This window comes from Trichosurus vulpecula, chromosome 7 (genome assembly GCF_011100635.1).
Source record: "Trichosurus vulpecula isolate mTriVul1 chromosome 7, mTriVul1.pri, whole genome shotgun sequence".
Taxonomy (NCBI): domain Eukaryota; kingdom Metazoa; phylum Chordata; class Mammalia; order Diprotodontia; family Phalangeridae; genus Trichosurus; species Trichosurus vulpecula.
Window position 1 is genome coordinate 145,944,884 of NC_050579.1, and position 288,358 is coordinate 146,233,241.

General features: G+C 37.3%; 2 protein-coding genes across 2 annotated transcripts; one reads left to right on the forward strand and one right to left on the reverse strand.

The window, feature by feature from the left end:
- Positions 1-29,029: 29,029 nt before the first annotated feature.
- On the forward strand, positions 29,030-216,039 carry CEP85L (centrosomal protein 85 like). The gene is made up of 13 exons (XM_036768051.1): positions 29,030-29,524; positions 64,479-64,640; positions 114,096-114,877; positions 166,192-166,310; positions 177,043-177,160; positions 183,363-183,545; positions 188,893-189,045; positions 190,174-190,328; positions 195,578-195,695; positions 196,263-196,313; positions 207,111-207,218; positions 207,499-207,727; positions 211,270-216,039. The coding sequence occupies exons 1-13, from the start codon at positions 29,461-29,463 to the stop codon at positions 211,431-211,433; spliced, it is 2,406 nt and encodes an 801-aa protein (XP_036623946.1). The 5' UTR covers positions 29,030-29,460; the 3' UTR covers positions 211,434-216,039.
- Positions 118,521-121,396, reverse strand: PLN (phospholamban). Its single transcript, XM_036768052.1, has one exon. It carries the CDS (start codon positions 121,275-121,277, stop codon positions 121,119-121,121), a length of 159 nt encoding a protein of 52 aa, XP_036623947.1. The 5' UTR covers positions 121,278-121,396; the 3' UTR covers positions 118,521-121,118.
- Positions 216,040-288,358: the final 72,319 nt, after the last annotated feature.

Here is a 288,358-nt window from a genome sequence, read left to right on the forward strand (position 1 = left end):
TGAGACGCCTATGAGACACCCTATTTGAAATGTCCAACAGACATTTCTGCAAGACTAGAATTCAGGAGAGAGATTAGGGTTAGATATATAGAACTGGGAATCATCTTCATAGAAATGATCATTTCCATGGTAAGTGATGAGGTCACCAAGTAAGAAAGTATAGTGAAAAAAGATAAGAGGTGCCAGAACAAAGCCTTGGGGGACATATATGGTTAAAGGGTGTGACATGGATGATAATGCAGCAAAGGACGCCAAAAAGGAGCAATCAGATAGGGAAGAGGAGAACCAAGAAAGAGCAGTACCATGGAAACCCAGAGAGGAGAGAGTATCCCAGAAGAAAGAGCAACAAACAAACAGCATTAAATACTGCACAAGGGTCAAGGGATAACAACTGAAAAAAGGCCATTACATTTGGCAATTAAGAGATCATTGATAATTTTAGAAAGTACAGTTTCAGTTGAGTAATGAGATAATCAACCAGAGTAGAGAGGTGTTAGATAACAGTGAGAGGAGAGGAAGAGAAGGCAAGAAATGGAGAGAGTGAATAAATGTCAGCTCATAACACTTTGGAAACTGGAATTCTTTTGTCCATTGTAGATTTGCTCTATGTAGTTGACTCCTCTATTCTCATGTTTAGCAATGTCGCCATAATTTGGGGCATTATTAGTTAGATAAAAGTTTAACTCTACTATTACATTCCATGATACTGAAATTTTAAAAATAGTTTTCTCAAGGCTCAAAAGAAAGTACTATGAAGCATTCTAATTTTATAGCTACAAAGGCATATTTTATTGAGAATCACCCATGATTTTTTATGTTCCTGAATCGATCACCCAGTTTTAGATTCACATCTCACTCTAATCACATGTTATCTTACTCTACAATCTAATATTCATTACCTTTTTCAATTTCTTGACAGTACTTTCATTAAGTGACTTCTCTCTCATCCTAAAGAATGTAAGCTACTTGAGAACAAGGACTGTTGCATTTCCGTTTTTGTATCCCTAGCACATGGCATAGTGCTAGTGTGAGACAAGAATTAGGTACTTAATAAATGCTTACTTATTGATTGAAAATTAACTCTATGGAAACTGTCCTAGAGAGGATCTGAGATAAGGCAGCAAGAGAAGAGATTGCCAACTCAAGTGTGAACAAGATCATAGAATATGGAGACAGAGGAGAATGAGAGACATTGAATAATGATTGGAGGAGGAAGGGGAGTATTTTAAGACTCAATAAAGTAAACTGTAAGTTGTTGAAACATTATATTTACTAAAATTAAGATAGAAAAATAAAAGTATTGTTTATTTAAAATGTTTTTTCTGGTATCTATTCTTTTTATATTAGTAACATTTCCCTCTGTTTCTCTTCCTCCTATGCCTTGCCAGAGAGTCATTCCTTAAAATAAAGAAAAAAAAGAGGAAGGAAGAAAACAAAAGTTCTGCAAAACTAACCAACATTTCAAAAAAAATTTTGATGCACCCCAACTTCTGCAAAGGAGATGGGAATAAGTATTGCCTCATCTCTTCTTTGGGGCCAAGCTTGGTCCTTAAATTTTTTCATGATTCAGTTTTGATTGTTTTGTTGTTCTCTCCATCTATTCTGTTGTACTGTTATAGTCATTGAGTATGCTTTTTTCCTGGTCCTGCTTAGAAAAGCATTAAAAAAAAAGATTAATATAGATCCCTCAGGTCCAAATCTTTTTCCTGTGGTTGTTTTGGCTTCTGTCCCTGAAGGACAATAATCCTTCTCTCTCCTCCCAGAAGCCACAATCTCCAAGAATATGTCAGTTTTGGTTACTCAGGAATTTACAAAAATCACCATCTCCTAACCTGCAGTGTTGCCCCTAACTGGCAAGTTTACCACATTTACCTTAGCCATTCAGTATAGCAACAACACATTGTTCCTGAGTTTTTGCCAAAAGCAGAGAAAGGAACAGATCATATGAGATCCCTTGTGCTTCTTGCTTAGGGGGTCCCTCAGGGATTCTTTTTCCTGTTAAACTAGCAAGCCCCTCAGCAAAAACATCACTTGTAAAGGAATTTAATTACTTAAAAAAAAAAGCCAAGCAAACAGAGTAGCCCCCTCAGGTTGCACTGCCCTCTTGATCTTCTACTTCTGGCATGCCCTCCTTTCATCTCTACCCAATTCCAAGCCTACCTTTTTTTTTTTAACCATGAAACTTTTCCTTATCCTCTCAGTAAGAAACTCTCTCTTCCTCCTTTTAGTCCTGATACTGCTCTATTGTATGCCATCTTATTTTTTTGGACCCAGACTTTGATTTCACTGTGTATAGACAGCCGCCCAGTGAGAAAAGTCCTTTTACCAATGCCTACTTGCAACTGCTCTGAAACGGAAAGTCTTAGAGTATCTCCTGGGACATTTAGAGTTTAAGTGTTCCTCTGGAGTCAAACAGCCAGTATGTATCAGAAGTAGCACTCAAACCTAGATGTTCAGGATTCTGGGACTAGCTTTCTATCCACTATATTTCAATTTAATGCCTTTTATTCTATCTTATGATATAATTATTATTAGGTACATGTATTATCTCCCTTATTATATTGGAAATTCCTTAGGGTAGGGACTGTCTCCTATTCATCTTCTGGGTCTAACCCTGAGCTTGGTACATATTGGCAAATATTTGGTGAATCGACTGAAAAAAAAATTCCCACAGCCTCTAATGAAGAAGATGCGAAAGTATGAATAGCATAGGCAGGGATCTTCACACAGTACACAGTGAGAATAGGTAAAGATCATGCCAAGACTCTCAGAAATTTATACCTTCAACTGCTAACTACAGCCTCATTTCCATTCTCCTCGCTGTCTCTTGTGTTTGTAACCTTGGCATCTTCCTTGCTTCCGAATCTCTTCTATAACTCGCCCCACATGTCCAGTCACTCGACCAATCTTACAAGATTTACTTCTCTTTAATCCAATCCTTTCTTTTTGCTCACACAGATACCACTTTAGGTCAGGCCTTTATAACCTCTCACCTAAATTATCTTAATGGCCTTCTAATTGGTCTCCCCTGCCTCAACACCCTCTGAACTGTGGTCCATCCTCTGAACAGCTTCTAAGGTGATTTTTTTTTTTTTAGCATAGATCTGACCATGTCTCTCCAGTATTCAATTGACTCCAGTAATAAGACATAAATTCCCGTGTTCAATTTTAAAGCCCTTCACAATCTGACCCTTCCCTTTCTGGCTTCATTGAATGTTACTGTCCTCCCCAATCACCCTCATCCTCCACCCTCCAACCCATATTCTGCCGTTGTCCTTCCTTGGCCATCTATCTGTCTTTAACCATGGCACTTCATCTGTGTCTGTGCTTTTGCTGGCCATACTCCATGCCTGACATGAACTTTCTGCCTTATATAATTCTTTTTCCCTCAAGATTCTGGAAGTTGGACTCTGCCCTTGGGCTCTTGGTATCTGATAGGTGAGCTTTTGACTGTTTTGCCTGGAATATAGGCTACCATGTATTTCACTGCCATTTTCATCTATTTCCACCTCTATTCCTGCTATCTTCCTATCTTCCTCCTACCAGAAGTTGGACCATGTCCCTACCTAGGACACTGGAATCTGATAGGTGACCCTATGCCTTATCTTGCCTGGAATCCAGGGTACCCCACACTTCGCAGGCCATTTGCAAACTAGGCTGCCTTAGGCCTGCTTCTATTTGTTTTCCCATGGCTTAGCATAGTGCCTGGCACATAGTAAGTATTTAATAAATCCTATTGATTCATGCATTCAAGACACAGTTCAGGCCCTACCTTCTATATAACCTATATGACTCCCTTCCTGACGCCCTTCCCCATAATACTATGTTCTTTTCCCCTAACTACCTTGTATTGGAGCAGCTAGGTGACACAGTAGATAGAGTGCCAGGCTTAGGGTCAAGAGGACTGGAGTTCAAATCTGGCCTCAGATACTAGCTATGTGACCCTGGACTAGTCACTTAACTCCCGTTTCTCAGTTTCCTCATCTGTAAAATAGGAATAATATTAACGCCCGCCTCTCAGGATCATCATGAGGATCAAATGTAAAGCGCTTAGCGCAGTGTAAGCCTGGCACATAGTAAGTGCTACATAAAAGTTTCCTATCGTCATCATCATCATTATTTACTATTGTAGCCTTGCCTTGCGATGTATAGCTATCCCAGAATTCACCAGAAACAGGTGTTTTGGAACAGGTCCTCCTGGGAGGGCTATATGTGAAGGCTGAGGAGATTTAGGAGATAGATCCAGGGAGAAGAAGGAGGGAGCAGAGACCCAGCGGTGGCCTGTGCTTGCCTCCATTCTGAAGCCGTGTCAAGTCCACAGAGTCAAGCATTTGGCACATTAGCATCAGATTTGCGTCTGTGTCCCAGCTCTCCGCAAACGATCCCAGAAGCCTTGCACATAGTGCTCTCAGCTCTTCTTGTTCCAAAAGATCCATTTCTGGTGGATTTTGAGGTGACCGTATATTGTAAGGCAGAGCTGCTCTGCTTTCTATTCATTTGTATTTATTTTCTTAATATTTATTCTGTATATACTCATATGTATATATACTCATATACCCACATATGCACTCATATATGTATATATGGACACACACTCATATATGTCATACAATATATGTATATACCCACATACGTATATACACATACACTCACATATAAGGCATGTGTGTATATGATATGCATGTATGTGCATGTATGTTCACACATAACACACTCATATATAATCTAAACATGCATTTATATGTACACATATGTACACATGTGCATATATAGATGCACATTATTATGTGTAGGTTACATATAAAGTATACACATACATAACACACAAACATATGCATATATAGAGGCACATATTACATATGTATGTGTAGGTGTGTATATATGTGTATGTCCATCTATCTACAAATACTTATTCCTCTATTAATAAAGATTGTTTCATTCTCTTAATTGATGCCTAGCTTAGTGTTTGGCACATAGTAGGGGTTTAATAAATGTTTGCTAATTGATGAAGGCATTCTTGATAGTCCTTAGAACAGGCTTGCACAACGTTTGGCCTGCAGGGGCCACTTGTGGCCTGAGGAAGGATTTTGGGTGGCCTGTGAAAAATGTAGAGGCTGTAACTATGGCTCCGGGTCATCCAGGGGCTTAAGGCTGTTCTCAGACAGCGCTAATGGCACTCACTGGCCCTTTAAGAAGTGATTAAGAAGCCTAATACCCTAGGGCAGGCCTGCAGGCTGCTTGGGTGGGCCACAGGTGGTCAGTGTGCGGTGTGTTGTGCAGGCCTGCTTTAGAAACTAGAATCTCTGAGGAGTATTCGTAGGTAAAGTGAGAAGGATGAAATCTTAAATTGGGTAGAATCCTGTAGAGTTAGAGACCTAGTACCTTTTTTGGTAACATGTTTTGCAGTGTGGCTGACTAACGATGCCAGAGCAAACAAAGGAATACGGCTTGTTTTTCCTCACACTTTCAGGCTGGGTGTGGATGGGCCTAGTTGCTGATGTGGTCTAGGGCCAAGTTTGGAGGTTAAGGAATTAGGGCAGGTCCTGGGATTGAGGTCTAAAGCATACTCACAAGTCTTTCCTGATCTAAACCTGAACTCTTGGAGCAGAGCCAAAGCCGGACCCGATTTTTCACAAGTCAGGCAATATCTGTTCAGATAACAGATGAATTGTTTCAAGGGTAGCCTTCCATTCCATTATTTACCATGCTTAAAGAGAAACCTTTTTTTCTGTTGCCTAACTTTAATCCTTCTACTGAAATGCAAGTGCCTTACCCCTCCTGTTACTCCCCATTAATATTTTATACCTCAGAGCTTCGATGGATCTGGGATCTTATCAACGTGGGATCTGCCTTCCTCCAGTGAGGCAGAACTAGACCCATTCACACCTTCCTGTCCTATGTAATTCTTATTCTTGTCCTTTTTCTTGCATAAATCCTCCAGAGAAGATATATCTGTGTGTCGGAGGCCTTCTTTTATTTTATTTTTTTTTAACATTCTGTAAGTATGAATGCAGCCCTTGTTCTTGCTACATAAGTGGCCTGCCTCCTTTGCCAATCACACATTTCCTAGTTGTTCCTGATGCGTCTTGTGTACAAGTCATTCTTGGTAACCTGCTGTGGCCTATTTAGGCTCACCATGAATATTTCTATTATTCTTTAGGTTATTTGTAGCTTTCATTCTTCAGACGTTGTGAGGTGAGGTGATTTGTAGACACATTGCCTCACAATGGAAGGACACTGGTGTTAACCAGGTTGTATCAGGGAGTGACTTGGAATAATTGAAAATATAGCACAATTGCAAAAATATCATTCAGCTCATCTCTCTATTCAATTCTGGGCCCAGTTCATTGTCCACCTGTCCGTGGTGGTATCTGTCCATGTGTTCCACTGGTATAGCATTTGTGGACCCATGGTCATTTCCATTCTGTGATGAGGCCAACAGGCTGCTTGTGGAGGTTCCATTCAATCAATTAATTAATCAGTATTTCTTAATAATAATAATAACAACATTAGCTACCATTTACATAGAGCTTTAAGTTTTACAAAGTGCTTTACAAATATTGTCTCATTTTATCCCCCCAACAGCCCTAGGAAACAAGTACTATTATTTTCCCAATTCTACAGATGGGGAAATCTAGGATGGCCTAGGGTCACACAGTTAGCAAGTATCTGAGGTGGCATTTGAAAGTTAAGAACCTAGGTGTACTATGCTAGGTACTGGAGAGACAAAGAAAGGAGCAAAGCAGTCCCTGTCTTCTAAGAGCTTATTTTCTATTAGAGGAGCCAATATGAACATATATAGAGACAGAATTTATTCAAAATAGATATAATGTGATACCAGGAGAAAGGAGAATTGCAGATTTATAGTGGTTCTTTACCTGGAATCTGTGAACTTGATTTAAATTTTTAAAGAATATGTAGCAATTTCAATGGAATTTGTTTTCTTTGTAATCCCAGGTGTTTTATGCCTTTACAAACCTTATTCTGAGAAGGGGTTTATAGGCTTCACCAGACTGCCAAAGGGGTCAATGAGACAGAAAAAGAGTAAGAACCCTTAATGTAGAAGATGGTACTTGGGCTGAATCTTGAAGGCAATGAAAGATTATAAGATACAGAAGTAAGAAAAGAAAATGAAAAATATTTCACAGGATCACAGATTTTTGAGCTGGAAGCAATATGATGATAATTTTGTCTAATCTCTTCCTGTTCCAGAAGAAGCTGATACCCAGATGTTAAATTACTCCAAGGTCATAACACTGGTAAATTGATGAACTGGGATTTCAACTGAAGACCCTTGACTCCCAATCCAATGTTCTTTTTATTGTACCACTAAAGAACTTATAGTTCCCCCAAAGCTTACTAAGTCAACAGATGAATTTTCCTCCATCCTCACTTTCTCCATGCACATAAAATTGTTTTGATGGAAAAAAATACCACTTAAACACAAAACTACTGAATAATCTCCCAAGTGGGAAAGTGACATCAAATGCATTCTAATTCATATATACAGCAGCCTTTGAGGTTTCCCTTTTCCTGTCCTCACTCATGATACATGCATTAGCAGTATACCTTTAATTGTAGATATTTCATTCATTGTTGGTTCTTTTGCTATTCCCTATGATTACTTATGATAATGAATCTATTTAAAATTCACATGTCTCTAACATGTTTTCACTTTGTAATTTGGGAAACGATAATTTAATTAAATCCAACAAAGGAATTTATTAAGCACCTACTATTTTCCAGACACAGTCTTTAGCACTGGAGATACAAAACAGTCCCTGTCTTTCAGGAGGTTTTAGCCTACTGCTGAAAAACAACATGTACACACATAAGTCTAATACTTAGAGGAAATGAAAAGACTTTAGGTAGGTAGTAGCATATGTGATGAGCCTTAATGGAAGGAAGGGATTACAAGATGAAAATATGAAGAGGTTATTGATACCATTACCCTCCTTCTTTGTGTGTTCTTCCCTTTTTCAATGAAGGTATATATGGGCTATGTCCACTGTTATTTCTAAAATGTCAATCTCACATTGCATTGTAAAGTAAGTCTATAAGGCAACATTCTTTCCCAAAGCAGATTTCTTCAGAATAAAGTTGTAGCCAAGCCAGTGATCAAGGTCTGCTTTTTAAAAAGAAAATTCATATTTATATCGACACCTTTTTGTTTTTATAACGCATTCATTCATTTCTGAATATTTCTTTCTCTTCTTTCCCTTACCCAATAAGCCATCTCTCGTAACAAAGGTTTTAATGAGACAGAAAAAAAAATAGTTCAACAAAACCAGTATACACATCAACTGAGTTGGTAAATGAGTCTTGCCCTTGCCTTGGCAAAAAGGGGAGGAAAATGTGTTTCTCATCTTTTTTTCCCTCAGGTCCATTATAATTATTCAGTTTTGTTTTATTATTATTTATGCTTACATTGATATAGTTGTATATATTATTTTCTTGGTTCTATTGGTTACCTTGTACATCAGTTTATTTAAGTTCATATATTCCCATGCTTCTCTGAATTTTTCATTGTTGTCATTTCTTATGGAGCAGTAACATCCCATCACATTCAGGCATCACAATTCACTAAGCCATGCCCCAATCAGTGGACACCCATTTCCTCTCCTTCCCAGTCCTTTGATAGCACAAAAAGTGCTGACATCAATATTTTGGTATACATGGGACTTTTCTTTCTGTCGCTGACCTACTTGGGCTAGATGCCTAGCAGTGTGATCTCTGAGACAATGGGTATAGACATTTTAGTGGTCCTTTGACAATAATTTCATAGTGCTGTCCAGAATGGTTGAACTACTTCACAGTTCCAAGAAACATGCCTGTGTTTTCATAGTCCTTACAACCCTATGACTATCTTTTGTCATCTTTGCTGATTTTGCTAGGTATGAGGCAAAACTTGAGAACGGTTTGAATTTCTCTCACAGTGATTTGGAGCAATCTTTCCTTAAAATTCTACATTTGATTAGTGTTTCAAGCCTGTGCTGAAGTTGTTGCTCAAGTCATACCAAAAGCTCTTTTATTTCTTATACTAGTTATCATTATACTAATTTTCAGATCCTACAGAACATCACTTATGGGTATGGGTCCTCATTTGACTTGACTTAATTGGTTAAGTTTATTGTTAGTTTTTTTTTTCTTTTTTGTTTAGTATTTTATATTTCCGCAGTTACATGTAAAAATAATTTTTAACATTTGTTTTTAAAACTTTTAGTTCCAAATTCTTTCCCTTCCTCCCTCCCCACTTTGCCTCTCTCATTGACAAGACAAGCAATTTCATATAGATTATACATGTGTAGTTCTGCAAAATATTTCCATAGTAGTCATGTTGTGAAAGAAAACATGGACAAAAAAACCAACCCCTAAACTAATAAAAAAAAAAACCTCAAGAAAAATAAAGAAATCAAAAAAATATGCTTCTCTCTGTATTCAGATACCATCAGTTTTTTCTCTGGGGATGTATATCTTTTTTCATCATAATTCCTTCAGAGTTGTCTTGGATCATTGCATTGCTGTCATTCACAGCTGATCATCTTATAATATTGCTTTTACTTTGTACACAGTATATTTCACTTTGCTTCAATTCATGCAAGTAGCTCCAGGCTTTTCCAAGAGGATCCGGCTCATCATTTCTCATAGCACATTTGTCTCATGTCTAGTGTAAGGCTTCTGTGGAAGGACTGAGTGTCTCAGGTTGGATGCGGAAAGTCTGACGGTGGGATGGAGCAGGGAGCTTCCGTGGCCGCTAGTGTAGGTGGGGAGAGAGGCCTAGGTCTGAGCAGAAGAGGACAATGGGAATTGGCCAGGCTGGCTCTGTGGCTTTGACTTTGGAGCCGTTGCTGGGAAGGCTGGCCCCAGGGTCTGAGGGTGTCCAGATGTGTGCTGCTTTCCCCCTTTTGTACGGAAGTGTATAATGAGATGTGTAAAAGAAAAACAGTCGTTGCAGCGACTTGGATGCAGAGAGCTGTGTGGTGTTCATCCATAAAATCTTCCAAGACCCTTCCATTGTAAGATTGGGGCCCAGACCTGATTGCTGGTGGTGGCAGGATGCTGGGAATGTGGTTCTGAGGTGGGAAGAGGGCAAGGAAAAGTCATTCTGATTGCTGTTTGTTGCTTGTGTCTTATTTAAGTGAATTCCAGCGCAATCCCCAGTTGATGGGCCTCCCCTCAATTTCCAATTCTTTGTCCCCAGAAAAGAGCTATCATAAATATTTTTGTACATATAGGTCTTTTTTTTAAAATCTCTTTTGGGATACAGACCTAGTAGTGGTATTGCTAGGTCAAAGGCTATGAATGGTTTTATAGCCCTTGGGGCATAGGGCCAGATTGCTCTACAGAATGACTGAATCAGCTCACAACTCCACTAATAGTGCATTAATGCCCCATTTTTCCCACATCCACTCTGCCATCTGTTATTTTCCTTTCCTGTCCTATTAGCCAATCTAATAGGTATGAGGTAGTACCTCAGAATTGTTTCAATTTACATTCCTCCAGTCAGTTGTGACTTAGAGGATTTTTTCATATGGCTGTAGATAGCTTTGATTACTTCATCTGAAAACTGTTCATATCTTTTGATCATTTATCAATTGGGGAATGACTACCTCTTATTTTTTATAGATTTGACTCTGTTCTTTATGTGTTTGAGAAATGAGGCCTTTATCAGAGAAACTTGCTTCAAAAATTTTTCTTCACAGTTACTATTGCTAACTGTATTTCCCTCCATCCTATTCTGCTCCACTTCGTTTATTCTATTCTCTTTCTCCTTTCACCCTGTCCCTCCTCAAGTCTTTTTGCTTCTGACTACCCCTCTCCCAATCTGCCCTCCCTTCTATCTCTCTCCTCCCCAACTTTTCTAATGCCATTCCCCTCTTACTTTCCTGTAGGGTAAGATAGAGTTCCATAGCCAATTAAGTATATATGTTATTCCTTCTTTGAGCCAATTCTGATAAGAGTAAGATTCACTCACTCCTCCTCAGCTTCCCCCTCTTCTTCTCCACTATAAAAGCTTTTTCTTGCCTCTTTTATGTGAGATAATTTATCCTGTTCTCCCCCCCTTTTCCCTTTTTCCCAGTACATTCTTCTCTCACCCCTTAGTTTTATTTTTTTTAGATATCACCCCTTCATATTCAACTCACACCTATGCCCTCTATCTATCTATCTATCTATTAGCAGGGCAGACAGAAGGAGTATATATATGTATATTATATATACAGACAGGAGTATATATAGTCCTTCTGTCTGCCCTAATAATGACAAAATTCCTATGAATGACAAATATCATCTTCTAAACAATTTAACCTTATTAGTAATCTCTTATGATTTCTCTTTCCTTGAAAGTCCTCTATTTCTTTGAATTTCCATTTTTTCCCTTGAAGGATTTTACTCAGTTTTTCTGGATGGGTGATTCTTGGTTGTAATCCTAGCTCTTTTGACCTCCAGAATATTATATTCCAAGACCTCTGATCCTTTAATGTAGAAGCTGCTAAATCTTGTGTTATCCTGACTGTGGATCCATGATAATTGAATTGTTTCTTTCTGGCTGCTTGAAACATTTTCTCCTTGACCTGGGAACTCTGGAATTTGCCTATAATATTCCTGGGCATTTTCATTTTGGGATGTCTTTCAGGAGATGATTGGTGTATTCTTTCGATTTCTGTTTTATCCTCTGATTCTAGAATATCAAGTCAGTTTTTCTTGATAATTTCTTTAAAGATGATGTCTAGGCTCTTTTTTTTGATCGTGACTTTTAGGTAGTGAATTACTTTTAAAATTTTCTCTCCTGGATCTATTTTCCAGGTTAGTTGTTTTTCCGATGAGATATTTCATATTATCTTCTTCAGTGAATTTTTGTGCCTCTGCTTCCAGGGTGTAAGGTGCACTGTCCCAAGCTTCAGGGGTTTTGTGCAGCTGTTTTCAGAGATACTTCTAGGGACCTGTAAGTTTTCAATTCTTCCAAGGAGAGGTGTTTACTGCTCTCCTGGACTGTGTTCTGGACTGTGAGTGACCACAAGCATTCTTTTCTGCCCTGGAACTGTGACGAGGTCCCCCTCTGCTGTGGCTCAAGTTCTGATGTGCTGGTGCCCCTCCTTGCCCTGGGACTGCCACCCAAGACTGTGACCCAGATCCAGGTAGGGGCAAAGCAATAGAGTCCTCCCTCACTGCTAGCAAAGAGACCCCTGTAATCTCCTGACCGGTTGTTTGACCCCTTTACCATCTGTGGGCTGAGAGCTCCAGAAGCAGGCACTGCTACTGCTGATTCAGTTGCTCCCAAGGCCTGTTCCTGGTTTGCTGGAGCCAGCGCTGTGCTGCCGCAGCCTGCGCTGCATTGTGCTCCACTCTTACCCAGGTCTGACAGACCTTTCCTGATGAGCTTCTAAGTTGTCTTTGGTGTCTGTGGGCTGAGAGGTCTGGAAACCGTCACTGCTGCCAGTGAGTCAGTCACCTTTCCTGCCTACTTTCTAAGTTGTCTTGGTCTGGAAAGTTATTTCTCTCTGTCTTTTTGTGGGTTTTGCCGCTCTAGAATTTTTTTAGAGTCATCATTTAAAGGTATTTGGAGGGATCTGGGAGAGAGATATCTTTTTACTCTGCTATCTTGGCTCTTCCTCATCATTATTAGTTTTATTGGGCATCTCCTCAAGAAGTGTATGCTTATATTTGATTGTTCACTGTCATATTCTAAATATGCTATGTTTTGGAGTAACTGAGGTAGTTATACTTTTCATTCAATCAATTGATTAAGTTTATTGTTAGTAAACTTAAGTGGTTTGTCCAGAGCAATGAAAGCTCTAAAAGACAATAAAAATGAATAGTCAACAAGCATTTAATAAATGTCTAGTATTTGTCAGGCACAAAATTTGATTGTCCATTGTTGTGTTCTAAATATGCTATATTTTAGACTAGACTGAGGTAGTTATACTATTCATTCAATCAATTGATCATTAATCAACAAACATTGATGATGATGTAATATGAAGACAAAAATTAAAATGTCCTTGCCATCAAGGAGCTTACATTCTATTAGGGAAGACATTTACCTGTATAAATATACAAAAAATAAATACAAGTTATCTCCCTTCTCCCTGCTCTGCTTTTCAGTTTCCTTTTGTATATTGTCTTCTTCTATTAGATTGTAAGTTAGTTCCTTGAGAGCAAGGTCTGTCTTTGTTTTTTGTATATGTATTATCACAGCTTAGAACAGTGCTTAATTAATGTTTATTCACTAACTGACTAAATTTTGGGGAAGCACTAGCTGCTGAATGGATCAGGAAAGGGCTCATCTCAAATCCTGAGCTTGACAGAATCAGTAATAAAAAGCAGTTATTAGAGAGTTTGGTAGGACCTAAAGTGGAAATACAAACATTTTCCTTTGCTATGCAAATATTATAGGTAACTATACTCAGTTTGTTATCATTGTCTTAGTTTTAAAGTGATCTTTCTAAACATGGATCTGTGCAAGTCCAAATGAGGATACAGTAAACTCTCTGTTATCTGCTGTGCTATGAAACTAAAACCGCCTGGCATTTCTATAATGACTAGAACAGTGATTTCATCTGTGTGGGGAATTCTGGAGGAGGGAATTCCCTCAAAATGATGCAGATCAGTAACTCCTTTGTAACTTTGTGAGGGAGTTGCCTAGGGGTACTGGGAGGTTAAATGATCCAGTGGGTATGTGTCAGAGGTGGGAAAAGAACCCAGGTCTTCCTTACTTCTAGGCTTAGCCCTCTATCAACTATATCATTCTGCCTCTCATGAACTATAATTTTTGTATATCCATAGATATATAAATGTTAACATCTGCTAAAGCCGTGTCTTTCTTTTTTATTAATTTTTTTATTACAACTTAAATACATAATAAGAAAAGAAAAAGTAATATATTATAAACTTAAATATTAAACTTAAATATAAAATAAGAAAAACAAACATATCATGTGCACAGCAGAACATAGGAGAGGATTCAGAATATATAGCAATAACTTTTCATTTCAAGAAAGGCAATTTATTAAATACTGTGCATTATATTGAAAGCTGTCCAATCTCTGCTTCCTTGTAGGTTTTCTTTTGTATTCTTTTTTACTTTTTACTTTGTTCTTTTTTTCCCCCTTCCTCTCCCCTACCGGCTACCCCGAGGTAAAGCTATACCTTTCAACATATCTTAATTTAAACAACTATTAAGTGTCCACCTTGTGCCAGGCTTTGGGGAAGAAACAAAGCTTAGTTAAGATACAATCCTTGATCTCCTGGAGCCTACAGTCTACTCTGGTTGGTGGATATGACGTATACTCAAGTAATTATAACACAAAATAATGAAGATACATAAGTATGTGAAGTGTGAGGAGGTAAAAGCCTTTGAGTAGGTGGGGATAGAGGGCTTCCTGGCAGAGGCAATAGAATGAGTAAAGGCTGAGTATCTGAATCACACTGACAATCATGATAAATTACTTCCATTAAAAGTTGGTAAAGGTCATCTCAAGACAACATGATCTTAAATTATCATCACGTGTATTTAATGTTAGCAGGTGAAGTTTTATAATCTTTTTGTGGCTCTCTTTGATTCTTTTTTTTGGGGGGAGGGGTTGGTTTTAGGGTTGGACGTATGATTTCACTGATATTGTGAGCTCCTGATAAGGACATTCCCTCTACCAATGTAGATCTGCAACTCTAGGTCTTAAAGAGGTGCTTGGGGGCTGTGGAAGAAGGTATAATAAATGGTTAAGCAACTTGCCTAGGGTTACCCAGCCAGTATTTGACTTGAACCCACATCTTCCTGACACAAGGCCAGCTATCTATCCATCCTGGTGTCTCTTGATCCTCTTCACTATGACACAAAATTCAATATAAGAAATGGCCATCTTGATTCCCATCCAAAGAAGTTTAGTCATCAATTATCAAAAGGACCTCAAATTAACAAACATTTTATCATTATATATCATTGAATTATAGCTATTTATAGTTAGATAAATTATAGCTCATCACTATATTATTGTATTATAATTTCTAAGATATATCATTATTTATAATATAACAACATGTTATTTATTTTATTATATCATTGTATCAGTTGAGACATTTGTAAAGCATTTAGCACAGGGTATAGCATGCAGTAAGAGCTATGTAAATGCAAATAAAAATAATAAGTCATCATGCTACAAGTTGGTTTCATCCAAGAAATAAGCTAATGTTTGCTAAAGTGAGTAAATACTTTCAATATTCTTGACTTAGAGTAGACTATAAACTTGAAGAAGGGCTCTGGCACATTGGGTAGTCTCTCTATGGTGAACTTATGGGAGAATGTGAATGAGTTTCACAAGATGGATAGGATTAGGTTGGTTGGGAGCTATGCTGTTGGAGTTAATAACCACATTGATGACATGACAGATTCTTTGGCTATTGGCTAGGAATAGTTTCCATACATATGACTTGATAAAACAATGTCCAGTGTCTTATTTCTCAACCTTTTTAAAAACATTGGTATGCAAGCTTTACCAATTGCTGAAAAACACTAGATTTACCATAATAATGAAATAATAGCTTTATATCTTACTTATTAAAAGCTGGAGCTTTCCAGGTGAGGTTTTTCTCACCTTACAAGAACAAAAACTAGGAGAAAAAGCCACATTCTCTTTATTATAAAAATTATTAGTATTAAAATATTATAAAAATTACTGTAACTTGTCTTATGGAAAGATGAAGTCAGGTTGGTACTGGGTTTTCCAAAGGCAAACGTCTACTGGTAAATGTTTAACAACCATTTGCTATTGTATATTCTTCCATAAAAAGGAAAATGAAATTTATATTTTAAAATGTATTAGTTTAAGGGGAAATTGATTTTTTATATCATAGAACACATGGCCTATTGTCAGCTCTATAAGATTAATTTTTTAAAAACTAAAAGCAGCTCTTAATGAGCTATAACTGAATGGCTCATAGTGACATGAACTGAGATATCCATATGTTCTAAACACTACAGCCAAGTAGAAGTTGTTCTCCAGGGAAAAAAAAATGCATGATACACTCTTAAGTTTAATCTACATGGTTTAGTCATGCACTTTCTTAAGCCTAGATAATCAACAAAACAGTACACCAAGCCCTGATTTGTAGCATTTGCCAATTATGAGCTATAAATGCTCATAGTGAAAATTGAACAATCAGAGGAGCCAGCTCCAGCAAAATTCAGTGTATCTTAGTGCAGGTTTAAACTTTAATAACTTCAGAAGTATGAGTGCTGCAAATGAACAAAAATCTGGAGAATCTGTAAGAGAAGGGCTCTTGGTCACCTGGTCTATCTTCATTTGACTTTTTCTTGTGGAGCTGCATCAAAAGTTTCACATTTGCATCAAAACCTCTTTCTTTGGATGTTAATGCAAGGATTACACATATGATCCTTTCAGTCACAGAGCAGAAGCTGATTAAAAGTTTTACCAAATTCAAAAATCAAATAGAATGATGCAAAGCATCAGACAGAGATTATATTAAAACTTAGTAAGAAAAACTTCTCAATATTTTAAATAATTAACCTTAAAAAATTTTTTTTGGTGGCACTTGTACTTCTGAAGTTATTAAAGTTTGAGGCTGCACTAAGACATTTGGGACATGCTGTATTTCAGTACTTCAAAAGATGTGTGATTTCATGTGGCTACTTTCTTCATGGATGCAGATCACTAAACTTCCATGCCAAAAGAACATATTACCTGGTAACCAAATTTCCAGTTATGAGCTTCTCTGAACTTAGCTCTCCCAGTCCTCAGATGACAAAGACACATTTCATCCTGTCCTTGACGCCCTTGCCAGCTTTGGAAGTCTTGCTAGAACTTAGGTTTTAATGACATAGCCACAGTGCGCAATAAGTAAACTTCTCTCTTACAAGGTTGTAGCATATTTATACTGTATTTGCTTGTCGTAGAGTATATGTATATCTGAATCCATGTCATTATGAGCCATTTAGTTATATTTCATTAAGAACTACTTTTCTCTAAAAAAAAAAATTAACTACAACTGACAATATACCAGATGTCCTATTCTATTTTTTAAAAAATTAATTTAATTAGTTTAAAAAGTGAAAGAATTAAATCTCTCTTAAACCTATACATTTTTCAGTATACATTTTATCTCCATCCCATGGAAGGATATACAGGTGCAAGTGCTTGACTCCTGAAGTGGGTAGCTCACCTGTAACATACAGTTTTAGAGAGTTGCCTGAGGCTCAAAAAGGTCAAGTGTCAGAGGCAGGATTTTCCCCAACCAAAGCCACTATCACATGCAGCCTCTCAAGGGCATTAGGGAAAAAAATAAGGAAAATGAGCAATCAAGATGAAAGTAACATCCACAGATCCACGAAATTGTGTCTATAAAGTATTTTATTGATTGTTAACCCTACCCCTAAAATGTGCATACTCTTCTTCCTTGTTTTCCTGAGCCTTTCTTTCTTTAAAGAAAGATGGGCTCAAAACACACTAAAACTTTTGGAACACCCTGTACATAGTAAAGAAGGAAAAGATTTTCTTTAATAGCCTAAAATTGCACTAAGACTTTTGAGACACCATGTGGATAACATTGTTGATAGTGTAAAAACATTGTTGCTATCATCATTTTAGCCTGCAGTTTTTAGTCAGAGAGAGAGAGAGAGAGAGTGAGTGAGTGTGCGTGCGTGTGTGTGTGTGTGTGTATGTCTATGTATATGTAGGATTCTGCTGTCTTCATTCTGCATCACTTCCTGTAAACCTGTAAATTATTGATAGAAATATATTGCCTTTGAGAACTGTGTCAAGATGAGACATCAAAGTAGGACTTCTGTGAGTGTTTTAAGTTTGTATACGAAAATATGTATCAGATTTTCTGCATATTATATCTGGACATACTGGTGGCATATGTTTAAATTCCATAACCTCAAACAAAATATCACAAAGGGGGTTGTTTTCCTTTCATAGGGTCTTAAGCACTTTAAAAGCTGCTTAGATGGTAGTTAAACCCCTGGATCACAAACACCTTCATTTTCTTCTACCATTTGATGTACTGAAATTTTTTTGAAAGGAAACTCAATAATGTTAAACAAGATGTAATAAACTTAAAATTTCTTGGCACCTTAGGAGTAAGATAATAGTAGGATAATTTGTTTGAGTTTTCTGTCATTTGTGCGGAGAAGCAATACTTAATGAAATAATATCCTATTGTCTTCAGTTAATTTTAAAGTTTCCAGAAGTTTCTGACTTCCTTTAAGGAGTAACCTCTAGCAAGGTGACAAAATCCACCTAAGTCTGTGGCAGTTGGCAAAGTAACTGAAGTGCATCAGAAGTAATTACATCTCCACTTTGGCTTGCAAAAGTGATGGCTAGCTGGGATATTTAAGGAGGGAGAACAGTTGCAATTGCTCCTGCATTTAAGACTTGCTGCAATCCTGTTGCAGAACTGGTTAAGGACGCCTCTGCATCTGCAAAGTGTTTACCCTGGGAATTCTTCACTTTTGCTTTGCTGATTTGCTAGAAGGCTGCTGAAGAGGAATTGTGATATCCATGTGTCTCCACATCTTGTGCATCTTGTTTACCCTAGGTTGTGCTTAGTACCTGCCTTGGAGCAGGGGTCATCTTACTAGGAGGGTGAGTTTTTGATGACATGGAAACTCTGATATAGCCTAGCCCTAGATCATGTAACACTGAAAGAGATTTGAGACTGGCTTCTTGGTTTCCTGCAAGTCTCAGCTAAAACCCCACCTTCGGCAAGAAGCCTTCCTTGGTGCCTTCCCTCTGAGATTACCTCTAATTTACCTGGTCTGCATTTTGTATGTCTAATTCTGTGCATGTTGTCTCCCCTATTAGAATGTGAGCCCTTTGAAGGCAGGGTCTGTTTTTGCCTCTGTGTTCCCAAGAAGCTTAATAAATACTCATTGATTGACTTCTTGACCTATGAGGGGTGTGCTTGAGAGCCCCTGAAGTTACAGTTCCATGGGAATCATGGAAACCACTCCTTTCACTTTGAAAGGACTGACTTACAAGTGTGTTGGTGTCATAGCAAGAGTGGACTATTAATGGCATATTGGCCATTCCTCAAATATAGACAGCTGTGGCAGTCTCCTCCGGGTAGTCCTCTCCCAGTTTGTTACAGTAAAGCTGCCCATCTTTGAATCATAAGTTAAAATTCAGCCTTGCACTTGTAAGAGACAGGGCAAGGGAGGTTTTGTAATAGGAAAATTAGGAATATCTTTTGATTGAGCAGCTCACCAGATGGAAGAGGGCACTGCATTGTTGGTAGGTTGTAAGTGCTTTAAGGGTGAATTTATAACTGTGTCCCGTACCTCTAGACACACACACACACACACACACACACACACACACACACACACACACTGCCCTCCTCCTCCCCCCATTCCCAAGCTCTCTCTGAGTTCCGGGTCCATTGGCTGTATCATGTTTGTTTGTTATCTGTTGACCACAGGGATTCAGAAATGTCAACTTAAATAGATGATACAAGACTAAATATGAGCTGAGGCTACTTGTCACAATCTACCTACATATCCTGGGATTCCTTCATGGGGCTCAGCAGTAAGGACCTAGGAAATCAAACCCCCGTACTATTTGGCAGAATTTTAGACAGAAGTCACTAGAATCCCTTCGCTATGTCAGTCAACTTTAAGGATTTACCCTCTTAAAGCCCATGGGACAATCACTGATAGAGGGAACAACTGTAGTTATGTTGTCCCATGCTTTTATTTGTCTTGGCTCTTAGTCAACACCTGTTTTGGAAATGTGACACTATGGCCTGTATGTTAGGACTGGACACTAACAGCTTATATCCATGAATTTTTATAGCAACTATATATATATGCATGCATGTATACATATGTGTGAGCCTGTGTATATGTATGTGTAGAATACACATACATACACACATATGTACCCACATATACACACTCAACTATTACCTAATTAGAGGTAGTTTAATGTAGGATAGAAAACTGCCTTGGAGGCAGTAAAATTTTTTGGGTTCAAGCCCTGCCTCTGACACATACTGGCAGTGTTAACCTCCGCCCCCAACCCTCTTTGCCCTCCCCCTCTTTCCCCTCCACAAACACTTAAACTCTCCATACTCTAGGAGGCTCTCCAAGACTATAAGTTATGGAGAAGGAAGGTGCTGACCTGCATGGGTAGAGGGGGTTTCCTTATCTGGGAAGAATACCAATGAAATCATAGAGCCAGTTCCTATCTTAATTACCTATTTTTGGTTGGGAAAAAGCATTTACTGTTGGTTGCAATACTTAGAAATGTTCTAAATGAGGAATTGAACAATTCATTCACAGTTAACTCAGTGGTCATTTGGATTAAGGATTAAGGAATATGTGATCCAAGTTGGGTTCATGACCATGCTCTGGAGGAACTTTCCATCCTGAGGATCGGCTGTCATGATTAGCGACTGCCTCTCTCTGACCCCTATCTCGGAAAAGTCCCAGATACCTCTTGTTCTTCCACCATCTTTTCTGTAGCCTCATAGAGTTGGTACCCTTTCCTCCCACTCCCAGTTCTGGAATAGTCAACCATGCTTTAATCAGCTCAGCCTTGTTCCTCATGAGTGTGTAAAGCCAGTCCCCTTTGAACCCACTCCATAGCCCTGTAATCTTCAGGACCAAAGTGTCCTTGCTTGTTTACCACTTCTCTACTTGTGTTTTCTCCCATTAGTTGAGGGAGACCTAATCTTATGTAAATCAGAACAAGTAGGGATCCATTTTCTCTCAAGCTATAGGATTAGCAAATGAGTCAAGGCCTTGCTTTAATGGGGTGCCCCTCAATTATTGTGCTAAAGTGGCAGGTGATCTGCCGTGGTCATCCTTCAGATTGAGATAGCTTCAGACTCCTATCAGGCTCTGAGACCTTGGGCAAGTCATTTAACCCTTGCTTGCCTTAGTTTCCTCACCTGTATACTGGGGAAAATAATAGTATCTACCTCTCAGGTTGTTGTGAGGATAAAATGAGACAGTATTTGTTAAATGCATTGTAATTCTTAAAGTGTTATTTAAATGGGATGATGATGATGATGATGATGATGATGATGATGATGAGACCATTTCTATTCAAAGGGAAGCAGAAGACAGTGCCTGAGAATAGTGGTAGCATTCACGTACCACCATTTTTTTTTAGCCATTTCCTAACTGATATGGCCTGTAAATTCCCACTAGAAATCCAATGATACACAGAAGTAATTCTTTCTGTAAAAAGTAAGGTTTTACTTTCATAATACAGAAAATAAAATTGGAATATTAGACTTAAGTGGTTTGTCCAGAGCAATGAAAGCTCTAAAAGACAATAAAAAGGAATTCTAATTACAATAAATTAAGTCAACAAGCATTTATTAAGATCCTACTATGTGTCAAGTACTGTGCTAAGAGAGGGGAATACAAATCCAAAAAGACAGTGCCTGCCTCCAAGGAGCTTACAATCTACTTGGAATAAAGCATAAAAAGGAGATGAAAAGGGAAGGGGGGAGGTGAAAGTACTCAGTCATAAGGCAAGCATGGTGGAGAAAGTCCACAGAGTGAAGAGTAGAGCCTGTAGAGTAATGAATAGATAGATAGATAGATAGATAGATAGATAGATAGATAGATAGATAGATAGATAGATGGATGGCCTGGGCATTTTCTTAAAAATGGAGATTATTGGAAGAATCAACCAATCAGAGGAAGGATCCTCTGGGGTGGAGTATACATCTTATGTCAGAAGGCCTGGTGCTTGTGAACCTTCTGAGTGAGGAAGCCTCACGGGTTGTTTGAACTTCCAGGGTGAGAGACTGCTGTGGCATGGTGGAGAAAGTCTGGAGAGTCAGAAATGGAGTGGAGAGAAGAATTAGCACATGGATGACCTGGGCACTTTCTTTAAGTAGGTTCCTTAAGGAACCAATCAGAGGAGGGGCAGAGAGTACTTTCAGTGCCATTATTATTGTTAAAAGTAATTTTGTTATTCTAAATTATTTTTAGAATAATAGCATTTTAAGCTGGTAGGGAACTTCAGAGAGTATCCATTTCAACCTCTGTATTTTGTAGATGATGAGATGATGTACTGGGAGGTGACTTGCCCAAACACACAATAATAAAATGGTAGAGCCAAGACTAGGAACTCAGGTTCCTGGTCCAATACTTTAATTACAAAGATTGCCTTTTCTCCTAGTTTTTTGTTATGACCTTGAATAAATCTGCTTCTATTAATTTAGTTAACTGTAAAATTGAAGTGATGACAAACTTAAAAGTCATACTTAAAGCTATTTTAATAGAATTTCCCTTAAATGGTCTGAAAACATTTGTAAACATAAAATTTTTATTAATTAGTTATTCCTTACAGTTGTGGGGCAGCTGGGTGTCGAAATGGATATCGTGCCAGGCCTGGAGTCAGGAAGACAAGTTTGGCCTCATACACTTACTAGCTATGTGACCCTGGGCAAGTCACTTAACAGTATTTGATTCAGTTTCCTCATCTGTAAAATGAACTGGAGAAGGAAATTGAAAACCTCTCCAGTAACTTTGCCAAGAAAGCCCCAAATGGGGTCATGAAGAATGAGACACAATTGAAACGAATGAACAATACTCATTGGATTTTATATTCCATTTAAAATAGCATTTGTAGAGATCTTGTTTTTGTTATTGTGGTCGGTAAATTTACATCTCGTAAAGTAAATTCAAAGCAACTTAAACTATTCAGGTTAGGGGGTCATCTTTATTTTCTCCAGGGAAGACTATAGTTTAGCATTATTTTCCTATGTAAATATATACTGAAGCCATAATCCGATACTTTACTGTGGCATGGAGGGAGCCCTGGGCTCTCAAAGGCTATGCTAGTGGAACACAAATTCTGGCAGGTTTTACAATGTTGGAAAGATTTTGAGCATGGGCCCAACAAAGAGGTCTATGTCTGTCTTAGTTAGGGACTAGCATAGCTAAATTTGGAAAGGCTTGTTACCCAGTTGGCCACAGGGTGATGGCTCTTTTTGATCACTGCAACTCTCAAAAAAAAGACCATTTTATATATGATTTACAGTCTGTGCCTGTAGAAAAGGTACCCAAACTGATAAAATTACAGATCCTCAGAAGAATGGAAATATATTACTTTATGTAATAGTTATTATTTATCATGTTTGTGATATTTATAATGATATATTTATTAAACATATTGCTTTGTATAATAGTTATTTTATTATTTTAATATTTAATAGGCCTTTTATGATAGAAATAATCTTTATTTTGCCTGTCTCTAGTTTGGATTTTTTCAGCAGGGCGTAGTTGTGTGTGTATATTTTTGTTGTTCAGTCATGTCTGTTTGTGACCCCATTTGGGGTTTTCTTGGCAAAGATGCTGGAGTGGTTTGCCATTTCCTTTTCCAGCTCATTTTTAAATGAGGAAACTGAGGCAAATAAGGTTAAGTAATTTTCCGAGAGTCACAGGGCTAGTAACTATCTGAGGCCAGATTTGAACTCAGGAAGATGTCTTCATGACTTCACACTTGGCATTCTATCCACTGTACCAATTCGTTGCTATAAATAAATATATAAATACATGTATGTGTATGTATATACGTATGTATATGTACTTGATGAATATGTGTAGTTATATAAATATATAAATATGATGAAGTATTGATTTAAATAATATCATAGCATTTGTTCATTTAGTAAATATTTATTTAGCATTCTCTACATCCATAGCACTGTGCTACGTGATTTAAAGAATACTAAAAAGATAAAGGTCACACACTCATAGAATCACACATATTTAGATCAGTAGCCCCAATCCCTTTATTTTACAGATACGGAAACTGAGGCCAAGAGATATTAAATGACTTGCTTCTAGGCCACTCAGTATGTAGGATAAGCAGGCTCTGAATTCAGATCTTCTTACTCCAAATCCAGTTTTCTTTCCTTTGTACCATTCTGAATCTCTTCTTATTAGAAAATCAAAAGTTGCTCCAAGAAATATCCATCCATCCTCTAACAACTGTGGAGGATGGAAATCTTAATATGTAAAATAGCAATTAAATGTCCTTCAAGATGCAGATGTATATAAGAGAATAAAAAATGTTGACCTCCTTAACATTTATCTTTTCTTTTTAAATTAAGAAGCCAAAACAATGAGACTTGTCTCGCCCCTTTTCCCCCTCCCCCCACTATCCGTTATCTGTGAAAACAGGCATATTTGATTCAAGTCATATGTGAAAATGTTAATTCACCACAGGCTTCTTACATTGCATGTGAGCCACTTTAATTGTCAGAGCAATTTTGCTGAGTTTTGTTTTATTACTGTGGTGGTGATAAAGAAAAATAAATACTCCTATGAAGTCCAAGAAAAATCAGAGCTACGTTATTAAGCTATGAATCTATAATCACATATCAGTTTGTATTTACAGGAATCAATGATAATAATCACCAAGGGCTTAGAAATACACACAAAAGAAACCTCCCCAGATTACCCCAAACTTTGTAAGCAAGCTATCCTTCACCAAAGTTCCTAGCTAGAACATCCTGATCCCCCTTGGGCTAGAAGTGGCCCCAAATAAGAATGGTCTTTTTCCTTCCAAGCGTGTGCAAGCTGAATTTATCCCCTACTTCTATTCCTCATACTTCTGTAGAATCTGCAACTACAGCTTTGGGTGAGAGAGTCCAGGCCTGTGGCAGGTATCTCTTTTGTGGCTCACCCTTCCCCCCAACTACTCCTCCTCCTAGACTTCAGACCTGCAAATTTAGTCATCTTTCCCACCCCAGACCCATTGACCACTGTTTACATTTGGCCTCCAAAGATTTTTCCCTTTGAGCTTCAACTTTCATTCAAAACATTCAACAAAAATTTGGCATCTATCGCGTGCAGACCACTGTGTTAGGTACTGTCAGATATACAAAGTTTAGGTAAGGGATAGTCCCTGAACTCTCAGAATCTACAGACGGATAGATGGATAAGACAAACACAGATAGCTATAATATACACTATTAAATAAGTTCATTAGAAAGTTGCAAAACAAAGGGCTGTGTGAAGTCCAAGAGGAAAAGTTATTGCCAATAGGAGAATCAGGAAAGATGACTCCATGGAGGAGTGTCATTTGAATTGAGTAGTTCCAGCATATGGAGGTCTTTGAATGCTTTGAGAAGGGACTTGAATTTTATTTACTGACTCCTTCGTTGTTATCTATGCCATAAAAAATGGCTTTGCTGGAAGTGAGTGTGCAAAGGTATGCTCTTTCTCACTCTTGACCTTGTCTCTCTGTCTAGCTTGATTTTTCTGATTGTAAATCCACTAGATGGATAGACTATATATTATCTGTATTGTCATCCATAAAATGAGAAAATGGAGGTTTATAGTAGTTAAAATGACTTGCCCTGCTAGTTAAGTGTTAGAGGAAGGACTCAATCCAGTATGTTGCAGAGGTAGGATGCAAACCTGGTTTTGTGTCAGGAGCTCTAATAATGAGGTTCCTAAGGCTAATGTGAATTGAAAGATGTAGTCTCAATACAATTCTTTTTTAAAAGCATTTAAATATTGTTAGAGCAATTAAAATTTCTATTAATAATGGTCCTAATAGATGTACATTGACATACAGCTGCCATGGAAACTATCTAAGGAATAATTGTCCTATTATACATTATATTTAATAAAAGGAGGCATAGCTATTCCTGACACCTTCTATTCTTCCTCCTGGACCCTTGCTTTTTCCTTTGGGACTATTTGTGCTTCTGTAATTGCTATATGCAGGGGAATGGGAGGAAATTGAAATTTCCCAGGCAGAACAGAAAACTCAGTTTTCTAGGGGATGGGAGGGAAACTGGGGATGATTTAGCTCACTTTCTATGCAGTTTGGCCCTCTTCTGCCTACTTTTTGCTGTTTATCGCAAAGATTTCATCAGAAAGGTTTCTAACCACTACTGCCCACCTCTGAACTTTGATTGGATTTATTACCAATGTTCTTTTTCCCCTTAAATTAACAATTTAGCATTTATCTTTTATTTCTTCATCTGTGTAAATGTTGTAAACAGACCTCCCCTAGCCCCTGCCATGTAACTTCCAAGAAGGTCTAGACTGCTTTTCATTTGGTCTGCTTCCCCAGTTAACAATTTTTGTTCAGACTTGATTTGAAAAAAAAAAAAAGCTTTTTTCTTTTTTCTTATATTTAGTTTTAGTTTTCAACATTCACTTCCATAAGTTTTAAATTTTCTCTGCCTCCCTCCTCTTTCCCCTCCCCAAGATGGTGTGCAATCTGATATAGGCTGTACACATACATTCTTATTAAACATATTTTCACTTTAATCATGTTGTATAGAAGAATTAGAATGAATGGGAAGAGCCATGAGAAAGAAAAAACAAAACAAAAAAAGAGCAAATATTATGCTTTAATCTGCATTCAGACTCCATGTTTCTTTCTCTGGATGTAGATGGCATTTTGCACCATGAGTCTTTTGGAGTTGTTTTAAGTCCTTGCATTGCTGAGAAGAGCTAAGTCTATGAAAGTTAGCCATTGTACGATGTGGCTGTTACTGTGTACAGTGTTTTCCTCGTTCTGCTCACTTCCCTCAGCATTAGTTCAAAGAAGTCTTTCCAGGTTTTTCTGAAGTCCTCCTGCTCATCATTTCTTATAGCACATTAGTATTCCATTACATTCATACACCACAATTTGTTTAGCCATTCCCCAATTGATGGGCATCCCCTCAATTTCCAGTTTTTGGCTACCACAAAAAGAGCTGTTATTTTTGTACATGTGGGTCCTTTTCTCATTTTTATGATCTCTGGGACACAGTCCTAGAAGTGGTATTGCTGGGTCAAAGGGTATGCACATTTTTATAGCCCTTTGGGCATAGTTCCAAATTGCTATCCAGAATGGTTAGATCAGTTCACAACTCCACCAACAATGAATTAAGTGTTCCAATTCCTCCACATCCTCTTCAGTGTTTATCATTTTCCTGTTTTGTCATGTTAGCCAATCTGATAGGTGTGATGTGGTACCTCAGAGTTGTTTTGATTTGCATTTCTCTAATCAATAGTGATTTGGAGCATTTTTTCATAATTTCTTCCTCTGAAAACTGCCTGTTCATATCCTTTGACCATTTATCAATTGGAGAATGACTTGTGTTCTTATAAATTTGACTCAGTTCTCCATATATTTTAGAAATGAGGCCTTTATCAGAGACACTGGTTGTAAAAATTCTTTCCCAGTTTTCTGCTTTCCTCCTAATCTTGGTTGCATTAGCTTTGTTTGTACAAAAACTTTTCAATTTAATGTAATCAAAATTATCCATTTTGCAGTTCATAATGTTCTCTTGTTTGGTCATAAATTCCTCCATTCACCATAAATCTGACAGGTAAACTGTTCCTTCCTTTCCTAATTTGCTTGTCATATCAGTCTTTACATCTACATCGTGTACCCATTTGGACTTTATTTTGGTATACTGTTAGATGTTGGTCTGTGTCCAGTTTCTGCCATACTATTTTCCAGTTTTCCCAGCAGTTTTTATCAAATAGCGAGTTCTTATCCCAGAAGCTGGGGCTTTGGGTTTATTAAACAGTAGATTACTACTCTGAAAACTGCCTGTTCGTATCCTTTGACCATTTATCAATTGGGGAATGACTTGTATTCTTATACATTTGACTCAGTTCTCTATTTTAGAAATGAAGCCTTTATCAGAGACACTGGTTGTAAAAATTCAAGTCAATTGACTACTGTGTCTTGTGTACCTAACCTATTCCACTGATCCACCACTCTATTTCTTAGCCAGTACCAAGTAGTTTTGATGATTGCTGCTTTATAATACAATTTAAGATCTGGCCTGGCTAGGCCACCTTCCCTAGCATTTCTTTTCATTAATTCCCTTGATTATTCTGGGGGGAAAAGTATTTATCTTTTTGTTTTGAATTATCTTTTGTTTTGGATAACCTTAATTTCAGAATATAGCCCCTAACCAACACATCGACTGACCAGGAATACAATATTCTACTTCCAGTCTTTCACCTCTTCAGTGAAGTACATTTTCTTATCACTCATTTGAGGTCTAGCTTCAGATGTGATTTCTTCAGTGAGGGAAACTCCCTTCAGCTACATATATTGGAGTCCTAGGTAGTCAGAGTTGCCTGAAGCAGTAAGAAGTTAAGGAATGGTGGGAACTAGTTGAGGGGCTTTCCACTCCCAGAGTGTCCTACACACATGAAGTCATAGATCTAGCCGCCCTTCTTGTTGTTCAGTCATTTCAGAAACCCCATTCGGGGTTTTCTTGGCAAAGATACTGGACTGTTTTGCCATTTTCTTCTTCAGTGCATTTTACAGACGAGGTAACGATGAGGGTTTATGAAGCTCCTACTCAGTTCCAAGCCTTGTGAGATGGATACTAAGACAGGCAAACCAATCCCTGCCCTCAAGGAGGTCACAATCTGCCAGATTACTGGTTTATTCTTACATTAGTCCAGTTAGGTTAGGTGATTATCGTCATTACCGGGGCCCCCCCTCCCCGCTCCCCTTTACAGATGAGGAAATCGAGGTTCGGTCATTTGCCCGAGGGGAGAGGTAATAAAGCTGGTAAACGTTAGGCTTGGGATTCGAACCCAGGTTCTTCTCTCTCCAGTCCAATGTCACACGATATAACGAATCAGAGCAGGAAACAGGTCTCCAACAACTTCAGTCAGGAGTTAGTTGGCAGGTCCGGAGCCTGCCCACCTTTGGGGTGCGGGGGACGGTATAGGGACCCTAGATGCTCACAGGACATGGAAGGGCGGGGTGGGGTGGGAGAGGGCTTCCCAACGGTCACGTGGTTCAGACTGCCCGCGGAGGGAAGAGAGCAGGAAGGGTGCAGCCCCCCGAGGGAAGGCAGGGCTGACCGGGAGGAGCGAGGGCGATGCTCGAGCCAGAAACGCCCCCGCCGGCGGCGCCGTCCCTAGGTGGAGACCGCGGGTCCTCGGGTGTCCGGGCAGTCCTAGTCGCGATCCAACCTTGCCGGCTCGGGCCAGCCCCTCAGTCCGCCTCCTCGCGGTCCGCCCAGCGCCCGGCGGATTATGTAAGGGCCGCCGGCTCCGCCTCCCCGCGCCCCACCCCCGCCGGCCTCCGAGGGGCGGAGAACGGAGGAGAAGGAGGCGGAGGCGGAGAGAAGCGGCCGCCGCCGCCGCCGCCGCCACTGCCGCCGCCGCCGCAGTAGCAGCCAACTTGAGACCGAGCTGCGGAGCCCGCCCGCAGGAAGCCGGGCCCCCGGATCCCCAGTCGCCTGGAACGGGTCATGGCAGCCGGCGCCCCGCCCCTGAACCCGACCCCGACCCGGGCTGCGGCTCCGCAGCTGCCGCTCCCCGCCCGACGCTGAGCAGCCGAGCCGCCGAGCAGTCCCGCCTTAGCCTCCCCTGCCGCCGCCGCGGCTCCGGCTTCTGCTCCTACTCCTTTTCCGCACAAGTTTCCGCCGCCTCCCAGAGCAGCCGCGGAAGGGCCAGCGAGGGGCTGAGGGCCCGCGGTCCCTGGCCAGCCGGCCATGTGGGGGCGATTCCTGTCCCTGGAGCCCGGCGGCCCCGGCGGAATCCGCAGCTACCTCACCGGTAAGAAGCGAACGGCCGGGAACGGCCAGGCCCGGGCCCGGGGCGCCCCGCGAGGCTGCCCTGCCCGGCCCCCGCCCGCTCCTTCTCACGCTTGTCCCCAGTCCTCTCCACCCCCCCTTCCTCCTCCTCCTCGTTCTCCTGTCGGCTTGAGGCTGCACGAGTGACATCTGGCGGGGCCCCTGAATGTGCTCTGCTCTCCCCCGGCCCCCGGGGCCAGCGCCCCCGCCTCAGCGCCGCCTGCTCCCCGCAAATCTCCAGACGACCCCCCCCCCCCGCGGCAATCCCCCAATTCCAAGCTTGGCCGGGCCTCCTGCTTCGGGCGCTGCCTTTGTTGCCCTCTCTTCGCCCTATTCTGGGTTCTGGAGTAGATTTAAAAGCGATCCTCCCCCAAGAAGGAATTGCAGAACGGAGAGGAGGAGTTGGGGTGCCCCCAGCCCCCCGCTGGAAGCGGAGGAAGGGCTCAGCTCTGGGGCTGCTGCAGTGCGGAGGGGGCGGGAAATGCAGTTAATGGAGTGTCTCTTTGTGGGTGTGTTTCACTTGGGGGGGGGGCTGGGGGGAACGGTAGAAAGAACCCTCAGGCTTCTCCAGCAGCCCCCAGCAAGAGGAAGTAATGTCTCCCCTTTGCATTCGGAGGCGGGTCCTCCCCGCTTCTCCCCTGGTGGCCGGCGGTAATTAGAGCCTCCTTCTGTCAGGAACAGGCAGCGAGAAAAAACCGCTATTTAGAGGGCTTGTTTCTGGGGCGGGCGAGGCGGCCCTGCGTGCCAGCGTCTGAAGGGACGTGGAAGTCAGTCTGAGAACCGTACTTTCCCTTCTCACGCCTAGGGGGTTGGCAAAGGGGGCGCTGGGGCCTGAAAAGCCGCCGACGTTGGACCAAGATGTTGGGCTCCGTCTTTGCATCTCCCCGGGATGGCTGATAAGGGGGCCAAGTCATTTGTACCTTGCATGCTCCCTTGCTTGCCGCAGGAGCTGTTTTAGGTGACTGCATAGGGACAGGTTTAACATTTCCTTTCCACTTGTGTCATTTGTGACGTTGAATTTTAGTAGGATCCAGGTTGGAGTTAGCCACCCAAAAAGTCTCTTGTTGCCATCTAAATTTGGGCCAGCAGTCAAGAGGTGACTTTGGTCCTGAGTTTCTGTATAGGTTGGGTTTGTTGTCTAGCAGGTAAGCGTTTGCAGTAAAATTTCAATCTTGTATTTACAAAACCAAACCTGAAATACTTGGCCTCACTTCGTTAAATGCCAGGACTAAATCTAGTATGTAAATCAGAACTTCAAATAAAGTAATTAAAAGTTAGATGAGGAATTTGGGGTGTGGTTTTTTGACAAACATGTGACTATTAATGCTAATAGAAGAGTTTTGAAAACAATACATGCTTTTAGTGTTTTGGACATTGATTTTCAAATAATTGTGTGAAACATCCAGAAGCCTTAGATTTGTTGGTTTTAACAGACAAACTATATGGATGAAATAATTATTTCACAGAAGTTGATCTTTTGCTCTAGCATAGATTGTAGTTGAGATTCCTGCAGTTTTTTCCAACAGTTACAGTCTTTTGAAATGTATGTGTACTATAGTATTAAAGAAGACGTAATCTGTAAATAGTGATGGTAGTCATTAATCACAAATTTACTTGCACAGTCTCATGCCATCTGGTATGCTTTTTATAAACCTAATCACTTGGGGGGAAAAAGAGGTTTTTTTGTTTGTTGCATGTGCGTAGTTTCATAGAGGTATTGTGTCCATTTAAATATTGTTCTCTACCAGAGAATTGCTGGGGTAAGGGGATAGGAGGGTAATGTATTTTTTGAGATGTGAGAGAAGAAAGCAAGTGACTAATTTTAGTGATGACATTTTAAAATGCCTTCAGTTTATACCAGCCCTTGCCATGGCACATATAGACCATAATGAATGAATAGCAGTTAACTCATTTATATAGGCTGTCCCAAAACTGCATTATGACTTTTGGGACTTAAAACACTTTCCTCAGGACAACTCTGTGTAATGGGTTGTCCAAATAGGGTTTGAATCGATGGGCCAGCAAATTAGACTGTTGCTTAATTTTGTCAGGAAAACATATCCCAGTTATTGTAAAATCTAGACTGCAGTATAAGATAATGTATAAAATAGCTGTAAGTAATAATGTGATTGTATGTTTTTTCACTTTTTATTCAGTCTTGTCTTCCTTTATAACATTTTTTTGTTTTAAGAATAAAACATGGCTTTAAAAATAGGAACAACTGGTGAAGGTCAAGATATGCTGTTGGTCTTGGTCCATCTAGGAAATTTTTACTACTGACAATTTGGAGTAAATGTCTGTTTTTAAAAAAATGTTTTAAAAACAAACTTTAAAACTGCCCTCCAAATAGGATTTCATTGCAGCATATCAGTTAGTAGTGTCTTTAGTTTTGATTGCTACCAGCCAGGCTAAGTAGTAACTATGAAAGTAAGAAAGAATAAGAGAAAAGGGTTTGGGGAAGATGAAAATGAAAACCATAAGGCTACTTTGGTGGGAAATTCTAGACTGCTGCCTGAAATTGCTTCAGGTACCATTTTAAAGTGTTAGTGGTATGTTGTTAGGTTATCCACACTCATTTTGTAAGATTGCTATTGACAGTTAACGTGCTTTACTGGTTTCTTTCTCTCTTATCCACACACACACTCCACACCCAACCCCCCCCCCCCAAATTAAGGCCTTGATTCATTTAGAATTGTAGCATTTTAGTGGCATATTGGTGTTTAGGTTGCTGTTGTGTCATAAATATTTAAATTTATTTTCAATTATCACTCGTTCTATAGGTATCTCAATCTTTCTATTTCTCATCCCATGCAATTCTTATCATAGAATTAGGAGATTCAGAACTTAGAGATCATCTAGTCCTGGCAGTTCCCAAACTTTTGGGTCTCAGGACACTTTTTCAAACTATTTTAAACATAAACTTTTGTTTATGTGTTTTGTTTTTTTACATCACCATAGTTTCCTCTAGTATCTCCCTCCCCTTCCAGACAGCCATCCCATGTAACAAATGGACCAAAAAAAAAAAGAAAAAGAAAGAGGAAAAAAAATCACTATAACTGATCACTACAGTGAAAAGTCAGAAACTGTATGCAGTGAACAGCTCTTATGAACCTTCTACCTCTGCACACCTTTATATTCTTGAAAATTGAGAAGCTCAAAGAGCTTTTGTTTATGTGAGTTGTATCTATCAATATTGTATTAGAAATTAAAACTGATACATTTAAATATTTATTGATTCACTTAAAAACAATAAAACACATATCATGTTAACATAAGTTGCATTTTTTATGAAAAATAACTTTTCCAAAACAAAAAAATGAGGAATGGCATTGTTTTACATATTTTTGCAGTTGACCTTATTTAGTTTAATAGAAGACAATTGAAGTCTTTTTCTTGTCTTCTGCTGTCAATATATTGAGATACATTGTTTTGGTTAAAGTATATGAAGAAAATCCAGCCTTATACAGGTGTGTGTGTGTGTGTGTGTGTGTGTGTGTGTGTGTGTATGTAGTTGGAAAAGGGAAGACTATTTAAATAGGTGGGTGGTTACTGTCTTAGTATTATTATAAAATAGTTTTGATCTCATGAGTCTCAATAGTTTTGAGATTCCTGAAGGAGGCTCAGGGAGCCCCAGGAATTTGCGGACCAACCTTCGAAAACTGCTAATCTTATCTGAGCCCCTTATTTATGGATGAGGAAACTGATACCCCTCCCCAGGAAGGTAAAGGACTTGCCCAAGGTGTCATAGGTAGCCAGCCAGTACTGTAGTTGAAATTGGAACTTGTTTCGATGCCATATATAGTTCTTTTTTTTGCCCACATCCTAGCTCATTTGTTTCTATTTACAAATCTTCCGTAGATGATCCACCTGATGCGCCGGAGGTCTACCCTTGTGTAAGGACAATTCAGCTAGCAGCTGTTGTGGGGTGTAAGACCCAACAAGACAAGCAGCAAGAGCTGCCAGCACAGGTTCTTTTGATCTGCTTTACTAAGGAAAGGAACTTTGAGGGGTTAACAATCTCACTTTAATTCAACATACGAATATCATTCACTTAGTTCAGGAGGAAAAGCCAGCAACCTGAACTTCAGAGCAAATACCGACAAATTACAAACATACATTTTAAACAAACTAAATACAAACCAACATCTGGGTTAGCAAAGCTGGGAGGCAGTTACAACGACTTGCCCAGAGTCACATGCAACTCTTCCAGTGAGTGGGAGCCCCAGACAAAACATCTGGGTTTCTTCAAAGCTTGGCCTCTTAACAATGGCTGCCCAGAGTCTCCACATCAGCACTCCTCCATGAGTGAGAGCCCCAGACAAAATGCTAACCTTTGGGTTTTTATACCCTGTTCAGCCAGAAGGTGTGAGCCTGGCGCTTTGCACCTAGTTAGCAAAAGGCATTTGATTAGCATTTCTAAAAGAGAAAAGAGTAAAAAAGTCCCACTTTAATTACCAATACACCTTGTGATAAAAATTGTCTTGTACATATATATTATTTAGGCTGCCTATATCTTGTCTTTATTCTTTCTGTGGGCCTGATTTACTCTCTATTTTCTAGTTATACGTATTATTGATGAAGTCTTTTTTCATTCACGAGATACTGTTGGTAACATTCTGCAGCATGTATTGCCTTGTGCATGTAGGGATAGGGACAGGGACTGCACCTGTGATTTCATCACATTAGTAAACTCAAGTAAGAAATTTCCATCCCTCATTGCAATTTGGCACTTTCTCTGCAACTTGCAGTCTTGTCCAAAGTCCTAAAGCTAGCTGTCTTTCCTGCACATAGTTAGGCCCACCGTGCGTCTTTCCATTTGTCCTTTAGTTCACTTGTAATTTTGATTGTTCTGAGGTTGTCAGGGCCTCTGACTCCTGGCTATCGTAGATCTCCAGGAACATATTGTTAAAGAAAGAATCTTTTGTGGCAGTGATCATTTTGTTGTCATTGTAAGCGTAGTTCATTTTTTTTGATTCACTCCATGTTAGTAACCTTAGCCTATAGCCTAATTGGTTATTGCTCTAGCTCACCTTGAATTACCTTCCTTAAGTTATCCATAGTAATGGACTGATTTGATCAGCTGCATGTTTAGGTGCATGCCAGAGTCTGGGAAATAAGTACTTTTAATCCACTTGATTTTTCCCTCGTGGATAGTTAAGGCCTGGCTTATACAGTCCTGTGGATTTCACTGAGGTTTTGTAGTATGCAGTGGCTTGCTGTGATTCATCAGTATCATCTATGAGTAGGAGCATTTGGATAATCTCATTGTTTATCAGCCTCACCTTTTGTTTGGATTCAGCTTAGGCCATCTTTCAAAATATTGAGGAACACCCTACATGAATATTTATTTTTTCTTTCTCTCTTTGTTTTATACCTCAATTGGTGCCGATACTTATTGGATCATTAAACAAAGTTACCTCTGTAGTTGCATTTGTTATTATTTTCTGTAATTTCACATCATGTGAATTTTTTGTCTCCTTTGCTAGATCCTCATCCAGATCATACCTTCTAACTATAGGTGTCACACAGGGTGTCTATCCTTCATACCTGGAATACTCTTCTTCCTCATATCTGCCTACTGACTTCCTTTAAGTCCCAACTAAAATCCTTTCTTCTACGGGAAGCCTTTCCTAACCTCTCTTAATTCTAGTACCTTCTCTCTGTTACTTATTTCCTATTTATCTGGTATATAGCTTGTTTGTATGAATTTGTTTGCTTACTGCCTGTGTGTTTATTAGATTGTGAGTTCCTTAAGGGCAGGGACTGTTTTTTGCCTCTTTGTATCCCCAAGGTTTAGCACAATGCTTGGCACATAGTAGTTATTCAACAAACATTTATTGACTGACAATGACCGAGTGATGTGTGGGAAGGAAGGCATCTTGTCTGAGAACTTCTAAGGCTGCATTTTGTTAAATTGTCAAATTCTTTTACAAAATTAGTAGACAGTGAGGTGTCATTTATAGTCTCCTCTTAGTTGTATAGTATCTTGGAGAACCTGTCCTTTCATTCATGTATTTTCATTAAGGACTTGCTAGATGATTGCATGTACCTTTCTCAAAACAATTTTATAGAAATGAGAAAGTAGCCATTTGTGTAGGTGGTGGTTAATGTTCTGTTTTATTTTTTGGTAAAAGTGGTGCTCATTATTTTTTCTTTTCTTTTGGAATTTTTCTCTTTGTGCTATTGGAAATCAATCCCTGAATACCTTAAAATTATGTAACCTGTAACAGGAATAGAGTGTAAGCTCCTTGAGGGCAAGTGCCTTGTCTGACTTTTGTTTTAGTGTTTCTAGTGTATAGCTTATTTCATGTAAATGTTTTATTCTGTGTGTGCTGAATTGGGTCCAGCAGTGCTTCCTTTTTATTAACTGCTTTTGCTGTTTATTCACATGACAATAATGACCTAATGAAGTGGTTCCATGATCAGAATTTGATGAGAATAGAATGGAATCGAAATACTGGCAAATCTCTATTTGTTGTTCTCCTTCCAGTTTCGTGTACAAATAATCTCCAGGAGAGCCTATGATCTGGCTTCATTATATTTCGTTACAAGTTCTTAGAAGGCTCATTTCCATCCCAACCACTTTTGAATGTTTTGTGGAATAATACTACCAGTAGTCTTATGTTGTTCTTTGTATAGTGTTTTATTAAATAGGTTGTACTTTAAATTAGTGTTTTCCTTGGCCACCATGTTCCTCTGGTTGTCAAGAAGATGATGTATTTTGCTAGCTAAGATAGCTTTTCCAGTCTCCTTATTGTGTTAAACATCCCAAAGAAAAAGAGATAGTCAGTGGCTATACTTTTGTCCTTTTGTCTTGATAGTTTTGTTTAAACAGGTCTGTTTAAAGCTATAGTATTTCCCTGCGGTATCTTTAAGCTTTCTTCTAATTTGGTATTTACTTTGACCTTTGATCTGTGTAGAGACCACTGATTCTGAATGACTGCTACATCTGTAGCCAGTTTTATGTTAAGACAAAACCTTTTTAAATATGTGTTGTGCTTTAAAAATTTGATAATATTCATGATATATATAAACTTGAGGCTTTTTTTTTGTACTTTTGGATAATTATGAAACTCCTTTATTCTCTTCTCGTGGAAGAACCTATGAAATATTCTCCTTAATTGCAACTTCTTTATCTTCTGGTTTTACTTTGAGTAAGGATGTCAGTGAATATGATTCAGTTCTTCTGGTGATATTTTGGCTTGTTGGTCATTGTATAAAAAGTGCATGTTAGGATTGGCTTTTGGTATACAGTCTAAGAACTATGGAATTCTTAGCACTCTCTGCTCCCTTTCTGCCCTTATGTCACTAATATTTTGGAAGCTGGAGGAGGCTGCATAGGGCTGAATACCTGGCATTTTCAATAGATTGTGTCTTTGTTGAAGTCAGTAATTTGTATAGCCTTCATCTCTGTGCTTACTTTTAAGGGAGTCATTATCTGTATATGCAGTAGTTCTGTTGTTTAATATTCCATTATTTAACATGTACTAGTTGTGTGACTTTGGGCAAGTCACTTAACCCCAATTGCCCTACCAAAAAACCCAAAACCAAAACAAAACAAAATATTCCATTATTTAAAAGAAATGCGGTGCATTGCTTGGTGGATGTCAGCTTTGTAGCCATGATGCCTTTGGGAAGAATCTGACCCTTGACATATGTTGGCTGTGAGGCCCTGGTCAGGTCAGTTAGTTTTCTAGTGTGTCAGGCAACTCAGCAAGATTGTTTCAGAGAAGGAGCAGACCTGCACTGGTAAAGGGACTTTCCCTACTGTCTACTTACCTATACTAATGAAACCAGAGGGCCATAGATCCATAGATTCAGTACAAGAGTTTAAAATCATTCTTTTTATTACCAGGAGGACTTGGTAATTACTATATTTTACTTCAACTTTTTAAAGTTAGGAAAGCAAACATGTAACCTTTCAAAAAAGGAATCAGTTTATTCTAAATTTGAATTACCTTGAAAGTTTAGTCTCTACTGAGTTAAGGGAGAACAAAAGATAGAGCCAGTATTCTGAAATCAAAGGAAGCTAGTTTCAGTTAAAGGAAATAGAAATGAAAAACAAATGTGAATATTGTCCAGAATGATCTGGAAAATTCTGAACTTCTAACTGTCTCTAAAAGATTTTATTTTGGTGTTTTTGACCTCGCCATTAGCTTCTCAGCAGTTTTGCAGAGTAACACTGTGTACTAGGCTGAGAAACAGTGAATATTGTTTTCTGTATTCCTTCTGCAAAGATAATCTTTTTATTGATTTGATTTGTGTACATACAACAGATTTTAAGTAGTTAAAATAAATGATAGTTTTATTGTATTAAAGTACACTTAAATGAGAGATGGATATGATCATAAATTTAGAGTTGGAAGGGACCTTAGGAGTCATCTATTTCAACCCATTTATTCTACAGATGAGAAAACTGAAGCCTCGAGTGGGTAATTAATTTGTCCAAGATCACAAAGGTTGTGTAAATGTCATAGTCAGAATTCAGACCTGTCTCCTCTCATTTCAGTGCCCCTTTCCCTGCTATGCGGGTACTTTCTGAGTAGATTTTGTAAATCTATCACTTTAATTATGTAACTAACTTTGGTTAGTTAATCTCTCAAATGACCAGTTTCCTCCAATACTACAACTTTTTCAAGATAGGATAACATGTGTTCCAATGATTTACTTAGTAGCACCCAGTTTTTCAAGTCTGTCTAGCTGATGTATGAATGTAAGCAGTGTAGTGATCTCATAATTACCAGAGTGAGAACTAGTGTGGTTACGTCACAGAATGAGCTTCTCTGCCATGGTTCTAAATTAGAGGGGCCCAAAATGCTATGGTAACAATAAAGTATAACTCGATTTAGCCTAAGTGGGGATAATTGTATGTGTTCTTTCATGGTGGGGGTTGGGGGGTGGGGGTGGTGGGCGTCAAAGTCCTTACTATTCTGGAACTAATTTTTGTCCATTAGTAATTGGAATTCAGCTCCTTCTTGGCTTGAACAATGGAAGGTATGTGAATCTGGTGAAACAAGGCAATAAATGGTGAGTCCATGTCTCCTTTATTAGTATATTGTGAATATAAAGGTTACAGGAAAATCATACAGTGTGGTAATTTTCCTAACTGTGAACTTGAACTGACTCAAGACTAGAGGTTCTTAACTTTTTTTGTTGTGGAGTCCTTTGGCAGTCTGGTGAAGCCTATGGACACTTTTAAATGCATAGGATTACAAAGGAAACCAATTTTATTGAAATACAATTATAAAACTACTTATTTAAAAGTTCATGGACATCAAATTAAGAATCCACCTGTATAGTGAAAGTGAGAAATATGTGAGACATATTAAGATTAAAAAATAAGAATATATAGAATACTTAAAATCATCATTTCTTAATTATTGTTATTCTGATTACAGTTAAATGATTTTCATGCTTTATACTTGGCAAGATACAGCTTTAAAAACTTGTGATATTAAAATTTGTTTTAGAGGGGTCACCTTAATTTGAGGAATGGAGAATGATTTTAAGAAGAAATGTTTTATGAATGCATTTGAACTTACATACCTTTTTTCACATATCTAAAAACTAAGCCTGAACATGTAAAAATTTTTATTTTGTTTTTAGCATGACCTTCATTTCTGCATATCCTTTCCCCCTCCTCTACATCTCTTGTAACAAAGATAAGAAAGAAAAAAGAAAAAAAAATCAGTAGTATTAACCAACATATCAGTTGAGGTTAAATATGCAGTGTTCCCATACCCACAGTCCCTAGTCTTTGCAAAGTGTGGAGGGAGATCCATTTTTGTCCTGTTGTCTTCAGGATATAGCTTGGTTATTTTAGTAATACAGCTTTCAGATTTGTGTTTTAAAAAATACCTTCTACTTACTCTGTATTCATTGAAATTTTTTTTTATTTTGTCAATTTAAATCTATATCAATCATGCTTTCTGTCAAAATATAAATATAAATTGTTAATTATGGTGCAGTAATGTTCTATTCCCCTCAGTATTATCATCCTGTTAGAAATGATGTATGTGATGAATACAGAGAACATTAGAAGACTTATATGATCTGATAGAGAGTTAAGTCAGCAGAATCAGTAAAACAATATGCACAGTGATGACAATGAAAACTCCATAAAAAACCTGACTGATATAATTGACCATATCTAGTGGTTCTGATCTGTATCTTGACCCTGGACCCAGATAGCTCTGGAGGAGACAGTGAGGCTGGTGAATTTGCACAGCCCCATCTCACTGTTTAAACAATCCAGCTAGCAGCTTCTGTGGGGGTGTAAGATCCACCCACAACCAGCACCCAGAAGCTGCCAACAGCACAGGTTCTTTTGATCTGCCTTAATAAGGAAAGCAAGGTTAAAGGGGTTGACAAGCTTACTCTAATTTAGCACACAAATATCATTCACTTAGTTCAGGGGAAAAATCCAGCACCCTGAACTTCAGAATAAAATACAAACAAATTACAAACATCAACAGACAGACCCAATACAATTCATAGTTACCAACATCTAGGTTCAGCCTGGGAACTCAGAACAAGGGCTGGCCCAGAGTCATGCAGCGCTGAGGCAAAGAGCTCCAAGGAAGAGACAGCCAACCCCTGGTTTTTATATCTTTTTCATTGTCAGGGGTGAGTCACACATGCGACTCACCCACGTGACCTAGAATCCGCACAGAGAGGAGGACTTAAACCCACGTGGTCTAAAAGCCTCTGCTCTCCCAGACATGTAAACTAGGCCCTCCCTGGAGTTAGCCCCACTTTGGGCCCCACCTTAGTTGCCAATCCACACCCACTAAGGTTTTACACCTAATAGGGGTTTGGGCCTGGGGCTTGGCACCTAGTAAGACTCAATCAAAGACACTGAATTAATCAAAGGAAACAAAGGCCAAACTCTTCAAGGGCACTTGTTGAACTGAGTGCTAGGGAGCCCATTTTGATTACCAACACACTCACTTAAATCCGCTTCACTTGCAAGTCATGGTCCTCTTTCAGAAGGAAGGACAAACAACAACAACAACAGTCTGGCCACAAAGAAAAGATATGAAAAAGCATCTATACCTTCTCCCTCTCCCCTTCCATCTCTCTTCTTCCTTTACAGAGGTAGGGGACTATAAGTGTCTATGATGGTAAGATTTTTTTCTGACATTAGTTTTACTGAACTGTGTTTTTCTCCTCTTTTTTATTTGTTATAAGGAAAGGCTCTGGGGGATATAGATTGGGAAATATAGATGATACAAAGAATATCATTAAAAATTTTAAAAATTATATTCTATTCATATATCACAATTTGTTTAGCCATTCCTTGATCTATGAGAAGCTACTTGAACATTATTCTTAACTAACACTTAGACTCAATCATTCCACTTTAAAACCTCTCCTTAATTAACCAGTCTGTTCACAAGAAAATAAAAAGATTGAGAATTAGTGTTTAGGATTCCATTCTTAGATATTTTGTGGCTGTATTAGTGAATTACAAATTCTTTTGGATTCTCATGTGAATTTAGGAAGAACAGTTCTGAAAATCATCTAGTGATATCTTGAAATTTAATTTAAATCCAAAAAAAGCACTTAAATCCTAACTCTAACCTACCTTTCCAGCCATGTTATGCATTATTTCCTTTCAGGTATTATTCACTTTGGTCAAACTGGTTCTGTTGTTCCTCTCAACTGACATTACATCCCTTTACCCCATGCATGCCTGTTGTTTTATAGTCATTGGTCTTATCCCAAGTATAGAATCATATAATTAAAAATGCTTACAAACCATCAAATATATGTTTATTTTGGGTAGTTATTAGAACTTACAGTTTTTGGTGCTTAGCATAGTGCCTACACATAGTAGGTGCTTCATAGATATTATTGACTGTTTATGATTGATTAAATAACCTTGAGATTGGAGGGTCATATGACTCTTTATCCCTTATAAGGCCTAGCCCATTCACTACCTTACACATACATAGTAGGGACACATTAAATATTTGTTGTTTGCTAGATACTGTTAACTACAAAAGTGAAAAGTCCTGAAGTTAAAACTAACTTGTTAAAGTTTATGCCAATATATTACTTTCCAGTGGAGTGTATAACCAATTTAGGAGAAAAGTCAAGATTTTATTCTTCCGTGCTCTTGGAATAACAAATTTAAAAGCAGATGGGGTCATACCCCTCCTCTCACGTACAGGCCTTAGATAATATTTCAGGTGTCTTCAGTATCAATTGCTTTGCCTTCCTCTTTCTTGAGAAGTATTTCCCTTTTCTGAAACTTCTTAACACTGCACATTCCATTAGTATAATACACCTCTCAGTGTAAGATTTATGTGCCTTTCTTTTGTACAGAAGATTTTACTGGAAAAAAAATCCTTTCCATTTTTTGGAAAATCTAAATGTTACCCAGTTAGCCCTATTTTTTTGGGGGGCCACCCAACCTTAAAGTGACACTCAAACTTAAATGTGTCTGGCATTCATGCTTAGTTCATAGTCAGCTAGCATATATTAAGCACCGGCTGTGTGTTAGGAACTGTGCTAATCATTGGGGATGTGAAGAAAAGCAGTTTAATAGGGGAGACAAAATGCAAAGAACTATATACAAACAATATATGGAGAATAAATTATATAGTCAATAGGAGGAAGGCACTAAGATTAAGGAGGACTAGGAAAGACTTCTTGTGCCTTTCACAAACTTTTTCATTTCTCCTCAAACCTTGTGTAGCTTGCTTCTCTCCACCTTCTCAGCTGAGAAATTCGCTTCATATTTTGCAGAAAAAATGCACAGTGAGCTCCTTCTTTCCTGTTCCTTATCACCCAGATGCCTTCTGCTACCCTCTCCTCTTTCACTGTGTGATAAGATAGTTTACTCCTTACCAAGGCTAACTCCTCTACCTGTTCAAATGATCCTCTTCCATCCTGTCTTTCAACAGATTCCTGCCTTTGTAATCCTTACTTTATCACTTATTTTCAAATTATTCCTGTCTACTAGCTCCTTTCCTACTGCCTACAAACATGCCCCTGGCTTTCCCCATCCTGAAATAACTCTCACCTGATCATTCCATCCCTGCTAACTATCTTCCTCTACGTCTTCTGCCCTTTGTGGCTAAATTCCTTCCAAAGGCTGACAACAACAGGTGCTCCCAACTTCCTCTTACTCTTCTCTTAATTCCTTACAGTCCAGCTTCTGACCTTAAACTCCATTGGTTCCCTATCACCTCCAGGATCTAATACAAAATCCATGGTTTGGTATTCAAAGACCTTCATAACCTAGTCTCCTCCATATACTCTCTTCATCTCTAGGCTCCAAGCATTTTTTCTGGGTCCTCCATACGTGGAAAATTCTCCCTCTTTATTTCTGCCTGCTGGCTTCCGTGCCTTCCTTTAAGTCCCAATTAAAATCCCATTTTTTTTGAGACAGTTGGGGTTAAATGACTTGCCCAAGATCACACAACTAGTAAGTGTCTAAGGTCACATTTGAACTTGGGTCCTCTTGACTGTAGGGACAGTGGTCTATTCACTGCCACCTACCTGCCCCCAAATTCTGTTTTTACAGAAAGCCTTTCCCAACCCCTCTTCTAGTGCTTTTCCTTCTGTTATTTCCTTTTTATACTGTATATAACTTGTTTGTATGTATTTGCTTGTTGTCTCTCTTCATTTGATTGTGAACTCCTTTAGGGCAGGGACTGATTTTTGCCTGATTGTATCCCCAGGGTATTTAGCATGGCACCTGGTACTTAGTAGGCTCTTAATAAATATTTATTGACTGACGTGAAGGAAACCAGAGAATCCAGAAGGGTGGTGATAAGGGAGGAGAACATTTTAGGCCTGAGGGAAAGCCAGTGAAAACTCTTGGAGTCACTTGGAGATGGGAGTGTTTCATTTGAGGAACAACAAGGAAACAAACTAGTGTCATTGAATCTGGTAGTACGTGGGGAGGACAGTAAAGTGTAAGGAGACTTGAATGGTAAGAATGGACTAGGTTAGGAAATGCTTTAAAAACTAAACCCAGGATTTTATTTTATCCTAGAGGTACTGGTTAGGGAGCTACTGGAGTTTTTTCAAATGAAAGGGTGTTGTGGTTAATCCTGTGTTTCAGGAATATCAGTTTGACAGCTAGGGGTGGAAGATGGACTAGAGTGAGGAGAGAGTTGAGGCAGGGAGATCAGCCAGAAGATTCAGGTGTAAGATGGTGAGGGCCTGTACCAGGGTAGTTGGAGTGTCAGAGGAAAGAAGGAAGTGAACTTGAGAGTTGTCATGAAGATGGAAATGACAAGATTTGGTAACAGATGGGATGTGGAGAGTGAAAGTGAGTTTAGTGTAAAACCTAGGTTTCAAGCCTGGTGACTGGGAGCCTGGTGATACCCTAGAGAAGAGGGGACAGGTTTTTGGGGAAAGATAAAGAGATCAGTTTTGGACGTATTCAGCTTGTCGTTCCCATCATGTTGCTGTCGTATTTCTTGATGGTCACAGTATATATGTTGGGCTGGTTGCTGTGCTTCTAGTCTGGGCTTGCTCCCTAAACCACAGTATTTCTGTTGGTTTCAGTGGGTTTGTAGACTCCACCACTACTAGCTTTAGGCTTAGCTGCAATCCTTGGCCAGGGGTACTGCTGAGCTTGTTCAGAAAAGCACAGGATAATTAGTAGAATTCTAGCTTAATAGAATTAGTAGTAGAATTATTAGCAGAATAGTTTTCTTTACCTTTTCATGCCCCACTGTGTACTGCTTTGCTATCTGGGTGAAAATTTTGCCTGTCTATCTATTGCTCACTTTAAAATGAACAGGATTTTTTTGTTTGTTTTTGTTTTGTTATTTCGTTTTAGGAATATACTAGATTTGTCTGATGGGACTTAAACATAGTAGTCTTTTGCTTTCTTTGCTACTCTTTTCATTTAAGAATCTGATTAATAAACACTGGCACTGAAATGAGAGGAACTCGATTCAGATGCTGGCTCTGATAATTTATTTCTTCCTCTGTGACCTTGGGCAACTCACTTGAACTCCTAATCAGAGGGTTGGAATAGACAGATCCTGAGGTCTCTTCCAGTACTGGATCTTTGTTTTTTTGAGTAATAAGAATTAGTCATTGCAATGAACCTGTTGACTATTCCTTTATTGTAAAAGTTAAGCCTTTGCTTTATTCCTTTTGAGTAGTATAAAAAATAATATATATATTTTTTTGTTTTATATGACCTGGATTTCCCCACTTTCTCCTTCAAGAAAGTCTTTTCTTATGGAAAGATGTTTTTAAAAAATTCATCAGAACAGATTAATACATTGAAGGGATCTGAAAATATCTGTAACGTATACACATGCCTTTTCTTTTCTTAAGATCTCTTTAAAGGAATAAAGGGTGGTATTTTCTCATATCTTTTCATCGAAGCCAAGTTTATACTTTGTAATTTAGTATCATCAGTTTTTGATTGTTTGTGGTATTTTTTTCCATTTATATTGTTGTAGTTTTTATGAATATTGTTTTCTTGACTCTGCTTACTTCATTTTCTAACTGCCCATGTAAGTCTCCATGCTTCTCCGTATTCATTATATTTGTTTTTTCTTACAGTATAGTAATATTTTGTTACTTTTTGTAGTTATGGGTTAAAGATGAATTTCTAACCAAATAAGGGATAGATATATTTAAAAATGATAAAATACATAATTTCTTAAAAATTAATTCATTTTTAGTTTACAACATTCAGTTCTACAAGCTTTTGCCTTCCAAATTTTCTCCCCTCCAGTGGGAAGTGAGTGAATGAATGACGATAAAGCATTTTTTAAGCTTCAAGCACTGTGGATACAAATAGAAAAGCAAGACAGTCCTGCTCTCAAGAAGCTCACATTCTGTTGAGGAAAATGAATGGTTTCTTCATCAGAGGTGTCAAACCTGTGGAAGTCTGCAAAACTCCCAAGTGCAACAACAAAATAAATAAAAATACAATACAACACAGATGATGATTTGTGGTTTTCTAAGTCTGTATGCAAGCCAGCAGTTTTGAGTTTGACCTTGTGAGACCTACAGTACTCTGGAGTGCAGCCAGAAACAGATTAAAATATAATTGGGAAATATGTAACAAAATAAGTAGAAATATAGTAAAACATAGATAATTTACATTTTAAAACTCAGTCAATATACAGTGTGCAGGCATCCTTATATATAGTATAGTGGCCCCTTTTCTATTTCAGTGTGATGCCGCTGCTCTACATTTCCTGTCTACGTTGGAGGAGGGCAGGCAATTCATAAATTTACAAATACAGATACTGATAACCTTAGGCAGATGTAATAGCTGTCTACATAGTAATTATAGTGAACAAGCTAGAGGGTTTTTGTTTCTGTAAGTATACCTCGGCTTGATGCTGTTTACTTTATCCTAGTTGAATCAATACTCTTTGCTGTTGCTACCAAGTAGCTAAATTTCCTATTCATGAACTAGAATCGGATAACCTGATATTTTTTCTTTCCTGGCAGCTACCTCCTGGCCAGAACATGACCCCCCTTTTGGCTCCTTCCCTAGTCATCATTCCCCTAATTACAGCAATTGTGGAGAAGCCACTACTACTGCTTATGCCTAAATAAGAGTTCTCTGTGTCATTAGGCTTTAGGTTTTATGTTGGAGGTACATAAGCATGCGCTGGCATGCTTTCTCCTCTTTGTCTTTGCTTGTAATCCCATCCTCTGCCTATCCTAGTGGTTTTTATAATTTTCCCTCATATATTTTGCCTCTTTCTGTTTATAAAATATGTATTTAGATACTCTTTGTTAAGTGAATATTAGGCAGCTATCATTTAGGCCACCAGGAGTAGTAAGCTGTGAAGGTTTAAGTAGAAAGAGCTGCTGCAAGATTGGGAGAATTGTGTATGTGACTAAGAGAAGAATAATGGAGTCAGAATTGTACGACAGAAGCTTGCCAGAGAGAATTTTTATGATCAAGCATAAGTAAGAGATGAAAAGGAGAAAAATGAAGTGTATGGATATGGACACTTGCAGCCATAGATGCTCAAACGTTTAAAAAAAACATGTATATTTGAACTCCCCCCAAATCTTAGATAGTTTCCTGGGACACTGAGAATTTAAGTGACTTGCCTATGATCATAGCTGATATGTGTCAGAAGCAGAACTTGAACCCAGGTCTGCCCAAGCCCGAGGACTCACTTGCTTATTCAGCCATGCTGCCTCTCTCCATGTTGTCTTCACCATTATATTGTAAGTTCCTTGAGCATAGGGACTGTCTTTTACCTCTTTTAGTGTCCCTTAGCACAGTGTCTGGCAGATAGTGACTGCTTAATAAATAAATAAATATTAATTTATGTTTATTTATTGATTATTGATTGAAGTACTTTCTGTTTCAGTTCACTTGGGAAACTATTTTTTGATAGTTACTTATCTCCCCTTCCCTTCAATTTTAAGCCCATTTACTCCTTCTTCAATGGAAATAGAGAAATAGATGTCTCCATCTGATATATTTGATTTGCCATAGTCATTGCCAGTACTTGAAAACTATGTAGTGAACCTTAACATTATTCAGTGGTTATTTAAAAAAAAATTAAATCTAACCATATTATTTTATGGTAAACTCTCACATTTGCCACACTTTTGATTTTCTCCATCTTCAGAGAAAGTCTATCAAGTATCATTGATCTATAAACTAACACTAGAGAGTTCTGCTGGGTAATTAAGAGAGGCCTCTTGGTTTTTGAGTGAAATATTTTATAAAACTAAGACTCCTTGGTAAGGTTAAGATTGCTTCTCTTACACCCCCCTTCCCCTCCCTGCCAATGTGATTTCCCAAAAAGGAGGATATTTCTATTAGGTTCTGCCTTAAAGAGAGTGCTTAAGAAAATAGTGAAAATTAACATGGAACATATTAACAGAGCATTCTCTCATTTTCCTCCTCCTCTTGGGTCCATTTGTCTTCTTAAAAAATTGAAGCATTAGAAAAAATGTGAACTTAAAGCACCAAAAAAAGCATTGCTATACATGTAGCAGGGTAACAAAAAAGGATTCTCTATGAAACTATAATCTCCATTTAGTATCTGTTTTCTTTTTTTTTTTTCCTTAATTTATTTAATATATTTAGTTTTCAGCATTGATTTTCACAAGAATTTGAATTACGAATTTTCTCCCCATTTCTGCCCTCCTGCACACTCCAAGATGGCTTATATTCTGGTTGCCCCATTCCCCAGTCAGCCCTCCCTTCTGTCACCCCACTCCCCTCTCATCCCCCTTTCCCTTCTTCTCTTGTAGGGCAAGATAAATTTCTATGCCCCATTGCCTGTGTATCTTATTTTCTATTTGCATGCAAAAACCATTTTTTTTGTGTTTTTGAACGTCTTTTTTTAAAACTTTTGAGTTCCAAGTTCTCTCCCCTCTTCCCTCCCTGCCTCCCCCAAGAAGTCAAGCAGTTCAACATAGGCCACATGCATATCATTATGTAAAACCCTTTCACAATACTCATGTTGTGAAAGACTCACTATATTTTGCTCCTTCCTAACCTATCCCCTTTTATTGGATTTTCTCCCTTGACCCTGTCCCTTTTTGAAAGTGTTTGTTTTTGATTACCTCCTCCACCTATCTTCCCTCCCTTCTATTGTCCCCCCTTTTTTATCTTCTTCCTCCTTCTTTCCTGTGGGGTAAGATACCCAATTGAGTGTGTATGGTATTCCCTCCTCAGGTCAAATCTGATGATAGCAAGATTTACTCATTCCTTCTCACCTGCCCCCTCTTCTCTTCCTACAGAACCACTTTTTCTTGCCGCTTTTATGCAAGATAATTTACCCCATTCTATTTCTCCCTTTCTCAATATATTCCTTTCTTTTCCCTTAATTTGATTTTATTTTTTTAGATATCATGCCTTCGTATTCAACTCACTCTGTGCCCTCTGTTTATATACATATATACACACCTACATATATATACATACACACACATATGTGTCTATATATATACACACACACACATAAACATATACATGTGAATATTCCTTTCAGCTACTCTGATACAGATGTCTCATGAATCATACACATCATCTTTCCATGTAGGAATGTAAACAAAACAGGTCAACTTTAGTAAGTCCCTTATGATTTTCTTGTTTACCTTTTCATGCTTCTCTTGATTCTTGTGTTTGAAAGTCAAATTTTCTATCCAGCTCTGGTCTTTTCACTGAGAAAGCTTGAAAGTCCTCTATTTTATTGAAAGTCCATATTTTGCCTTGGAGCATGATACTCAGTTTTGCTGGGTAGGTGATTCTTGGTTTTAATCCTATCTCCATTGACCTCTTGAATATTGTATTCCAAGCCCTTTGATCCCTTAATGTGGAAGCTGCTAGATCCTATGTTATTCTGATTGTGTTTCCACAATACTCAAATTATTTCTTTCTGGCTTCTTGCAGTATTTTCTCCTTGACCTGGGAGCTCTGGAATTTGGCGACATTATTCCTAGGAGTTTTCTTTGATCATGGCTTTCAGGTAGTCCAATAATTTTTAAATGATCTCTCCTGGATCTATTTTCCAGGTCAGTGGTTTTTCCAATGAGATATTTGACATTGTCTTCCATTTTTTCATTCCTTTGGTTCTGTTTTATAATATCTTGATTTCTCATAAAGTCACTAGCTTCCACTTGCTCCAATCTAATTTTTAAGGTAGTATTTTCATCAGTGGTCTTTTGGACCTCCTTTTCCATTTGTGTAATTCTGCCTTTCAAGGCATTCTTTTCCTCATTGGCTTTTTGGAGCTCTTTTGCCATTTGAGTTAGTCTATTTTTTTTAAGGTGTTGTTTTCTTCAGTGTATTTTTCAGTATTTTTTTGGGTCTCCTTTAGCAAGTCATTGACTTGTTTTTCATGGTTTTCTCAAATCATTCTCTTTTCTTGTCCCAATTTTTCCTCTACTTCTCTAACTTGCTTTTCCAAATCCTTTTTGAGTTCTTCCATGGCCTGAGACCAGTTCATGTTTTTCTTGGAGGCTTTTGCTGTAGGCTCTTTGACTTTGCTAACATCTTCTGTCTGTATGTTTTGGTCTTCTTTGTCACCAAAGAAAGATTCCAAAGTCTGAGACTGAATCTGGGTGCATTTTTGCTGCCTGGCCATGTTCCCAGCCAACTAACTTGACCCTTGAGTTTTTCAGCAGGGTATGACTGCTTGTAGAGTAAAGTGTACTTTGTTCCAAGCTTGAGGGGATGCGCTGTTGTTTTTAGAGCTATTACAGCCAGCTCTGCCACACCAGCATTCCTCCTTCCCCAAGAACCGCCAGCCAGGACCTGACTGGGATCTTCAGCAGTCTGGGCACTCCTGCTCTGATCCACCACTTAATTCCTCCCACCAGGTGGGCCTGGGGCTGCAAGCAACTGCAGCTGTAGTACTGTAGCTGCACCTCCCCCCCCCTCCCCCCCCCCCCCCCCCCCCCCCCCCCCCCCCCCCCCCCCCCCCCCCCCCGCCCCTGCTTCCACTCTGTCCTCAGCAGCTTTTCCCACTAACCTTCTCTGTTGTCTTTGGTGTTTGTGGGTTGAGAAGTCTGGCAACTGCCACAGCTCACTGATTCAGGGTGCTAGGGCCCGTTTCCCCTGGCTCCTGGTGTGGTTTGTCCGCCTGGGCAATGCTGCGCTCCTATCTCCTCTGCCCCCACCTCCGTGCACCATAGACCTTATCCAGCGACCATCCAGGCTGTCCCGGGCTGGGGCCCTGCTTCCCTGTGCTGTTTTGTGTGTTCTGCAGTTCTAGAATTTGTTTAGAGCCATTTTTTATAGGTTTTTGGAGGGACCTGGTGGGGGGCTTATGCAAGTCCCTGCTTTCCATCCACCATCTTGGTTCTGCCCCACAGATGTCTAGAGTCTGTTTTCTAAAAAAGTGTATGATAAATTTTACATATTACTTTCAAAACGGTCTCATTTGTCTATCCTTACTTCTGAACTTCGTTCTCTGTTCTTGTGTTCATTTACAAAAGATACTTCATTGGCCATCTCTTTTTTGGTATTACTTTTGCTATTCCCCTATTCCTCCATCCCCCTCTCAGTCCTTCATTCATTGTTTGTCCTTGATCAGGAAAGTGGTGTCATAATTTGAAAGTGAATTGGATTTAAGTGAGGTAGGGCTGTGTAAAGTCACCAGCCTCATTCTCTCCTCTGTGGCGAGATATAGATCAGGACAGGTGGAGATGGCCCTGGAAGCTGTGGGAGACCTTGGCCTTTTTAAGCCAAAGTCTTTCCCAGGTGTCAGTTTGACTGAGGCAACACCCATTCATTGATTAAGGCTAGGTAAGAAATGAGGCAAAAATGTCCTCTTTTACCTAGTCAAAAAAACAATCATTTTGAGAATGGAAGACCCTCAGGGTTTCTGGCCAAAACAGAAACAATGATTTGTGAGTAGTAGTAGCTGCCCCACTGGGGACCCAACTGGCCAGTTGGGCAATGTAATTCCTTCCTTCCTTCCTTCCTTCCTTCCTTCCTTCCTTCCTTCCTTCCTTCCTTCCCTCCCTCCCTCCCACCTTCCCTCCTTCATTTCCTTCCTTCCTTTACCTCCTTAAGTGAAAGGAAGAAAAAGACCCTTGTAACAAACATAGCGAAGCAAACACAGCCACACTATTGGCTATATCCAAAAATGTCGTCTTCTGCACCTTGTGTTCTTCAACTCTGTTTTCTTTACTGTGTTGTACTTTTAGAAATTACTCTGTTCATACTACCAAGTATTTCCTGAAGTAATTTCTTTTATAATTTCATGTGGTATAATAATCCCTTATATTTATGTATTACACTTTAGTCATCCATTTCCCAGCTGTTTTAAGGGGCAATCTAAGATATCACCATAGATTTTAGTTATTTTCTTGTTTTCTCTTTTATTCTCCCTTTCAAGATTATTACTTTTAGGTTTGCTTGTGATTATTACCTCCCTGGTTTTGTTTTATCTTTGATCTTAATTACCCCTTCTCAACCCACCTCTCTTTTTTCTGTTAAGTTTCAGGTATTTCTACACCAAATACTGTGTGTATTTGTGTTTTCAATTCTCTTTTGTCTAAGGAGCTAAGAGAGTGAGGTTTCTCTGATGCCCACTCCTCATACTCCTTTCGTAAACTCTTTTTTCTACTTATCCCAACCATAACAAATCATAAGTTCTACCCCCTTCCTCCTTTTTTATGGTAATGTATTCCTCTTTTTATCCTGCTTTCTCTTTTCTCTTTTTAACTTTCAAAATAGAACCAGTCCTTCTCTAGAGATCCCTGGTTTTTCTTGTTTAACTTCCTCAACACCCTTTCAAGACATTAAGGTTCTAAAGTGGGCGTTTTTTCCTCTCTCCTCTATTAGAATTCTAGCATTACATCCTCATACAGCTTCTAATTGCTTGAATAATTTTACTTGTCTAGGTTTCTTTAGATTCATGTTTTATTTCAAGATTCCTTATTCAGCCCTCTTTGCTTCAGAAATATTTGAAAGTCCTATTTCATTAAAGGTCCATTCCCCCCCCCCCCCCCCCCCCCCCCCCAGTATACTCAGGTTTGTGGGGTAAGTTATTCTTGGTTACTTGTAAGTCCATCTTAGTTGACTTTTGGAATATTGTACTCTATGCTGTCTTCTCATTTTTAATAATGAATGTCAGGTCTAGTGTGTAATATTAACTGTGGTGCTTTGGTACTTGAACCACTTCTTTCTGGATGCTTATAGTAATTTCTCTTTGACATGGGAGCTCTGCATTTTGGATGTGACAATCCAGAGACTTTTCCTTTTGGGACGCCTTTTAGGAGGGTAAGCAGTGGATTATTTGTGTTTTTCACTTTGTCTTCTCCTAATCTGGGCAGTTTCATTATGGTTTCTTGAAATATATGGCATCTGGGTTTTTTTTTTTTTTTGTCATGATTTTCAGGGAGTCCAATGATTTTAAAATTATTTCTTCTTGATTTATTTTTCAGATCTGTTTTTTAAAAATGCCAACTTACATTTTCTGTTTTTTCAAGTCTTTTATTTATTTTTTGTTCAATGGAATCATTGATTTCTGTGGTTTATTCTAATTTTCAGGGAATCCATTTTCTGGATGATGTTTACCACTTTCTTTTCTAAACTATATTCCTTTTAGTTCTTTTCTCTAGAGTTTTTATTTAAATTTTGTTCCTCTTGCTTTATTTCTTCTAGATATTTATGTAGTTCTTGTGAAAAATCAGTGCTTTCTTTTGAGTTTCTGCTTGTAATTATCAGCTAGTCTTCTTTCTGGTGATCTTAATTTGGATACTGGTTGGTGATTCTTGATTTATTTGTCTCTTTAGGTTTTGTTTCTGAATGAGGGCTTTAGTTCCAGGGTCTGCCTCATTCTGTACTTTTTTTTTTTGATGGGTGCGGCAGGGGTGGTGGTGGTGGTGATGGTGATGATGGTGATTGCTTCTGCTTGGTCTCAGTCACCTTCATAACTATGCTGTCTTTCTCCTCCCTGGGTGAGGAAACCCTTCCCACTCTGTGCCCTCCACCTTCCTCAGCCCCCAAGTCTTAAGTTCAGATTGTTGGGTTATCCTAGTAATCTGCAATCTCAGAACAGAGTGTTTGCAACCTTAGAACACTTATTTCCAGTGACGTACGCTATCCATTTTAGACTGGGTTTTTTTTTAATATTTTTCCCCCATTACAGTAAAAACAATTTTTAACATTCATTTAAAAAAATGTTGAGTTTCAAATTCTCTCTCTCCCTCCTTATCTCCCTTCTTCTTCCCCTCTCCCTCAGATGGCCCACAATTTGATATAGGTTCTACATGTGCAATCATGACAAAACATCATGTTGCAAAAGAAAACACAAAACAAAACAAAAAAAAGTGAAAAATATTATGCTTCAATCAGCATTCAGACTCCATCAGTTCTTTCTGTGGAGGTAGATAGCATTTTTCATCATGAGTGCTTTGGAATTGTCTTTGATCATCTTATTGCTGAGAATAGCTAAGTTTTTCACAGTAGGTCACCATACAGTATTGCTGTTGCTATATATTATGTTGTCCTGGTTCTGTTCACTTCACATCAGTTCATGTAAGCCTTCCCAGGTTTTTGTTGAAAGCATCCTGCTCATCATTTCTTATAGCACAGTAGTATGCCATCATAATCACAATTTGTCTAGTCATTTCCCAATTGGTGGACATGGCCTAAATTTCCAGTTCTTTGCCACTACAAAAAGAGCTGCTATAAATATTTTTGTCCATATCTGTTTGGGATACTGACTGGCTCAAAGGGTATGCATAGTTGTATAGCCCTTTGGGTATAGTTCCAAATTTCTCTACAGAATGGTTGGATCAGGTCACAACTTTAACAACAGTGCTTTAGTGTCCGATTTTTCCTATATTCCCTCTAACATTTGTCATTTTCCTCTTTTTGTCATATTAGCCAATCTGATAGTTATGAAGTTGTACCTCAGAATTATTTTAATTTGCATTTCTCAGATCAGTGGTGATTTAGAACATTTTTTTATATGATTATAAATAGCTTTGATTTATTCTTGTGAAACTGCCTGTTCATATCTGTTGACCATTTATTAATTGGGGAATGACTGGTATTCTTAGAAATTTGATTCAATTCTCCATATATTTGAGAATTGAGGCCTTTATCAGAGACACTTGCTTTAAATTTTTTTTCACATTTGTGCTTAATGCGTATTTCTCCTCCATCCTATTTTTCCTCATTGATCCCTTTTTTCTCTTGCTCTCCTTCACCCTGTCTTTTTTCAAAAGTGTTTTGCTTTTGACCACTGCCTTCACCAATTGCCCTCCCTTCTATCAGCCTCTTCCTCGCCTACTTCCCTGTAGGATAGATTTCTATACTCAACTTTGTGTGTGTTATTCCCACTTTGAGCCAGTTCCAGTGAGAGTAAGGTTCAAGTGTTGTCCGTCACCCCTTTTTCTCCTCCGCTGTAAAATCTCTTTTGTGCCTCCCTCTTTCTTACCCCATATTTTTTTTTTTAGATATCATCCCATCACAGTAAGCTAATACCTGTGCCCTAAAAATACATCATCTCTACACCCACTTTTAAAGTTGAAGCTCTTTGTTCGTGTGCCACTACCATTCAGAAGTCAACTTAAGATCGCGATAACTCTCTGTGTGTATAAAATAAAACACACATGTGGTTTTTATTTTAATGACATGAAAACAGTTGCTCTCAGAGCAGAGGTTTTTAACCTGAGGCCCCTATGTCCCAAAGAAATCTGTAGGTAGATTTCAAGGGGGTCTGTGAGCTTGGATGGGGGAAAAATTATATATTTATTTTAATATATTTAGTTTCTTTTGTAATTCTATGTATTTTGTTTTATGCATTTGAAAACAGTATTCTCAGAAAGGGTCCACAGCCTTTAACAGCCTATCAAAGAGGTACAATAAACAAGAGCCCCTGTTTTAGAGGAGTTAAAGTACTAGATTATTGTAATTTAAAGGGAAAATTGAATTGGATGCTAAAGAATAGCATCAGCTTTTGTTGGAGTGAAAATTGCACTGAATAAGAAATTAAGGCACTGAATCAGTTTTAGAAACATGAAGTAATACATGGACTCTTAGCCAAATTTGAAATAAGAGATGTCTGTTAAGTTAGGTTTCTAAACTGAACTGTGGAGTAAAAGTCTTAAGTCTTAAATTTTGAAAGTATATAGTAATTGACCTAAAAAGTTTATCTTCATTTTGGTGGTTATTAAATCAGCATGGTCCCTTATTATGTTTTCTGGGATTTCTTTTTCAGTGTTGGTATATGCTGATTTTTTAAGAAGCTAATGTAATAGTACCTTTAGCTAGAGTTATTTCTGTATTTCATTTGGGCCATGTCATATAATTTAAATGTTATAAGGGATCTCAGAGATAATTTGGACTAGTCTTTAAATTTATCTAATACTTTCTTCTACTCCCTTTATTCCTCCTAAAGCTTTTAGTTTATCCTCCTAAAGCTTTCAGTGTATTCATCTATTTTCATCGTAATTTTAATCTCACAGGAAGAGTTAGTCGTTTTTCCTGAAGAGTTATAACCACAATTCCTTCTTCATTTATAACCTTAATCCATTAAGTTCTCCCTTGTATTTGTTTAAATATATATTAAATAAAAATAAATATATTAAAATATATCCATAATTTCTTCTCTCATGCATCTTTGGTCTCTCCCTTTTTTGTGGCTTTTTCCTCTCTGCCTATCAGCTTCTCAGGTCAAAATCCACTTGACACCCAGCCATTTCATGCTCACATCTTACCTATTTTTTCATATTTAGTACAAAAGTTTTTAAAAGAGGTATTCTCATTTCCTTATCACCCATTCCCCTCAATTTCTTTTCTTTTTCTTTTTTTTAATTTAATATATTTAGTTGTCAGCATTTTCACAAGAGTTTGAATTACAAATTTTCTCCCCATTTCTACCCTCCCCCCCACTCCAAGATGGCGTATATTCTGGTTGCCCTGTTCCCCAGTCAGCCCTCCCTTCTGTCACCCCACTCCCCTCTCATCCTCTTTTCCCTTTCTTTCTTGTAGGGCAAGATAAATTTCTACGCCCCATTGCCTGTGTATCTTTTAGTTGCATGCAAAAACTTTTTTTTTGTTTTTGAACATCTGTTTTTAAAACTTTGAGTTCCAAATTCTCTCCCCTCTTCCCTTCCCACCCACCCTCCCTAAGAAGTCAAGCAATTCAACATAGGCCATACTCACTGTATTTTGCTCCTTCCTAACCTATCCCATCCCCCTTTATTGAATTTTCTCCCTTGACACTGTCCCTTTTTGAAAGTGTTTGTTTTTGATTACCTCCACCCCTATCTGCCCTCCCTTCTATCATCCCCCCTTTTTTAATCTTCTTCCTCCTTTTTTCCTGTGGGGTAAGTTACCCAATTGAGTGTGTATGGTATTCCCTCCTCAGGTCAAATCTGATGAGAGCAAGATTCACTCATTCCCCCTCACCTGACTTCTCTTCCCTTCCTACAGAACTGCTTTTTCTTGCCACTTTTATGTGAGATAATATACTCCATTCTGTCTCTCCCTATCTCCCTCTCTCAATATACTCCTCTCTTATCCCTTAATTTTATTTTATTTCTTTTAGATCTTCCCTTCATCTTCAACTCACGCTGTGCCTGCTCTCTCTCTCTCTCTCTCTCTCTCTCTCTCTCTCCCCCCCCTCTCTCTATATATATTTTTATACACATACATCTATACATACATACACACTCACATATACATAAACATATATATATGAATATTCCCTTCAGCTACCCTAATACTGAGGTCTCAAGAATCATACACATCATCTTTCCATGTAGGAATATAAACAAAACAGGTCCACTTTAGTAAGTCCCTTGCAATTTCTTTTTCTTGATTACCTTTTCATGCTTCTCTTGATTCTTGTGTTTGAAAGTCAGATTTTCTATTCAGCTCTGGTCTTTTCACTGAGAAAGGTTGAAAGTCCTCTATCTTATTGAAAGTCCATATTTTGCCTTGGAGCATGATACTCAGTTTTGCTGGGTAGGTGATTCTTGGTTTTAATCTTATCTCCATTGACCTCTTGAATATCGTCTTCCAAGTCCTTTGATCTCTTAATGTGGAAGCTGCTAGATCCTTTGTTATTCTGATTGTGTTTCTACAATACTCAAATTGTTTCTTTCTGGCTTCTTGGCAGTATTTCCTCCTTGATCTGGGAGCTCTGGAATTGGCGACAATATTCCTAGGAGATTTATTTTTGGGATCTATTTGAGGAGGTGATCGGTAGATTCTTTCAATTGCTATTTTGCCTTGTGGCTCTAGAATATCAGGGCAGTTCTTCTTGATGATTTCTTGAAAGATGATATCTAGGCTCTTTTTTTGATCATGGCTTTCAGGTAGTCCAATAATTTTTAAATTATCTCTCCTGGATCTATTTTCCAGGTCAGTGGTTTTTCCAATGAGATATTTCACATTGTCTTCCATCTTTTCATTCCTTTGGTTCTGTTTTATAATATCTTGATTTCTCATGAAGTCACTAGCTTCCACTTGCTCCAATCTAATTTTTAAGGTAGTATTTTCTTCAGTGGTCTTTTGGACCTCCTTTTCCATTTGGCTAATTCTGCCTTTCAAGGCATTCTTTTCCTCATTGGCTTTTTGGAGCTCTTTTGCCATTTGAGTTAGTCTATTTTTTTTAAGGTGTTGTTTTCTTCAGTATTTTTTTGGTTCTCCTTTAGCAAGTCATTGACTTGTTTTTCATGGTTTTCTCACATCATTCTCTTTTCTTGTCCCAATTTTTCCTCTACTTCTCTAACTTGCTTTTCCAAATCCTTTTTGAGTTCTTCCATGGCCTGAGACCAGTTCATGTTTTTCTTGGAGGCTTTTGCTGTAGGCTCTTTGACTTTGTTGACTTCTTCTGTCTGTATGTTTTGGTCTTCTTTGTCACCAAAGAAAGATTCCAAAGTCTGAGACTGAATCTGGGTGCGTTTTCGCTGCCTGGCCATATTCCCAACCAACTAACTTGACCCTTGAGTTTTTCAGCAGGGTATGACTGCTTGTAGACTAAAGAGTTCTATGTTCCAAGCTTGGGGGGATGCACCAGCTCTGCCACACCAGCACTCCTCCTTCTCCAAGAACCCCCAACCCGGACTGGACTTAGATCTTCAGCAGGCTGTGCACTCCTGCTCTGATCCGCCACTTAATTCCTCCCACCAAGTGGGGCCGGAAGCAAATGCAGCTCTTGTAGAGTTCTTTAGCTGCCCCTGGGGCCGTAGCCAAACTGCAAACTCCTTCTACTCCTGCAGCTTTTCCCACTAACCTTCTCTGTTGTCTTTGGTGTTTGTGGGTTGAGAAGTCTGGTAACTGCTGCAGCTCACTGATTCAGGGCGCTAGGGCATGCACCGCCAAGCTCCTAGTCTGGTTGGTCTGCGCTGCCCATGCTGGGCTCTGCTCCGCTCTGCTCTGCTCCCAGCTCTGTGCGGGATAGACGTCACCCAGAGACCATCCAGGCTGTCCTAGGGTGGAGCCCTGCTTCCCTCTGCTCTTTTGTGGGTTCTGCAGTTCTAGAATTGGTTCAGGACATTTTTTATAGGTTTTTGAAGGGACTCGGTGGGGAGCTCATGCTAGTCCCTGCTTTTCAGCCACCATCTTGGCTCCCCCTCAATTTCTTAAAGTCTAGTTTCTCTACCTTCTGTTCTAATGAAGTAATTAATACATCATAGTTGCGTACTAATGCTTGTTGATTGATCGGTTTAGATCCCGAAAAGACCTTAGAGGTCATCTGTTTTAACCCTCTCATTTTACAGATGAAAAAACTGAGTAAGTGGCAAATCTGGGATTGAAACTAAAGTCCTTTAATCTCCTGCCCTCAGAGCTGAAAAAATATACCATTCTTTCAGTCTTTTTTTTAAAAAATGATTTTCTTATTTCTGTTGTTTTTCAATTGTATCTGACTATGATCCCATTTGGGTTTTCTTGGAAAAGATACTGCGGTAGTTTGCCATTTCCTTTTCCCGCTCATTTTACAAATGAGGAAATTGAGACAAACAGGGGCAAGTGACTTAAGGTCACTTAACTAGTCAAATGTCTGCATTAAGATTTGTTTTCAGGAAGATGAGTCTTCTTGACTCCAGGCCTGCCACTCTTAGCCACTACACCACCATGCTGCACTATTACTTAATGCAATTTTTTTTCCCTATTATTTATCTATCTTTACATATACACTTCTTCCTTATTTGTTACCTTATTGATACCTTTCTTCACTTCTTTAACATTGCATTCTTAAGGCTTTCCTATGCTTCTGATCATGCCTTCTTCTACTTCCTTATTGAATCTTCATTTGTCTTCCTGCTTGTAAAATGTGGTAGGTTCCGTAAGATGTTCTATATTAAACTCTTTTCTTTCTCTATTCCCTCTCCTTTGGTGACGCCATCCACTCCCATGACTGCAGTTATTATTTATGTGAATGTGAATTATACCTTTGCTCTCCATCCTTATGCTAGAGCCCATATTTCCAATTGTTTACTAGATGCCATTACCTGGTTGGTCTTATTGCTACCCTCAAATTCAGCATGTCTAAAGCTTGAAATCATCTTCCTAAATAAACATCTTTCCCCCCACTTATCTATTTCTGGAGATAGCTCTTTTTTAATTTCAGTCATCTGTATGATCGCCCCAAAGTAGGTGAGTTATGGATAAAATCACAATTTTAATGAGAACCTTGAATCTAATTTATGCTATGGATACATACTAGTATATATCCTATATATGCATATGTTCTCTATATATCCTAATATCCTGTGCATATTATCCCTCATTCCTGTATCTCTAGTTCTTGTCACTTAGAACTAACTGCCACCTGCTATCTGAGTCTCCTTAAACCCCATCTACCTCAACCCTGCCTCTTCTCATTTTCTGTACTTTGCTTAAACTTTCCACTTAAGTCCCCTGGCCTGCTGTGTAAAGAAATATTTTTTAAAAAAATTTATTTTTACAACCTCCACCTCTTTTTCCTAATAATCCCAAACCCCTTAAAATTCTGCTTTTACTCATCTAATATTTTAGACGCTTCCCTTTCCTACTATAAAGTGTAGCTCACGAGCCCTCTTTTATCTTTCCTCCTCATTATTTGAATGAATGAACCTTCTTCATGCCCACATTTCATAATATTCTTAGTTACTTCAGTACTTCAACTTTTCCCTCTTTTTCCTTTCTCTCAAATACTTTTGTTTAATCATTCAATCTCCTAGCTGTTCTCTCTTTTCTTCTTAGACAAAGTAGAACTTATAAGGTGTAACAGCCCTGCTTGCTTTCTTTAATTTTCTTTTTTGCTGTTTGTGTCTTAAAAGTTCTACTTGAGAACTGTGGCTGTCTCAAAGAATGATTGAGAATTTTGTTGAAGGTCGTTTTTCTTTCCGTGAAAAGGTCCATGGAAATGTTGAACTTTGCAGGATAAATTTGTACAAGTTGTTGTCTTTTGCTTTTCAATGTTCTAGCTTTTTTACTGATTGTGTGTGTGTGTGTGTGTGTGTGTGTGTGTGTGTGTGTGTGTGTGTAAGAGTAATCCATTCAGAAACACCTGTAGATTTATCAAATTCCATTTTTTCTAACATTTTAGTCACATCTTTATTTCCTTCTTTCCTTTTTGTTAGATTTGTCAAAATCTGACAGAGGAACATTAAAATCATCTAGAATTAATGTGTTGCTGTCTTTTTCATTTGTTAGTTTTCTTTTTAAGAACTTTATTATTCTAATTGGCACATATGCTTTCAGTATTTATTGTTTTATTAACTATATTTAAGCACAGTGTAGCTTTCCTGCTTGTTTTTTCTTAATAGTATTTATGTTTGCTTTTGTTCTGAAATCATGATTGTAATTGCAATTTTTAAAATTTAGCTGCTTAATATATTTTATTCCAGCCTTTGATTCCCTGTTCTTAAAATGCATGTTGTATAAGCAGCAACTTTTGGGTTTTGTTTTCTAATACATTATGAAATTTGCTTTTTGTTGATGAATTCACCCTATTAAGATTTGGAGTTATAATTTAATCTGTTCCTACCTTGAGATCTATTTTTTCTTTTTTATGGCGCAAATGCCATGATGTCTGCCGTTTATTTTTTCTTTTTTATAGCACAAATGCCATGATGTCTGCCGTTTTTTTTTTTTTAAACAGCCTAGTTTTATTATCCCTCTATAGCGATCCACAACTACGTCTTTCCCTGGAGTTAAAGCATCTTACTTTGTAACAGTACAATCTTAATCACTTCCCCTTCTTTCTTATCCACACAAAAGACACATCTTATATTTATTGTTAAGTCTTAAAATCCTTTTATTACTGTTACGTTTTTATATAGCCTTCATTTTCAGTTATCTCTTTCCTACTCCAATGAATCATTCTTTGTAATAAAGATAAAAGATAGAAAGGAGTGGTGGTGGTGAAGTTCAGTAGAACCAAGCAACATATCAACAGTGTCTGAAATATTCTGTATTCATAGTTTCCTATGTAAAGAGGTATGAACTTTGCCAAGGCCATAACAACAGAAAGAACTTTATTTTATTGACCATGTGACCAATATTAATTGAAGTATAAAATAGAGAGATGCTTACTTAAGCTGTTTGCCCCTGTCATAGAGCATTTCAGTGCCAAGCCCTCATCAAAGAGAATTTGTGTGTCAGGGGTTTTTTACCTGGGTTCTGTGAATTAAAAAAAATCATAACTGCTTTTCAATGTAGTTTCCTCACAATCGCATGTATTTTGTTTTGTGTATTTAAAAACTATTCTGAGATGGATTCCATAGATCAGAGTGCAAAAAAAAAAGTCTGATACAAAAAAGGTTAAGAACTCCTCATAGATAGTAGACCCTCCAATGCTAATGTATTCAGGTGGTATTTTACAGATTGTATCAAGCTCTTGAACATTGTAAAGCTTCATAAGGGAGATCAAGTGAATCACTTTTACTCATTTAACACTGGTACTAAAAAGCTTTATAATATAGTTTGAATATAATATAATATTGCTTCATAATTTAGTTTCAATATTTCATTAATTTTATAGTTATTTTGAATGAATTTTCTCATTTCTTTTTTGTCAGTGCTGCATAGAAAATCAGATTATTTTTGTGGCTTTATCTATTCTGATACTTTACTAGAGTAAATGATTAGAATAGAAATGAGGATTATTCCGTCCTTTCTATCCCCTGTGTCTTTAACCCTGCCTGGAACCTAGTTACCCTAATTAATGCTTGTTGATTGCTTTGGCTAATTATCTCAGTTTTGTATGATTCTCTGAGGTTTTCTAAGTATGCTGGGATGACATGCAAACGGAGATGGCATTTATTCTTTGCTTTTGTTCATCTTGTATTTCTCTAAGGAGTGCTTTGTAATTAAATTGATACGAATATTGAGTCTGCTTTGGTAGATAAATTCCTACTAAATATTTTATACATTTTTAATTATTTCGAATGGGATTTTCCTTTCAATTGTTGCCCCTTGGATCTTGTTATTATATATAGAAATGCTGTTGAATTTTGTGGGTAAACTTTGTAGCCTCCCTTCCTCAACCTATTGTCTCAATTACTTTTTTTGCATTTTCCAAGCAAACTGTGTTACTGTCAAGTAAAACTGTCATAAGATCTTTACATCTCTTTTCTCTTTCTCTCTCCTCTCTTGTTCCTGTTGTTTTCCTCCCTCTTCTCCCGTTCCTCTTCTCCATTTCTCTTCCAAACCTAGGGCTCTCTTTCTCCTCTCATTTACAGGGAGCCTTCCCTAGTCCTTAACCTTAGTGCCTTTTGTCAGGGATTATCTCTAGAGGCAACTAGGTGGTATAGTAGATAGAGTAGTGGGCCTGGAGTCAGTAGCATCTTAGTTTAAATATAGTCTCAAACACTCACTAGCTGTGTGACCCATAACCTCTTAGTCACTTAAGCTTTTTTTGCCTCAGTTTCCTTATTGGTAAAATGGGGATAATAATGGCATCTACTTTCTGGGGTTATTGTAAGGATTAAATGAGATATTTGTATAAGTGTTTAGCAAAGTTACTGGCACATAGTAGGTGCTATATAAAAATGCTATCTTTCATCTATCCATCCATCCATCCATCCATTCACTTATTTTCCTACTCTTAACACCTACTTTGCTGACTGCCCCCTTTCCTATTTCCCGTGGGCTTCTGGCTGACTTTTTGTTCAGTTCAAGGAAAGAAGAAATAACTTTCTATAGCTTATTGGACTTCTTGATAATTCTTTTTCCTGGTGCAATTTTCACATTTTTCCTGGCATAGGGAATATCTGTTTGCCTTGGTTTAGGCCATCATTTTCCCCAGAAGTATTTGATTGAGTATTGAGTATTAATATTGATGATAACTTAATTCCAAGAAATTTGCATTTTTATTTATTTATGGAATGAAAATATTCACTCTGACAACTCTTACAACTTAGTATATTAATTCTCAGAACAATTTGCTGTGTCTTTAACATCACATTAGAAAAATTCATGAAATTACATGTAATAATGTACCTATGGGTGAACAGTATATGTAAAATTCTCACAATTTTTGAAAATATGTGTCATTTTAATGTTTCATTTTTTATGAATTATAATGAAATAATGCCTTGAATTAAAAAAATTTATATTATCTTGTGGATTGAGAGATCAATGATAATACCTTAACATTCATGAGATATAAATTCCTAAAAGCATCTTTCTGATGAAGTTTTAATATTTGAATGTCTTTTGTTTTTTACATCATTAGTTTGTCCGAAGTGTACCTTTCCCCTCATAAAACCGTTCTCCATAACAAGTAGTATTTTTTTAAACACAAAAAGGGGAAGAAAATCCACATATTAACCAGTACATTGAAAAAACCTGAAAACACGTGCAGTGTGCAGCACTTGTAAACCTTCCACCTTCAGAATGGGATAGGGTGGGAGTATCCTGTTATATTTCATCTTTTGAGTCATACTTGCTCTTTGTAATTTTGCTCTGTTCACTTTTTTGGTTTGAGTGGTCTTTCCATTTATAATGTTGTCATTGTGTATATTGTTTCCTTGGATATGCTTACTTCACTGTGCATCAGTTCATGTGCATCTTTCTTTGCCTCTCTTTATTCATCACATTAGTCATTTTTTACAGCACAGTAATATTCCATTATATTCATGGATCATAATTTTTCAGCCTTTCTCTAGTGATCTGTTTTGTTGCAAGTTCTTTGCTTTCACAAAAAGTGCTGATAGAAATTTTGGTATATATGAGACTTTCTGATCACTGGCTGCCTTGCAGTATAAGTCCAATAATGGAATCTCAGAATGTATGGACATTTAGTTACTTTGTTTACATAGTTCTAAATTGCTTTCCCAAAGATGGTTGTATCAGTTCATGGCTCTACTTACAATGTATTAGTGTGTACAACTCCTCCAACGTTGTTTTTTTAAATTTTTATCATTTCTGAAGAATTTTTGGTGAGCTTTTAGACTTGGTGGATGCAAATGAGATTTTTAAAGATGTCTTTTGCTGACTTAATTAACCTCTCCATCATTGGGCTCTCTGTGTATACTAAATTTTGGATTACTTTCTTCTGCAGGCCAAGATTACTCCTCTGCAGCATGGTCATCTGGTACTGAATCTTTGTGGCAGGCCACACCTTTTCCATCAAGCACTCGTATTAGCCACACCCGACGACATAGCATAGCTTCTGACAGTGGGGATACTGGCATTGGAACCTCCTGTTCTGACAGTGTGGAAGGTGAGTTAAATTGATGAACCATAAGAAATTATTAGACTTCTTATGATTATGACTTTAGAAAATTAAAGGAGTATCCGTTTCATCATTTTTAATTGATATATTGGTAAATATATTAAAATACTAATTTGCAAGGGTAATTTTTAATGATCTTTTATCTCATATGTAATTGCTTTGGCTTGTAAAATGAACATTTTTAATAGCCTAGTTTGAGATTTTATTAAAATTAGTTTTCTTGGGCAGCTAGGTGGTGCAGTGAGTAGAACACCGGCCCTGGAATCAGGAGGACCTGGGTTCAAATTCGGCCTCAGACGCTTGACACCCTTACTAGCTGTGTGACCTTGGGCAAGTCACTTAACCCCAGTTGCCCTGACCAAAAAAAAAAAAAAAACAAAAAAAAGCAAAGAATAAAATTAGTTTTCTTTATTCTGATTATCATCATAATATCTTTTGACAGCTCTTACAAAACATGTTCAATTTAATGTTATGTGAAATGTATGCAGTAGAAATGTAGGAAGTTTTTCTAGAATTCAAGATGGGTAATATAACTTTCTTAGCACATTGTGATAGCTTTGATAGATTCTGTTGTTTGACCTTGTGTGTCAGTCCTAGGCTAGCAATTGCATAGAATATAAATATTACAGACTAAATCTATATTTTTGTAAGTTTGCCAGGCATTCCAAAGTACTTCATAAATATGGAAAGAAGAGAAATACATACAAGGCATAATATGTGTAGTGCCGTACAACATAGGGAATGAGGAAATCAAGAGAGTGGCAGTCTGAGTTAGATATAAAAAAAACAGCATCATTGAACAAAAATTTTTAAAAATGATTTAAAGCCAGGTGTGGTGGCAAATGCCACTAATCCCTGCTGTTAAGTATGCTGAATCTGGCTGATATGTTCAGCTTGGAAAGTCTGAGCTTGGTAGTCTGGGTTGATCTAGGTTGTATTAAGTTTAACAATAAATGATGAGCCCCTAGACATCTCCCTCCTCCCAGCCAAGCCATGGTCTACCAGGTTGCCAAGGAATGGACAGACTAGCCCAGGTTGGAAACAGGGCAGGTCAAGAGTCCTGTGTCAATCAGAGTGGTACTGGGCCCATGAGTTTAGGCCCTGTACCTCCAAGTGCTTTAGGGATTTAAGGAGGTGTAGGGAAAATGATTTAGGGAGATCCCTTCTTTTTTTTGGAGGGAAGGAAGAAAAGACAAAAAATTACTTTATTAAGTGATAACCTTATTAAAAAATCAGCCCTTTTCCATTCTTTTTAAATTTTAACTCTGTTAAAGACTAATAATTATACTTACTAACATTCATATAGTGCTTTAAGGCTCACAAAATACTTCTATAAATACATTTTAACTCAACAGACAGCAAAAAAGAGCATTTCTATGTACAAAGGAGATAAAAAAAAGTTATGTGAAATCATGAATCTCTATTTCTTACTGCTTACTAAAAAAATTATAAATTTAGCCTATCACTTTCAAAATTGTCATTATATTATGCTTCCTTCTGAATTTACTTTTTACTGTTTAGCACTTATAAAAAACATTTCAGTGGTGCTCCTTTTTTCTTGCCTTTTTTTTTTTTGGTATCACCATTACTACCTGCTTCCTCTCTTTATTTCTACTCAAAAAATAGGAAAAAAAAATCACTCATAAGATGTCAAACAAAATAAATTTGCACAGTGGTCATCTCCAAAAATATATGTCCCCTTCCATACCTTCTATCACTTCTATGTAAGGAAGTGAGTCTCAAAAGAAATGGGAGTTGCATAATTTAGAAAATCCATCCCAAGTGTTCACCTGGACTATTTGTGCCTGACCCATGGTAGAACATTCCAAGCTCGTATTGCTCTGATCAGCCACAGTTGGACTTACTGTAACTTGACTCTAGTATGGAGAACGAAGGGCAGCCCAGAAGTGAGTAATATGCTTCATTGTGGGTGCTGTAGAGTTGTGTTTGGTCAATTAAAGTTTTTCACAGTTGTTTTTCACATAGAAATGGTTTTCCTGGTTCTACTTAGTTTACTCTTTGTCAATCAGTACTTTCTAGGATTCTTTGGAATCATCTTTTATTATTTTTTACAGTGAAATAATATTATATTGATAATGGGCAGCTAAGAGGCACAGTAGATAGAGTGCTGGGCCTGTAGTCAGGAGGATCTGAGTTCATATGTGGCCTTAGACGCTTAGTGGCTGTGTGAACCTGTGTAAATCACTTAACTTCTTTTTCCCTTAGTTTCCTCATCTGTAAAATGGGGATATTAATAGCACTTTCCTTCCAGGGTTGTTGTGAGGATCACATGAAATAGATAATGATTGGAAAGGGCTTAGCACAGTTCCTGGCACTATGTGAGTGTTAAGTGTCATTATTAATTAATATAATCTTTTAAAGCAGTTTTCCAATTGATAGTCACCTTTTTACTTTACATTTTTTCCACCTTTCCTCATCTTTTTCTTTTAGCACCCATTTTGGCCTCAGGAAGTTTGTTTGGCTTGTGACTGTTCTTGTGACTCTTTTTGATTTGATGTACTTCTACACTAAATTTTGGGTATGCTTGTTCGCGGCAGCTAGCTGGTACAGTGGATAGTATATTGGAACTGGAGTAGGAAGGCCCAAGTTCAAATTTGGTACTGCATCAGGCTCATTTGTATGAGGATCAAATGAGATAATATTTGTTAAAGTCTTTGGCAAATCAAAGTGCTCTTTATGTGCTGGCATTTACTCTTCTGTGCGTTCAGCCCACATTCGTCCAATCAAGATAAAAAAGAGGTTCATTTGATTACCCTATCTAAAAACCTTATTCCTTTCTCGATGGTTCTATACTCTTTTCACATAACTCTATCATGAGAAATAGCAAATTGTACTCTTCCTTTCTCCTTCCTACCTTTGTATATTCCTTCTACCCTCTGGTCTCTTTCCCATTTTAAAACTCAGAACACAACCAATTCACTGTTACATCCTTTGTGTTTCTTAGTTAACCACTTCAAGGGGTGAGGAAGGACCAACTTGCATAAAAATATAGCAGCTCTTTTTGTGACAGCAAAGAACTAGAAATTGAAGGGGTGCTCATTAATTGGGAAATGGCTAAATAAGTCGCCATATATGATTTTAATGCAGTATTACTGTGCTGTAAGAAATGATGAGCAGGCAGATTTCAGAAAAACCTGGAAAGACTTACATGAACTGATGCAAAGTGAAGTGAGCAGGACCAGGAGAACTTTGTGCACAGTACTAGCAATATTGTGTAATGATCAACTGTGAATGGCAGCTGTTCTCAGCAAAGCAATGATCCTAGACAGTTCTAAAGGACTCATGATGAAAAAAGCTATCTTGCCTCCAGAGAAAGAACTGATGGAGTCTGAATGCAGATTGAAGCATACTGTTTTTCACTTTCTGCATTTTTTCTTTTGTTGTTTTTTCCACCCTATTGAGTCTAGGTCTTTTTTTACAATGTGACTAATGTGGTAATGGGTTTCGCATGATTGAACATACATAACCTATAACAAATTGCTTACTGTTTCCAGGAGGGGGGAAGTGAGGGAGGGAGAGAGAAAATCTGGAACTCAAAATTAAAAAAAAAATGAATGCCGAAATTGTCCTGACGTGTAACTGGGGAAAAAAATAAAATACTATTTAAAAAACTGCCCTATAGGCAGTTGGAGCTATGGGACTGGAGTATAAGAGAGAATCTAGGGTTGAATATATAGATTTAGGAGTAACATCCATAGAAATGATATTTAAATCAGTGAGCTCACCAAGCTAAGAAATGTAGAGAGAAAATAGAAGCCTCAAAACATCTTGGGAATGCACATGGTTTAGGAAGTATAGTATGGCAGATGGTAAGAGGGAAAGTGAGAGGGAAGAGGTCACCATTCCTCAATGTGGGAGACTCAACATGTTTTTAGGTAGGAGACAATGAACCAGTAGATAGGAAAAAATGAAAAATTAGAGAGGGAGAAAAGGGAGATAATAGTGGAGTAATCTGTAGGAGAAGACGGAAGGAGTTAAGATCCAAGAGTACTGGTTGGTCTTGGTGAGGAAAAGGACTACCTCTTCATCAGAGATGGGAAGAGATTGTGAGGACTGATAATCAAGGGTTTGTGAGAAGAGAGAGGGAGGAGAGGATGTTCATGGTAAAAGAGTCTCATGAAGTGAGCTCCTCAGTTGAGAAGGGTATTGGAAGGGTTGCTGTTGGATGTAAGAAGAGAAGGTTTAGAACAGTCACTATGGAGTGTGGGATATAGAATCAGGGAAGAGTGTAAAAGATTGCCGTGCTAAAGTGAGGGCCCAGGAGAGATTAGATAACATAAATTTATAATGGGCTAGTCATCACGGTTGTGTTACTTATTCTAGCTTTGCTCTGCAGCATGTTAATAAGATTGTAATAGGTAAAAAGTGAAAATGATTCACAGTTGGAATTTGGTGCAGTGTAATTATAAGACATAGGATTGAGGGAATGGAGAGTAGGGGTTAGTATAGAGTTTAATTGGTTTAGCAGAAGGCTTGGATAGGGAAAAAGGGAGAATATAGCCAGAGTAGCAATGATTGTCTGGGTAAGTGCTGAAGGTTGGAGAAATTGGAGGGCATGGAGAGTGTAACAAATAGATTTGGGGAGAGGGAGGTAGAAATGGAATAGAGGAAAAATAGATAATGGTATTTCAGTTTTTGGTTCTAGAAGGGGGAACACTTTTAGATGAGGCAAGATCAAGGCCATGACCACCCTTGTTTTTGGCCTAGGTAGACTGGAGAAGGGGGGAGGAGTAGTATTTGGTAGTTGTCTTGGTAGTAGTTGCCATTGTTACTGTTTTTGTTCATGGAAGCTAAGGAATTGGAATTGTGGTCCACCTTTGTATGGTCACATTTTTTCACAGTAAAATTGGGGATGCTTATGTTGTGAAGCAAATTTTTCTGTACTGTGCAGTATATAAAGTTGTTTTTAACTACTTTAAAAAATTTAGCCATCATAACATTGTTTCATATATTCCATTCAGCTATAGAATTTAAAAAAAATAGTTATGCTCTCTTTAATATTCTCCAGGGAACATGAGATACTGTATTTAAAGAAAAGAGGGTTCGTTTCAGCTAAAAAAAAGTGTAGGGAAAGATTATCAGCATACAGACCCTAAAATTATCAGATTTTGCTTTGTACATAGTGATTTAATTTTTTCTATGAAGATGGAGTAGTTTTTGGATTATGAATGTTCATAGATCAGATGGAAGTTTGGCATTTGATTAAAGTTCTTTTTGTTAAGTTAATGTCCATGGAAACATTGTTAGAGTTGAAAGAATTTATTTAGCATCATACATCCATTTATTATGACATCTCTTTCTCTGTATGGACCATTATTTTCCATCCTTTCTTTGTTTTGTTGTGGTCACAAGACCCCTCCAATATATAGGCTATAGTATTACAAGGAGAAAATTTAAAAAAGATAAGAGTAATTTGAGCTTCAACGGATTTGGAAGTAAGGCCAGAGAAATGTTTTAGTTCTCTGTCATTTGTTATATATTTAGAAATAGATTCCTAGAAGTGTACTAAATATGTTACTTTTGAAAATAGAATGTTACAAAACATATCTTTTTATTTCTGTGAAAACTAGTGTTGCTTTGTATTCTATAAATCCTTTCAACCCTAAAGCTAAAATCTAGAAGCAGTTTCTTTAGTTTTCCAAGCTTTGGTTTTTAAAGCTGGATAATAATCTTATACAGTACTGTAGCCTCTTTATTATCAGGATTAATTGTTGACATAGACCCATTTTGGGCATCTTGGATCTTGTGCTAACATCCCCTCGACTCCCTCCCCACCTAGCCTCAGTATATTGCCTAGATGACTAAATTGTTCAAGTTAATTGGTAAGTCACTATTTTCTTGATGACAGGTTACTGTAATTAGCAGTAGAGGTTTAGAAAGAAATTAAGGTGAATGTCACATTATAAAAGAGATACTTATATCTTTATATCATTATGGATTTCTTTTTCTTTATGTATAGATTTAATTTAAGGACTTAATAGAGTTGTGTGGTGATTATGTGATGGGTGAAGGATAAAATGACTGAGGAAACAAAAGTTCAAGCTTTGGAGCATATTGATTTATTAAGCATGCAAGTTGCCTAACAAATCAGGAGCAGTCACCTTTCTCAGCTTTGGCACTGGACCCTGAATACTCGAGGAGACAGAATTTTATACATCAAAAACAATTACTCAAATAAGGCTAATTAATTACAAGAAAATTAACCAGATTGCAAAATTAGGTAATGGGATTTCTAACTGGAGGAAACATTAGGGACTTTCCAAGTTGGGAGTGGGAGAGTGAACAGGTACAATTTTCTGAGATCTGAAAAAGAGGTGGCCCAGTTCCCCCCAAGTGTCTGAATACAGTCAAAGGAACATCAGTATGGGGCCAGTTTTCAGATAAGACATATAGATTGTTTGAGATATGTAATTGTGAGAAAACTCCTCTTTGGATCTGACTGAATTTCTGGTCAGTGTAATTCTAGGTCCTTTAGTTAAAGGTCTTTAAGCAGCAGGAAAATCTTGTCCCGCTTCCCAACCATGTAGGAGTAGGTTTAAACAAGCAACAAAGCCCCCTTACAATTCCCACGATTGAATACTGTTTTCTCACAGGACAGAAATTGGACTAGACCCATAATTGGATAGAAAGGAACTGAGTTAGCTCCAGAATTGAGTCACAAGATGGAGTTATTGTGGTTCACTCAGTTCCCACCACTGGTCCGTACCTCAGTTGCAAGTAGTATTACTTCCTATTCTCATTGAATAATTTACAAAGTACTAAATCTGCATTCTTGAGGTGTCAGGTGTCAAATTCAAATAGAAAGGATCTCTTTGGATGTGGGAAAATTGGGACATCAGTGCACTCTTGGTGGAGTTGTGAACTGATCTAACCATTCTGGAGAGAAATTTGGAAGGGGCTATAAAACTGCATTGTGTACCTTTTGACCCAGCAATACTATTATTAGGTCTGCATCCCAAAGAGATTAAAAAAAAAAAAGGAAAAGGACCTATGTGTACAAAAATATTTATAGCACCTTTTTTTTGTGATGGCAAAGAATTGGAAATTGAAGAGATGCTCACCAATTGGAGAATGATTAAAGAATGACTAAAGAAGTTGTAGGATGTGATTATGATGGAATATTACTGTGCAATAAGAAATGACAAGCTGGATGCTTTCAGAAAAACTTGGAAAAGCTTAAGTGAACAGATGCAAAGTGAAGTGAGCAGAAACAGGAATGCATTGTGCACAGTAACAACAATATTGTATGTTAGACTGTGAATGACTTAGCTATTCTCAGCAGTACAGTGATCCAGGACTCATGATGAAAAATACTATCTACCTCCAGAGAAAGAATTGATAGTATCTGAATACAGATTGAAGTGTACTGTTTTTTTTCCTTTATTATTATTTTTTTCTTTCACAACATGACTATTCTGGAAATAGACGTTGCTCGTCTGTACATGTATAACCTATATCAAATTGCTTGCTCTCTCAGGGAGGGGGAATGGATGGGAAGGGGAAAGGACTGGGAAAGAGAGAACTTGGAACTCAAAATTTTAAGAAACATGTTAAAAATTGTTTTTACACGTAATTGGATAATTAAAAATTATTCATTAAAAAAGAATCCCTTTGGACAACTTATTGACTTAGAAAACCACAAATTTATATTTTTTATGTTGTATTTTGTTTATTTTATTAAACTTTCCCAATTGCATTTTAATCTTATTCTGGTTTGTACTTCTGGAAGGAGTTTTGTAGACTTGGGTTGAGAGTAGGAGTGGGGTTTGACACCTCTGCTATAAACTCATCTTTAAGAAGGGTAAACATAATTTCTCCTTGGTTATAAACACTTTTTACTTGATAATAGACTGAAGTTGCTCCATGTCTATTAACATACCATCATTTCTTGTCATTTTCTTCATGTTGAATAAACTTGATCCTTCTCTCAACAATTTTATAATAACTTGCATAGATAGACCACAAGTCTCAGAGGAATCTGTGATGTATTCTAATGGATATAAAGTTCAAAAAGGGGACTTTTAAAAGTACAATTAGCAAAAGTTAAATTTTTAGTTAACAATTTCATTTTCTTTCCTTCTCTCCCCTGCCCCATTCTGGGAAGAAAAAAAAAAAAGAAAACCAAAACCTTTGCAACAAATATGCAGTGAAACAAGACAAAAGTTTCTATTCGCCATACCTCCAAATTTATCACAGTCTGTATTGAGTTCATCTTTATGTCTTTGTCAGGAGGTAAATAGCATGTTTAATCATTTCTCCTTTGGTATCATGGTTGGCCATCGTATTTTCATTTTTAAAGTTGTTTGCCTTTCCAATGTTATTGTTGCATAAATTTTCCAAGTTTTGCTCACTTTACTCTTCATACAATTCATACTGATTTTCTTCTTCATCAAAACTGCCCTCTTCATCATTCTTACATCATTCTATCACATTCCTATACCATCATTTTCTTAGCTATTAATCTCTATTGATGGGCACTCCTTTAATTTTTACTTCTTTGCTACCACAAAAAGAGCTGTTATGCTTTTGTAAATAAGCATCTGAAAGGGAAGTGGGATTTCTTGTAGATAGAGAGCAATTGTAGAAGTATTAGGCCCCAAGGAAAGTTAACCATCATTTGAACATAAATAAGGTAGTATTAGGAACTGTGGATGAAGATAAATTGTAACTGTGTTGAGAGAAGCTGTGAAGGTAAAAAATAGAAATCTGAAGTTTTTTTTGGGAAAAGGTGAATTTTGGGGTTTGGCTGATTAATGTGTATTTTGATTTTAGCTTATAAAAATTTTAGAATAGAAGGTAATAAATCTCACATCTTCAGAGGATTTTGCTAATATTTTAATTGGGAGTGAGATGGATAATAATAGAGGCAGCATCTAATACTTAGACATTTTCACATAGAAATAGTATCATACATGGTGGCTAGATGCTTAGACCAACCTACAAGAATCAATGTGCCAATACATTATTGTCTTCCCTGGTTAGGTGGCAAGCTCTTTGAGGGTGTGGAATGTCTTTGTTTGTATTTGTATTCCCATTTTTCTTCAGTCTGCTTTCTGGACTTCTACCATCTTGAAGCCTCATTGTGCCCCTGCTGTTCATCTGGAAGCCTCAGTCCAGTACTGGAATTCAGCACTTTGGAAGAACACTGGGCCCCCTGTGGCCTCTGTCTCTGATCCTACCAGAATCTCCATTTAAGGAGTGTTTTAACAAGTGTGTCCAGGCCAGCCAATCTTCATTTCCCACCTTTGTTAATCTCCAAACCTTCTCCTCTTCCCCACCTTTTTACCTGACCCTCTTTTTTGTTTCTTTTTATATGTTGCCTTCCCTGAATAGACTGTAAGCTCCTTGAGGATAGGGACTGTATTCTTTCTAAACAGCGCTTGGCACATGGTGAGCCCTTAATATATGTGACAGTGCCTACCTAGTACAATTTGCGTTCTGTTGGGAGAATTTATAAAGGTTAACTTATATCAAACTTTGGTAAATCTGTTAAGTCTTACATATCAGGTTGCTTAAAAGTAGAACACATTTAGATTTCTTTAGAATTGTGCATGTACTTTTCAAGATATCATCCCTCCAAAATTTCCATGATTCTGTAGACTATATTGTTTGTTTGTTGGACTTTGGTGGACCTTGGAGGCCTTCACAGTGGTAGCCTACACCAGGACTTCTTAAAAGTTTTTTTACTCATGGCCCCTTTTCGCCCAAGAAATTTTTATCACCCTTGCTATATAGGTTTATAAAATAGGAATACAAATCAAACATTTACAGATAATAAATCATAGAGAAATTTATTTTGAAACAATTCTTTGGTAAGACAAAAGCAGATTTGCCTAGTAACAGGATGGATGTACTCTTTAATTTTTACATAAAGAATTAAATCTTGGCAGAATATTTGATCCTGCAAGATGTAGAGCATCTTGTTTTTCATAGTTGATCGATATTTTGATTTTTATAATTGTCAGTGCTGAGAATGCCACTTCACATAAATACATAGTACAAAATGGCAGAAGCATGTTTAGGGCCATTTCAGAAATTGTTGGAATTTCTGCCCTAATCCCAAGTCAAAATTCATTTAACAGTTTTTTAGGAAACAAGTTTTAAACCTGTTGCTTGATAATTCGGCAAATTCTTCTGGAATTTTTAATGGCAGATGACTCATGTATTTTATTTCAATTGAGTATGGTTTATGAACCCAACTTAGTTTTTTAGAATCAGAATTTGAAGGGAAGAATTTCTGAAACTGTGTCTCCAGGTACTTCAGCTGATCAATTCTAACTTTTACAATTAAATTTTTGGGAAGGTTATTTTCAATTATAAAATCATCTGTAGCTCTAACCATTTCTTTTTGTTTGTTTTTTGGAGAGGGGAAGGCAAGGCAGTTGGGGTGAAGTGACTTGCCCAAGGTCTCATAGCCAGTAAGTGAGTCTAGTGTCTGAGGCTGGATATGAACTCAGGTCCTCCTGACTCCAGGGCTGGTGCTCTATTCACTGTACCAAGTAGCTGCCCCTAAACATTTCTAAAGAACCATTTCCCACCCTTTGTTAACTTTTTAAGTAAAGCTTTCAATTTTGTCTTTTAACATAAATGTTATAATATTTTCTTTGAAGCAACATGTTTATATCATTGAGTTTTTTGAAAATATCCAACAAATAAGTTTTGAAAGCCATAAGTCTATGAAAAAAATTAACAATCTGATTTCTGCAGAGTCAAAAATATAACAATTTCATATTTCAATAATCTGTTTAAACTTCTCCATCTTGAGAGCCACCTTACCTCTCTGTGGAGTAATAAGCTTTTGTAGTCACGGAGTCCATGTCTTTCCAAACAACTGTTAAGGGCATGACTATGGGATAGTATCATGCAATGAGTAAAAGTGTTCATTGCTACCACCTTTAACTTTTTTTTTTTTTCTTCTTTTTCCTTTTTTTTTCTTCCACCTTTAACTTTTGCTGTTAATCCAGCGTTGTCACCCATCGTTGTTCCAGCACCATCTGTACAGATCCCAGTACAATTTTTCCACTGTAAACTTTCATTTGTGAAAAATCCTTGACTTTAAGATGTATTTCTTCCCCTCTTATGTGCCCTTCCAAAGGGCAACAAAAATATCAGTTGTTTCATCTAATCGAATTGCAAACTTTGGGTTGCCCTTAAGCCTGGTAATAAGCTGCTGGAATTGGTCATTACTAATTTCAGAAATACTTTTGGAAATGGTATCATTCAGTAAAGGAATTTTATGAATTTCATCCCTGTACTGTTTTCCCATGAACTATTTCTGACATTTTAATAGCAGTAGGTATCAGGAGATCTTCTATCACGTAGGACATTTTAGTTTTTGCAATTAAATAAGTTTCGTAAGCTGCAAGTAAATACTTTTCATTGACAGTAACAAAGTTCTCAACATTTTAAAAATGTTCAAAATATTTCATTGGTTTTATTGCAGTATGCTGCATGCTTGGTATTAAGATGTTGTTTTAGTTTGGTTGGTTTCACGCTCTCCACAGCCAAAACTTCATTACAAATTAAGCAAAGAAGTTTTCCCACACGATCACCATTATTAGAAGTAAATCCATATTGCAAAAATGATTTGACATATTTTCTTCTTCTTGTCAATTTAGGTGTACTACAGCCTGGTAGCAAAGACTCTGTCACATTATCATCAATATTTTTACCTCTTCTGTCTAATTTGGCCACTTATCTATAACCAAAAATTTTTTTTCCTAAAATATAAATAAATATTGCTAATACTCAAATACTAACTTTAGTTTGTGGAATTACATTTGTTTGTGCTTGATTTAAAAAATTGATGTTCACGCTTAAGAGTACACGTAGTGGTGATGGTAGAGAACTGTTAAAGGGCTTTTGTTTTTACTTGCTGCAATTAAACACTTATGTTTCTGTAAAAGAAGGAGATAACAGCAATTTTAAAAATCAAACATTGGAAAACATTACAATCTAAAGATATACTAATTCAATACTTTGTGTTGGTAGGCAAAATGGGCTCCTTAGCACTTAGTTCAACAAGTGCCCTTGAGTAGTTTGACTTTTGTTCCATTTGAGTAATTTCATTGAGCCTTACTAAGTGCAAAGCCCCAGGCCCAAACCCCTTTTAGGTGTAAAACATATGTGGGTGTGGATTGGCAACTAAGGTGGGGCCCAAAGTGGGGCTAACTCCAGGGAGGGCCTAGTTTACATGTCTGGGACTGCAGAGGCTTTTAGACCACATGGGTTTAAGTCTGCCTCTTTGTGACGATTCTAGGTCACGTGGGTGAGTCACAGGTGACTCGCCCCTGAAGATGAAAAAGATATAAAAACCAGGGGTTGGCTGTCTCTTCCTTGGAGCTCTCTTACCCACAGCAGTGGTGGCGTGTGTGACTCTGGGCCAGCCCTTGTTCTGAGCTCCTGGGCTGAACCTAGATGTTGACAACTATGAATTGTATTTGGTCTGTCTGTTAATGTTTGTAATTTGTTTGTAATTTGCTCTGAAGTTCAGGGTGCTGGCTTTTTTCCCTGAACTAAGTGAATGATATTTGTATGCTGAATTAAAGTAAACTTGTCAACCCCTTCACCTTGCTTTCCTTAGTTAAGCAGATCAAAAGAACCTGTGCTGTTGGCAGCTTTCCGGGTGCTGGCTGTGGGTGGATCTTACACCCCCACAGAAGCTGCTAGCCGGATTGTTGAAACATACTTACATGCTGAGGAACAATGGTAGGAAAATTATTAAAAGTCTTTATTTTCCTCAATTAAACTATTATGTTTCTGTAAGAGCAGAAAACCTTGTACAGTAAAAAACACTTCAGTTCATAACATTATAGTCTTGAATTTGAGCTGAGGTTTTTCTGGCAGCATTTGTTGGGGTTGCATGGTGTGACAGTATGTAGTATGCACAGTGCAAAGTGCGCATGTTGTGTGTTCAGAACCAAGGCTGCAGTGAAATCTCGAGATATAATGCTGCAAAGGCTACCAGAAACGCCTTGGATTCATTATATGTTTGATTTTGAATTTTTTTGTCACAGTGTGTTCAGAAACCTTTTACTGTTGCCACATTTTTCCCGACCCCCACATTCAGTCACTCGACCCCATATTGGTTGCAGCCCACAGTTTAAGAAGTGCTAGCCTACACTACATGTGGAGCTCTTATGCTCTAAAGTTCACTTTTTCTTGATTGTTTATGGGTTCTCCCTTTTTTGGTAGTTGGAATGACAGAAAGCTAATGATCAACTGGATCCCCAAAGCTCTACTGAGATGACTCTCTAGTCTTAAGATTTGGTTTAATCTACCATTCAGAGGATGAATCTTAAAAAATTCATACATCTAGAGCATAATTATGGACAGAGGGAACAGTTGATAGTAGTTAGACTTGGTAAAAGCAAAATGTGCCTGAAAAAACATAATCCTTGATATTGATGGGCTTAGAATATGAACAGAAGCCATAAAAGAAAATTTGGAAAACCTCTCTATGACTTAGAGCCTTACACACTTTCCCATCATCATTTATCAGATGTGAGGCTTGAATTCAGTAATTTCTAATTAAATGGCAATTATTTTGGACATTAGTCAGAAGTGCTTTTTTAAAAAACTGAATTCTCTTCATGTATGATAGGCATTTTGAAAGAAGCTTCTCAGTTAGGAGTATTTTGTTGCTAAGAGACCAAGCACTATATATAACTCAGAATGGGAGAGTTTCTGTGCTTTATGAGAGGTAGATTTTTGTGACTTGGGGAAGGGAGTGTGAAACATGTAATACTGGATTATTTGGTACATTCTCTTCCTTTAAAGTTATAGTATAATTGGAGAAACTACATATAGCTAGATTTATTCATACATCCTGAGGTATTAATATGAATAATAACATTGGCAAACTTCCTTTTTTGACATAGAAGTGTTTGCATGCTTCTTTATTAAGAATTTATCTATGAGAATGTCTTAAATTTAAATTTTTTTGAAGCCTGATAAACCTTTTGTTGTAAGATGGCATGTATTAGAAAATTTTTAAAAATTGTGTTAAATATTTTATGACTTTTATGCTTTTTGGGGGGGAGGGTTTATACTAGGTTTGTTTCTAATCAGTTTTTTATAAACCATGACTAAACTGGACATGAAGACAGTTAAGATCTTTGATACTTCCTTTCTGGGCAAAAATTTTTTTTGTATCATGGCACATAATTATACATTTGTTGCCGAGGTCTTCAACTTTAAGGTTTTGAGAGCTTTTTTTCCAGACAGTGATTTGATGACTCAGCCTTTTTGTTGAACCTTTTAACAACTTTCCTAAAACCTTTTTTCTCCTCAGTGGCTCATAGAGGTTCCTAAATTCTGGAAAGCTCTGCCATTTTCATCCTTGATCTTTCTGTGTCATTTGATAGCATTGGCCATTCCTTCCTTCTGATTACTTTCTCCTCCTTGGTTTTTCTTTTCTCTCCATTTTTTTTTATTCTGAATTTTACATTAGCAGATTAAACATTTACATATACATACGTTCATTTACATATATATATATATATATAATGTTTACATATATATGTAAAAGTCTCATAACATGAGACTGGAGAAGAATGTACATGAAATTGTCACTCTGTTTCATGATACTTGCTTCTCTTTTTAAATACATGATAACTTAAAAATGTAACTATAAAAGCCATCGTGTTTTTCTGTGATTCTTTCTGTTTTCTCCCACCTTCCCCCTTCCCCCTTGCCTGGGTTTTTATGATACTTTGCTTTCTCTTTCAGTGTGCCTGGCCATGCTTCTTTGTTGAATTTTCTACTTCCATGTGTGTCCTGAGCCTCCCTTTCCCTGAACTTTCCCTCCATATATGTATCTGGCCCTTAACTCTGTCTTCAGCTCCATTCCCAAATTGCCAGATGCCTGATGGACTTTTCTACCTGGGCATCTCAAAGTTAATAGCCAAAATTTGTCATTCCATCCCTCTACCCCTCAAATTCACCCTCTTTTTAATTACTTTCTTTCTCTGGGGAGCATTACCATCTTCCTGGTCATCTAGGTTCGCAGCCTTGTAGTTATCCTTTACTCTTCATTCTCCCTTACCCCATATTATTCATTAAGGCTTGTTGATTCTATTTCAGTAATATCTCTTGCATCTGTCCCCTTCTTTTCATTCGTCCAGCCACCATCCTAATTTAGGCCCTCAGAACCTTTTACTTTCACTTTTGCAATACTCAGTTAGTTGTTCTCCTTCCTCAAATCTTGGCCCTCTTCGGTTTACCTTCCACATAGCCAAAGGGATATTCCTAAAACAAATCCCTCCTTTCTCATGAAGCTTCAGTGGCTTCTATTGTTTCTAGCATAAAATAAAACTCTGTCACTTGGCATTTAAAATGGTTCATAATGTAGCTCATGTGTCTTTCCAGACTGATTTACAATCACTCCTATGTTATATCCATCTGGTCTGCTTGCAGTTCCCAGTATACAATCTTTCATCTTCTGCCTTTGTGTGGTCCATTTTTTTCCATTAGTATCATATTTTCTCCTTTCTCCTACCTACCCTCTTCACCCCCCCCCCCATTTTTTTTATTCCATTGCAACAGATGCATTGTGAATCAAAAAAATCTCTGACACAGGCCACATCTAAACATTGTGTGTGTGTGTGTGTGTGTGTGTGTGATTTTGCACCTAAAGTCCATCACTTCTCTTGTCAGGAGAGTAGCTAGCATGCTTCAACGTCAGTATTTCTCTGTTTTTCTTGCCTAACTGTCCTCCATACCTGGAATGCCCACTCCTTAGCCCCTAGGAATCCTTAGCACTTTTTAAAGTTTATTTCATATTTCTCCTCCTAAAGTAAAGGCCTTGCCAGATATTCTCTGACCCAATTTTTAGATTCCCCTTCCCTTGCAAAAAGAAAATGTATTTGTTTTGTATGTAAATACATCCAAGTAGGATGCAAGCTTTTTGAGAGGAGGTCCTGTTTTCTTTTTTCTTTCTTGACTTTTTATCTCTAGTGCTTATTAGCTCAGTGACTCGTGCTTATTAAAAAATGTTTGTTGAATTGAGTTGAATTGATCATGATCCTTAGTGGTAGACTGTGCTTGCATTCCTGTTAACAATCCCTAGGAAGTGATTTTTTTTTTTTTTTGGTTTATTACAGTTTTGAAGGGAGTGTTTGAGCTAGTGAAATCATATGTTAGAAATTTTAAATGCTGAATTGAGGTGCTTATAACTTTTGCAATTGGATTTTATTTCATTTGTACAGTAGCCCAAAATGACCAAGTTAAAGTATTGACTTTCTGTAGTAGACTTTATACTGGCCATCAACATATAAGTAGAAATAGTGGTTCTAACAACTTAAGTTATACCTGGAGCTTGCAGGAATTCATGTATAAGGATTCTTGTATTTGAACATAATCATTGACTTTCCCCTTTACCTCTCTTCTATTAAGTTGTCAAGTGCTGTTCCTGCAACATGTGTTGCATCCCACCTCTTCTCTTACATTGCTACCATTGGAGTTTATCTGCATATTAACTTTTGCCTGCATTATTGCAATAGCCTCCCAATTAACTATTCCCCCACCTTTATTGTCTTCCATTTATAGCTTATTCTCCAAAAAGCTACCGACATAATCTTCCTTGCTTAAAAAAACTTAAGAGTTTTCTATAGGATAAAGATCCATTCTTTAGTCAGGCATTTAAATTCCTTCACAGTTTTGTTCCATACTCCCTCTCTAGCTTTCCTTCTTACTACTCAGGATGTCAGAATTCGAAGGGATATCAGAGACCATCTATTTCAACTACTACCTTAGTAGGAATACATCATAAACATCCTCCACAAATAGTCATATGTCCTACACTTGAAGGCTTCCATTGAGTGTGGATGGAACCACTGAAGCAGCTCATTCTTTTCTTTTTTATTCTCATTCTTTGGCAATCTTTTTTAATAGTATTTTTTCCCCCAATTATGAGTCAGGACAATTTTTTTGCATTCATTTTTACAAAATTTTAAGGTCCAAATTTTCTCCCTGTCCCTCCCTAGATCTTCCTAAAATGGTAGCCATTTGATATAGGGTATGCACAGTGCTATTATGTAAAACATATTTCCATATTAGTTACAGCTGTGAAAGAAGAACCAGATCAAAAGGGAAAAAACCACAAAAAAAGAATAAGTGAAAAAGTATGCTTCTATCTGCACTCAGTCCATCAGTTCTTTATCTGGATGTGATAACATTTTCTTTTGTGAGTCCTTTGTACTTGTCTTGCAACAATGTGTTGCTCAGAAGAGCTGAGTCATTCATAGTTCATCATCACACAATGTTGCTGATACTGTGTACAGTGTTTTCCCGTTTCACTTTGCATCAGTTCATACAAATTTTTCTAGGTTTTCTTCAGGCTGTCCATCATTTTTTATCACACAGTAATATTTCATTGCATTCATATACCACAACTTGTTCGGCCATTTATCAATTGATGGCTATCCCCTAATTTCCAATATTTTGCTACTATGAAAAAGGCTGCTATAAAAATTTTGGCACGTGTAGGTCCTTTTCCTTTTTTTTTAATAATCTTTTTGGGATACAAACCTAGTAGTGGTATTGCCAGATCAAAGTGTATGCACAGTTTGTTTATCCTTTAGGTATAGTTCCAAATTGCTCTCCAGAATGGTTGTGTCAGTTTACAACTTCACCAACAGTGCATTAGTGTTCCAGTTTTCCCACGTCCCTCTTCAACATTTGTCATTTTTTTGGTCACATTAGCCAATCTGATAGGTGTGAGGTAGTATCTCAGAGTTGTTTTAATGTGCGTTTCTCTAATCAGAAGTGATTTAGAGAACTTCTTCATGTGCCTATAGATAGCTTTGATTTCTTCATCTGAAAACTACCTGTTCATATCCTTTGACCACTTATCAGTTGGGGAATGATTTGTCTTCTTATAAATTTGACTCAATTCTCTATATATTATAGAAATGAAACCTTTATCAGAGATACTTGCTGTATAGATTGTTTCCCAGCTTTCTTCTTTCCTTCTAATCTTGGTTGCATTGTTTTTATTTTGTGCAAAAGCTTTTTAATTTAATATAATCAAAATTATCTGTTTTGCATTTTGTAATGCTCTCTATCTCTTGTTTGGTCATGAACCTGTAACTCATTCAACTTCTTTAAGAATTTGGATGCTATACCACTTGGTACATATATGTTTAGTATTGATATTACTTCATTGTGTATAGTACCTTTTAGCAAGAGATATTTTCCTTCCTTATCTCTTTTAATTAGGTCTATTTTTGCTTTTGTTTTGTCTGAGATCAGGATTGCTGCACCTGATTTTCTTTCCTTTTCTTTTCTTTTTTTTTTACTTCAGCTTAAACATAATAGATTCTGCTCCAGCCCCTTACCTTTAGTATGTGTGTATCTCTCTGCTTCAAAACAACAGATTGTAGGATTCTGGTTTTTAATCTAATCTGTTATCTGCTTCCTGTTTTATGGGGAATCTCATCCCATATGAGAGAATCTGTCCATCACCTCCCCTGGTCTGCCCTCTTTTCTATCAGTGTCACACCCCTCACCCCACTCTTTTACTTAATCTCTTCCTCACCTACTTTCTAATTTCCGGACACTAGTTGACCTCACTATATGTAAGCAAAGTTGGCCGGCGGGGGGCGGGGGGGGGAGGCAGAGTTGGAAACTTGAGCTGAAAACGTTTATAATCTCCTTTGGTATCATGGATAAAGGGATAGTCCTAGAGTAAGGAATATATAACAGCTGTATGACCTGGAAGTCACTTTACCTCTCCCTAAGCCAGATGAATGTCATAACAGCAATGAATTTTTATACATACACACAGTATAAATATAATTAAGATAATAAGATAAGGTAAGATAGATTTCTGTTTTCATCTGATTGTGTATATTGTTCTATCTTTGAGTCAGTGCTGACGAGAGTAAGGTTCAGTCGATGCCTATTGCCCACCCTTCCACCTTTCCCTCCTGTAATAGATTTTTTGCTTCTCTTTATGTGAAATAATTTACCCCACTCTTCTTTTCCCTTCCTTCTGCACCCAGTGTACTCCTATTTCTCATGCCTTAGTTATTTTTATGTTATTCCCTCAAATTCACCTTAGGCCTGTACCCTCTATCCATGTATATTCTTTCTAGCTGTACTATTAGTAGTACAGTTTTTGAGAATGACAAGTATCCTCTTCCTATGTAGGGATGTAAACAGTTTAGCTCCATGAATCCCTTATGTTTTCTTTTCTTTTTTTAACCTTTTTTGGCTTTTCTTGGGTCTTGATTTTGGAGATCAGATTTTTTTGTTCAGTTCTGGTCTTTTTCTTATGAAAGCTTCAGATCCTTCTACTTCATTGAATGACCATTTTTTTCCCCTTGGAGTATTATGCGTAATTTTGCCAGGTTCTTGGTTGTAGTCCTAGCTCCTTTCCCTTCTGGAATATCATACTTCTTGACCTCTGATCACATTAAAGGTTGCAGCTGCCAAAGTCCTGGGTAATCCTGATTGTGGCTCCCTATCATTGAATTCGTTCTTTCTGGCCACTTATAGTATTTCTTCCTTGACCTGATCTGTAATTTGTCTGTAACGTTCCTTGGAGTGAGTTGGAGTGAAGTCATCAGTGGATTCTTTCAGTGTCTATTTTGCTCTCTGGTTCCAGGATATCAGGACAGTTTTACTTGATAATTTCTTGAAATATACCGTCTAGGTCCTCCTTTTGATTATGGCTTTCAGGTAGTCTAGTGATTCTGACACTGTCTCTCCTGGTTCTGTTTTCCAGGTCAGTTGTTATTCTAATGAGGTCCTTTATGTTCTCTTCTATTTTTTCATTCTTTTGAATTGTTTGATTCTTGATGTCTCAGAGTCATTAGCTTCCACTTGCCCAATTCTACGTTTTAAGGAGTTGTTTTCTTCAGTTGGCTTTCATACTTCCTTTTCCATTTGGCCAGTTGTACTTTTCAGGAAATTGTTTTCTTCAGTGGATTTTTGTATGTTCTTTTCCATTTAGCCAATTCTACTTTTTAAGTAGTTTTCTTTTTCCAAGCTGTTGACTCTTTTTTTCATAATTCTCTTGCATCACTCTCAGTTCTTTCCTCAGTTTTTCTTCTACCTCTCATATGATTTTTAAGCTCCTTTTTGAGTTCTTCCATGAGCTCTTTTTGGCCTTGAGCACACTTTGTTTTTCTTTGGGGTTTTGCCCATAGGTGTTTAGACATTGTTGTCCTCTTCTGAGTTTGTGTCTTGGACTTCCCTGTCATCACAATAGCTTTCTGTGGTCAGATTCTTTTTTTTTTTTTTTTTTTTTGTTCATCTTTTTTGGCCTTTTTCCTTTCCTTTACACCTCTGCTCCTAGGGTAGAAGGGTGCCGTCTCAGGATTCTTGTGCCAGAGGCTTCAGGTGCTGGCTGTTTACCTGGTGTTGTACTGATGTTGCCCTGAGGCCCACAGAAGACTCTGATGTCTGGCATTGTGCTGAGGGGGTGGCTGGCTCTGCTAGAGGCCTCAGGAGTCTGGCACCTTACCTGGTGCTCAGTGGGGGTCCTGGTGGTGGTGTCTGGCATGTGCTAAGGTCCCAGTGGGGTGTTCTGCGTTTCCTAGTGGCTACACTGGGGCACGTGGAAGTCTGGCTGCTGGAGAATACCTGTTTGCCCAGAGCTGTGCTGAAGTAAGTGGTGATTACTGGAGCTCGAGTCTGCTGATTCACCTGGCTCTGCTGAGGCATGTGTGTGTGTGGGGGGGTGGGGGCGGTCCTGGTGCTGGCATTTGCCTGCTCCACCACACTGGGGCTGGAGATCTACTGCTGGTTTGCTGAGGTGGGACTTGCTGCTGGCTTATTGGGACAGTTCTTGGACTGTGTTCCCCTTTTACCCAAGTGAAATAGACCTTTTTTGCCAATCTTCCAAGATTCTTGGGCTAAAAGATTATTTTACCGCATGTTTTTGCTGGTTCTTCTGTTCCAGGATTTGTTTTAGGGTGTTATTTGATGTTTGTTTGGAGGTGAACATGGGAGAGTTATGGCAATTTACTTCTTACTCCACTATCTTGGCTCCTAGAAGTCTATCCAGCTCAATTTTTTCTTAGGCTATTCTAAGTTTTTCCTTGAATGACTTATATGTACAAACATTTATAGCAGCTCTTTTTGTAGTGGCAAAGAATTGGAAACTGAGGATATGGCAATCAGCTGGAGAATGGCTGTACAAGTTTTACGTGATGTGATGGAATATTACTGTGCTGTAAGAAATAATGAAGGCTATGGTTTCTGAAAAACCTAGGAAGAGTTGTGTAAAATGATGCAGAGTGGAGTAGAACCAGGAGAACAATCTATGCTGCAACAGCAGTATTGTAAAGATAATCAAACCCTTAGTAACTCTGATCAACTTGATGACCTATTGAAGTTCCAGAGGATTCATGATCAAACATGTCATCCACCTCCAGGAAGAAAACTAGTGGACTCATAGTGCAGATTTTTTTTCGTTTTGCTTTTTTAGGGGAAGAACATGGCTAAAGCAGAAATTTGTTTTGCACGTCTATTACATATTTGTAATGAGTTTTGTTTTTCTTTTCTTCGCAGTGGGTAGTTGTATTGCCAATGCGATACCCACAGCGATACCCAAATTCCAGATTTGTATCGCAAAATATCACAGACTTGCTTCCTTAAAGGTGAAATCAAGGTATTTATTCAGATACTAGAAAGCCAAATCCACCATAGTAACAAAGAAGTTTGTACACATTACCAATGAAGGGAGCACTGCCTTCCCCAAGCCTTCCCTGTCGGGCCTCCTCTTAAGCAAAATCACTCCCTCTCTCACTCAAGCTAGCTACTCTGACTCTCCTAGCTCTCTCTCCCAGCTCTGCCTCACTCTCAGCTCTGCTTCTCTCTTCCTATTCCACTCATTCCTGCTTAGGCAAGCTCTTCCCACCACAGGCCCCGTGTGACTCAGGCTCAAAGCACAAAGGCCTATTAATGGGTGAGAAAGATCTTCCCATTCCATTAACATTACAGTAGTGGGCTGGTAGAGGGGAGAGAGAAAATTTGAAATTGTAAAAAAGAAGAATGAAAACAATTTTTTTTGCTTTTAAAAAATGTTTTTCCTTGTATTCTGAACCTGCCTCTCTGAAACTTAAACTTACTGCTTCAGAACAATTCTTTTCCAGATTCTTGAAGAATGCTGTCGTGGCCCTAGTTTCCCCTCATTTCTCGCTTTTCCTCTCTTTTCTCTCTTTCCTGGATCTTTAATTCTTGGAAAGCCTTTGCTTTTTACATTGAACTTTTTGTAACAGACAATCGCACATTAGCTCCTTTTGGAATGGTTGACTCTAAAGCAAGTGTTTTGTTTTGGGGAAACATTCTAGTTGATGATAGAAGTATTTGGTGTAGATGATTTAATAATTGATGGAGTGATATGAATCTTTTATGGCTGTGACACAGAAAACCTGATCAAAGGCCTCTATTATTTAGTTTCCTGATTATCTTAAATATGTATTATGCCAGTTAACTTTTAGGACATTATTTGTTTAAAAAAGTTAGAAACACAACCTGTCATTTTCATATGATCCTATATAACCTAAAATGTAACTTGTTCAAGCCACAAACTAATGCTGACGTTAACAAAAAGAAGTCATGCAAATATTCTTAAAGATCTTTTATATTTAGTTAATTATAAATTTTCTTGTGCTTGATTTCAGACAAGTGCTGTTCCTTATAGTTGGAAGAGCTTTTTAGATATTGTGTTTTTATACCATTTTAGTCAAAATTAGAATACTTTGATGTGATTGAATTAAGTGCCCCCTGCCTCCCTAGTCTCTGCTCTGTTTTCTTTTCTATTAAGGAATATGTTTGGATGTAAGATTAATAGCTCTGGAAGTGATGACCATTTTCCCATATAATTTTAGTGAAGAGAGGAAGGCAGACTGGAGAGAATATATTCCCTTCCCAGAAGCAAAGGAGGATGCTCCAAATTGAAATCTGTTCCAAATCCAATTTGAGTGTGGGGTGGGCGACTGTGATTTTTTTGGCTCAGGATTTGGAAACTTGATTATGGTAGTAAGTGCAGCTAACTTGCTTGAGTTCTCCGATTACAGTAGTGCCCTTTTCATATATTCATATACATGCACTCATTTAGCAGGAACTTATCACCAGTCTGTACCCTCAGTGATGCTATAAACTCTATGCCTTTTAAAAAAACCAAAACCACTACTCCCAGCTAGTTTCAGGTTTCCCTCCAGCTTGGATGTAGTCTAAATGTCATTGCCATGGGTCCCATTGGGGATTTGCTGCTACTATTAGATAACCCAAGAAAACACATTAGGAATTGAATTTTGCCAAGTGATTTTTCTGTGTTTCATGGCAAAACAACAGCAACAACAAACCCCAATAGAAACACAACAGCACAACAACAGCAACGCTTTTAATTTTAAAATCTTTCATGCCGAATGAGACAGATTTTTTTTTGGTCAGTTCTCTCAAGTTATTTTCTAATTTCTTAGAAGTTCATAGCCATTAAAGGTATTAAATTGTTAATTTTAAGGTTTTTCATTTTCATTTGGTGTGAATTGATGGAAATTTGATCCATAGTTGAAAAATAAAAATTTATCATTGTATTCTTTTGTAGCCCATTTACTTCACTTCAAAACGTGCCATTTCACATTGTATTTCATAATGTCTGTATAGTAAATGAAAAGTTAGCTATTTTGAAATGTCTAGTGATCAGTCCTTGCAATTTGAGATTTTGCCCTTGCATATTTATGGATTCATATTGGAGAGGATGGTAGAGTGTGTGGTCTATGCTAGCTTTTTGGGCTAAGCCACAGAATAACATTAAGTTTCTGATTGTTGGGCACCATTGTTAAGAGTAAGGGGGCTTCACAGAAATACTTGATTTAGCCAGACAGCCCTGAAACTAATAATCCTTTTCATTTGTTGTATTTAAGGGAAGACTGTGTCTTATATAGAGACTCTTGTGAGCAACAAGGGAAGGGTGGGTACTGAGGCTCATTCAGCTCTCATATTAGGGCTTTGAATACCAACTCTAAAGGCAGGGAGAGGGAAGGGCAGATGTATATAGAGTCTTGGGCTTGATAGTCTTCAAGCCATGGCAAGATAAAGGAGTCCCTGATGGTCTTGTGAGAATCTGCTTTCTGGGTCTGGTATATGTTTATACTAAACCTTCACTGGTACTCTTGGGCCTGTCCTTCTCTCCATGCATCAGAGTAGCTCAGGTGTTTTATAGGGATGGTTGGAGTTATAGGATGTTTTGTTCATGCTTATCTACTTGGCTTCCTACCTAAGGGCACATGCTTGGTAGGAGGCTGTTAGGAGGCTAGGAAACTGGACTTTCTAAGCCTAAAAGCTTTTAAGCATATAGAAGATCCAAATGTGTATAGACGTATATTCACGCACGGGTTGGGGGGTGTGTTCTGACAAAAGGGAAGGGCAGAGAGAAAGATTACTAGGCAGGAGGAGGTGGCATGACTAAGGCATAGGCAGTTTCTTGGACTAAGAAAGACTAGGCCAGGAGAGCAAAGTTTTTGTAAGACTATAACACTAGTGAAACTCAATCTCATTTATTTTGGGGTGCTCTGCATGTGGCACTTTATATATAGCCCTGCACTCTGTGACTGCTTAAACCTCTATTTGTTATTCAGTTAGAAGCAGCTAGGTGGGTAGTCTAGTGGATAGGTTACCTGGACCTATAGTCAGGAAGAACCGAATTCAAAAGTGACCTCAGATTCTTAAAAGCTGCATGACTCTGGGCAAGTTACTTAACCACTATCTGGCTCAGTTTCCCCATCTGTAAAATAGGGATAATATTATCACCTGCTGTTACACAGGTAATACCCATATGCCATGTGTCAGGCAGGAGACACAGGAGCTTTTGGGCTCTGGCCTCTTGCAGGTTCACTCTTGATCCAAACAGCCAGAAGGACGGAGATGGAGACATAATTTGAGGTTATCTGCTTACTTATTCTTCTCAAAGGGGCTGCTGATAATGGGAGCACCAACTCCTACAGCATCCCCTAATTACTCTTCTCACAGGGACTGGTGAGAGTGTACAGAGTAGGAACACAACTTCTACATACCCCCTAAGTCTCAATGGGGGCCAATTGAGACAAGCACACACATTCACAAATTCCCCCCAAGCCTTGATTGGGATCAAGGATGAGGGCAGTGTCATTGCAATTTCCTGAAGGATTCTGCTTGTGCCCAAGAAGACTCTCAGGAGAAAGACTGCCTCCTTTCTTTGGATTGAGGGGAAGCTGAGAGACCCACCTTCCTTATGTGGAACTTGTAACCTAGTGTGACCTGGGGTGGAGCATGCTGTGCTAAGGGAAGCCCCTGTCTTGCGATGAGGATGGGTACAGTTTCAATGACCCCAGAAACCACAGCCTAGGTACGAGGGTAGCCGTTTACTGAGGATACAACCCTGCAGGAATGGGGAGTACTTCAGATATGCCCAGGAACTTCTGATATATGAGCAGTATTTTGAATAGTATCTGAAGTGAGGAGGTGGTACCTACTCACTCCCTAAAGACCTTGGTCCCTGAAGAATGTACAAGGGGTGTGTGCTATGTTACATACTGAATGCTATGTTCTGTTTTAGATCTTGTGACCGTACTTCTTGGGGGAAAGGACAATTTATTTTCTTGTCTGTTTTAGGTTATGTGGCCACTCTGGTGGTATGCTGTAATGCCCAACACAATGCTTATGTTATTGTAGCATAATGTTGTTATGTTTATATATTTGATGCCCAACACATTGTCTATGTTGCTGTATTCTGTATGGTTGTTGTTATGGATTGTGGATGCTATGTTTTAGTTTTCTGCCTTAAGGACCCTGTTAAGATTGTAAGGGCAAGAATCCTATACGGGTGGAGTGTATATAAGGTGGATTTTGTTCTTTTTTTAGATAATAGTTACCAGGTTTATAGATACTAGTTCCCAGGATCTATGGCCATAAACAATCCCAGGCTCATGACTTGTAAGCATCTCTACCATGCTTGTGTATCATATTATAATCTTAAGATAATGTGAACATGTGAGTTATGCCGGTAAACGACCATTGCCTGTGTGCTATGCTGAATCACTGTGATGTTGCTAAAGTTAATGTAAACTTGTGAAGTTATTCCTTGGCAAAATGCCTTTGTGTGCTTCTCTATAAATCAAGTGAGCATTGGTCAGTAAGTGGGGAATGGGAATGCACAGGGGGAATGTAAAGCTGTGCCTGCCTTAATCAGCCCCATCAAGGCTTAAGGGGGAATGCGCAAGCTGAAATGCTGTGCTTGTCTCAGATGTCCTCCATTGAGACTTAGGAGATATGTAGGAGTTGTACTCCTACTTTGTATGCTTTTGCCAGCCCCTGTGAGAAGAGTAATCAGTGGATGCTGAAGGAATTGGTGCTCCCATTATCAGCAACCCCTTTGAGAAGAATAAAGCAAATAACCCCTTATTTCTCTGATGCTGTCCTTGTGGCTGCCTAGATCAACTGGCTCAAGCCCAAAAGCTCCTTCAGTCTCCTGCCTGACACGTGGTGTAATCAGGGTCTCCTGTATGACACCTATCTTACAGGATTGTTGTGAGGATCAAATGAGGCAGTATTTGTAAAGAGCTTATCACAGTTCCTGGCATATTTTGTTGTTTTTATTCAGTTATGTCTGACTCTGTAACCCCACTCTTATCTACTGCTCCACCTAGCCTGGCACTTGTTAGGTACTTTTTCTTAGTATTGCACAATGTCAGTGTTTTTGCTTCTTCATCTCTGATATGTTTTATGTTTCAAATATATGTTTTAAAGTTTCCTTTCAACTATAACAAGAATTTCTCCTTATCATATTCTAGAGGTAGTATGGTTTAAAGGAAATAGTACAGTACTGGCATTGGAATTCTGTAAGAGACCCGAGTTTACATATTTAAGTCTATATCAATAACCTCCTCATAATAATTATACTGCCTTATACCACTCTCAGTGGCTCCTTTGCTCATAGAGAAAGAAGACTGAAATATCAAGAAGACGGAATGTCCATCACACTATTCCTCTGTGCTATTGGGTGGAATGAACAGAATAGAATTGGGAGAGGATGAATAATTGCAACCATCAGTAATCCCCAATGACTGAAGAGTCCAGAGTCAGGAGTTTTGATTCTTATGGGGTTCATTAGCTTGCTTCTTCTCTCTTACCTTGTCTTGGAAGCCCATACTCTTTGTGAATACTAACTACAGTTCAACTTAATTCAGCTTCCTCTTTTCAGAGCTTAGCTTTTCTGTTTATACTAACTTCTTTGCTTTTGTTGACATCAGACTCATTTTTATGAAACAGTGACGTGGAGGTCCACTGCATCTATACTAATACACCCACAGACCCCCCCGCCCCCCACACACTCTGCCTCTGTCTCATGGCCACATATGGCCCTCTAGGTCCTCAAGTGCAGTCCTTTGAATACAAACTTCACAGAACAAATCCTCTTAATAAAAAGATTTGTTTTGTAAAACTTGGACTTAGTCAGAAGGTCATACCTGAGGACCACAGGTTCCCCACCCCTGGTGTATACTGTAACAAATATTTTCACATATAAATATTCATTTATAAAAGTACATATATAAGACGTTTGAGAGTTTTAGTCTCTTGTTCTAATCAATTGTGCTAAACCATCACAGTTTAACTGAGATAATGAGATAAACCAGCTAACTGTTTGGCAAAAAATCCAGGCTACATATTCAAAGAGTTCTCTTAGAATTTAATCTTATCTATACTACTTTGTATGTAATAGACAAATGATTGAGATAAATGAATGTGTCATTACATTGATCAGGAGCTGGTAAGCTAAGCTAAGGACTATATGGGAGGAATGATATTGGGGAAAGGCTCAAAGAAAGGATAGAACTGCCACTCCAGGTGGATCAGATGAAACTCAACTGATAACAAAAAGGTAGAGCTGAATACATATATTTTCATGTACATATTTGCATGTATATAATATGTAATTATAGATATCTTCCTATATAGGCATAGTATAATTACACAGTTACATTATGCATACACCTATATATATTCAGTTCTGCCTTTGTTCTAGATTGTCATCATAGATATATACATATATATTTATATTGTGTGTATGTATAAAAATTCATTGCTGTTATGATAGTCATCTGGCTTAGGGAGAGGTAAAGTGACTTCCAGAAGGTCATACAGCTGTTATATATTCCTTACTCTAGGACTGTCCCTTTACCCATGATACCAAAGGGGATTATAAATGTTTTCAGCTCAAGTTTCCAACTCTGCCTCCCCCCCCCCCCCGCCCCCCGCCGGCCAACTTTGCTTACGTATGGTGAGGTCAACTAGTGTCCTGAAATTAGATTGTTTAATTTCTCAACAAAACTCTGCTGATATGTAGGCCACGGTGTTTTCATAAGACGGAGCTGGATATTAGTTGCAACTTACAATACTGGTGAGGCAGATTCACCGTCTGACATCTCATTTGTTCAAGGTAATGGGTAAAGGGAAGAGCATGGTAAATTAACTACTCAGGTGACACAAAAACACATTTTAATTAAACTGGAACAATCCTTCTCCCTTCAACATACATTTTATCACCACAACCAAAGGGACTAATTACTTTTCTCTCTCTCTCTATGTTAAGGAATGGTTAAAAGCCAAAAGAAGCAGGAAGGAGAAGCCTAGGGCCTGTACACTAACATACTTAATAATTAAATCAAATGAGCATCCCTTAAGTAGACTGGAAAAGCTAGGGTGGTTCCTGGCTTGAGAGACTCCTGAATGCCATGCATAAGAGTTGCACCCTGCCTTGTTGGGACTCTGAATGGGACAGTTGAAAGAGGGCTGCGTTTGAAGTCAGAGGACTTGGGTTCCAATTTTAGGATATGCCACCAGGTGACTTTGGGCAAGCCATCTTACTCTTTCTGGGCTTACTTTCCTCTTCTGTAAAATGAGGCCCTTTTCAGAGTTAGCTATGATCCTGTGAAACATATAACTTCCTTTCTTGATTTTTAGAGTATGAGATTTCCCTATTTCTACCTATGTTTCTGATCCCAGTTCTACCTGCCTCTTCCAATTCCTTGCTCTGTCAGTTTCCCTTTTTACTTCATAGTCTGTTCTCCCTGTACTGGCTTCTTCACCTCTAAATACAAGTACAAATAGGATGATAATGATATTAATAACAGCATTTGTATAGTGATTTTAAAGTTTGATTAAAAAAAAGCTTTATATCTCATTTGAGCCTCACAAAAACCCTGTGAGGTAGGTACTATAGGTATTATTATCCCCATTTTACAGATGGAGAAACTGAGGCTCAGAGTGGTTAAATGACTTGCCCATGGTCATGGAGCTAATAAGTGTCAGAGGTGGGATTTGAACCCAGGTCTACCTGACTCCAAGTCCAGCACTCTTGTCACTATGTTACCATTGCTTCAGGTAAGTGTCCCTTTTTCTTTTAAAGATAAAAGCAAACTTCCCTCTCTCCTGATCCTCTTGTAAGCTACTACTTTCCACAATTTCTTGTTTTCACATGACTTATTAGAAAAGTATTCCATACTCAATTTAACAAATATTTGTTAAGTATCTACTGTTGTACCAGGCACTGTTTTTTCCTTTAGCCTAGGAGGAAATGGAAGCCATTCTATTTCAATGCTTGTATCAGTTTCTTTTTCTAAGAATTCTTATATTCCTTTCTTTCCCAAGAGTGAGTTTTAATGTGTCTCTGGAATTAAGTTCTTGCTGAAGGAGGAAGAGGATATTAAGGGAGAAGGCAATATAATCTCAATTGAATTTTTAGGTGGTTGGTTCCTCAGACTGGAGTTTTACACTCTTGTGTCTTCTCAGCTTGTGGTCTATATGAGAAATGACTGTATAAAATTCTTAAATATGAGACAAATTGTGACTTCAGAAGTTGTTTTTCTTAGATCTTGCATCATAGCAACAATGATGGGCTTAAATTGAACAGGGTATCTTAAGATAAGATTTAGAGCTGTAAAGAAACTTAATTAATTAGATCACATTTTGTAGATGAGGTGACTTGCACAATGTTATATTGGAAGTATGTTGATTAGAACCCAGGTCCCTTTATTCCAAATGCAGTTATTTCAATTACAGGCCTGCATCATTGTGATAAAAATACAAGAAACAATGCATTTGTAAGAAGTCTATAGGGAAAAATTATGAGAAACAGTGGAAGACAATTCAAGTTGGCCATAGTCATTATGTTATTTTGGCAAGAGAGATTGGTGTCTAACTTGAAGAAATAGTTTTTTTGAAAGTCTATATGGAAGATGTTTTGTAAAGTATGGAGCATATTACTTTCAAAGGATACCTGATGTAGGTGGGTGTGGGCTGCTTGAAAAAATTTTTGAGTTAATTTTCAGATTTGATTTAGTTACTATCTTCATAGAATCATGTCATTTTAAAACTTTTTTCTAGAATTATCATTTGTAGTGAACTTTTATTTTAGTTTAATCAAGGTTTCTCTGGAACCTAATTGCAGGTCATCTCTTAGTTTTTCCATCTGTTAAATATTAACAGCTTCAGCAGATATCCCACTGCAACAAAGCCACAATACTTGTAGAGATGATGCTGGTATTGTTTTAATAAACAGCCCAGAGTTAGAGTTGTACTCTGGCATTTTAGTCCATAACTTTCCCAAATGAGCTTCTGCCCATTATGTTTCTCTGCTAACAATATATTCCAGCTCCTTTACCACTACAGAAATAAACTCCATGCTGGATTGTGAATTGGTGTTGACTATAGTAGTACTGTCTTTCTAATGTTAATGGGAAATGTTAAGCCAGAAACATCATTGAAGACAGTTTTAAGAAATGGTATACAGTTAGATTTAAGTGGCAGTGAGACTAGGATTATGGGTAAGGGCTTTAGCTAGGGCAGTGTGTTTGAAAGATACATTTGATTTATTATTTATGTTCTTAGTTTATTATTAAAGAGTTTTCCAAGCTCTTGTAAATAATAAAAACCTTTGTTTTGGAAATAATGTAGAATCTTGAACACTTGGTAAAGCTAATCTAGCCGCTAGTTCCATCCTCTTTAAGGTTATCTTACTTTTGCTTTATATTTCTCTTGTCTGTTCCAATTTATGTATGTTGTCTCTCCCACATTAGAATATAAGTTTTATGAGGCCAGGGACTGTTTTTCTTCTACAGTGACTAGCGCACAGGAAGCACCCCATAAATATTTGATAATTGATTACATTCGTACATATCTTAATATGGCTACATATGTATAAATAAAATATATGTACATCGTTTATAAATAAACATGCATGCATATAAGTGTATGTATATTGGCAGTGTAATTTAAGTAAAATTTATATTTGCCTGTGGCCAGTTGAATTTCATTGTCAGGATAATAGGGTTTCCTGTGTAGACTGAATGTCAGGTTGATCTCTTTGAAATTCTCATTGATTCCATTGAGAAGGCTCTTCGGTGTCATGGGGCTTGATGTAAGGAACATAATGTTGTCTGCAAGTAACAGCAATGGAATGACTGTCCCTAGGGACTTACTATTCCATTTAAACTTCATACAAGCACAGGTTTGGTGAGCATATATCCTGTTTCATGCCTCACTTGATTGTAATAACCAGAAGGTCATGAATAGGTTTCTTACTGTGATTGCATTTTTCAAGGAATTTTTTGTGCTCTTAAATGAGTGGAGGACTACCTGTTGTATGTAGGAGCCTTGAAGGCTACCTTTCTCTCTACCAAATTAAATGTTTCTCTTCATAAATAGACACAGGGGAGTCTTGCATGCTTTATACTTTTCATTTGATTTTGTGACTCAGTTGACATGGTTTGTTGTAGAATATTGCTTGTGAAAGAAAGCCATGTTTTCAGTAAGGATATCTAACCTTCATAGAGATGAGAAATTGGCTTTGGATCATTAGTTTTTTGAAATTTTCTTGATTGTGTCTTTTTGGTAACATGTAGTTGGATGTGTCACATTTCCAACTGACCTATGTATAAGAAGTGACCTAAGCAATAAAATGGAAAATAAAAAGATTGGTTGGGTTTTAGAGGAAAATCAGCATTCAGTGCTTCACTGGCACCAGCCTGTGAATTCTGAAAAGATCCAGAGGAACAGTGGGGTGCAGTAGAGAGTGAGCTGCATTTGGAGTCAGAGAATCTAGCTTTGAATTGCCACTTATTACCTTTGTGACTTTGGGCCAGTAATTTTACCTCTGTGTCCTTCAGATCCTTGTTTTGCTCAATGAAGAGATCGGGCTAGAAGGCTTCTAAGATTTCTTCCTGCTTTAAATCTATGATCCTGTGATAAAAAAACAACATATGGTAGAGTAGGAAGAACAAAGCTAATTCAAACAATACACATATATTATTTGGGGTATGGCTGTAGTACACTTTCACTCAAGTCTTGTTATAATGCCTGTCTGTGCATGGAGGTGTTCCTGGGGTTTTGAAGACTGCGGCAACAATGGGTATGGTAAGTGGTTTACAGTATTTATAAGTGAATTCTGGTGGTTATCTCTTCCTCACCCCTATAAACTTTAGTGGTTTCCATACACACCACATGACTTCCATACAGACACACACAGACACACACACACACACACACTCTTCCTGTCTTTCCAGGCTTTTTATACTTTGCTTCCCATCTACCTTTTCTACACTTCTGACAACATGTTGGCCTACTTGCAGTTTCTCAACAGACATTCTGGACCTTGTACACTGACTATATCTCATTCCTGAAATGTTATGACCCCTCACCTCCTCCTTTTAGTTTCTATTAAGATCATGTTCTACCTTCTGTAGGAAGCCTTTTCTCATGTTCATTCCTCCCCTCAACTACCCTGGTCTTCCACTGTGAGATGATTCTTCTTCCTACTCTGTTTATAGCTCCTGTGAACCAGAGTTTTTTTTTTTTTTTAAACATGTCTCCTGTATTACAATATAAGCTCCTTAAGGGTTAGGACTTTTTACCTGTCTTTATTCACTGTTTATCAGCACAGTTAGTGCCTGGCACATCCTAAGTGCTAATAAAGGCTTGTTGGTTGAGTGCCCTCCCTCCTTCCCCAACAAATAACACCTAATAATTGCCCAGAAACCTTACCTTTTTTTTTTTTTTTAAATTGAGTTGCCTTTTCAACTTGGAAAAGCTCTTAAAAGTAACTTCTCTCATAAACATATTCTATGAGAGATAGCCATACTATAGTAGAAAGAACATTGGATTTAGAGTCAGAAGACCAGGGTTTTCTTTGCTGTTTGTTAGCTGTGGATAAAACCTGTTTACATACAAAAGATCCCTACTTTCTTGTTATTGTTTTAAGCATGAAATGAAATCATGTAATGCATAGCTATTTTTAAACTATATGCATGCCAACCCCGTTTTGGTAATGGAAAGAGAGATGAATATACAACTTTTGGATGTTTATGTTTGTAGAACTTCTGAATTAATTCAGTATTTTAATTAAATGCCTAGTGTGTACAAAATATTTTGATAGGTATGGAGTGAGAGAAAAAGATCCAAGTAAAGGTTATGTCTTTAGTGTGTATGATTTCTTAAATAGTATAATGATAAAGGTAGGAAGAGGTATGGTGGGTTATCATTAAATATTCGAGGGCCTATCTTGTGGAAAAAGGATTATATTATGCTCATCCCCAGAGGTCACAAGTAGGATCATTGGGTGGGATTTCTAGTATTTGGAGCTATCCAAAAGTAGAATGGACTGCCTTGGGGGAGGTAGCATTTTCTCACTCACTTAAGGGAAGACTGGGTGACCACTTTTCAGGTATTGTAGAAGGGGTAGTAAGATTAGATATGTCTGAAGTCCCTTCCAGTTATTGGGCTTGGCTTTCAAAGATAGATATGGAAAGGGAGAGGGAACTGGCATCTGCAAAGCTCTGACCAAAGGCTTAGAGACAGAGAATTTGACACTTATGTGATAGTCAGTAGGGAACTATTGAAGAGTTACGATCAGACGAGTGGTTTGACAAGATCTATTTAAGGAAGATAATCTGACACTACTAAGAAAAATGGTTTGTAAGTGAGAGAGCATAAAGGTTGGGAAGATATACCAACCTATTTGATCTGTTAGAGTGGGAAGCAGGGACTGTGCTAGTGGGCAGTGGAAATGAAGGAGGGATAGATAAAAGAAAATGCAGAAATAGAATCAGTATGACTTGAAAATTGATTTGACTAAGACATATAAGATAGAGAGGTGGAGGGAGTGGTCAATAATAACACCTGGATTTCAAACTCGGGGAAGCTGGGTACATATTGGTGGCACTGCCAGAAAGAAGGGAAAAAGAGAAGTAGTTTTTGGGGAAAGGACCATATAATTCAATTTGGAGCCATTGAGGAGGGGAACGTGTGTGTGTGTGTGTGTGTGTGTGTGTGTGTGTGTGTGTCTCTACACATATAGTTGTGTATATAGATAGATAGGCATGTAGTATATGGATAAAAATTTAGAAGTCATTTTATGTAGTTATGATAGTTGGAGCTTTGTGAATGAATGATACTGTGATTGGGGAAAGTATGGATAGAGAGGAGGACTGAGCATGAAACCTTGGGGAATATTTATTTATAGAATTAGGAAATAGGATTAGGAAGAAGTACATAAAGAAATTAGGAGAGTGGTTGATGTATCTTAAGTCAAGGTAGGAGCGTAGAAGGGAAAGGGAGTTCAGTCAACAGTCAGCTGAAGAAGGGTAAGGGGTGAAAAAAAGACCATTTGGCATGGTGTTTAGGTAAAGACTGATGATCACTTTTGAGAATAGTTTTAGTAGAGTGATGAGAGCAGAAGCCTGATTGCTTGAAGCTGAGAATAAAGATAGTAGGGGTGAAGTTGCATTAAAACTCATCAAACACACTTTTTATATAACAAAATTTAACTTCCATGAAGTCCTAACCAAAGATAATATTAAATATTGAGGTCGTACTTAGTTCTCAAAGGCCATGCCAATTGAGAGGAAATTATGGAAAGTTGTTCCAAGTAGGGGACTTTTGAGTATGGGCACAGCAGTGGGCTCTTGTTTCTTATTTCTGATGTACTGCTTAGCTAAATTTGAAAGGTGCACCACCAGGTTGGTTTGAAGCTTTAGGACCTTCAATGCTCAAAAGCCCATCTACTAAATTATAAAAGAATATTGTCGGGGCGGGGGTAATAACCTGTTTCACAAGATTTCAGCTCCTTTTGAAGTATCAGAGAAGTGTTAAATAAACTGTGTTCCTCTTAACTGTCAACCAAAAATCACAACTTCATGAAATATAACTAAGCCAGCTTCCCTCTTCTCACACTTTTTTAGAGCAGTGATATTTTTCTTAAGTGTCTTGAAAATATTTTCCTTAAAATTTTTGTTGTTTTTCAGTACACTCTTACTTGCAACCCTCAAGGTAATACACCAAGTATTCTTTAGTTGTTTCAGTTATGTCAGATTCTTCATGACTCCATTTAGGGTTTTCTTGATAAGGAAAGGATGCTTTGGAGTGGTTTGCCATTTCCTTCCTCCTACTTGTTTTACATATGAGGAACTAAGGCAAACAGGATGACCTGCCAGTTACACAGCCAGTAAATGTCTGAGGCAGGATTTGAACTTAGGAAGAGATGAATGTTCCTGGCTCTAGGCCAGGCACTCTATTCACTCTGCCCCCTAGTTGCCCTAATACCAAGTATAGTTAAGGTTAAATAAGTTGCTTTAAAACCAATATATAGGTTTGTGCCTTCATTTTAATGGACTCTCCCTAGCTCCACCCAATTTCTAATTGTGACTTTCTGGCTTTTTCTGTGAAATTAAGTTTGCCCTGAATTTGCAATACATGTGATTTTTAGATTTATAACATTTCCAAGCTTATTAGATCATTGAAATATAAAAGCTCTTAAGTTAATATAAAATTTAAATCCTATGGTGTAGGTCATAAAGTTGAGTGTCTCAGAATGATGTCTTAATCTAAATAGTTTTTATTGAAAGCAAAATCTCTTAACCTGGGGTCCATGAATTAGTTTTTAAAAACTATATTTTGCTAAGCATTTAAATACAGTTAATTTCTTTTGTAATCTCATGTGTTTTATGTATGTAAAAACATTATTTTGAGAAGGGGGTCACCCTGATATCAAAATGGTCCTTGACACAAAAAAAGGTTAAGAACCTCTTTTAAAGGATTAACTCCCCACCCCCCACATAGCAGATTTTTGTGGATGGAGCTGATGCATAAAGAAGAAACTTGGGTTTAATAAATAGCAGGCATGGCAAGCAAATAGTTCTCAGCTGCAGCCTTCTCCACTCTTTCATGTGGCATATCGAGGCTTAAAGATAGATGAGGTGTGATTGGTGTGGAAAAGAATTTCATCACCTCCATCTAAAGGAGGAGACCGAGGGACTTATTGAGTGGTGTGGCCAGAAGGAAAAGAAGTCTTGACAGTTTCTTTAGAGGGCTCTTTTGTGTGCCAGCCCTGAGTAGGTATGAGGCTGACTAACAAGAGTTGAAAATATATTGAGTTGATCCAGGCCCAGAAGCAGATGACAACTCCACCTGCAGATGGCTACAGCCCAGTAGAGAAGCAGTCTTAGTGATACATGATGTCTGTAGCAGATGGCAGTAGGCTCAAAGAGCCAGCTCTGTAGGAAGGGTGGGACTCAAGTAAGGGATTGCTCCCTAGAGGAAGACTGGAGACAAAAGTATCTATAAGAGCTGTTTCAGTTGTGATTCCAGCCAAGGAGCATGAGTTGCTACCCTGTCCATCCCCTGTGAGCAGTCTTGGAATCTCTGGAAGATGATAACCTTTTTGTATCTGGTTGTGGAGTGGGGCTATCCGCATTAAAAGCTTTGATAGTTCATTTATATATAGGTCTTTATTTTTTGATAGAAAATATACTGGATCTAGGAGTTTGAGTTGTGTTTGCATCATAATGATTACCCAGAACTCTCCACAATGAACCTGAAGGTAAAAGGGAGTTTTGGAGTAGCGTGGGCCCCATCCTACATTTTTACTGGGATCGTTATTGAAACAGAACTAACACTGGACATAAGGAAATTTGAGTTCCAGTTCTAACTTCAGAAACTGTATGGCAGGAAGTCACTTTGCCTTTTTGAGTCTCAATTATCAGCACTTAACACCCTCTGGAAAATTCCCATATGTTCTTTGGGACATTGATGAATCTAATAGTAGTCATTTGGAATTCACCTAAAGCAGAGCTATGGTTGTTTTAGGAATAAAGGAGGCATTTTCTCTCTATCTCTAGCCAATTCTGCATATCACTACAAGAGTGAGCTTATAACCTAATACATTTAGTTTTGTAATCCTGTTCAGAAGTCTTTAGTTGTTCTAGCTTTTCAGCTTTATTTACAGTAAACTTTTCTGTGAACTGTGCTTCAATCAGACTGGACTATGCCACTCCACAAATGTACCTTGGCACTTTTTTGGCTCTCAGCCTTTTATTCAGACTGGTCCTTAAGCTTGGAATGGCCCTTTCTCATCCCTCCACATTCTCTTCCCCTACCCCTAATCTTCTCTATTTAATTCCTCAATGTCCTTCAAAGTCAAGTTCATTTGGCATTTTCTCTGATTTTATGTTTATTTTTCAATATTTTATACAGCAATAATTGTATTTTTTTTCTTAGTCATCTGTTAGATTGTAGTAATTATATCTTTGCCCTATTTGGGTTAAGATCAAGTATATATTTTTAATGGTGGAGACTATTGGTGTTAATGAAATTTGTATTTCCCTCAGCACCCAGCACAGTGGTCTGTCTGTACACAGTAGTCTACATAAATATTAATAAATATTTGGCTTTTCAGTTCTGTTGAATTATTGTAGGTTGAGGAGGGATACAAAATTAATGGAAAGCAATTTTTTTTTATTCCCTTCTATTCTTCTGTTTTCCTGTAATTCCCAAACCAGCATTTATACTTCCCCCCCCCCCCTTTGGGTGTTGCAGTAATTCCATTTCTTTAAAAAAGATGGTTAGTTTTATGCTTCAGAAAAAATTATGGGTTCTGTCTTTGTGACAGGATAGATATGAAATCGATAAGTTCTTTCCAGAATCCTAAAAACTAAACAGTAAAGATGGATGTTAAAGTGTGCTAATACGAGGTCAGTGTTATTTTAAATTATTCCATGAGAATTGGTGTGGTGAAATAGAGAAAGTGCTGGGCCTGGAGTCAGGAAGGTCTGGGTCCAGTTTCAGCTGTGACACTTGATAATGGAGAAGTTCTTTTACATCTGAATCCGTTTTCTCATTTGGAAAATGGGGCTAATAGTACTTTTCAGGATTATTGTGGGACTGAAATTAAATAATGATGCAAAATGCTTTGCAAACTTTAGATCATTATGTAAAGGTTATTTGTAATTTAGACTTGCTTTATTTAAAGATTAAAACTTGGAAAATATGACAGTAATATGAAATTGAAGCTGATAACTTTCATTAGGGAGACTATAAGGTGATAACTTTCATTAGGGAGACTAAAATTGTATTTGTGTAAAGTCTTCCAAATGTAGTCAAAAGAGCCTTAAAATGGAGAGGGAAGGGAAGAGGGAGAAAATTTCTGAAATTTATCACAATAGATACTACAGAAAATGGACATAAAAATAAGTAAAAAAAAAAGCTTCAGTGATATCTTGAAATTCAGAGACAAAATTAATGAAAGAAATGAACAACAAAACTCATGGCCTGACATGTGAGGCAGTATGATGAAATGATTGGATTGTTGGGCACAAAATGGGGAAGACTTGGTTTCAAATCCAGCCTTTTCCATTAAGTAGATATGAGATCCTGAGTAAGTCACTTAATCTCTGTATGTCTTAATGTATAAATTGAGGGATTCGGTGGCCTCAAAGATCATGTCCACATCTAAATCTATGATTATATGTAAGTACTCAAATGCAATCAATCAATAAAAATATATTGTTGCTTATGTATCAGGAATTGTGGTAACTCTTGGGATACAAAAAGAGGCAAAAAATAGTCATTGACCCCAGGGGAGAGACAACATGCAGACAAATATATACAAGGCAAGATATATACAGGATAAATAGGAAATAATTAATAGGTGGAAGGCACTAGAATTAAGAGAGGTTGAGGAAGTTTTTTTGTGGAAGGTGGAATTTTAGTTGGGACTTAAAGGAAGCCAGGGAGGTTAGTAGTCTGAATAGAGGAGGGAAAGAGCTCTTGGCATTAGGTATAGCCAGAGAAAATCCCTGGAGTAAAAGACGGATTGCTTATTTGTGGAACACAAGGAGGCCAGTGTCACTTTATCAAAGAGTACCTACAGGGAAGTAAGGTGTAAGAAGACTAGAAAGGTAGAAGGGGCTAGGTTATGGAGGGTTTTGAATGTCAGACAGCATTTTGTATATGCTCATGGAGGCAGTAGGAGTACCATTTAGTAGCAATTTATTGAGTAGGAGGGTAATGTGATTTGGACCTGCACTTTAGGAAAACCACTTAAGTGGAGGATGGATTGGAGTGAGGGAAGATTTAAGGCAGGCTATTGTGGTAATCAAGGTGTGAGGTGATGGGGACCTGTACTAGAGTAGTGGCAGTGCCAAAGGAGAGAAGGGAAGGTATTCAAGAGACATTGCAAAGATGACATCAATAAGCTTTGGCAGTAGATTGGATATGGGGGATGAGAGATAGTGAGGAATCCAGGATGACTCTTAGGTTGTGAGCCTGAGAGACTGGGAGGACGTTGTGATGCCCTCTAAGGTATAATAGGAGGTGGGGAAGGTTTACAAGGAAATATAACAAGTTTGTTTTTCACACTGAGTTTAAGATGTCTTTTGGACATCCAGTTTGAGATGTTTAAAAGGCAGTTGGAAATGTGAATTGGAGGCAGGATAAGTAGATTTGAGGACCGATCAACACAGAGATGGTAATTAAATCCATGGGAGCTGATAGGTCACCAAGTGATGCAGTAGTATATACAAGCATTATTGAAGAAGAAGAAGAAAAGAGGCCCAGCACAGAACCCAGGACTGTAGGTGTTCAGTTAGAGGGTGTGATCTGGAACAGGATCAAAGCATAGGTAACATACAAGGTGAGTTAGAAATCTTAACTCCAAGGCACATTTGACCTCATTAAGACTGGGAATATGATCCTTGCTTAGAATACAGTATGATTTGAGAGAGGGTGTAGAGAAAGTATGGGGATGGGAGTAGCATTGTATGCCCTTGTTAGTAGGCTGTGGAGCTAAAAAGTGGTAGCTTTAAAAAAAAAGCGGTAGCTTCAGTGGAAATGTGCTACGCTTATCCCTTCTACATTGTGGGGGGTGGAATGGGCGCCCCTGCCTTTTTGGCCCTCCTTAAATACCAGAGAAGAAGTCTGAATTTTTTATTTCTTTTATGAGGTCTTTACAGTACCTTATTGTGAAATTTGGGTTAAGTATTTGGTCATAGGATCTGTGTTGTCTGCTGGACTTTGTATGTCTTCTGTTTCTGCAAAACTTCCCCAAAATTACCATTTAATTTCTTATGCCAACCCCAACACATTGAAACGATGTGAAAGTGTTAGAAACATACTTACGTTGTCTAGGAATAAACAATACTTGTTGGGAAGCCAGGAATGTTTTAATTATATTTTACATTTATTCCCCCTGAATAAATGGGTACATCCCCTGAACAGAGTACAGGAGAAAGTACAAAGGGCTCAAGTGGATGTCAGTCCTTTTACTGACCCTCACCTCAAATCTCTCACCAGGCTCTCCATTAGCCAGATGCAAACCTCTGACTTCCTACGTCATGCCCTCCTCAAATGGCTCGTTTAAGCATGCCTCTAACCTTTCACCTGACTGTCCAGAGGCCTGGTTTCTGCTAAAGCTGGTGGGGGGGGGGGGGGAGAAAGAGGGACTTTCAACTCTGTGGAAACAAAGCTCCTCCCCCATTTCTTAAAATTTCCCCCTCTTCTTTTATTCAAATTTTTGTTTCCACATTTCCTTACTCTTTCTCATCTGAATTTTTCCCCTTAACCATCACCCCTTTAAGTAAACATGGGAAAGGTTTACTTAAAAGTTGATAGACGCATTGACAAGTCAAAGGGGGCAGTCCCCTTTGTAAATACAGCCACAGAGATCCAAAAGAAAACAATAGTGCAGTTGTCCCTTTAAGATTCAAAAGTCTCTTCCCATACAGCTGTCTGGTGGGGAACATCAGTGAAGTCCTCTGGTCCTTGGTATTTGTTCCAGCCATCTGCATCTGCATCTCAGCATTTTCTTCTTGTAGGAACCAGCTTTATTTCCATTCTCCTGCAAAAGTGACTTTAGCACAATTGTAAGTTACAATTTCTAGTCCTTATACCCTGATTTTCTTTACCACTTCAAAGTTGGAACCTTAACCAATTATCATGTTTAAGAAATTCACATCAGAACCCAGTTTCTTATACTTTACATTGACCCATTATTAATTTCCTCACCAGGAGGATGAGATTTCACTAAGGAATTAACAACAGGCTCCTCCAGTACATACATAAATACATCAAATAATCAATTTTTAACAAAGTACATATAACATCATAAACTTTTAGTCATGCCATGTTTCTTTGATGGCATTTATAAAATAAACCACAAGCCATTCTTCTTTTAACATTATTAATTGTAACAAAGCTTTAGACAAGCGTGATATTAACCAGATAACAAAATAATATTCTCACAAGCCCTTGACCTAATTGTCTCCATACCATTACCAAGAAAAAACCTAACTTATACCAGGCCCTATAAAAGACCCTTATAAACTACCCTAACTTATACAGGACCACACACAGGAACACTAGTCCCAGTCCTATAGTAATCTAATATGTTCCATAATCAATTATTTTAATAGATTTGTTACTGTACTTACAAAACCTTCCTATTATAGAAATTTGCCACCAAGAGATTAGGGACTTATATAGTAAGGGGATGACATTTCCCCAGCTTCCTGTCAACTCCAGGCAGAAGTTATGTCAAACTGCAAACTGCATTGAGCCAGGTTTAAAGTCTGCCAGGCTTCAGTTAAGGCATCAGGTCAAGAGGGTCCCACCTCAGCACATGTGGAACAGTTACCCTCGCAACTTTACCGTGAAATCATACCTGCAGTTCACAGCCCTCGCCCCCCCTCCTGCCCACACACATACACACACACACATAGAGGGCTGCTGGCATTTTGGATCAGCCTTCCTTGATATTCACACCTGGAGTTAGACTCGGAAAAGCAGTCAGTTAAGAGTCCCACTAAGTCTGAGTAGCAAATTCCAATAATCAGTTTAAAATATGACTATAATCTCATGTTGCTTAAGCAACATCCTTAAAGTGAGCCTTAAGTAGCTTCCATGCATTTTCTCCCTTATTCATAAAATCTTCCCATTAAGATCATAAGTTATTGCTCTAACACATTTGTGTCAGTTTCCCAGGCTTTTGTATTCTCCTCTAACTATGCCTGATCTGAAAGAATGTGATAGTCTTCAAGAATTGAACCATATAAATATGATAGGTTCAAGCCTTAACTTTATCTTTACTTTTTAGACCATGGAATGAATTCAAATCCAAACAACCACATTTAACTTTTCCCATCAGTGCAAAAGTATTCTACAATTTATCTCTCTTAAAGAGACTTACACATTGAAATTCTTTTCCCCAAATTGGAAATGTTTAATTCCAGTAATTAATTACACCATTTGTATTACTACCCAGTTGCTCTCACATCACATTAAAACACTTAAGCACCTTATTCCACATAGATACAAAGTAACTTTAAATCCCAGCCTTAATCTATGGGATTATGATTTAACCTTACATTTATATCTTTATTTCACAAACTTCTTTTTCCCTTTATCCAATTATTTCCATTAATATTTAGAAAGAATGTTATCGGGGGCAGTTAGGTGGCGCAATGAGTAGAGCACTGGCCCTGGAGTCAGGAGGACCTGAGTTCAAATGCGGCCTGAGACACTTGACACATGTACTAGCTGTGTGACCTTGGGCAAGTCCCTTATCCCCAGTTGCTCTGCCAAAAAAAAACAACAACCCAAAAAAACAAAACAAAAACCAAAACAAACAAACAAAAAGAATGTTATCCTTCATGTGACTATACAAGAGTACCAATTTACCCAATCATTTGATTAAAAACAGCAAGATTTCACATATTTGCATTAATCAAATTTTCCATTTCTCCTCATAAAACCTTCTAGGTCTGTAGGTACCATAACTTGAAAATAGTAACAGATTCTGGCAGATATCTTTCCTTTCATCACTAACTACTTTTTTTTGATTACAGAGACATGCCATAAAAAAAAGGCAGCATCATATCATCTCCCCCAGAGGGTCAGTTCTTTTGCATCAGATGGCAAGTTTCACTAAAAAAAAACCAAAATAAACTACCAAGACCCACATCTCAAAATGTAATCTAATCCTAAAAATCCATCACTTTCTGCTGACTTTAAAAAGCCAGGTTTGGAGGTCTGATGGCTTCTGACCCCTGCTGTTTTCTTTCTCAGTAAAACTTAAATCCCAGTAACTGCTGCTCCTCCCCCTTCCTTCCCTTCTGCCAGGTGGGAATAGATAGCTTATCTAGACAAAAAAAGGGGGGGAAGTGGGGAAAGAGACTGGCTTTTCAAAGCAGTCACCACTTTTTTTAAACTTTTAACTCCTTTAGAATTTCCTGTCTCTGCCTCAACTTCTATCCCTGGTCCCATCCAGGGACTCATAAAATTCAAGACTTCACCCAGGGTTGATAAGAATTTAAGTCTAAAATCCTAGTTTTAGTTAACAGCCTCAATTCTTGATTAAGTACAATTCTTAATCTAACAACATCTAGATTATAAGAAAAATTGCTTTTTCATAAATTCCCAAAGTATTATACCAACTCAATTCTTTGTTATTACAGAATTTCTAGATATCACAAAGTTTCCAAATTTTCTGTTCACAAAACAAAATTCAGACCTCACAAGGGTGTCTCTCAAATCTTACAGCCTAAGAGAACTCTACAAATACAATTTAGAAATAAGATGACTTCAATTACATTTTCAGATTATCACATATAGAAATTATTGATCCCATTACTTCTGGTGTTTTTATATTAATACATTAATATACATAAACACATATATAACATATTAATAAATTAAATATTAGCTAAGCCAAAATAAAATGCCTAAGGAATTTGAGGGAGGTGTGGTTACTTCCCTTCCAAGCAAAAAAAAAGCTTTGGACTCTTCAAGTCCTCTAGTCCTCTAAAGAAAGATGAGGAGGGAGTGCCTCTAACTTAAGAGCTCCCGCACCCCTTTTATCTTCATACACACCAATTCTTTATACCAAGCTAAAATATTTTTGGTTTCCCCTCCATCCTTCTGCCTCACATAGCATGAGAGGAAGATCCCTTTCAGTTGCTAAAGACAATTGAGAAAGGTGAGTTGAAGAGGAACACAGGATTGTCAATAGCACAGATCTTATCCCTAGGTAAATTCCATTTGGGCCTGGCAGCCCCTTTGAGAGCAAAGGAGTCTTCCTTTTAGGTATGCTGATTTTCAAGGGGCTGGCTTAATTTACTTTCCCTAGCTACTAATATAATTTTATATAATCTCTGTGGAAACAAAGTTCAAGTATACCTTACACAGGCAAAGCTTATTTTATAATTATACAAATCAATATCTTTACTATGGTCAATACGCAGATTCAATAAGACCTTTCATTATTAACTAATCAGCCTTATTTTCCAATCAGGTTACTGGCTTCTTTCAGCCCCAGCTCCTGATTGACCCACCCACAGTCTTCCAATGTGGAGGGTGGGGGAGGGGGTGGCTAAGACCAAAACCATGTGGACTTAGCTGTAGTTTCACAGCCACTCCTTATTTCCAGTGTCTATCTCTTTCTTTCACTATCTTTACTGAAACAGTATTCTCACTCCAATTTTCAGTCTCTTTCCTAATCTTGACCCAAACTAACTCATACATTTCAAGTAAATAAAAAAAAATTATACTCACCCAGCCTTTCTTTTCCAGCTGAAAACTTAAGTTTAATGACTGACAATTTGCATACTAAAGGAGCCCATTTCAGTCTCCCAACCGTTTTCTTCCTTCACAGCCTTCTAGGGACTTTTCTTTTGCTAATTAATACCTTTTTAACCTCTCAGTTCCTAGAGTTAAGAATTTCTACAGGAACATAGAACAGAAAACTTTTCTTAAATACACAGACATTAGACAAGACATTGCACATGGACAATTTAGAATTCAAATTCAGTCATAACTTCTAAGAGCTCTCTTCCTTTATGTTTTCTTGTCCTCCCTCAACCCTGAAAACTCAGCAGAGCCAGTCCTCACAAGGACTCCCTGTTTCTTGTTGGGGATTTCTAGAGAGCTTGCTCTAGGGTGCAGAGCAGAATTTCCCTTATCTTGGAGATTGGGAAGGAAGCTCATCAGCCTCCCTTCGTCCCTGAAGATCAAGGTCCGGCCAAACTGCTGGTTGAGGTGCCGAGGCTTAGAGTTTTTAAAGAAATAAAACTGAAAACTTGCCTATTTTAAGACTTCAGGTGTAGGACCTTTCTTGCTTCCCTTTTTCCCTTTCCTCACCCATCTCAAGCCTGTACTATCCTGTGTGAAGCAAATTTTTTTTTTTTTAATGGTCAGGAACACTAATGTAAAGGTTAAAAAGATAGGGGTTCTCTATGTCGTGTAATTTCTTGTGATCAGTTCTCAGTTTGTTAAATTGTACTAATATTTGCCCAACTTAAAGATACTGTAATGAGTATGTGATGCAAAACACTTTTCTCTTAGGAGAAAAGAAGCTTTATAACTAAAAATACATTTTGTAGTAGTAAGTTTAGGTGATATTTGGTTTGTGTTATTGTTCAGAAGTTCATCTTTTGTATAAACCTATTTCCTTAATTGTGAAGTTTTCTTTTTAGTCCTTGCAGAAAATATATAAGATTGTTTAATTCTTCTCTTTAAAGCTTTGAAATTTGGAAACCCTGGAGGTGATACTCTTGTGGCAAATATGGGTCTTGTCTAGTTAACACTCACACAGTACTGAAATCTGATTATTTTTTTGGTAAGAAAAATAATTTTGTGATTGGCAGGATAAATTTCCTTAAAAAAAAGTTTATTATTACCTAAATATTTTTCATCTATTTAAAAAAATGGGGGTGAGAGTATGGGTACTCTCTAAGTATAGGGGTGAGAGTAGCCCCTGTTAGGGGACTATGGAGCTAGAAAGTAATTAGCATCACAATAATGTACTATGTACCACCTGGACATAAAACAAAAAAGGAGCAGAATTTCCCTGTATTCCTTGATGTTCCCTTTTTTTTTTTTAGTTTTTTATTGTATTGTACCAAAACACAAGTACAAAATAGAGAAAAGAAACAAGAACATCATAAACTTAAATATTGAAACTTAAATATAAAGTAAGAAATAAAAAAAAGCATGTCATGTACATAGCAGAACATATGAGAGGATTCAAAATATATAACAATAAATTTTCATTTCAAGAAAGCCTATATATAAATAATATACCTTGTGTTGAGAATTGTCCATCTTTGCTTCCTTTGGCTTCCTTTCTTTTGTTCTCTGCTGTGTACTTTTTACCTTTGTTCTTTTTTTCCCTCCCCCCACCCCCCAGAAGGCTACAATATAATTTAGATATTAATGATATATACATAGACATACAGATACATACATACTTATACATATATACATGTGTATATATACATATACTTTCCCAAACATAATCTACTCCTGATCTTTGCTTTAATGTTTGTACATATCTTTTGTTTCCTGTCCTTCCTGCCTCTTCTACTTTACCTCTACTCACTACATTGCCTTACTATTACTTGTCTACACCCCTCCTCCACCAACCACTCTGCCCTCCTGTTACTTGCCTTCCCCCCTCCAAGGATCCCTCCCCTATCCTCCCATTCCCATTAATCTAAACACCCTTTACCTATTCCTTCATCTTCTCCTCTAAAAATCCCTCCCTTGCCCTCTCCCCCCTCACTAAACCCCTGCCATTGTATTTCTTCTAAATTTAGAAGACTTTTGTACTCTTCTAAATATATATATGTATTGTTCCCTCTTAAAGCCATTCCTGATGAAAGTAGGTTACTAGAACTACCAGCCCTCCTCCCCCATCTAAATCCTCTGTATCCTTTCTTCTTCTTGCACCTCTTTTGTATAAAATAGTTACTGTTTTTAGTTGTTTCTAAATGGTTTTACTTTTTAAATTCATATCATAGTCAGGTTTATCTTCCTCTTTCTTATGAGCTTGACAATTATTAATAAGAATGTTAGACATACATTTTACATTTTATGTTACGTAAAAGGTAAGCAGTCTGTTTTATGAATCCCTTGTAGTCAGTCTTTGGTGTGTACCTTATGTTTCTCTTGGTTCTTGTATGTCGAATCTTCTATTAAGTTGAGGATTTTTTTTTAAAAAAGTCTTAAAGTCTGAGGGTTTGTCAAATGTTCACTTTTTTTCATTCAAGGTAATACTGAAATTTGAAGGGTATGATATTTCTGGCCGGAGCTCCAGGTCTTTTGCTGTTCCATATATTGTTTTCCAAGACCTGTGGTCCTTTAATGTCTCTGCTGCTAGGTCTTGTATAATTCTAATTGTGGCACCATCATATTTAAATTGTTTTAATCTTGATGCTTTCAATATTTTATCCTTGAGCTGGAGTTCCGGAATTTGACTATGATATTCCTATGAGGAAAACTCATAGGATCTGTTTCAAGTGGCTTGCCATGGATTTTTTCTATTTCTACTTCCCTGCCTTTGTTCTAATGCTTCAGGACAACTTTCTTTAATTATTTCTTGTATTATTGTATCAAGATTCTTGTTTTGATCATGACTTTCCTTGATTTCTTACAATTTCACTGGCTTCACTTTGCCCAATTCATATTTTCAAGGTGTCATTTTCCTCCTTGAGATTCTCGATGTCCTTTTCTAGTTGGTTGATTTTGCTTTCATAACCTTCTTCTTTTTCTTGGATTATTATTATTGTTTTTATTTTTTCCTCCATCTCTGTCATTTGATTTTTTTAAAGTCTTTTTTTAAGATCTTCTAAATTCTTTTTGGGAAGTCACCATTTGATGTTGCTCTTTGGGGGTTTCTTTATTTCAATATCCTTCTCTCTATTCCCATAATAGGTTTCTATGGTTGGATTCCTTCTCCGTTGCCTGTGCTTTTTTTTTTTTTTCTCTCAGTAATACCTCTAGCCCTGGGGTATGGGAACTGGTGCCTCTTACCCCAGATCTTTAGTTCTCTCCTCTAGCCTGGAACCAAAGCCAAAACTCCAACCTTCTGTTAGTGCCCACAGCCAGAGTCTTTCTACTTCCCTGCTTCTGCACTTAGCGGGCCTGTACTGGTTCCTTCTCACCCCCACCACTCCTTGCAACACAGCTGAGTTTGGCGTTCTTTATCAGCAGAGGTTCCCGCAGCCTTCCTGGGCTCAAACGCACAACTCCCCTCACTATCCCGGGGTGAAAAGTTCCAGTGGCTGAGACCGAGTCGGCCTCTCTGACCAACTAACCCCTAACCCCGGGGCTTGCCGTTTGTTGTTTAAGCAGCTTCCCCGCTTGTTGTTAAAACCGAACCTAGCCTGGAGGTGTTTACTCCTCGAGGTGACCAAAGCTAGTCCTGGCGTTTTTCTTCAGATCTTCTCTAGCTATCTGAGGAAAACCCCAGTTGTGCCCCTATTTTTCTTTGCCTCCACCCACACTTTGCCCTAAGGTGCTATTTTAACTCTTTTGTGGGGGAAAATCTTGAGAGCTTGGAATTTTCTGACCTACTCTGCCATCTTCCCAGAATCCTCTCAATGTTCCCATTGTTTTGTAGTTCAAGGTGCCCACACCTATATATCTGACTTAAAAAAAAAATCTGACAGGAAGATAAGAATCGGCAAAGTAGCTAAGGCAAGAAACATTTATTTTTATTTGTTTTGGCATGTCTGTACCATTAGTGTTGATATAAACTTTTGAGGTGCCCTAGGTATGTGGTATTAGATCATCAGTTGTATAACCGTGGAACAAAATTCTTCAAGGATCTAAGATATTGTTGGAGTAATTGCTTCCACCGAGCATAGTGGTCTCTGTGCCTTTAGTAAATGATCATCGTGAGTAATTATGAGTTAAAACAAAACTTTTCCTGGTTGCCAAACTTTTGAGCATCAGCTTCTCTGAGTTTTATCTAGGCTAGTCCCTGGATGTTAGGAAATCTGCTACTAGTTCCATTCTTGTTCTGTTTGACAGGCTATTCTAGAACTTTGTTGCTATAGCCTTCAAGTGCCCAAGGCCACACGTATGCCTTTATAGTACTACTGGTGAATAGTATTTCATAGTAATTTTGTTTTATAGAAGGAATTAAAAAAGACAAAACATCCCAACCCTTCACTGAAGGAGAATCACTCCTGCTCATAGGAGACAAATAAGAAGTTGTGTTAGAAAAAACAACCCATTTTTACATCTTTTCTCTCAACAATATTTTTTTTCCAGAGGGATTTAATTTGACTTAATATATTTGATTTTCTCATAAATTTCTTTTTTCAGACCATTCTACTTCAAGTGGTACATCATCATTCAAGCCCAGCCACTCACTTGTCACAATTCCCACTGCCCATGTGATGCCGTCTCATTCCAGTTCTTCAATTTCCAAACACAGGGATGCACTGACATCTGATGGGTCAAAATGGACTACAAGTTTCATACAGACAATGGGAAACCGAAATCGAGGAGAACTGGACTCTTCACTTGACATGAAGGACATACGACCTATAAGAAAATGGTCATCTTTGTCTAAACTCAACCTCCCAGATAACTGTAGTCAAGATGGCAGTGTTCGATCTGAGGAATCCAGGAGTAGTTTAGATAAGCCAGAGAGAGACAGGGCTTTAATAGCACAACTAAGGGCAAATGGTCCCAGCTGCTTACATGATAGTATGGAGATGCTTCGATTAGAAGACAAGGAAATGAATAAAATACGATCTTCAACTCTGGATTGTAAATACAAGTTTGAGAGCTGTAGCAAAGAAGACTTGGGAATCTCTCCTGCTCATAGGAGACATGCCTTAGACAAGACATATAGTGCCTTACCTGAAAGCAAGTCCTCTTTAACAAGTTCAGAGCCTTATGAACAAAAATATCTAATGCTAGGCCAGCAGGCTGTGGGTGGAATTCCTATTCAGCCCTCTGTTAGAACTCAAATGTGGCTTACTGATCAATTACATGCAAATCCTCCTGATTGCAGGCCTGTTGATGAAGCTTTCACCTTAGCTCCCTGGCAGCAGCAGCAGCTTGAAGAATTCAGGCAAGGGAGCGAGCCCCCTATGCAGGTAAGACTGGAAATCTGGTGTTTGCTTCCCTCAAGTGGATGCTGTGTGTTATAACAACAGAACCCTTAGTAAATGTTACTTTTTCTTTTAAACCATAGTTCTTTTAATACAGGTATGGTGGTTATTCTTAAGCTTTTGACAGGTAAAGTTGTTAAATGTATAGGAATTAACAAAAACATTTTTAAGAACATTTGAAATTCCTGAGACATTAGTTACAGGCTAAATTGCATTTGTTATTTTCTGTACAAAGAAAGAGAAGACAATATGTAGTTTCTAAAAGTTTTGGTACTTAGGTACCTAGAAGGATATTTCATAGGATCGTGGTGTTTGAGAGGTGGAAAAAATCTCAGATTATTTTTTCACAGATTTCACAGATGAAGTCCAAGTGACTTTCCCAAAGTTACATAAATGACTGAGTTTTGATTTGAACCCAGGTCTGCTGATTCCAGATCCAGTGTTTTTTTTTTTTTCCATTACCCATCCCTCTCTCTAACACCCCCCACCCTCTATTCCCTTTGTCCTCTAAGCCTCCAATTATCAAGTCTTGTGGATTCTACTTCCAGAACATATTTCAAACCTCTCCCCTTCTCTCCACTCTCAACCGCCACTTAATTTAGGTCCTCATCACCTCTGTCCTCAATTTCTGCAGTTGTCCCTTATTTGATTGTTCCTGCTTCCACTTTCTCCCTTCTCTAATCTGTTTTCAACATAATTGGAAAAAATAGGCACAGGTTTGACTATGTTGTTCACCTGCTGAAAATCTTCTGTGGCTTTCTATTTTGATATGATGTTAAAATTACAAAGTTGCAACCTGTTATTTAAAACCTTCCATAATCAACTCCAGTCTACTTTTCATGAATTATTCTATGTATTAATATCTTTTGCTCACTTTATCGTTTAACCGTATAATTTGCTATTCAGTACATTCATCATTCCACCATTGTTATAATGCTTTCTTTGAATCAAAGAAAGATTAAATTGGCATCTCAATACCTCCCATCTCTGGACTTTACAGAGGATCTCCTCAACCTCCAAACCTCCTCCCTTCTTCCCCTCCCAATAATAATAATTATAAATAGGGATTGTTTGATTAATTTGTATCCCCATCCTCTAGCACAGTGCCTGGCACATGATAATAGGTATTTGTTGTTTGAGCTATAAAGCACATTTGGTGCATTTGTTGTGTTGCATTTATTTTTTGACATTGTCTGAACGCCATTTTATGTTCCTATGTGTCTAGAATGTAATGGCAGCTAGGTGGCACAATGGATAGAGTGCTGGGCCTGGAGTCAGGAAGCCTCATCTTTCAGAGTTCATATCCAGCCTCAGATACTTATTGTAGCTATGTGATCCTGGGCAAGTTACTTAAACCTATTCGCCTCACTTTCCTCCTCTATAAAATGAGCTAGAGAAGGAAATGGCAAACATTCCAGTATCTTTGCCAAGAAAACCCTGAATGGGGTCACAAAAAGTCAGACAACGGAAAAAAAATCACTAAATAACAATAAGGTAATAGCTAGTATTTATGTAGAACCCACTATGTGCCAGGCACTGTACTAAGTGCTTTACAAATATTATCTTATTTGATCCTCACAACAACCTTTGAATCTAAGTGCTATTATCTCCATTCCAAAGATAAGGAAACTGAGGAAAGTAGTGCCTTGCCCAGGGTCACACAGCTCTGTTTACAGTGCCACCTAGCTACCTCAAGTTGAAACACTTGGAGATCATATGGTCCACCTTCTTATTGTATAGAGAAGTAAACTGAAGCCCTGACATGTAAAGTGACTTAACTAAGGTCTTAGATGTTAAGTCAGGGGATGAGCTAGTTCCCCTTGACTCTAAACTCAGCACCCTTTCCTCTCTACTATATCAATAGCTCCTGTAATTAATGACTTTATTAGATGAAAGATCAGTGTTCTCTGCTGCCAGTAAAGAGTAAAATTTATAGTCTCCATTAGGCTAAAGAACATTTAAAATTATTTTGTCATTAATTTTTTTAAAATAAAATACAGTTTCAGTTACTGTTTTTGAGAAGATCTTTAATTTTTCCTCAGATGTCATTTTAAGCTTTGACCTTTTATGATGATTTGGATACTATTTTGTTTAATCTTATATTCCTCTTGTTGTCTTTTAAAATATCTGCCTGGTTAAGTGGTTGGCTCATGAATATTTTTCTTTTCACCTAAGAAAGCAGAGTCAAGTGACCCTGACAACTGTGCGTTCCACGAACTCAGTTTTTGTTGGTACTTTTTTTTGCAATCAGGATTGTGGATCTAGGGCTTGATAACAAAATGTCCACCTGGACTTTTTTGTTACCAGGGTGTCTAGGATAAGGTTAGGGAATACTTTGATAAGTGCCACTCTTATCAACGTTTTATAATAACCTTGAACTTGGCTTAGGATAGAGAGAGAGTGGTAGTAAAAAAAAAACACAATAAGCATTAAAATTGAAGAATTAACTTGCTTCTAGATTTTTATCTGCTACCATTAGCAGCAGCATCTTTACCTTGGGATGATCACTTACATTTAACATTGATTAGCGGCAAAGTTAGGCACTCCAGATTTACTGACATTCAACTCTTCTGTCAGACTAGAGTGAAGGTACCTTGTCAAAAATAGATTGATAGAAAGAAATAGGGGATTTGCAGATGACCAAAAAGTAATGTTGACAGTCAAGGTTTCCTTTCAAGTTTCAGTTTTGGTCACCCTTACCAACTGTGATTCCAAAGAGGGACCAGGCAGTGTTTAATTAGCTCATTGCATGGATATTTAGAGTATGCATTGGGTGACGACAAACTCTTTACAATCCATTACAGTTCCCACTCTTACTGTCACCTTCACCCTCCAAGGAGATTGAGATTGGTGTTCATTTAATAAGGTATTTTTAACAAAGGCTTATTAGCCTGTTGTTCTTCCTGGAATCTGTATTACATGCCCGTTAATCCTGTTCCTTACAACTCCAGCCTCTCTAAAGGGAAGGAGAGCCCCTTTTTATCCCCTTTGAAAGACTAGCATTGGTTCCCCACATGTATCCCTCTCTGCATCCATTTTGTCTATCATATTCCTCTAAGACCACAGGTTTCCTTTAGGAACTGAAAAATATAATCATGACTGTAACCTTTTGTCTCCGGGAAAGGGCCAAGAGTGAAAATTCTTTTTTATGCCAAGGCTGCATGTCTACTTTCTTATGGTTTTTTCCTCATAGAATTTTCCTCTGCTATAGACAATAGGTTACTATGTTGGGAAGAAGAAATGAGGTTTTTCTTGAAAGGCAAGATAGTCCTAATTTCAGTGCTGATAGGGGCTCACCATGAAAATATCTCATGTAGATAATTATTTTATGTTAGCATATTTTATTTATATGTCCACTGAAACTAAGAATGCAAACAAAAACATTTTGTAATAGATGTATAGGTAATTCTTGCAAATAGCTCAGATTTTAATTGGTTTTCCTATTGTCCGTGAATTGGGAAGATTTCTTTTGTTTGTAGTTTGTTCTTTGGCTCAATCCAGACCATCCTCTGTATCACTTTCTTTTCAGGTTTTTAGATCTTGGTTAACTTCTCAAGTCTGTATAGGCTTGGTGCCTAATTTTTATGCAGGTGAAAGTACAGTATTTTGGTAATGGAAAGGCATATCCTTGGTTTACAATAATGAGTGTTTATTTAGTAGCACAAGTTCAGGTACAGTTATTAGGGGGAAATCATCCTATATTTTATAGAAGTCTGCCCTCTTGTGACTGTAGGTTGTAATTGTGACTCTAATTGCTGCTGCTGCTATCCAGTATTTAAAACAACCCTCCAAAGCCAAGTCTACCTTCAGTACTTTAGATTGTCTTTACAATGAAACAATGTAATTAATTTAAAAAACATTGTTTTTTTATGTAGGTGATTATGACTATTTGTATTAAACATCGTATTTAGCTATCAGATACAGTTTTTAACCAACCATAATATAAATGATACAAAATGGTCTTTAAAATTAGTTAATTCTCTAAAAATATTAATCAGACTGTAAAGTTAGAATTTTCTCTTCCTGAATAATATTGTAATTATAATCTGTTATCTTATCATTTTTTAATGCAACACCTTTCTTGTTTTCCCTTACATAGTTTATCATTGAATCACTGTGTATAAGATCTTAAGAATTTCATTTGAAGGAATTAGTTTCTGTGTAGAAGGTATAATATTCTATGGTTTTTAATAGTATAACTTCATTTTATACTCATGAGAGGAAATAAAAGGAGAACTTTTCCTTAGGAGAGAGAAACTATAATGAATTCTTCTCAAATATTAAGAAAATAAACTTAATGTCAACACAGTGAACAAATCATTTGGAAGGAAAACAGCTTAACATTTTAGAGTTTACACTTAGTTTACAAGATCAGTTTAGCCTGTTCGTAACCCTCAATCAGCACTGAGCCATTAACTTATATTTTCTAAGATGAATCAAAATAGTTAATCTTCATTCTGAGGTCACATAGCTAACGAGCATGTTAGTTGAAAGGAGATGGGAATTCAAGTCTTCTGACTCCGTGCCCAATATTTCACTACACCAACAGATGTCACTACATGACTAGTTTCTGTTGCACTGCTTAATGTAAATGTATTTTTCCTGATGCTGCTGTTATTTCCTATGCTTATTTTATACATTGTAAAAATCCAAGAATTTTCTATTTCCATTGGATCAAGCAGTTTTCCCACAGAAAAAATATTGTCAAAGCTTTTTGTAGGAGCTCTGCACCTATAATAAAGCTGTTATGTGTTTTGGACAGGAATTAATTATTTAGCAGTTGACCTATTTTAAAACCACAAAAATAGCTGGTTTATGAATATGCCTCAAAGGTATAGAAGTTAAAAAAAAACTTTATTTTGCACTAATAAATATAAAATCCCAGTTTAAAAATTTTAAAGTATTAATGTATAAGGCATAGAATGTAGTGATCAATTTATCATGGTTTAAAGAACTTAATTTTCTTAAAGATTTAAAAAAAAATTGCTTTTCAACCAGAAGAACAAATTAAAAACCCCCTCTACTTTGTCCTCCTTTCACCTTATTGTGCCTATAGATGCTGAATTCAGTTGAACTATTTTATGTTAAAGAGGAGCTTAATTAATCTCTCTTAGTTATGAACTACTAATAATATATCCCACCTTAAGAAATATATGGGGTGGAATGTTAATATTCTATAGAAGTTTAGTGTAATAAGTGTATGTGGAATAAAATAGCTAATCTTTCATTTTTAAAAATCTGGGACAATTTATACTGATACACGTGACGTCTTATTTTCTTTTATCTTTTTCTTTCTTTTTTCTTTGTGATGTATATGTTACTCAATGAACCTATGTCTCAGTTGTAGGCTTTGGCAGAAATACCTTGAAGTAATGTTTTGAGAACATCTCCTTTGTCAAAGCTAATCACTCTGTCTGACTTGTTCCGCCTTATCTACCAGAACATAACACCTTAGGAAAGAAGAATAGATTCGATTGACCTAAAAATATGAATTACTCATTTCCTAAGGCATAGTTGTGTTCAGTTAATTGGAGCTGCAAGTAATAGAGAACTTTTAAATGTAAGCTAACTTTAGGACTTTACAGTCTTTCTTTGTTATTGTACCCTTTCTTTAAATAGGGGTGAAGTGCAGTGTGGAATAAAATCTAGTTTTCTATTTTAATATATTTCATTAAAATTTTTTTTTATTTTGGAAGTGTGTGATTCTAAGCAATAACAAAAATGAAGGTATACCTACAATTTTATGAATAGAAAGTTGAAGTGATTATAAGAAGCTCTCCATTTTTGAATGAAGCATGATTTTGAATCGCTACTTTTGTTAATTGTTTTCAAAGCACTGAAGAATCTAATATCTGATGAATATAACAATAAAATGTAAATTACACAGACCCCCAAACAGTGAAATAGTTGGTTTGAATATAAAGCACATTTTACCAATAGTGTAAATTAGAAAACAAAGCCTTTTTATAAGCAGTGCCTAATAAGTAAAGTTACATCATGCATAATTAGACTATTGCTTTTTTAAATAACTTTTTGAAAGAAATGTTTTCCAAGTTTAATAGATGCAGCAGGAGAATATATTGGCTGATTGTTTACATCCTTTTCATGGGGATATTCTTGCACCCAGAAAATGGTTGCTTGTACAGTTTCAGTTTCTTCTCCTTGTCGCATAATAGGTTTCATATCCACACTGATCAGTAGTGGAATTGGAAGTAGTACCAGAACTTCAGAGAAGCATCACAATGATGCATATAAGCAAGAGACATATTAATATGAGACAAAAATTTATAAAGAGTTCCTGGAGATTTTGACGTGCTTGTTCGGGCATTTCAATAGTTGAAGCTCTTCTTATGGCAGAGCGGGTGAGGTACTGGACTTTCTCCATGACAGCAGGAAGGCAAATATTAGTTGTTTGTGTTTTCTATTTGTTCAGATTGAAAAAGATATCTGTACAGATGCTGATCTTTGAATGTTTGATCTTCTTTTCGCATATAGAATCTGGACCTAATAAAAGAAGAACAATGTTGGAAACATGTATAAATGGTTTTTGAGGAGGTTTCAATGGATTTTTTTAATATGGATTGATATTTTTATTTACAATACCATTTTACTACTACATAAAATGAAGCCACAATATCACGATTTAGTCTGCTATGGCACACATTTGGGATGTTATTAATTTTATGTTTCCTAGATTTCTCATATCTGTGAAGTCAGGCTGTGGAACACTGGACTGCCTCAGTGTGCAAATGTTTCTGTGTTTTACTAATATAGTACTTTACCATTGAGAAGGGTGATTTACTAAGCAATTAGTGCTCTAGTAGCCCTAAGAAAAATATCTGTTTCTCCTAAAATAATCAGGGAGTCTTTTTCTCTTGTTAAAATAAATGTTTGCAATAGAAATTAATGCCATGGTTGTTCAAGTTGGCCCAAATAAAATATCTGAATTGGAAAATGTTAATTGGCAAGATAGACTCAGTTTTTTTTTAATGGTCACATATCCTGGGATGCTATTAAGCAGTGAAATTTTGTTAAGTTGTACAGTTTAATGCTACAGTTTTACCAGCACAAAAAATATTTTGCTAGCTTTGTCAGGTACTTGAATTGTTTTTTGTAATAGGCAGTTTCTAACATAAGTTGGGAGTAAGTCCTACCATTCTTCTTCTCCCTCCAAATTGTTTCCTCCCATCCTTTTAGACTCATCCCCATTTTAAAAGCTCAGTGTTCAGAGTAAGGTAAGATTGAGTGGCACCCTCTCCCTCTACTTTGGAGCTTTTGGGAGCAGGAACGCAGAATGTTTCCAGCATTTTCCATTGGAACTCTGAATATATCTTCCCATACAATGTTATCTACATAGAAAATGATAATCAAAGACATGGGAGTGGGTGATATCATTGAAGGAGTGAGCGTATATAAAGAAGATTCTGAGGATAGAGTTTTCAGGGACAACTACACTTGGACTGGGTATGCATGTGAGAGGAGGATGAATCACTGAAGAAAAGTAGTAGGTTACACTGGAGAATATGAAGATCAGTAGGGTAAAGAGGTAAAAAGAAGATATCAAAAAGATGGGGTAAGATGGAAGATAATAATTGATAAAAGGCCACTGGATCTGATAATTTAAGACATAATTACTAACTTTGGAGAGAGAAACTTTATTAAAGAGATAGCGACAAGCCAGATTTAGAGGAGATTAAGGGGTGAGTGATATATGATCAAATGGAAGGAATGTTGACTACATTTTCTAAATATTTATCATTGAGTGGGGAGGAGAAAGCTTGAGCCACACTGTAAGGTCTAGAAAAGGTTTTTTGATACGTTGATAAGATGTATCATGTTTACAAGTCAGGGATGGAAGTAGAAATTGAAGATGAGAGAGAAGGATTAATTGACAGAGTGATATCAAAGGATATATCTGGTAGTTACTCTTGCCAAGAAAAGGGCTACCTCATCCTCTGAGACTGGAAGAAAGGTGATAGATGAAACCATAGAAAGGGTGGTTTTTTTAAAAATTTTTTTTAAAGTTTTGAGTTCCAAATTCTATTCCTCCCACAATTTCTCCCCTTCCTTGTCCCTGAGACAGTAAGCAATCAGATAATATAGGTTATACATGTGCAATTATGTAAAACATTTCCATATTACTAATTTTGTACAAAAAGACTCAAAAGAAAACAATGAAAGTGAAAAGTAGCATGCTTTAGTATGTATTCAGTCAATATCAGTTCTTTCTGATAGTATGATGCACAGATAGTATGCTTCATCATTAGTCCTTTGGGATTGTCTTTGGATCATTGTGTTGCTGAGAATAGCAGTCATTTATAGCTAAGTCATTGTTCTTTAAACAGTCTTTCTGTTACTGTGTACAATGTTCTCCTGGTTCTATTCACTTCCCTATGCATCAGCCCATGTAAGTTTTTCCAGGTTTTTCTGAAATCATCCTGCTTGTCCTTTCTTAAAGCACAATAATACTCCCTTACAGTCACATACCACGCTTGTTTAGCCATTTCCCAATTGATGGATATCCCTTTGATTTCCAATTCTTAGCCACCATAAAAAGAGCTGCTATAAATATTTTGGTACAAATATGTCCCTTTTACCTTTTTGGATGTCTTTGGGATTATAGAGCTAGCAGTGGTGTTGCTGGATCGAAGGGTCTGCATAGTTTTATAGCCTTGTGGGCATAGTTCCAAATTGCAAACAATTCTGGAGGGCAGTCTGGATCAGTTCACAACTCCACCAATGGTGCATTAGTAGCCCAGTTTTTCCCACATTCCCTCCAACATCCAACATTTTCCTTTTCTGTCATTCTAGCCACTCTGATAGGTGGCTATCCGATAGGTGGTACCTCAGAGTTTTAATTTGGATTTCTCTGATCAATAGTGATTTAGAACATTTTTTTCATATGACTATAGATAGCTCTGATTTCTTTGTCTGAAAACTGCCTGTTTATATCCTTTGACCGTTGGGGAATGAGACCTGTATTTTTATAAATTTGACACAGTTCATCTTAGGAAGATTTTGAAGTGTAGAAAAAGTGGCTAATGGATTCTTTTGATGTCCTCTGTAGAAGGTAGTCATCTGTTAAGAGAGGAGGTATTAAGAGTGAAGTTGAGGGCCTCAAGAGAGTGGTTTTAGATGAGTCCTTATGGGAGTCTGACAGAGAATCAGTCAAATAAAAGATACAGTTTATCTGGGGGGGCCTGATTAAACTTTGATAGAGTAACATTTGTAGGGCATCCAGATAGCCCAGTTTCATTTCTTTGCAGTATTTAGTAGCTGAGGAGTATGGACCAGGTAGTAATGGAATTGAATTGATAAAAGGGAAGGGATTCATTCCTACATGATAGTTCTTGTTTGAAATGGTTGACCTGAGTCAAGGTTATGAGGGAAGTAAAATCAGAACAGAACTAGAAGGTTGGAGAGTAAAACTGTCGTGAGTGACAAAAGTAAGTTCAGGGACAGTGAGACAGTGGAATGACAGAACTGTGATTAAAGAAGAGGATTTTATAGTTCAAAACCTTTGAAGTGAAGCAATTTGGGGTGATCATGAGGTCTGTGTGACCAGCTCTTTGGCTATCCTAGATAGCAGTAGCTAGGTGGCAGATTGGATAGTGTGCTGGGTCTCAATTTGAACTCAAGCCCTGAGTTCAAATTCAGTCTCAGACATTTCCCAGCTGTATGACCCTGAACAAATCATTTAACCTCTTGTATGCCAAACGGGGATGTATAACCTCCCAGGGTTAATAATAAATAATGAGTAAAGTAAGACAATATTTGTAAAAAATTTTTGCAAACCATAAATCACTAGCCATGATGATGATGATGATGATGATGATGATGATGATGATGATGATGGTGATGATGATGATGTTGTTGATGTTGTTGTTGTTGTTGAGGGTGGAGGTCATGAAAGTTTGAAGAGCTTGGTGACTCAGTGGTGAAGGTGTTAGTAGAGTGATCTACTTGAAATTATTTATGTCAGTGGTTGGACAGAGGAAAAAAAGATGTTAAAGGCAGGGTGTGGGGTTTATAGAATCATAGAACTAGAGCTAGAAGAGACCTCAGAGGCCATTTAGGCCAACCTTCTTATTTTACAAATGAGAAAAATGAGGTCCTGGAAGCTCGCATGACTTGCCCAGGTCACGAAGTATAGATGTGATGTCAGAAGTAGGATTTTGAATGCCAGTATAGGAGTAGAATGAGCATCATTGTATAAGTGGTGAATATAGTGGGGAGTTAGGTTGTCATTTATTGTCAGGATATAATTAGGAAATGGCAGTTTGGTGTAGTAAATAGAGCACCAGCCCTGAAGTTAGGAAGACTTCCTTGGTTCAAATCGGTCTCAGACATTCTAATAGCTATGTGACCCTGGGCAAGTCACTCAGCCTTGTTTGCCTCAGTTCCTTATCTGTAAAGAATGAACTGAAGATGGAAATGGTAAACCAGTCCAGTATCTTTGCCAAGAAAACTCTAAATGGGGTCATGGAAAGTCAGACGGGACTGACAGGGCTGAATGACAACAACAACAAAACTTGCACCAGACATAGTTAAGTTAGAAAGTATAGAGCAAGATGATGTGGTACAAGGAAGAAATTAGCAACTTTAAAGAAAGCAAGTACAAGAGTCTTGTTAAAAACTTGTGTTTTTGCATAGAATTGAATAAGGAATGATTTTTAAAAAAAAAATAGAGTTAGAGAAAGGACTTGTGAGTTCTTTGGTACACATAGAGCCCTCTGAGGAACTTACGCATTTATGTTGGCACTTTTCTGCAGTCTTTAGTCTTAGAGAGATGTCTTGGAACCCTGATAGGGGAAATAACTTGCCCAGGGTCACATAGTGAGTGTACGATAGAGGAGGGACTTGAACTCGTATCTTTCTGGCTCAGAGGCCGGTTGTCTATCCAGTATACTGTGCTGCTTCTCGATGTTCTCACAGTCTTTTAAGAAAGTGTAATTGATCAATTATCATATTAATATGAATAATGTGTCTTTAAGTCATAGAATTTTAGATCTAATGAGAATGTGTCTTAAAAGTTTGACCTTGGGGCAGCTAGGTGGCACATTGAGTAGAGCACCGCCTCTGGAGTCAGGAGGACCTGAGTTCAAATGTGGCCTCAGACATTTGACATACTCACTAGGTGTGTGACCTTGGGCAAGTCACTTAACCCCAACTGCCCTGCTTTCCCCCCTCAAAAAAAAAAGCATCAATAAAAAAATGTGTTTTTTTTAAGTTTGACCTCAGTTGTCCAGGTTCATTGAGAAAGGAGGAGGCTAGGCCCTAGAAGCAGTAGATTGACATTAAGGGAACAAAAGGCAAGATGGGTCTTCTTCCCTGTGATCTTTCCATCCCATCATCATATTTCTGAAATAATTGTAAAATATATTTTATAAATATGATTAGATTAAAACATGTATTACTTAAATATTGAACTATTGGTTAGTATGTCACCAATTAACTGAAACTATTATATGTTTATGGTGGCAAATTCTGGATTGTGATCAGTGACAACTGCAGTAGGTTACTGAGAACACAGTAGTAATCACACATTACTACTGAAATTCGGATTTTTATCCACAGAGGTAGGGCGCTCTCTCTTTTTTCTCTGTGTATAATTATGAGATTAACATGACCTCTATTTTTGAAAGTTCTTCATGAGCTACGTTCCATTACAGCTAAATTTTTTGGCATGGTTGACAGGTTGGTGTTTTTTTTGTTCTTTTTTTTCCACAAACAGCCATGCTGGCTGTGAATTGCATACCTTCTCGTTATCTCCTACAGTTGAGCCTGTTAGTAGCCATAAGTGATGTTTGATGGAGTCTAGCAGAGGAGATAAAAACTCATGTTTTGCCTGCCATTTAAAAATTAAACTCTTGGGATAATCAGTTATGGGACTGTATTTGAATTCTGACCTTGTCATCTCACATAACATTCTACTTCCATAATATTTATTTTTTGAATGTGAATTTATATTATTTAGGTATATGAAAAACAGAGAATTATGGTTATCTTGGCATTTAGAATCTGAACACTTTTATTGTGGAATAATCTTTTGAAATCCAAACAGTAGGTAGAAGTTTTATATAAAAATACTCCTTATTTATTCTAGGAGTACATAAGTTTTCTCAAGGAAGTACAGTTAATCATCACTTCCTGATACGGATTTTCTAAGCCTGTTGTTTAATTTTGTTGTTCTCTAACCGTTTTGTTTATTAATAGAAAGTATAAATGGGAAGGAAGAGAAAATGAAATTTAAAAAATGATTTACTACTTTCTGTAGACTTCAGTTTGAAAATACAGATAAACCAGACATAGTTTATTAATTTATTAATCACAAAATTTATTTTAAATATTTATTGTGCCTACTATATGCCAGGTCCTCAAGAAAATTATATTTTAATAGAACTGTGTTTGCAAACTTTTTTGCTCATGGCTCAGTATTCTTTGCTGAAAGAATTGAGGCACATTGATGTTTAAGTTGTTGGTAACTAAGGATTCCTGGGCATTCCTCCTTATCCATTACCCAAGCTTCCACCTTCACTATCCTACTCTAGTCCCTCTTTTTTCTTTAATTCTGCAGGATTTTTCCAGGAGAGCAGGCAGTTTTGCACCTTATAGAATATAGGTATTATGCTCTTTGCCATACAGGCTTGGAAGAGCAAGCAGCAAACTACAGCTGAGGGTAGGAGCTTGGGAAATGTGAATGTCTCAGATGTGGTCAGTTACGGGGAGAAGTTTTGTAAGAAACCTGAAGAAACTTACAGCATACTAATATAGAGCAATATACTGAAGAGCGGTAATAGAGGGATAAAACACATAGGAAGTGGTATCCAGGGAAGGGCGTTTTGGCCTAGGCACTCATGTGGATTATGAATGAAAACTATAGGGCAGTAGATTATCATGCCTTTACAGTAGCAATTGTAATACTGATTTCATTATTCTAAGAGCAAGAGGTGGAGGTGAGGTGAGATGAGGTGTGGGTTATGTCTGCTTGGGTAGATCCTCGTCTCTCTGTGGATAATTGGACAGGATATAAGGAATAGTCTTGGGCCTGTTAGGTGATGTGTGGTTTGGTGAGTTTTCACTTACTGATCCCAACAGTCAGGAAAGCTCAGTCCCGGCAAAATCCCAAAGTTGAGGGCAGGAGGGGTGTTATCAACAAATTTACTTGAAAAGAGAATTCTATTTGCTCACATTATGAAATGGCAGCATCCTCCATATCTCAGGAGTTGAAAAGACTCTCATAGTTCATCTACTCATGCATACATTTGTATGTATGTATCTCCCACATAACTTGCTCAACAGTTGGCTGTTCAGCCTCTGCTTGAATGCTGCTACCAGGCCCCATGAGCACTCTTGGAAAAAATAATAATAGATTATAGATGAAAATTTTTTGTTCAGAAGGATGGTAACTAGTTCTGCAGCATATTATGCGTTGGAGTTATATCAGTTGTATTTGTTCTGCTATGCTTTGTAGTCTTCATTAGAATTTCACCTTTCATTTTTAGCACTTTGAATTTGTACAGCCTCCTAGCTCTTCATTTTTCCTGGCCATTTACCATTCTCTATACTTATCTCAAAATTAAACAGAATTTCTCCTCAAAGGATCCCCTGACTGAACAGCTATAGTTTATGAAACTTCTTTTTTATTTCTGCCTGGATATTTCTATTGTTAACAAATCTGGGCTTAAAGATTGTATTTTGCTAGTATGCCTATTTTACAAATTGAGTCAATTTAGAGAAAGGGATGTGGATAATAGTTTTTGGATAATTTTGGGATAAAATAATCTGTTTGATTACTAACAGTTTTACAGAGTTGATTATTCTTGTAGTGCTTTGGGGCAAATTGATATTAAGGGAATTCACCATAAGAGTTATCCACAGTCTATTACATCATTACTTTTGTCTGTCTCCAGAAGGCAGTTTTGGTTGATTCACTTTATTTTCAATCTTTTTAAAAGTGAAACTACTGAATACTTAATTAAGGCTGCCATGGAGGAATCTCCGAATCTAAACCGTATTTTTAAAAAGTTCTTTTGTCATTTCTGTAATATTACCTATCTGGTGATTGCCTCATCATAATTAGGCCTTAACATACTTCCTTATGCTGCCTCCAGAGATCATCAAGGCTTACCATCTGTCCTACCTTTAATTCCCTGGAGACTGCCTCACCAGCATCTTAAGTTCTTGAGTAAGTTAAGGACCTCTGGGCCTTGCCACCAGCCCCTCTTAAGGTCACCTGTCTTTTTGGGTTGGCTCCTTTGGATCTCTTTGACAGGAAGGGCTCTGGAGCTTTTTCTTTTTGTATCCTGATATCTTAGCACAATGTTTGTCTTATAATAAATACTTAATTTTTAAATTCATTCATTCATTCAGAATGAAATCTTTGAAACATAAAGGGCCAAGTCAATTGAGGATAAAACTTTAAAAGGAGCTGACTCCTCCAGATTTAAAACTGTAGCTACCTAATCTATTAGTTAGAAAAGTGATGTTTACATACATTTTCCTCCCATTTGTTGATCTTTTTATTGCTTCATATTTTCTGTTGACCTTGCTATATATCTTTTTGTCCTAATAACAACTGAAAAAGGTGGAAAAAAGGTATGTCTTTGCCTTTGTAATTACCCTCAGTCTTAATTGAGCTTTAATTGCTTCTCTTCATATGCATCAATTTGAAAAATCTTTCTAACTTCAGGGAAGCAGAACTTAGCTTGTGTGAGATTTAAGATCTCTCTCTCCCTTTCTACACCCTCCCCCCCCCACCCCTTCATCTTGCCCTTTCTCTGTTGCCCTTTTCCTTAGCCTCTTTCCTTCTCTCTCACTCTCCTTCCCTAAATGTGGAGATAAGGAAGAGGGATTCCTTAATTTTATTTTTTTAACTGTTGAATTTCGGATGCTAGCATACATGACCACTAGAGGCCCTCAGACTACTGCATAAATTTTCTTTTTGTCTAGTCTTAATTTTTAATGTTTGAATTATTATATATATTTTTTTGTATTGCAAACAAATAATTATTGAAAAAGAAGAGAGGAGAGCATTAGTATTGCTTTTTTGTCCATGGTCAGAAAGGCCATTTATATGGCCTGGGGATTTAGCCATGATTTTATAGCTAATTCAATAAACTTTACCTTCAAGAACACATCAGCTTTGTGGCACCTCTGATCACCTGGTCAACCATATATCTGACTGACATTTCAGAAAAAGTGATTCGTTAGAGTAAGAGTTGTAGAGAAATTGTACAGAGAATTCTCATGTCCCCAGATCTCACAGTGAAATCAAGGGTGACTGGGGAAAAGGTAGCTTGAAGAGGGTTAAGAAAGAGGTCATTAGGTCAGTGCAGGAAGGACCTAAAAAGATAGCAGGCAACAGCACTGCACTCTCTAGTGTTGGTCCTGTCCTGTCCCCCCTCTCCTCCTGGCCCCCCCACCCCCCCAATCTCAAACTTACCCTTTTGAATCCTGAGAAATGAACAATAAATGCCTATTTAAGATCAGCCAGCAAGTTTAAGTGAAGGCATTAAGCATTTACTGTGTGGGAGGCACTATGCTAGTTCGGAACTGTTGATACAAAAAAGGTGAAAATTCTGCCTTTGCCCTCATGGAACTTACATTCTGATGGGTTGACAGGTAAATAATGGTATGAACTACACACGCACGCACACACTGTGTGGAAGGTATTCTCAGAGAGGAAGGTACTTGTATCTGGAGGGGACCTCCAGCAGATGATTGGATTTGAGCTGAGTCTATAAGGAAGCCAGGGGAGCTCAGAGTTGGAGTTGAGGAAGTAGAGCATTCTAGTCATGAGGGATCATATGCACATTTATATTTGTTCATTGAAAAAAAGGCAGCTTAAAAATAATTTTTGTTATCTAAGGAAATCAATTACATTGCTATATCCTGTGGTGCTAGAAATTGAACATTTTGTCCATTAAGAATATAAATGTATAAATTTCAATGTTAAATTTATTTAAAATTAAATAAATTGAAATTTAAAATTTAAAGACACTTGAAATGAATTTTAATTCATTATTGAAATAGTACAAATTGAAAATCCTAATTTCTCTTAAGATTTCTCTTAAGATTTCCCAACTGATGTCAGTATTTTAGGAGATTTAATTCTTTCTGTTTAACGGTTTTACTACTTTTGTTTTTACAGTGTCCGCATCAGTGCGTGCCACATTTTAAAATGTTATTTGTGTATTTACCATCAAGAATTAGCAAATGACCTTTAATTTCTCCCTTTAAAGTAGAAACAGTGAGATTTAAAAATAATTAATATCAGTAAACATGTCATAATTTTCTGAAACTTAGTAGGTTCCATGCATACTTTAATGGAAGGGGGGTGGGCAACAAAATGAGGTGAGCAGCAGTTCTAGTAGTCATGGCGTGGATCTTTGATATCTACCTGGCAAGGGAATAAAATAATAATAAAAGTAATATAATAGCATTTATATAGTGCTTTAAGGTTTGTAAAGCACTTTACAAATCTTATATATTTTCACAACTACCCTGGGAAGTATGTGCTATTAATACCCTCTTTTTATAGATGAGGGAACGGATGCAGGCAGAGAGTGACATTCCATGGTCACACAGCTCTAGCGTTTATTAATTAGAGGAAGGCCAGGAATCCCAGGAATCCTTCTGACTTGAAGACTGGTTCTTGATAGATGTTGTCATGCTGCCTTGCAGTTTGTCCTACTAAAGGGACATGATTTGATTCAAAATATAATGAAGCCTATATAAACTAGTTTTATAATAGGATTTTATGGTATTTTTCAGCGCAATGGATGATATTCTCTTTATAAGAAACTGTATGTGAGGAAGTGAAGTGCCAATGTAGTGAAAGAACTTGAATACTCACTATGTGTCAGATGATGGAGATATCATTGTCTAATCATTTCACTGAGTGCTTAGGAGGAGGACATTCATGTGAGAAACCAACACTGGTCAAAATGGGGGGCATTAGCCTTACCAAAATACAGGGCTCCTCTATGACATCAGCCCAATTAAACTCTCTTCCCCAGCTCTTAGCCATGTGCTTTACATAGAAGTGCTTAATATTTGTGGAACTGAATTAATTGCATTTGGCTGAATCAAGGTATAATCATGAACTGCTGTGTTTGGGAACTGTGATTTTTGGCATGTCTCAACCTCTCTTTTCTAGGCCTCTTTTGTTTTCTCTCTTTTCAAGGTATATCCACTGTGTTTCTTATTCAGGTAACTAGTGCATCCCTGCATTCTCCTGTCATCCTCTAGTTGAAACCTTATATAAAAATCAGCTTTTAGTTATCTGTACTTCAGTGTGAATTTAAGTCAGCTGTCTCAAATATTTGCATTTTCTGCTTTACATCTTATTATATCTTAAATGAAAAGTTTTGTTCCACATTATTGTAATTTCAGGTGTCAACAGAGCAGGTGGGGATGGTCAAAGTAATCTCAGGAAGGAGTGTTGACTTCGGAGTCAGGAGACTTACTTTTTTTTTTTTTTGGTCCTAGTTCTGATAGTAAGAAGCTGTGTGACTGTAGGCAAGCCTCTTAACCCTTCTAGTCATCGGCTTAATTGTTTTAAAATTAGAAGGATCTGAGATGACTCCAAGATCTCTTTCAGCTCTTAAATTCTATCATTCTTTGCATTTTTCTGATGCATCTTAAATTATGATCAGGAGCCAGCCTATGGAAGACTGGCTTGAATGCTAAGAATACATGGTAGTCATCCTAGATATTAATTTATATTTCTTGATTCAGCTTTTAGCCAGAAGTTCTAGTTTTCAGCTTAAAGACTGCTTTTAAGCTTGAGTATGCATAAATAAAAATCTATTATGAAAATAGAATGTATTGATTTTTTAGCAGTTTATTTATTCATTTGAGATTTTTCCCAACCCCTTGTTGTAACATGGTTTTTAAATTTTGTTAATCTTTTAGAGAATAGCTCTTTGAATTCTAATGGGAACTCACCAACTTAAAATATAAGACATTTAATTTAATCTTGACCTGGTCTGATCATTTCTTAAACAGAGGCATATAAACTGTTGTACCTAATGGGATGGTTTATAGAAATAAATAGCACATTCTTAAAAGAGCTCCATCATTATATAAATAGGTGACACATTAGATCATAAATTTAGAGCTAGGAGGGGTCTGCCAGCTCTTTCAATTTGGAGTTAAGGAAACTAAGCCTTGAAAGTTAAGTGGCTTGCTATTGTACACAAGTAAGTAGCAGAGTAATAATTTCAACTCAGGTCCTTTGACTCCAAAGCTCATATTTGTTCTTAAAGACTGTCTGGTCCATAGATAGTGCTTGCTAAAGTTTTTTAATTGCACAGGCAGCTCTGCAAACTAAGGTAAAATATCAGAGGGGGAAAATGCCACTTTAGAGGACTTTTGGATGGAATTTGTTCTCTTTTTCTAAAGCAGGGGTTATTAATCTGGGGCCGATGAACCTGACTTTTAATATTTTGATAAATTTATTTCAAAATAACTGGTCTCCTTTATAGCCCTATGCTTTTCATTTTTGAACATTTAAGAACATTATTCTGAGGAATCCATAGGCCTCTACAGATTGTAGACAAGTTTTTCCGTGACACAAAAAAAGTTTAGAACCCCTGCTATAGAGAAAACAAAGTCTCCACCCCCCCCCCCCCCCCCCATAGTGATGCTTGAAATTTCAAATAAAATCCTAAGGCATATAGGTAAAATTATGTGTTAGAACCGTATCTTACCCCAAGTGAAAACAAGAACACAGAAGAGGAAAAACTTGTTTAAAGTCAATCGTTGGCAGAAATATATTAAATCACATACTAAGTCAAATGAAGCAGCTCAGAATTTTCATTCTAACGGAAAGCACCCTACATTATTAAAGCTAAGTGGTTGTTATCTAATTAGGAAAGATTATTTTGCCCTGTATTTGATAAATATTTTGAGGATCACCAAGTAGCTTTTAAATGCTTGGTATTTGCTTAGATCACGATTTTTAACATGGTGTTAGGTCATGTAGAAGTGTTTCTTTTTTAAAAAAGTATTTTCTTTTGAGAAGAAAAAGAACAAGTCTTGAAATATTTTAAAGAACAGTTTATGGCTTATATACTCTTTAGATTGTTAATTTCAGTATAGTGAATTGTAACTGTCACTGAAAAAAACAAATCTTGTACAGTCACAAGAATGTTTGCAATTTCACAAGATCCAAGTAAAAATATTATCCTTAAAATCTTATCTTTATCCTTAATCTATCCTAAACAATCTTAAGCTAATTTTTTCAGTTAAAATTAATAGAAAATGGGAAAGAAGAGGCATATCATAGCAGTGTTGTGAAAGATGCTAAAGTGAATATAATTTCGCACTTGATATTCATAAAAATGAATTTATGTTAAATGTATATTAGTCCTGCAGATTTTTGACCTTGATGTGTGTGTGTGTCTGTGTCTGTGTGTCTGTATATCTGTATTTTAAGGACTTAACCCCTTCTCAAAGATGGAAAAAATACTTTTTCTGAGTTGTATGCATTAATATGTTCCGGGTGAAGTGTTTTTATTTAGAAGCTAAACTTTAATTTGATTTTTACATGATATTGGCTGGCTCAAAATTAAAATGATTAAAGTACACAAGTCATTCAAAAACATCATCATAGTTTGTTTCAACGTACGTAAAAAAGACTAAAATCTGAGTAGGGAATTAAAGAGTTACCAAAGATAGTAAAGAAAATAAATCTCTTACCGTGGCTGCTCTGATAATTATGAACATAAAGTGCAGTGTCCTCTCAGTTGTCTGAAGTCCTAGTGTTTTGCTGGCAACTTTTTTTGAGTGTCACCACGTTTGTGGAAACAGTTGAAGTAGGTGGAGAAAGAAAAAACTCAGAAGTTTTAGGGGGAGGACCCATGATGTCATATAGTAATTGAGAAGTTGTGATTGGTTATCATATACCCCTACCCTGAAATTATCCAACCAAACTCACTGGAACTGTGATTAATATTACTTTAGAAATGTAAAGGTCATCAGCATTTGATATTTTACTTATTGAAAAAAAAAAGCAAACGGTCACCTATAGGGCAGTTTCCCCTTGATATTTTGTTTTGTTTTTGTTCAGAAAGCTTTTAAAGGATTCTCCCTGCCTTGGGCTTTGAGGTATTTTTTGTATATTGTAAAGTTTGTATATCATAAAATTTCAAGTTGTAAATGATTTATTACAGAACATTTCTTTTAAGTTGCAGCAATAATAATGATCTTGAAGCTTCGAATTACATGCATTCCCATTGAGTCATTGTGCAGTTTTATATTTAATCCTGTAATTGCCTAATATTCAAAATGAAAAAGAATTGAATTTTTTCATTGAAACACAAGTTGACACACCCGTAGCAGGTGTTCACGTGCGCATAGGCGTATACGCACAAATGCACACATATATATACTTACAGTAGTTATCACTCTAATTCTTTTTTTAAAAAGCTTTTGCAAAAGGACATTTGTTTGAAAGCTAAGGAAGAATAAAACCACAAGCCGTTGCTTTTAATACTCCTGTGCTACCTTGGTCTTTGGGGAGAGTAGGCACAGACTTGGCACCTTTCTATATAGCATTGATTTCACCAAAGTTCACATACAGATGCTGTGTCTCTGCTGGATTAGTTCTTATTTCAGCTACCTTTAGGCTAGATCCCAAAGGTTGTGCCTCTGTCTAATTTACTTACATATATGGAGGGATCCATTAAAGATATGCTTAATATGGATAAATATATACATTTAAATTAAAATTTATTAAAACAGTTAAAGGGTGATTACTAGTATATGTGTTGTGTGTATATCTATCTATCTATCTTCTACGTAATTATTTGCCTGAAACATTTTTTTTTTTAAATTTCTGCTTTCAGAAATAAAAGCTTAATATAGTTTAATATTTGTAAGGTACAAAAAGCATTCCAAAATCTTTTTTAAAAAAGTGATTTATTGTTTTAGGGATTTCTTGTTTATTTCTGCTTGTGTTCAATATGTAACTATGAAATTAAAAAAAAAAAACCAAAAAATCATGATACATTTACTCTGCATTTTAATATGTATTGACAGTAGTCAATTGATGTTAGTTTATGTAAGCAAATGAAGTAGCCTCTAAAATCTGCAGCTGCTGTTTTATATGTCCTTAAATGGATATCATCTGGTATTCCTGCAGAGAAAGATTGAAATCCATATCTGGGAGCATTTTTTCATTCTCCATTTATTTAAAGAACCAGTGCAAACTGAACATAATAAAGCAAAAGTGGAATACTGCTGAAAAGTATACATAAAAATGAATGAAATGAGTAATTGTTTCCTACAGAACTTCAAAAGTCTCATATAATTTCTCTTGTTCTCAAAGTCTAAGTCATTAGTACTTTTTCTAAGTGAAAAATGTTATGTAACTAAAATTTGAAATCCAATTCATTCCAAGGTATGGTTTTGTTATTTTTGTGCACTTTCATAGAGAAGATTCAGAGAATGGGAGATATAAAACAGATTTAAAGTACATATTAATATTATGACAAATGGGGAGAGACAGAAGCCAGCAAATTCTTAATAACTTTTTAAAAAGATGTTTTAAATCTGGATGATATCTATTAAAATCTGAATGTTTCTGGATGGATATCTATTTTATTGGGAAAAGAAAACATTTGAAGTCATTAAAGAGAAGAACGTTTGCAATTCTTGGAAAATGGAATTGGTAAGTTAGTTTGATAAACCAGAAAGTTTACTATATGCTCAGTTCTAATGTGCTCATTATATATTACCTAGAGATTGAGAAAGTTAGCAGAAATAGTATATAGGAGTAACAAAATCCAAACAAAGAATTCCTTCCCTTTTGTGTATAAATATGAAGAGATACCTGTATTTGGCACACTCTTACCTTAGAGTCTGAGCCCCTTTTTAAAAAAACACGGAGTTAAAACACTTAAGAAATGTCAGTGTGCTTTTGAGTATGTTCTAAAACTCAGAGTTGCTATGTGTTCCAGGCACTGGTGCTGAACAGCAATATATACAAAAAGAAAGACATTTTGCCTTCAAGGAAATGTAGTAGTCAATAGAATTGAGGGTTTAGCTGGTATTAGAAGTAATCATGGCTGGTATGAGTATTCCTTAAGTAGGGGTTCTGAGGAAGAACTTGCCTATTGGAGCGCAGGAGGAGGTCGGAGTTGGAGGAGATGCCAGCTGAGCACTCACTATGTGCCAAGCTTTGTGCTGAGTACTGAGGATTCAAATATAGTCTCATTGAGGAAGGTAATACAGAAAAGAGATACAGAGAGTGGGGGTAGACGCAGGGGGAAGGTACTTATTGGGGCATGGTGGACAAGAACAGAGTTAGAAGCAGGAACAAAGGATTGACTGGCCTGGGCCCTGCGAATTGCAGGGGGTAGAAGGAATACCTGGCAAGAGGGTGAGGATGGGAGAGCATTTTGTTCTCGTGATTGAGACCAAACAGAGGTATAGATAAAGTAAGGCTTTGGGTGGAGTTCAGTGTTCTGCCCTCCAGCACTCCTGTTAGAGGGAAGAGGAGTTTGAGATTAACCATTAATCATTAATCATTTCATTTTGAATTTTTTGTTCTTTCCAAGTCAACAAGCATTTATTTAGCTCCTATATTCCCGGCACTGTGCTGTGTTCTGTACAAAGAAAATTAAAAACAGCCCCTGTCCTCAAGAAGCTTATAGTCTAATGAAGTAGACAGCATACAAAAAGCTATACACAATAAGAGAGTGAAGAGTCATAGCGTAATTTTAAACTTAAGCTTAAAACAAGATATGCAGGATAATTGGGGAGATAATCTTAAAATGGAAGGCACTAGCATTTAGGAGGACCAGCAAAGGCTTCTTGCAGATAATGGAATTTTAGCTGAGCCTTGAAGGAAACTAGGAGGTTGAGACTAGGAAGGGGAGAATTCCAGGTATGAGGTACAGCCAGTAAAAATGAATGGAGTCCAGAGAGGAGTGCTTTGTAAGAAGAAACGTTGAGACCAGTGTCACCTATTGTGGGTTATATGGAGGGGACTTAAGTGTGAGCAAAGACAGGTGGAGCTAGGATATACTAGTATTATTTATATTGTTTTCCATGATCTGATTATGTCTGTCTGTCAGTTCATATGCTTCCTAATTTTTTCATATACATCACACTTATGGTGCAGTAATGTTCTGTTGCATCAATTTACTACAGTTTGTTTAGATATTTCTCAATTCATGGCCTCTTATATTTCTTTTTTTTAAGTTTTTAAAACTTTTTTTCTTTTCTTTTTTCTTTTTAATAGTGTTTTATTTTTTCCCAATTGTATGTTAAGACAATTTTTCTTTTCTTTTCTTTTTTTTTTGACAATTTTTCTTTTTTACAAGACTTTGAATCCCAGATTTTTCTCCCTCCCTCTCTCCCCTCCCCTCTTCCTAAAATGGTAGGCAATTTGATATAGGTTACTTATGTGTAATTATTATTATTGCTGTTGTTGTTATTTTTAGATTATTTTTAGCTTTTAACATTCATTTCCACAAGATTTTGAGTTACAAATTTTCTCCCCATCTCTCCCCTCCCCCCTACCCCAAGATGGCATGCATTCTGATTAGTCCTTTCCCCAATCAACCTCCCCCCCTTCCCCATCCCTTTCCCCTTACTTTCTTATAGATTTCTATACCCCATTGCCTATATATTTTATTTCCGAGTTGCATGTAAAAACAATTTTTAACATTTGTATTTAAAAATTTGAGTTCCAAATTCTCTCCCTTGTTCCTTCCCCACCCACTCTCATTGAGAAGGCAAGCAATTCAGTTTAGGTCATACATGTTTAGTTATGCAAAACACTTCCATAATAGTCATGTTGTGAAAGACTAACTATATTTCCCTCCATCCTATCCCACCCCTCGTTTTTCTATTTTCTCCTTTGACTCTGTTCCTTTTTCAGAAGTGTTTTCTTCTGACTATCCCTTCCCCTAATCTGCCTGCCCTTCTGTTATCCCTCTCCCCACCCCCCCATCCACTTCTCCCCTACTTTCTTGTAGGGTAAAATACCCAATTGAGTGTGTATGTTATTACCTCCTTAAGCCAAATCTGATGAGAGTCAGGTTCACTCATTCCCTTTCACCTCCCCACCTCTTCCCTTCCATTATAATAGGTTTTTTTGCCTCTTTTATGTGAGAGAATTTACCCTGTTCTATCTCTCCCTTTCTCCTCCCAACATATTCCTCTCTTACCCCTTAATTTTATTTTTTAACATCCCTTCATATTCAGCTCACCTTGTGCCCTGTGTGTGTGTGTGTGTGTGTGTGTGTGTGTGTAAGTATGTATGTATGTATATATATTCCCTTCAACTACCCTAATACTGAGAAAGATCTGAGTTACAAATATCATCTTTCCATGTAAGAATGTAAACAGTTCAACTTATGTCCCTTATGATTTCTCTTTCCTATTTATCTTTTCATGCTTCTCTTGATTCTGGTATTTGAAAGTCAGATTTTATATTCACCTCTGGTCTTTTCATCAAGAATACTTGAAAGTCCTCTATTTCATTGAATGTCTATTTTTTCCCCTCAAGTATTATACTCAGTTTTGCGGCGTGGGTGGTTCTTGGTTTTAATCCTAGCTCCTTTGACCTCCAGAACGTCATATTCCAAGCCCTTTGATCCTTTAATGTAGAAGCTGCTAGAGCTTGTGTTTCCTTATTGTGTTTCCACAATACTTGAATTGTTTCTTTCTGGCTGCTTGTAATATTTTCTCCTTGACCTGGGAACTCTGGAATTTGGCTAAAATATTCCTAGGAGTTTTCCTTTTGGGATCTTTTTCAAGAGGTGATCAGTGGATTCTTTCAATTTCTATTTTACCCTCTGGTTCTAGAATATCAGGGCAGTTTTCCTTGATAATTTCTTGAAAGATGATAATCTAGACTCTTTTTTTGATTATGGCTTTCAGGCAGTCCAATAATTTTACAATTATCTCTCCTGGATCCATTTTCCAGGTCAGTGGTTTTTCCAATGAGATATTTCACATTGTCTTCTATTTTTTCATTCTTTTGGTTCTGTTTTATAATTTCTTGATATCTCATAAAGTTATTAGCTTCCATTTGCTCCATTCTAATTTTTAAGGAATTATTTTCTTCAGTGAGCCTTTGGACCTCCTTTTCCATTTGGCCAGTTCTGTTTTTTAAGGCATTCTTTTCCTCATTGGCTTTTTGGACCCCTTTTGCCATCTGGGTTAGTCTTTTTTTTTTTTTTTTTTGTAGGGGGGAAGGCAGGGCAATTGGGGTTAAGTGACTTGCCCAAGGTCACACAGCTAGTAAGTGTGTCAAGTGTCTGAGGCCGGATTTGAACTCAGGTCCTCCTGACTACAGGGCTAGTGCTCTACTCACTGAGCCACCTAGCTGCCCCTAATCTATTTTTTAAGCTGTTATTTTCTTCAGTATTTTTTTTGGGGGGGGTCCTCCTTTAGCTGTTGACTTGTTTTTCTTGGTTTTCTTGCATGGCTCTCATTTCTTTTTCCAATTTTTCCTCTCCTTCTTTTATTTGATCTTCTTTGTCACCAAAGTGAGATTCTGTAGTCTGAGTTTTTTTTACGCTGTCTGCTCATTTTCCCAGCCAATTACTTGACTTTCAAGCTCTTTGTCAAGGTTTGACTCTGCTTCCAGGGTTTAAGGTGTACTGTTTTGTTTGGCTGTTTTCAGAGTTACTTCTAGGCACCTTTAAATTTTCAGTTCTTCTCAGGTGGTATGATCCAAGCCGATGTGTTTATTCCTTTCCCGGCCTGTGGTCTGGTATGTGAGTGACCTCAAGCACTCTTTTCTGCCTTGGAACTGTGAGGAGGACTCCCTCTCTATAGCCACCACAAGCTCTTCCACACCAGCACTCCTCCTCACCCCAGAACACCCAGGACTGTGACCCAGATTCAAGTAGGGCAAAGTAAGAGAATCCTGCCTCAGCAGCAGCAGAGAGATCCCTGCAGTCCTGCTCTGATCAGCCACTTGGTTCCCCCCGCTGTCTGTGGGCCTGGAGTTCTGGAAGCATCCATTGCCACTGCCTCTGCTACACCAGGGCTGGGGGCAGACGATGCTCTTCTCTCACCCAGGTCCAACACAGTTTTCCCATTGACCTTCTAAGTTGTCTTTGGTGTTTGTGGGTTGAGAAGTCTGGAAACTGACACAGCTGCCAGTGATTCAATGCCCTAAGGCCTGCTTCGCCCTGTCTACTCAGTGCCAGCACAGCCCATGCTGGGCTGCACTCTGCTCCCACCACTGTGGGATAGAAATTCCCATTGACCTTCCAGGCTGTCTTGGGCTGGAGACTTGTTTTACTCTGTCATTTTGTGGGTTCTGTAGATATAGAATTTGTTTAGAGTCATTTTTTGCATTAATATGGAGGCATTTATGGGAGACCTCAAGCAAGTCCCTGCTTTTACTCCACCATCTTGGCTCTGCCCCCTCCATATGTGCAATCATATAAAACATTTCCGTGTTATAGTTGTGAACGAAGAAACAGATCAGAAGGAAAGACATGAAAAAAATAAAGTGGAAAAATATGTTTTGATCTGCATTCAGAGTCCATCAGTTATTTATCTGGATGTGGATACTGTTTTCCATCATGAATCCTTTGTTTTTTCTTGGATCATTGTGTTGCTGAGAAGACTTAAGTCATTCAAAGCTGATCATGATACAGCATTGCTGATAACTGTGTAGAGTGTTTTTCTGGTTCTGCTCATTTCACTTTGCATCAGTTCATATAATCTTTCCATGTTTTTCTGCCTGCTCATCATTTCTTATTGCACAATAGTATTCCATCACATTCATATACCACAACTTGTTCAGCGATTCTCCAACTGATGGGCATCCCCTCAATTTTTAATATTTTGCTACCATAAAAAGGGCTGCTGTAAATTTTTTTTGTATGTATAGGTACTTTTTCCCCTTTTATGATCTCTTTGTGATACACACCTACTAGTGGTATTGTTAGATCAAAGAGTATGCAAAAATTTTAAATAAAATACTAGCAAGGTGATTATAGCAATATATCACAAGGATTATACAGGCAAGATTTATACCAGGAATGTAGGATTGATTCAATATTTGGAAAACAATCAACATAATTGACTGTATCGGTAACAAAACTAACAGAAGTCATGCAACATCCGTTCCTACTAAAAGCACTAGAGAACATAGGAATCAAGGGAGCATTCCTTAAAATGATAAGTATTATCTGTAATGGTGATAAGCTGGAAGCCTTTGCAATAAGATCGGGATTGAAGCAAGGATGCTCATTATCACCACTCTTAACTTATTCAATATAATACTAGAAATATTCGCTATAGCAATAAGAGAAGAAAAAGAAATTGAAGGAATTAGAATAGGCAGTAAGGAAACAAAACTATCACTCTTTGTATATGATATGATGATATACTTAGAGAACCCTAGAGAATCAACTAAGAAACTACTTGAAGCAATTAACAACTTCATTAAATTTTCTGGATATAAGATAAATCCACATAAATCATCAGCATTTCTTTATATGACAAACACTGCCCAGAAACAAGAGAAAGAAAGAGAAATTCCATTTAAAATAACTGTAAACAATATAAAATACTTAGAAATCTACCTGCCAAGAGAAACCCAGGAACTATGAGCATAATTACAAAACACTTTCCACACAAATAACATCAGATCTAAACAATTGGAAAAATATAAATTGTTCATGGGTAGGCTGAGCCAATATAATAAAAATAACAATTCTACCTAATTTATTTATTCAGTGCCATACCATACTCCCCCGAAATTATTTGATAGGGCTAGAAAAATAACAATTCATCTGAAAGACCAAAAGGTCAAGAATATGAAGGGAATTAATAAAAAAACACAAAGGAAGATGGCCAGATCTCAAACTAAATAAAGCAGTAATCATCAGAACTATTTGCTACTGACTAAGAAATAGAGTGGTGGATCAGTGGAATAGATCAGTTATATAGGATGTAGTAGTAAATGACCGTAGTAACTAAGTGTTTCACAAACTGAAAGACACCTCCCCCCCCCCCCCCCCCCACCTCTGGGATAAGATCTCACTATTTGACAAAAACTGCTGGGAAAATTGGAAAACAATACACCCCAAACTGGGTGGGGCCATGTACCAAGATAAGGTCAAAATGGGTACATGATTTAGGCACAAATGGTGATGACACAAGGGACCAGGTTGTGAACAGCTTGAATGCCATATAGAGGTCTTTATATTTTATCTTGGAGGGGTAGGAGTCAGGGGGTGTAACATGGGTTAGACCTGTGCTCTAGGAGAAATCACTTTTGCTGCTGAGTAGAGGATGGTTTGGAGTGGGTGGAGACATGAGGTAGAGAGTCCCAGTTAGAAAGCTGTTACAATAGTTCGGGCTAAAGTGGGTGAAGGCTTGATCTATGGTAGTGACTGTATCAATACAGAGAAGAGCACCCTGGGACAGAGCCTTATTGGAACCAAGAGAGCATGCCTTCAATCACTTTTTTTTTTTCCCAAACAGACAAAACCATCCAGTGTTGACTTCATCATTCCCTCTGGCTATTTCCTTGGATTCTTTTACTATGTTTGGTTTTGATGTCATAGACCCCTTTGGCAGTCTAGTTAAGGAATGGTTTTTAGTGCGCAAAATAAAACACAACTAATACAAACTCAGAGAGGAGATTAACTAAGAGGAGAAGGTGGCCAACAGTATTAGGATTTGTGGAAAAGTTAAAGATGAGGATTGAGAAAAGCCCCTTAGATTCAGCATTTAAGAGGTTATTGGTCATCTTGGGAGAAAGCAATTTCAGTTGAATGATGAGGTCTGAAGCCAGATTGTAGAGAATTTAGAAGAGGAAGTACCTGAAGTGAACAACTTTCTCAAGCAGTTTAGCAGGCAAGGAGAAAGAGAGATGAGATGTCAGTAAGGGTAGTTGGACCATCTGATGGCTTTTTTTAATGATTGCGAGTGACTTAGACATATTTAGACAGCAAGGAAGGAGCCAGTAGATAGAGAGGGATTGAAAATAAGGGAGTGAGTAGATGACAGTAGAGACAATCTCCTGGAGAAAATGGGAGGGAATGGAATCAAAGGTGAATATAATGGGATTGGGACTGGCTTTTAATGAGAAAGGGAAATCAGTAAATGGCTTCAGTTTTCTTAGTGATTTATGAATCAAGATCCTCACTAGAGGTGTTATGTGATGGGTGCTGTGTGAGATTTGAGAATGGATTTGAATGCTTGGAATTTTGTAGTGGGAGGGATAGGTTGATTAAGGAGGGGTTGACTGACTGGCTTGCTGTAATGAAGGCCTAGGTGAGATTAGATAATTGAAAATTGTACTGGACTCAGAACAGTTTTTTAGAATATCCTTCAGTTCCATTCAGCAGCATTTGAATAGGAGCAAGATGTATTTATTTTTTTTAAATAAATATTCATTGTATTTTTTTCAAAAAATATTACCTACATCTTCCAATATATTTCAACTCCCTGCCGTCAGAGCAGCACCTTGACAAGAATAAGGAAAGAAGGCTAACCAACACATAAAAAAAACAAAACAAAACTTGACTTCTGTCATGTTTAACAAACATGGGCCATGCATTTGTGCACATAAGTGGAGAGTCATTCTCACATCCCCCCTCTGGGGCCAAACCTGGTGGTTATAATTTTATACCCTTCTGTTTTGGTTGTTGTTTTTCTTTCCATTTACATTGTCAGTGTCATCGTGTATATTGTTTTCTTGGTTTTGCTTACTTCACTTTATGTCAACTTTTATGTGTTCCCATGTTTCCCTTTTCAAAATGTTCTTCATTTCTTACAGCATTTTAATGTTTCCATTACATTCATATGCCATAACTTATTTAGTCATTCTTCAGTTGGTCCACTTCTCAACAAAGAAGTATTAAAATCTCCATTGTATAAGGTACTTTTTCTGGGCACAAATATAGAAATTATTTGGTCCTATGGATTTTACATTCTCTGGGGACATGGCATGTATTCAGATAGGCATAATAAAAAAGAGGGAAAGAATACATCCAGATGAAGTCCCAGGAATATGGTAGCTGGGAAGGGGGGAGGGTACATGGAGTACATAGCACCTGCGCAGAGCATGTTGTATTGGTTAGTTTTATTGAACATTTTCCTCTTCCCTTTTTTATTCTTTGTTATGTGGGATGGCTGAGGTATATTGAGAAATATAGGTGGTATAAAATCAAAAGATATCAATAAAATTTTGAACAATGAGCTTTCTTCAGGGCAAGGACACTCAGTTTTCTATTTCTATTCCTAACATGTAGCATTATCCCTGGCTTGTATACTCAGTTGTTTTGTATTTGTGGATTCTGTATTTGTGAATTTGCCTCCTTGCTAAAATTTATTTGTAACCCCCAAATCAATACTTGTGTTCAGTCATTCATGCACAGAGTAGCAAAAAATTTGAGTCACCCAAAGCACACGTTCCTGCTGAGGTTGAACAAGGAAACACTGCCTTCTTGTTTCAGCTCTCATACTGTTAAACAAGTGTCCTTTTCATGGTTGGTGATTTCATAGTTTAAAATGGTCCCCAAATGTAGTGCTGTCTAATATTCTTAAGTGCAGGAAGGCTATAATGTACCTTATGGAGAAAATGCATGTATTAGATAAGCTTCATTCAGGCATGAGTTATAGTGCTGTTGGTCATGAGTTCAGTGTTAATGAATATGTTACATCCAGAAAAAGGAAGAGGAACTTCTCTGATCTGTATGTAAGGCTGCTCAGCAAAGTGCTAAAGCCCAGGGCCTGGAGTTAGGGAGACCTGAGTTCAGGTGTGGCCTCAGAGACTTACTAACTATGTGACCCTAGGCAAGTTGCTTAATCCTGTTTGCCTCAGTCAGTTCCTCATCTGTAAAATGTGTTGTAGAAGGAAATGGCAAACCAATCCAGTATTTTTGCCAAGAAAACCCCAAAATAGGGTCACAGAGAGACAGGCATGACTAAAATGCCTAAACAACAAAAGTGCATGATGAAGCTGTAGAAAGGATGGAAACTTGGCTAAATTTGTGGATTCATGAGATGGTAACCAATAAAAAAATGGTGTAGTGGACAGCAATATTGTAAGACTGAAAGCCCAAGAAGTTTATGGTACATTAGTTATCCATTGTCAGGAAAATACTAAACCTTTCTTGGCTAGGAGTAGCTGGCTCATAGGTTTTTAAAAGGTGATTTTGCAGGTGAGGGAGGTTCTACAGATCAGGAGGCTGTGGAAGAATTTTTTAAAAGCTTGCTAAGTCTTAACAGGAAAAGGGTTATATGGAAGAGCAAATTTTCAAAGCTGATGAGACTATTAAGAAATATTTTAAGCAAATGATGTCTTTTTTAAGCAAACATATATAAAACAAGGTTATGTATTGATTGATAAAAATAATGTAACTAGAGGCTTGTAGGAACCTAATCCTGTATTTTTCCCTAAGAGCAGTGGTTCAGTATTTGTTAATTCAGCATTCACAGTGACTTTATAGAACATAACTACTTCAAATGATGAGAATCACTGTAGTAAGTTGATTTAGTATCTCATTTCATAGAAGAAGAAATAGAGGGCAAGGGGGAGGATAAAGTAGTTTATACCAGACCACAGGTAACAAGTAGATGGTAGATCCAAGATTGAAAGCTAGTTCTTCTGACTCTAAATCTAGTTCTCTTTCTATTACAATGTGAAATATTTAAATAATTATGGATTCTTTCATTTTTGTACGTGTCTGCTTTACATTTTTAGTTGTTCTGAAGTTAAAATGCTAAGTGCAATGCATCTTGTCTATACAAAGTAGAACAGAAATATAAACTTCCTTTATCCATAGATCTGAGTATTTTTTGTGTAGTTTGCTTTTCTTAAATTTTATAACATTCAGCATGCGAATTTCAGAACTGATTTACTACTTGTCCTTCATTATGTCCTTTTTGTCTGTGCATTTAAAATATTCTTCTATGATCCTTCCTTCCTGCCTGTCTACAAGGTTATCAGTAGGCCACCTCTCTGAAGCAAAACAAATTCCCACATTTGCCATTTGGAATTGTATACTGGATTTACCACCTCTCTGTCTGTAGGTGTGTGTGTCATGTTTCATCATCTGTCTTCTGGAAATCATGGTTAGTCATTGCAGTGATCAAATTTCTCAGGTCTTTTTTATTATAGTGTTGTCCCTTTTGTCTTATATTTTAAGTCATCTTCTAGAAACTCAAATCCCAGTTCTATCAAAATTTGTCTTTCTTTCAGTACTTCTACAGTAGATTTCAAGGAAAATTCCATCTGTGCCCCTGAGGTTTTCAGTTTCTTGCCTAGGACTTATTTTTACTTTTCATTTTTTAAATATATTTTTATTCATTTTGTTAAATATTTTCTAATTACAGGTAAAATTTTTTAGCATTCATTTTTCAAAATTTTGAGTTACAAATTCTCCCCCCTGCCCCCTGAGAAGGCCAGCTATTTCCATATAAGACATGTTGCAAAAGAAAACACACAAACAAGAAAAAGGAAAAAAAAGTATACCCTTAATCTGCTTTTAGAGTTCGTCATGTCTTTGTCTAGAGGTGGATAGCATTTTTTCTCATGGTTCCCTTGGAATTGTCTTGAATCGTTGTCTTGATCAGAGCAGCTAAGTCACAATTGATCATCCTTACAATATTGCTGTTATTGTGTACAATGTCTCCCTAGTTCTGCTCACTTCACTTTCTATGAGTTCATATAAGTCTTTCCAGGTTTTTCTGAAACCATCTGATGCTTGTCATTTCTTGTAGCACAGTTGCCTTCCCTCATAGTCGTATACCACAACTTGTTTAGCCATTTCCAGTTGATGAGCATCCTTTCAGTTTTCAACTCTTTGCCACCACAAACAGAGCTATTGTAAATATTTTTCTACAAATACATCTTTTTCCCTTTTTCCTAATCTCTTTGGGATTTGGACCAGTTAGTGGTATTTTTGGGTCTAAGGGAATGCTCACAGTTTTATAGCCTTTTGGACATATTTCCAAATTGTTCTCCAGAATGGTTGGACTAGTTAACAGTACCACCAACAGTGCATGTGACCCTCTTTTCCCACACCCCCTTCAGCCTTTGCGCTTTTATTTTTTCTGTCATGTCAGCCAATCTGATAGGTGTGAGGTGGTATCTCAGAGTTGTTTTAATTTGGATTTCTCTAATCAGTACTGATTTAAGAGCATTTTTCCATGTTACTAAGGATAGCTTTGATTTATTCTTCTGAAAACTGCCTTTTCATATCCTCGAGCATTTATCAACTGGGAAATGGCTCTTATTTTTTTTTTATGAGAGAAACTTGCTGTAAAATTTTTTCTATTTCCTGTCATCCTTCTAATTTTGGCTGCATTAGTCTTGTTTTGAAACCTTTTAAATTTTTATTTCTCGTGATCATCTCTCTCTCTTGTTTAGTCATAAACTTCCTTTATCCATAGATCTGACATGTACATTTTTGATGCTACCCTGATTTGCTTATATCACCATTTATGTCTCAATAATTTATCCATTTTGGCTCTGACATATAGTGTGTTCATTTAAGCTTAGTTTCTGACAAATTGCTTACCAGTTTTCCTAGCAGTTTTTTGTCACATGGTGAGTTCTTTCTCCAAAAGCTTGGATTTTGTGGCTTGTCATACACCAGGTTATTATAGTTGCTTAGTATTTTGCATTGTGTACTTAATCTGTTCCACTATTTCTCAGCCAGTACCAGATTGTTTTGATGATTACCCTGTTTGTAATATAGTTTGAAATCTGATGCTATACTTTTTTCCATTGATTTTCATTTTTTTCCTTTGCATTTTTTCATTGATTCCCATGTTGTTCTTGATGAATTTTGTTCATACTTATAAAATCTTTTGTAGTTTGTTTGGTGTGATGAATAAGTAAATTAACTTGGATAGAATTGTCATTTTTATTATATTGGCTTGGCCTACCCATAAGCAATTAATATTTCTCCACTTGTTCAGATTGATAGAAAAATTTTATTTGTTTTAAATAAAATATTAGCAAAGAGGCTATAGCAGCATCTGAAAGATTATATAGTATTCCTAGGTTAGATTTATACTGAGAATATGGGTTTAATATAAACATAATTGGTCATTTAATAACGATCAAAATAAAAAATAAAATCATGGAATTATGTAAACATGGTGGGGAAAAGCATAGATGAAGAAACATAATTCTTTTTTGCAGATGAGTTGATTGTGTGCTTAGAATTAGAGTCAGTCTGTATTAAGTGAAATAAATATTTCTTAAGTGACAGATAAGTGTGCAAAACATTGGGGATACAAAAAAAGGTGCAAGATAGTCCCTGTCCTTAAAGAACTCAAAGTGTAATGAGGGAGACAGCACATAAAAAGAAGCTGAAAAGGCTGGGAGAAGTTATCCTTCATGAAGTCATGCAAAATTACGAGTTTCTGGAGATGATGAAGTCCAGGAAAAACTTCGAGAATCCCAGCAAGAAGAGACAGGCAACTCCATTTAAAATACTTGGAGAATGCACAAAGTACTTCTGGGATAGGGATGGGGTGGTGTCTGTGTTCCAGGATTCAGTCAGACACTTACTATGAAATGTTACTCAAGGAATAATAAAGAGACCTAAAAAATTGTAGAAACTGTAATTGCTCATGAGTAAACTGAACTAATATAATATGAATGACGGTACTACCTAAATTTATTTATGTATCCAGTGCTATGCCAATCAGACTGCCAGAGAATTATTTTTTTGAACTGGAAAAAATAATAAAGAAATTCATGTGTAAGAACAAAAAAGTCAAGAATCTTAAGGGAAATAATTGCCGGGGGCAGGGATGAGGTAGAGGAGGGGGCTAGAATGAAGGGGCTTGATTTAGACTGGATAGCATACTATTGTAAAACAGTAATTTGGTACTAGTTGAAAAAGAAGAGGTTGATTAGGGGAACGGATTAGGTACTTAACATACCAAGGCAAACAAACCTAGTAGCTTCCTGTTTGAGAAACCCAATGACCCTTAGCTACTGGGGTAGGAACTCATTATTTGACAAAATACTGAAAAAAACAGACAGCCATCTGGCAGATCACCTCACACCACTTACCAAGATAAGATCAAAATGGATACATATCCTAGACATAAAAGATCCGTTAGACATTACCTTTCAGATATATGGATAGGGAAAGAGTTCGTCATGAACAAATAAGGAATAGAGACAGTCATAGAAGTTATAGTGGACAGTTTTAATAATGTATAATTGCCTAATATTTCCTAATACTTAACAGTGTTTACTTAAGTCCTTTGATAGCATTATTTGTCCTACATGAATCATCAGAAAGATAGTATCTCAGCTGGGATTAGAACCCTGGTTCAGGGCTCTATCCATTAAACTAGAAAATCTTACTTGATGGAAGTGAACTTGATGCAAGTGAACATTACTTTGTCAGAACACAAAGTCTGGCAGGACATATCATTTGTCAGCTATGTTATAGTGGGAACTAGATGGCTGCTTAAAGTCTTTTCAACTTTCAAGCTATCAGTCTCAAGCTGGAAGAGCTTCAAAAATGGCCAGGAAAGGGAATGTTTCTACCTTTAAAGGACTAGCCCTTCTAAAATGTGTGCTTTTAAAATTGGCTTTAAAATTATCATCCCACTTTAATCCTACATTTCTGTATCAGAGGCACAATGGATAAAAATCTGTACCTGGAGTCAGGAAGACCTGATCACTTCCGAAAATAAGTCTCACTCTGTATATTTGGTCTATCACTTCATAAGCCGAATTCTTCATTCCTTGGCATCGTGGTTGATCATATTTCTTAAAAGTAGCAGCCAATCCAAATGTGGATTTACCCTAAACCCAGTTTGGCTAGAAAATAATCAATTATTTATGCTACAGCAGCACTTAAAGATTACTGGTAGTTACAATTCTTTGAAGGAGGAAGTATTCACACCAGCAAAATTGCAGATGGGCATTGAAGTATTGAAGATTGTGTGGGGTGTCTTTTTCTGTGTGCCTCAAACAATGAAATATATATCTAAACCTTCCCTCATTTAATGCCCAGTGTTTTTCAATGTTAAAACAACTTGGTTTCTTCATTATAGCAATATGAATATGGCAAAACAAAGAAATAACAAACAAAACAATGATTGTTAAGGTCATTTGTTTTGAATTGACATAGTGTTTCACTCTTTGGTGAATTGGCTTTCTTTTGGTGAAGCCCCTCATGTGCTTTGTAACTTTTGGTTTATGTTACTTTTTTCTTTTGGTCTTAGTTTATTTGCATTAAGTGATGTAAGAAGATTCTTGTGTCTAAAAGCATCAGTGGAGTGTCTCTTCAGATAGACTATTCCAGGAAACACAGGGAGATTAGCTGTATTATTTTGATATGTTGTGAGTGATGAATGAGCTCAGAACAAAGGCATATGAAGGAGAGATAGCACATTTGAAAAACAGCAAAGGTTATATTCCATCTGCTAAAGGTAGTGGATTAGGATTACCCAATATATATTTATTAAATTTGAATCTAGACTGGTTTGGATTTGAACTAATTTATTTCAGCAGCAGTATAATAAATGTTGTATAAGAGATTAAATGTTTCTTTGGTAAAATGGAGGAGAACCACGTTGGCATCTATTTATGGCTTCTGGGTCTCATATCTTATCTTGAATTTGGGCATCATTGCAAGTTTGCCATCAGCTTTTTATGTTGGTACAAGCAGAGGAGATTGCTAATATTTGCAAATGATGCCTGGTTCCAGGAAATAAAGTATGAACTGTTCCTTCCCTTCTGGGACCACATATTCTTAAAGCTCTACATATTGGAACTTATATGGTGCTTTTTTTGATTAGTGAACTAGTCAGATTATTTGGTAATTCCTATTTGGCCATTGTGTTTCCCATCATGTTGTTTTGCAGGACCTACAAGATTTATTTTGGTCTGTTTGGTCAGTTTCATCGTATATGCTTAATTTGAAATTTCTATAAACTTTTTGAAGGGTAGTGTGGGGCTCATTTTTATTTGCATTTTCATTAGTGACCATCACCTTGCTTTGTATGTAGTGGGTACTTAATGTTCATTAAATTAAAATTGGGCAGCGAATTTGATGTAATCATTCACTTTCTGATTAATGATATGGTTATATAGTGTTTTAAAGTTTTTAAAGTACACACATAATGTTATTTCATGTGAATCTCAAAGTAGTTCTGTGACATAGTTGCTCCATTTTACATATGAGACACTGAAGTTCAGAGAGGTTAAATGACTTGCCAGTCGTCACAAATCTGATAAGTGTTAGAGGTGAGTTTCAGACCCAAGTTATTTTGACTCTTAGGACTATAGGACTCCATTTAGTTCTATAGCTATATCTGTTATGCAGTTTTATTGTTATCTTAATTAGATATTTTTATTAGTGACCTCCTTGGAGCGTATGCCTGGCAGTGGAATTTCTCAGTCGAAGTATGTGGGGTTTTAGCCACTCTATTTCATAATACCCATTTGCTTTCCAAAATAATTATACTAATTTCCAGTTCCATCAGGAATCCATTACTGTGCCTGTCTTACTATGATCACTCCCAACAAGCTAAGTATGAGGTGAAATCTTATTAGTTGTTTTGACTTCCATTTCTCTCATTATCAGTGACTTGGAGAAGTCTTTTATATGTTGTTAGTAATTTGGAATTATTCTTTTGAGAACAGTTTATATCTTTTGACCACTTCTATTGGGTAGTGGATTTCATGTTTGTTGGTAGGAGACATTTTCTTAAACAAAGGCTGAAAGCAGTTACAAAATATAAAATACAATATTGTATTTGTAATTTCAATACATTGAAAATTAAAAGCTTTTGCAGAGGCAGAGGTACTGCATCTATCATAAGAAAGGAAAAGCAGATAAATGGGGGAAAATATTTGTATCAGATTTTTCAGATAAAGTTTTGGTATCTAAGATACCACCTAAGAGACACATGTGTGTTTTGTATATTCGTATATACATATATGTATGTTGTATATACCTGTGTTCAAAAACCATTCCTCAGTAGATAAGTGATCAAAGGAATACAAATAATTTTGAAACATGGATCCATTGACATTTGCAATTAAATATTCCTGCTAGATAGGTTAAAATACGGTAGAAAGATATGGAGAAGTCCTCAGGATTCTGGCTAGGATTGCTTTTATATCTTAAATAAACTGTATACTTAGTGTATTTTAAAAGACTCAGATGAAACTTAGTATCTGTTTAATGAATGTAAAATTTAGAACAATCAGATGAAACTTAGCATATGTAGTTAATAAGTTCAAAATTAAGCCTTGTGTAAAGTCAAGTGACTTTCTTAATTAAAAATGTTTGGTTTTAAGAATAACTTTTTGTTGTTCATGATATTCACAAATCTAAATGTATTTCTTACTCAGCTGCTATCATCATACTACTTATTCCTTGGGAATATGGTAGCAAAGGTATCCTATATCAATATATGACCGGCATATTAAAGTACATACTATTAGTTATCAGTTAAACACTTGTCCTGAAATTCTTGGTTTTCCTTCTGTTTAAAGGATCTATAAATCACTAGATGTGGCTACTTCATCTATAGATGTGGATTGTGACCATTCTGTTGATTTAGTTAGTTGTTACTTGTCATGGCCAGAAATTTATCACTGGTTCGTCTGGTGAAGAACTACTGAAAATTGGTCTAGCTTGGCCCATAGTCTTACACCCAAATCCTTTCCAGCTTATGCTTCCAGAGCTTGTGCTTCACTACCTTAGAGCTTCTGAGAACCCAAATCCCTGTTTAGTCATTAAAAAACATCAGCAGAATGTAATTGTTAGTGAGATAAGATGATATTAATTGAAATGGTTGCTTTGGATTTTTGCCTATAAAAAACACTTCCAAATTAAGATTTCAAAATTAGTTCAAGGATGCTTTTGTGAACACAAGGCTACTACCTCACAGCAAGTGCTTTCCTAGATTTGCCTTGGAGTCACAATGTTGACAGCTCTTGGGAGTGAATTTCTTGTTTGACATGAACCTATTAATGTATTCCTGCAGTATTGGTGTGTTGTGCGTAGTCACCTGGGCATTTCTTGTATCTCTTGATAATTTGCAGATCTAGGTTAGCACCAAAGAAGAAGAGAACACCAGTCAGATTATAGCTATTTTACTGCAGGATCTACCCTGCTTCTGACTGCTTCAATACTCTTTCCTCTTTTACGTCTTTTCAGATATGCGTCATGGAGGAATGTGAAATAAAACAGGGATGTGATCTGTAATTGTTTTTAAGTATATCATGTAATGTTTATAAAGTTTCCTATCTAAGGCCAGCCCTATAAAACTACTTGATAGACTTGTTATTTGAAACTTTAAACCATTTCCTTGTTTGAAATAATGCCAGCCCACCAAAAAAACCAAATTTCAACCCATAATGTGCCAGTAATACAGTACTAGTAGTACTATAAATAATGCTTCTGTGGACAAACATATTCAGCTTGACAAACTGGATGTTAGATATTTCTTTGCCCTTTCCCTATTCTAATAGCAGGTGTGGGGACTTTCAAAGCCCTAAGCCATGTATAATGACTTTTACATCTTGGGTCAGGGTTCTAACTGTAGGGAGAGCACTTGGAGCAAGGACCAGGTGGTAAAAAGATTTGAAATGTGAAGAGTGAGAGAGGAGGACCAGAGTGCTATGGAGGGAGTGAAGGAAACAGGTGGTAGAAAAGGGAGAGTAAAGAACAGAGGATGAAAACAAATGATAGTGGTTCTTAGAGTAAAGAAAGGGGACAGTGATTAGAAATACAGTGATAGGAAATTTCAGTGCTTTTCTTCTTCACCTCCTTCCTGGCCTGTAGCTTATATGACTGATGAAAAGTGGAAAATGTGGCTCAGAGAGATGAATATCAGTTATGAATATTGAATAGTGAAGAGGCAGGGAAGGTCATCTCTATCAGTAGTAGAGGAATGGGGAGTTCATAAGTTAAATAGGTAGAAAGAAAACTCATCATGGGGCAGCTAGGTAGATAGAGCATCAGGCCTAGATTCATCTTCCTCAGTTCCAATCTGGCTTCAGACACTTTGCTAACTATGTGACCCTGAGCAAGTCACTTAACCTCTGTTTGCCATAATCCACTGTGCAAGGAAATGGTAAGCCATTCCAGTATCTTTGTCAAGAAAATCCCATGGACAGTATTGGCATGATGTGGTAGACAGGGTCATGAAGACTTGCACACTACTGAGTGACTGAACAACAAAGATGGGGACTGCCTGTACTGTAATATTCTTGAAACCACATTTCTTTCTTCTTTCTGAGAACACAATGGTACAGTAAAACCATGTAAAATGATGTTCAGCTAGATAAAAAGTTGTTCTTGTCTGCCTTTTAAAATCCTACATTGCCGGGAGAAAGAAATGGGGATTTTTACTCAGATTAACAGTTTATTCATTGCCTTGGTGTTTTTGATACCTGATTGTTGTGACCTTGGCAGTAATGTTTAACAGCATGAAGATGAGAATTAATCTGTCATCCTATGTCAAGGAGCCCTTAAAATCTGCTGTTAAGTGCTCTGCAACCAAAGATTCTCAAGTATTCACTCAGTACTTTAGTAACTTTCCGTGATTCATTTATGGTATTCAGCCAGCTATACTAACTATTTAGATCAGGTGCATACAAGTCTGCTTCCCAGGGTACTCCTGATGAGTTGTTATCTCTTAGTCTCATCCTCATATGAGGTCTTTATGCCTGGGTGGAAAGAGGGAAGAGGTGGCAGAATTAAACTCAGTGGGACAGAAAGAAGTGGGATCGTGGAAGAAAAATATATCTGACCAAGGAAGGAGTACCCTACAATTATTAAGCACTGAGACTGATTTCTTTTGTCAGGTAGCTTTTTTCTTGTGAGGTAAAACCTTAGAAGAGGAATTCCAAAACTGTTTTCAATGAGTGCATGACCTCCCAGAGGTACAAAGGTACTGTATCAAATGATATTAAAATTTTAAAGCATTTGTTGTATGAAGGAAAATAAATTTTCATTTACTTCAGAGTTATGGTATACTCAGTCTTCAGGAATAAACAGTAAAAGGGGAAAAACTGTTCTAATGATGATTGCATTTTATTGTTTGAAAGGCAAAATGCCAGCCGTGGGACTGAGGTAGAAAAACATGATTTTGTGGGGTCAAGCATACTCTCATGCTTTGTACTTTGAGTTTGATCCCTTCTTAAACCAAAGCCATTGATACTGTTTGAAACTATGAAACAGCAGACTTGGTGTAAATAAGTGGAAGGGTGAGTGAGTTCATGCAATTTTATTTTATTTTTTAAACTTCATTTATTTAACATATTTGGTTTTCAGCATTGACTTTCACAAGAGTTTGAATTACAGATTTTCTCCCCATTTCTACCCTCTCCCCCACTCCAAGATGGCATATATTCTGGTTGCCCTGTTTGCCAGTCAGACCTCCCTTCTGTCACCCCACTCCCCTCCCATCCCCTTTTCCCTTCCTTTCTTGTAGGGCAAGATAAATTTCTACGCCCCATTGCCTGTGTATCTTATTTTCTAGTTGCATGTAAAAACTTAATTTTTTTTTTGTTTTTGAACATCTGTTTTTAAAACTTTGAGTTCCAAATTCTCTCCCCTCTTCCCTTCCCACCCACCCTCCCTAAGAAGTCAAGCAATTCAACATAGGCCACATGTGTATCATTATGTATAACCCTTCCACCATACTCATGTTGTGAAAGACTCACTATATTTTGCTCCTTACCAACCCATCCTCCTTTATTGAATTTTCTCCCTTGACCCTGTCCCCTTTTGAAAGTGTTTGTTTTTGATCACCTCCACCCCCATCTGCCCTCCCCTCCAACATCCCACCCCTTTTTTTTAACCTTCTTCCCTCTTCTTTCCTGTGGGGTAAGATACCCCATTGAGTATGTATGGTATTCCCTCCTCAGGCCAAATCTGATGAGAGCAAGATTCACTCATTCCCCCCTCACCTGCCCTCTCCCCTCCTCCCACAGAACTGCTTTTTCTTGCCACTTTTATGCGAGATAATCCACCCCATTCTATCTCTCCCTATCTCCCTCTCTCAATATATTCCTCTCTCATCCCTTAATTTCATTTTATTTCTTTTAGATATCTTCTCTTCATCTTCAGCTCACCCTGTGTCCTCTCTCTCTCTCTCTCTCTACACACACACACACACACACACACACACACACACAAACATATATACATACATACACATTCACTTTATATATATATATATATACATATATATATATATATATATATATACATACATAAACATATACATATATATGCATATTTCCTTCAGCTACCCTAATACTGAGGTCTCATGAATCATACACATCATCTTTCCATGTAGGAATGTAAACAAAACAGTTCAACTTTAGTAAGTCCCTTGCAATTTCTTTTTCTTTTTCTTTTTCTTGATTACCTTTTCATGCTTCTCTTGATTCTTATGTTTGAAAGTCAGATTTTCTATTCAGTTCTGGTCTTTTCACTGAGAAAGCTTGAAAGTTCTCTGTTTTATTGAAAGTCCATATTTTGCCTTGGAGCATGATACTCAGTTTTGCTGGGTAGGTGATTCTAGGTTTTAATCCTAGCTCCATTGACCTCCGGAATATCGTATTCCAAGCCCTTCGATCTCTTAATGTAGAAGCTACCAGGTCTCGGGTTATTCTAATTGTGTTTCCACAATACTCAAATTGTTTCTTTCTGGCTGCTTGCAGTATTTTCTCCTTGATCTGGGAGCTCTGGAATTTGGCAACAATATTCCTAGGAGATTTCTTTTTGGCATCTGTTTGAGGAGGCGATTGATGGATTCTTTCAGTTTCTATTTTGCCCTATGGCTCTAGAATATCAGGGCAGTTCTCCTTGATAATTTCTTGAAAGATGATATCTAGGCTCTTTTTTTGATCATGGCTTTCAGGGAGTCCAATAATTTTTAAATTATCTCTCCTGGATCTATTTTCCAGGTCAGTGGTTTTTCCAATGAGATATTTCACATTGTCTTCCATTTTTTCATTCCTTTGGTTCTGTTTTATAATATCTTGATTTCTCATAAAGTCACTAGCTTCCACTTGCTCCAATCTAATTTTTAAGGTAGTATTTTCTTCAGTGGTCCGTTGGACCTCCTTTTCCATTTGGCTAATTCTGCCTTTCAAGGCATTCTTTTCCTCATTGGCTTTTTGGAGCTCTTTTGCCATTTGAGTTAGTCTATTTTTTTAAGGTGTTGTTTTCTTCAGTGTATTTTTCAGTATTTTTTTGGGTCTCCTTTAGCAAGTCATTGACTTGTTTTTCATGGTTTTCTCGCATCATTCTCTTTTCTTGTCCCAATTTTTCCTCTACTTCTCTAACTTGCTTTTCCAAATTCTTTTTTGAGCTCTTCCATGGCCTGAGACCAGTTCATGTTTTTCTTGGAGGCTTCTGTTGTAGGCTCTTTGACTTTGTTAACTTCTTCTGTCTGTATGTTTTGGTCTTCTTTGTCGCCAAAGAAAGAATCCAGAGTCTGAGACTGAATCTGGGTGTGTTTTTGCTGCCTGGCCATATTCCCAACCAACTAACTTGACCCTTGAGTTTTTCAGTGGGGTATGACTGATTGTAGACTATAGAGTTCTATGTTCCTCGTTTGGGGGGGATGTGCCAGATCTGCCACACCAGCACTCCTCCTTCCCCAAAAACCCCCAACCTGGACTGGGCTTAGATCTTCAGCAGGCTGTGCACTCCTGCTCTGATCCGCCACTTAATTCCTGCCATCAGGTGGGCCTGGGGCTGGAAGCAACTGCAGCTGTAGCTGCCCCACCTCCGCTGCCCCGGGGGCGGTGGCCTAACTGGGAACTCCTTCCACTCCCTCAGCTTTTCCCACTAACCTTCTCTGTTGTCTTTGGTGTTTGTGGGTTGAGAAGTCTGGTAGCTGCTGCAGCTCACTGATTCAGGGCACTAGGGCCTGCTCTGCCCGGCTCCTGGTCTGGTTGGTCCGCACCGCTCACACTGGGCTCTGCTCCGCTCCCAGCTCCCAGCTCCGTGTGGGATAGACCTCACCCAGAGACCATCCAGGCTGTCCTGGACTGGAGCCCTGCTCCCCTCTGCTCTTTTGTGGATTCTGCAGTTCTAGAGTTGCTTCACAGCCATTTTTTATAGGTTTTTGGAGGGACTTGGCAGGGAGCTCGCGCTGGTCCCTGCTTTCTAGCTGCCATCTTGCCTCCGCCCCCCAAGTTCATGCAATTTTAAAGGCAAGAGGTTCCATATCCTTCAGCAGAAGGGTAAACTGACCCTAGAACAAGGGTTCTTTAACCATGAGTGTGTGTGTGTGTGTGTGTGTGTGTGTGTGTGTGTGAGTGAGACACAGAGAGAGATGATATCTTTGGCAGGCTAGTGATGCTTATGTGGATCTCTTCTTAGGAGAACATTTTTTAAATGCATGAAATAAAATATATAGGATTATTGATATTGAAATACAGTTATGAATGAATCAAGAAACATTAAAGTTCCTTCTATGTGCCAGGTACTGTGCTAAGTGGTACAAAAGTGCTGGGTTTACAAATGAGATGAATAGTCTCTACCCTCAAGTTGTTTACAGTCTAATAGGGAAGATAACACAAAAAAGGAAAGGGGCTGGGAAGAAGTCATCCTATTTGGGGCATGTTCAGAAACACAGAGAAGTCCCAAAATAGTGCATTTGGTGAGAAATGAGGATACATTCTGAACTGAGCTCCCTGTTTAAATGGAGATTATCAAAATAATAAAACTAAGTTAACAGATTCCAGGTTAAGAACTCCTGAGGACGCTCAAGAAAACAGAAAGATTTATGAAGGTAATAGGAAAAACTGGATCATTAAGGCCATAGGGCTCTAATCTGTAGAAAGATTAAAAAAAAATTCTTGACTCAGTTTCTGAAAAGCCATCAAGTAGCCTCAGTTCTCTCCCAAAATCTGTTTATAGAATCCATGGAAAACTTTCTAAATAAGCCTTTATAAAAATTCTTCAGCCCTTTTGACGTTATGTTTTTTCACCTTCAGATTTGTTGGAGTTCAAAACAAAACAAACATTACTTATAGACATTTTAGGACGTTTTATACTGTATTTTTAGTCATTTCTATATAAAGTTGCACAATTGTTGCTTTGCCCCCATTTTTCTACTTTTTTAATATGGGAAAATCCATTTCTAATTACATCATTTTAATATATGGCATGTTTTCAAGGAATTTGACCCACCATCAATGTGGGTCTTGCCTGCCTGAATGCTATTTTTGGAGTGAAGGAAAACATTCCAGTATACAGATATGACTATTCTCCTGTAGGCCTACAATAGATATCGAGCACTTATAATTTCAAGTGGAATAGGCTGTACATTCTGCATGAATTTGCACATAAAATATAGAAATGTACTTTGTATTTCTTCAGGTATTTTTTGCTGCCTACTTATGGTTTTATTTAGTAACAGATTTGGAGATCATACTTTATTTGATTTATTGCATGCAGGATTAGAAAGTAAACATTTTCTATTAATGTCCAAAGCAGATAGTACAACATAGTTACATATTTTCCTTTGTAGTCCTTCTCTTTGCTAAGGTCAACCCTTCTACACATGTATACCCTTGTTCCCATTCCCTATTTTTTTCTCTTGTAGCTATCCCCAAGTCTTCTACCGTTTTCTCTTTTCCAGAAACAATGCCCCAGGTCTTCTCATTCCTAAAAAGTCTAGCTGCCATTCCTTCAAACTTTCATCCTGTATTTTTTATTTCACAGTTATACTTGGGAGGGGAAGGGGAAGGGACGCCATCTGCTTTCTGCCTCGATGCCTCTACTTCTCCCCTTACACGCTTTTCAGCCTCCTCAAACTGAGTTCTGACCTTACCACTTAAGTGAAATGGTTCTCTCTTCCATTATCAGTGACCTCCTAATTACCAAATCCATTCTCACTCCTCATCTTGCTTGACTTTTCTGCAACATTTGACACTATTAATCATCTTCTTCTGTATAATCTTTCCTCTGGGTTTTTGTGACATTCTTCTCTCTAGGTTTTCCTGTTTGTCTGACTTCCTTTGCTCATTCTTTTTCTATATTGTGCCCCTCACCATGGCTGTCTACACATTCTGTCTTGGTAAAGTCAGTGAACTGAACCTATGATTCTGTTGGGACAACATAGTATGTCTCTCACACATACACACACACATGTATGCATGTATATGATATAGTATGTCATATATGTATATGAGATCATTTATTATTATTATTATTATTATTTTTGAGGGAGGGAAGGCAGGGCAATTGGGGTTAAGTCACTTGCCCAAGGTCACACAGCTAGTAAGTGTGTCAAGTGTCTGAGGCCAGATTTGAATTCAGGTGTTCCTGACTCGAGCGCCGGTGCTGCACTCACTGAGCCACCTACCTGCCCCATGGTCATTTTTTTAAAGCAGATCTTTTAGCAGATCTTCATTTTCTTACACGTTTTCCCAGGAGTAATTACACATTTTGTGTTTATTGCCTGTAAATCCCTTTATTATCAGTTGTGGTTCACATTGCTCTTTAACAGCTCACTAATTGATACTAACAATAGTAGATACCTGAAAGTTTTTGTTTTTACTGCAATAATTACACATGCACACACAGTTTGTGAGCACAACTTAAAACATTACTTAAAATAGCCTCTGGTATTTATAGAACATGATAATAGAGCATGTAATTGCTTTTATTACTGTACTATCTGGTTTCCAAGGATAATGACAAAGGAAATTTTAAGAGGCCTTGAAAACTGGAGCTCTTGTTTTGGTTACACAAATAGAATTCTTTAGAGAGTGTAAAGAACTTTCTGTTGATAGAAAGTCTAGTGGTATTCAGAATATGATATGAGTCCCAGCAAGTAAATGTTTTAGAAGTCAAACATAATCAGTTTTTTTAGGTTCCTCCCTCTTACCCTTCCTTCCTTCCTTCCTCCCTCCCACTTCCCTCCTTCCCTCCCTCCCCTTCTCTCCTTCCTCCAAAGTCAGGCACAGAGCCCAACAATCTTGTAAATGCTATCCTACCAATATATTTTTCAATGAAGAGATGTTTTTAATCAATTATATATATTAAAGAACATTGCAAAATCCTTAAGAACTAAAAAAATCTATCCTTTACTGATAATTTAGTCATTACAAAGACTGATAGAGTAATGGTAAAAGGACTTCATTTCAAAAAGTATGAATATTATCCCCATTATATGATGATTTGTTGAAATTTCCATCTGGATTTTGATAGTCCATACTTTAAACTATTTTACAAAATTGTTCATAGTGTTTAATATCACAAGTTATCTTAAATTTTATTCTGGACATTACTGAGTACTTGATATATTTTGAAACTTCAGTTTGAAATAGAAAAGTAATTTGGTTGCTGGGTTAGCTACCAGCGATGAAATTACTGAAATTAGTAAGTTTATGCATATATGTGCATGTATGCACACACATGTACATATACACAGAAATACACATACAAAGTGTTTTTCCAGAATTTCTCTCCAAGATTAAAACTAGTCATAAAATTACACATAAGTCTTTGAAAATTTATTGTGTAAAATTTAAAGCCAGACATTTGACCAGGTCTTCACACATAGAGAATCTGAAGAGAATATGGTTGATGAACCTCAAGAGGTAAGGGCTATGATCACCAAACCATCCTCAGTTCCTTTTATTATGAATTTACTAACTGTAAATTTATTTAAATAATTCATTAACCCATCTATAATTATAGCCTCACTACTTTTAAGGAATCACTGATCCCTGCCTGTCTCTAATTTTCATAATAAAACTCAATATGTCTTTTATCTCTCTCAATGCCTTGATCAGATAATTTAAAAAATATTTTACTTTGATAAACTGTTTTTACACCACTTACATTTCTTAATATATCCTCCCTCTCTAACACAGAAGGCAATCCCCATTACAACAAAGAATGGAAAAAGGTGAAAAAGCAGCTTAGCAAATTTACTAATAATCAAGTTTAACAGAGGATGTGCATCCTCTACCTCCATCATTCCCCATTTCTGCAAAGAGGGCAGAGGGGTGCATTCTTATCTTTCTACTTTGGTGTCAGATTTGGTCATCATAATTTCTTAGTGTTTGGTTTTACTTTTATTGTATTGACACTGTATATATTGTTTGCTTGTTTTACTTTCTTCACTTTGCATCAGTTCTTTTTTCTTCTGTGCCTCTTTGTATTCTTATTCATCATTTCTTAAAGTACTGTAAAATTCGAGTATATTCTTGAACCATAATTTGTTTAGCCATTCCCCAGGTGATGAACTTCTATTTTGTTTACAATTTTATGCTACCACAAAAAGTCCTGCTATAAATATTTTGGTGTATATTGGATCTTTCTTTTTGTGTTTGACTTTCTTGGGGTATATGGCATGCAATTAGATCTCTGGAGTAAAAGGGTAAAATTCCTAATTGCTTCCAGAATGATTGGATCAGTTTTATCATTAGGACATTAGTATGCCTGCTTCCAACATTAATTACTCTTTCATCATCTTTGCCAATTTGCTGGGTGTGGTGTCCAACCTGAGAGTTTTGTTTTGACTTCTATTTCTCTTAATTATTTGGAGCATTCTTTCATATGCTTATTGTTTGCAATTTTAAAAAGGAGCTGTTAATTTTTTGACCACTTACCCACTGGGGAATGACTTTTGGTCTGTTTATTTGTATCAGGTCCCGATTAGTGCAAATAATGAACCTTCTGAGGTGGTTGCATGTGTTTGTATTAGCATTATTTGAACTAGCGAGTATGTAAAATATGGTCACTTGTTCCAGCCCAATGGTAATATGCATTATGAATTTGTAATTTGAATTTGAATAATGGGACCACTTCAGGGGTAATAGGGCAGCTAGGTGGTGCAGTACATAGAGCATGGGCCTGGAGTCAGAAGGACCTGAGTTCAAATTTGCCCTGTGGCATTAGCCGTTTGATCCTGGGCAAGTTACTTAACTCTCCCTCACTTTCCTCATCTCTAAAAGGAGTTAGAGAAGGAAATGACAAACTACGCCAGTATTTTTGCCAAGAAAACCCCAAATGAGTCATGAAGAGTTGGACACGACTGAATAACAACAATTAAGGAGAATACATGCTCACACTAATTGGTACCCAATCACAGTTTGTTATTTATTTTGGATCTCATACTCTTATCAGAGATATCTGAAGTAAAGACATTAAAAGCACCAGTGTGGAGGAAATAGATTTATTGTCTCTATTTGTCAGTTACGTGATGATTCACTTAGGTTCTTTGCAAATTCACTGCAATTTTCCTGTTGAGACACTGCTACAGTAAAGTAACAGCTTTTCAATAGAACAGTGAATTCCAGGATGAAATAATAAAAGGGAAGTCCCATTCAAATAACTACAAACTGCTTGTGTTTTTTGTTGTTTACAATATCTGTATAGATAAAACTACTTTGCTATTGATTCCATTGTGGAAACCCAGCCAGTAGTTCAAAGTTAGACAGGTTGAAGTTTTGTAAAGGAAATGAATGCCTAGTGTGTGCTAGGTGCTATTCTAGGCATTGGGAATTTTAAAGATACAAAACAGCACAAATCTTGCCCTCATGGAGGTTATGGTAACAGGGGATAACCTATGTCCAAATAACTATAATTCAAAATGGGGGATAACTGCATAAGAGAGATGAGAAAAAAAAGATTAAAGGTTGGGGAGTCAGCAATCACTTCCTTCCTTCATTGAAGATAGGATACTTACATGCACCTGGGTCTTGAAGAAAAAAAAGAATTTTTAATTGGTGGTTAAGAAATGAATCCATTTTAGGGATGAGTATTTGGAGACACTGGAAGGTCAAGCTAAGATTTGTACAGTGGACTGCAGTCTTGACCAAAAGATTGAAAGTTTCATTGAAATTGGCTTTTATAGGATTAATTCTAAATTAACTGTTTGAGCTTTTTAAAAATTCATTTCCTCCAGAAATTAGGTGTGCTATTCTGAAGGGCTTTGTGAGTCATTAAGTATGATTGCAGAATATTTTAGAACTAGTTTCTTCACAGAGGGGGAAAAAAAATCATTCTTCCAGAAAATAAGATTAGATACTTGGAGATTAACTTTACTGGCACTTTTTAAGAAACATGTTAGTTAAAGATGCATAAAGCAATATATATTATATATACCACCCAAAGGACAGTATATATTTCTTATTCTACCCTACTAGTATTTTTTAGTATCCATCTCATAAGACTCTTGTGAAGATATTTTTGTAATAGTTTGACCTTACTGGAGAAAAAAACAAAAGGTACTATAAAAATGGTGTTGACTAAGGATTTTTTAAGTAGGTAGAGCATACCTCAGGTGCTGGTACATAAGACTGGCTATAAGTAGTAAAGTAGCTTTACAAGATACATCTGGGATGATCAAAATCTTTAGAATTTAGAAAGATTTAAGTATTAAGAGGACTTTTGCACATACATTTTGGGGACTAAAATATGTTTTGGAGGGGTTTTGAAAAAATGTGTTTTAAAAAAACCCCACAAAGTCTGAAATTGAACACTAAAAGTATTTCCCTCTGTAGCAGAACTCAAGAAGATTCTGTAGGAAATTGTTTCATATCACATTAATAAAACAAAAACAAGTGGAAAATAAACTCTAGTACAAGTTACTTTCAAAATGACCAACTTGTCTGTGCTTTCTTTTGTTCCCTTCTATGAATTTAAAAATAAATGTTACTAGGACCCTCTTTTTAGGGGAGGAGTGCGTACATCATTATTGCTAATTTCTTCCATCCCCTCCCTGAGAGAAAGGGAAGTTCTCTCCATGGGTTCTCGGTGTGACCTCCATATCCTGTGGTTAGTTCCCTCCATATCTTTGAGGTATATAGCTCTGAATCTTCAGAGCCTCCCCTGGGATCTCAGGACACAGTGTTAGGGATCACAGAACCCTTGGATTCCTGAGTTGTCCCAGTCAGAGTCACCAGTTGCTGATGCTCCCAAGGGCTTCCAAGGTCCTCTTCATCCTAGGCCTTTCTCAACAAAGCCCTCTGCTCTTGGGGTCTTTAGACTTGGAGCCTTGCCAGGATACCGATGTCCTCTCTCATTGTCCTATAAACCATGGTGCTGGACTGGCTGCAGGGGACTTCCTTTCATATTCCCCTTGAGGTTTTGGCTGACCTTATGCAGTTCTGGGGTAGAAGATGTCACTAGTTTTTCATTGAATTTCTTCATTATTTGGTTTGATGTGAATGTTAAGTTTCCTAGAGTAGGGATATAAGAAAACTGGACAGTCCTGCAGCCATCTTGGCAGGAAATCTAAAATATGTATTTGAATCCTTAAATATTTATTTCTTTAATATTGCTGTAGATCTGTTCTAATTATGTACACTTTTTATTCAGGTTTTGACTGGATCTCGTCAGAATTATTCAACTTCTGGCTACCATGATTTTAATAGATGGGAATCTTTATTGAAAATTAAAGAAGGATTGCTAAGGCAGAAAGAAATTGTAATTGACAGGTCAGTATATATTTGTTTTGAGTTTTCATGTTATGCTGAATCTGAAGTTTTCCTTCCACGGATATTATTCTTTATTTTCCAGAGTGGTTTAAGAAATCCCTAAGTGTTCCCGTAAGTAGGTTCTTGATAAGATTATTGTATTTTCTGACTTGTATGCCTATCTCATCCATATACTAGCTTGTAAAGCTGCTTGATGGCAAAGATTATGCCAATTTTTTCCTATGTACTTTATTGCCTTGTTCTATACATGGTCAGTGGTGTATAAAAATATATATACTGAATTGAATTTTTTTCTCCGAGAATCCTAAGTAGTAATATACTCATTGTTAATTTCCCATTTACAAACTTATTTGAGTCTGTGATCTCATCAACATGTGCAGTACCTGTAGTGGTGTAGATTATATTCATTTACAGCTTTTCACCCTTCATAACTTTTGCCCATGTTCCCTCCAAAAAAAAAGATGGATAACTACCACAAATGATCCACTTGCTATGCTGGGTGCTTTGGTTTAGGTTGTTTTGTAGTTACCAACAACACATTCTGGTTGCTCACAAATTATACTTTGCTCTTGCTTTATGACAAGCCTATGTCCTTTTCTGGTCATGCATCTTTCTTGTAACATCCTTTGTTTCTCTGGCACAGTCCATCCTTGGTAATATGTTGCATCATGCTTATACATCTCTATGTTGGCCTTTGGGTGGCCAGTAATATTAATTCTTTAGATAAAGTGGTATTCATAACACAAAGTCACATATCACTGAATGAATATTCATGTCCAAATGACAGGTCTTATTTCAGAGAGAAAGCTTAAGATCATTATAGATGCCACAGAGTTCCTCTCTCCCCCAAACAAAATAAACAAACAGCAACAACAGCAACAATACCCACACCCACAATCTAGCTTTCTGTCACATTTTTATTGTTGCTCAGCCGTTTCTGACTCTCCATGATTCCATTTGGGGTTTTTTTGGCAAAGATACTGAAGTGGTTTGCCATTTTCTTCTCCAGCCCAGTTTACAAATGAGGAACTGAGAAAAACAGGGTTAATTGAGTGTCTTGCCCAGGATCATATAGCTTATAAGTTTCTGAGGCCAGATTCAAATTTTGGAAGATAAGTGTTCCTGGTTCCCAGCCAAGTGCTCTATCCCTTGTGCCACCTAGCTGCCCCTACCCTCAACATAGTAAATACTTAATAAACGCTTGCTTCCTGAGTGGCTCTTCCTCTTCTGTTTTAGCTATTGTTCATCCAACATCATTTTCCCCTGCCTTGCTCTTTCTCCTTTTTTTTCTTACTGAATGAGGTTTGGCCTGTCCATTTAACTACATATTATGATCTGGACAAAACACATTATTTTTCCATTCAGCTTCTCTGTTGTGGCTCTTTAGTCCACACTCTTTGAGTAATTATGGATCTCAGTTTGAAGGTTCTATAAAGTTTCAGGATTTGACACAGCAAAATGTTAACTGCAAATTTGGAGCCCCTTGTGATAAATAGGAAATGTATCTTCCATTTAGATTCTATATTGGACATCCTCCATAATAGTGACAGAAATCTATATTAAGCATACTTTTCACTGTTGGAGATTCATAATTAGAGGGTTATGGAACCCAGTTATTTTTCAACTAATCTTATATGATTTTTGACTTGTGTCAGACAAGGTATACACACACATAACACACTTTTTAAAAAAATTAATTTATTTTTAGTTTTTAACATTCACTTCCATAACATTTTGAGTTTCAGATTTTCTCCCCCTCACTAAGACAGCATGCAGTCTGATATAGACTCTACATATACATTCATATTAAGCATATTTTTGTAATAGTTGTGTTGTATAGAAGAATTAGAACCAATGGGAGGAACCACTAGAAAGAAGAAACAACACAAAACAACAAAAAGAAAGCAAATAGTATGCTTCCATCTGCATTCAGACTCTAAAGTTCTTTCTCTAGATGTGGATAGCATTTTCCTTCGTGAGCCTTTTGGAGTACAAACACACTTTAAAGCATATATATGCATTTAAAGTGGCATTTTGCTTTAGCAGCTGTAAGTGTTTTTATACTTTGAAGTCTAAAAAGTACAAAGTATACTTTAAGTAAAACACATTAGGATCTTTTATTCACTCCATTAGTCATGATGTGATTGTAAAGATGTATTGTCCCATTGATAATCATTTGTGAAACCCTATCATTTCACCTTCTTTGCTATATCTTCTTGTTCACCAAGGATATCCTTGAGGGCAGGTTTAGATGATTCTTGTAAAACTTCTATAGAGATAGAAAAGACATATAGTTGTTAGTTACTGATGTTTTCTTGTTTTCCCCACCCCCCGTTTTGATAAAACAGCTGTATTGTTTCAGTTTTATCCTACTGTGAAAAATTCTGCCATAAATATTTTGGTGTTCTTGGGACCTTTCTCTGTTTAACCGACTTGGGGTATATGCTTTAATAGTGGAATCTCTAGGTCACACTCATGTTTTGGTCTCTTTCTTAACATGATTCCTGATTACTTGTATAGGATGGTTCGATTAATTCATAGCTCTAACATTGACTACAACATTGACTATTCACATGTTTTGTACCTTCTCCAATTTCGTTAAAAGATTTATTAGCTATATTACACAAAGTTACATTAGAATCTGAAAGCAATTGAAATGCCCAGTGATGGGCTGATGATAAAAGTTCATTGCATTATTAGTATAATGGAGTATTATAATGTAGTTAATATCAACAAATATGAAGAATTTCAAGAAAATTGAAAGTAAAAGCAGAAGACTGTCATACACATTGTGTACTTTTCAGAGAAGAAAAGTGAGGGAGAATCAATGAATAAGGAAGGATCTTGGATGGGGGCACTTGGAAAGAAAAAATGTTATGATACTTTGTGTTGAAATTAATTAAAATGTAAATAGTTACTAAGTAAGTGTAGTTGTTTTATTAGTGTCCATTATTAGATTTGTAATAAACTAAATAGAAAAAGACAAAAAATACTGTATAATCTCAGCATATGACACAAATTCCCAAAAATATGCCCAAAGGCTTTTTTCTTTTTCATTTTTAGTGAAAAGGATATTTCTGTAGATTTTTGAAGAAAAGCAAATATGGTTAATATTTAGTTATTAAGTATAATTTCTGGGTTCAAAATTGTTAGCACAGATTACAACTCCTGTGGACAAGGTACTGTATCTTTCTGAATTTACTTTCTTTCTTCCTCACAGGATTATTGAGAGGAAAGTACTTTGTCAGCCTTCAGTTAGGAATTATTACTAAGTGGCATAGATTAATGAAATAGCAAAGTAAAAAACGAATTCCAAAACTGTGTATATACAATTCTTTTATAAAGTCATTTTTAAAAAGTCTTTTTTCTCATGGGACCCTGAGAATTAGAAAGGCAGGTTAGAAAGCCATAGATGGATGAGTCACAATTTATGGGGTTAGAGGAGCATGCTCCCATCCTGATGATGCATTCATTGCTATTATGATCTCCTTTTACCTTTGACATTTAATGTATATGTAGATAAGTACATAACATACAGATGATTTAATCTCATTAATTTCAAGAAGTAGTCAAAAGGAGTTGAAAAAAATCTTTTCATTAATGGATTAACAGATATTTGAAAGAATGTTCCAAACCAAGGGATAAATCTCAAGTTTCATCTCACGCAGAGTAAATTGGCAAAGATGGCAAAGATGAGACTAATCTGGTGATAAAGTAGTTGTGGAAAAACAGCATGTTGGTCTCACCATTCTGTAAAGCAGACTGAAATTATAAGAAAGGAACTAAAATGTAGCCTTTTGGGCCAGAGATTTCAGTATCAGGCATATACTCCAAAAAAGTCAATAATAAAAAAGAAAGATCTAATGTATGCCAAAATATTTGTGGTAGCAGTTCTTACGGTAGCAAAATACTAGAGGTAAGGTACTGTTTGGGGTATGGTTAACCAAAGTCGTAAGGGAATATTATGTGCTGTACGAAATGAAGAATGTGATGACTACAAGGAAGCATAGAAAGACGTTAATGAACAGATACAAAGTGAAGCAAGCAGAACCAAGAAAACACTTAAACACATTGACTACAATAATGTAAACTGAAACACCAATTTTTAAAAAATCGAGCTTCCTGCTGTGAAATTAAAATATTAAGCATGGCCTGCTACAAGATAGATGAGAATGTATCTACCTCCCTTATTTATAGAAGTGGATGACTATAGGTATGGAGCACCACATATAATGTTTGCTTTGGTTGCTATATTGGTCACTTTTGCTGAACCACCTTTTTTACCTTTTTTATTCCTTGTTATAATGGCTCTAGGAGGAGATGCCAGAAACCACTAGGTGGCACAGTAGATAAGAGTGCTGGGCCTGGAGTCAGGAAGATTTAATTCAGGTCTTTATTCAGGTATTTACTAGGCAAGAGACATAATCTCTATCTGCCTTATTTTTTTCACGTGTAAAGTGGGAATCATAATAGTATCTACTTTCCCCAGAGTTGTTGTGAGGATCAGATGGGATAATATTTGTAAAGTGTTTTCCAGATCTTACAAGCTCTATCTCAGCAGTAGGGATCCTTTTCGTGTTGGAAGGCCACATTAATATTTAGCTGTAATCAAGGCTGCATTCAAGAAACTTCAATTAGTAATACTTAAAAATGTACATTATTTTGTAAAAATTTAACTACTATGTACTTAATTTCAAAAAACAAGAACTTACTTTTAAAGTTAACTAACTTTTTATTGACTTTGTTGTGTCTGCTTTTTGTTGGAAAGCATTTGAATATTTGGCAGCAGCATGGGGGTCTGCAGTTTCACTTGATCCTTTAGATGGGTATCAGTCATTTTTGACCTCTTGATTTGGGTTAGATAGGAGAATGTAGATTCACAGCAATAAGTGGGTTGAAAAGCAAGAAAGCATTTTTTTTGTGTATGTCGCTGAAGTTGTTCATGTTCGACTGCATTTTTCCGTATTTCAATTGGATTTTTCTTAGAATCAGACAATGACTTTAAAATGTCATCTACTGAGATCTCAATAGCGTTTATCAAAATGCTTGGTGTTTTTTTTGCCACATATCATAGATTTACTTTTATCTTGCAAAGAAATATTCAAGTTGTTTTGATTTGACATATCACAGAGAAATGCAGCATTATAGAAATCTTTTTTCAATAATTCACATTGCTGATTCTGAACTTCATACAGTTTGTTCAAGCTGTTCTTGCAGAGTTAAAATTTTGGCTGACACCTGTCCCTGTGATAGCCAGTGCACTTTAGAATGGTAAGGCAAGTCCACACTGAATACCTCATCATTCAACTTTAGCGTGTTATGAAACTGATGATGCCATGTTGCATTTGCACAAATATAGTTAACCATACTTATAACTTGTTATAAAGTGTCACTTAAAAAAGTAGCTTTAGCACAGAGATTTTGCTGATGCAACATAGAATGAAAAGAAATTAAAGCATCTGAATCTGTTAATTAATACTTTTTTTTAATCAGCAATAAATCCTTCGTGTTTTTGTCTCATGGGCACTGTCTGTCTAAATTTACCAAATTCAGTCCAGCTTCATGACATTGATCTTGAAAGTTGTTGAAGACATCTGTTCCCTGTCTTCTGTTCCCAAGAGTGCCCAAAGCAAGTAATTCTTAGTAGCAAAGAAAATCTTTTGTTATGACTGTTATGTGCCAAGTCAGTAGTATCAGTTGATTCATCCAAAGCAATTGAATAATAATATATTATCCTTTTGAAGTATTGCATGAAGTTGTTCTTGTTAAGTGTAAGACTAATTCATGTTGCCAATCAGTTATGGTACTTCTTGAAAGAGGCAGTTGCTTGTACTTTGATATGTTATCAGGGTCTAAGCAACAATCCTATAACTTTGACAGTGCATTCTTTCACAATTTATATATCACCAAATGGCTTTTTTCCTGAGTATATAAGCTACATTATAAGTTCCTCAGCAACATTATTTCCAGGTCTTATTGCTGCTCGAAAGAATTGTCTTTGCTTTTCATCTTTTAATTTCTGCAATACAACCTTTCACGGCTCTCCCTCTAATTTAAAATATTTGTGTCTTTATGAGTGTTATAATGCTGATGAGCATTGAATTTCTTTAATGTTGATATTGTAGTATGACAAAGCAAGCAAATCATCTTATGTTTAGCAGAAACAAGATAATTTTGCAATTCCCAACACTCTTTAAAAAAAATTTTTTTCCTTCAACTTTCTCTTGGTCTTCTTTGACATGCAGGGCTGTTAAACAGACAGAATTAAAAAATACTGTCGAGCTGTGCGACTATTCACAAATTCACCTTCAAACAGAAACACAGTGCACTGCTGTCAAAAGCTGATAAAACACCGGCCTACTCAAAACCCATAAAATCTTGCTAACCAGCCTCCGAACTAGATAATGAGCGAAGCAACCATCAATTTACCCCTCATGGCTTACTAATGTTCTGATTGTACAGGTCAATCTGGGAAGATTATTTTGTTGAAACTTATTTTATTTTATTCATTCTTCGGTATTTTAAATATATTCAATTTAAAAATAAAGTAAAAATAAAACAGATGAACAAAAATGTATTAATAAGAATAAAAGGATTTTTTCTGTAAAATTTCAATTTGGTTGAAAGGCCAGACCTAAGGACCTAGAAGACCATGTGTGGCCTTAAGCCTGCAGGTTCCCCACCCTTGCTCTATATAAGTGCTAACTAATGGGAAATGTGGGTAATGTAAGAACAAGATAGCAATAGTTTTTTTTTTTTAATTGTTAGTAATCTTTTTTTTCTAAAAACTGAAAATCAAAGTCTCCATAAGCTTTGCAGATTTTATTAGCTCCTCCTCTAGTATTCCTGTCTCTTATTTTGACTTCATTTTGTATCCTACAGCATAAATTATTGCCTGAAGAGCAATTTTACATCTATGTAATCATTTGATTCTCTTATATTAATAGAGCACAAAGCAAAAAAAAAAAAAGGAAAAACGAACCTAAAGTGTATCCTTATTAAAATTAAATTCATCCATAAATTGAAGATCGCCGTGAATTTTCAAGATGCATCTTTCCTCTTTTTCAAGCATTTATTTGATCTCAAATAGTTGGAATGATAGGGGTCACTGTACTAGTATGTCATCTGCCATGAGGCAGTTGATAGATCACATTATCTAAAAGTTTTTGTGGAGAAAGAAGTTGCCCTTCTATGTTATGTTGTCAAATCATCTTTTACAGTGTCTTGTAAAATATTTCCTTTCCTGTTTGTCTTTTACTAAATCTCTGTCTCTTGCTTTTGCTCTCCTTTTCTCAATTATTAGTCTGTAAACTTCTCTTTCCTGATCTTCCCACCTTTTACTTATCTCCCCAGGATTCATTTCAGAATATTGAAATTATTTTTCTGCTTGTCTCTAATGCCTTTTCTTTTATCAAAACTAGTTCTATTTTACTTTGTTCATCAAAGTTTCAAATTTTTATCTGTTTGCCAAGATTTTCCCCCACTTTTACTTAGCCAGTTTTAATTTCCATTGTGATACTTAATCTTTAGTGAATGTCCTTCTCTAATGTTTGGCCTTCTCTTGGATATCCTCTTCTTTCTAGATTTTCATAACACTTTCTCTCCTACTTCTCTTCCTACTGTCTGTCTTATCCTTGATCACCTTTGCTAAATATTCATCCTGTCTGCTCCTGCTAATTGTAGGTGTTCCTCAAGGCTACGTCCTAATCCTAAAACCTCTATACTCGGAGTTCTCAAAGTGTAACCTACAGACCCCTTTGTTCCTGAAAACTTGGTGCCTGTGAAGTCAAAACTGTTTTTATAATAATATTAAGATGCTATTTATTTTTTTCACTCTCATTCTCTCATAAGTCTACAGTGGGGTTTTTCAGATGTTATATGACCTATGACTTAAAGATTTAGCCACACATAATAAAACTGAGTTAATATCTCATCTACAGAATTATACTATGGCCTTCCAAAAGGACATATTTACAGACATGGCTGTACTTGCTGTTTTGCCTTATACTCATCTAGTATCAGCAGTCACTGAAAAAGTGAAGGCTTAGGAATATACATACAGATGGTAGTGAAATATTCAATATGTTTAATCAGTTTTTAAAATTTTATGATTAATTAACAATTGTGTTGACATTTTTCAGTGAGTTCATTGGTATAAAAGGTGGGTAAAATTGCTGGCTCCGTTGAATGCATTAAGTCCCGACTGTATCAGTAGTCATTGTATTTTTCACCACCATGCACTGGTAATTAAAAAAATATACCAATTCACTTGAATGCTCTTGATAAAGCAATTAAAAATTACTTATTCCATTATTTCTTGTCCATCAAATATAGATCTTTGTAATGTTCTGTTGGACAAAATGGGAAGTTCATCTTGAGGAAAGGTGCATATGCAATTTGATTTATGGGCTGACCTATCAGTGTTTTTTGTGCAATCACCATTTTTACATTGAAAAACAACTGACAAACTATGGTTATTCAAATTTGGGTATTTATCTGGCATTTTTTAAAAAAAATGAATAGCCTGTCACTTCAGGGAAGACAATTAAAAGTAGTTGTTAATAGTTTAATAGCTAAACTTTAAAACAAAAATCATATTTGGAAAATTTATATCAATTACCCTAAGCTTGACAGCTTCCCAATACTTAAAAACTTCTGATGAGATTAGTAGTGATATTAATGCAAGTGACTTTAAAAAACAATAATGAACCTTGTCAACAGTTGAATGATATACATAAGTAAGCAGACCTGTATTTTTCAACTGACCAATACATGATGGCACAAAATTATACATGGATAAAAGGTCCATTCAAAGTGCAGGGCAGACCAATGGATTTTAATTTAACTGAGTAAGAAAAGTACATTGATGTGGTTTCAGATTCCATATGGTAACTAATCTTTAAGAATCTACCACTTGTTCATTTTTAGTGTAGTATAAAAGAAGAATATCTGTATTATCTGAAAAGGCTCTTTAAAATATTCCTTCCTTTTCTAGCTACCAATCTGTGGGAGGCTAGATTTTCTTCATATATCTCAATCAAAACAACACATCAGAGTAGATTTAATGAAGAAGTAGATATGAGATTCCAGTTGCCTTCTATTAAGCCAGACATGAAATTTGTCAAAATATAAAACAATGCCATTTATTTAAAAATTTACCAGTTTTAATTTCTAATGTAGTAAATATTTATAGATAAAACCAAAAGAAAACCTTTGAGATACTTAATTTTTAAGAGTTCAAAAGGTCTCTGAGAGTACAGAGTTTGGAGAAATGTTGCGCCATACTCTTTTTTCTTCGTGATCTCATCAACGTGGATTTGATGATTCTCAGATCTACTTATCCATCCATATCATTCTTTTACTCCATAATCTCCAGTGGCTTCCTGTAATCTCCAGGATCAAATATAAAATCCTCTGTTGGGCTTTTAAAGTTCTTCCTATTCTGGCCCCCCCCCCCTTTTTTTTTTTTATTCTGGCCCTTTTCTGTGTTTCCAGTCTTCTTACACCTTACTCAGATCTTTTCTGAGCACTTTTTATTCGTTGACTTCAGCCTCCTTTTTGTTCCAGGCACAATGGCTCTTGATCTCCTGACTGCAGGCATTTTCACTGGCTGTCTCTCTGGTCTGGAATTTCCTCTTCACTTTTCCTTCCTAGTTACCTTAAAGTCTAGTATTAAGTCGTACCTTCTTGGTCAGAAGGTCCTCCTTAATGCTAGTGCTCTCCTTCTGGCATCTCATTATTTTATATTTATCTTGTTTGTGCATAATTGTTTGCATGTTGTCTCTCCAGATGGGTGGTGAGCTCTTTGAAGACAGAGACTATTTTGACCCTTCTAATATCCCCAGAATGTAACACAGTGCTTTGCACATAGTAGGCACTTAATAAATGGCTTGTTGACTTGACAAAGACATCTAAATCTTACTATGCCCTTAAACTTAGCAGCATTTTCGAAAATTACTGTTTTGTTGAAAGGTAAATCAAGATGCTGAATAATATACTAAATTAGGAATACATTTCCCAGAGGATGTTGGGAGTATAATTGCACTTTGAGAAATGATGAAAGGAACGAATTCAGAAAAACCTTGGAAGATTTGTGTTAAGTGAAGCAGCATCAGAACAGTGTTTAGAATAATAGAAAAGGAAACGGCTCTTAAAGATTTGAACATTTTGATCATTGATTCCAGAAAACTGATAATAAAGCATAAATCTTAGGTCTTGGCAGAGAAGTGATAAACTGTACATACAGAATGAGACGTAGATATTTTCAGACATGACTAATGTCTGAATTTGTTTTTCTTGACCATGCTTATTTATTACAAGGAAAGGCCTATGTTTTTATTTATTTTTTATTCTTTGATTCATTGGAGGACAGTTTTATGGAGGACTAAGTGAGTAGTGATAGTGATGCCAAAAGAAAAAAGAAAAAAATGTTGATGGGATATTAAAAATGACAAAACAGAAGGAAGTTGTAAAGGGAACACAGGCAAACCAAGGGAGTGTTGGTACTCTCATGTTAGTGAAATTTAACATAACTTAAAAATAAGTTGTATACAATATCAATTCATGGTTTCATGTATGATCTTTTTTTGTGCTGGAAATTTTTATATTTATTAGGTTCAATAAAGTCTGTAAAGTTGATTTTATGTTCTTGCAACTAAGGTAAAATGAGAACTTCCCTTGAGAAATGTTTACTTTTTTTTTTGGTAACCAGATTTGAATTTCTGTTTTATAGGCAGAAACAACAAATTTCGAATCTACATCAGAGGATCAGGGACAATGAATTACGAGCACAACATGCCATGTTGGGCCACTATGTAAATTGTGAGGATTCTTATGTTGCAGGTTTGCAGGTAAGATACAGAAGGCATATTTTATGAATGTTTTGTATACTCATATATGCCTCAAAGAATCTGTCTTTGAACTAAGTAATTGTGTAATGATCAGAGAGATTGAATAACAAATCTCTAGAAACTTTCTGCTGTTGTTCTTTGCTATATAGCAGAATTTGTCTCACATGTAAGGTGTGGTAGTATGTTGTAGTTAGTGTACATATGGCTGGACTTGGAATCAAGGGAGACCTGGGTTCAGATTTTACCACCTACCCTTAATAGTTGCAAAGTCATGGACAAGGTGCTTAATCTCCCTAAGCTTTTGTTTCTTTACCTATAAGATCAAGATGATACATTTGAAATGAGATTATATAAAGTTGTAAAGTTATTTGTGAACTTTAAAGTCCCTTATGAACATCAGTTGTGAACTTCTCCTCCCTCTTCCATCAGTTTTATACTTTAGTTATTGAAATACCAGTTTATTATATAACGTAGTTTCATCAAAAAATTCCACCGTATAAATCTCAGAGGTCCCATTTATATCTAGTCAATCCACAAGCATTTATTAAACACTTACTATGTTGCAGGCACTATCCTAAGGCTGGGGATACAAAGAAAGTAGAATATATTACATTCAAATGGGAGAGAAAATACGCAGATAATTATCGTATTACATGAAATAAATAAAAGGTGATCTTAGAAGAAAAAGAGGAGAAGGGGAGACAAACTGGGAGAGACCTCCCGTCAAAGGAAGGTAGAAGTCAACAGTGAAGTAGAAGAGCTATTCCAGGCAGGGGAGATATCATGAAGCAAATGCATAGTCAGGAATTCCAGTGTAATGTTCAGAGAACAACAGAAAAGGGCCAGAGTCATTGAATTTTAAAGTACATGGGAAGGAGTCAAGGGTAAGAAGATTGAAAAGGTAGGAAGGGGCCAAGTTGTGGAGGGCCTTAAATGCCAAACAGGTAATTAATTATATATTTGATCCTGGAGGTAATAGGGAGCCAATGAAATTTATTGAGTTTGGGGGTGGAGCGAGGTGACATGGTCAGAGTTGGACTTTAAGAGTATCACTTTGCAACCAAGATTAGGAGGGAAGCAGAAAACTGGGAAAGAATTTTTACAACTCTAGTGTCTCTGACAAAGGCCTCATTTCTAAGATATATAGAGAACTGAGTCAAATTTATAAGAATATAAGTCATTCCCCACTTGATAAATGGTCAAAGGATATGAACAGGCTGTTTGCAGAGGAAGAAATTAAAAATATCTATAGTGATATGAAAAAATTCTCTAAATCACTATTGATTGGAGAAATGCAAATCAAAACAACTCTGAGGTACCACATCACACCTGTCAGATTGTCTAACATGACAAAACAGGACAATTATAAATGCTGGAGAAGATGTGGGAAAATTGGAACACTAATTCATTGTTGGTGGATTTGTGAACTGATCCACTAATTTTGGAGAACAATTTGGGACTATTCCCAAAGGGCTATAAAAATGTGCATACCCTTTGACCCAGCAATACTACTTCTAGAGCTGTATCCCAAAGAGGTCATAAACATGGGAAAAGGACCCACATGTACAAAAATATTTATAGCAGCTCTTTTTGTGTTGGCAAAGAATTGGAAACTGAGGGGAAGCCCATCAATTGGGGAATGGCTGAACAAGTTATGGTATATGAATGTAATGGAATACTATTGTGCTATGGGAAATGATGAGTACAGGCAGACTTCAGAGAAACGTGGAAAAACTTACATGAACTGATGCTGAGTGAGGGGAACAGAACCAGGAGAACATTGTACACAGTTATAGCCTCGTTGTGCAATGACTAACTTTGATAGCTGGCTCATCTCAGCAATGCAAGGCTCTAAGACAATTCCAAAAGGGAAGGTTCATGATGGAAAATGTTGTCCACATTCGGAGAAAGAATTATGGAGTCTGAATGTAGATCGAAGCATACCATTTGCCTTCTTTTTTTTGTTTTGTTTTTTCCTTCTCATGGTTTATTCCATTGGTTAATAATAATACTTTTCAACATGACTAATGTGAAAATATGTTTAATGTGAATGCATGTGTAGAACCCATATCAGATTGCATGCCATTTTGGGGAGGGAGGAGAGGAGAGAGGGAAAGAAAACTTAAAACTCAAAAGCTTGTGCAATTGAATGTTGTAAACTAAAAATAAATGAATTTAAGAAAAATAAAATGCCTTGTTTCCTACTCTGCTGGAAAAAAAGGCATCATTTTGGCGGCCGAGATTGGATGGATGGATCTGGAGAGAGACTTGAGGTAGAAAAATCAAATGTGAGATGATAAGGGCCTTCACTAGGGTTGGGACTGTAGAAAGAAGGGGAAACAAGAGATGTTGTACAAGTAGAAATAATGAGATTTGGTAAGAAATTGGGTATTGGGTATGAGGCTAGTGAATACTGGATGACAACACTGGGACGTGAGCCTGGATTTTACCCTTAAGAAAGTTGGAACTTGGGAAGGGGATTGGGGAAAGATAATGAGTTCTATTGTGGACATAATGACTTGAGGTACATGTGGAACATTTTCTTTGATGTATCCCTTAGGCATTCTGTGATGGTGGGATGGGAACCTAGAAGAAGGAGTAGGACATACACAAACACATTGTTATAAATGATAGTTGAACCCATGGGAGCTGCTAAGAACCCCAAATGAGATAATATAGTGGGAAAAGAGAGGGAGGGGCAGGAGAGAGCCTTGGAAGTACCCACTGTTAGTGGGAGTGACATGGATGAAGATTCAGCAAAGGAGATTGTGAAGGAACAGTTACAAAGATAGGAGGAAGAGCACCAGGAAAGAGTAGTTTCATAAAAATTTGAGAGAGTGTACAAGAGGAGAGGGTAAATTACTAGTCTCAAAGGCTGAAAAGAGGTCAAGAAGGATGAGGATTGAACAAAGGTTATTAGATTTGGCAATTATAAAATCATTGGTAACTTTGGAGAGAGCAATTTTAGTTGAATGAGGAGGTAGGAAGCCCCAATAGTTGAGGGTTTAGGATCAAACGAGAGGAGAAGTGGAGGCACCTAGTATATAACAGCTCTCTCAAGGGTTGTAGCCAAGAAAAAGAGGAGAGGTAGAGGGCAATAGCCAATAGATATGGATCAGGTGAGAGCTGGGATGACATAAAGGCAGGTTTGTAACAGCAAAGGAGTCAGATAGGGAGAGGTTGAAGAGTAGACAATGGAGATAGTGGGAGTAACAGCCAGAGAAGAGGGGATGGGATCAAGGGTGTCTGCAGGAGGATCACAAGGAGAAGGGTCTCCACTTCACATGAGATAGAAGTGAAGGATAGGTAGAAGAAGTTTGAGTCATGGGAGGAGAGAGAGCTTTCTCTTATTTGGTGAGATGTAAGGTGAAACTCTTAGCTAAGAGGGTGGAAAGAAGGGGTTCTGAAAAGGTTTGAAATAGCTGCTCTTGTGAGTGGTGTACCGAGGTGATTAAGGAGGTATCAGTAGGGAGGTTCCATGATACTGTACTTAACACACACACACACACACATCATTACAATAGTAACCATTTCCCCCCTTTATCAGAACCATTTCACTTTTCTAAATATTTTGATTCAGTGTTTTTATGCTAGTATTCCAAAACTGAATCACAATTAGGCAATCAAGGTGGTAAATGTGTAGTTTGAAGGGTAAAGAAAATATTAAATGCATTATAAATAGCAAACATCCAGCAGAGGGCTCTCTAAGGTAGGAAGCAAGGGTAAGTCTTGGAGGTAAGGGGGGCAGAGGAAGACCCAAAAGGGTATTGAAAAAAGATGTGATAGGTGGATTTTGGATGTTTCCTGGGAAATCAGAAGAAGTTACACATAAATCTCCTTTGGAAAAATAAGAGCAGTTTACTGAGGGTAAAGGAGCATCATGTAAATAATTCTAGGGACTAAGAGTGGGAAATATCTACAACCTAGCATAATTTCATCTTCTTCATTGAAAACTAAGTAAAAGCATGACTATGAGTATAAATATGATGCCAAAATTTTCTGTTGCCTTTGATAATTTTAATTCTCTCCAATAGCAAAAATGACTATGTTGATCAGTGAAAGAAATAGTATGTATTTGATCCATGGTAGTTTTCATTAAATAAGATTTGTAAAAGATATATTGTCTTGGGAGCTCGTTTAAGATTGTATTTTAAAAATATGTTTCTTGGTTTGTCTTTTTTTTAAACACCAACTAATTTAATAATAGTAATAGCTAGCACTTATATAGTGCTTTCAGGTTTGCAAAGTACTCTACAAATATGATCTTATTTGATTCTCACAATAGCCCTGGGAAGTGGGGGCTGTTATCATCCCCTTTGTACAGATGAGGAAACGTAAGGCAGACAGAGTTAAGTGACTTGCCCAGTGTTAAATTTCTATAAAGTGGCTGATGTTGGATTTGAATGCTGGTCTTCTGACTTCAAGTCCAACACAATCACTGTGCCACTTAGTGCTCATTCAAGGTGGATTGAGGAAAGTAGGACATTTTTGTATCTGAAAGACAAAAGAAATGATACCTTTTGGGTCAATAGAGAGTTGAGGCTTTTATCCTAAAGCTTTAAAGATTTTTATGCTCTTTAGTGGTGGGATATGTCTAAAGAAGAAAAGAGGGTTTTGATTTGTTAATATATTTTACCAGCATTTACCAAGTGGTAGGTATATTGCTGATAAGTGTTTAAATTATAGGCCTTCCTTTAGGAATCTTAAGAGCATGCTTTGTTATAGTAGAATATGTAAGGTCTTTCCACTTAGATCGTATCCTGATGCATCCTTATGGTGTAGAAGTCATTGACATCTGAGTTTTCAGAGGTTCAAACTCTGGTACATCCTACCAAGGTAGAAATGCCTTGAGTTACCCACCTGGTGAGAAAGTTTATTTGTCCCATCTGTGTGCCAGCCTAGTTATGTCTGGAGAGACTCATAACCTGGTTGGCCACATTGGGGTGAATGTTTTGGCCACAAGTTGTGAAATAATGTCCAAATTTGGCCCCGATGAAGAGATTAAAAGACTTTTAATTTTACTTTAAAAAATGTTTGCTTAGTGTAGGTGATGTAAAGTTTTATTTACTTCTAAGGTAACCAGCTCACCAACTCTTATCACTAAGAACTATTGATAAGCCAGTTTCTATTTCTGTCTTTTTTTGTTTGGAAAGGAGGTTGTTTTACAAGTTTGTCTTTTCTTTCAAATAGTGTATATGGCTTTTGTTGTTCTTCATTAATAGGTGTTAATGAAGCTGGGGACCTTTTTTTCCCCATCTCATTTGAACCTGTCATTCTAGTCTGTTAATTTTTAGCACCATAACTTCATATGGAATTGTAACATTGACTCTTTTGAAGATTGATTGATTTAGGTGTATTTTTAAATGTTATTGTTACTTTTCGTTTTCACACAAGAATGAACTGTTGCCCCTTAAACTTCCCATTTAACCCTCAAATTAATGAGTAATATTTATGTAAAGGCACCTGACAAAATGACTTGAGTCTGACAGCATAATTTTCTTCATTCGTCGAATTCCATATACTAAGGAAGAGGACGATGCTTCTAAAATTAGTTCTGTAGAACCAATATTGGCCATTAAAATTAATCAGAACTTGACAGCCTTTACATGATGTTTTTCTAATTCTGCTTACTTAATTCAGCATCATTTCATCTAATCACCTCAATGTTTCTTTGAACTTTTTCTTCTCTTAGCACATTGTTTTCTTCTCTTAACATATTGTTTAACCATATTAATGTTAAGGTAAGTGCTCTTATCACCATTTAGATTTAGAACTGAAAGGGACCTCAGTTTCCACCTAGAAAGGCTAATTGATTTGCACAACATCACATAGTTAGTGAATAAAAGCCAGATTTTGAACCCAAGTCGTCTGACTCCAGATGTTGGACTCTGAAGTCTAGCTTCTATGGATTCATGTTCTCATAGTAGATATTTGAATATTTTTCAAAATTTTGATTTATCCTGAAGAAACATTTGTATCCTACATTTGTTTCTATAGAATTATTTATACTGTTTGATGCCATTGCATTTATTGACGCAAACTGTTTCCAGATGTTGTGTTTATTTTTCACACAGTTCCAGGTTCTTTACGAATATAGTAAAGCATAAGATAAAACTGATTTGTATTTTTCTTTCCAGATTCATTTTGGGTCATGAAGACAATAATAAATCTTTTTAACCCCTCTTTTGTCTTTCTCACCTAGCAGCCACAGTATGATAACGCTTCACTTCAGGCTCCATTTCCTGATCGATCAATATCTCGCCCTGAGCATGAGGAACTTGAACGAAAGCTTGCTTCTGCAGAAAAAGAGCTTTCACAACTCAATGAGTTTCTCAAGCAAAGTGCAAGCAAATCTAATGAAGAGAAGAAGAAACTGGAAGAGAAGGTAAACATTTTTTACAGTGTTTTATTTTCTGGTCTCTTAGCGTAGTGACTGCTTAAATTGAATTGATTTGCTTATTGGTTTCCAAGACAGTCTACAGACCTGGGAGAAATCTTGAAATCTTCCTTTGGGAGCAGGAACCCTAGATATGTATGTGTTTATAACATAAGAGCATATAAATATGTGTTGAATGTGCAATATTTAAGCTATTAAAACGTAAAAGTACACTAAGACCTTTAGGACACCCTGGATATATAGAAATACTAATTTTTTTTTTTTTGTAAAAGTTAGTGTCCAGGGCCAAAGTTTGATACCAGTAAATTATTTTCTCCTGTATAGGAATAATAATTTTTCCTCTTCATTTTCCATTTATGTCGTGCTTCCAGGAAGGATGAAATCAGGCTAAGTTTTCCATGTAGGATTTGCTTAGATTGAATTTGAAATCATTTGGCCAAATAGAAATTCTCATTTTCTGAGATAAGACAATATAGTATAGTGAAAAGAACAGTATATTTTGATTTAAACATCCTAAATTCAGATCCTGTATCTGCCACTTAACATGTGTGACCTTTACCTCTGGTCCTCAAGTCTGTTCATCTGTAAAATGATTGAATTGTACTAGGTGAGCACTAAAATACCTTCCAGTCCAAGATCTGTTTTCCTATTATCCTATTTGTGTAGTATTTAAACTTTTCTTTCATAGCGCTTGCACATTTCCGATGTTATTTCATCTTTGTCCTGACCCTGTGAGGTGATATCCCTATTTTTATATCTGAATAAGGTTAACCTACAGAAACTTCAAATGACTTGCCTAATGTTACTTAGATAACTAGTAGCAGAGTTGATTTTAGAGCCAGGTTTACTGAGGTTGAACCATTGCTCTTTCTTTTAAACTTCTTAAGTTATAGTGAACTTGCTAATCAGTGTATTCTCTGCATTCAACCAGGTTTGGGCTCCCCAATTACCTCTGTTATACTTATTAGTGTTTGTGTCATTAAAATGGAAACCATTATCTACAACTCTGTGTAATGACGTTCTCTTAACTGATCATTTGTTTTCTGTAATAGCTAACAAGTAAAAATTCCTCAAGGTCCTCTGTTACACCTGTTCCACAGTGTATTTTTCTAGTATAGTGCCATGCTTCCCATGAATATTCAGGAAATAATCATTGATGGTAAGGGTAGACAAGTATTTTCCCCTTTAGATTAGTCAGTTAATCTATTAATTGTGATTTAATGAAAATATAATAAGAACTTATCAGTCTTCAGGTTTATTTTTTCTTTAATCATTATTCTTACTACTAAATTATTTTTTTTACCAAAGTTTTATACTGATGATTGTACAATGTAGGCCTCTGTTTTCTGTTACTTCCCATCTCATGAAATAGGAGCTTGTCTTGCAAGTTCTGAATAAGATATCTTCTAAAACAATTCAGTAGTTATGTTCATAATTTATAAAAGAAGATAATTATATTTATTGAGAATTAATGTAGTTAAATTAAGATTCTTTTTACAGAGTTTTCCTTTGTAAGGCTTTAATTTCATTATATTGTCTGGTTAAAGAAGTCACATAATATCAAGGTCATAGTTGTAGCCAAGTTTCCTATTCAGCTTAATCTTTTGTTATGACTATTATGTGCTTGAACCTATTTTCTCTCTCTCTCTCTCTCTCTCTCTCTCTCTCTCTCTCTCTCGCATTCTGTAATTTAATACACACCTACACAAGTAAACCTATATAATATCTCTATTTAGAAGATGCTATCATGTATTTTCTTAGTTGTATGCATTGTAACTAGATAGCAGAAACAATACTCAGGGCAGTTAATGGTTTCATCGTCTACATGCTGCTTTTAGTTCAAGGTTTTTTATGACCAATCATTTAAATACTGTTTTACTAATCAACATTTAGGGTAAATTGTGTTCTATCTTGTAGGGCGAATCTCCAATAATGTTTTTCCTATGAGGACTGACATCAGTGACAGTAGAGAAGCTCATTGGATTGTTTATCTCCTGGGCATATCAAACAGAAATATTTTCTAAAAAGCATGGAGGAAAAACTGGTTCCCTTACCTGAACCTTACTTCGTCAAAATAGCTTCACTTAAAATGGAAAGAACTTAAAATTCAGTTATAGTAACCAGGCCTGGATGAACTTCATTCATGGGTTCTGAAAGAACTGGAGGATGTTATTGGTGAACCACTGCCAGTGATTTTGAAAGATCATGGAAAACAGGAAAGGTACCACAGAGCTGGATTGAACAACAGTGATAGACACTCTAGGTCACAAAACCATTGGCCAGTGAGGCTATTTTCAATTCCTTTAAAAATTTTATGATGCAATTTTAAAAGAATCTTTTTTTCAATCATCTAGAAGCAGAATGTTGTGATTGCAAAGACCATAGCCAGCCTTCATCAAGAACAGGTCATGCCAAACTAAGTTCCCTTCCATTGTTGACTGGATAGATCTGATAGACTGGTAGATTAGTTGTCTGCTGTAGATGAAGTATGTAACTATACTTCAGCAAAGAATTTTTCAGAAAATTCTATATTTATATTTATATCTATATCTACATTTATGAAGAGTATTGAGAGGAAGCTCTTGAATGGAGTGTCCTTGGCTTTCTCTTCTCTCTATTCTGTGTTATCTTATTAATTCCTATTTAACATTTTTGTCAGTGACTTAGATAAATACATGTCATTGTCAGATTTGCAGATAATGAAAGGTTAGTTTAACATGTTCGTTGATAGGATCCAGAAACTGACAGACTGGAATGATAAGCCAAATTTAGTTTATATGAATGTAGAGTCTTACACTTAGACCCTCAAATAAAATAAGTTTCACAAGTACAAGCAAGGGTGGGGAGGCATTCCTAGACAGTAGTTTGTGTGACAAAAGTCTGGCTGGGGATTTTCAGTGGATTTTAACCTCCATGTGAGCCAACAGTACGACACTCTTTTTTTCTTTTCCATCTACAAACTTCCATCTTGGTGATACCATCAGTTCCCATGGAATCCTCTCTATGCAGGTTGTTCCAAAATCCATATATCCAGCCTTTAATCTTTCTTTTGAACTCTAGTTCTGCACCATCAGCTGTCTACTGCTTATTTACCTTGATTTACCTCAAATTTAACATCCAATTTGAAATGCCTTATTTGCTCTCCTGACCTGTTCCTCTTCCAAATTTCCTATTTCTTTTTAGGGCAGCAAACACATTCCATTTGCTCAGGTTCATGATTTCCAAGACTTCCTGACTCTTCTCTTTCCTTCAGTACCAGTAGCTAGTCAGTAGCCATAGCTTGGGTATTCCACCACTGCAGTATCTATTGCAAACTGCCCTTTCTTTCCTCTCATGGCTACTATACACCACCTTCATCGCCTCTCACCTGGAGTACTGCAGTAGCCTTCTAAATGATCTTTTGTTTCTACTCTTACCAGTTTAATACATCTTGCACACCGCTGACCAAAATAGTCTGCCACAAATCTGATCAAGTAATTTTCACACTGGCTAATCTTCATTGGCAAAATATAAAATCTTCACTTTGATATGTTTTTTAAAAAAATCCTCCATGGACTGATTTCATATCCAGCCATCCTAGATTACTTACTGTTCCCTGAACTGAACATTCCATGTCTTAAATCCCTACTGCGCCTAGATCACACTCATGGTTTAGGTCTACTTCTTAGAATCCTTAGCTTTTTTCAAGGTTTAGTTTAACTGCTACCTCTTTTAGGAAACTTCATGATCTCTTGCCATTTTTAATTTTCTTTCCAACTTCAGATCATCCAATAGAATGTAAGCTCCTTGTGGGTTAGGACTCCCTTTTTATTTTGTCTTTTAATTTCCATTACCTAGCATAGAGCCCTGTTCTGACAGATTGCAGAGCCACTAGAGTTTAGAAAGTACTATTTGAAGATAGAGTGATATAAATGGGTGATAGTGCACCTAATTTGAAGTAACAGTAGGAATCAAAATCAAATTTGTCCAGGATTAGGCTAGGTTACTAGCCAGATCTTTCCTCCCAGGAAAAATATTTGAAGGAGTGTGATGTGGACAAGTGATTAGATTTGTTCTGCTTATCCAGGAAAATTGAAATAAAAACATCTTATAGAAATGAGAAAGAAGTAAATTTTGACTTACTACAAAGAAAAAGTTCTAACAATCAGAGCTATCTAAAAGTTGAGTGGCATACCTGAGGAGAAAATAGGTTCCCATTCAGTGGAGATCTTCAATCAGGGACTGGATTACTACTTTTTGGCTGTGGTGTAGAGAGGATCCTTGTTTGTGTAGTATTTGCCTAGATGTACTTCACAACTCTGAGATCCTTTGATTCTGTGATAGTTAGCTTTCAGAAGGAAAGGTCTGTTTTGTGAAAGAGATGAGATTTATTCTACTTAGACCCAACAGACAGAATTTAGGAACAGAAGATAGAAGTCATAGATAATGGTATTAATGACAGCAATAACTAGGGTTTATATAGCACTTTAAAGTTTGTAAAACACTTTCAAATATTATCTCATTTTATCCTCATAACAACCCTGTGAGAAAGGTAGGTACAATAATAATAGCATTTTATAGATGAGGCAGCTAAGACTGACTGAGCTTAAGTCACTTGACCAGGGCCACACAGCTAGTAAATGTCTGAGTCTGGATTTGACCTTATATCTTGTTGACTTCAGATTCAGTGCTTTCTCTCCTGCACCACCTACCTGCCATATAGGGAGGCAAATTTCAGTTTCACATGAGAAAAACTACGTAGCAGAGAGATCTAAAAATGGAATTTTTTGCCTTTTTAAGCAAAGACAAACCAAAATAAAACACTAAACTGTGAGTATAGGAAGAGCCTGTTCTTTGGAGGGGAGATAGATAAGCTTTTAAAAACCAGAAAAATACCTTAGGAGTTTTAAGTGGCAAGTGTGATCACCTCCTTTCAGATTATCATTTAAATATCTTTTTCCTTTCTCACCTCTGTTATTGATCTTAATTATTGTGGTATTATTGCTGATTATTGAATTTTCAAAAATGATTATTTTCAAATAGTATTAAATAAATGGGTATATATATGCAAAATAAACACATTTGTGCAAATACTTGTTACCTTATTGATTAAGCTCATGTGCATTTATTGGCTTAAAGTAAAAATCTATATATACACATATGTACGTATGTGTGTATGTGTGTGTCTGTGTATGTGTACAGACACATATACACATTAATTGTTGGAATAATGTTTTTATTGTTAAATCAAATAGGTGGATTTGTTGGATCCAGTGATTCCGAATATTGAAACGTAGGTTTATTCTAATGAAATTTTGTCACATATAAACACCAATGAAACATATTCTCTTTTTAGCTTAAAACCAGAGACAGGTACATTAGTAGCTTGAAAAAGAAATGTCAGAAGGAATCTGAACAAAACAAAGAGAAACAAAGACGAATTGAGACCTTGGAAAAGTACTTGGCTGATCTGCCAACTCTGGATGATGTGCAGAGCCAGAGCCAACAGGTAAAGAGGGACCCTTGCTTTCTATTGTGATGAATAATAAAATATTGAAACTGTGTTTTAAGTTGGCTTCTTAAGAATTAATGAATTTAAATATTGAAGTGAAATATTTTTGTCTGGGTGTAAGTTAATCTCATTTGTTTAATTCCTATAGCATTAAAATATATTGTGGGCTTCACACATCTAAATGTGTGTATTTCCATCCTATCAAAAACTTGCTTTGCTTCAAAAGAACCTATATGGCACAAATGCTCATAGGGCTCTTGTTGGAACTCAATTCCGTTACAAAGAATATTAATTAGGTTTGTTTTTCCCCTGATTTTTTTTAAACTGTTCTCATGACCTCTTTACTTTTTCCCAATTCTGTCCCAAACAAGTCATTTATTTCCAGCCAGTTACCTACTCCTTTGTCACCATTCCACCTATATCTATACTTCTATTCCTTCCCCAAATTGGCTCTGTGACCAATCCGTTATCTTGAAATAATTGTTCCTTCAAAACATTCTGATAATTATTGAGCTTCACTGACGTAGATTTTTTTTTTTAATTTAAGTCCTTCAAGACAATCCCCCTATTACAAAGCTCTTTCCCATAGTCTCCCTCCACATGGATACTGTTACTCTCCACCTTGCCTTTCTCTTAATCCCTACCTAATCCTTCATTCCAGAGTGAAATAATATTTTTCACAAGAGTGTGAGTGTGGTGTGTGTGTGTGTGTGCATGCGCATGCGTGTGAAATATGCTTGGAGTGAGGATACATGCTTTGGTTTAGAAAGCTGTATAACTGACAGAAGATAAGACAGGATGAAGAAGCTAAGGAAGTTTCAGGAGAGGTTCTAAGGAAAGTGGTGATGGCGGAGATCCAAGCAGATGAAATTGCCCAGGTTTTCTCCATCTCTCCGTCATGACGTGTTCTGCTGCCTGTTGTTTCTTCTTTCTCCCCAACCTTGACTCCATCTCTCATGCTCTGAGCTCTCCTTCCTATGAAGCACACCTTAAATTCTAAGAAATGAGAATGAAATTAGTGTGCACATTTTGTTCATGAGAATACTAAATCTCCAAATTAAACTTTTCTGATAATCATTTATTAAATTGTATCTTAACTTTCATGATATAAATACTGTCTTTTAGCTGCGGATTCTAGAAGAAAAAAACAAGAACTTACAAGAGACTGTAAAAGATATGGAGAAAAAACTTGGAGAGATCAGAACTCAGTATCAAGAGAAAGAGGGGCAGCTAGCCTGTCAACGGAAGAAAGAAAAGGAGTTGGTTACTACTGTGCAAAGGTATGAAATCTATCAGTTTTTTCAGTGTGGCATTAGATTATCTTGAAATATGAAAGTTGAAGTTTTGGATAAAGTAATTCAAATGCAAATAACCACTACTTACATACTTATGGTAAAGATATGACATTAATAAAAGGGGGTATGATTTCATTGTGGAAAGTTCTATCATTGGCCAGCATTTCATAGTCTGACATCTACATAATGTTTTAGATAAGAATGCAACATTGCTGTCCTGCCAAGAGTTTGAGGTTAGCAGAGAAAAAAAAGATATTTAAATGATAATCTGAAAGGAGGTGATCACACTTGCCACTTAAAACTCCTAAGGTATTTTTCTGGTTTTTAAAACATACATCAAGATTTCCAAAAAAGCAAGACATAAATTTTTCAGCCTATATATACTAAGAGGTTTGATTTTTGCTTCCTGGGAAAAGTCTAGAATGTGTTATTAAAGGATTGACTCATGAGCACTCAAAAGGGAACTGGTGATCACTGAGACCTAGCATGAGTTTACAGAAAAAGCAGGTTATGCCAGAATATCTTTTAGACAGAGTAATTGGACTAGTAGGTCAGAAGAATGCTGCGTGCCTGAATTTTTAGTAGGGCATTCATCAAAGATTCTTACGATATCCTTGTGGATGATGTGGAGAGATATAGGCCTGATGCTTCGCTGTTGTAAGGTATATTAGAAACTACTTGAATAACTGCACCCAAAAAGTAGCAATTAAAAGATTAATGCCAATTGAAAACTCTCTGGTGACGTGCCATAGGGGTTTATTTTTAATTGTTCTGTTGTCAGAAATATTAATCTGGAAGGGGTTAACATATTAGATGACAAAATAGACATCCAGAAAGATAGCAACCAGCTAGAATAAGGGGATGAATTTAATAATATTAAATTGAGTTAAAGCTGGAGGACTAGTATGATTTTTGTATTTTTTTTTGGAAACCCCAGGAGGTATGACTGGACTGTATGTAGTTTGTGTAGAAAAAGACCTGGGAATTCTAGGAAATGGCAAGTTCAATAAGAGCCAGCAGTTGGATGAAGCAGTCAAGAATGTTATTGCAGCCTTAATAGAATGGGCTGTAGAATAAGGAAAATGATCTTGCCGCACTCTTTCCTGATTAGAACAACCACACGTGAGTGTAGCGTGCAGTTCTAGACTCTATTTTTTAGGAAGAGAATTGATAAGTTGCAATATATTCAAAGGGAGGGGTGACCCAGATGGTGAGGGGACTTAAAGTCCATCATAACAGGATCACTTGAAGGAAATTAGGATGTTAACTCAGAGAAGAAATGACTCAGGCGGGAAGGAAACTTGGTAATTTATTTAAGTATTTGAAGGACTGAGTGGTGGAAGAGGAATTAGACTGGTTTGGAAGTATGCGTGAGTATATTTCAACAGGTGTTCTTTCACTGTAGTTTGTCTTGTTAGTAATTCTTGAGAGTTTTGTATTCTAATCCTGATTTTAAGAGCCTTTGTACTGATTTATTTGTGTTATGGACTTTTATTTAGGGCTTACCTCATGGAAATTTTGGTATATCAACCTTTAAAACAAAAAATAAACATTACCTATAATTTTCTGATTCCTTTCCCTTTGCTCGTTTGCAAAACTGTCTCTATTGGATAAAAGAAATGGACATTTGACACGTATAGATAATTAAAATTAGAGAGCATAAGAGAAGTGTAAATAGAACACTATGTTTACACTTCTCTTATGTTCTTTTATGTCTGTGATGTTTAAGGGTCATTCCTGAATGGAATATGGGGTAACCCTTGGGCAAACAGTACTGGGCCCAGCCATTTTTCAGACTCCTTAGTTTTATTAAGGAAAATTGGCCTCCTCTTCAATTCCTCCTTTGGCTCATCTCCTTTCCTCCTCAAAGCTGAGCTGAATTAGTTTCTCCCTCTCCCTCTCCCTTTCCCTCTCCCTCTCTCCCTCTCTCTCGTCCTACTGGACAAAGTCAATGTCTGCCATTTGCCATAGAATAGGCAGAGGGTGGAGGTATGCCAGCAGAGTCTCTGCTGCAGATGGAGAGGGCATGAGTACTCACCCTGTTCTAAGCACAAGTCTAGAAGCCTGCATATATCCTCACAGTGGGAACATGGAGCTTCATATGGATTTTCTCTGATCAGGGTTCTTTCTTCTTCTTCCCATAGATTCAGCTGTGGTTATTCTATGTAACTATCCGTAATTCCCCTACCCTGCTTTTTTTTTTTTTTCAAGGTTAGAGAGCTATGGGGTCTTGGAAACATGATTACATCTATCACCTTGCTTTCTAGTATAACTTATAAGTTCAAACATTACCTCCTCCTGAAGCTGCCTTTCCTAGATGGAAGTACTTCTCTTTTGCCTCTGAACTTAGTACTTGTATCTCTTATTTCATTCTCATAAATAATAGAGCAAGCATATGCATTATCATGCTTGTTAAAATGTAAAGTCATTAAAACCAAAGAGCTTGTCTTATTCTCTTTGGCTTCCAGTGAAATGAGTTTTATACTCATTGTTAAATGAACATATTTGAATGTGTTTAAATGCATTTGCATCTTGTTGGGACTACTTTGTTAGTCTCGAAACTGAGTGTAAACTGCAGTAGCCTTTTTGTGTAGATGCACTTTTTTTTAGTAGTATTCAGTGATGATCATGGAATCTAGTATCGTTTTCTGAAATGGGAAAATGTTTACAATCAACAGTTTACCCATAACTTTCTTAAATTTACATAAGTAGAATAAAGCCTGGGTTCTAATTTTGGTTTTGCCATTAAAAGTGTGTGAACTTGGTTAAATGAATTTCCTGAACCTTAGTTTCCTCATCTGTAAAATGAGCGTGTTGGATTTAGATGACCCCTCAGGCTTCTTCCAGTTGTAAAATTCTGTTATAGTCTGTGACTTGTCAGTTGTATGATTAGGTATCAGTTATGTGGTTCATTTGGTTTTCTGAAATACTTCTTAGATTCCTTGATCAATTTCAGCAACTAATTCATTTCAGTGACAGTCTTGAAATCCCTTAGTATTGAAAGATCTATACTGTGAAATTACTTATTAGAATAAACATATGTAAAAGGCCACTGAAACATTAATTTTAGAATGAATATCTTTACTAATCAAAACAATTGCTTAAACAGTCATACTACTCATCATATAAAAATGTTCAAAAAAAAGTTTTTCTGCATTTAGAAAAGAAATATCATAGAATTTTATAGTTGGAAGAGATATTGAAGATCAGTTAATCAAACCCTTCATTTTACAGGTTAGGAAACTGAGACTCAAAGAAGGGAATTGACTTGTCCCACTTGATACAGCTAATAAGTAGCAAAGTCAGGATTAGAACCTCTAGCCTCTGATTCCAAATCCAGGGCTTTTTCACTATGCTTTTTGGTACAGACATTTTTTTTCCCATTCTCACAGTTGACTACATTTGAAAAGCTTTAATCTTGGTAATGAATTTTGTTTCTCTTGAAATCCTAAAAATATTTATAAGTAATGTCTTTTGATACTAAATTAGGGGGAAGCAAGCTATTCTAGAACATAAAGTATTTATGCTTTTTATTTTTAGACTGATAGTGGAAACATTTTTATGACAAGTGATAAAGTACTACAAAGCAGTACAACATTAGTAATAGATAAAATCCCTCTGGTGCATCCTTTTTTATCACTTTTTATTTGTGACCTGGCCACGTTAACTCGCTGATTGTCATTGTGAAGTTCAAGACCATTATTTATCTTGTAGATTCTAGGTATGGCCCTTTTTTTTTCTTTCCTGGAAAAGAAGACAAACCCATGTTTGCTGTGTTGACTGGAAGAAAAAGGAAAATAATTCACCTCAATCTAGAAATAGAAGATACATTTTTCTGTTTCCTTATGCTTTTTGCAACACACATACAGAGAATTACAAGCTAGAGCAAGAGACTGGACCCAATTCTTTTTATTTTTATTTTTTATTCCTCACCCTTGCCAATAGCACCATTTCACTTTTTCCTACTTCCTCAGCATATAGCTCTTCATTTTATAGCCAGAGAGAAGTGACTTCCCCGCGGTCATCTAGCTAATAAGTAGCAAAGCCAAGAATAGCACCCTATTCAGATATAGTAGGCTACTTCCTTTTTCTTTTTTACCTCCATCCCCTTTCTGCCACCAGAAAGTGCCAGGTCTGTGAGTTGGGTGGGAGGAAAAATTAACAGATATGTAATATGGGCAATGCAGATGGATTTATTCTTTTAGCTATTACAAAACAATGTACTTGGGGAGATTACTAAATATTTTAGATTTGACCCCTTTTTTTAAAGAGCTTATGGTTCTAGGAGAGAGAAAACCTGCAGATTAAAAAAAGCAAAACCAAAATCCAATTGAAACATGAGAAAAAGAGTTAATAGGAGGGGAGAGATTACTTTTAAGACTTCATGGAAGAATTTTGGGGCAGCCAGGTGGTGCAGTGTGGATGGAGTGCCAGCACTAAAGTCAGGAGGACCTGAGTTCAAATGTGGCCTCAGATACTTACTATCTGTGTGACCCTGGGAAAGTCTCTTAACCCTGTTTGCCTCAATTTCCTCATCTGAAAAATGAGTTGGAGAAGGAAACGGAAACCACTCCCATATCTTTGTCAAAAAAAAAAAATCCCAAATGGGGTCACAGAGAGTTAGACACAACTAATACACCAGTCAATCACAATAATATGGAAGAATTGCTCCCTGTAAAGAGTCTTGAAAACTGGAAGACTGGGTAGGAATTTTAGGTAGAGATGAAGGGAAAGATATTTAGGAATTAGTAATGGTATTTAGAAAAGAAAATTTGTTGTTTAAGTCGTTTTTGAGTTGCATCAGACTCTTTGTGACCCCACTTAGGGTTTTCTTGGCAGAGATACTGGAGTGGTTTGCCATTTCCTTCTCTAGATCTTTTTACTGATGAGGCAACTGAGGCAAGCAGGATTAAGTGACTTGCCCAGGGTCACACAGTGAGGAAGTGTCTGAGGCCAGATTTGAACTCAAATAGATGAGTCTTCCCAATTCTAGGTCTGTCACTCTATTCATTATACCATCTAGCTGCCCAGAAGAGAAATAGGAAAGCCCAAATGAAAAGAGAGAATGCTAAGAGGCACAAGTGTGTAAGAATTTCAGGACTTTAGCTGCCTTCCTTGTCCATAGCTCTAGATTCTACTATCGTATGAAATGCCATAGGCATTAAAGAAAAAGAGATCTTGACTAAAATTAGCCATTTGAACTTATTTTCATTGTCTTTCAAATTTTAATACAGTTTACAACAGAAAGTTGAAAGGTGTCTTGAAGATGGTATCCGGCTGCCCATACTAGATGCAAAGCAACTTCAGGATGAAAATGATCATCTCAAAGAACAGAATGAGAATGCCAGTAAGGTCAGGCAATACATTTCCACTATAAATATGAATAAGTTATGTTCTACAGCTTTAATTTGTGGGAGTGGGAAGTGAAAAGTCCTGTTTACTTAGTGTAATTGTATTAGATAATGCCTTGTTTCATTAATTCTTCTTTAGGAAGGAAAATTTAATCAGCATTTCTAGATGAAGAGGAAATGATATAGTATGTTTAATTAAAAAAAAACCCTATATTCTCAGCTTAAACCAAAAAAACCAAAGATTTTCTTTGTAATCTTGAGTTCTTTATACAAAATCAAACTTGGGATAGAATTAGGGATCACAAATATTAGTAATTGGAAATGGTTATACAACTTTATGCATTAAATGTGTTTCTAAGAAGTTCAAAATTAAATGTGATTAAAATAATATTTTGAGTGAACTATTTGACCTTGCTAGGCAAATATACACTATTGCAGAATCCTTTTGCAAAGGGAATAATCCCACTAAAGTTTTCACAAATGAGACCAATGTCTAGAAGAGTTGTATTGGTCAAACTAATAGAAGAAATGAATTGGTAATAGACTGATTTGTGTTTTATTTATGTAGGTAATAGACAGCCAGCAAAATAAGATTGACAGAATGTTGTTAGAAATTCAGGTAAGGAATATTTTATGCTTATTTCAATAGAGTTCAATTTAAGAAAATACAGTGATCCCTTCTACATCACAACTTTCCCCATTGTAGTTTTGATATGTTGCGGGTCAGCCTAAGAAATTAAATGGGAATTTTGGAGTTTTGTGGAAGCCACAGAAAAAATTTAGAAACTCAAAAATGCATAAAATATACATATAATATTGTATAATATCATCATTTTATCTTTTTATACCATAATTCAGACTTTTTCTCTGGTACTAAGGGAGGCCTAAAAAATTTCACACAGATTTTGCAGATTATGAGGATGCTAGGGCCCTAACATCCTGTAATGTGAAAGGGAAACTTATTTTCAAAATCAGATGCATTTGCCTTTAGTTGCAGTTTATCTGTATATGTACGCAAGGGTCTCATTTCCCAATATGGAGTTATTGAGGTAAAATTTTGAATTCATTAATTCTGTATATTTCCTATGAAGAAATATTTGGAAAAATAGCTTTTTGTTCTGTTTTGTTCTCTGAATTTAAAAAAAAAGTGAAGAAATACACTCATTTCTTTAAAGCATTTTTAGGTTGGATGAAAGTAATAAAAATGTAATTAAAAGGTTATACCTATGTTGTCAATGCTTTGACCAATAAGGCATTTGCATTTTAAGATTTCCTCTCTCCTCTGGTGTAGGTCCTTATTGCCTCAAACCTTCTTGTTTGGTCTCCTTGCCACAAATCTCTCCCCACTCCAGTCCATTCTTCCCTCAGATTTCAGTATGATCTTCCTAAAACACAGGTGTAACCATATCACCTTCCTACTCAGTGTCAGTGGCTTCCTGTCATCCCCAGGATCAAATAAAAACATCCTCTCTCGTTCAGAGCCCTTCATAACCTAGCTCTGTACCCTGCCCCTCCTTTGCAGTCTTTTCTCCCTCCTCTCACCCTTCTCTTCCTAACTCCCTGGACTTGAGATCCAGTGACACTGGACTCACTGTTGCTTGAACAAGACCCTCTATCTCCTGACTCTGGGCACTTTCATTGGCTCTCCTCAGTGCTTGGAAAGCTCTCCTGCTTTTCAGCCTCCTGGTTTTTTGGGCTTCCTTTAAGTCCCAGCTAAAATCTTATCATGTATAGGAAACCTTTCCTATACTCTCTTAATTCTAATGCCTTCCCTCTGCTGATTATTTCTAATTTATCCTATAAAGCTTGTTTGTAAATCCTTGTTTTCATGTTGTTTCCCCTATTAAACTGTGAGTTCTTTGAGAGCAGGCTCTGTGGCCTCCATGCCACCACGACCCCCCCCCCCCCCTTTGTATCTCCAGTGCTTAAGTACATTGCGTGGCACATAGTAGACACTTAGTAAATGTGTACCAACTGCTTGACTGACTGACCCTCTGTCCACCTTTCAACATGTGACACGTTCCAGGTCCTTAGCTAATGATGAGGGTACAAGTTAGAAAATATGAAATAATCCCTACTCGAAAAAGCTTACATTCTAATGGGAAGACAACAAGTAGACATAAAAGTTAGTAAGTATAGGTATATATATATATATATATATATATATATATATATATATAAGACAGTTTGAGAAAGGACACTAGAAGCTGATGGAGTCAGGAAAGGCTTCATGCACAAAATGGTACGTGTATAGTATCTTAAATGAGAAATAGGTCCCAGAAGTTGCAATATTTGCTTTCTGATTGGTCTCCCTGCCTGAGATCTGTCCCCCCTCTAGTCCATAATAACTTTCAAAGTGATTTTCCTGATAAGCCTGATGTGCCACACACCCCACCCCCCTACCTGAGTAAACTCCTGTTTCTCCCAGTTACCTTTAGGATCAAATATAAAACATACCCCATCCCACCTCCAAAACACTTTTTGGACATTTAATGCTGTTTTCAGCTTTGTCCCTTCCAACCTTTCCAGTCGTCTTGTACTTTACTCTTCACACATTATACCATTAGGCTATACCAACTGATTTGTGGTTCTTCACACATACAGCTCTGTCTCTCAATTCAGTGCCTTTTTTTTTTTTCGTCTCTGGCTGGTCCCAGTGACTGAAATCCTGTCCTTTTCTACCTCCTACTCTTAGAATCTCTGAGCTGCTTCTAAGATTCACCTCAACAGTTACCTCAATGTAGCTCTTTTTAACAGTGCTATATTTTTAAAATCTATCATTTTATTTTCCTATTAAGATTTTGGCTAATATTGTGTTGTCATCTGTCTTAAATGCCTGTTCTACATAGAGGAATGTGTGTCTGCAGTATATACATGTGTATGTAAAGATTCTAAAGTATGCTAACATTTTCTCTAAGGTTTTCCTTGCATCAGTGTAACACAAGCCATTTTTCAATAGAACTCTCCCTTACAAAGAAAGTGGTGGCCACAGTTAGGATACTTTTGAAGCCTTCATTATTTCCTGTAGTTTTTCAGAAGCACGCTTAATTTCCATAAACCTGTTTTTAGTGAGTTATTAATTGAATTTGTTATAATCACTGTAATCCTTTGGCAGAGAGAGGACATAGGATCATAGTTTCATTATGTATGAATTCCTATAATAGTGAGATAAAAGTATCTTTATTATTGAGAGACCTTAATTTATGCATTTTAATGGCTTATCTGTATTTAGCTTCAATAAGAGATGATTATAAAATCAGACACTATGAGGGATTTTTATGTTATAGACAATATTCACTCAGTATTGTGGGCTACAATTTTAGAAGGACATTAAGCTAGTGAAAAGGACTAGAAACTATGTGAATGAAATGGGGATTCTTAGCCTAGAGAAGAGAAAATGAAGCAGGAAAGGATGTTATGTTCTCCCTCTTCAAGTGTTTGAAGTCCTCTCAAGGTAAAGCGAGATTAGGCTTGTTTATAGTTCTAGACAAGACCGAGTTTAACTTAGTATATAAGGAAGACCATTAAAACAAAATGAAAACTGTCCGTAAATGGACTGGGCTGCTTCATGAGATACTGAAATATCTGCCATTGAAGAAGGGTCAACCACTTGTCAGTAACACTGCAAAAACTATTTATGCTACAATTAGTTGTTCTGTACTTCTAAGATCCCTTTCAACTCCTGAAAGTTAATTGGCGGGGGGTGGGGAAGGGGCAGAGTCAAGATGGCAGCTGGAAAGCAGTGACTTGCTTAAACTGTCCCCCAGGTCCCTCAAACACCTGTCAAAAATGGCTCTGAACAAATTCTAGAGCGGCAGAACCCATGAAATAGCAGAGGGAAGCAGGACTCCACCCCAGGAAAGCCTGGATGGTCACTGGAAGAGGTCTATCACGTCGAGCTAGAATACAGCACAGCGTGTACCATGCCAGAACCAAACAGACTTGGAGCCAGGTGGAACAGGCAGTAGGGCCCTGAATCATTGAGCTGTGGCAGTTACCAGACTTCTCAACAACAGAGAAGGGTAGTGAAAACACTTCTGGATCTGAGTGAATGGAGTGTACGGTTGGCCCTAGCCGCAGGAGCGCAGAAGTTGTGCAGCTCTGGGGCTGCTTCCAGAGCTCTAGTTGTGGTTGCTTCCGGCCCCACCTGGTGGGAGGAATTAAGCAGCAGATTAGAGCAGGAGTGCAGAGCCTGCTTGGATCTGGGTCACAGTCCAGGTTGGCAGTTTTTGGGGGAGGAGGAGCGCTGGTGTGGCAGAATTTGCTGTGTAGAAGTAGCTCTGAAAACAGCAGCACAGCCCCAAAAGCTTGGGACAAAGTATTCTCTACATGCAGTCATACTCTGACAAAAAGCTCAAGGGTCAAGTAGTTGGCTGGGAACAAGAACAGGCCGCTCTCAGATTCAGACTCAGACTTTGGAATATTTTTTTGGTGACAAAGAATATCAAAACATACAGCCAAAAGAAGTCAACAAAGTCAAAGAGCCTACATCAAAGTCCTCCAAGAAAAATATGATTTGGTGTCAGGCCATGAAAGAGCTCAAAAAGGGTTAGGAAAAGCAAGTAAGAGAAGTAGAGGAAAAATTGGGATGAGAAATGAGAGTGATGCCAGAAAATCATGAAAAACAAGTCAATGATTTGCTAAAGGAGACCCCAAAAATACTGAAGGAAAATAACAGCTTAAAAAATAGACTAACTCAAATGGCGAAAGAAGCCAATGAGCAGAAGAATGCCTTAAAAAACAGAACTGGCCAAATGAAAAAGGAGGTCAAAAAGACTCTCACTTTGTGAGAAATCAAGATATTATAAAATCATAACCAAAGGAATGAAAAAATGGAAAACAATGTGAAATATCTCATTGGAAAAACCACTGACCTGGAAAATAGATCCAGGAGAGATAATTTAAAAATTATTGGACTACCTGAAAGCCATGATCAAAAAAAGAGTCTAGACATCATCTTTCAGGAAATTATCAGGGAAAACTCACCTGAACCAGAAAGTAAAATAGAAATTCAAAGACTTCACCAAACGCCTCTTGAAAAAGATCCCAAAAAGAAAACTCCTAGCAATATTGTCGCCAAATTCCAGAGTTCCCAGATCAAGGAGAAAATATTGTAATTAGCCAGAAAGAAACCATTTGAGTATTGTGGAAAGACAATCAGGATCACACAAGATCTAGCAGCTTCTACATTAAAGGACTGAAGGGCTTGGAATATGATGTTCTGGAGGTCAAAGGAGCTAGGATTAAAACCAAGAATCACCTACCCAGCAAAACTGAGTATCATGCTCCAAGGCAAAATATGGATTTTCAATAAAGTAGAGGACTTTCAAGCTTTCTCAATGAAAAGACCAGAGCTGAATAGAAAATTTGACTTGCAAACACAAGAATCAAGAGAAGCATGAAAAGATAAACAAGAAAGAGAAATCATAAGGGATTTACTAAAGTGGAACTGTTTTGCTTACATTCCTACATGGAAAGATGATGTGTGTAATTCATGAGACCTTTCTCAGTATTAGGGTAGTTGAAGGGAATATACATATATATAGACAGAGGGCACAGGGTGAGTTCAGTATGAAAGGATCATATCTAAAAAAATAAGGGATGAGAGCGGAATAGATTAAGAGAGGGAAAAAGGGAGAGATAGAATGGGGTAAATTATCTCACATAAAAGTGGCAAGAAAAAGCAGTTCACTGGAAGGGAAGAGGGGGCAGGTGAGGGGGAATGAGTGAATCTTGCCTCATTGGATTTGACTTGAGGAGGGAATAACATACATACTCAATTGGGTATCTTACCCCACATGAAAGTAGGGAGAAGGGGATAAGAAAGGGGGAACAATAGAAGGGAGGGCAGATAGGGGGAGGAAGTAATCAAAAGCAAACACTTTTGAAAAGGGACAGGGTCAAGGGAGAAAACTGAATAAAGGACAGGATAGGATGGAGGGAAATATAGTTAGTGTTTCACAAAATGACTATTTATGGAAGTGTTTTGCATAATGATACATGTGTGGCCTATGTTGAATTGCTTGCCTTCTTAGGGGAGAATGGGTGGGGAGGGAAGAGGGGAGAGAATTTGGAACTTAAAGTTTTAAAATCAGATTGTCAAAAAAAAAGTTAGTTTTGCATGCAACTGGGAAATAAGATATATAGGGAATGGGGTATAGAAATCTATCTTGCTGTACAAGAAAGTAAGGGAAAAGGGGATGGGGGGGAGTGGGGTGACAGAAGGGAGGGCTTACTGGGGAATGGGGCAATCAGAATATATGCCATCTTGAAGTGGGGGGGAGGGTAGAAACGGGGAGAAAATTTGTAATTCAAACTCTTGTGGAAATCAATGCTGAAAACTAAAAATATTAAATAAATAATTGAGAAAAAATACGAGCTCCATAAAAAAAAGAAAAATAAACAAGATAATGTTAAATTCTAATAATTCTTTTCCAGGAATGATTACATATATAATTATTAGTAAATATTTGATATAGCATAGGATACTATGTAATGAGTTAATATAATGTAGAATATGATAATGTAGAAGAATATGATAAAACAATACAACCATGCAACATGATGTCTTATATCTCTCTTATACCTATAATTATTATATATGTGCAGGTTAATAAACCAATTTCCCCATATATAGTTTTATAGTTTTTCATCAAAATGTGGTAATACATGATAATAGATAATTCCGTTTTTGTATTTTTGAAATTACTTTGTGTTCCTTGAGCATTTCCGTCCTTTCCCACATCTAATTTGATTACAGTTTTCATATCAAAACTTATATTTGAGCAATTAGTGGAACTAAATATTTACTTTTCAGTAAATAAGCACTTGGAATGTGGAAACTTAATTTTCATCAAGCTCATCTTAGAGGAATAAGACTTTTTTTCCTAAGTATACTTTTATGCAAATGTTTGTCATTTTTAAAGGAAATTTATACTTTGTTGTTTCAAGGAACTATTATGATGATAATGAGTTTCTTTTTTTCGTACTAGTTAGAATATACTCTTAAAATCTGACTTAGCATGAACCCAATTAAAAGAAGGAAAAAGGAATACTGAAATAACTACTAAAATTTCAAAGATTTAATATTAGGCAATTTGCCATTTGTATTTAATCTTTATGTTTTGTTTCATGTGTGAGATTAGTGGCATATAGATGGCATTTTGGGTAAAGTACTGGGCTGGATGTCAGGAAGTCTACAGTTCAAATCCTGACTCATACTTAATATCTGTGTGACCCTGGGCAAGTCACTTAACTATAAAATCGGAATGACTGCACCCACCTCAGAGAGATTAGTTATTGAGAGGTTCAAAATGAGAGCAAATAGTTACGGCTCTTTGGAAACCTTAAAGCACTGAATAAATGTTAGCTATTAATGTTTGTTATTATTGTTTTTATTGTTAATATTATTTAAAGTGTTTTGAATGCAATGGAAAAGCATTTGTTAAGTACTTAGTTTTTGCCAAATACTGTGCTAAGTGTTGGAATGCATATAGAAAATCAAGACTGTCTCTACCCCAAAGGAGCTCAAATTCTAATTCTGTGAGATAACATGTAAGGGAGTATTCAATTTCATGGCAAATTAAAAAAAAAAAAAAAACAAGTGGCAGTTCGGGTTTGACAGGCAAAGTAAGAAGGCAGGTGGCAGACCAAGAGAACCTTGGGGAACAGTGACGTAGGCAAATGGTCTGCAGCCATTGTCTGTTGTGAAGGGGGAGTGGCCCTCAGAGAGGCTGCCCTTGCCAGAGGTAAAGGATGTGGGAAAGGGTTCCTGGGCAGGAGACAGCATCTGGCTAAACTTTTGAAGGTAGATATATTCACATTTTATATCCAATATATATTCATATATTTTTAAAATCTTTGATATATTTTCACTGAAACACATTTCATGTTCACTAATCCTTTTATTATTCAGTTTTGCTGATATACAGGGTATCCCACAGTCATAGCACAGTTGTTAGCCAATAACCTGGATAAAATGGGGCATGGAGAGGAATGATATATAAAAAGATTGGAAAGGTCAAAATTGGACATAATATACTTCTCACACACTCAAATCCATGCATATATACATATATATCCTCTCAAAAAGAACAATAAGCTTATGAGAATGTTATACAAGTTAAATCTAGTGCTCCATCACTTGAGCTATTTAATATAGGGGAAAACAGGTGTCAAGCCAGCTAACTTCTTACTTCAAAACCTTCCTTTTTCAACTGTTTAGAAAATGATACTTCAAATAAATATCTTCATCTAATAACTTAGTAAACTTGGTTCTGAATATATTATTAAGATGGAGAATGTAAGGCCAGTGGAGATTACAGATATTTAGAATAGCATTTGGTAAGCAGTGTTTAGAAGTTTTCAGTTTTGGAAATGCCTGACAAATATTAGTTATCTGTGAGTAGTGGACTGATAATTTAAATTTCTGTATTTTATAGATCTATATATAAATTATTTGAATGGATCATTTAATTTATCAACAAATAATAATAATAGCCGTTAACATTTCTATAGTGCCTTAGAATTTCAGAAGAACTTTACACATATTATCTCATTTAAGACTCAGTGACCCTGAGAGATAGACACTTTTTTTATCCCTATTTTACAGATGAGGAAACTGAAACTTGAGAGATTTTAGGTGCCTTTCAGGGTCAAACAACTTCCAGGTTTCTTAGGGAGGATTCAAATTTATGACTTAATTGCCTACAAGTATAGCACTAGCCACGGTACCTTATTTAGGTAAATTTCATCAATAATAAAGTTTTTTAAACCTTCATTATAATATTTTTAAATGGAGACCTGAATAAGTTAATTTGCAGCAGACATGATGAAGTCTTTTAAAAAAAATTAAAAATTAATCAGTGATCAGTAGCAAGTAAATCTTTGAGGAAAATAAAATATTCATTTGTCTATACTTGAGGTACAACTAAGAAATAATTAAATACTTAGTATACTGGATTCATATGAAGTCAGAAGCAAGACACTCTCACATATGAAAATAAATCTGAAATAAAATTAACCACATCTTTCCTACATTAGGTGTAAAGGGGGCCATAAGAAATTGAAAGCATTCTTCGTTAATTCAGGAATGTCCTGTTTTTTATTTTTCTTTTTTTAACAATAAGTAATAAGATGCTTTGTTTTTAACAATCAATTTAGAAAGCTCTGGTTTCATATTTAAATTACATTACATTTGAGTTTGATGAAGCTTATAGATTTGGTAGATTTTTTTTTAAAAAGAAATTATATGCAGTTTTCACACAGTTCATAATGAAGAAGTGTTGATGCTTTGAGTGAAGCATAATATCTATCAGAAGAAAATAGTTTTCTTAGCTAGAAATCATATAGCAGTTGGTTCTTCAGGGAGAAGTATCTCATGTACACGGTCTTTTCCACTTTTGCTTTTTGCAAAGTGTCCTTGAATCTTCCTTGCCTACCGTGCTAGTTTTGATGTGTCACCCAAATCCAATTGTCCTACTTATAACTACCAGCAATACCACCAGATAACCCCTTTTGTTTGATCAAGAGAAGATTAAATATGTATCACATAATGAATGGGTAGTCATACATGCCAACATATTAACCACAGATGTACTCTCTTGCCATTTATTGAATAAATTCAGCACCATATTGAATTCAAAACTATGCACATTTACTCTTTGCATACTCTTATTTCAAACCAGTAAAAATTTGTGGTTTTTAGAGCATTATGAAGGACAAGTTACAAACTCACTGAACCTGTTTCCTCATAATAGGATTAGGGAAAATGTTCTTTAAGCTTCATACAGCTATAAAAATTTAGTATTCTCGATATATACAAGCAACATCTTTATGCAGTTAGGAGTATTCAGAAGCTAGCATTTTGAATACACCATTATGGATTTCATCCAAATAAAATGCCAGGCATGTAATATAGAGATGAGCAATTATCACCTGGTGAAATTATGCCATGTGTTATTGAAAGTTTTAGATGACTACAGTTACAAATGAGCTCCAGTATTTGTTAGGTATAAACATCCATGAAAAGTGAACCCTCAGTGTTTTAAGATTCACTTTTAGTAGGATGCTTTGCAACTGCATGTGTCCCTGGATAGATAGTATTCCTTTGGACCCAAATTACTAAGACTTTGTTGTATTAGATTTCCTATGTGTCACAATCTGTAAGCCTTTTAGAACGTTTTTATTTTTTTTGTAATTCATTGGATGTAACTAATTACAACTTGGAGACTAAATTTAAAAACAAACTTTCTAAATCAAGGATTCTTAACCTGGAATCTATAACCTTGTTTAAAAAACAACTTTTTTTTTGTTAACTATATTTCATTGTAATCATTATCCTTTGTAATCCTATGTATTTTATTTTATGCATTTAAAAATTATTTGAGAAGGGGTCTATAGATTTCACCAGACTGCCAGCTAAGATCTATGACACATAAAAAAGTTATGAACTGCTCTAAATACATCACTCACTCAGATGAATGAGTGAGGACATTGATATTCCAAAAACCTTTATTTAATCAGTGGTAATGTCCATTCTGTCTGTGTTTATGCTTAATCTAGAGATGGAGTCATGGATGGGGAGAGAGGAATTCCCTTCATAATAGATTAATTGGTATTCAAGTAGTCATTTTTCTGAAGTATTTTTAAAGAGACTGAATATAGCTCTAAAAATAGCTAGAAGGAATTCTTCTACTTGTACATGTATTGATTTTGATAGTCAATGAATTAAATCAATGAGAAGCCCTCCAGCATTCATTAATTACTGCAGATTTTGTGACAAGTTGTACTTAGGTTTATAGTTGAAAATTAAACTAATTAGCAGAAATGACCCAAATGCTATTAAAATGTCCTTCCTGCTGCTATAAAGAAAATTTTAAAAATAACACTACTTCATGTTACTATGTCCTATGCCTATATAAACATATAGTCTAATTTTTCAAAACGAAAGGGTATAGGAGTTCAGAGATCTGAAATAGGCCTTTGATTTGTGAATTTAGTAGCAAAATCAGCCGCTGAAAATACTGCTTGCAGAGGAGGGAAGATTTGGTATATTGTTGATAATGGAAGAATTAAAGATTAAAAGAATTTTACCTTGTTAGCCATAAGAAAATTAACACAAATTTTAGTTGCTGAGATACTTTTGCTATCAAAAAGGACTTCTTAGGGATAAAATATTTAAACAGTTTAAGGCTTCATACATTTTCCTACCCATTCTTTCTTTGTATAAGAAAAAGCTTTGTCTCTTATCTCTCTGGTGAGTGGTCTTTTTCTGGTTACGTGGAATGACCTAAAGATTACATGAAAGGTGGAGGACCATAAAAAAGGAAAAATTAATTAAAAATCCTTGTTGCTTTGTTTTGCTATTGAGCTTTCAGTATTGACATGTCTTGTCTTCCTAATTTTTTCTTTTTAGTCTATGCAAGAGAAACTTTGTCAAGAGAAATTGGCAACCCAAAAAGTGGAGGAAGAGCTAGAAGAAAAAGAAAAGACTATAATGAAGTTAACAGAAACTTTACTTGAAGTGAGTACAGGAAACTCAGATTACATTTGAAACATAAATTACCTATTTTCATTTAAGTAAGTTACCTTTTGTAAAAATAAATGAAAATGACCGTTTCCTAATTTTTGGTGAAGACAATCCATCTGCAGCCAATTACTATTAAATTCACAACTAAAGTGAATTGCAGTTGTTTTAGAATACTTGTCTCATATATTTTATTAATTAAAATTCTTATCATTCTATTTTTTAATTGTGTTTATCTTTTTTCATTGAACTCCTCTGTTCTTTTACTCCAATTCAGAACCAAAGACTAAGTGAAGAATATTCTCCTTTCTTAGAAGAACAGCAAGAGAAACAATCCAAGCACCAGGCTGACTTATCTCTACAGCCACTATTGAATTTGAACATGGTTGATCAGTTGTTCAAGGAAATGTCCCATTGTTTGTTTGACTTGAAAGCATTGTGCAGTATTCTTAATCAGAGAGCTCAGGGCAAGGAGCCTAATCTTTCGTTATTGCTGGGAATCAGATGTAAGTAATATCTTATTCTTGCATTTTTCTTCTTAATCAGAAATCTGTCCCCACCCCCAACGGAATGCTTATAGTTGGTCTTTTTTGCCTCTTACAATACTTTAGGTTTATATAACCCCAAAATGACTCCTTTTTAATGTTTACCTCCTTTTATCCTCATTATGATGAAACTAAGCATGATTTATAATTTATAGGAAAGACACTGAGGCACAGAAAAATTAACTTGCTGAAGTTATATAAACAGTAACAGAACAAGATTAGAACCCATTCCTCTTAGGATGGTAGAGTAGAACTCTGGAAGGAATTAGGCTTCAGTTCTAAGTTCATATCATCCACTTAACTTATTTGTGACCTCATGCATATCTCATAATCTCTTTTGATCTCAGATTCCTCATATTTAAAGTGAAGGAGATTTCTCTAAGTGGTACCGAAGTTCACTTCTGCTAGTAAGATTCTCTGATTCTCTAATCTCTTTACCCTTAGCTTTAGACTCTTTTCACTTTTCTCTCTTTGCTATGGTACACATTATCTTTTTGACAAATGAATTACAGAGAATCATGAACAACAAATCAACAATGGATCCACACACAATTTGAACTCAAATCTCTGATGTTCTAGCCCATGAACTATTCTGTGGATGTAGATGGACATGTGACTTCTCATTTCATTGACAGTTGATGCAGATTCAGTTCAGTTTCAGTATTGCAGAACTAGAATATCTTCTTCCTTGCCTCAGACTAATTAGGATTATCTGAAAGGCTAAAGGTTCACAAAGGGTAAGTGACTGGAATGGGAGTTAAATGTTCTTACTTTTCTGATATGGCCAGTGACTTTATTTAAGGCACTTTAAAATATATTTTATTAATTTTTAAGGGGATGCTGAGAATAATTGTCGTTTAATTTCCTATCTTACTTTTATGGATTGATGATTTAACCATCAATAAATAACTCACATTGAGTGAATTGGTGTCTTGCCTCTGCCTACAGATATTTGGTGGTAATGTTTCCCTACTCAGTGAATAAGCATTATTTGCAGATCGATAGGTGAATGTGAGGCCAGTAAACCCATCTCTCTTGTTAGAGAACTAGCATAGCTAGTTTGGATAAGCTTATCCCCATGCTGAGTGCAGGAAGATGAAGCTTTTGAGCATAGTAATTTTCAAAGACTGTCAACTAAGCTGAGAAGGAGGAGGAAACAAAGGAAGGATGATGTCTGTCTTTTTGTGGGCTTCTAGACCAAAAGAGCATTTGGATATTTACCTAGTGTCCTAAACACAAGTTTTCTTGTGTAATGAGAGAATGAAGCTGTATGTGGGCCAATCAGCTCGTTTCCTACATAGGAGTGTCATACCACAGGCCACTGAGAAAAAAAAATTCAGATGCTGTCTGGGCCTCCTAATTGTGTACTGTCAATTCCCTCTTTGATCTTCCTATCCCCCGCCTCCCCCCACAAAAAAAAATCTTTATGATGGTTCTATACTAAAGGTCCTGAATCCTATAGGATTTGAAATAGAATTGATGCCAAACAGATAAGATAGACATACTCATGTACCACATATGTGGTATAATAGGAGTATGATATATACAGGAAAGTCAAATAAAAGAGACCACAACTTAACTCAGGATTGGCTAGATTAATACAGTGTAATTGACATGAGGGAGCAATTCTTATTTTTCTGTACATGCACATAGGAATACTGGAATAAATGATTGAGCCCCAAATAATCGACCCAAGTGATAAAGGGCTGTGTCCCTGTAGAAATCAAGTAATTCTCCTTTTCAGAATCAGTCTGTTGCCCTGTTGTTCTTGCGTAGTGAAAGCCCACAGTTGAACTGTGACTAAAATAGCCTGTTTTTAGAGCAATTTAAGGCTAACAAAGCAGTTTCATGACACCACTGTGAGATGAGAAGTTGAAATTGTTGTTTAAATCTCCATCTTATTGCTAAGGAAACTGACTTTAATAGGTAGTCATTTTATCTGTCTCTGCCTTATGTTTATGATTCAAACTCATCTTTCTGACTACTAACACCATTGTCCTTTCTACTCTCCCACACTACCTTGTAATTCTTACTTTGAATATGATGGAAATAACTTAGCTAATTGGGAAGTTAACATTTTAAAGTCACTAAACCCAACATACCATAAAACATTTTAAGAGGTAAGATGCTTACATGCCAGTTTTGCCCACTCTACATGTATATCTTGATCTATCTTGCACTAAGTGAAAGATTCAGGTACTTGAGTATGGGGAGAAGACACAGAAGGATGTTCTCTTCTGAATTTTAGTACATTGCACAGTAGTTCAGAGTTAGAAGATAGCTCAGAGGACATTTAGTCCTACTGCTAACTGAGCAAACCTCCTCCAGCCTATCTTGAAAAGTAGGCAATTATTCTACACCAAGTGGGAATCTGTCCTGAGGTAGCCCATCCCACTTTTAGGCAGCGGTAGTCATTAGCAAGTGTTTATTTTTATTAAGTGTAAATCTTACTTTCTACAGCCTCCACCAAGCAGAAATCTAATCCCTATTGTGTCTCCTCAAGTCATCTCTGGGATGAATACCCTCAGTTCTTTCAGTTTTCTCTCACCAGCTCACTTTTTGCTCACCAGTGTGCTTTCTAAAAGTGTAGTGTATAGTACTGAACATTTATAGTCTAGATATATTCTGACCAGAGCAGTGTACACTTTGGCTGTCACCCCTTTGTTCTGGATCCTGTGCATCTCAATGCAGCCAAAGATCAAAGTTACTTTTTTGCCTGCCAGATGACACTGTTGACCCATATTGATTAAGCTGTCTATCTATAAAAACACCCACATCATTTCAGACCAGCTACAATCTAGCCATGCCTCTCCTATTTTGTAATGGAACCGTTGTTTTGTTTTGTTTTCCCAGCCCAAGAATAATACTTGATCCCTTTTAAATGTCATTCTATTTGATTCAGCTTATCATTCTGCCCTGTCAAAGATCTTTTTTTATCCTAGGTATCATATAGCATCTTAGCTAGTGACTGTATATTTCACCTCTAAATTTTATAAGCATTTCATCTCTACCTTTATCCAAGTCATTAATGAAAATATTAAATGGTAGAGGGTCAAATAGAAATCCCTGGAGAAGTCTTGATAGAGACCATTTGAAGTTTACCTTTTCAGTAGTGAGAAATTTTGGGGTCTAGTCTTCAGCAATTTTGGAATTTCATATATCTGTACTATGTACATATATATGTACATATATTTCATATATCTGTACTATAATATATCCTTACCAAGATAGCATAATTATATTAGATACTTTACTAAAAACACTTAACTATCTGAATACCCTAGAAAGATATTTAAAATGGAAACAAAATTTTAGGGGTCTATAAGTGCTAATTAATGGTTATGATGTTTTAATTTCTTTACAGATTGAAAATTCATACATAATTTTTATTTGAGTTTTGATAATGCACATAGCATTATAGTCATGGAGGTAATAAAATTGAAAATTCCAAAATAGCATTGAAAATGTGGGAAGCTCTACTTCTCTTCATTTTATCTTCACAGCTATGAGCTCATCAACTGAAGAGACTGAGAATGACCACAGCCCAGAATCACTGACTAAAAAACTATCAGACATGTGCCAGTTACGGAAGGAGATTGATGAATTAAGGACTATGATATCAGACCGCTATGCTCAGGACATGGGAGACAACTGCATTACCCAATGATAAAGTATTGGTCCCACAGCAATAATGATGCGTTACTTAGTGCTGCTGTGTAAACTTTTCTTCATCTTTCTGTTCAGGAGCCATATTGGAAGATTGCATTTCTATTTGACCTGCATATAGGTTTTTCTGTGTATTGTTTTGTTTTCGGGTAGGGAAGGATGGGACCGGTAGATAGTTTTCAATGGAACTTATTTAATCAAGGAAAAAAAGAACCCACATATTTCAAATCACCTTTTGAAAAGTAGATAAAGTCTACACAAAATATCTCTATTCTCAAACTACTGATTGTAGGACCAAGCTGTGAAGAGTGCTATTCAGTTAAAGAGGTAGGGTTTTTTTTTTTAATCCCATGGCATTTTAATGTTTATAAAGGTTTTCTGGGGTTAAAGGAACGTTCCAAGGAAGGTACTGATTGTATGTCCATTTATTGTTCCTTCCAGTAGAAGTTTGTATTGCACATTTAGGATGTTCAAGACCTAACGGAAGCAAGGTTTACAACATCTGCCTCTTTAATAGGGGCTTGGAAGATGCTTTTGCTATTGGAACAATCATGCTGTTGAAAGATGCAGTCTTATGGGTTAGAATAGTAGTAGTATGTAGACAGGTGAACTGTTTTTAGTATGCTTTCTAGCTACCTATTACAGTTGGGAAAGTTTGATATGATAAAACACTTTTATCACCAACATGAGCGAGTTTTTTAGCATTTGTATTCTTTTCCAGCAAAGGGGATATTTAGCATTAGTTTGTGCTACTATCTTTACATATTAGTTCCTGTTGGTTTTTTCTTTGGGGGCAGGGTAAGTTATTCATCTGAAAAGAACATCGTGAACATAAAGTTTTGTTTATAGTTAAGATTGTAAAGGCTGTAGATGATCACCAAAAAGGGAAATTAAGAATACTAGCTTTGGTTGTAATTCTTAAAAATTTTGTCTGCCCAAATTTCAAATTGAAGGCTATTGAAAAAGTTAGCTGCAGTCTTCATTCCTATTTGGGTATTCACCAACACAAAGAAGATACAATCCATACTTAGCTGATTTCTTTTGTTTATTGCACCAAGTTGCACTCATTGAGATATAGCTCCTCATTTAACCCTTGACCATGACTTGACCATGCTAATTCTTTAACTTATATGTGAATCTAAGGTAACATGAGTAATTTTTTAGTAAGCATAATTGAATTTTATGCATCCAAATTAATTCAACATTATGCACTTAACCCCAAAATGCAGCCATTGCTTAACAAGCTTTTGAATATAATCTTTTGACATTACCTTCAGAATCTATGGCACACACTACTTTAAATAACCTCGTTGTGGAAAATCTTCATTATTGGAGGGTGAGTTTAATTTTAGGAAATGATCAAAAGTTATTTAGACCCAAAAGTGTTTACTAAAAAGGTAATATTGAATTTTGTTTTGTAAAAACCGTATAAGTGAAGTGTAATATTTTTGTAGCTCTCAAACTAACTTGAAGGCAAAGATCTACTAAAGAATAGGTCCACAAATATTTTGAGAAATGGAAGCATTATTGGAATAGCGATGTAGCCACTTGAGGGGACTGCTTTCAGACAGAACTCATTTTCATATTTCAGCCTGATGAGATTTTGTTTTTTTAAAACTATCGGTCACATTATTTTTAGAGGCAGGCCTCATATATAAAATATTCTACAGCTTTAGTTCAAGTAACGGTTTTTAATATATTCAGCTTGGATTCTGCCCAGTGCCTGTGTAAAATACTCCCTTGCTAATAACTGAGGTGATTTAAGGGAGGTACTGACTCAGTCACTAAGGAATCATTAATTCAGTGCAGTAATGATGTATTCATCTGCATCTTAATATAGAATGGAGTGATACAGGCACCAGAGAGAATAAATAATGTGTTTGATTTGTTTTGTATTTTTAAAGGAAATAAAAACACCACCTCTAGTATTTTAGTATATAGGCACTAAAGTAGTAAACTTGTATCTAAATAGATGATGCAAAGATGAAACTTTAAAATGGGTGGGTATTATATTTTAAAATAGTTAAATTATCTTTCTATTCTATAGAACTGAAATTCTTAGCTTCAGTGAAAATGCCTTGACAGTAAAGCAGATAGAATAAGTACAGTCCCTTGGGATAGGCCACTCCCAGCTCTTGGAACGGGAAAGTCACTGGACTTAGGGTAGACAATCAGCAAGTTAGGTCACCAAATGATCTTGTTTAAATATCTCCTATGCTGTTAATGATAAGTTGTTGGGTGTTTTGTTTTTTATCCTAATGGTCAACATTTTTCTAAGTCTGTTTATTCATTTGGCTTAGTTGTCATGAAATCTTTTCAGGGTATTTTTTTTTTAATAAGTTAATGTTCTAAAGTATAATTAATTTGCACTAAAGTAACTTTATGGTGAGCATTTTTAAAAAGTAAATTTAATGGAAAACTGGCAAACTAGTACTGTTGCCTTCAGTTTGTAGAACTAAAATCATCGTGGACTATTTCTTACAGAACACCTCTGGTGCTGTGTGCAGCCTAACACCCCCCCCTCCCCCCCCCCCCCCCCCCACAGTGCTACTTTCTCCACACTTAAAGAAAAATTGTGGTATTGGTTTTGTTTTACTGGAAGACTCGAGAAAGAGTGAATTGGGTCACCCAGAAATGCTTCAGTAACCCAATAATTACATTACTTTGGAAATATAAATGTTGAGAAATTGTTGCAATGGTATATGAAAAGAAAATATTCAGAATTTAAATTTAACCTACTTTGAAGGTTCTCTTTAGTGTGAAAAAGCCTTTTAATGTGTTATTGTGACCATAAATGTGCTTGCTCCTTAGGAAGGGCCTTTTAATACTCAGACCATATTGACATTTGAATATTGGTCATTTGATTTTTGAAGTGTGAATTTAGTCTGCTTCCTTCACTTTAAAACAGGCAGGTGTCTCAGCCAAAGGCCCTCATTAATCTGACCTTACAGGCACAATAGTTATCATTCATTTAATGTCAGCAAGTACTCTTTGTTATTACTGAGCTCTTGGCAAAACACATTGGAAGAAGAATAAGCTTTGATAGTGTAAGATAGGCTGGATTGTTTACTTGTTTGAAAACACTTTGTGGACCCATTTTACATATGTAACAAGGTTGCTTAATATTAACAGTGACATAATTTAGTGAAATCAATTTTAGTCATGAAGAGTTTGTTAAACTGCTTTAGTCATGATAATTTTCTTCAGTAGCTATTAAGAGACAATCTCAAGAGCTGGAAAAAAGTTGATAATGGATACTGTACAGTTCTGCCCTAGTGGGCTGAATTATTAACCTATTTATAGCTTTATGATTAATTTGCAGGAATTGGGGAGCATATTTTTTACAGAAATTACTGTATTTAAAAATGTACTTTAAAATATCAGTAATTGTTCTTTGAGCAAAGAACAGTTGAGGCCCTGAACTGTACAGATTTAGTGGTGGTGTGCTTCGGCACGCATCTAGCTTGCGTTTTTGGCATCAGTTGTATTAGTTTGCATCATTGTATATTTGTAATTAAAGTAATAAGCAATTCTTAGAATGACCCCTACACTCAGGCTAAACAATTGGAAACTGCCATTAGATGCAGCCACAAGAGCCAAAGTTAATTCTCTTTCCATTTTGCCAGTTTGTTTCTATTCTCCATGAGCAAGACAAAAGCTTTCCTACTTAGAATATAAAGAGACAGCTGTACCTGTCCTCACCCCCAGTCATCTTGATATGGAATTTTGCTCATCTGTAATCTTGTTTTCCCATAAAAGCATTTATCTTAGATGGGAAAAATAAAATTTGGGATCTAATTATCCTTTTTAATTAAAATATTAATACTGAACATGGTTAGATTTTCAAATCGATAACTCATTAGCAATATTAATTCCACGGTTGTATACAGTCAGCACCCTTGTGCCTTTTTGCCTGCAGTACACATGTTCATTTCTGTTTTACATAAGCTTTAAGAATGTCGATAATTATTGCACCTTGTTTCTTCCCTAATTAGACTTTCTTAAGCTTTTTTTTTTCCCCCAACAAGGAGAGAAGTATTTAACAAATATAGGAGTAGGTCCTAGGCATGTCTTCAGAGCTGAGCTCTTGACCCCTATGAAGTGAGCAGGAATCTCCATCAGAATGTATTCATTTGTATCTATCAGTTACAGTATTGCATAGGTGTGAGAAGTAGGGTGCTAGGCAGTTACATTAAAAGCACAGCAGTGTGTATTATTAGATCAGTCTCTATGACTGGTAGTTTTAGTAAATTGGGTTCAGTTTTTGAACCATTCAGAATACCTCATGTGTAAATACAGTTGTCATGACTTAATTGAAATGCAGTCATTGTAAAAAGGAAGTGAAGCCACTGGATGGCTTATGCCTTCAGGCCTATCATTCTTGCCTCTTTGTGTAAAGGGGTTGTTTTTGTTTTTTTTTTTGTGTGTGTGTGTGTTTTGGGGGGGTTTTATATTTTAAAAAATAGGGTTTACAGCTAGAATTTTGAATGCCAAAGTTCTATTTATTAAATAAAAAGAAAGTTTTCAATGTTAATGGCTAGTATTTTTCCACTGGAGTATCGTTTGTTGATGTTTGGATTTGTATTTACAGAGAAATAAATTTTTTTACAAAAATATTTGCTTCCTTTGAGTAATTGATATGAGAATTTAATTGGTGACTCAGAAGTTTCCTTTGAAATGTTCAAATTTCAATTTTAACTGACAAGCTTTCTTTGGTTCCCATTTTGTTTTGTTTTCTGTGAAAATAAAACACAAAAATACCTGTACCAGTAAAAGCTACTTTATTACGTCTATAGACTTGGAGTAAGGAACATGGGCTCATACATGGCCTTGAACACTAGAACACTGTATGCCTTTGAGCAAATCACTTGAATCACATCGTGCTTCACATCGTTAGCAAAACTGTTCACCTCGAAAAATTGTGAGCAGTGTGCTATGTAAACCTGAAAGCACCCTGTGGGCTTGGCCATGACAGTTATTATTCCTTAACTTAGATCCTAAGGATGTGACACTTAGTTCTTTAAGGTTGTACCAGGAGAGTGTAAACCCTGGCAGGGCCTACGATTCTGGACTAAGGTGATCGCTGTCTGTTGTCTGAGGTTGGCTGGAGGGTGCTTAATTTTTCAACAAAAATAACTTTCAAGCTTTACTATGATATTGTCATTGTTTTAAATGAGAAGTCAAAACAACAAATAGCCCTGAGATCTTTTGATCACAGGTAATACAAACACAAATTTAGCCTTTTGTCATGTCAGTTAGGAACTATATTTCCCCTCAAAGTTCTCAAAATGCCTAAACTCAAAGTTTCATTCTCCAGTTTTGTAGTCTCCCTAGTATGAAAGCCTGAGCCCAGTAAGGAAGACCTGTCTATATTTTCTTCCCCTTTGTGTCAAGGAGAGAATCCTGCTCATTTTCAAATAAGGTCCTGCTAAAGAATTAAGAATGCTTCTAAAGGATTCTTAACTCAGCTTCTGGGGCATCACAGCATGTTAGGTAAGGAGGGCTACATGTAAAAGGTATTGCAGGAGGCACCCTAAATCTTTATTCTAGCACATAGGGGTTATAACTTTTCACCCACCTGAGACACTAAGTGAATTAGGAGATGTCTTCTTCCTAGGTCAGATCTCTTAGCAGTACTCAACTCTGAGTAAACCTATAATGAGGCATCTCAAATTCAATTAACTGCAACCTCTGAGCACTGTGTAAACCCTGCATCACAGATTCCTCAATGGATATGATAAAATGACTTGCCAGAATGGAAAGGCAAAATCTTCTTTCTTCAGGGTAATGCTGGGAAGGGGTTTGTTCTTTGTATTATATATTTCTGGTTTATTTTTGTTTTCGGTTCCAAATTCTCTCCTTACGCCCATCCTTACCCATTGAAAAGGGAAAATGTGATATCCATTATAAACATGAAATCATGCAAAATATAGTTTTGCATTAGCCATAGTATTAAAAAAAGAAAAAAATGCTTCAATCTGTACCCGAGTTCATCACTTCTGTCTCTAGAACTGAATAGCATTTTTCATCATGAGACTTGGAATTGCCACAGATCCTTGTATTGATCAGAGTAGTTAAGTTTTTCGCAGTATTGTAATTATCATTACAATATTGCAGTTGTACACTGTTGTAGTTCTGCTCACTTTCCATCAGTTCATATAAGTCTTCGCAAGTTTTTCTGAAAACATCCCCTTTGTCATTTTTTTACAGTATAATAATTAATATTCCATTACAATCATGTATACAAATTTAGTCAGTTTCCAATTCTTTGCCACCACAAAAAGAGCTGCTATAAATATTTTTGTACGTATGGATACTTTTTCTTTTTTCTTTGATCTCTTTGGACTGGAGCTCCAACTGGGTCCAAAAGGGTATTCACAGTTTTACAGCTCTTTGGACACAGTTATAAATTGTTCTCCAGAGTGATTGGACTAGTTCACAACTTCATCACCAACCGGTGTAATAGTGTACCTATTTTTGCATATCCTTTCCAGCATTTCCTATTTTCTTTTTCTGTCATGTTAGCGAATCTGATAAGTATGGAGGGTTTGCTCTTTAAAATGAGGACTATGCTCATAATAAGCATTTTACGTAGGGGTCACTGAATTTCTGAGTTGAACTGCAATCTGGAGAGGTTAGATGAATTGACCAAGGTTACTCAGCTGGTTAATGGTAGAGCCAGAATTAAGGACCCTTTTTTCCTGACTTCTAATCCAACATCTTTCCACAGTATTTTACTGACTCTACTTTTCCTAAAAAGATGTGATATAAAAGAGAAAATTATTTCCAACCCTGGGGGTTACAATTTCCAACCCTGGAGGACACCTTAGAGGCTATTGAGCAAAACCTCATTTTACAGATGAGGAAACAGGCTGGGAGAAGTTGTGTCTTGCTTAGATTTACAACTAATAAGTTTTTGGAGGCAGGATTTGAACGTCAGTCTTCCTGATTTGACTTTCTGACCTCTCTTTCCCCAGAAAACAAGCATACCATGAAGAGAAGCTCCGGGCAGAAAGAGGTTGTCATCAATATTTCAGCCATACCACATGGGTGGATAAACCTGTCTTGACAAAGTAGTATTAGGGAAATAACGTGCAGTACAGATTTTTGCATTGTTGCATTGAGTGATTGTTCTCTCTCTCTCTCTCTCTCTCTCTCTCTCTCTCTCTCTCTCTCTTTCTCGTTAATGGGAAATCACATGTTCAGAAAACTTACATGAAAACTAGGTTTACTATAAGAGGAATTAACATGCATGTGGGAATCAAAGTTGGAGCAAAGAGTTCACAGTCCTTCTAGACCTTCTCATTTTTGTAATATCAGGACAAAGGGAGAAGGGGATACCAGGAAGGAGTATGACATGGGAGGGGAACAGTGTATCAAAGATGGGGAAAAAAGACCACTCCCCACACAGAGAAGCAAGGTGATGGCAAAAGCCGAGTTCTTTTCCCTTGAGAACTGCTCGATTATCTGCAAAGTGCCCCAACTGCACAAGCATTATCTCAGCCTGGTACAGACTGGCTAGTACCTGTCTTGCCTCCCCAAAACTCACATTTCGGGGTACATGTCAGCTTGGAGAGCTTCATCCATGACATACGCATCTTCTGAGTCCTAGTGTTTCTGGAAAATATGGCAACTCAAAAAGACAACTTCAGGAGATCTCCTAACAGCCCTTAACTATTTGAAATCTCTTATTAGCTATTTAAAATCACTACTTGAGATGGTATTCTACTTGGTTAAGATCCTAGTTAATGGAGTGTTTTTTTTTTTCAAGAAAGGGGTATCATTTTACTAAGGCTTGAAATTTGTTTATAGTTTGTTGGGCTGCAAGGTTGAATGAAGTTTTCTCCATGTCTGAATAAGAGTGAAAGTTGAAAAGTTCTAGACTGTTCACAAAGGATTATATATGCCAAGCCACACTTTTCTTTGTAAATAAGGTTTTCCTAAGTTCACCAAATTCTAAGGCGATAGTGTGGCATAGCAGATATAGAAACAGCCAGGAAGACTTGGGTTCAAATCTCATCCCTGACACATACTGGCTGTGTGACTCAGGACAAGTTACTTAACCTCTCAGTGCTCTTGGCAACTGTCAGAGACAATAAATTACAGAGAGGGTACTGACCTGTAATATGGGAGTTTTCTAGACCAATGAAATCACAGGTTTCATCTTGATTGGAGCCCAGATACAATACTAGGGGGTAAATGGGAAGTCATCAATCAATGGTGGTGTGTGTATGTGACCTTCAGGTGGGTAATGGAGCCTGATTAAATCCTCTTGTACAAAGTGCGATTTGAGCTGGGTTTTGAGGGAAGCTAGAAGGCACAGGTGAGCAGGGACAGGATTCCTGGTGTGGCAGACAGCCAGCGAAAAGGAAATGGGCTATTGTTAAAAAAGAACAGGAAAACCAACGTTGCTGAGGCGTAGAGTACATCAAGAGGAGGATGGTGTAAGAAGACTGGGAAGGTAGGAAGGCCTTTAAAAGCCAAACAGGATTTGATATTTTATCCCTAAGATGGAGCCACAAGAGTTTGAGGAGAATGATGTAGTTGGAACTGCACTTTACGAAAATAATTCTGGCAACTGAATGGAGAATGGATTGGAGAGGGGAGAGATGAGGCAGGGCAACCAACCAGTAGGTATTGCAGTAGTCCAGGTGTGAAGTGATTAGAGCTTGTGCCTGGTGGCTATGTAAGTGGAAAGAATGCGGCATATATGGGAAATTGTGAATGTAAAAATAACAAGACCGGATAACAGATTGGATATATGGAGTGACTGTGAGAGAGGAGTTGCAGACATACAGTCTCAGGACACCAACGCACACCACATACATACACACACACACACACACACACACACATACATACATATGTAGGGAGTGATAAGGACCAAGGATTTAGGTCAACATCTTCCAATCTTTGTCCTCTTTAATTATATATTATTATTATAGTATTTGTATATGATTAATTTTATATGTTATATAAAATATATATTTCTCTCTCCCTTTCCCTTCCAGTTTTGCCCTTCATTCACATTCTGGCCCCAACCTAACTTTTGAGCATAACACCACATCCTTTCACATACTCTATAGTCTATATCAAAATGGCCTTCTTACTATTCTTCATAGATAATAGTACTCCTTTTCCAATTTCTGTGCCTTTGTAGGGTCTGTTCCCTCTGCCTAGAATACTTCTTCCTCACTTGCCACATCTTGGAATCTCTGGTTTACTTAGGATCAACTCATTTTATGGGAAGCCTCCATGGCTTGTGCCGTATCCCTCACCCCTCTGCCCAAACCACCTTTTATCTCTTTTTAGATACCAATATACATTTATGTTCTCTTTCCCAATAGAATATAAGTTCCTTAGGGGCACAGAGTATTTCACTTTTGTCTTTGTGTCTTCGGTACTTAAGACAGTACCTGGGACATGGTGGGCCCTCGATAAATGCTTCTTGGTTGATTGAATATCAATAAACCACATATACACTGTGTACTGAAAATCATACAATTTTGAAAGATGACTGTCTAAATATTTGAGTGAGAGAGATACTTTTATGTGTATAGTTGTCCCTTCCACGTCGTTAGGTTAGGGGCTTAGAGATATGGTGCCTCTGCAATCTTGAAAATCCATGTAAAATTTTTTGGCCCTCTCTTTGTATTAGAGAAGAAGTCTGAATTTTTTCTTTTTCTTTTTTGGGGTGTTTACAGTATCTTATTGTAAAATTTGGTTTAAGTATTTGGTCATAGGCTCTGTGTCATTTGCTGGCCTTTGCGTGTCATCTGCAGCTTCCGCAAAACTTCCCCCAAATTTCCATATAATTTCTTATGCCAACCTGTGATATATCAAAACCATGCTTGGGGGGGCAGTGAATAGAACACTGGCCCTGGAGTCAGGAAGACCTGAGTTCAAATCTGGCATCAGACACTTGACACACTAGCTGTGTGACCTTGGGCAAGTTGCTTAACCCTGATTGCCTTCCCTTCTCCCCTCCAAAAAAAAAAAACAAACAAAAAAAACCCCAACCATGATTGGGAAAGTCATGATGTGGAAGTGATAACTGTATATTTACACACACCTGTGTGAGTGTGTGTAAGGAGCCATTGGAATTTATTGAATAATAAGGCAATGATATAATTACACTTTCATTGTTGAAAAATCAGTGGTAAGAGTCAAAGGATGTATTGGAATGAGAAGAAACTTGAAGCATGGGAATATCAAGTAGGACACTATTACAGTAGTCTGTGAGAAGCGATGAGAACCTAGGGTTTGGGTTAGCAGATCTTCCAATCTCTGTCCTCTTTAATGCCATTTCTACCTCCTCATATAACTGGTTTCTGTAATATAAGAGTTCAAATGTGGCAGTTTCATTGTGCCATTCATTGGAGAAAAAAAATTTTGTTAAATCTTGGTAGGTCTTTTCCATTTTTTTGTGTGTTTGTTATCCTCCTGATTCAACCAAATGTCTTACCAAGCTCCTGTAAAAAAAAATTTCCTTCATTGTTCTCCCCACCCATTTATTTTGGTTAATTAGCTGTAGCTGTTTTGTTTTCCTGTAGAGCTTTCTTTGTGTCAGTTTCTACCTCCCCACACCCACTCCCCCAAGTGATGGGCATCAGGACTACATCTCATCAGGGACTTATCCTCACAAAAGATTGTTTTTACCTTAATACCTGCTGTTTCCCTTTCTTTGAAAAAAAGTTACGTTTTTCTAGAGGTGAATGTAACTGAAGAATAAAGAGTTAATGTTCCAAGGACAGGAAATTTTATGAACAATAATAGAGCTTGGCTTTCTTGCATTTATTAGGTTCAGTTTCTGAAAAAGTACATAGAATAAAAATATTTTATCTATGTGATATTTTTCCATTTACTTTAATTATGAATTCAATGATTTATCCCCAAAGGGAGAAAAATTGTATTAAGTCCCAGGGTTAATCTTTTAAAATCATAATTCTAAACGTTCACTTTAAGAAAGACTTACCTTTGTCCATATGTAATCCTACATAACCCCTGTAAGAAGAGTTGACTAAATGGATAATCAATCCATGTCCTCTTTGCGCTGTGATAAAAATTACAAATATACTGTGATACATCATGCAATTAATTACCATTTCTTTGGGGTAGCTCGCTGACTTTATATTATGTAAATGGTTAAGCCATCTGACCAATTTTGTCTTCTTACTCAATATATAGCAAAAATCATTAGCTGGAAGAGGCACATAGAAATCTTCTCTCATACTGAACTTAAACAATAATCGGTCTGTAGTGTTATATATTACACTCATTTATGAATGGTTTGATTCAGAAAGTAAAGGGATAATAGTTTAAGGAACTGTCTGAGCTCTTTGCTATTGATTCATTAGTGACTCCTCTGTGTCTGTTCATTCAACCAATTCCTAATCTACCCAACTGTAACTCACATTTCTTTGTCTTGTCCGTAATAATAGCCTGCGTGACTGTCAAACATTTTGCTGAAATCCAGGTACGTAATGTTTATGACTTTCCTCTGATCTACCAGCCTAATAAATCTTTCAAGAAGGAAAATTAAATTAGTTTGCCATGACCTGTTCTTGACAAACAGATGTTGGCCTTTAGTGCTCAGCATGCTTCTTTTTATATCACAAACCATTCCTTTAATAATACATACTGGATACAGGGGTGGGGAACCTTTGGCAGGTTCTCCACTCCTGTAACTAGAATTTTTCATAGAATTGAAGTGAAACTCACTGGTGAATAGTTTGAAGATACCACCTTTTCTCTCTCCCTCCTCTTTCTTTTTGAAAAATGAGACATTTGCTCATCCCTGTAATACCTCTATTCTTTCTATGATTTTAGAGGTAATTAATAGCAGCTCAACAATTTAACCAAGTACACATTCGTTTAACAAATATTTACTGAATACTTAAAATGTGTTGGCCACAATGAGGAATACAGAGGTATAGAAGAAAGAGTTGCTTACCCTTAAGAAACAAAGTCAATAAAACTACAAAAATACAATGAAATATAGATATACCATCAATTTTGCCTGTTTTGTATATGTTTGTATCTATATGTGTACATATTCTCCATCTCAGTAGAATGTAAACTCTTTGAGGGCAGAGACTTTCATTTTTTTCTTTGTTTTCTCAAGGAACTAGCATAGGGCCTGGAATGTAGCAGGTGCTTAATAAATGCTTTTTATTGATTGATCTGTGAAATGGAGGAGGTTGGATTAGATCTCTAAGATTCCTTTCATCTCTATTAACAGGATTCTGTGATCCTACCTTCCTGGAGGAAATGTATCGCAAAGTGGGGATGAACTATATTTTTAGCTCTAGCAGACAAGAAGAGAACATGCAAGTGGAACCAAGAACATAGACCTCAGTGTTCATGGTCTCAGTTCTAAATATTAATTCCAAATGGAATGGCATTGAATAATTGAAACTTTGGATTTGAGGTGCTGCATTATGTCCGGGAAAGATTGGTGATTTCTGTTTTTCCTCAGAGCCTCCTGAACCTGGGGAAAAATTCGTCGAGGAAATCAATTCCCCGAAACCACTCATAAACAAGTCAATTTCTTCTTGTTTAGTTGGGAAGGCTGGTGGTAGCCAGCTGCTCTCCATCCCAGCTGCCTTTGCCTATGAGCTGGGGATTACCCTGACCAATCATTAAGATCCCAACTGAAGCCTTCTCAGGCAGGGTTCAAAGAAAAGGCTGCACTTTGCCATAGGACACAGTTGCTTAAAAAGCTGTCATTGTGCTCCCCTAAGGAATAGATCACCTGCAAGCATGTCTGATCACAGAAAAGTGATACTTCCACTGAGTGTCCTAGGAAAGCATGTTGTTCAGTTCCACTGGTATCTGACTCTTCCTCACCCCATCTGGGATTTTCTTGGCAAAGTTACTGGAGTGGATTTCCTTCTCCAGCAAAGAGGGTTAAGTGTGCCCCGGGTTATACAGCTAGTAAATCTCTGGGCCCCCAAAGCATAACCTCTGCCTAAACACAGCTCAGCCACTTCCTTTTTTGGGGCTCACAATATCACAACCACTCTGAGAAGTAGGTGCTATTATAATCTCCATTTTATAGTTGAGGAAATTGAGGCAAACAGTGTATACATGACTTGCCCAGAGTGACATGGCTAGTAAGTGCCTGAGACCAGAATGGAATTCAGATCTTCCTGACTCTAGGAGCAGTGATCTAGCCATTGTGCCACCTAGTTGCCTCTAACTTCCTGTGTAATATAGAAAGTTACCATGTTAACTTATTACATAATTTTGGACAAGACCCTTCATCTCACTGGGTGTGGCTTGGACTAGACGGAGTTAACGAGAATTGCAATAGTCAAAGGAAGAGTGAATTGAGGAAACAGTCTGAGAGAGGAAGTAATTATTCAAGGTCACAGGTAGTTAATAGCAAAACTCAGACTACCCAGGTCTCCTGAATCCCCACTCAGTGTTCTTTCACACCTTCATTTTATGGTAAAAAAGAGTTTGGTTCAATGGCTTGGTTAATAGACAAAGAAGAATTTGATTTGTATTATATAATCTCTGTCCTATTTAGTAGCCAGGTGACAATGAACAAATCAATTCACCTTCTTTAAATTTCTTTAAAAAAATCTATAAAATAGGAATATCACTCACCCTACCCATCTTATCGGATTATTATTAGGTCCTCAAATTGCAAAGCACATATGAAAATATTTTCTAAAGTATAATGTGCAACACAGCTATAAGGTGTCAGGATTATTTGTAGCCACAGTGTGATAAGAACTGACTTTTTACATGGCAATTTAACATTTGCAAGGTATGCATTGTCTCATTTCATCATCACAAGACAAATGCTATTAACTCAGGAAGGTTAATCACCTAAAGTTCTCCCAGGTAGTCATTGGTGGAATTAGAATTTGAACCTAGGTCCTCTGACTCCAAATCTTATTTTCTTTCTATAATGCTATTCCAGTAATCATCATCAATCTTCACCACCATCACCATCATCATTCTCACCACTTCTCTCTAAAAAGCTCAAAGAAGATCCCACAGATGATCCCTCAAATACATAAACATAATTCTTCTAGATTTTGTGATTGATGAGAGTTTGGGAGCAAATTATTACCTTATCTTTGCCCTAGAACAAAAGCAGGCAGCCTTGGCATTTAGCATATTTTGAAAAAAAAATTACGTTCTGCATATTTTATGAAAATTTAAAAAAGAGAAGTTTGGAACTTTTCCAAATTCACTGCAACAAGAACCTATTCAGTGCCCATTAGCTCCCAGGCACTGTGCTAAGCACTAGAAATGCAAAGATTAAAAAAAATAGATAAGGGGTCAGAATTAGAATTCATAAACTTATCTTGCAAACTACAATTTCCTTTCTCCATGAAGCTTCTTTTGGATTCCTGTCTGTTTTATGTGCCCTCTGCCATTTTCCAAACCTCTGAAAGAGGGTTACTGAAAGACATACACAGTAAGTACTTGACTCTAGCTCATCTCTTCTTGTAAGGCCTATGCCACTGATTGCTTTTTCAAATGTCTATCCTGTCTTAAAAGCCCCACCCAGCACTTAACTAGTGCTTGGCACAAAGTGGGAAGCTCTACAAGTGTACCCATTATTTACTAGGGTTTTACTAGAGCCGTTTATTTAGGCTTATTACCTAAATCAGTTTTATGTAGTCTGGGTGTTGAGGTAGAGAAGGAGCCCTGAGAAAACAATCTAAATTCTATGCATTTGAGTTTGCAACATGACTTAAAATAGAAGCAAAATATTAATTTAACAAATTGCAAAAAAGGTACTTGACCTTTATTTTAGGGCTCCAGAAAAAACACAAATGTGCACATTGTAGAAATAAAGTGGACTTCACTAAAATCTGAACTAGCATAGTGCACCTGAAATCCATTCAAGGCACAGAGTGTGAGGATGGAATTTATGTTTAAAGGAGAACAGCCTACACCTTGAAATGGCTAAGGGCTTATAGTGAATGGAGGGCAAGGAAGGACTCCTTTCTTCTTTGAATTCCCCCAGAAGCACCAAGGGAGTTAGGTGGTTCAGTGGATAGAGCACAGTACCTGGAGTCAGGAAGACTGGAGTTCAAATCTGGCCTCAGATGCTTACTAGCTGTGTGACCCTGGGCAAATCACTTAACTCTGCTTGCCTCAGTTTTCTCATCTGTAAAATGAGCTAGAGAAGGAAATGGCAAACCACTCCAGTATCTTCACCAGGAAAACTCAAAATGGGGTCACGAAGAGTTGGGCATGACTGAAAAATGATAGCACCAAGACTAGTGATTTATAGGAGCTGGTTGCTCAGAAAGATCTGTTGCCTGATTGGCTGGCAGAAAATGAGAACTGGAGTCTAAAGCTTGTCTTGCGATAGCTTCTCTGTACCTTTCTCCCTTACCCCCAATTTAGTAATTTTTTTTTCCAGAATGAAAATATGATTTGCCAGCTTTGTCAGAGTATTCTCTATCTCCAGATTTTGAAATAATAGAAGTATTGGCTTCCTTTCCCACTACCAGATACTCAAATTATTCAGATTTCCAGAAGTACAGTAGCCTTCAGAATTCAACTATGGTGTAACAACAATGCTGCTTGCTGCTACTGTGACTATGTTAGGCAAATACCACCAGCATGCAGGCAGGCTACTAGCACAGGTTCTTTGATCTGCTTTTCTAAGGAAAGCAACTTTAAGGGGTTAACAATCTTACTTTTATTAAACATACATGTATTATTCACTTAGATCGGGGGAAAAAGTCAGCACCCTGAATTTCAGAGAAAACACAGAAATTATAAGCAGAAATTATATAAACAGAGCAAAATAACACAAATCAATAGATAGGCTTCTAGCTGTCTGACCAAGGCTATACATACATAGTTACCAGAGAAGAAAGCATCAACATCTGGGTTTTTCAAAGGTGGGGGTGCTCCTTAAGGGCTACCCAGAGACTCCTCTGGTGAAATCACAGGACACTCTTCCAGTGAGTGAATCCCCTAGCAAAATGCTAACCTGAGAGTATATATACCCTCCTTCAAGGCCTTAGGGCTTTACACCTCTTATGACCTAATTAGCAAAAAGGGTGTGGGCCTTCCTACAAACAAAGGCAAGACTCAATCAAAGGCACTTAATTGCCTTAGTGCTTAGAAGCACTCCAGAAGAAAAAACAGTAAAAAGTCCTACTTTGTTTGCCCTTACATATGAAAATAAGGTGACTGAAACTGACTTTTTGACAGAAATCCTGTTTTTAGGTTGACTCTATCAGGTTTCTTAACATGGGGGGTCCATGGATCCCACAAGGGATTAATGAACTTGAATTGGAAAAAAAAATCATTTTCTCCAATTTTTGTTTTTTTGGTATTTTTTGGTATTTTTGGCATTTTATTTCATAAATTTAAGAACAATATTCGAGAAGAAATCCATAGCCTTAACCAGACTGCTAAAGGGGTCCCTGACATAAAAAAAAGGTTAAGAACCCCTGCTCCAGACCTTTCAGACTATTGACAAAGTAAAGAAGGTAAATCTCCTTTGTTCTATTTTTGTCAAGCTAAGCAACAAGACCAATAATAATTTGCTGAGGAAAATCCTACTATCTGAAGCATTCTGACCTTTCATCACATCTACAAACCTCATTGTACGAAAGGGTTACCAGCAATACACACCAGCTTGTTAATCCAAGTATCTGGAGAAAATGTGTACTAAATTACCTTGGGTGTAGAATCTAGGCTTTCAGAGGCAATGATGTGTTGATATGGTGGACTGAATTGTCCATATTTAGTTCCAATACATGTTAAGTTAAGCAATCAAACTCTCAGATTTTCCCACAGATAACCTTTCTGCAAGTACTTAAATCAGAGATTGAAAATAATTGGATTTGTTTTGCATTTTTGGAAAGTTTTACTCAATATTCATGTAATGATGTCTGGTGGCAAGCAGTATTCAAGGTAATAACTGAAAGGTCAGACCAACCCTGAAAGAGAGCTGGAAACAAAATGCAGGATAAATGTTGTACAGGAGAAACAGCTACAATAGAATGCTGAATATGATGAGAAAGCCAAGGGCCGGTAAATACAGTTAAGGGGAGTAATAAGGGTTTAAGACATGTTTGTATCTGTCTGTCTTGTGCCCACATTTTGGGCCAGTTAATTCAGGACAAGCGGGTTTAGGACCAAAAATAGGTAGGACATGACAGGGTAAAGGCTTTTCTTTTCTCCATACTTCCCCAGAGGATCACATTACCCATGGAATTGGTGGCCACTTTGGAAATGTGAACTAGAAGTTTCTGGATTTCAGACAGAGTTCTCTTTCTCCCCCTCCCCCAAAAAGGTATCTCCCCATATACTACTGAACAAGTGTCTGAAATTCCACAATTAGAAATTCTTTTGTGTTTCTTTGTTGTTCAGTTGTGTCTGACTATGACCCCATTTGGGGTTTTCTTGGCAAAGATTGCAGTGGTTTGCCATTGCCTTCTCCAGCTCATTTTACAGATGAAGAAATAGGGTCTAATAGGGTTAAGTGACTTGCCCAGGGTCACACAACTAGTTAAATGTCTGACGTCAAATTTGAACTCCAGTCTTCCTGACTCCAGGCCCAGTGCTCTATCCACTGGCTGCCACCTAGCTGCCCCTTCCTTTGTGTTAAGCCTAAACATTATCATCTCTTTATTGTCCTGTTTTAAAATGTAAATTCTCTTGAAAGGGATAACATAATCAAGTTAAAGCAGCAACAACTACAACAACTTTCAAATGATACTTAAAATATATATTTTTTTATTTCCCACCATTCTGAAAAAACAATTTATTCATACCCTGAGTAAATCCACCACTCAGAATACACCCTGAGAAGATAGAAAAGAGATCCCAAAATGTCAGTAACAATACATTTTATAATAGCAATGGCTGGTACTCATTGATTAAGGGAATTTGACCAGATGGTCCTTTTCTGAGGGACTGTGGAACTAAGGATTCTAAAGCCAATTTCAGCTTTAGGTCTACGATGTAGTCTAAATTTTAGGAACCATCATAAGACCTGCAGGGGCTGAGGTATTGTTACACCAGTCTGGTCCATAGGCAGGCACTCAATTTGGACTATGCTTATTCCTGAGGGATCTAGTAGGTTTCCTGTTCTAACACTGTTAAGCTAATTAGCCTCTCACGCCCCTTTTGGCACCCCAGAGACAATTTTACTTATAGCTTAGGTTATAGCCCATGTTTCTAGTGTTCCCCTTTTTAAAAAGAGAGTAATAAGGCACTAAATCCACAGCATGTGACACACAAAAGAAATGCTAAACACAAAAGATGCACAACATTAACAGAACCACTTAAAACAGGATTCAGTAACTTATAACTATGGTTGTGATCTGCTAGAAGGCTGATATTTGAACATTGAGGCACAAATAATTTTTCTTGGTTGCTAATTAGGCATTTTATGTTTCATCTTGGCTCTGTACTGTCCAAACAACTCCCAAGACTTATCTGCTAATAAAACATCAAAGCTTGGGCCATTCTGTTGTCCCCAAAGGGGCAGGTTCGTGGCACAGTGGATAAAATGCTAGACCTGGAGTCAGGAAGATTCATCTTCCTGAGATCAAATCTAGCCTGAGACATTTACTAGCTGTATGATCCTGGAAACCACTTAATCCTGTTTGCCTCAGTTTCCTCATCTGTAAAATAAACTGGAGAAAGAAATGGCCAGCCACTCCAGTATCTTTGCCAAGAAAATCCCAAATGGGGTCATGAAAAGTCAGTCACAACTAAAAAATGACTAAACAATACAAATTGTCTACAAAATTGCTATAGTATATGCTAGGGACTCTTCCCCTGCTTCTATTCATCTATGATCTGAAGGGACCAAAATCCTCTAGACCTCTCAACTCCACAAACTCCACAAGGTCACCTCAAACCTACATGTATCCAAACTATTTTGGGACAGGTACTCATATTTACCTAAGATCAAGAAAGAGCAAACACAAAAGAAACAGTCCAAACCTAGGCTCTAGCTTGCCTAGAAAGTGCACGTGCTTTAAATGCCATATACTTATAGCTGAATGGGCATTTTGAAACAGCACTGATATGATTTGTAGTCAGAAGGGGAGAGAGGGACTGAGGAAACATTGGTACCCTTTATACATCCACTGAGTTCCTCAGCTCTTCTGGTTCTGTATCCAATAAAAAGACTCTGTCATCTTAAAGCCCTTTAGCTGTGAGTCAGACATGTCCAGAAGCAGGAGCCAAAGCTCCCACCTGGGTGATCAGAATCATGAATGGCAACTGTTGGCATGCTCCATGGGGAATGGTTGAATGAATTGTAGTATATGAATGTAATGAAAGATTGAGGCAGTGTGCTATTGTGGAAAGAAGGCTGGAATTGGAATCAAAGGAACTGGGTTCAAATATTGGCTCTGTCACCTACTTTGCAACCTTGAACAAGTCCCTTATTCTCTTTGGGTCTCATTTCCTCACCTGTAAAAGGAAGGGTTAGACTAGATGAACTTTAAGGTTCTTTTTAGCTCTAAATCTGTGGTTCCATTGATGGCAAGAAATGATAAATATGAGGATTTCAGAGAAATGTGAAAAGATTTGTATGAGTGAAATAAGCAAAACCAAGAGGACAGTATACATAATACATATGAAACTTTGGTTTCCAGCCAATCTTGGGGCATTTTGCTGCATGCTGTGCATGGAGTGTGACTGGATTGCTGGATGAAAACCCAGGTCAGAACCCTGAGGAACGCCTAGAGTTAGAGGGTGTAATCTGGAAGAGGATACATCCAAGGAGATAGAGAAAGAAAAGTCAGATTGGTAGGAAGAAAATCAGAAGAGAGTGGTGTCCTGAAAACCTAGGGAAAAAAGAAGACATCAAGGAGGAGGAAGTGATCGAAAATGTCAAAGGCTACAGAGAAGTTGAGAAGAATGAGGATTGAGAAAAAGCCACTGGATTGGGCAATTAAGAGAGCTTTGGTAACTTTGGAGAGAATAGTTTTGGTGGAATGATGAGGTTGGAAGCTGGATTCTAAGAGGTTAAGCTATCAGGATTTTAATTGGGTTGTAGAGATGAGTAAACTGAACCTCAAAGGAGAAGTTATTGGGTAATGAAGGAAGGGAGAGAACCTCGTAACAGGTAGCAAAGAATATTCCAACTCCTTTGGCTAATGTTTCAAATCAGTATTGGAAAGAGTGGCCAGGGAAGCTGTGTCATTGGGAAGGGCAGGGTGGAGAGCCAGATTTCAGCACTAGCTGTAGTTTGTCCTTAGTTTTAGAAGACAATCAACGACATCACAGGGTGATGTCTTGACTCCTGCATGAATTGGATTTAAGTGAGAGTTGTACAAAGTCATTAGCCTCACTCTCTCTTCCAGTCATTAAAGTCCGATGGCAAGACAAAAGTTAAGACTGCTGGCAATGGCTGGGGATACAGTGAATGACCTTGATGTCTTTGGTGTCTGGCAAAGCTCTAAGTACTTCACAACACCTGTTTCAGCTGCCTTCATGGACTTGGAACAAATTTTTTTCATCTGTCCATTCCATTGGAGTAAGTCTTCACATGCTTAGGACAGACATCCTGCCAACTCACCAATGGATTTGAGCCCTATTGGTTACCCTCAACATGGTTTAGCTTGTCTGCCAAGACAGTTTACCAGTACCACTGTGCATGCTAGAGCTTCTTGGAGCCACAGGTGGGAGTTGGGTGACAGGTGGACACCAAAGCTGGTTGAGTAGCCCTGAAGAGGGCTCAGTAAGCCCCACACCAGAAATGCTAGTCCTTCCTGAACACCTCCATACACCCTCAGTAATATCTAGTAGATTTGAGGAGTGGGAAAGAAATAGAGTTAGGATTAAGGGAAGTTTGTTGCCTATGGAATGGGCATTCCAGGGGTTGCTGTGGAATGGGAGGGGTATGTTTGGTTGGAACTTTATGGTGGAAAGGTGGGGATTAAAATCAAGTGGTAGGGGATGGGGAATAGAGCTTGGATATGAACTACAAGGGTTCAGAATCACTGGGATGTATAAGATATGGCCAGATGTGAGAATGTTCATCATTGAATGGAAAGCGCTATTCTTCTTTCCAAAGGAGGCCGGATATCAGGGCCAATCTTAGTGGAAGGTGGAAGAAGTTTAAAGCACTGTGTTTTCATCATTGTTCACGATGGCTTCTGGCCTCACAGCAGTCAGGACCCACATCTTGCCCCTTTTAGCTTGGCATGGGTCTCTGTCATGACAGACAGACTAGGATGTGGTGAGTACAAGGATTGAATTGTTCCCTTATGCATTCAGGTGATATGTATCCTTCCTGAGGGAGCACTCCCCACAGGTCTAGAAACTTGAAGAAAAAAGTCCCAGTTTCTTTATAATTATCTTTCAAGCCCTAGAAATCCTTCTGGGATAGATTATTAAAATTATCTGGGTCTGGTTCTTACCACATCTCAGATGACAGGTGGGAGAACTTAAATGTTTTTCTAGAATTTCTGCAGTCAGAGGAAGGAGAGAAGAAAAAGAAAACACACTATCTCTATTATACAAGCAACTTGTCATCCCAATTATTTTTACAATGTTCACTGGAGGATACATTTCCTTGCTCCTCTTGCTGCTACCAAAATTAAATGAAAGGAATTTGGTCCAGACTTGTTTTTTCACTGATGTAGGGAATTCTCTTTGAGGAAACTCTATCTTCCAGTACTGGTAGATCAGCAACTGTTTTGCAATTTATAGTCTCCATTGCCCAGAGCACTGAGAAGTTAAGGGACTTGATTAGGGTCACACAGTTGGTATATGGCAGAGGTGGTATCAAATCTCAGGTCTTCTTGACTCCAGAGGCTGGCTCTCTAGTCACCAATCTGCAATGTGACTCAAAAGAAAGTAAAGTGAAATAAAATAAAAATAAAATGAATCTGGTTTTAAAAAATGCAAAGAGACCAGACCAGGCTATCTGTAAGAGTTCACTTACAATACTTAATGTCTTTTTTTCTGACCATTTCTACTTTTTTATTTTAAAGTAAAAAATCAGTTCCTAGTTGAAGTCAATCAACACCTCAAAAGTTCCTTTATTTTTTGCTGAGAGGAAGACAAATGTGACATAACATAAGAAATAACAAATGCCTTAAAAGGAGTAGAGAAATCATTCTCCCTCCAAAGTCAAATTAATAATAGTTTGCCCAGATGCTAGCTTGGAGAAGAGGGAATAAAGGAGGAACCTAGAAATAATATTTTCCTAATGTAATCAGGCTAGAAAGAAAAATCAAGAAATTTGCATACAATAATGAGCTTAAAACTCCAGGTGGTTGGAGCCCTTGATTATGGCCTTTGGAAACTTTGGCCTTTAACTGGCTCTCTCCCCTTCCCACTTCAACCTTCACCATACATTCAGGGAAGAAATGAATTCCCTCTGGTAAGGTTGTTTGCTAGGATATTCAGCCCTCTCCACTTTATTAACAATTGTGCTTTTAATAGTGCAGCCTCTGGAGATTATGATTCAATAACAACTTTCATTGCTCAGAGGCAGAGTTAAACAGATACAGCACCACTGATACGGGGAAGTTGTAGGATTTTAGAATTGGAAGAGACCCAGAGATCATCTATGGTAAATATCTTATTTCACTATCTTGTTCCTTTCCTCTCCCTCCCCTCTGTTCCCCCACTCCAGTCATATAAATCTTCCCTAATAATCTGCCATGGATTGAAATTTCCATTATTAAAGTTCATTGTGGATTATAAAATTGGGAGAAAAGAGTCATCGTTTCCAGGGGGTCACTGTGAAAGTGACATATGTTACTTAGGAATGACTTTCTAGGTATCTTCCATTACTGGAATAGTGAAGATTTGTTTGTTAGATTAGTTAATTGACACCTTTAGCTTGGAGGAATGGTATATAGGACTGGAAAATTCTCAAACATGTCATAAACTCCCAAGTGTTGTTATTTTCTCTATCAGAGAATAGAACATGTGTAAGGCAATGGGGTGGATGATTTGGAATAAGGAAGCATTGCGTTGGAAGGTAGGTGAGGTACTAAATAAAGGAGGGAGCAATACTGAGATTGAAGTTCTAGTCTATTTCTGCCACTATCTGCATAACAGGGTCGAAATTTTACTTTTTTTTTCCCTTGTGACTCAACATTTCCTTTATTTGAACAAAATAACAAATCCCCTGACTGAGGAAAAAAAAAGGTGTAGGATTTAAACAAGGCCTTCTGTCCTAAAGCATCTGTTTTAAAGGCTTGGGACGAGTAGCCTTATGCCCAGCATCTTTGGGTTTGCTTGCCCTTAGGGTCAGTGGATTCCACAAGCTTAGGGTCAGTAGGCTTAGCAGCCTTAGAATCCTTGGGTTTCGTGACCTTAGAATCAGACTTAGTGGCCTTGGAATCAGATTTGGTGACCTTGGTGTCAGTGGGCTTGGTAGCTTTGGGCAACCTTCAAGTCAGGCTTTGTGATCTTGTGCTCCTTATCGTAATCCTTTTCCTGGGCATTTGATGCTTGGTGGCCATCTTGAAGCTGGTGCACTGAGTGTTGGCATTGAGGATCTTGGGCCTGAGGAACTTGGCCTTGGTGCCTTTGGTGCTCAGGGCCTTGATGGCCTCTGCTCTGGCCTTGATTACGTTGGTGTTGTTGACCTGCATCTTTTCTAGCCCCTTCTTGTGTTTCTTAACAAAGTGCATGTTTCTCAGAAACTTGGGGTCAAACCCCTTTCAGAGATATATCTCTGTGACCTAGGTTTCTTGTTGTCATTTCTGTGCCATTTTTGTGATTGCTAGACTTAGCCTTCTATACATGGCCACCTGTGCTAACAAGACGTTACACGGACTGGAAGATCCTGAGAGGAAGAGAGAGAAAGAGTGCAACTTCACTTTCAATGAACAATAAGGGCTAAATGGAGGAGGGCCTGCCATCCATCACTTAGCCTTACTCTTAACACTCAGAAATTCGTACATTAGTAGCACCCTGAACTGTGTGGGTTGAGTCACAGCAGTCAGAATAAGGCGATGGCTGATGAAAAGGCTAACCAGAAAAGAGACCGCTGCCAGGCAACATGACTTGATGGCGTTACTTACTCAGTTACTTGCTGATGCTTTTATTGGCGATATTTCAATTTTATGCATCCCTGACAGGCGTTCTTAAACTATAGCACTTGATCAAAGCTATTAATAATTATGACTCACATGTTGTAAAGAATAATGAAGAGTGGGCTTTAAGATACTTAGATGAAAACAAGCACCTCATAAACTCACATGGCTCACTCCTTGGATTGACCTTCAACAAATAGGGCCTGAATCCTCGTGTTAGCTGTTCCCAGGAGATGACCCTCTTTCCCAGAGGGCTGGTTATCCCGAGAGCTGCTACACAGAAGAATGGACCAACATAGGCATATCCATAAGTTAAGTTGGGATAAGGCATTTTTGTGACTTAGGCTGTTTGAAAATTATATTCCCCACCCCCTCCCTGTATGTGGACATCATAGCCCCTGCAGGCTACTGTCCAACAGCAAGCCTCCAATGTAACTTAGGGGCCTTGACTTATCACAAAAGTAATATCTACATACCAGGAAGAGTGGAATTTTCCCTCATTAAAAGTGTGTATTTATAACAAGTAATATGAAAAAGTATGCCTTTTTGACCTCTAGCTATTGTGTCCAAAGCAGCTGTCTACTTTGCATACCCCCTACGCTTAGTGATTAATCTATGCTAAAACAGTTCTAGGTGGTTGGCTTATCTTGACCCAATTATGGTTTTCCTTAAAAAAAAAAAACATAAATATGAGTTGTAGCTAATAAATTGTTGCTTTGATGAGTAACACAAGCATTTTGTATTTTCCTCAATAGTTTTTTTTTTTTTTTTACTGTAGGTATTTTAAGACCCTTTCTCTTCTCACAAGAAAGGCTAGCAAAGTCAATAGACAAGGGCTAAGTAGTGATGAGAAATTCCTACTTAGATTTGACATGAGACACTTATGTCTTTGTTAAACAAATAGAGAAGAAGCAAATCATAAATCACTAACCCATTGAGGAGTAGGAGTTTGGCTAGGGAGTCATCCTGTCTCCCATTCTCCATTAACAGCTGTTAGTGCTAATAGATGGATATTCAGTTACAACATGACTTCAGTGACAGAGCTCCATAGTGAATTAGAAAATGACATGACCAAGACCAGAACATAATCTCAGCCTGTGGTGGTTTGTTCTGAGGGACCCAAATATGAGCTTTTACAACTCTTAGGATAATAGGGTCATAGATATAGAGTTGGAAGGGAACTTACAAAATCATAGGATCATAAATTTAGAGCTAGAGTGACTCTTAAGCAGGTAGCTAGTTGGTGCAATGGTTAGAGAACTGGGTCTGAAGTCAGGAAAACCCGGGTTCAAATCCAGCCTTAGACACTTACTAGCTCTGTGACCCTGAGCAAATCACAGATTCTGTCTGCCTCAGTTTCCTCATCTGTAAAAGAGGGATTATAATAATAGCATGTGCCTTTTAGGGGTTGTTGTGAGGGTAGAATGAGATATTTGTAAAGCACTTTGTCATCCTTAAGGTGCTATATAAATGCCAGCTATTATTATTAAGATCATCTCCTCTGACCCTTTCCCTTTTTAGATGAAGAAACTAGGGCAGAGACAGAAATCGAACCCAAATTCTTAATCTCCAATTCTTGCACCTTCCATTACACTAACCAACCTCATCTTAGACTTTGGGCAAGAGCTCTGTGAACTGTTTCTAGAAGTAAAGATGACTGTATTAGAAGAGCTACTGAGAGGGGAGGAAAGATAGGCACAGGGAGAGAGAGAGAGAGAGCAGAGACTGTTTGAGGGAGACCTGATGTCAACTGCAGCTGATGTCACAGAGAGGTGTGGCAGTCAGAACAACAAGCAATGAGCAGAAATGGAGCCATCCCAAACTGACTATGAAGGTAAGTAGTTAAAGTCATTTCCACTTTCTTCCTCTTCCCTCACTTCTATCTGCAGAGATGGAATTTTTTCCTCCTAGAGCTTTCAACAGTCATAGATTGTTCACTGCGCAATTGTGTAATTTTTTTCCTGTTATGTCGGACTTGATTCATTTAGAAAAAGAGTTTGTTCTCCATTGTTTTGTTGAGTTTGACTATAAGTGCTGGTGGGGAGTAGGTCAGTTTTAAGCAGGTTTTTAATAGCCTCTAATGGTTTGGTGGTCCAGGAGACTATTTGGTGGCATATTCAGTGAACGCCGTTTTTAAGATTTCTTTTGCTTATAGTCACTCTGAATGCCTCTCTAGGAGAGACAGAACCTGGGGGGGGCCAAGCTAATTGTTCTCCATTGTATATAGAGAGAAATGAGGGGAGGAGGAGTAAAGGGAGAGGAATTGTGGATAAAACCTTGCCTCAGCCAGCCCAGAAGACTGAGAGGTCTGTGAAGTGTTTTGATTGTACCTTTTTGGTTGAGAAAGATGAAAATAGGAGGAAAAAGACATCTTGTCCCTATAGGAACATCTAGAGGCCACAGCTTTTGAAAAAGGGTCATCTTATCATAGGATTATAGAGTTAGAGCTGGAAGGTACCCTTCATTTAAGCTCTTTGATTTTATTGGTTTGGACTCTCCCTCTTCCAGTGGAGGTCATACCCCTCTCATGGCACAATAGATTGTATGCATGAGTACACATGGCCAAAAAAGACCCCATTCATTATCTAGTTGCTGAGAGATTAGTCTCACAAAAAATTCTTAGGGTGATTTTTCAGTAATAGACTCCTCCCATTTCCCAACACAAACCTGAAGCTTTTCTAGCTTAGTAGTAATTCCTCTTGATGTAGAAGCATAGATTTTATCTCCATGCCTTGATGAGGTTCATAGCAGGACTTGGCCATGGTATAATAGGTATCAAAGAATAGTTTTCTATAGTGGGTGGAGCTATGGATTATCAAGTCTCTCACTCTTTCCAGCTCTTTCCAATTTGGCTTCATCATTCCATTAAAATTCTTTTCTTCAAAGTTACCAATGATATGTTAATTGTTAGATCTAATCTTTATCCTTCTTAAACTTTCTTCAGCATTTGATATTATTGAGATATGACTTCCAGATACTCTCTGCTCTCTGGGTTTTCATGACACCCTTCTCTCTCTTGATTCTATGACTATCTGTCTCTAAGTTTCCTTTGCTGGATCGCCACCCGTATCATGTCCACTAACTCAGTGTACTGAGGGGTGTGCTAGCAAATATTTACCAACCAGCTCTCCAAAAAAAAAAATGCATGAAAAACTTTAAATTTAACCTTTATTATTGGCATTCTCTGCATTATTTTCTTAAGTTTAAACAATCAACAAAACAATAAATCAAGCCCTGATTTGTAGCATTTGCTGACTTCGGAAACACCGAAAATTTAACAATTGTCTCTTAGGAGGCAGTTGGAGGTGGCTCCACTATACCTTTGTGTCTCAAGTTTCTGTCCTGGGCATGCTTCCCTTTCTTTCTATGTTCTTTCATTTGGTGATCTCATTAGTGCTCATGGATTCAATTATTTCTAAGCAGATGAATTCCGTATTTATGATCCAGCTCTTGTCTCCTTCCTTTATTCCAGTTGAGTATCACCGACTACCCATCAGATACTTTAAATTAAATGTTCCACAGGCACATCAAATTCAACATGTCCAAAGCAGGATTTGTTATCTTTCTCTCCGAATGAACCTCTTCTGAACTTCTCCATTACTGTTGAGGGTACCATCATCCTTCTACTCACTGAGTTTTGCAAATTTCATGGTATCAACCTTGACTCCTCATTAAACCTTGGATATCTAATCAGTTGCCAAATCTTGCCATGTCTATCCTCATAGCATCTCTAGCATCAGTCTTAGTTCTGTTCATACAGCCACTACCGCAATTCATACCCTCACCACCTATCTCCTTATTTTTACAGTAGCCTCCTAACAGTTGTCACTGTCTTATCTCAACTCCACTCCAGTCAATCTTCCACAGAGTTGCCAAAGTGATTTTTTAAACTTAGGTTTGACCATGTCACTACCCTACTCCACAGACTCCAGTGTCTCCCTAGTACCTTAAGGATCAAATACAAATTCCTCTGTTTGGTATTTAAAGCTTTTCACAACTTGGTATCAACCTGCCTCTTCAGCCTTATTGTACCTCACTCTTCCACATCCACTGTGGTCTAGCCAGATTGGATTTCTTTTTATTCCTATCACATGACATTCTTTCTCCTATCTTTGTGCCCTTGCATTGACTGCCCCTAATGTCTGAAATTCAATCCCTCTTCACTCTGATCTCTTAGAATCCCTAATTTCTCTCAAGATCTAGATTAAGTGCTACTTTCTGCAAGTAGCCTTTCCAGATGCCTCTAGCTACTAGTCTTTTCTCCAAATTTACATCATATCTAGCATAGTCTATTTTGTATACTTTACTTGTGTGCATGTTATCTCCTCTGTTTACATAGCAAACTCCTTAAGATGATGGGACTATTTCACTCCAGTCTTTGTACGCCACCCCCTCCCCATCTAGTATACTGGTCCATATAGCACAGAGACATACTAATGCTTTTTTTTTTTAAGAGAAACAAAGTAAATTTATTCTACAAACCTTGCAAGATTTGGGAACACCTCCATAATGGAGGAGGTGAGGTAAAAGGGAACCTGCCTTAATTTATAATCTTAATGAAAAGATTCCCACCCACCTCTATCCCTTCTCACCATTGGCTGGGAGGTGGGCTTACAGTCTAGGCACGAAAACTACACAGAGGACCAAGGTTGATCCGTCCATTCAGGTTTTTCCCTATCAGAACTCAACTGCCAAGGTGGTGCCTGAAAGCCTAGGAGAAGAAATGGGGTGGGGGAAGGAGAGACCCTTCCTGGATCAGAGAACAAATAGCTCACAGGAAGTTCATTATCTTTTAACATCTGAGAGAGAGAGGGAAGGGCACGCCCACAGTTCCAGGCCCTCACCTAATGCTTTTTGACTGATTGGTGACAAAGGTAAAAGAGACAATGTTGTTCAGTGCCACCAAGTCCATATCCACTTGCATGCAGTTCCTGGTAAAAGACCCAGACTCCATCAGTCCTATCATATAAAAAGGCTTGGTTCCTGTTGATCACAAATTACCTTCACCCTTTCAATGGTATTATCTTTGCTTTGACTCATATGATCCATATAGGATAGGACATTTCTATCTATCTATATTAGTCTTCTCTGGCTGATAGTGCAAGCTAAATTTTTAATTGGCTAGTGCCACTGCCCATCTCTGGTAGGCAGCATACAACTGGCACTCATGAAAATGTAAGCCAGTAGATTGCTGGTGATTCACATTTGAAATTGAGCTCTGGAGAGTATCAGAACTTATTAACGCAATCTACTTCAAAGCCAAGAACCACAATTTGTGTATGGATTAATGAGTCTTACTGTCAGTAAGTCCTCAACTGGTAAATGCAGGTTTTTGGTGACTATCAGTTTCTTTAAACAAAATCATTCTCAAACATTCTATGCTAGCAACAATGTCTAACACATAGGGGAATGGCATCAAGGACATAAGCAGAGAGGTTATTCTTTTCAAGACTGACTACCATCATCCCTATAATAGCTATTCCAAACCTTCTCCTTTCTAAATCCCTAGCACCATCCTACTCTTTATTTCTCAGCTATTATAGGGATGATGGTAGTCAGTCTTGAAAAGAATAAAATATTTGCCCCACAGCAGTGAAGGCTCAGTTGGTAGTTGATATCTCTATTCCCAAGAGTAAAAGCAGATAGGCATCAGGATTAGCAGACCATGAATAATGAAGGACTTGAGACAAGATATTTTCAAAATATGAAGGGCAGAGCTTTCTTGAAAAGCTTAACTATAATGTCAAGATTGTGAAAAGAAGATAAGAAAGTTCTATCAAAATAGGAATGATGGACTATAAGCTCCATGAAAATAGGTATCCCTTGTGGCACAGTGAGTAGAGCACCGGCCCTGGAGTCAGGAGGACCTGAGTTCAAATGTGGCCTCAGACACTTGACACACTTACTAGCTGTGTGACCTTGGGCAAGTCACTTAACCCCAATTGCCCTGCCTTCCCCCCTGCAAAAAAAACAAAAAAAAAGGTATCCCTAATATCTAGCATATTACCTGGCACATTGTAGGTGCTTAAAAAGACCTTATTGATTGACAGAATGGGAAAATAGGATGAGATGGAAGTCTTGATAGGAATAAAGAATAGACTTAAATGGAATAAGGCAGAAGATATGTAAAGATAGTAGATTATGATCAGACAGAATTCAAGGTATTGAAGGTGTTAATTTTGGGTTATGGTAAGGTCTAAGTTGTATTCACTGCTGTGGATGTTTGAGGTAGACCTAAGACATAGGTCATAGTAGTTAATAAGGTTGATGAACTGAGAGGACAGGGCATTTGAGGCCACATCAAGTCCCCAAGTAGAATGGCAAAAAGGGTAGAAAGGAAAACCATAAGCTGAACTCCCAAAGCAAGGAGAGAAAGTAACATTGAGAGTTGAGGATTGCAGCAAGGGTCTAGACAAGGTGCTAGAGTTGGATGGAGTGAACCCTAAGGCAAGAGAGATTAAGTGATGATAGTAAAGAGAGGGTCTAGAAGTGGCAATGGGGACCAAAGAGTACATCAGGGGAATGAGGGGAAAAATAATTAGCACTAGAGAGGGTGTTATCAGGGTAAGGTGTCATCAGGGGAAAGCCAGAGTTCCATGAGCATGAGGTGATATAGTGAGTGTGAGAAGAAGAAACTTTGGATGAAAAGGATTTTGTTAATGATGGAGTGGGGGATCTGGAGGGCAAATGGAAAGGGAGGTCAAAGAAGGATAGGAACCAGAGCATAGTTGGACTAGGTTGTATGGGGATTTGACTGTGAGGAGACATTACAAAGATTGGCAGATGAGTTTGAAAACCATGTGATGGGCAATTATTGGTTGATAGAGCAGACATCAAGAGGGTCAATGATAATGGCAGTGTGGAAAGTTGAATGGTGAGTGAGGCCGCTAAGGTGGGAAATAATATATTAAAGAAAGCCACTTCTTTATTATTTTCCTCCTTGGCAGAATCAGATCTCTTTGAGAACAGTGGTAATAGACAGAAATCTTATAAAGGAAGACTCCCTCTTGTCCCAGGCAGCATGTCTGGTGAAACCCATGAACCCCTTTTTCAAAAATGCATAGGATTACAAAGAAAACCAATTATACTAAAATATAATCTCTAGACAAGAACACTGTGATCATGTTTGATCTAGTGGCAGGTCTAATAACTATAGAAATTATGATGTATTGAGTGTAAGTACTATTTCAAGATATCTGGAAGAACTGTTATGTGATATAAAAATATTTATGATCTCTATTAGTGAAAAGTCACAGGTACTACTAGTACTACTGTGGTTTGTTGCCTACATTCATAATTGAAGGAAATGCTAAATTTTGGTTAGTGGTTAGTGAAAACAAAATGGTCACTTTTTTTCCCATTTGAGATTTTGAACCCCTTGAAATCTATCTATGGACTTGTTAGGGGCTCACAGACTGAAGATTAAGAACTCTTGGTCTACATTATAATTCCACTGAAGTACATGGTCAAGACCAGAGTCAAGGCTGGGACTGCTGCCAGTGGCTAGGATAATGATATTCCCTCTTTCCTCCATCTACTGGGGTCTTTGTAGTGGAGTTGGTGAGGGATCATAAGGTGCTGTTTCCTTATATGGTAATTATCCATAGCATGAAGTGACAGGGAAGGGGAATGGGTGGGGTCCACTTATGGCTTAGGTGTCAAATGAACTCTACCCCCACCCCTTACTTTCATAGTTAGGATCCTCACCTACCTCTGTACCCTCAGTGGTGGCAAAAGACCAAAGGTGATTTGATCCCAATAAAATTTATCCTAAATTTCTCTTCCATTACTCAAACCCATAATTCTCAATAAATTTCCCACAAGTCACTTCTGCTTCAACCCATAGAACACCTGACCAAAAATGGGTTTCTTTGTTGTATACCCTGGATTAGTCTCAAAATATGGTAGCTTGGACGAAGAAGATGAATCCCCTTTGGCACTTCAAGCTAATTACCCTGTAATATTTCAGCGGGACAAGTTTTTTGTATGGTTGCCATTACAATACATTCCTAAGAGAGAATGTGCATTAAAAAGGGATTTTCTAATTCAATGGCCTCTATCTGTCTTCCCCCTGCCTAAGGTGAAGTCACAGAGCTATCTTTATAACTTCATAATCATTTCCCAAGCAACGCACTAGGCTGCTATAAACAGAGCATGAGGGAAAGGCAAATCCACACAGCAGGAGAAGAGGTGGATTAAACACTGCTTATAATCTAGTGACCCTGGTTAAAATCCATTAAGAGAAATGTTTCTGTTTCTGGCTTCAGTACTGCTCCTCAGTTTTGAGACCAAGTGTTCCAGAAAACAGCATTTGGCTCCCAAAGGGAGACAGTATCGTATTATGCTCCTACTGAGGCTGTTATTAGTTTTATTCAGATTTCAGGGACAAACTGTAGTCTTTGGCTGGCTTTGTAGGGAGAACTAGTGGAGTGTACATAACTGGCATGTGATCACCTACAGCTAGGATGTGAATTCCCTTGGTAGTGGAAAAAAAAATATTGCTCTGCGTTTATTTTTTAGCCTGGAAATACTTATTTAAAATTGAATAACCCGGTAATATGAGTAGAGGGATAGGAACTGGACTTGGGATTTCATTAATATAGGGAACTCCTGGGTGTGACAACTTCCTCTACCAATGCAGGTCTTCATTTTCTTTGTAGTCTTAGAGAGTTGCCCAGAGCACTGGGAGGCTGTGATTTGCCCAGTATCACACAGACAACATCTTTCAGAAATGGGACTTGAATTCAGCTCTTCTTGTCTTGGAGGTCAGCTCCATCTATTCTACCACATCTCCTCATATGTCTTATTAGATCCTTTCTTTTTGTTACTCATTCTATCTCAGACCACATGGACCTGTAAACATATAACAGACTGTGTCTGAGACAGATCAAAGCAGTGCGTGAAATCTATTTGTCCTTTCAGTGATGTCCCCTCTGATTAAAAGTAGGAGCTGTTTGTCAGAAAGCCTTCATTTGAACTTTTGCACTTTTTTCTTCCTTTGAATTCTGAAGACCAAATGAGCAGTGGGGTTGTTTTGATTTTTATTTTGTGGATGTGACTGAAGAGTAGGTATTCTGACTGGCTGTGGGCTTTTTTCCCCCTTTTCTGGTCCCTCAAAAAATCACTTTATTCCTTTCATATGAGGTTTTGTGCTTGATCTACTATCTGCTGGGATGGGTTTTGTAGGGTTGAAAGGAGAATAAGTCAAGAAAAATGTTTTTAGACGTGGAAGAGTTTCTATTGCTTCCATTTCATCGCAGCTAGAATTGGTTTTAAGCTTCCTGGCAGCCCAAAAGAGAGTGCTGCTAAGAGTTAGAAAAGTTTCTTGACTTAAGAGAAGAGAAAATAGTACATAATTTTGTTAATTATAGAAATATTCAGAATAAAACTGAATAAAAGGGTTCATAGGGATGTCTCAAGGTCATCGGATGCAACCCTCTGGGACCCAGAGTCTGGGTAAAGTCTGAGAATTCTGTTTAAGGGCAAACAGCTGGACAGCAGAGGCACACAGCTGCTTTCAAACATCATTTTGTTCCTGTGCCTTTTTAGGAAGCCTCCTTAAAGGTATGGTGGTAGATACTAGCCTGTAGATATGTTGAGGGAAGGAATGTTGGCTGAAAACTAGCATGGTGTCACAGTGATTGAATCAGTGAGAAAGGTACTGTGGATGAGAGTGAGAGAAAGAACAGACTGAGTCAGTCTGGTATGTGTAACGAGCTGCCTAGGATTTGGGAGCCCCAGTGTAGATGGTGTAGGAGGAGTAAGTCTGTGTGTGTCTAAGAGTGAGATGGGAGAGTGTCTGGGAGCTTGGCACAGAGCATGTTGGGAAGAGAGAATCTCTGTGGGTGAATGATGGGATTAATAGCTTCAGTTAGGGTGTGGAGATTTAGTGAATAAGAGTGTAGGGGTGGTCTCTAACTGCATCTTAGATTCTTTCTCTCTCTCTGTTTTTGTCTTTGTCTCTCTGTTTCTCTGTCTCTGTCTCTCCTTTTCCCTTCCCCCTAAACAACAAAATCTATATTGATGATTTGATTATGCTCCACATATAAATGGCAAGTTACTGAGGTTGCTGTAGACTCTAGAAGGGAGGAAAATATGTACATGCAGGGATAAGAGGACTAGAGCTTTCTGTTTTGAGTGATAGCAACAGGATTTCTACCTAGGTAACATCTCTCACATACACCTCATTTTCTCCTCTGATATTGCTACCACCCTGACGCAAGTCTTCATCACCTCAAGGCCCTGGGGTGGGGACCTACTGCCCCGAGGCCACATGTGGGCCTCTAGGTCCTCAAGTGTGGCCCTTTGACCGAATCCAAACTTCACAGAAATCCCCGATTCTCAGAAATCCCTGATTTGTTCTGTGAAGTATGGAGTCTGTCAGAGGGCTGCACTTGAGGACCTAGAGGCCCACATGTGGCCTTGAGGCTGCAGGTTCCCCCCCCCCTCCCGAAGTGTGGAAAGCATCCTGATAATCAAGTACCGTTTGTTAGGTGCTTTATGTTCCAGGCCCTATGCTAAGTATTGAAGATACAGAGAAAGGCAAAAACAGTCTCTGACCATAAAGAGCTTACATTCTAATGGGGGAGGGGAGGGGGAAGACAACACATAAATAACTAGTTATGTACAAGATACACACAGAGTAGATGAAAGGGAAAATTATCTAGGAAGGCATTTGCATTAAGGAGCAATGGGAAAGGCTTCTCCTGAAGAAGATGGGACTTGAGCTGAGTCTTCAAGGAAGCCAAAGAAACTAAGAGACAGAAGTGAAGAGGAAGAGCATTCAGTCAGTACAAGGGCACAAAGATGGACAGTGGGGTGTTATGTGCAAGGAATGGTAAATAGTTCAGTAACACTGTACGATAGACAACCCAGAAGGCAGTAAAGTTTAAGACAACTGGAAAAGTAGGAAGGAGCTTTAAATGCTAAACAGAGGACTTTATATTTGATACTAGAAGTAACATACAAGTTCTAGACCTGTGATAGGATCAGAAAATCACTTTGGCAGCTGAGTGTAGAATGGATTGGAGTGGGGAGAAACAGGAAGCAGGGAGACAGTTAATCAGAAGGCTCTTAGAATAATCTAGGCAAGAGGTGATGAGAGCCTGAACTAGTGTGGTGGCCGAGTGAATGGAGAGGAAATGTTACGAAGGTAGAAAAAATAAGATTTATCAATGGATTTCATATGTTGGGTGAGATAAATGGAGGAGTTGAGGATGACCATGAGATTGTGAATACGGGTTTCTGGGAGGATAGTAGTGTCTTCAACAGTCATAGGGAATTTCAGAAGAGAGAAGAGTTTTGGGGGTGGGATAATGAGTTCTTTTTTAGACATGTTGAGTTTGAGATGCCTATTGGACATTGAGTTCAAAATGGCACAGTCCTGGAGCTCAGGAAAGAGACTAGAAAAGGTGCTGATGGAGACACAAAGATCAGCTTAGAGTCTAGAAGGAGGATATGTCACAAATAATTATAATGAAAAATAAAATGTAATAGGTATGTAAAATAGATGCAAGTAAAGGAAAAGAGAATAAACATTTATTCCTTGCGGATATTTAAAGCCCATTATATGTCAGGCACTGTGCTATAAATACCTCATTTGATCCTCATGACTCTGTAAGGTAGATTCTGTTATTATTCCCTTTTTATAGTTGAGGCAACTGAGGCAAATGGAAGTTAAGTAACTTGCCCAGGGTCTCACAACTAGAAAGTATCTAAGGTTAAATCTGAACTCGGGTCTTCCTGACTCCAGGCCCAGCACTCTGTTCTCTGTGCCACCTATGAATATACCTACCATGTCGAGGATACAGGGAGACATGACTTATTTATGGATATGATTTAGCGCAAAAGTTAAGTTTTTTATTCCTGGTAGAAATACATAGTAATGAAACATATGTGGATGAGAAAGGTGGAGTAATACGACCAGGTTTTCTTCTTTTAGTTTTTCTTCTGGCCCAACTTCATTTATGTGCCAATCAAAGAAGATATTGGGAGTGAATTGGGCTTAATTACCCTAGCTACTATATAGTTATGTTGTTCCAGGGGTTTAATAGTAGTTATAAGGAATTTTCTAACCCTAAATCAGATTATTGTCTGGAACTACAAACTTTGAATCTGAATCAAACATAAGAAGTAAAAAAAAATACTTATTCTTAACCTGGAGCGTTCTGGCTAGATTCTATTGGTTGTCCTTGGTGAGGCATGGTCGCTTAATAGTCTGAGACATAAAAAAGAGCACAGCATGTACTTGCTAGGGTGAGACTTTTTGGCTAACACCCCTTAGTAGATGGAACAGAGATCAAGTAGATGATCTGTTAAACTAAAGTCCAGTGGAGCTATGGTATCCAACATAGAGATAACATTCCTCATGGAGGGCAGAGAAATTATGCTCAGCACAGAGAAGAGACATTCTACAGAGAGTAGCATGATGACATTTTCAGAGGGATGTTCTTCACTATTGAGGGTATGAATTGTCCTGGCCAACCATGTGTCTTGGACACATGAGTTTTTGTATATGCCTCTCCACAAATGTGCTCTGGTCTCACTTGTTCCTATGTGTGAGCCCTTCATAAGTGTTCCCTGGTATTACATTTTCTCTGTGTATACTTTCTTCCCCTAGCGGCATGGCAATATGTTGGCAAGTATACTCCACATGTACTCAGGGGAAGCTTTTCATATCGTCTTTTTTTTTTTTTTGATATCTTGTTTGATTAAGTGTCTAGTATTGACCTAATGTATTCTCTTGTTGGTTGGTGAATGGAAACACATTATTGAGGGCTTGTGTTTAGTGGTTTTCAGCAGGTGCAGCCCTACCCAGAACCTCAAACTTGGGGTAGCATTTCTTGGCACCAACATGTTCAGGATGTTCATAGAGGCTACTGAAGTAGTGATTCAAGCAAGAGTACAAGCACTGGTTCATGTTATCCTGCTGGAGTGGCTTCAGAGTCCTGGCAACGGACTGTGTCTGCTTTCCAAAGACTAGCCTAGCTAAGCATGGAAAGGCTCATCACCAGTAAAAAGGCACTTTGGTTATAAATTTGTTGGCCATGGCAACCCATGAAACAAACAAACAAAAAACCCAAAGTAGTCCTTGCTCCTGTGTAGTTTCCTTTCACTTCTGTAGTGACAGGGGTACAGTTGTAGAAGTTGTAGACAGAAGGTGCTAAGAGTCAAAATACTTTTAGATTATCTATAAACATTAATTTAACTGTTGTGACTTTAAATGTAAAGTCACAGATTGATGAGAGGTGGACCAAAGGTGTTTGCCATTGTGAATGATGGCATATAGCCTAGAGTCCAAGTTGAAAAGGAATTTCCTGTGGATTATTAGGTCCTCTATCTACAAGGTGCTCCTGTGACTATGAGCTACCATACCTAACTGAAGGCAACCAACAGAACTCATCCAGGCTAAGAATAAGTCTATTCTTTTGACTTTCTGTGTCTAATCCTAATTCAAAGTCTAGGGTCCCAGACAATGATTTGATTTATGGTTAGAAAATTCCTTATAACTACCATTTAATCCCCAATGGGGAAAATCGTGCCTTCTAAAATTCATTTCAGGTATTCTCTGAATATTATTTAATGACCAAGGAGCTGATATACTAATGGATGAATCATATCAATTTTGACATTCTCACCTTAAATGAAATCAGAAGAAAAAAGCAAGTTATAGCTAAATGGAAAGATGACTCACGTTCTCCTTGGAGAGTCAAATAAAGAATTTGGCAGAATTGGTTTCATAGTATGTCCCAAAGAAAGGAGAAAAATTATTTAGTGAAATACTTTGTCATTTCTTATTGCAATACTTGTGTTGAATCATTTGCTAAAAAAAAATCAGCTTGAAAATAACTGCCACTTATGAGCCAACATTTGTTATAGCAGAGGAAGAGGTAGGCAAATCATATCCAGAACTCATTTAGACCTTCTAAATTAAATCAACATATACTTTAAAATTCAGTAGCTTCAGTGTAATGGTGGACATGAGGAAGGAGATGGTTAAAATACATTAGAAAACCTGGTTCAGGAATAAGAAATGAAGGCCATCAAGGGCTTTTAGACTATACAGAAATCTCACACCTTTGTATTGTGAATACTTAAAAAAAAAAGCTTTAACACAGGAATATTTACTCCAAAGGTATAATCACAAATATGTAAACAGTCCCCAATACATGAGAGGCATATTCTTTCCCCATCCATGCCATCCCAGTCTCTAAGGAGGGCCAGGGGATGAAGTTCATTTCCTATCTTAGTTCCTGTATAGCATAGTCCTGGTTACAAATCCAAAATGCTCCCCTGGGCTTGAATTCCTGGTACTCTGACTTTCTTGCCAGTCTGGCTGACTGTTACATCTTACCTGGGATACTGGGTCCAAGATGACCGTGGCTCAAACTCCCCAAGAGTCCAGTGGGAATCCTCCCTGGTACCTGAAACTGAGAAGGGCAAATGAAATGGAATAGAGACCCCAGAGCCATTTTCTTTTGCTCTCACTGGCTCAGTTCATAGCACCCATACTGTGGAGGAACTATCGACTTCATCCTCTAGACACAGAAGGAAGGAACATGATCCAGAAAGAGTTGAATACTTTGTTCAAGAAGAGTACTGGTAGGTGCCAGATATTGTAAACACCAAATAACATCATAAAAGTGAAACTGATTATACTCTAACCAGAAATGACTGACTATTAATGTGGAAGTCATTTATGATCCAATTTCCTATTTATAGTTAGGCCTTTGACTTGTTAGAATGGAGATCAGAACCAATATCATATTAGAGGAATAAAAATGAAGACAGGATTATGAAGGTGAGGAAACCTCAATGCAACTTATTGAAATGTACCACTAGAGTGAAAAAAAACATAATATGAACGAAAGAATAGGTATTAACACAGTCTCACCATTTTCTAAAAAAGTTTACTCAAATATACAAATGGGTGTAAGATCTCGATTTATATGTTTCTTCCAATGATATGTATAACACAAGCATGGCTGTCCCTCTTTTCCAACTCTTATCCATGTTATCCCAGAGATTTGGAACAGAAGATTCACCTAACATATTAGAGGTCCTTTTTGGTTTCTTCTGACATTTCAAGGATACTCATGTAGCACTCTTATTGTCTACCTCTAATTCCTTGCTCTTACCATTCACTGACACACCTCTCCCTAGCCTACATTTTTCTGAAGACACCCTTTAGTTCTGTTCTTCTTCTACGGGTGTTATGTTCTAATCTACTCACACGTGGGTTTTATGTTCTAGCCTGCTTACACCCAGCATGTTCCTTTTAACTGCTTTTTGCATGACATTCATATTCAATTCTTTAGCATCTATAGTTTTCTAAGTTTTGCTACCATAGAGCAACACTAGTAGAATGTTCGTATTAAGAAGGTGGGCCTTTGTTTCCAGAAGAGTCTTGAGGATGCAAAAGGTAATTTGCAGTTTCCGGAAGGCAATCCAGCCTTCACTCCTCCTCCTGTTCAATTCTGAGTACAATCTATTGTCAATTCATACTGTCTTTCCCAGATATACACACAGCTAGACAAACTCTATAGATTGCCCATCTAACTGGATGTCATAATCAGACAAAAGACATTCTTCATCCACTTGGTGTTTCTTGTATTTATGGTCAGGTTGAACTCTTTTGAGTAGTTATAAACCTCTTCCAGGAAACTACGCAATGTTACTAGGCTGGCTGCAGCTAGCACCATCATCCATCAGAAGGAGCATCTGGAGAACCTTATTATTCACAGGGATCCCCCTTTGAATTGTATTCTAGTCTAGATCTCTTCTATCAGAGTATACATTTCTATGTTCTCTGGCTTAACTAATGTTCATGACCAACTAGGCCAACTCCTTTCTTTGCTAGGAAGATCCTTTGTCAGGAAGTATAATTAATAAATAAATTGATGCAATAGGGATACCCAAAGAGTCTGAAAACTGCCTTGGTCATCACATACTTGATCTCCTTGCCAAGCAGAGATATATAAAAACTAAGGGTAATGCTAATTTAGTACATAAATTCATTTGTAAAATTTTACAGAGTAGATGATGGACTGTTATTAACAGTATTGTTTCATGAAATGTAAGAAGCAGTAGAGGGAAAAAACCCCAAGTTTACAGAAAACTTGTCAAGAAAACCAATTAAGCAAAGTCATCCTGAGGGTGTTTAAGGATAAAAAGCTGGAATGAGACAATAAGCAGATGAAAAATGGAAAGGATCTGTCAAGATTTCTATAACAAACTCTTTTTTTCCATCAATGTCAGTAGAGTCATCACTTCTGGACTCTTACTGCACATCAATGTCTCCAAGATGCTCCAATAGGAAATTGAAATAGCATTAAAAATGAGAAGATTAATTAGATTAAGACAAGTATATGCAGAAGAAGCCTTTGCTGGGGTCATAATTTTCAGATATTGAGGGATCACTTCTCAAGCTATTTGAAAAAAGAGAAGATAAATACTCAAAAAAATAGATATTAGCTGCAGCCTTGCATTACTTTGCTCCTAGTCACATGCCAGGCTTGGAGAAAGGTTAGGTGACTTGTCCAAAGTCACACAGTTAGTTATGAAAGTCACAGAGGTAGTTATGTATCAGGGGTAGGATTTGAACCCAGGTCATCTGACTCCAAATCCAGTGCTCTTTCCATCATACCACCTTGTTTCTCAATAGGAATGAAGAGGAGAAAGAGAATGACGAGGATCAGTCATAGAAACCTTCACAGAGGACTTGGGACTTGAGCTGGAACCTAAAGGAGGGGCCAGCAGCTACCCTTTCCTAGGCTGGAAAGTCTAGAAATATTTTACCATTTTCAAACTATAAATAGGTCCCTCTTCCTCCCTCTCTGTGGAACATATTTTATGGGGTATTACCGTACAGCCTGGGATAAGACTGTCTATGATACTAGAATTATGGGGAGAGTCTGTTATGTCCTTCCTGTGTTAGACAGAAAGATACATCCTATGTCACCGTGCACACAGGGGACATGGCTTGACCTTTCCTCTCAGTCTGTAGACTGTGAACAGCTTCTAAATGGGGTTTTATTGTCCTTGTCATCTACATAGCATGGTGAGGATTGATGAAGTGGTGTTTGAAAGGCCAGATACTGTATTTATAGACTGTCTCTAAGTGACCACGAGTGTCATCTCACAAAGGAATTCAAGGTCTGCCCTGTGACAATGAAATGTCAGAGCTCCCGGGAAACACTTGGTGATTTTTCTCATGAGACAGTCATGTGGCCATGTCTGGCTGTAAGTGAAAGTGACCAGTCCAGCTCACTTCTTAGGATTCCATGGGAAAAAAATGGCAACTGGTATATGCCATTTGAAAACAATCACAGATGCAGTCAGAAAGGAACATTATATGCTTTTTGACTTTGGCTTTCAAATCCTAAGGCATTAACCCCATGGGGACTGAACAAATGAAACAGTCTAGCTTACATTCCTGCTCTATTCTCCTTCTCCTCACCTAGAAAAATTCATTAGTTATTTGTCAAAGAATCAAGCATCCAAAGTTAAGCCTCTAAAGCTTTCGTGGGATTTAAACTAATTTTCTACTTTTATCTTAATCTATCCTATCTAGTCTTTTCCCACCCACAGAGATATCCACTGACTCTACTGTCATAATTAACTAGAAAAGCTTTAGGTAAAATGCCATCTATGATAACTTGATTATAATTATGAGACCATTTTTCTTTCCCCTAAGGTTTCTGACATGGCCTAAATAGCCTCCTTTATTATTATTTTTTATTCATTCTTAAAGTGTGTGATCTTGATTTAGTATCTTTGCCTTTTTAGTAGGTTCTTTTTCATCCTGTCTTGCATCAGTCAATCAACATCAAACAAATATTTATTAAGCACCTGCTATATACCAGGCACTGTCTTAAGTGCTGGGGGTATTAAAAAAGAGGCAAAAGACAGTCTCTGCCCTCAAGGAACTTACAGTCTAGTGGGGGAGACAACATACAAACAAATGTATAAAAAACAAGCTACATACAGGATGAATAGGAAGTAATTAACAGAGGGAAGGAACTAGAATTAAGAGGGGATGGGGAAGGCTTCCAGTGAAAGAAGGGATTTAAGTTGAGACTTAAGGAAGCTAGGGAGGTTAGTAGGTAGAGCAGGAGGAGTGAGAACATTCCAGGCCCGGGGGACAGCCAGAGTCAGGAGTTAGGTGCAATCGTGCAGGTGTGTGAGTCCAAGATGGCACAATTAGCTGGTTGAGATCGAGGCAAATTCAAGCCCTTGAACTGGGGTAATGACAGCCATCTCCTAGAGAAGACATGAGGAAAAACACTGTAGCACTGAGGGTTTCTCAGAAGTGAAATGAGCTGTCTTAGAAGGACCAATGATGGTCGCTAACATTTATATAGGATTTACTATGTTCCAGGCACTGCGCTAAGCCCTTTATAAATATTATCTCTTTTGATCTTCACAACAGCTCTGAGGATACTATTATTATCCCATTTTATAGATGAAGAAACTGAGGTAGAGGTTAAATGACTTGCCCAGAGTCACAAATAATAAGTATCTGAGGTCAGATTCGCCAGTGTGCCGCCTAGCTGCCCTTGAAGAAGGAAGTGAGTTCCCCATGACTGTAAATGTTCAAACAGAGACTGGAAGATCATTTGTCAGATCTTACTTGACAAACTATAAACTCCTTGAGGCCAGGGCTTATTTTACTTTTGTATTTGTAACTCTATAGCCTAGGACATAGTAGTCACTTAAAAAAATCCTTGATGAGTGACTAAAATTAATTGAATTTCTAAGAGACTTCAAGTAATTCCCAATTTGATTTTTACTAACTCCAGCTAGCACTTTACCAGATATGAAATGATGCCAATTATTTGGCAAAATAGGCTTTAGCTTATGAACAAAAAGATAAAATGTTCTTTAGTAAGCTTGTAAACCAAATGAATTTACGTTTGCTTTTGAGTCATTGATAATTATCACTTAGAGCCTAATATAGAAGTCAAATCAACAAGCATCCCTTAAGTGCTTACTATGTGCTAGGCACTACTGCTAAGCACTGGGGCTAAAAATAGATGCAAAAAGAAAATCCTTGCCCTCAAGGAGCTTACATCCTAAAACACAGAAAGGGGAGCTGAAATGTGAGAGGGGAAGTTCTCGGTGCCAAGGCATAGTGAAATCTGAGAACTATGAAGTCATAGAGGAGTGAATGAGTCAGCTCCAACTAAAACATCCGTTGGCTTGATCAAACTTTTCAACAAGAGGTCTTCAAAAGTAAAGTCTAGGTGGCCACTTGTAGGACATTTTGAAGAGAGAATAATTGGAGGAACCAGTTGGACCACATTGTTATCGAAGTCCCTTCTAAATCTGAGATTGTGAGATTCATTAAAGAATAGTCAGAGGCAAATAGAAATGATGTTATTTCCCCCTCCCCCACCCTTGCCCCCCATTTAATCAATGAGAAAACTGAGACACAAAACATGGACACATGCCTAAGGCCACACAGCTAATTAGTGGTAGGGTTGGGATTACCTTCCATGCCTCCCAGGCCCAATCTCTTTCTATAACATCAGGCAGGATTCTTGGGGAAATCTTGGTATATTTTTTATAGGATCATTCACTTAAATCCAATTATTTAGGTCTCTTTTGTACTACTTAGTCAGAAATAGGCTATTTCCGACTAAAATTGCCTTAATCAGATGTTTTCATTGTCTTTTATTCTGATTCTAGTTCTTATTTTTCCTTCTGTCCCTGCCTGACTGCTCCTACCTTTCACAAAGTTATGAAGCTAGCCAGAGTTTTCACTTCAACAACATTTACTACATGTCTACCATATACAAGGCTGGTAAGGGCATGTATTTCTTGTCTTCTCAGCCTGTCTATGATAAATAGTAGAGGATATAGGCATGTCCGGGAGATGAAGCTGACACTGCCAAGGATGGGTGGTATCGATTCAAATTTGTCAGCTCCAGCTATTTTTGGCATGAGATGATTTTTGCAAGCTGTTTGCAAGTGTAATGAGTTTTATGATAATATAGGGTATGAGAAAAAGGACTGTTTCACAATAGATTTTTTATTCAGGATATTTTCATGAATGAGATGTATTTCTAAAGGAGGCTGCTCCTTCATAGATTTAGATGGAGCAAATGAGATTCATACATGCACTAGTTTTTCAAGATCTTTGACATTATGTAGTTCAAGCACCTCATCTTGAGCATAAGGAAAATGAGTCCCAGAGAGTTCAAGTGACTATCCAAAGTAACACAGTCAGCAAGCATTTATTAAGCACCTACTATGTGTTAGAGACCATCCAAGTTGCTGTGATACAAAGATAAAAATGAAACATTCCCTCCCCTTAAGGAGCTTATTATTATCATGTCCTATTAGAGGAGATAAGCAGGTACATTTGTAGGTATCTATAAAGGAAATACAAGGAAATTTTTTGGTGGGGAGGCACTTGAAGGAAGTTAGGAATTCTAAGAGGTAGAGAAAAAGAGAGAGTGCATTCCAGGCAGGGCAGCTAGTCAGTTCAAAGATGTGGATAGAATGGGGTAAATTATCTCCCATAAAAGTAGCAAGAAAAAGCAGTTCTGTTGGAAGTGAGGAGGGAGCAGGTGATGGGGAATGAGTGAATTTTACTCTCATCGGATTCAACTTGAGGAGAGAATAACATACACACTCAATTGGGTATCTTACTCCACAGGAAAGTAAGGGGAAGGGGATAAAAAAGGGGGGATGATAGAAGAGGGGGCAGATGGTGGAGGAGGTAATCAAAAACAAACACTTTTGAAAAGGGCCAGGGTCAAGGGAGAAAATTGAATAAAAGGGGACAGAATAGGATGGAAGGAAATGTAGTTAGCCTTTCACAAATACGAGCAATGTGGAATTGTTTTACACAATGATACACGTGGGATCTATGTTGAATTTCTTGCCTTCCTAGGGAGGGTGGGTGGGAAGGGAAGAGGGAAGAGAATTTGGAACTCAAAGTTTTAAAAGCAAATGCTCCAAAAAAGTTTTTTTTTGCATGCAGCTGGGAAACAAGATATATAGGGAATTGGAGCATAGAAATCTATCCTGCCTGCAAGAAAGTAAGGGGAAAGGGGATGGGATGGGGAGCGGGGTGACAGAAGGGAGGGCTGAGTGGGGAATGAGGCAATCAGAATATATGCCATCTTGGAATGGGGGGGAGGGTAGAAATGGGAAGAAAATTTGTAACTCAAAATCTTGTGGAAATCAATGTTGAAAACTAAAATATTAAATAAAAATGATAAAATTAAAAAAATATTGAATCACAGAGCCTTTAGAGTAATGTTACTAGAGAAGAAAGACCAATCAGAGGATATGCTGTAAAGATCTGGAATTTTAGGCACAAAATGAATCTTTAAACTTGGAAAAGAATTAATAAATGCAAGCTCTTTTATTATTGAAAAAAAAAGATGTGGAGATGGAAGATGGAGTGTATGGTGTGAATAAGATGGCCAGTTTGTTTGAACTATAGAGTGCATGGAGAATAATGAGAATGGAAAGGTAATTTGGGCACAGGTTGTGAAGAACTATGAATGTCACAGTTCACATTTGATCAGGGTTATACAGAACCACTGGAGTTTATTTTGTAGAGGAATGAGACCTGTGCTTCAAGAAAATCTCTTTCGCAGCTATGTGGAAGATATATTGGAGTGGCAAAAGACTTGAGGCAGGGAGATGAATCAGAAAGTTATTGTAGTAATCCTTCTGAAAGATAATAAGAATGTGAACTAGAGACTGTGAGAGAAGGGGACAGATGAAGGAGTATGGAGGTGGAAAAATTTGGTTAATAATTGGATATGGATTTCTGGCAGGAATGTAGTATCTAACACTCATAGGAAAATGAGTTATATTTTGGGCCTGTTGACTTTGATATGTCTCTGGAACTTGAAATAGAAAATATCTACTACATTTGGTGTTATAGGAGAGAGACTGGGGTGGATATAGAGATATGTGGGTTATCTGCATTGAGATTATAATTAAACCTATGGGAGCTGATGGGGTCACTGAGACATTATAGAAAGAAAAGAAGAGTGCAGAGGGGGCATGATATGGATGATAATCCAGCAAAAGAGACTGAGAAGGAATAGTTGAAGAGTTAGTAGGAGAACCAAGAGAAAAAAAATGCACCAGGAAAAAGGACTGGTGAAATGTTATAGAGAGGTAACAAAGGATGAAGAATTGAGAAAGGTCACATAACTAGTTTGTGACAGACTTGTATAACTTAGGACAAGTCAATTTCTCTCTCAGGGCCTCAGTTTCTCCATCTATGAAACAGGATAGAAAGAGACAGCATAGATTACATAATCTTTAATTTTCCTTTAGTGCTAACATTCTGTGGATCTCATTACAAGTCTATGAACAGGGACAGTATTTGTTTACTTAATTTAACTACTTGGAAGACAGTTCTTGAAAGGATTCAAAGGGCTTCTCCCTAAACACCGTCCTGTCAAAATTGTTTCATAGCATGCATCCAACCTGTCAGTTGCTGTTTACATAAATCTAATTATTTGGGTCCCCTTAGTACTAATTAGTCAGAAATATATTCTTCCTTACTAAAATAGGTCCAATTATCTCAGAGGTATTCTTTATCTAGCTCTTATTTCTCATTCGACCCTTCCTGAGAGCCCCAGCCTCTCACAAAATAATAGAACAAGCCAGAATTTTTAAGCTAACAAGTTTTTCTAAGTACCTACAATGTAAAGTCTGCTTTAGCATACAGAGATGGAAATAAACATATTTCCTGCCCTCAAGGAGCTTATAATTAAATGTGGAGAATAAGACACATATACATGTAATAAACACATAATGTTGCAGGAAAATGTATAAGAGGTCCATAGAAGTATGTGAGTTTATAATGAAGGAGTGAGGTCTAAATTCATATCCAGGTAATGTATGATTGGAAAAAGAGGTAGTCTTGTTATGTAGTAAGAATGAGGGATGACATACGGAAAGCCAAAATGATGCTCTGGGATTTTTCACTTTCCTATTCACATCTATTACTCTAGTAATAATTACCCCCCAGGATATCAAACAACACTTTGATTTGTAAGCCTCTAATAACTTAGGCTATAAATTGAGGACAGGGTCTTAGTCTTATCTAAATTTTGTAATTCCTCCAAGGTCACTGTGGTATGTACATGATAGATTTCTCCCCCCCCCATTTTATTTATTTATTTTTACACATTCATTTAAAAAATTTTTTTTGAGTTCCAAATCCTGCCCCCCTCCTCCAACAAATGAGAAAACAAGCAATATGATATCAATTATACATGTGAAGGCATGCAAAACATATTTCCATGTTAGCCATGTTGCAAACAAAAATGAAGCAAAAAGCAAGAAATGTAAAGAAAGTGAAAAAAGTGTGCTTCAGTATATACTCAGAGTCCACCAATTCTCTCTGTGGAGGTGAATAGCATTTTTCATCATGGGTTCTTTGGAATTGTCTTAGATCATTGTTTTGAACAGAGTAATTGTCTTTCATGGTTGATCATCAAAACCATGTTGCTGTTACTGTATACAATGTTCTCCTGGTTCTACTCACTTCACATTGCATCAGTTCATATAAGTCTTCCCATCCTGCTCATAATTTCTTATAGCGCAATAGTATTCCATCACAATAATACAGTACGACTTGTTCAGCCAGTCCGCAGTTGATGGGCATCCCCTAAATTTCCAGTTTCTTCTAAGCTTGGCTGCTTTGGTTTTATTTGTGCAAAACTTTTAAAATTTCATGCAGTGAGAATGATGTATTTTACTTCCCATGATCCTCTCTTATCTCTTGTTTGGACGTGTACTCACTCTCCACTTATCCATAGATCTGACAGGTATATTTTTCCATGCTCCCCTAATTTTCTTATGATATCACCCATTATGTCAAAATCATGTACACATTTTGAGCTTATTTTGGTATATTGTGAGATGTTAGTCTGTGCCTGGTTTCTGCCAAACTACTTCCAGTTTTCCCAGTAATTTTTGTCAAATGGTAAGTTCTTGCCCATAAAACTTTGACCTTTAGGTTTATTAAAGAATACATTACTATGGTTATTTACTGCTGTGTATTATGTACTTAATATATTCCACTGATCTACCACTCTATTTCTTAGCCAGTACCATACTGTTTTTGATGATTGAAATCTGAGACTGCTAGCTGGCCTTCCTTCACATTTTTTTATTGACTCCCTTGATATTCTTGACCTTTTTTTATTCCAGATGAATTTTTTTATTATTTTTTCTAGCTCTATAAAAGAATTCCTAAGTAGTTTGCAAGATAGATTCCTAACAAATATTTGTAGAATGAAATATTTTATTTCATTCTCATCTTCCTTTGTGGTAAATAGGGTAAATATTATTCTTATTTAAAAGATTAGCCAACTGAAGTAAAGAGATATTAAGCCCTTTGCCTGATAGCCAGTAAAGTGGGAGAGTTAGGACTAACAATTTCTCACTTGCAACCAATGAATGTTCTTTTGACAACACAAGCTAAGTGCTTACTGAATGATATAAAAAAAACCAAATCCACTGCCTTGAGTGTATTTATGAACTTTCACATCTGCTATCACTTTATGTGCTTAGGATTATAGGTTTAACCAATAACTTATGCCTCAAGATAAGAGCCTAGATTTATGATATGTTTAGTTCACATGGTCTGTTCTTAGAGTCATATCTGTCCTAGGCCTGGTTGGTGACTCCAATCATTCCATAAAATTTGAACACTACTACACACAACACAATGGGATGTGGGGGATTCTTAGATAAAGAAAACTTGGTCTTTGTCTTCAAGAGGATTAGGGTCGAATAGGGAAGATACCTGTAATAGAAGTTAGAATGTCACTTGAGATGCATGAACAAAATGCTTGGGATGTTCAGAGAAGGGATATAACCCTTTGAACTCTGGAGATCAGAGAAAACTTCATGGAAAAGTTAGCATTTAATATGAGCCAAAAGATAAGTAGGATTTCAATAGGTGGGGATGGGTTGAGGGTGGTGTGGAGAGCACATCAAGCTGATACAACAGTGTGAACAAAGGTACACAGGTGAGAGAAATCAGAAACCAGGGCATAGGGAGTAGTCTAGTTTGACTACAGTTACAGAATATGTGAAAGGGAGGGCAGTAGTGTGAGACAAAACTGAAAAGGGAGGTTGGAGCCATGTTAAAGAAGGCTTAAATGCTAGGCTATGGAGTATAGACTTTATCCAGTAGGCTATGGGAAGGTTGTTGAAGGTTTTTGAGCTGAGGAGTGACATCATCAGAGACGTACATCTGGAAAATTTATCTTTTTCAGTTCTTAAGTGGGTGTATTAGCAAGGCAATATACATAACATCAACGATAATTGTGCATATGCCTATGTGGTTCTGTATCACAAAATATAAGGGACTCTCTATATAGAAGGTAGAAGAAGTAAAACATTTATTCATACAACAGAGGACCAAATCCCCAAACCAATAAGTCCAGTTTATCCAAGCAGCAACCAGCTCCCAAAACCAGGAAGCCCACTTTGTCATAACAGCAAGGAACTTAAAACACAATATCACAGCATGGAGCCTTGCTATCCCATAACCTTCTGCCTCCCTGCTGGGGGCTTCCCACAAACACACTCACAGCACAGCTAGCACACCTGTGTCTGCTCTCTCCCTCAGCTCTAATTGCTCTGAGCATTTCCTGCTCTACCCTTTCCTGTTCCTCTCCTTCAGTAAGCTCCTCCCACCACATGTGACTTAGGCTTCCTGTGACATAAGCAGGTCACATGGGCCTATTAATGGGTGGGAAAGATCTTCAAATTTACATTATCATTACAGTGGGTCTGAAGGAAGGGGATAGGGAGACCAGTTGGGAAACTGTTACAATAGTTCAGCCAAGTTATAATGAAGATGGAACTAGGGTGGTAGCTATAGGCTTAGAAAAGAGGGAATGCATATGAGAGATATTATCTGTGTGACTTTGGTTAAGACTTTCACCTCTATTTATCTTTAGTTTTCTTATACATAAAGAATTTTAGATAAGATGATCTTAGTGGTTGCCACCATTCTGTGATTCTGATTATCTCATTCTTAATTCATAACTGATTGGATGAGAGGATGAGGGAGATGAAGGGAAGGGTGAGCAGTGACTTAATCTTTGTGTCTGGAAAAGTGGCAGTGCCATCAACAGAAATAGGTAAGCTAGGAGAAGAAACAGTTTAAAGAAGATGATGAATTTAGTTTTGAATGATGGAGGTTGATATCCTGGCATAGATATTGGGTGGCAATTAAATGATAGAACCTTCATATCTTTCTTTCTCAGAGGCTTTCCTCAAATATTTTCTCTTCATCACAGCTGAAAGAGGTCTATGCACTAGGGACAGCTAAAGTATTGGACTTAATAAAAGTCATGCATTAAATTGTCTTTCCAGACTTCAGATTAACTAGAAAGGTCATGCCCTTCCTCCACTTGCCCCATGTATCCCATATGGTCAAAGCAAAAGTAAAAAGCCAGGGCCAGAGATTTTTCTCCTTAGCCACCCCAAGTCTCCCATTGTTCTATCAAATGCCTAGCCCAAACTACCCTGCCCTGTCCATGTTTTTAGCTTTAACCTAATTTTTAACTTTGCCTTAACAGAACATGTTCTCAAATCCAGCCTTATTTACAGAAGTGACTCACAGGGTTGGTAGTTACCCCACATATCTTTGTCCTGACCCCATCCATTAGGGACTTCGCATTTCGAATTTTGTTGAAACCATAAAAGTCCTGATTGAGTGTACAACTTGGAGAAGGTTGTGAATGCTGATCTGTGGGGGTCATGTTATATGGGATACGGGCCAATGGCAGAAATTCCAGGTTTCCTGGTCAGTAGTTGGCTACCTTAATTGTTTCAAGGAAGCAGGTTCTGCCTGGTTAGACTTGGAGTAAACATAGAAAAGGGGGAAAATCCCATTCCAAATGCCATAAACACAACTGGGAAGGACATTTGGCTTGAAGAATAAGATGGTTCAAGGGATGTCCTATTTGGGCAAAACAGCAGATCTGCTACATAGGGACAGGAGAATACCAGGCCTAGTGGAAAGAAAGTAAAGGAATGAGTAATCCTAGTTGTAGGCAGAAAAGGTTTTATTAGGAGCTGACTCAAGGTAGGGTGGCATATTAGATGGAGAATCAAACTTGATATCAGGAAGACTTGGGCTCAGAGTCCAACTCTGATAGTCTCTATGGCACTGGGCAACTATTTGAGACTGTAAGTTGCTAAGAAGATTCTGACCTGGCACATGGAAGGTATTTGATAAATGATTGTTGGTTGATTGACCTACATTGATAGAGGGAGTTTCCTCAATGGGAGTTTTCTAAACCAAGGAAATCACAAGTCTAGTAAAAAAAAAATGTGGGGCTGGCTAATAATATACCTCCTCAAGAGGATGGGGATCTACATTACTAAATCATGAAGATCCACCTCCTGGAGCTAGTACCTCCACATCTGGTATTGGATACAGTTTGCTGGGTGTTCTGTGTACTCCGACTCTAGATACTATGTCTTCCTTTAGATGACACAGTTGTGGGGTGGAGAATCAGGTTGCATTTATTCTCATGTTAGGATAGTAGGGACCATGAACCGTGTCTATAGGTTTTTGTTGTTCAGTTGTGTCCAACTTTTCATGACCTTGTGGACTATACTGTCTATAGGGGTTACTTGGTAGAGATACTAGAGTGATTCACCACTTCCTTCTCCAGAGGATTAAGGCGAAGAGAAGTTAAGTGACTTGCCCAGGGTCACACAGCTGGTAAGTCTCTGAAGCCAGATTTGAACTCAGGTCTTCCTGGCTCCAGGCCCAGTGCTCTATTCATTGAGCCATCTAGTTGCCCTATAGTTTTTATATAACCTATATGCCTATATTTCACCTATAGAGAAGTGGTGAATATAGTACTACAATGACAACTGGGTCTTGTAATCCATGATGGATTATAATCCCTATGATACTCAAGGGTAGATATGCTTTTGTATGAAGCTCTAGGTAGAAATCAGGGAAGGATAACCCTTAGTTCTAGGGCATGAAGGGGACAAAGTGTTTATTTATGTCTCCTAACTAGGGATATAGCCATATGATTTCACTGGATTAGACATAGATCTGGAGAGGACTTCCTAGACTGTCTAGTCCAGCTTTCTCATGTTAAAGATGAGGAAATTAAGGATGGAATAGGGCAAGTGACTTGACTAAGATCACAAAAGTAGTAAGACCCATAGGTAGTGTTTGACTAGAAGCAGCGTTATTTCCATCGTATCACCTCTTGCACAAATTGTCACTTATTTAGGTGTCAGGATACCTGGCCTTTTGTATCTTTAGATCCTGAGGGGGAATTCCCATTCATGATTATAACCCAAAATGCAAAAAGACAAAATTAATTGGACATGAATTGGTCCTTCTCTGATGAAGTGACTTGCTCTGCTTGAATGACATTGCCATTTGCCTATGAACAACTTGGGAGCATCTCTCCACCCAATGGGAGAAACTTGTCAAAGAAATCATACAATGACTTTACTGACCTATAGCTTTCAACTGTTGTTCCTGGTGGGAATGGTTTCTGAGATGCATCCAAGAAATAACTTCACCAATCAATTAATCATGTATTTATGAAGAACTTAATCTTACTGTATATCCTATTCTTCAATTTTTAATTCTTTTGAAAGCTTTTGTGTTACTATAGCTTTGAACTAAAGGATATAACACATGCAGAGACAACCAATAGTTTGACTTATTTTTAAAAATTAAGTTTATTTCAATAAGTGAAAATCTGCTTTCTCTCATGCCATTTACCCTTTTCCCTCCCATTTGAAAAAAAGGGAAAAAAACACCTTTGTAATAAATCTAGCCAAGCAAAAAAAAATTCCCACATTGGCCATATGTCCAAAATATATGTCTCATTCCTGTTGATCAGGAGGCTGATATCATGCTTTATTATGAGTCCTCTGGAATTGTGATTGAACATTGCATCATTCAGAGGTCTTAAGTCTCTCGGAGTTGTTTGTCTTTACCGTGGTTCTGCTCACTTTACTCTGAATCAGCTTATAGATCTTACCATGTTTTTCTGAAACCATTCTTTTCATCTCACTTCTTACAGCACAACAGTAGCTTTATTATTATTAGCTAGCATTTTTATAACCCCTCAAAATTTACACAAAACTTACCTCTTTTGATCCTTATAACAGCCCTGCGGGATAGGTACTATTATTATTTGCATTTGAAAGATGGACATATAAACTGAGTCTGAGAGAGTTTAAGTGGCTTGACCAGGGTCATAGAGCTAGTGTTTGAGGGGGAATTTGAATTCTTGAATTCAGTGTTCCTGATTCCAAGTCTAGCACTCTATTCATTGCACCACCTGTCATACCTGTGAAGTGGTGGAATGATTCAGGCTGATCCAGCTTGGTGGATCCACAGTGATGCTTAACATGTTGACAGGAACAGCTTCTCTTCTCAGCCTCAGTCATCTCCCTTCTGACCACTGGAAGCAGACACAAATTTAATTGCAATCGCCTCGAAGCCCTGCTGGCACAGTATCCTGACTCCCCATCATCTCCACTTGCCTACAGCTTGCCAAAATGAAAGAGAAACCTCCCTTGAGCTCCAGCAACTCAAGCTGCCTCACTGTCATTAAATTTAAAGACTCAGGAGAAATTCTTCTCTAACAATTTGTACTGTGCATATCATCTCATGATGGTTTCTCCTCCAGGTGACTGGAGAGGGTGAAGAGGGTGTGGATGACAAATTTCATGTCCTTCATCAATTTGTCTCTGCTGGACCTTTATAGATTCCCATTTTTTGACCTGGAATCCATGTACTTAGCAAGGAATCCTTAACCCAGTGTAGAGAGCAATCAAGAAGAATTAATTTCAAAGGTCAGTTTTTTTGTTCACGCCTTTGCCCAAGTGATTGTTTTGGCTCTACAGTACTTCTGTTGGTCATTATGTGTTCAGAAGCAGACTTAGGAGGGAGACTTACATAAAGTTAATGGTGTCAACTCTGACATTTCTCTTTGAGAAACTGAGTGGAAAATTATAAAAACAAGTTAAATATGAAAATCACAAGGACTTCCCCATCTGTTTTTCCTTTAATCAAACTGGAACAAAGTTTTCAAAAACATTTTTAGTTTAGGATTCAAATGTGACTCATTTTCAACCTGTAGCTATTTATGGCTCTCCTCCCCTCTCCCTTTCACTTTAGTACAGGAAATTGTATTCTTGTGCAACTTCAAGCTTTAATAATTTCAGCCACACACACACAGATAGGAGGAAACTGCAAATGGCATACAAAAACAGAACTCAGTTCATATTTCTAAGCTTTGATACAACCATTTTTCATGATACTGTTCAATCCAATTTTCCAACTCGTTGAAAACATTCTCCAGTTTCTGCTGAGTGAGTTTATAAATTGCTTTCAAAATCTTGCCCCAATATCCTCTTAAACAACATGGCTTTGATGAGTAAATAACAGAGAGAGTTCACATCTCTCAGGCACACAGGCAAAATTGCCAAAACTTAAATGTATTCGAGAACTTTATAAAAACTGGGTCTTGGATGTCAATATTCCATATTGTGAATATGGAAAAAAGGAAGAAAGATAGGGAGGAGAGGGAGGAAAGGAGAATCAAAGAAGGAACAAAGGGGGAAAGAAGAGAAATACAGAAATAAAGAGCATTAGATTCTCCTTTTCCTATTGCTCTTTTCCCAGCAAAAGTAGCATTTCTTACTATGAATTTTCCTTGATAGTCAATACAAAAGCAGTGGGACTTACCTTTCCGCTTTTGTCCTCAAAATAATTTTTAAAAGGGCATCAGGTCAGTTTTCTGTCAATACCTTAGTCAATTGAATCCATGTGCATTTATTTGTATGTGTAAGGGAATGGCTCTTGAAAACCTAGATGCTAATCATAGAAAAAGGGAAAATAAATAATTGTAAGAAATGTAGCCACATAAAGAGATCCCTCTTTTGAAGTTCAAATTAGTCTCTTTAGTGAATCAAAAAAGGAAGCAGTGAAATGGGATGAGGAATGATATACCATGCCTCAAGATGACCTTTAAAAACTAGTTCAGGTGACAGATGTAAAGAGTGACCTGACTAAACATGTAGAAGACACATGGAGCTGGAGAAAGGGAAATTATAAGAAGCCATGAAGAGCAGGGAGAGTGGAAACACAACAGGAGAGGTAACCACCCTGAAGAAAGGAACTAGGACATTGGAAATGAGGATCCCTGGGCTGATTGAATATTTATCTTTCCTTATTTTAGACATTTACTTTGTCTTTAGTCATAGTCCTTTGCTAGTCTGGGTGTACTTATTGGAAGTGCATTTGGGATGAGAAACTGAAAAGGAAACATCCTCAGAGAAGAGGTAGAGATAAATTTTATGTGGAGGTGTTTTGCCAGAAATACTGGCTTAGAGTTAACAAAAGGATGATGAAAATTACAGATGACTTTATTCTACTGTCAGTTGAGAACAAAACCCAAACCTGAAAAAGTTTTAGAAAGAAGTTTATTAAGTCATTCCCCAGCGGGAAGAGCCAGAAAATGGTACAAGCAAGGGTCTGCACATGGGAAGTTTCCATAAAGGGGGCAAGGACACAACTGTTGCACATAGGCAGTTTCCAGATAAGGCATGTGAGTTGCTTGGGATGTAGTAAGTAACCATTCAATAAAGATTGGGTGTGGTTCAAATAGCTATTTAGCACAGTGGATAGAGCACTGGCCCTGGAGTCAGGAGGACCTGAGTTTTAATCCAGCCTCAGACACTTAATAGCTGTGTGACCCTTGACAAGTCACTTAACCCTCTTTCCTTAGTTTCCTCATTTGTAAAATGAGCAGGAGAAGGAAATGGTAAACCACTCCAGTATCCTTGCCAAGAAAACCTCCAAATGGGGTTAGAGAGAATCATAAGCTCTTGGAAGGACTCAATAGCAACAACAGAAGTGATTCTAACACAAGCATTAGGTAAGGTCTAAACATAAGTGTTGGGCAAGGTCCAAACATTCCAATAAAAGTTTTCACAATGAAAGGTTATAACAATATAAAAGTTATAAAAGATTATTTCAATGAAAGGTTATAACAGTATAAAGTTACAAAAGGTTACTACAATGAAGTTCTTCCGACACTACTTTTCAGGGTGGAAGGAACATAAATATTGGGAATTCCATCTGGGCAATGAGTCAGGACTGGGGTGAGGTACACATTGAAGTTTTTGAACAAACTTTGATTACTGCTTCTTCTCTTAACATTGTTACATAGATGCATGATTTCTCTAAGCCAATGCATTCCTGTCACTTGATCTCTTGTTATATAGCTAAAGGATTGTTGACTGATGAGCAGAGATAAAGTTTTTGGCCTTCAGTTATTTTCATAATTTTTCATCATTATTTTCACCAACCATCACCATCCCTAACTTTCACGTAGCATTTTAAAATCTGTAAAATGCTTTACATATAATATCTTATTTGAGCCCTTGTGGATGCCAGCAAAGGATCATTAACATAGACAATAATTCTCAAATATTAATATTGTTCTGGAATTCTGAAGAAGTCATAGGTATTCCTTTCTATAATCTTTCTTTTGCTGTTCTGGAAAATCTTCACTGTAACACTGAACAGTATTTTCTTAGAGTTTCTCTTGTGGTATGTAATCCACTAGGTAAAACCAATGATCTGATATGTTAGATTAAGTTATTTATCCAACAGATTTGTATTTGTTTAGTCTTTAAATAAATATTATTTGAATGCCAGCTATGACTGATTCTCATGCTTCAAAGAGTGACATCTCTTCCCCAATATAGTTGTTTGTATTTCAGTGCTGATGTGTCATAATGTTATGTTAGGAAAGATTAAACTTCATTTTGGACATGTACATTTATAATAGTAGGAATTCTTTCCTAGGCTTCCATTTTAAATAGCTAATAATTCTAATGATTTACAAAATATGTGGCAAGCCTTAAGAATGCTTAATAAACTGGGGAAAAAAACCCAACCTCTATAAGGGGTTAGTTCTAGGCTAGTCAGGGCTAGTCCTAATCAGCAGGACATATGAGAACCATAGATGTTTTCTGCCTCCTCATTTTATCCAATTATCCCAATATTCCTTTTCATGGAATAGTTCTTTTACCAGAATTATAACAAGTAGCAGAACTGACTGATTAGCATTCCCTTTCCCATTCCTTCCCCTGCAGAATGGGGTATAATAGAAAAAACAATGGACCTGGAGTCAGGAGACCTTGGTCACATGCTGTGCTGACATTTTAGAATCATATGACCATAAGGAAGTCACTGTACTTCTTTAAATTGTATTTTCCTGGTCTTTAAAAGGGGGTTAATATTTGTGCTCCTTAAGTCACAGGGTTGTTATATGGAAAACATTGCCTAAATGTAAGGTATAGAGAGTTCTTGATCCACTATTCAGTTGGGTGATTTCTATTACTTATTTTGTTTTAAACCAGGAATATCTCTAGTTGCCTGAAGGGATGTCATTAATTTTGAAACAAATGTTTCAGAACCCAGGTCCAATTGCACCTTCAGAGTTTTTCCTTAGGATGGAGTCAGTCTGCCTCTGCAATTTCCACCCATCAATCTTAAGCAGTTGTGGAGTTCAAGAAAGCCTTCTTGAGCAGGGGAGTAAGATGGTCATATGGGCAGCTAGGTGGCATAATGGATAGAGTGTAGAATTTGGAGTCAGGAAGACCTGAATTCAAATTAACCCTTCTGTCCCTCAATTTCCTCACCTATGAAACTGGGATGATAATAGCACCTACACCATGGGGTTGTTGTAAGGATCAAATTAGTTAACATATGTAAATATGCTTTTAAACCTATAGAAATGCTAGATATTATTATTTTAGTCAGTCCTGTGCATTAGGAAGATCAATTTGGCAACTGGAGCATAGATTGGAGAGAATATAGGTTGGAAATATGAAGACTTGTAAGGAATCTACTGCCATAGTCCAAGTGAAAAGTGCTAAAGGTCTGGATCAATATGTTTGGAGTGTGAGTGGAGAGAAGTGGACAGATATGAAAGGTATTGGGAAGGTGGAATTACTAACCTTTGAATAAGACTTTGGAAACAATGTAAGAGACAATTTGCAGTTACTGTTATGTTCTCAGATTACACTGAAACAGAAGAAATTCTCGTTGTCTTTTATAATTATTATTAGTTTATTTTAAACTCAAATACTAAAATTGAAATATACAATAAGAAAAGAAAAAGAAACATTGTAAACTTAAATACTAAAACTTAAATACAAGATAAGAAAAGAAAAAAAACCATTGCCATGTGCACAGCAGAACATGAGAAGATTCAAAATATGCAGCAATAAATTTCCATTTCAAGAAAGCCTATATGATAAATAGTGCACATTGTGTTCAGAGCTGTCCACCTTTTCCTTTCTTCCTTGTAAGTTTTCTTTTGTTCTCGTTGTTTACATTTTTAAGTAAAATGCAACGTATCTTCCAAAATGGATCACATACTCTTCCATTCTTTAGACTTTCAGAACAACATTTTTAAAATCATAATTTAAGGAAATGCTAAATTTCAGTTCAAGAATAATGAAAATAAAGATGTATTTCTTTCCCATCCAAGTCTGCAGACTCTCTGAAATCCATCCCTAGACCTTTTGCAGCTTACTTTACTCCCCAGAGTAAGAATCCTTGCTCTTTCTACTAATATTCTAATAACAGATGTAATATCTGACATTTGTATGCTACTTTGAACACTTACAAATAATGTTTACTGTGTCATTTTTCTCATATGTAAAATGGGGGTGTTCCACTACATGGCCTTTGAGGTTCCTTCCACATCTAGGTCTACGAGCCCATTACCAAGAAGTTTCAGTGGCCTACTAGCCACCAGAAGCCACTGCAGTTTCAAGCACCTGGACTGCAGCTTTAGTTAATCCTTTGTTAGCCACATAGGAATTTAATCTAGGGTATGGAATGGAATATTGCTCAAAATATTAAAACATGAAGTTGGCTCTGTATACTTAACTCAGAGATCACACTCGGTCTGGATTTCACACTTCCCAATGCATTCATAGATCTAAAGTCATGATTGCATAGTTTATTGTATATAGAATAATGTGAAAAGGAAACCAGGCCAAATAGTTCTCTCTGGAGAATAAGGGCTTTTTCTGGCTTTTCTCCCATTACCCTCGTAGATCTTTATATATGGAAGAGGGGAATCCCAACCACACAAACTTACAACTTGTGGGAAGGAATGGCTGGAAAGGATGCTCATACTCTGTGTTAGATGCCTAGACTAAAAAGGGAAGATAGGAAAGATGCTGAACATCCACTCCCCATTTTCTCTGAAAAGGATTCATAATAGTTGGCAGTTTCTGTAACTCTGACTCTTTTCCCTGGGGCTTTCCCAGGTGACCATCAGTGCTCCAAATTCAAAAGCTCTCCTCATGGTGTTGTGTTGTCATGGGTTGGGTTTGTGGTAGTTTAGGTCTAATATTGTAATGAAATGAGACACTTGTCAACATTTAACAAAAGGAGTTTCCTTAGCTATATCATAGAAAAGACACATAATTAACACAGAGCATTGGGCCTGGGCAGAAGTGGCTGTGGCTCCCTGGGCCTATCAAATTCTGGGGAACAGCTACCTTGTTTAAGAACTAGCTTAACCTACAGGTGAGTGAGGTGGGTCAGCCTCATAGATAGGAATCTTATTGTATATGTTTTCTGGTCATATCTAATCATAGTCTCCATACCTTTTCCATTTGGTCCTTTATCACACTGGCCTTTCTCCTTTTATCTCTTGAGAGTATGAATTGCAAGGTCATAGGAAAAAGGATATCGAATTAAAAGAATACTACAATACACAGATAATATCCCCTTCTACTATTATGTTGTTTCTTACCCCATTCCTAGCAGGACAGTTCCTGTTATCTTTTCTCTCTCTCCCAGGGAGATGTGGCAGTCTCACTTCTGATAGAGACTTCCACAGATTCTATTTCAGTGGATAAGGCATTGGAATTAGAGTAAGGAAGATCTGAGTTCAGATGCTTTCATAGACACTACATACAAGATCCGAGCAAGTCAAGTGATCTCTCTGAGCTTCAGTTTCTTTGTCTGTAAAATTAAAGGGTTGGATTTGATGACCTTTGAAGCCCCTTCCAACTCTAAGTCTATGGTCCTATGATCGTATGATTTGCAGGGCCCAAGAAATCACCATAAAGATGAAAAAGGCAATGTAAAGATATCAGCTAACTTTCCTTTGATCCACATTCAAATCCCATGAGGTCAGATGGGCAGATATTATTATCTTCATTTTACAAACGAGGTGACTGGGTCCCAGAGAGGTGTCTAAGGTTATACTGCAAATTAAGAGCAGACCTGGGAATAGAGCTGAGATCTCTTCAGTCCTAGCCCTAGGCTCCTTCCTGTTGGGCTGCCTCCTTTAAGGAAGTGATTATTCCAAAATAAAAGTAAAACAAAGATAGTTTAAATTAAAGATGAATCTAAGATTCTGCAAAAAACACAACTGTCCTCAGGACAACCATCCAGCAGCCGCTCAGGCCCCCATTTCCTCTAATCAGAGTCAACCCAGGGAACAGAGACAGGAATGATCTGCAAAAAAGCTGCCTGTAATTTTAGGACACAAGGAAAGAGAAGCCAGTAGAGATGTTTTGTTTAATCAAAAGTGCTATAGTTTGTTCAGGGCTTTTAATAGCACTGCTATCAGGTACCAGGCCTGGCATCTTTTGATACCTCATTATCTGGAAAAGGCACATGGGACAGGTTTCCAGTATGCAAGTCACAAGGCAAACTACTTAGAGATAGAACTGGCGGGAGGCTGCGGAAAGCCTGCTGGAACTATTACCCTGGGATTTAAAACAAGCCAAGAGGACATTTCACAGCCTTTTAAACAGCAGATGGTGGCTATAGATGGACCCTTGGTTTTGTTCTGACCTCATAAAACCAAGGTGCCTGAAGGGTGAACTTAAATTGCTGTCCAAAAAGAAATCACGTCTGCCTTGTCCTAAACATGATTTTTAGAATAGTCTGAGAGAGAGGCTTTTACCACTAACCTGTGTGTTCTTTTGAGGTATGCTCTGCCAAAAACTGCCTAGTAGAATGTAAGCTTTTTGAGACCAGGGATGGCCTTGTTTCTGTTTGTATCCCTAGCACCTAACACAGTGCCTGGCACATAGTAGGCATTTAATAAATGCTTATTGGACTGCTGAATTGACTTAAATTGAAAGCTTCCATGGAGGTACAGACTAGGTCAGTGTACAATTTAGTATTTAGGCAGAGATTTGGATGAAGAAATGCAGTGATTTCCTTAGTTTGAAGAAAAGAACTTAGGCAGGACATAGACTGGAGCTGGATGTTTTAGTCAGTACTCCATGAACTGTATGGTTACTCTTTTCTTCCAGACCTCTGGACAGATGGTCCAGAATATTCAGGTTCTACTCAGTCCTAAAATTGTATTACTGTATGATGAGGCCACCAAGTTCTCTTCTCCACTGTTATACAGGGGGAACTGAGTGACAAGCCAACTCTGCTTTTATGTTGCTCCTAGAAACTATCTTAGGCAAAGCCCTGATCCTAAAATGTGGCTGCAGACTTGGACAGGCCTGGGAGAGCCTCTCTAGAGGAGAGGTTCATAACCTGGGGTCCATGGATCACCATAGAGAGATTTCAGGGGGTCTGTGAATATGGATAGGAAAAAATTTTATCTTTTTGATAATGGGTCCATACACATTATCAGACTGCCAAAGGGCTCATGGCACAAACAAGTTAAGAACTCCCAACCTCAAGATCCTCTGAGATGCTGACTCTTCTGAGTGATTTCTTAATAGTCTGTCTTGTGAATGGCACACTTCAGCCTTGTATCAGCATGGTGTTTTGGTTCTCCTTCAAGACAGACTCTCTTTAACTTTGCCTCTTGGAATTTCTAGCTCTCTTTAAGGTTTAGATTAAGTGCCTCCTCTTTCAAGAGGCCTTTTTCATTCCTTAGTTCCTCGGTGCTGATACTCCCATCCCTTTGAATTTATTTTTTCTAATCCTATACTTTTTTGTTTAAATTAAATTTTTTTAATCAACAAAAATCTGCATTCTCCTTACCAATTCTGCATTTTTTGGAAAGAGTATTTTATTTTTTCCAATTACATGTAAAGATGGTTCTCAACATTCATTTTTTATAAAAGTTTGAGTTCCAATTTTTTTTCTCCCTCCCTCTCACCTCCCCTGCCCCAAATGGCAAACGTATAGGTTATGTATGTGAAATCATGTAAATATATTTTCACATTGGTCATGTTGTGAAAGAAGAAACAGAACAAAAGGGAAAAGTATATACTTTGATCTGCATTCAGACTCTATAGTTCTTTCTCTGGATGTGGATAATATTTTCCATCATGATTCTTGGAATTGTCTGATCTTCAAATCTAAATTGTTATTACGTTGTCTTGGATTATTGTATCACTGAGAAGAAGTCTATCATAGTTGATCATCACACAATGCTGATATTACTATGCGCAAAGTTCTCTTGGTTCTGCTCACTTAACTCAAATATCAGTTTATATAAGTTTTCCAGGTTTTTCTGAGATCTGCCTGTTCATCATTTCTTATAGCACAGTAGTATTCCATTACATTCATATACCACAACTTGTTCAGCCATTCCCCAATTGATAGGCATCCCTTCAATTTCCAATTCCTTGCCACCACATAAAGAGCTGCTATAAATATTTTTGTATGTGTGGGTCCCCCTTTTTGATCATATCTTTGGGATATAGACTGAGTAGTGGTATTGCTGAATCAAAGGGATCCAGTCTGATTGCCCTTTGGTCATTCTAAATTGCTCTCCAGAATGGTTGGATCAGTTTACAACTCCACAAAGAATGCATTCATGTCCCAATTTTCCCACATCTTTTCCAACATTTTTCATTTCCCTTTTCTGTCATATTAGCCAACTGATAGGTGTGAGATGCTACCTCAGAGCTGTTTTAATTTGCATTTCTCTAATCAATAGTGATTTAGAGCATTTTTTTCATATGACCACAGACAGCTTTAATTTCTTTCTCTGAAAACTGCCTGTTCATATCCTTTGACCATTTATCAATTGGGGAACCACTTGTATTCTTATAAATTTAACTCTTTAACTCTTTATATATTTGAAAAATGAGGCCTTCATTAGAGACACTGGCTGTAAAAATTGTTTCCCAGCTTTCTGCTTTCCTTCTAGTATTGGTTGCATTGGTTTTGTTTGTGCAAAAACCTTTTAATTTAATGTAATCAAAACTATCCAGTTTGCATTTTATAATGTTCTTTATCTCTTGTTTGGCCATAAACTTCTGCCTTCTCCATAGATCTGACAGGTATACTGTTCCTTGCTCTCCTAATTTGCTTATGGTATCACAATGGGTATCACGTACCCATTTTAACCTTATCTTGGTATACAGTGTGAGATGTTGTTCTATGCCTAGTTTCTGTCATACTATTTTCCAGTTTTCCCAGTGGTTTTTGTCAAATAGTGAGTTCTTATCCCAGAAACTGGAGTCTTTGGATTTATCAAAGAATAGATTACTGTAGTCATTGACTACTATATGTTGTGTACCTATCACTCTATTTCTTAGCCAGTACCAAATAGCTTTCATGATTATTGCTTTATAATATAGTTTTAGATCTGGTATAGCCAAGCCACCTTCTTTTGCATTTTTTTCATTAATTCCCTTGATATTTTTGACCTTTTGTTTTTCCAGATGAATTTTGTTATTATTTTTTTCTAGCTCTGTAAAATAATTTTTTGGTAGTTTGATTGATATGGTACTGAATAAGTAAATTAATTTAGGCAGAACTGTCATTATATTGGCTTGACCTACCCATGAGCAATTGATTTTTTTCCAATTGTTTAGATCTGACATTATTTGTGTGAAAAGTGTTTTGTAATTGTGTTCATATACTTCCTGGCTTTGTCTTGGCAAGTAGATTCCCAGATACCTTATATTATTTTAAATGTTATTTTAAATGGAATTTATCTTTTTATCTCTTGCTGCTTGGCTTTGTTAGTAATATATAGAAATGCTGACGATTTTTGTGGGTTTATTTTATATCCTGCAACTTTGCTAATGTTGTTAATTATTTCAAGTAGTTTTTTAGTTGATTCTCTAGGATTTTTTAAGTATACCATCATGTCATCTGCAAAGAGTGATAGTTTTGTTTCCTCATTACCTATTCTAATTCCTTCAATTTCTTTTTCTTCTCTTACTGGTAAAGCTAACATTTCTAGTACAATATTGAATGATAGTGGTGCTAATAGGCATACTTGTTTTAGCCCTGATCTTATTGGGAAGGCTTCTAGCTTATCCCCATTACTGATAATTCTTGTTGATAGTTTTAGATAGATACTATTTATCATTTTTAGGAAAGCTCCATTTATTCCTATGCTCTTTAATGTTCTTAATAGGAACAGGTACTGTATTTTGTCAAAAGCTTTTTCTGCATCTATTGAGATAGTCATATGATTTCTGTTGGCTCTCCTATTGATATAGTCAATTATGCTAATAGTTTTCCTAATATTGAACCAGCCCTGCATTGCTGGTATAAATCTCACCTGGTCATAGAGTATTATCCTCATGATAAATTGCTGTGATCTAGTTGATAATATTTTATTTAAAATTTTTGCATCAATATTCACTAGAGAAATTGGTCTATAATTTTCTTTCTCTGTTTTGGGTCTTCCTGATTTATGTATCAGCATCATATTTACATCACAAAGGGAATTTGGTAAGTGTACTTTTTTGCCTATTTTCCAAATAGTTTGTATATTATTCTTTAAATGATTGGTAGAATTTGCTTGTAAACCCATCGGCCCCTGGTGATTTTTTTCTTAGGGAGTTCATTGATGGTTTGTTCAATTTCTATTTTTTTAAAATGGGGTTATTTAAGTATTTTATTTCCTCTCCTGTTAACCTGGGCAATTTATATTTTGTAAATATTAATCCATTTGACTTAGATTGTCAGATTGGCAATACAGTTGGACAAAATAGCTCCTAAGTATTGCTTTAATTTCCTCTTCATTGGTGGTGAATCCATGCTTTTCATTTTTGATATTGGTAATTTGGTTTTCTTTCTTTTTTTTTTTAAAATTAAATTAACCAAAAGTTTATCTATCTTATTTTTTCATAAACCAGCTTAGTTTTCTTTATTATTTCAATACTTTTCTTATTTTCAACTGTATTAATCTGTCCTTTGATTTGCAGATTTTCTAATTTGGTGTTTAATTGGGTATTTTTAATTTGTTTTTTTTCTAGGTTTTTAAATTGCATGCCTAATTCATTGATCTGCTTTTTCTCTGTTTTATTTATGTAAGCATTTAGACAGAAAACTTTTCCCCTAATTTTTGTTTTGGCTGCATCCTGTAAATTTTGCTATGTTTTGTCATTATTGTCATTCTCTTTGATGAAATTATTGATTGTTCCTATGATTTGTTGTTTGACCTATGCATTTTTTAGGATTGGATTTTTTTAGTTTCCAATTAATTTTTTGTCTATCTTTCCATGGCCCTTTATTATATGTAATTTTTATTGCATCATGATTTGAAAAGGATGTATTTAATATTTCTGCCTTTCTGCATTTGAATGTAAGGTTTTTATGCCCTAGTACATGGTCGATTTTTGTGTAGGTGCTATGTACCACTGAGAAAAAGATATATTCTTGTCTATCCCCATTCAATTTTCTCCAGGGATCTATCACATCTAACTTTTCTAAAATTCTATTTGCCTCCTTAACTTCTTTCTTGTTTATTTTGTGGTTACATTTATTTAGTTCTGAGAGGGGGAGGTTGGGATCTCGTACTAGTAGAGTTTTACTATCTATTTCTTCCTATAACTCACCTAACTTCTCCTCTAAGAATCTGGATGCTATACCACTTGGTGCATGTATGTTTAGTATTGACATTAATTCATTGTCTATAGTATCTTTTAGCAAGATATAATTTCCTTCCTTGTCTCTTTTAATTAGCTCTGTTTTTGCTTTTGCTTTGTCTGAGATCAGGATTGCTACCCTTGCTTTTTTTTTTTTTACCTCAACTGAAGCATAATATATTCTGATCCAGCCTTTTACCTTTACTTTGTGTGTATCTCTTTGTTTCAAATGTGTTTCTTATAAACAACATATTTTAGGATTCTGGTTCTTAAGCCACTCTGCTATCTGTTTCCATTTTATGGGAGAGTTCATCCCATTCACATTCAAAGTTATGATTACTAACTGTGTTTCCCTCCATCCTGGTTTTCCTCTGTTTATGCTTTTTTTGTCTCTCTCCTTTTACCCTGTCCCTTATCACCAGTGTTTTGCTTCTGAACGCTGCCTCCTTCAATCTGTCCTCCTTTCTATCATCCTCCACCTTTTCTTTTCCCCTTCTCCTCCTACTTCCCTATAGGATAAAATAGATTTCTTTACCCATCTGATTGTGTATATTATTCCCACTTTGAGCCAAATCTGACGAGAATAAGGTTCAAACAGTACTCACCTCCTCCCTTCTTTCCCTTTATGTAATACGTCTTTCATGACTCTTCATGTGACATAATTTACCCCATTCTGCCTCCCCCTTTCCTCTTCTCCTAGTACAATACTTTATTGCCTCTTAATAATTTTTTTATCATCACATCAAAGTCAACTTATACCTATACCCTATGTCCAAATATACACCTACCAACAGCCCTAATAGAGATAGAGTTCTAAAGAGTTCCAAGTATCATTTTCCCATGTCAGGATGTAAACAGTTTAATAGTTTAACCTTATTTAATATCATGGTTTTTTTTCTTTCCTGTTTACCTTTTTATGCTTGAGTCTTGTATTTGAAGATCAGATTTTCTGTTCAGCTTTGGTCTTTTCATCAGGAAAGTTTGAAAGTCCCCTATTTCATTGAATATCCATTTTTTATCCCGGAAGATTATGCTCAAATTTGCTGGGTAGTTGATTCTTGGTTGTAATCCAAGGTCCTTTGCCTTTTGGAATATCATATTCCAAGCCCTCTGATCCTTTAATGTAGAAACTGCTAAGTCCAGTGTAATCCTGATTGTGGCTTCTTGATATGTGGCTGCTTATAGTACTTTCTCCTTGACCTGATAGTTCTGGAATTTGGCTACAATATTCCTTGGAGTTTTTCATGTTGAGATCTCCTTCAGGAGGTGATCAGTGGATTTTTTCAATGACTATTTTATCCTCTGGTTCTAGCATGTCAGGCAGTTTTCCTTGATTAGTTCTTGAAAAATGGTGTCCAGGTTCTTTTTTCGATCATGGCTTTCAGGTAGTTCAATAATTTTTAAATTATCTCTCCTGGATCTATTTTCCAGGTCAGTTGTTTCCAATGAGGTATTTTACATTTTCTTCTATTTTTTCATTCTTTTGATTTTGTTTGACTAATTCTTGATGTCTCATAGAGTCATTAGCTTCTACTTGCCCAATTCTAATATTTAAGAAATTATTTTCTTCAGTTAGCTTTTGTAACTCCTTTTTCCATTTGCCTTTTAAAGGAGTTATTTTCTTCAGTCAATTTTTGTGCTTTCTATTCCAAGCTGCTGACTTTTTTTTCATAATTTTCTTGCATAACTCTCACTTCTTTCCCCAATTTTTCTCTATCTCTCTTACTTGATTTTTAAAATCCTTTTTGAGCTCTTCCAATAGGACTTTTTTCACTTGAGACCAATTCATATTCCCCTTTGAGGCTGTGCATGTAGGCATTTTGACATTGTTATCCTCTTCTGAGTTTAGGTTTTGATCTTCCTTGTCACCATAATAGTTTTCAATGGTCAGGGTTCTTTTTGTTTTTGGTGTTCATTTTTAAAAGTTGAACTCTGCTCCTGAGGTACAGGGGGTACTGTCCCTAGCTCCTCACACTGGAGGCCAGGGGCCTGGTCACTAGTTTTCTGCATTGAGGCATCTGGGGCTGGCAGGTTGCCCACTGTGCTAGGGTGGCCCAGCTTAGTTGCACTTGTGCCCTGGGTTCCAGGGCTGGCAGTTTGCCTGCTGCACTGGAGCTGGAGGCCTCACAGCTGGCCTGCTGAGCCAGGACCAGGGGACCTCAACTGCTGATCTGTGCTGAGGCTAAGAGCCTCCTGCTGGCTTGCCCAGATGCTGCCTATGCTAGGCCGTATTCCCCTTCTACCCAAGTGAGACAGACCTTTCCTGAAGTCCTTTTAAGCTATCTGGGGCTGGAAAATTTTTTCACTCTGTCTTTTTGTGGATTCTTTCACTCCAGAATTCTTTTAGAGGCTTGATTTAATATTGTTTCTGGGGGAAACTGGGGAGAGCTCAGGCAACTTCCTGGTTTCTCTCTGCCATCTTGGCTCCACCCCTCCCAGTTCTGCCTTTCTTAATTGAGAAAGAAAAACAAAACCCCTATTATAAAAATGTTTAGTCAAAACAAATTCCTGCCTTGGCCATGTAAAAAAAGTCTTGATTTGCACTTTGAATCCATTATCTCTCTATCAGGAGGTGGGTAGTATGCTTCAGCTAGTCATGTCAAGTTGACATGCATTTTTTAAATCTTACTATATGCCAGTCATTGCACTAAGTTCTGGGAGTACAAATACAAGCGAATCCTTGTCTTCAGGGAGCTTGCATTCTAATGGGGGAAGATGACACATACAAGGAAGGGAGGTAAAAGTGATAACCACTCGAAGGGGTTCATGTTGTTTGTCTTTCGTTTTCAAAGAGGACCAGTGACACCAAGGAGGAAAGTCTTGACTTGCACTTCAATTGGGTTTAAGTCAGGCAGAGTTGCATGAAATCATCAGCCTCCCTCTGTCTTCCAGTCATCAAACTCCAGTTGCAGGACAAAAGTCAAGATGGCTGGCGATGGTCCAGGATGCAGTGGATGCCCTTGGTGGCATCTTTGATGTCTGACCAAGCTCTAAGCACTCCACAGCACCCGATTCAGCTGCCTTCATGACCACTGGAACAAATTGTTCTCATCCACCCATTCTGCTGGGAAACAGTGTTCACATGTTTGGGATAGATATTCCCTTAACTCATTGACAGATCTGAGGCCCATCAGTTATCCTCAGCTTTGTTTAGCCCATCTGCCCAGATGGTTTTACCAGAGTGTGGCCAATGAGCATGCTACAGATTCTTGGAGTCACAGATGAGAGACTTAAAGGGCATGATAGAGAAGGACCTGAGAGGCAGGAGTGCAGGCTGGAGGGGAATGAAGACATGGCTAGCCTGGCTGTCCTGACTGGCCAAGGCTGGAAAAATGACTCAGTGTGATTTTTTTTTTCTTGGATTTCCTAATCTAGACTCAATCTGGTACATTTTCTAGATCTGTTTATAAGTTTTGGGGGAGGAAGCTCAGCTGTATTTATTCCTGCAATGTGCTTGGCACATAGGAGGCACTTAATGTTTATTGACTGACTTATACTCTATCTTGGTGCTTATCCTTTACTTTCTAATCTTTGTATTTCCTATTCTCCTAGGATGTAAGCTCCTAAAGGGCAAGAATTTTATTGCTTTTGTATTTTTATCATAAGTACCTGGAAGCTTTTGGCACACAATAGGTGCTTAAATGTTTGCTGATTGTTTGACTGAGACATTCTTTAGGTTTCATCCAAGTGGGATCACCCTATGAATGACTCCCAAACTAAAGGGAGTGATTCAGGAGATGTATTATTGGGGCTCTGGTGCCAACAGAACCGAACCAGCCTTGAGTTGGAAACATTCTTTGCCCTGATGTTTAGCCCTTGTTTGGCTCCACTATGTTGGGAAGAAGTTTGGACTGACTGCATAATTTCTCCCCCTCACACAGGGGAGTGGTGAAGAATAAAGAGAGTTCTTAAAAAAGTTCCATATTTAAGTCTCAAATTTAAGTCTCAAATAAAATTCTACCTTCTATGGAAAGTCAGGGCAGCTAGGCACAGTGGATAGAGCACCAGGCCTGGAGTCAGGAGGACCCGAGTTTAAACCCAACTTAGATAATTACTAGCTGTGTGACCCTGGGCAAGTTACTTAACCCTGTTTGCCTCAGTTTCCTTATCTGTAAAATGAACTGGAGAAGGAAATGTCAAACCACTCTCATATCTTTGCCAAGAAAACCCCAAATGGGGTCACAAAGAGTCAGACATGACTGAAATGACTGAGCAACATAGAAAGTCTTCACCAGCCCCTCTGAATTCCAGTGCCTTCCCTCTGTTAATTATTTCCTATTTATTCTGTATATAGTTTGCTTTGTACTTGCATGTTGTCTCCATGATTAGATTTTAAGCTTCTTGAGGGCAGGTTCTGTTTTTGCCTCTTTTTGTTTCTCTAGCACTTAGCACAGTGCCTGGCAAATAGTAGGCACTTAACCAGTAAAAGTACTTAATAAATGTTTACCGATTGATTATTAATCGTAACTGACAAATCTTGGAGTGCTAGGAAATATCTCAAAATTTAATATAGGAGCCTTATGGAGTTGGGTTTGAAGACCTGTCTTTTCGCAGGTGGTTAACTAAACTCAACCCTGAGCAATCCCAGAATGCTAGAGGTGAAAGGGACCTCAGACGCCATTTAGTCCAATCCTTATCTGGACACAGCCCTCTACAACACAGGTAAACCATAGCCATGGCTTGAGGACATACCACAGATATACCATAGCCTTTGCTTGAGGGCCTTCAGTGATGGGAAACCTACTACCTCCTCTTCGGCAGATTTTATCTTAAGGGAATTTTCCCTTACATAAACCTATATTATCTTCTTTGCCACTTTCTGTTGCTGCTTCTAATTTTGCCTTCTGGGGCCACACTGAACAAGTTTAATCTCTTTTCCGTGTGACAGCCCTTCAGATTTTTGGAGACAATTATCTGAGTGAGCACTGCGTCTCCAAATATCTCCAAACATCTAGTCCTGAGAAGATAAATATACTCAGGAGAAGGCAGCATCGTTAGGGTAGTGCTCATTCTGCCTTGGGAGTCAAAAGACCCGGCTTTTAGTCCTGCTTAGTTCAGTGCCTGTCCTGAGGGAAGTCATTGGTAGGCAGTGTTGTATAATGGAAAGAACATTGATTCTGGAGTCAGAGGATCTGGGTTCAAATCCTGACTCTGTTCCTGCTAACTGCGCAACATTGAGTAAGTCACTTAGACTTTAGGTTACTAACCTTCACTTAACCTGAGTTTCTTCTTATGTACAATCAAGAGGTTGGACTGGGCCTCCATTATGGCTCAGATTTGGTCCTTCAGGGATTATAGTTTCCTTATCTTCAAAACCGGTAGGTTGGAGTGGAAGGAACTTGAAGCATCTTTTCAGCTCTGACGGCCAATTATTTTGGGATGCTAAACAGTCCCTTCAGCTGACTCCACTTTCCCAAGGTCATCTCAGAATCCTTAGTGGGAGTTGAGCACTCTGATTTCTCTCAGAACCCTAGCCAAAACCTTAAATAGCCTCTTGGCACATGCTGTTCCTTATTTCTCTAAGAGGGAGGAAGGGAACAACAGATCAACATAACCCAACCCAGGGTTGACTTCAGCTTTCAATTCAGGGAGAAAACCCTTACAGTGGTCAAAATCAGAGTTAACGGTTTCCTAATACTTTACTGAAATGCTGGCAATTTTCCCCAGTGCCTGGTGTTACAGTGTCTCCCCTGCCTTGCTCTTCCCCAGTCCCAAACACACACAGACACAGGATTCCCACCCTGGGAACCAACTGCCCACCAACTGCCCAAGGAGAAAGGGGCCAGGCCTGGCGTGTTCCAGGACTTGTACCAATAACGGTTTGCCATTGCCCCCTAGAGGGCTGATTGTAATTAGGCCGGCTGACCATTGTTTCAAAGTTGATTTTTAAAGGAGACAGCTTTTAGAAGCTTTTGAAAGCTGGAACAAACAAAAACTACACACATCCTGAAATCCTTTAAAATCATGCTCTGCCAAGCTACAGAGAAGCTGCCTTTTTACCTTGGGATTTCAGGGCACTCCTGAGGGACAATGAGAACATTAAGTGTGCTGGCAAAATGAGGTTAATCCCTAATAAAATGCCCAGCACTAGAGCAGATAATGTTATAGGAGAGAGCATGGATTTATGGCCAAATGGCACCCCTAGGAATTTGACTCTAAGACTCTGTTGGCCTGGGTTTTGCTATAACTGTTAGATGATGACAGTGATGATGAAGAATCCCTGGGGCCTCATGCTTTCAAATCATCAGAGTTGTTCTCCATCACTGTCAGGAGGACGGATGATTTAAGTTGTTTCTCCAGGAATGCTTATAGATCATAGGCACATAGATTTTAGGGCTGGGAGGCACCTTGGAGGCCATCTAGTCCAACACCCTCATCTTAGAAATGAAGAAACTCAGGCCCAGGGAGGTTAAGTGACTTGCCTAAGCTCACACAGAAGTAGGATTTGGATCCAGGTCCTCTGACTTCATGGTATAGACCAGAGCTGTCAGACTCATGGCTCTTGGCCATGGCTCTTCAACACTCCCAAGTATGGCCCAAGCCAGATGAAAATAAAATTGGGAAGTGTTTAACAAAATAAACAAAAATATAACACGGATGATGTTAATTTGTGGTTTTCTAAGTCAATATGCAGCCTACAGGGATCCATTTCTATTTGAGTTTAACAACACTGGTGTAGAATGTTAGGTCTGAAAGTTCCCTTAGAATTTATCAGGCCCTAAACCCTTGATTTACAGTTGAGACAACTGAGGCCCAGGGAAGTTAAATTTCCCTTCCTTCCTTCCTTCCTTCCTTCCTTCCTTCCTTCCTTTCTTCCTTCCTTCCTTCCTTCCTCTAGGTCATCCTTGTACTAAGTGGAAGAGTTCAGATTTGAACCCAGGTTCCCTGAATCTATATGCAGTACCAACACTAGCTAGTTAGTGGCAGAGTCTGGGATTCCTGACTTCTAGTTGAATGTGCTTTCCAATCAGTTAAGCAACCAATTAATAAGAAATTGTTAAACTATTATTCAGTGCTAAATGCCGAGCAACACTGCTGATCTGATCTACCCCTGCTCTAGAGCTCAACCCACTCTGCATGTTTGAGAGCACTGGTCATGGCTATTACTATACTCTCACTTCTAAGGAGCTAACACTAGAAAAAGACAATTGCATGAACTTACATTTATTGGCTACATAAAACATGTGTGTCTGTTAAGCATAGAGAGGTGTATAGTGGAAAGAACACTGGTTTAGAGTCAAAGATCTGCATTAAAACCTGGCTTTTCTGCTTGAGGGTCCTAAACTATGGATAGTACTCTGACTAGTGGGTTACTGTGGAGAGAATGATGGATTTGGAGCCAGAGGCTCTGGGTTCCAATTGTAGCTCTGCCACTGATCATGTGACTTTAGGCAAATCACTTCTTGGACTCCTCATGTGTAAAATAAGGGGGCTGGTATACAGGGCCTTTCAGGTTCCTCCCAGCTTTAAATCTCTGATTTTATGATGTTAAGGCATGAATACATACCTTCACAAATGCCCAGTGTAGGCTGAGGAGAGGGGTGGAAATGGGAATGGTGACCTCTATTGGTGGGAAAGATAAAATGGAAAGTCAAGAGGGAATTTCTTGTCCCTCAGAGAATAGTGGGTGACAGATTATTTAACTATCTCCACCACCTGTAGGAGCCAGTTCATTTCTGTCTCTCCCTTTGAGAATCTAGGGACTTAGCCATCTGATCCTTTTCTTCCTTCTCTTATTCTTCTTCGTCCACCTTGTCCTAATCTTCTTCTTTACCTCTGTTCTTCTTCCTCCCCCTCTTCCCTTATTTTCTTCTCTTCTCTCCTTTACCCAATCCTCATTCCTTTCTTCTTTCTTTTCTTCTTCCTCTTCATTTCTTCCTCTACTTCCTTTCCCCTTCCTTCCCTTCTTTCTCTTTCTCAAATGCTCATCTTCATCCTCTGAGTTTCAGTATTGCATCATACACACACACACACGCGCACACACACACACACACCACAATTTAATCCTACCCAAACCTGAACATAAATGGCAAATTGTCTTCCAGCCTGAGTTTAAAAATTGCCAGTGAGGAGAGCCAACTGCCTCTTGGGGCAATGTATTCCACTTTGGAACAGCTTTATTTGTTAGGAAGTTTTTTCTTGCCCAATAAACTTAAATCTGTCTCTCTGGAACTTCTATCCATCACTCCTAGTTTTGCCTTCTGGGGCCAAACAGAATAAATCTAATCCTTCTTCTATAGGACAGCTCTTCAAATGCTTGAAGACAGCTCTTCTGTCCCATTAATTTTTCTTGTATATAGAATACACATTCCCAATTCTCTGAAGTAATTCTTGTATCATCTTCAGTTCCCTTACCATTCCAGTTGTCCTCTTAATATACTATATTTTTTCAAAGCCCTTCATAAAATGTGGTGCCCAGAACTAAACACAGTACTCCGTATGTCATCCAGCCGAGGCCAAATACAATGGGCTTGTTACTTTTCTTGATCTAGATAGACTCTTTCCTTCTTGTAACACAATCCCAATGGAATGAGCTTTTGTGTTTGGTTGTTTTTTGTTACCCTTCACAGTGAACTATATTGCAACAAACAAAGCTAATTATGTTAGGCTGTATTAAGAACAGATTAATGTCAATGACTTGGGGTGGTGGGAAGAAGTTTGGGGGGTGGAGGTGATAGTCTCACTGTACTTTGACCTGGTTCCAACTGCTTGCAGGATATCTCCGCTTGGATGTCATACTGGCTACTCAAACTCAGTAGGTCCAAAAGTGAACCAATCATTTTTCTTCCAAAATCTATCTTTCCCCCAACTTCTCTATTTCCATTGATAATGCCATCATCCTCTTTGTCATGTAAGCTTGAAACCATGGAGTAATTTTTCACTCTTCCCTCTCCCTCACCACTCTCTTCTCCAAATATCCAAGCAAATGCCGAATTTTGCTAATTTTATTTAGACTATATCTCTCACATTTATTCCTTCCTTTTCACTCTCACTGCTGTTCTCTAATTCAGATTCTCATTACCTCTTCTCTGGACTATTATAATAGCTTCCTTCTCAAATGGTCCTCTGTGAGTCCTCACTTGACTCTGAGTCTCTCCTTTATATAATCTCTTCTACTAAAAAGTATCCAGAGGGTGGTAACCAGGATGGTAAAAAGCCTCAAGATCATGGCACATAACTAAGCCAATCAACAAACATTTGTTAGAAGTAACTACTAAATGCTTTAGACCATCATTTCCCGAAGGGCTTCCAGCCATACTTGCTTCACTCAAGCTTACATCCCTCACTGGACTCTCCTACTTCTTCATCAGCTATCTTTCCACCCTGGAAAAACTTCTGCCTTGAAGCCTGGAGAATAGATGCAAAGTATAAGGTTGTTTAATGCAATAGTTTAATACAGTATAGGTAATTTAGGGAGAGAGGGCACTAGTAATTGGAGAATCAGTAAAGACTTCACATAGAGGATGATGCCTGAGCTGAGTCTTAAAGGAAAAAAAAAGACTCAGTGAGACAGAGGTGAGGGAGGAGAGCATTCCAGGCATGAGAATGACCAGTGCAATGACAGAGTGACCAAAGATGGGGTACTGTATATGGAGAATAGACAGAAGGACTGTGGGACTCATTGAGTATAGGAAGGGGAGTAATGCATAATGAATCTGGAAAAAATAGGTTGGGGCCAGCTTGTGAAGGGCTTTAAAAGTCAAATGGGGGCAGCTAGGTGGCACAGGAGAGTGCTGGGTGTGGAACCAGGAAGACCCATGTTCAAATTTGGCCTCTGACACTTACTAGCTGTGTAGCCCTGGGTAAGTCACTTAACCTTGTTTGCCTCAGTTTCCTCATCTGTAAAATGAGCTGGAGAAGGGAATGGCATGTCACTCTAGGATCTTTGCCAAGAAAACCCCAAATGGGGTCACAAAGAGTTGAACACCAGTGAAATGACCAAACAACAATAACAAAAGTTAGGCAGTGGAATTTGTATTTTATCTTAGAGACAATAGGGAGCCATTGGAGATTATTGAATAGGGGAGTGACATGGTTAGATCTATGCTTATGGAAAAACTTTGGCAGCTATGTGAAGGATGGATTAGAGTGAGGATTGGTTGTAAGAAATACACACACACACATACAGCTTGGAGAAGGGAAGATGTAAGGGGATGTAATAATTATCTTCAAGTATTTAAAGTGCTGTCATATGGAGGAGGAAATAGACTTATTCTATTTAGTCCCATAGAGCAGAATTAAAAGCAATGGATAGAAATTGGGATGAATCAAACCTAGGCTTGGCAGAAGGAGGCACTTTCTAATAGAGCTTTCAAAATGTAAAGTGGACTGCCTCAGGAAATACTTAGTAGTTTTCATCTAATAAGAGGTCTTCAATCAAGGACTGGATGGTCATTTGTTAAGTACATCATAGAGGGAATTTATTCATAGGTTTTCAGTCAACAAGCATTTGTTAAGTACTCCCAATGTCCTAGGCACTGGGCTAAGTTTTGAGGATAAAAAGAAAGGCAAAAACGTGGTCCTTGTTCTCAAGGAATTCGTATTCTGATGGTCAAGACATCACACTTGTGATGCCATTGGTCCTTTTTGAGAATAAAGGAAGAACAACAAAACAATATTTTTTGTACTTTCTTTTTTTATTGCTATTTTTTATTTTTAGTTTACAACACTCAGTTCCGCATGATTTTGAGTTCCAGATTTTCTTCCCTCACTCCCCAACTCCTTCCCCAAGATGGCATGGAATCTGGTATATCTTCTATATATAACTTTGCATTAAACTTATTTTCATAATAGTCAAGTTGTAAAGAAGAATTATGACTAATGGAATGAATCATGGGAAAGAAGAAACAACCCCCACCCAAAAAAACAAAAGAGAAAAAAAAAACAAGAAAAAAAAGGAGAGCAAACAGTTTGCCTCATTCTGCATTCAGACTCCATAGTTCTTTCTCTGGATGTAGATAGCTCTCTCCCCATCATGAGTCCTTTGGAGTTGTCTTTGAACCTTGTATTGCTGAGAAGAGCAAAGTCTACAAGGTTAGTTGTCACAGAATCAATATAT

Bases quoted from the DNA above. Each gene is read 5' to 3' on its own strand.
- CEP85L (XM_036768051.1), top strand. From the start codon at position 29,461: ATGTGGGGGCGATTCCTGTCCCTGGAGCCCGGCGGCCCCGGCGGAATC. The intron at 183,546-188,892 runs GTAAACATTTTT...TTCTCTTTTTAG, and splicing joins AGAAGAAACTGGAAGAGAAG to CTTAAAACCAGAGACAGGTA. The intron at 190,329-195,577 runs GTATGAAATCTA...ATTTTAATACAG, and splicing joins TTGGTTACTACTGTGCAAAG to TTTACAACAGAAAGTTGAAA.
- PLN (XM_036768052.1), bottom strand. From the start codon at position 121,277: ATGGAGAAAGTCCAGTACCTCACCCGCTCTGCCATAAGAAGAGCTTCA.